This window comes from Cupressus sempervirens, chromosome 9 (assembly GCF_028749045.1).
Source record: "Cupressus sempervirens isolate cs-2001-9-10 chromosome 9, ASM2874904v1, whole genome shotgun sequence".
In the NCBI taxonomy this organism is placed as follows: domain Eukaryota; kingdom Viridiplantae; phylum Streptophyta; class Pinopsida; order Cupressales; family Cupressaceae; genus Cupressus; species Cupressus sempervirens.
In genome coordinates, this window is record NC_143126.1 from 257,900,681 (window position 1) to 258,189,038 (window position 288,358).

At 36.3% G+C, this 288,358-nt stretch overlaps 2 protein-coding genes across 2 annotated transcripts; one reads left to right on the top strand and one right to left on the bottom strand.

Moving 5' to 3' along the window:
* Positions 1 to 3,758: 3,758 nt before the first annotated feature.
* CYP71 (cyclophilin71) lies at positions 3,759 to 238,317 on the bottom strand. The gene is made up of 13 exons (XM_089799754.1): positions 238,014 to 238,317; positions 197,487 to 197,572; positions 163,758 to 163,846; positions 140,014 to 140,253; positions 139,737 to 139,858; positions 111,588 to 111,663; positions 92,504 to 92,611; positions 92,229 to 92,405; positions 62,822 to 63,039; positions 62,595 to 62,727; positions 46,234 to 46,457; positions 4,466 to 4,619; positions 3,759 to 4,324 (listed from the first exon to the last, which is right to left on the bottom strand). The coding sequence occupies exons 1-13, from the start codon at positions 238,127 to 238,129 to the stop codon at positions 4,241 to 4,243; spliced, it is 1,827 nt and encodes a 608-aa protein (XP_089655880.1). The 5' UTR covers positions 238,130 to 238,317; the 3' UTR covers positions 3,759 to 4,240.
* LOC149538426 (uncharacterized) lies at positions 155,351 to 157,237 on the top strand. Its single transcript, XM_089800200.1, has 2 exons — positions 155,351 to 156,911; positions 157,069 to 157,237. Exons 1-2 carry the CDS (start codon positions 155,692 to 155,694, stop codon positions 157,235 to 157,237), a joined length of 1,389 nt encoding a protein of 462 aa, XP_089656326.1. The 5' UTR covers positions 155,351 to 155,691.
* Positions 238,318 to 288,358: the final 50,041 nt, after the last annotated feature.

The window sequence follows — 288,358 nt, forward strand, 5'->3', positions numbered from 1 at the left end:
ATAATTAAGCTTGTAAAGGCCCACATTAGGGTTTGGTGTTGTACGAAGGATTTGAGACCCGAGACCTCAAAAATATTTTAGGTCTTCTAAAAGGGTACTCAAAATGGTAGTTTGTTCATGGGGTCTTTTGGCAAGTTTTTGATCTAAAGCCCTAAAATTCAAAACAAAGGGAGGCATAAAAGTTTAAATGGGGTAAACCAAGAGATTGCTAAGATTGCTCCCAAGGATTCTAAGAGGAAATTGGTCTCTTCACACTCCTACAAGATAACCTTGAAGACATTGGAGTTGTATGGCAAGTTTAGTATGCATGAACTTGCAAGCAAGAATGGATCTTCTTTTGAATTGATTGGGAACTCTAGGACTTGTTAAGTTGTTATTAATCTCACCTTACTCCTCTTGAAGTGGTTGTGTCGTAGGAGGATCTTGAGTATTCCTAAATTAAGGGAAGTGACCAAGGCAATAAAGAAGTAGACATAACCTAGAGTCTCCCTATCAATTCTTTATTTAATTAAGAGAATATTTTGTTTTGGCTTCTCAAAGCCCACTCAACCACTCTTCCTTCTATGCAAAAAAGGTTTCATACACATGCTAAAACATAATTTTGTTTCTATGAATATCATCAAGTGTTTGGGCATTCCACTAGTGAATACAATGCCTTATCTAACAAAATACAACTTTATGAATCAATTGTCATCAATCCATGATCTATTAGTACAACTTCTTATTTGTATGACAAGTGATATCAAGTCTCATCTCTATCCTTTCTTTTATACATACTTAACATACTTAACATTCTATAATAAGGCTCTTGCATTTCCCTGAATCCTATCTTATTTTCCTTTGTTGGGGCAATCTACTATCTTATGTGTGTTTGTGGGGGCCAATCCACTACATATTATATCTTCTTTAGTAGGTGTCAATCCACTATCTATTATTTGTCTTTGTGGGGGGTCAATCCACTATCTATTGCATGTATTTGAGGAGGACAATCTACCTATCTAAATATTTGGCCCTGTCATACAACTATCTAGCATTGCTACATGTGCTGGCAGTATCAAAACCTATTGCCTTATTGTATGCAAATTTAGAATAACACAATTTCCTATCTATATTGGCATAATTTTTGTAAAATGTCTTACAGTATGAATTTAAACATATGGATGACCCCTAGTGAGAAAATAAGTTGTTTGAGACATATAATGTCTCTTCAACATTGGTTGCTTCCCTCTCTTTTGGGCACCCTCCTCCAGGAAGCAATCAGTTCAAAGTTCTTCTCTCCTACTCAAAATTCCTCTGTGTTACTTTGTGTATCTTGGGGACAACTCATTATACCAAGACAACCTTTTACATCGAGGTCTCTCACTTTGTTGACTCAAATTTTTAAATTTGTTTATTGTGTATTATTTTTATTTGTTTTAACATTGTAGCTTAAAAATGTCATGTTCTAATGTTGCTATCTTTTGGGAGTTGTTTTCGATCTAATACATTTATTTTGTAGGTCTTCACCTTGAGGGCATGCTTTCCTAGTTCAATAAACTATTTGCCTCCTCTATAGTTTTGTGTTGGCATTATGATGTTATTTGTTTTCAATAGATTTCCTTATGCATACATATTCATTTTTTATTAATAAGCCTGCTAAAGTGGAGACAAAAAAATTTCATACCCCTCGACAATTTTACCTACACTTTTTTAACCACTATGGTATTCATTGCCCTAACATTTGAGTAGGTACATTTCAGCTCTTCCATCAACCTTTTCTCTCGTAGGATACTCAAAGGCATTTTCAACAACTATCTTCTAGCATCTCTTTTGCATTAACTATGTGTTACTTTTGTTACGTGCCATTTTCTAGCATGATTTCTCTGTAAACTAGCACACCACATAGAGGTTCAAAAGTTGTGCATGTGTATGCAACATCTTAATATTCAAATGTCAGTTTTGCCTATTTTGACACTTGTCACTTACTCTTGGTTTGTGGAAACAATTTGGAATCTTCTAGAATGGCTCATCAACCTCTTTTCCCCATCTATTCTCTCTTTTAAATTGAGTTTTTACGCTTAATCCAATCTCTTGGTTCTTGCACACAAAATCTCTAGCAATCTCTTGGTTTTCATAATTTTTTCTTGTGCTTGCTCTTGCTTGCGACAACAATCGATTGTTTGCGACAGCCGTCTTACAACTTTATCTATAGCCATCTTGGCTTTCTCAAGCCCATACCATCATACATGTTTCTCTTGTCTTTGAGAATCTTGGGGTTTATCACATCCCCTGCCTATTAGATCATTTTGTCTATTTGTTTTTTGATCTGTTTGTTTGTTGTAGAGGTAGAAATAAGAAAACAAGGACGGACTCGATTGAGGCAAGTTTCCAAACAACCCCAAACATTATCCCTCTTGTTTTTGTACAAGTTAATTGGAAACATTCAAATGCAAAAGAGTTTGTTTATGTTCTATTTATTTCATTTATCTCTCTTATTTAATACCTTTTATTATATTTGACTTTTGGGTTTTGTAGAGTATTGAGTAAACTCAAATTTTTGCCAAATCCTGAATATTTTTGTGTCGTAAGCCTTCCAATACTACAACTCTATAAATGCTCGTGCTTTGAGCTAGTGCCCTCAACTGAAACTCAAATTTGAACCTGAGAAGCCCCTGTTCTTTCTATTGTTATCAGAATATTATTTTCCTTTATCTATTATTAAATATCTCCCCTAATTTATTTAGTTGGAAGCACCCGAATGTGTGTTGGAAAACTGAATCTCAAAAGAAAATAGTTTCCTACCTTGAGGGTCAGATTTGCTCCACTACAGTTATTTAAATCAATTGATTAACTTGCCTACATATGCGGAACCTTGTTTGCAGCCATGACTTTTGTTTTGTCTCAGAAAACAGACACTTTATATTGAAAAAACAACTAATGTCTTCCCTCAGAAGACTTATTTGTGCTGATGGCTTCATGTAGCTGCTTCTGTCGTAATGGCAGCAATATCCCTATTGCTGTTGGTGTTGTTTTGTGACTCTTGACTGTTTTCCAGCTGCTATTTGTTCTTTTTTCCCCAAGAAAAAAGAGTATCACCTACATATAAAAATAATTTACCATTTTCTTCTGTGTGCTTGTCACGCCCATCAATCTATTTTAATGCGTCTTTAGAGGATTCTTATTACTATTTCCTTAACAGATATGTGAGATCCTTAGTCATCAAGTCTTTTTCAGCTCAGATAAATGCAACATGACTTTTTACAATTGCAGAATGTTCCAGTTTAATCTTTGAAACATTCACCTAAATTGAGATCCTTCTAGTTGATGCCTCCCCTTATAGTGATAAACTTGTTTAGGGAAACTCTCCCCATTTTTTCAATATTCTCTGGAAAGGCACAAACCACAAAATTGTAGTTTCAAGAGATTTCAACAAATCGAAATGCTCTAATTTGTTGGGCTTCCCTTTGCGATTCCTGCCAAGTTGCTTTTGTTTGTATCTTTCAAGAGCCAAAAAATATAAACAAAATGAAAGAGAGATTGGGGTGTGAAATTGATGATTGCTATATAAGGATTGAGGTTACAGCCTTGAGAAGTAACCTATGCATGCACACATATATATATAACTAATATGCCTACCTATTTATACCGATATACATATACATAATGCAGAGAGAGGTACACATTCCAAAATTAATATCATAAAAATTGAGGTTTCATGGAGTCCAGAAATCCCATATATTATAAGCAACTTATATTTGACAAAATGCTTATAGAGGCCATTTTAAAGAACTAATGTTTCAATAACATAGCTGTAATAAATTATAGATTCTGCATAAAAAATTATTTTTAACATGAATTCCCCAGCCATCTTTTAACTGGGCAAACCAATCGAGAGAAAAAGAGTTCTCATGTCTACGATGAAACTGAACATAGCTCACAACATGCTCAGAGACCATTCGAAGATAATGCATATCTAATGAAAAAATTCTGTGCAACATGAACATGATGGGAATCATGGAGCATAATATTAGCTTCTTATCAAAGCTCTCAAATCCAAAGTTTCTAATGCTTCGGGCCATGATAGAACATAAAATGAAAAATCAAAGGTGAATAAGGCCACAGTAATTTCTTTTGTAGTGCAGGAATCAACTAATTTGCTTCCCCAAACTACATCTTACTCTCATTAAGTACCCTCTTTCTCATCCAGAAAAATTAGATCAACTGTCAATTACATAAAACATGAGAATACGCACTGATCCCATTATGACTTTGGAACGGTTACATTCAAAATCTTTATATCTTGATATGGTTTGTCATTTCTGTCGGTCTTGACTTTCTCTATTGCCTGTAACAAGAACAAGATTACTCATAAAACAGGAGTCCTTTTATTAAAATAGCATGGTGCCATAAAAAATGCGCTTTCAAGTATTAGAATTCATCTGCATTTACAAGCCAAATAATATTTCTCAAATGAGCAAAGCCTCACCTGCACAACATCCATTCCTTTTACGACTCGTCCAAACACTGTATGCTTATTGTCTAGCCATGGAGTAGCAACAGTTGTGATGAAAAATTGAGAGCCATTTGTATTTGGACCAGCATTTGCCATTGACAAAGTAAAGGGTCGATCATGTCGTAGACTATAATGAGCAAAGAAACAAATTAGGAAGGTTTTTCATAATCGTCCACAACTTATTTAAAAAGTGCAGACAGCACCAAAAAGATTCTCAAGAAAGCCAATACTCTGAACAGATTGAAGCATAAAGAATTCTGACATTAAAACCAACTATAAGATGTTATCAGAGATAAGAAAAGAAATACTAAACTCATAATAGAAAATTTCTTCTTTTGATAAAAGGAGAATAAACAGATTTCATTTCCCCTAATGATTTATTTCTTAGCAACATAAAAAAAAGCTAATAAGAACACCATTTTGTACAGAAAAGTATCACTTTGTTAAAATATGATGGAAGTTTGCAGCCATGTTCAGCGATAACATTATTGCAGAGAGACTGACAATAACTAGGAAAGAATAAGATGAGGCTTTATAAGGATATTTGCATATATTGATCACGATATTGTTGAAATTTCAAGCACATACTGCACAAGACCCAAACACAGTAACATGGAAGCGATGAAAATACAATATATCTTCACTGATGAACATCATACAAATATTTCTTATTCCCCGGGGATGCGTCCCCCCCACCCCCCCAAAAGCCAGCGTTTCAGAGATGGGGATGTGCCCATCCTGGGGACTTCATTGGGGACTTGCATCCGTCCCCAATTTTTTATCACACAAAAAATTTTAAAAAAGACAAAAATGTCACTTTTGTCGTCCCCGTTTGCCGTCCCCCCCTGTCCCCAAAATTGGGAAAAAAAATTACCGTCCCGGAAACCCATCCCGCTGTCCCCTGCTGTCCCCGTCCCGGAAACTTGGGGGAACATAGAATACTTCTAAACAGAAATTGAAGCCATGATGCAGAGGTAAGATTCAAATCACTTAAAATAAGGCATATTTCACAACAATGAGCTCATACCCTTCTCACAACCCCAACACAAAAACTCATATTATAAAGTTCACTCTCAAGGCAGAGTCTCTGGCATTTCAAAACTTCAAATAAACATGGAATCATCACAGATGGGTTCCCAACAAACACTTCACCACCCTTCTACTTAAACTCCAAGTTACACTTCATTAATGTGTTAATGTTATTGTAGCTATGGTTGGATTCCTTCAGGCTGACATAGATAGCATAAAGGTTGTGATAATATAATTATTATATTATTGTGGGATAATATAATTATATTATTGATCATATTATAGTTGTATTATATTATTATGTGATGATATAATTATATTGTATAAGTATTATACTATATAATAATATAATAATTGGAGCCACTTCAAAGAGTGGCGTCCCTTGGTGAAGGAGCGCCGCAAAAGATATAAAGAAAAATAAATCATCCTCTCTTGAATTAATATACACACAATCTGCTATATCTGAGAAGCAGCAGTGCTCGGTGGAGACAATTGTGGATCGTCAATGATCAGGAGGGCAAATCAATGCCCGTGGTTAAACAAGCACAGAAGTCAACAAAATGACAATATGCTTCAATGTGCTACATATACTAATAAGGGTGTAATAATCTGACTCCGATAATGCAGCAATATGATTAAGTAAATTCAATATAAGGTGAAAGCTTGGACAGGAAAACAATTCTGAAAATTAATCACACTCCTCATCCACCAATGGGCGTTGCAATAACAATTACTCGGCAATGATCAAACACTCATACTCCGAGGTCTGAGAAATAGAAATGTTGTCAATGAAAACAAGTTACCGAATGAAATGACAATGAACCTGGTGTAGCCGTGATGAGTTGACTGTCAAGGCGTTTCCAGCTGGGCTCATTATTAGTGGCCAGGAACGCTACCAAACCCGACACCTATCTCCTGCCATCCACATGACTACTGTTGGATGTTACCGCGGGCTGGCTGAACTGGGTCTGCGACCTCCTTACTTCCCTATGGCCGTTGAAGAGTTCACACCCCAGATGGTTGCAGAAAGCTTGACCCACAGCTGTGACATTAAGGTACCTTCAATGCCTCCTGTCTGATGTAGAGGTGACTAACGCTCCACTCCTCTATTCTGCTCTCCCACGAGTAGCTGCTGCAGTACTATGTCTGCCCCTTTCCTGCTGATAGTGATCCGACTATCACTGTCTTCTCCTGTGTTCTACCCAGGTATTAATGTTTGTTACTGCTGCTGCTAAACCACCTCACACAACCATCAAATGCAGTGGATACTAAGTTATGTTTTTCATCAGCTAGTATAAAACGAGCTCCAGATACCTTCTCTGTTTTACCGATTTACTTCTGAAAGTTTTGTGGGACTGAATTGTGCATCACACTGTAAATTCCATACCTGATCCTAGGTGCAATCCTCCCAAGAGATACTGGGGCTACATCCAGTCTCCCAATTCTCCTTAAGGGGTTTCGTCCTTAAGAAAACCAGTTACATTTAAGCAACCTTCTGTATTTTGAACAATATCATATTTTTCATGATGTCAATCCCAAGGAAGCTCATTGCTTTTATAACCTCGATATGAGGGGAAGTACAAACAACTAAGCAATGTGGGATAAAAGCCATTTTTTGGCTTTTAGTAACTTAAGTTACTTTTGTTATAAAATGACTTTAAGTCATAAAGTAACTTCATAAATCCACTTTATAAAATAAAGTGACTTAACTATAGAAAAGCTTCTCCACTTAAATATTTCACCAATGAAACCAAATAAACTCTTGTGACTGGCTGGCATCCTCAAGATCAATGTCGTTAGCCCATCTGGATGGAAAGATGAACCAACAAGGCACCAGTAAGGCCTAGCACAGAGAAGGGGACATTACAAAGGGCTCAATGATTCACATGACTTAACTAGCTTTAGGAACACTTTAAAACAAATAAACATGACATGTTTAAGCCCTTCACAATCCTCAAAGTCACTAATCAACTGAACTACTACACCCTTCACACCAACAGTCCTAAATCCTAGTAGCCCTTACAAGTGATTGTCAATCGACTAGATTGTCGTCGGTGTTTCTGTAGCCGACGGAATGACTATTGTCGGTTGTTTTGTATTTTGTAGCCGACGGGTAAATAGTTTGTAGTGGACATAATGTTTGTGGCCGACGGACTCCTTCGGGAAGGTTCGGCGGATAGTATTTATCAGAGTAACGAGAATCGCGCTGAAATCGCGTGAATCGCCGATTCAACGATCAGATTCATGCACCTCGATTTTTTTGGAGTCGGAAATCGTGATCGGCGATTTCATCGGGTGAATCGCCTGAATCGCATGTATCGGCGATTCACTCAAAAAATCGCCTGAATCACCATTAGAAATCGCCAAAAATCGGCTGGCAACAGCATGCATGTTTAGTTGGAAATAATAAAAAAATCACTTATGTTTTTTGCTTTCTTTTTTACCTTTCCTCTTTGTTATAACCCTAAAGGGCCTTCTAATTGTTAAGCATGACTAGAAGAGAGGAGAAGAGAAAAGAAGAACCATAGGTTATAAAAAAAAAAAAAAAAAACGACGACAAATAAAAAATGTTTAGAATGCATAACGGATGATGCCCAAGGGAAGGGAAAGACATAATCAGGTAGTAAAATATCAGCGGTTCCCAGAAAGAGTGTGGGATCAGAAGAAAATCACAAAAACACTGTGTTCCATATAGTTTTGTGTTGGTTTCAGAGTGCAAATTTGGTTTTGGCGACGGGGGCGCTGCCCCTCGACCCCGCCCTATATCGCGACAGGGAGCAGCGCCCGGGGCGTTGCCCCCTAGACCCCCAGTCGCTGCGGTTATCAGTCGTGGGAAGTCTCACCAATTGATGAGACCTGAAGCTATTGCAGGCATGGAGTGTCTGTGGTGGAGAGAACAATAGAGCAAGCCTTTCGAGAGGGGTGATATGCTTTGAAGCACTTGGAGTAGGTGTTGGATGTGAAGCTGTCTTATAAAAACTCTTTACCCCATGTGGTAAACACAAACTTCCATGTTTATATATGTTAAGTTTCAACTTCTATTTGATGATGTTATAGTGTGTTTAAGTTATATTCAATAAAGGGTGCATGAAATAAGTCTTAAATTGTTAAAATCTCTACATTTAAAGGGTTTTTTCAAATTTGCCGATTCATCGCCGATTCACCGGCGATTCACCCCCGATTCACGATTCGATTCGGCCGTGCCGATTCCGATACGATTCTGAATCTCGTTACTTTGGTATTTATATCCCATCTGGGATCATTGTAAATCAACTTCTATTAAGCATAATGTATGTCTGACATATGTGAATATAATCCTACTATTCTGTTCCATTGTCTATATGCGTTGATTTCTTTACTAGTACGGTAAACATTTGGCGCCGTTGCCCGATGAACCTGGTACGCAGGCAGGTGGATGGAAATTAAATGCCGAATCTGTTGAATAAAAATAAGAACACGATGAAGGATAAAGATGAGATTCGCGCAGCTCAAGCTAATTTAATTCTGGCACAACAAGCAGAGCGCCGAAGGAGATTCCAGAAGATTGCCTACAGAAACCGAAGCGCGGAGGAATTGTTGGAGGAGACTCGACAGCGGGTGGAGTTGGTGGAAGAAGCACAGGAGGCATTCTTGAATTTATGTTTGCTGAGGGAAGAGAATTCAAACAGAAGAGCATCGACTCGCATGGCTTGGAGTGCCGAGGGAGCACAAGCGTAGAGTGACCTCTTCGTCCGGGATACACTTCCGCGGGAGACAACTTCAAAAGATCCTTCTTCTTCACCAAGGTTCGCAGCTGTTGAGACCTCCGGTGTGGGAGTTCAGATCTCTGGTGTGGGAGTTCAAACCACCGGTGTGGGAGTGCAGACCTCCGGTGTAGAAGTTCAGACCGCCAGTGTGGGAGTGTAGACCTTCGGTGTGGGAGTTCAAACCTCCAGTGTGGGAGTTCAGACCACCAGTGTGGGAGTGCAGACCGCTGGTGCGAGAGTGCAGACCGCCGGTGCGGGAGTGAACAGTGCCACTATTGTAGGAACAAACAACGCTCGCGCATAGAATCTAGGAGTGATGGCAGGACCCAAAGAGAAATTGCCGAAGTTCAATGGCGATGGTACGGCCGATCCCGTTCAACATTGCAAGACATGTGAAACAATCTGGAAGGCAAATGGGATAACTAATGAAGACGACTGGATGAGGCAATTTTTGGCCACCCTATGAGGTGTAGCAATTGATTGGTTCACTGATACAGATCCACAAAAGCTAAACAGTTGGGATAACATTAAAAAGGAGTTTCTGGAAGAATTTAAACTGTTGCGGGATGATAATGAAATTGTAGTAGAGATCTTCAATACTAAGCAGGGGAAGAACGAAACCGTCTGCGTTTATGCCAAGAAATTAAAAGATTTGATAAACAAAATTGAAAGTAAGCCGACAGACAGACTTCAGAAAAGATGGTTCGTGGAAGGCCTACGCTCGAAGTTGAGGAGGAAAATGAAAATTGTGCCACCATTGTCATACACGGAAGCTTATAACAGAGCATTGGACCTCGAAAGTGAGCAGAAAACAAAGAAGAAGAAGAACACTAGCTCATCTGATTCGGATGATGACAAGCCTACCGAAGGTGATAGCAGCGACGAGGAAGGCAACAGTAAGAAGGTTCGTGCCCTCTAGAAGGACATGATCCGCATGATGAAGGAGTTTAAAACATGCAAAAGGAGCCAAAAGGTAGTGAACTGTGGTGCACGAAGTGTAAGACCGACGGTCATATTAAAGGATCGTGTCCAAAGAACCAATTTTGTGACATTTGTTAGATCATCGGCCATTCGACAAAAGAGTGCCCCTTTAACATGAAGACAAGAGGATCTCCACAAGTGCTTCTTACACAAGAGGCTTCTCCGTCGGGCAATAGCGGAAATACGAATAGCGCAAGTGCCACATTCGGAGGGTACAGGAATAATAACAGAGGGCAAAATAACAACAATGCGAACAATAACAATAATAATGGGAGCCGAAGTCAAACCCAGTATGATGCAAACGAACGGCCGATTGTTCAATGCCGAGCATGTAATTTGTGGGGTCATTTTGCGCGGGATTGTACAGCACCAAACACACCAAAATTATTATGCAGATGGTGTGGACCTGGCGATTACGAAGATTCCAAGTGTCTAAAGTCTAGAGTAAACTTGATCACTGTCGGCACGGATGAAGAGGAGGTTCTGGAAATTACACAGAGGCAAGCAAAACTGCCAGCAGAAGAAAAAAGAAAATTGGGGGAAGCGCAGGTGGAAATTGGAAAGACATTGTCGGCAGGGACATCTCAGTTGAAGGACATCACCGGCACCTTGGCAAGGAATTTCATAGAACAAAACATTGTACAGCAAATCTTACAAACGGAGGTACCAGTCAAGATAAGTGACCTTCTCCTCACAATGCCCCAGTTACGGATGGCCATTTTGAATCATACACCATTTCCGAAAGCAACGGAGGACACAAGAAGGGACAGTAGTGCAACGGCGGCAATAGACCCAATGCTTTTGGCGCTCACAACGAGAAGGCATCCAGCGGTCGTCGAGATGGGGATTTTGGGAAATGTTTTGACAAACAATTGTCGACGGAGGGTCCGGCGTGAATGTCTTACCGGAGGATACCTAGAAGAAGTTGGGAAAGTCGATGTTGTGGCCACCTGCATTTCAGTTGCTCACAACAGACCAACATAGAATCAAACCGTTGGGAATCTTGAAAGCGCAACCAATAACTATTGGAACGCAACCATTTTTATTGGATTTCGTAGTCATTCCATTAAAAATAAAAGGATATGATGCTATTCTGGGATGGACTTGGTTGGTGCAAGCAAAAGCAAAACATAATTGGAAACGAAATACTCTATCAATGGAGCATGGAGGCAAAAGATTCACAATTGAACTGCACACACAAATGGTAGGTGAGGAGGCAGCATTGTCAAACTCAGAAGGTGAAGGCGACAATGACGACGAAAGAAATGACGATGAAAGAAAAAGGAGAATGGAACCAAACGACGGAGTATTGACACTAGAAGGAGGATCAAATGATGACGACCTAGACTCGATGAATGGCCTTTACCACTGGCAGATAGAAGACTACGAATTGTTTCCGAGTTGTAATATGCTAAGGGTCGACGAAGGTGAGAAAAAAGAGAAAAATGAGTGTCTGAAGAAATACAGTGCAACGGAAGAAGGAAAGGCGGTTACGCCTGAAGTTGAGGGGAAGAACATACAGTCCAAACCTAGAAAAAAGAAAGATCCCACCATTCGGTACACGGTGAACGGACCGCACAGGAAGAAAAGAAGGCATCACACCATAAAATTACTTGAAGGGTACCGACAGCAAGGAAATAATCTAGATGCGCCACGTCCGTAGGCACAGTGGACGACGGAGGTGACATAGAACAGATGAAGTCGTGGCATGACAAACCTCTTAGACTTAACAGGTTTCCGCTGGGGCAGTTGGTACTCGAGTACGACGAACAGAATGAAGTCAAACCGTAAAGATTTAAGGCCAGCTGGGTTGGACTATATCAGATCCAAGAGGTCGGCAATAATGGAGCGATCAAATTGTCAACCTCGCACGACGAAGAGATACCTCACGCAGTGAATGGATCCAAATTGAAAATATATGGTGCCAGGAAGACTCCGTTGCTGTCGCAGAAGGGCCAGCTAACTCCCTTGTCGTTGCAGAATGGCGACGGCCGGAGGCAAAATTGAGGTACCTTTGTATTTTTTATTTTATTTTATTTTATTTAAAAAAATTTAAAAAAAAAAAAAAAAAAACCGCAAGTTGAGTTGGCCGTGGGCACTTGTTCGCGGGTAACTCTCCGCGGGGAATTGCCTGCGGGCACATCTCCGCAGGAGATTGCCCCACGATCAACTCCCCGTGGCTCTGCCTTGCTCGCGGAAGCAACCCACAGGGTTGTTTTAAAAACCATCCATCGTCGCCGTTTCATCCGACGCCGAAGCTGCTCCTCCAAATTCGAATTTCATTCAGTGCTCACAGACCGTTCGGTGACCTAAGGTGTAGGTTCAGCAATCTACGATGAAGTAATGAGCACGAAGAAGGATCAACAGCAACAGGAGTCGACGAAGTTTTTTTTTACGGCATGGTGCTTTCAACGCATCGATTGGAGGTTGATTTGGCTCCACTGAAAGATTTGGCAAAGCCCTACAAACGAATGGAAACCTGACGGCATCTCAGTGCCATGGCAATGCTGGGTTCAGTCCAAACAAAACTCTTGGCTATGGTGTTCAAATCAAGGGTTCGCTCATAAAGTTCGCTATTTAATCACATGAACTGGTCATGGACGACTTCCGATGAAATGTCTTCCGGTGGTAGGCAGGACGACTTCCGACTATTACTCTGATGCTTCCTCTTATTATTCGGAGGGATTGAGAACAGCAGTCCAGCAAGCTTGAATTCGGAGACGGTGTTGCACATTCACGGCTTGCTCGTCAATCGTGGGTGGAGCCCATGAAATTTTGAAGGTTTACAACACGTAGAGGAGAAAGTTCGAAGGCAAAACTCATTTGCTTGATTATTGTTTCATTGCCGAAAGAATTGTTGAGCTTCTCATTGTCGGAGGAGTTGTTTCAGCGAAAGATTGTTGGAGTTTTGTTTCTCATTTGCGGAGTAGAGATTGTTGAGTCTGTGTAGAAGATGGGTGTGTGGGGTTTTCTAAAAAAATTTATAAAATTTATAAAAAAAAACGACAGATTCAAGTTGTTCGGAATGAGTAGCAAACAATGCCAAACGGAAGGGGAAGCGGCAGTGGTTACCAGAAAGAGTCTAGAATCGGTAGAAAATGGCAAAAACAGTGTGTTCTGTGCATTTTTGTGTGGGTTCCCAGGACCCCGCGGGGGCGTTGCCCCTTGGACCCCCAGTCGTTGCAGATATCAGTCGTGGGAGTTTGACGAGTTGATGAAGACCTGGAGCTGCTGCAGGCATAGAGTGTTGTGTACCAGAGGCACTTGGAGTAGGTGTTGGCTGTGAGGCTGTCTTGGTGGATGCGTAGAGAGCTTGGGAGGCGCTGATCGTCCAGCTGGAGGCAGTGCAGCGACACTTGGCTCGGGGTACCTAAGAGTTGGAAACAGAGAAAGTAGCGTGGGTGGCTATCAAGGTCAGCTTGAGAAGACAGTATTGTGTTAGCAGAGGCTACAAATGCAATGGGATGAAGCTGAAAGTGATGTGACAGGAGCAGATTTTTCTTGTTACAGTTAGTCCGTTAATGTATTTTGTTTGATAATTTGTCTCAGATATTTTGTTAGTCGTCAGGAGACGATTTTTCTTTTTGGAGGGGATGGTGTCAGCTGACTGGATTGTCGTTGGTGTTTTTGTAGCCGACGGAATGACTGTCATCGGTGTTTTGTATTTTGTAGCCGACGAGTAAATAGTTTGTAGCGGACATAATGTTTCTGGCCGACAGACTCCTTTGGGAAGGTTCGGCGGATAGTATTTATATCCTGTCTAGGATCATTGTAAAGCAACTTCTATTACTCATCTTATGAAGCATAATGTATCTCTGACATATGTGAATATAATTCTACTATTCTGTTCCATTGTCTATATGCATTGATTTCTTTACCAGTACGGTAAACAGTGATAACACTGGTTATTACTCCTAATGTAGATAAGATCTTTGGAGGGTAAGCAGACTTTTAGATACCCTTTGAGAATTACAAAACATATGTAAAATGATGACATAGTTGTTTTGGAACAAGTGATCCAAATTACGACTGTTACTGTACAACCTAGGCCTAACTAGGTCTCCTTTACATAGAAAGTCGTTGAATGTTTGCTCCCAAACTTCTATACTGCATTCCAGTGGTTAGAACATGTTATAAACAACATGAATTTGCAAGTTTAAGCATTTGAAATGAATGATCTTTTGTTACTCCAAAAAATTCTTATCACAGTTCAGTCTACTATGTTTAATTGGACAGTTTAGCTGCTTTGGGCATCATCTTATTGCTCACAAACAACATTCTCCAAGCCAAAATTTTAAAAATTTCATAGTCATTAACTAAGATCAAACTTTCAAACTACCAATTCGGAAGATTTTCAACAGTGAAAAGTTTCTAAATCACTAAATTCTTGTCCAAACCCTCACTGAAACAAGTTACAGACCCTATTAGTAGAAAAGTTTCAAAATGTCACATGTTTCTCCACCAAATCGATGGGACTGGATTCATTTGAAAGCTAACTCACAATGCTAGACATTCCAAAGCTTCTCAGAATGTTAGAACTCCATACATGGCTTTGCCAAACACTGTAACAGCAAGAAACAGTAATTTATGGGAACAGTTAATATTTTTATTGATTTCCTTTATGTACAATGCTTTTATCTGGCCACCCCCTTCATCTCAACCATCCAAGGCCTTATCAAGCCTTTTCCCTGTTAAATTGTTAATTATTAATTATACATACTCATATATATATATATTGTATGCTATATATTATATATAATATATATTTCTATATAATATAGATATGTTATAATTAATAATGTTTTAATTAATGATTAATTAATATATATAACCATAGAGACATGTCTCTTCACAAGACATGCCTCTTGAAGATATATTAATATATCTTGGAAATCTGCAATTGAAACACATAGAATTACGACAATGTTATTACATTTGCAGAGATCCTAAAACTAACATGGTATCAGAGCCTAACTGCAAATGTAAGAAATAAATAAAGAAAGAAAGAAAGAAGCAGAAGAAAAAAAAAATTATGACTATAGATTGGATAGTTGGAACTTGGCTGTGATCTTGACAAATGTGATTATTTAAATTTTATTGCTTAAGACCTTAGTGTAGTAACATGGGCTCTGTCTGCACATATTGGAAATTATGAAGCTGGTTTGAATCTTCACGCAAGAGGACTTACGTTCTGCAATGGATGGAGTCATGACCCGCAATGGAAAGAACCCAGGAATGCTAAGGCTTGCGCAGAGATTTGTATGTCACATCATAGATAAAGATTGGGCTTGTACAATGATCATAATAAATGTTGTCGAGAACACTCTCTCTAAGAGGATACAACATTCAATTGACTTCTAGTTCGTCATGCATATTACTTTAGAAGTTTTGTTTAGTTTTGAGGAGAATCATAAGATGGCAGCAAATACATTGACAATCAGGCTATTCAGAATGAGGAAGTGTACGAAGATTATAAAGTGGAGAAAATGGTTGCAATGCAATCTGCGATCCTCAAGGATCTTATAGACGCACACACACATTGAGACTCTAATTAGGTTTCCCATTCCTTATGATAACATCTAATCTTAAAAAATATTCTAGAGATGTTTTGACTACTATAAATTCTATTCTCATGCAAAATCCAACAATAATATATCAGATGATAATGTGAAGATAATGCTCCTGCTGTGGATAAAATTCAAGCGACCTTCTGTCACATTATTTTGGCTGCAAATTTTATGGATATCAAAGGTGTATTTGATTTATTTGACGCAACTACAATTTTTCTTAAAAACAAAAATGTGGAAGAAATGCGGTGGATATTTGAGATTGAGAATGATTTCAAAGAGGAGGAAAGATGATATTGACATCATGACATGTCTTCACAATTATGTCCGATGACTACTAATATTTGAAAATATGAATGATTGTTATAGAACATGCGTTGCCAATAAAGCTCAGTTTATGGGATCTTCTACCTGTATCAAACATACGATATTTAAATGTTGAACAATGCAAAAGTCCAGATCCATGAATATAACAATCACCAAATTTAATTGTTAATCCATGATTAATGATTATTGTGTCTGGAAAGTATCATGGACTCCATATTTGTAATTATGCAAATATCACAGACTTCGTAGGTTTGATGGAGTAGTGACTGAAATTAGCGATGTTGGGTATAGATGCCAAGGTTTTCCTCCAGCATCATTATAGATATGGTTTCACATAGAAATTGAAGATATTTAAAGACTTGGGATTTGATACAAGCATGCGTTTGACCTGGGAGATTGTTATTGGTCACTTCATAGAGATGGTGTGACAACAGAAGACCTATTTAACGCTGGAAAGAGGCATAGATGAAATATAACTTCTATTAGATGGTAGGCTATGGATGATGAGTTATCACTGTGGGCCATATAGTACACTCGTCTTATAAGAAGACCGAACTTTGCTCACTTAATATGAAATTGTGGGCTATGTGGTGAGATCTTCCATACAACTGTTATTGAATTATAAATATTAAAAAAAAAAATAGTGGCTTACAAGAGAACGTTGATTATAAAGTGAAGGCTTATTGACATCAAGCACTGACAAATTGAAGGTAGGTATTGAGGTATGCTTGTGCTAATATTCAGTCACATTATGGATATTATATTAATTGGAAATGTAAATGTTCATAAAGATAGAGATTAATGCTAAGGACATAATAAATTAATGTGATTACTTTCTATTTTGTAATGTTTATTTAAATATAGGAAAGTAGAAATATTAGCATACGTTATATATATCTAAGAGTTATATGATTGAAACACGTTAGAGGCTAATATTACCTTACATATGATATGAGGAAATCAGATATATATATATATATATATATATATATATATATCTGATTTCCTCATATCATATGTAAGGTAATATTAGCCTCTAAGGTTGAAGGTGTAAGGTAATATTTCCTCATATATGAGTATTATGAAGGTTGAATCTTTATGAAATATTTTCTCAAAATTATAGATTATTATTACAATTGAGGATTATAATGTGAATTATGATAGTAATGAGAAATATATTTTTGTTGTTAGTAACAAACATGAGTTAAACTACTAACATTCCTATTTGAATTATAAGTATTGTTATCTGCCTTGATTTTTTTTTTTTTTTCTGAGAATGTTATTGTAAAAAGAAAAAAAAGAAAAAAAAAAGACGGAGACTAAGATTTATAAGGGATTCTGACACATCCATTAGAGGGAGTAGATAGAGGATATGGTTTCGTCTAAAGTCAATGATACCGATCATATTGATTCAGAGGGAGTAAACCAATGTTGTGATGGAATCTTCAATGATCGATAAATTATAACAATGAAGAGGACTGTAATTCATGCAACTATGTGAATGGGTCTACCTCTTGTGTACATCATAAGAAAGTTGTGACTTTAATTAAACTACCTACGAGTCTCTCTTTGATAAACGAAGCTTGATGTATGAGTTGTAGGGTCATTCAAGTGGCAAAATCATACTCAATCAAGATATTGGCGCATTGTGGATGGGGTTGTGTTAGTTTCTACTATTAAGCTTAATGAATGTTTGGAGCTTCAATGGATGAAAAGAGCAAGTTGGAACTTAGAAAGAAGTCATGAAATTTGATGTGATGTAAAAGTGTTCAATGATATAAGAGTGGGAATTTTTACATTGTGGGGGAATAATAGGCAATGTTTCATTCCCACTTGAACCATCTTTAGAAAAAGAGATATTCCATGACCCTCATGAGCAGATAAGTACTTGTATCTTTTACATTTATCTATTCAATTATTTGAAATTCTATACATATTATAAGGGTTATTTGTTTTGACCTTTTCCTTTATGTTTGAGGATATTCTTACAGGAAAAGAAGGTTGGTAGTTTACATATGCTACCAAATATTGTGCAGACTAAATCTAATGATAGTAGTTCCAAAGACTCTGATGATTAAGATGGATAAAGTGAGGCTCTTGAAGAAAACATCTTTGATGATTGAGATTATGAGTATCCTGCTTTATTAAGAGGGAGTCTAACTATACATGTGTATGACTTCGTGATTTTGATGGGCCTACTTCTATGTACATCATGAGGAAGTATTGACTTATCACCTGAAGGTTGAAAAGATTAAGATATTCAAAGGAAGTTCAAAAGTTTTTTACAAGTAACAAAATGATTTTAATGGGCCTCACCTTGTGAACATGACAAGAAAATGAAAAGATCCTTAAATAACTTGCATGATCATACACTAAGTACCGAGTACGTAAAATTGTTCGATATATAAAGGTTGGAATTTCACATTGTGGGGGGTAAATTTAATAAACAATGTTCAAATTCCCACTTGAAACCATCTTTAGAGAGGAGATTTAATGATTTGACATTTATGGATTGTCATAGAAAGATAAGTAATTCTTACTCTTGAGTATTATAGTTATCTACTTACTATAGTCTCTCTCTTTCTCGATTATAAACTTATACATACTATAAGAGTTAAATTGCATTGATCCTTTTCCTTTATATCTACAGATGTTCTTGCAGAAAAGGAAAGTTGGTACATTTGCTACCAGGATTATTGTGTAGGCTCTAGAAGTGAACATCTTTATAATGAAGAGGAAATTTGACATTGCTTCAGATTAAGAGGAAGCAAATAAGAACATGATTTTGTCAAATTTTATTTAGAGGGAGTAGATCATATCACTTCAGAGGTAAACTTGACATGATTAATGATTATTGTTTCTTATGCACTTATTGACTAACATCATATGATTGATGATTATATGCATACAGTGATAAATCTACTCTTGTAGAAAATGCTCCATGACTTAATGTCATGTGACCTTGTGATACTGGTGCATCTATCACAAGGATGAGTTATATTAGTACAGATGAGCAAAGTGCTGAGCCTCTTGCAAAGTTGAAATTGTGTACTTCAGAGGTAAAATTAATATGACCTTGTTGTAAATGCATTTATTAAAACTATATATTCATGAATATAAAATTACTTTTTGCTTGCAAGCTTGTATTGTGAAAAGTGACGACTTTTTCTTATGAAAGGTGACGACCTTTCGTGTGTTCTGATCCTATTATAAAGTGACGACTTTAGTTTAATTGATCTATTTTCAAACAATGGTTGAATTTGGTGTTATCTTTCAGGCCAGATTTTGTCGGACACGTTGATAACCTTCATGGGTCTTTTGGGTGATAGCCGGACACCATGAAAACCCATTGTTGTGAAAGTTTGGGTTATCCTTGTTCTTCGGGCCAGATTTTGCCGGACACATTGATAACCTTCATAGGTCTTTTGGGCGATAGCCGGACACCATGAAAACCCATTGTTGTGAAAGTTTGGGTTATCCTTGTTCTTCGGGCCGGATTTTGCCACACACATTGATAACCTTCATGGATCTTTTGGGCGATAGCCAGACACCATGAAAATTCATTATGTTTTCTTTCTTTTTTCTCTCTCTTAGTTTAAAACATAATGATGATTACACCTTATTGTGTAAGTTAAACTTATTTCAATTTCCTTTTGCTTAAGAGGAAGTATTGAGGATTCTAGCCTCTTAGTGTATTGAAGTAAATTCCATATGTTAATTTTACATATGTGTGTTGATGAATTCATATTGATATTCCATTTTAGGGATATCATAGTGAGATGATATCTCCTTATACTCAAGAACATAGTATGTTATATATCAATCTTCCCAAATAAAGAGGGAGTGTTGAGATAGCTTTGATTGTATCTAAGTCATATCTATGGTAGAAAACAATTGATATACATATCATTGTTAGAATTAGATATTGTTGGCATGTTTGTTCTGACACATTTCGTGTAGCGATGTCTAATATAAAAGATCTCACCTATGATATAGACTTCTTGTTGAGATTTATATTATCAAAGGATAATGTATCTAGTGTGATATATATATTAAGGTCTTTAATATGACATTCTAAGATTATCGTGATAATGTATTCTATAACAATCCTCCTGAGCTAAGAGGGAGTGTTAAATTCTAGCTTCTGTCGGATTGAATTGGACTAGAGTTAATCCTTTTCTATGGTTATTGTTAATTATTAATTATACATACTCATATATATATATATATTTTTGTATAATATAGATATGTTATAATTAATAATGTTTTAATTAATGATTAATTAATATATATAACCATAGAAACATGTCTCTTCACAAGACATGCCTCTTGAAGATATATTAATATATCTTGGAAATCTGCAATTGAAACACATAGAATTACAACAATGTTATTACATTTGCAGAGATCCTAAAACTAACATTCCCTCCTACAACCATTACAACCAATTTTAAACTTCCATGACTATTAGGATCCCCCCTTTCTTACATATTTGCAATTTTTCATTGACAACTTTTTGGGTAATTTGAGCAACTTATTCAAATACTTACCCAATAGACCAAATAACATGACAAATGACCTTCTTAGGCCTTATTACACCAAATGCATGCTTACTCTCATACAAACATAAACTTAAGACTTATGACAACTATTGACAACTTGGTCACAAGCAAAGTTGCTTGACAACTTTGCAAAATATGACCTTATTGACTCCAATGACCCCAATTAAATCATGAATAGTCTATTAAGACCTTGTTACTATGTTGAAACACTAAAATGGAACCAAAGATCAAGAGTTGTCTCATGGAGGTATGAAGTTGGCATGATGCTCCCTCACCAAACTCCTAGCAAAAAGAAATTCAAAGCCTTCTTGGGTTGAGGGTAGTAACAAGTCTTAATCCTATGCATGCTCCTTCTTGATGCTCTCCAGGCACAATCTCTTGTCTTCTTTGAAACAACTCTAATTGACCTTCAATTTCACTTTTGGTTTTAACTTGTCAATGAAAACAAGCCTCCTACCTATCTTGTCATCTGGAATCTAATCCTTCATGCCTTGATGTATCCCAATCTCTTCCTCAGCACCTTGTCCTCCGTCCTTCATTTTGACTTTGGTTTGTTCTTTCTCAAACTTGCTATTACAACAAGGAAGTGATAGTTGTCTTCCATAGCCTTTTGCCTTTGCAATGCATTGATTTTGGTCTTTATGTCTTTTCTCAAATACTCTGCTCCAATCACCTCTATCTGACCAGGTCTACAAATCTCTGAAATGATAAGAGTATGACTGCCCCTCATCCTCTATTGAAATTAATGGGCCAAGTATTTTCCCAACCACAATATCATCATGCATCTTCAACACATCTTGAGTCTCTAGACTGAATTAATCCTTCCACTCTGCTGCCCTAGCATCCTCTGATTTAAAATGGTTGTAATGTCCACATCTTCTCTTTCATCTTCCTTTGTTTGTTCATTACCTTTTTCCATCAAAGATTGTAATGAGACCTGCTGACTCTCAAACAATCTATGCTGAAGAATTGATTTTCTTTTTTTTTCTTTTTTTGAGGTTTTGCAATTCTTCATACAACAATATAGCAGCAAAATAGAAGATACTGCAATAATAATTTTAACTCAAATATTTGAAAATAACATAGGGAATAAATAGCTGAAAATTTCAGATTTTAATATCAACTTAGATACTGAGTATTTTCACAAAATACCAACAACCCAGTTGATAAAATATCTGCTATCATCTAAAACAACAATCCCCAGATATATTAGAAGTTACAAACCATGAACTTACTGGTAAGACATGCCTTGAAAGTTGAAACCCTCTGAAATGAAGACTATCAGCAGCAAAAGACTTCTTCAACAAACAAATCCAGATGCAGATATGGAAAACACTGCTCCCGAAGTGCAGATAGAAAATAACGCCCAACAATAGATATTAATGGGTACTCAACCAACTCCAAATTAAACAACACGCAACTGCTTCTCAATAATAGTAATAACTATATGAGAAGACACCAAAATCAAGTAATCAAATTCAGTATACGTCATAACTGAATTTGTATAATCAATTCAGCTTCAAAGACCAATTCAATTGAGCAGCAGCAATTGATGAATAATCAGCCCTCAAGAATCTCTGAAAAAGCACAACTCCAAAACACTCGCTACAAAATATATCAAAAGCAATAGACAAGAATAATCAATTGCTTTACACCAGCAGCAATTGATGAATAATTAAGAAGGAATCAGCCCTCAAGAATCTCTGAAAAAGCACAACTCCAAAACACCCACTACAAAATATATCAAAAGCAATAGACAAGAATAATCAATTCTCATATTGGGTGCCATATTTATAATCTCCATTGTGCAACTTAGCTTCAATTACACACCTTTCAAATAAAAACTTTTTTTCTTTATACTTAGGCACATAATATAATTTATTAATTTCCTTTTTGGCTCCCAAAAACGACATTTTCAACCATATCATGAAATACTAACACACAAGGTCATTGTTTCTTGTGCCCAAGATTTAAAACTTTTCAACCCAATTCCAACGAGCTATGAAACTAAGGTGACCAACATACAATACCATAAAAATAGCAACCTCAACATATTTAGTTGAATACTAATTATAATTCACTTGTCTTGTAAAAATGACTGAAGAAACATCAGAATCAAAATCTAACAACACAGGAGTGATCCTGATGAAGAAAAATGATTTATGAACCTAACGGGGTGACTTACTAAAATAGAGGCTCCCTCCAAGATTCTTGGAGCTCAAACTAGAAGCCCAAAATAAAAATATGAGAACATCACTCAACTCCTCTAACTCAACTGAGCTCATCGGAACTAATTGCTAACTTACTATAAATAGTAAGTCCCTCAAAATGAAGCCAAAGCACACCATAGGCCATTGGAAAGCTTAATAACTTCACAATAGAGACCCTAAAATCCCACTATCAGCTCACGAGGATCGCAATGATGAATTGACCAAGCCAATTGCAGGAACTTGCTAAAAATGGGGACATTACAGTCCTCCCTCCCTAAGATTGCTTATCACCAAGCAACCCCAGAGCAAAAAATGTACACCACAGTCCACTCGGATCATAAGGGTGAAAGTGTCAATATCTCTGACGCACACAACTAGCTCTTGCAGCACCAACACCCAAACAACAAATATCAATGACAAAATCATTTGTAACTGATTGTAGGCGGCAACAACTTATTATGGGAACTCAACCCAACTAAAATACCAACTCCGTCAACGACTAAGTCCCCACCAAACTGACACTCACACCCAACTACACTATGGAAATGATAACAACCATAAGTACCTAAATCACTATCACCAACTCCCACCTCTGGTAAACTGTCCTCGGCGTGTTAATATTACAAGTGATCTAACTTGCAACTGTCAATCCCATTTGCAAGGGAAGGTACTAACCCATCTACATAATGGACAGTATGAAACTAGAGCCAACCCACACCGATGTGAAACCAAATCCCCTACCCATGGGACAAAAGAGAAGTGATGAGCACTCCTCATAGTGTAATGCCGATAAAAATTCCCAATCTCTGTCAAGGGCTGATTGTAATGTTCTGAACAGTTTCAGTAATGTTTCTGAAAGTTTTGGAGATGCTCCTGAAAGGTTTCTGCTCTACTACCACTATAATGTTCTATTCTAGAGTTTCCTTATGAAGTCTCGTACTATGCTCTAGGTAGTCTTGTAGTGTGCTTCAAGTAGTCTAGTTGCATGCTCCACGTAGTATCCCTCAGTGCTTTGGGTGGCTAGTGCTTCAGCTCAGTGCCCCAGGTTGGTGCTTCGGTCAGTGCTTCAGGTAGTTCCTCTGAGTGGCGATGCAAAATGAAGTGAGGCTGTATGACGAAGAGCAGGTAGTGAGAAGCCGTGCCGTGCAGGAACAAGTGACCGTACAGTGGTCTTCAGGTGACCATACGATAGTGGATTGAAGGGTCGTACGGTGACAAGGGAAGAGGTGGCAGTACGGTGGAGGTGAAGGGGCAATTATACGAGATGGAGATAATGAGGCCATACGGTGGGAAGGATAGTCGTACAGTATGGACAAACTAGAATACGAAAGGGAGGTACAGAAAGATGGTGGTGTGCTAAGGCCGTACGTCCATATGGTGATACAAAAGGAGGTTGTACGGTTAAGTAAAGGTAATTACGGCAAGGAGGAAAAACAAAGAAGTTCGGCAATGTCGTTCGCAATGCAAAATGCAATTAAACAAAAACACCTTGCAGGAAACCAAAGACCAGCTAGATACAAACTTGCACCAATTAATAATGATATTTCGCATATAGACTCAAAAATAGAGATTAGAACACACATAACCTTCAATTAGATTTGCCAAAAGAACTTCCATTGCATCAATGACTGGCTCAATAGGTGAAGTAGATAGAATAGGTGTGTTCTTGATCTTCCCATAAGATTTAGGGTGAATGTAGGCTCCATTATGTACAATATCAGAGACATCAACAAAATTGTTATACAATTTTACTTGATCAATAGTTAGCCTTGACTAGAATCTCTCTTGATTTTGTTACTCATTGAGACACCCAAACCAGAAAACTTCAATATCAAGGACATGCCTATAGGCATACCCCAACTTTAGATGATCCCTTACAAAATTCACTGGATCATATTGAGGCTAAGCACCTCATAGTCTATCAACTTGATCTTTCTTTCAAAACTTTTTACCAGGTTCCTAGCATTTGATTCGGAGGCACATGAATATGGGTCTACCATAGTAGGGAATGGAATCCCAAAAAATCTTCTTAACATTTGAACATAAGGTGTCCACCTCTAGAATTTGTCGACAGATCTCGACTAGAACTACCTTCTCCTCCAAATATCTAGGCAATCTCTTGGGAAATCCATCATAGGCTCTTATTCGCAAATAGGAGAAGCTAATAAACTGGATGAACGAGCATCCAAACCGGCTTATTGCCAAAATTGCCTTTGGTAAGAATCTCCTTTCGGGGCAACCTTTCAATTCCTGACACAACCTCATTACAAAGGCATCATTGATAGCTACATACTCCTCATAGCTCCTTTGTAGTTGTAGATGCAGATAGAACTCATAGATCTTGGTGTGCTCATCATGGTTTGGGATACTTGGGAGACTAGGCCACAAATGGTGTGTTTCCAAGGCATAAATCAAATAGGACATATAGAACTGCTTGAATTCTCTGGTGAAATTCAACCAGGAAGCGAGCTCATGACAGATGATTTGTGCCCAATTGATCTTCATATCTTTAGTACAGATTGCTTGTACTAAGAAGAAATGGTGCTAGATGAACTCCAAAATCTCCTCTTTTCCCTTCAGTTTGAGGAGTGTGAGGATATCCACAATCTCTCGCTTTAGATTGGTGCCAAACAAAGTTTTCAACATTTTGCTCTTCTTTGAGTGGGCAGTCTGGAACCAGGTCCTCTACATGTCCTCTCGTCTGAGGGTCTTTTTCTCATTAAACATGGACACGAAGGACCCAAAATCAAGGTCACAATACTACTCATGTGTAGGGATGCCAAATGCTGACTACATCAACTCCTTGTTAATTGAAAAGAGAATAGATTGATCTGGAAACGAAATCTGCATCGTTTCTGGATTGTATCTCTCTATGCGCTCCTTTACTAACTCAAGTGCATGAACTACCATTAGGAATTTGGTTGCCTCTACCAATCCACTCTCTTTGAGTTTTAGAGTGATTAGGTGAGAGGGTTGGGAATTTACCCTCCTATGTAGATCACCCAAGTCGTAGAACTTGAAGGATGTATATGTATAATATTTTAACTCACTTTCCAAGCCAATTAATCTATCGTAACCAGCAACTTTGATTGTCATTCGCTATGATTGTACAGGAACACAATTTTTGATAAATAGTCGTGATGTAGTGCAAGGTAGGAGAATCCCCAAATGAGATGTCCTAGCCCCCAACAAATAACCACACAACAAAAGAATAAATAATAACACAGATAATTAGATCCAAAATAATGCCGATTCTCATAATATAGTCATAAGATTTACATCCAACATGCCCGGCTGTAAGGCCTTTCGAGTTACGGCCAAATACTTAATACAATAGTAATTCTACAAGATCCCTCAAGATAAAAATAGGTCCGAGATATATTAAATCAATTGGAACCATAAATACAAATAATAACTTGGGCCCATATTAATTAATTAAAGTAACTAATTAAAGATCCTTTTATTAGATAATTTAAATTCTGGGACTAGTTAATTAATTAATTTAATTTAATTATTACATTCAAATTTGGGGACATGATACTGATATTGTATCAAACTAGGAATCAGGAGACAGATCCAATATCTAACTCCGAATTACTGGCTGGGTAGAATTCTAGGCAACCCACTCGGCAAACCCAACCTCAAAATCCCTATTAGGAAGCATTGTAACCAAGGTCTCTACAATCTTCCCCACCAAACATCATATAGCACAAGAGCCCCAAATGAGTGTACCCTCAAATACTCTGTATGAATCCTCACACACATCCAAACTCTCCAATAGATACTCCATGAAAGTCTCTATGTAGTAGACATTATATGTGGAAACATAACCTACTCTCTCGCGACCCACAATTGATCCCTCTGAAAACGTGACACTACCAACTGTCCAATGCTACTAGTTGTATGAGATGAAAAAATAAATTTGCTTCCAGTAGAAGAAAACAAATCACCATGATAACTCGTCTCCATTGATGTTCTCACCTCCTTTGTACCTACTGCACTTGTATCTTGGACAAATGTGTCTACCACATCATCACGTCCATCAACCCCAACCATGGAAGCAAACTCACCACCAACCACCGCAATATGTAGTTGAACTAGATCTAGGGCTGGTGCGGACCAAGCATGCTCCAACTCTACAATCACCTTATCCAACTATGACAATGACTCCTATAAATCCAACTAGGTAAACTATAGTAAGTCCACAGTCAGCTCAAGCTCACAAGTGAGCTCAATCACCTCCTCCTCTTTCCCTAACAATGCCTCATGACAGGTGCTACCCCACTCTAGAAGGTAATCCTTATCAACAACTAACTACAAAAATTATGCCTCAAGATCCTAGCAGCCTCTTGAAGCGCATGAACCTCTGCTAGGGAAAAACTACTATCACTATGCTCATTTGACATCGGAGCACCCCAACCATATGTAGTTAACATCTGACAAATTACAACATAATGCTCAAAAGATGTAGACATGTCACCATCACTCACCTTCAGTTGACTAGCCATATTATGCCTTTGTAACCCCTGCCTCCTATGCAAACTCTGTCTCCCTAACTGCGGTGATAGGAAACTGAATCAGAACTGCTCACCACAAGAACATTCACTGCATGTGCGCTGCTACCCTCACACACATTTTGTAACCGAGATACAACTACTCAGTACCTCAACTGACATCTCCTCTGAAGAAGCGACAACCCATAGAGTATCGCACTCCTCACATGACTACGTCCCCCTCAACAGAAAGTTCCTGTAAATCCTAATCCTGGGACTCATCCAAAACCCCGTTGGAGTCATCACCCAATATCTGGCAAGGGATATCATACTCTATGCGGCTCATAGCATCATCCAGAAAATCGTCAGAGGTGTTCATACTCTTTGTATCCACATCTCCTAGCAAATGCTCAATTGCCATTACCTAACTCTGCACACATGACTATCTGCCAAGTTGTGAATCAACAATACTGGAGCATAAACCAACATCTATTGACTTCGCTGTAACACCCAAATCAGTAATATCACAACTGGATGACTCCATATGTGCATCAGTCCCTCCGAAGGAAGATGTTGCCTCTTGCTTTGGAGCAACAATATGATAGCTAACATATAAATCTCCAATAACAATCCCCTCCTCGAGAGAAACTAAGCAATTAGTGGTAAAAACTACTTCAATAGCCCCTGCACTATCTGCACTCACAACTGTAGAATCCTAAACCTCTTGAAACTCAATGCTGCTATCCTCGGTGCTAAGCTAAATGCAGAAATCATGTATCTTGTTGCCCTATCTACCATCATCAAATCTGACACCCTCACCGCCAACCTCTTTTGATGTAGCTTAATTTTTTCCATACTCTCCCACAAAGCATTCATTTTCCTACAATCTTCCTCACTACTCCACCAGCTCCCAGAACTGCTAGTCATCCTAAGTCTGTCCATAACTGCAAAATGCTAGAGTGTTGGTCACTCCAAATACAACAACAGATCTGAAATAAAAATGAATTTCCTACCCCCACAGGATGGCAAGAAATCACTCTCATACCACTACAATGAGCCCTGTTGGCTCTCAAACAATCTGTATTGAAGAATTGATTTTTTGTTTTTGTTTTTAGAGGTTTTGCGATTTTTGATACAACAATATAGCAGCAAAATAGAAGATATTGCAATAATAATTTCAACTCAAATTTTTGGATATTACATAGAGAATACATAGCTGAAAATTCTAGATTTTAATATCAACTTAGATATTAAGTATTTTCTGAAAATACCAACAACCAGATTGATAAAATATCCCCTATTAGCTAAATCAACAATACCAAGAAAAATAGGAGTTACAATCCATGAACATACAGATAAGACATGCCTTGAAATCCTCTAAAATGAAGACTATCAGCAACATAAGAATTCTTCAACAAACAAATGCAACTACAAATATGGAAAATGTTGCTCCCAAAATGCAGACAGAAAATAATGCCGAACTGCAGATATAAATGGGTGCTCAACCAACACCAAATTAACAGACACACAACCGCTTCTTAGCAGCAGTAATAATAGTATGAAAGGATACCAAAATCAAGTAATCAAATTCAATATACCTCAGCACTGAATTTGTATAATCAATTCAACTTTAGACACCAATTCAATTGCTTTACAACAACAACAATTCATGAATCATTCAAGAAGAATCAACCCTCAAGAAACCACAACTCCAAAACCCTCACTATAAAATATATCAAAAGCAATAGACAAGAATGATCAATTCTCATAATGGGAGTCATATTTATAATCTCCACTATTCAACTTAGCTTCAATTACACACCTTTCACTTAAAAGCCTTTTTGCTTTATACTTAGGCACATAATACAATTTATTATTATTTTATTTGGCTCCCAAAAAAAACATTTTCAACCATATCATGAAATTCTAACACACGAGGTCATTGTTACTTGTGCCCAAGATTTAAAACTTTTCAACCCAATTCCAATGAGCTATGACACTAAGGTGACCAACATACAATACCAAAAAAAATAGCAGGGTCAACATATTTAGTTGAATAATAATAATAATTCACCTGTCTTGCAAAAATAACTGAAGAAGCATTAGAATCGAAATTTGACAACACAGGAGCAATCCTAATGAAAAAAAACGTTGAATGAACCTAACAAGGTGACTTACTAAAAATGGACGCTCCCTTCAAGATTCTTGGAGCCCAAACCAAAAGCTTGAAATAAAAAATGAGAGCATTACTCAACTCCTCTAACTCGATTAAGCTCAATAGAACCAACTGTTGACTTACCATAAATAGTAATTCTGTCAAAATGAAGCCAGAACACACCATAGGCCAGTCGAAAGCTTAACAAGGCCACAATAGAGACCCTCAAATCCCACTATCAACTCACGAGGGTTGCAATGATGGACTAACCAAGCCAACTGCAAGAACCTGCTAAAATTTGGTACATTACAAAGGTTCTTTTGTCTTCATATCTGGTTCTAATGCCTTCAGTTGTCTTCTTTTATTAAACAACTTTTGAATAGGTCATGCAACTGTCCTCTTAACTATCACATGCCAACTTTGTTAGTGCATCTCAATGCTTCCTTCAAATTCCTCCATATCCCTTCTCATTTGTTCCATAGCTTGCCTTATCTCTTGTATCTCTTTCTCAAACTCTATTCGCCTCATCTTTTCTTCTTTCCTCTTCCTCTTCCTCTCTTTTCTTCTCTTTTCCTTTTTCTTCTTCTTTGTTGAACCCTTACCCAACAAATACCTCTTCAACAAATCCATCTTCCTTTGAGCAAGCCCATTTGACCTTGCTTCCAGCCTTCCTTTGCCTCACCTAGGTCTCTTCTCTTCTCTACCTTATCTTTTAGCAGCCAACTTCTACTCTCAACCTGCACAAGACATACACTCAAACACCAAACTCTCTTAACCGGACCTTCTGAGCTTTAATATCGATTAATGCAAAGGTAGGGTTCACATCACTACAAACAAGGCATTTTCACAACAATGGGCTCATACCTTTCTCACAACCCCAACACAAGTACTCAAATTATAAAGTTCAATCTCAAAGGCGAACTCTTTAGCATTTCAAAACTTCAAATGAACATGGAATCATCATAGGTGGGTTCCCAATAAACACTTCACTACTCTTCTACGCAAACTCCAAGTTACACTTCATTTGACACTATGCTTCAATGGGCTACATATAACAGCAAGGACTCAATGATTCACAAGACTTGACCAGCTTTAGGAAGACTTTAACATAGGTAAACATGACATGTTTAAACCCTTCACAATCCTCAAGGACATTGATCAATCCACCTGCTTTTCCCTTCACACCAACAGTCCTAAAATCCTAGAAGCCCTTACTAGTGACAAAATTGAGCATAACTCCGAATGTAGATAAGATCATCACAAGATAAGCATACTTTTAGATACCCTTTTGAGAACTAAAAAACATATATAAAATGATGATACAGTAATTTTGGAAAAATCATTCAAATTAGGACTGTTATTGTACAGCCTAGGCTTAATTAGGTCTCCTTTACATAGCAGCTCATTGAATGTTCACTGCCAAACTTCTAAACTGCATTCCAGTAGTTAGAACATGTTATAATTTGTAAACAACATAAATTCACAAGTTTGAGCATTTGAAATGATCAATCTTTCCTCACTTCATAAAACCCTATCACAGTTCAGTCTACTATGTCAAATTACACCATTTAGTTGTTTAGGGCATCATCTTATTGCTCACAAACAACATTGTCCAAGTCAAAAACTTCAAAATCATTAACCAGACTTCTTAAAACTTCAAACTACCAATTTGGAAGCGTCTTCAACAGTGAAAAGTGTCTTAAACACTAAATTCTTGTCCAACCCCTCACTGAAACAGGTTGCAGACCTTGTTACTAGAAAAATTTCAAAATCTCACTTATTTCTCCACCACAATCGATGGGATATACATTCCAAAGCTTTATAGATTGTTAAATCTCCATAGATGGTTGTCCCAAACATTGTAACAGCGATGAAACCAAGAATCACGGCGATTCACACGATTCAGCGATTCGATTCAAGCCAAATGATTTTTTGTGAATTGGTGAATCAAATCAGCTTTAAAGGGTTTATGAAATAAGTTACTCACTAAATTTCAAGGGTTTTTTTAATTTGCCGATTCATGGCTGATTCTCGATTCAATTCGGCCTTGCCGATTCTGATCCGATTCCAATTCTTGTTACTTTGGATGAAACGGTAATTTCTGGGAATGGTTAAATTTTTTATTGATTCTCTTTATGTACAATGCCTTCAATCTAGCCACCTCCCTTCATCTCAACTATCCAAGGCCCTATCAAGCCTTTTCTCTCCTTCTACAACTGTTACAATGTTGTTTCCTGATTAAAGGAGGTTCAATGATAAACAATATAAAAAACATTATATTTATTGTTAAATTAATTATATGGAAGAATATAATTGATTTAGTAATATAAAATATTAAATGATAATAATTTTAATTTTAATATTATTACATAAAAATATTAAAATATAAAGATCAATAAATAATATAATATTTGAATAAAATATAATTATAATATAAACTACAATTTAAATAAACCAAATAATAATAAAAGAAAAGAATATCTAAAAGATCGAATAAAGTCCATCACATGACTTGACTTAGACCATAATTATAAAAGTCTTTAGATGGATGATTATAGAAATTGTTACCGTTGCCTTATCAGGAGCATTAACACTTCAACATCACTAGTAGAGCACAAAAGGACCAATGATGGAATACTAGAGGACCTAGCTATCATAGGTAAGAATCGCTAGGCCAAAGGATGAAGAATCATTACCCAAGGACATTACAAAGGTATTAGGAAACCGATGATTATTGGGTAAGATAAACAACGATGAATATTAACAACTCATATCATTTACAAGGGTGATGTTAATGAATGCAGCGAAAACTAAACTAATGTGGTAATGTTGTAATAGAAATGGCTGACTTTAGGCGCTAGATGATTTGTTTCCTTAATATAACAAACTTCCTCAAGGACATTGTCAAAATCCTTAATGAATATCGACTCTGCCAAAGTAGTTTGTGGTTTAAACTAAAACAACAATTCATGGGTAATGTCTACATGTTATATATGCAGACATAACTATTTATGCAGAAATCAAACATAAAGATTATTGAATAAATACGAGTCTTAAAAACAACAATTATTGACTCCCTAAGCCAACAATGAAAAAAGATATATTGGGTTATATCAAGTAGTGCGACTTAGAGATTTAGTGAAGGTTTGGTTTATGTGAAGAGTCAACTGTTTGAAGGGAGGAATCCCTTAAAAAAATCTGAAGATATAAACTGAATATGAAATATTGTGGGGAAGGAAAGCATGGCTTTTTTTTGGGTTTTTTGCTTTGGATCATATTCAGATTAAAATAACTCTTCTCCCCCACTGTTGTTTGTTACGCCATAACACTTTCCCTATGAACCAATGGTTCGATGATGACTGTAAGTCCCTTCCATTGCCACTTGTGCTCAACTTTTTTGACTCACTCCACTCACTTCATCAACACGCGTCACTTGTACTATCGTTTTCTTTGCTCCAAGAAACGGTCGTTAATTTCTTCTCTATATCAATTCCTATGTGCCACGCTTTCTCTCAACCCCAACCTCTTCTTGCACACTTTGTTCTCTCACTGCCCCCCCCCCCCCCCTCCCTCACCCTCCACCCTTGATCTTCGCTCCCTCACCACCCATACCTCCACTCTTTACAACATCCTTGGCCAACCTGCTCTCCACCACACCCTACCTCCCTGATGCCACCTTTTCACCCCTTCCAGCATTTGTGAGGCCATCAGATTCATGAGTTGTAGTAGGGCAGCGGATGAGGAGGGCCTTCAGGATGAGCTCCTTAAGCTTGACGTCTCTGTTTTGGTGTCCTTTCTCCCCACGCTCTTCAACAGAGCGCCCTGCGCTAGTTTTCTTGATTCTTGGTCGAGGAACATGATCTATCCAATTCACAAGATCGGGTTGGCTTTTGACCCTGGCAACTACTGGACTATCATGATAAGAGACACCATTGCCAAACTCTATGCCACGACACTAAACGCTATTCTCTCTAGACAGCTTGATAGAAGAGCTTGCAGAGCCAAAGGTTGAACTAGTTTTCGGGTTGATCAACAAACTATGGACCACATTTTGATGTTGTGGGCTATCATTGAGGACACTCGACAACACTCGATGATATTCTACTATCATTTCATAGACTTTCGTAAGGCTTTTGATACCGTTATGTAGGTTGCCTTCTTTCAGAGACATAGAGACAAGGATTTCCAAGATCCTATTGACAAGTATTATGAGATTGTATGAGAGCATGACAAACAAATTCAGGATTCCTGAGGGTTTCTCTATTCCTATACAAAGCATTATTGGGGTGAAACAGGGCTTCCTTCTTTCCCCCACCTTCGTCGGTATTTATATTGATGAACTTGAGGCCTTTCTCAGAGATTCTTCGCTCCTCAATGACGGTTGTTATTTACATCAGGTCCTGATTTCCATTCTCTTGTTTGCAAATGATGTGATCCATTTGGCCTCTCCTTCAAAGAGTCTTCAGAGGCTTCTTGATCGCTTGACTTCCTTTTGTGACCTTGGGCAGCTTACTATGAACCTAGGCAAGAATCAAGTAGTGGTCTTCAACTGTTTGAAGACCTCACATTTGCACTTTTACTTTCAGGGTCAGGAGATTACAATTACCTCTTCCTACGTGTACCTCGACGTCAAGTTCTTTGGAGCTCACTTCAGTTTGAGATCCACCACCAACCCAGAGTTAGCAAGGGGATGGGTTCCCTTGCTATGCTCGAGAGACAGTGCTTCAAGCATCACTTCTAGGACACTTCGTCCAAGTTGTCCCTTCTGGGCTCCTTGGTTAGACTGGCAATTCTTTATGGTTATGTAGTTTGGAGGCCTTCTCTTCTTGACTCGGATTGGGCCTTCATTGAGTGCATCCAGACTTTGTTGCTCTGGCACATTATCAAATGTCATCAATTCACTGCCAACAACATTATTCCGGCTGAGTTCGGAGCTCATCCCTTCAGGTTGGCCACCATTTTTTACCAGGCTTCGTTTTTTCACCATCTTCATGGCTTTGAGGATTCTAAGGGCGACTGACATAGATACTCTTGGCTTGTTGTTCCTCTATCATAGTTGCGGACTTTGATCTTGTGTCTAGAGCTTGTTACTGGTATGCACAGGCTACTTCTGTAATGGACACTCAGGAATGCCCAAAAGTTGAACCAAGGCTGAAATTATATTAATGCTACGAATGGTGCAATCAATTACAAAGAGATGTATTCCAAAGGCCAAACCCTACGGGAATGACGTCTAGAATGTTACAACAGAGAATGAACATCCCCTATTGCCAAAAAAGAGTGTGATTCACACATCCAAGCTCTTATCAAATGCCAGTTATAATCATTCGATGCTCAGCAATGAGACTTTCAGCCCTATTTATCCTTTTCTTCATCCTTCTGGAAGGAACTAAAACATTAATTAATTGCAAGAGCTAGAAGCTTCCTCCTTCCAATAATTAATGCACACCCTAGAAATTCCTCCCTAGCAATAATTAATTAAATCACGAGAGGCTTCCATCCTTCCAATAATTAATACAAACCCTAGAAGCTATTAATACAAAGTCACCTTTTAATTTTAATTGAATGACTTTAATTTTCTTATCCTCCACTTAGACTTTGGAGAACGTGAAGGCTAAAACATGGGATCATTACAAATCCACCCTCCTTGAAATTGCTTATCCTCAAGCAATTAAGTAACATAATGAACTCCAACCTCCACCTGGATCCCAATTGAAGTAATGTGTGATATCCATATGGACATTAAACCAACTGCAAATGAGCATCATTAAGACCAACCACATGTCCTGCAAGTTAGCTCCCAAAACTTGTGATGATGAAGTATAAGTCTGGATGTTACTAGAAGGCAACTATGTAGAAGATCTATGAAATCTCTTCTTCCCAACTACTGCAACACAAAACTGAATCTTTGTAGATGGTGAAAACAAAGCCCAACTCCACTCAGGAGAGTGATCAATATCAACCACAAACATCAAATTGTCATAAGACAATGTGGCATCCATGTTGAACATAGTACTATCATAGAAGTGAACATCAACACTTTGTTGATCGATAGTATAATATGACTGTCACTATATCACTCACCTCATTAGCAATAACAGGGGTACTATAATCAAAGCACACATCTACAACTGCATGCATACTACTAAACTCCTTGTTGGATGGTTCAATTGACACAGAAGTGGCTGCTGATATGACAGTATCCTCACATTCTCCTAATCCCATTATTGATGCATCGCCATCCTCTGACAAAGCTTCATATGTGGACTCTTGACTATCACCAACAGCATAGCCTGGTGGTGTCTCGATCCCATCTAAAGAATCAACTGCCTTCTGCTCTGGAGCAACATACAAATCGTCAATGTTGATGCCCATCTATCTAGCCATAAGTTGCAACATCATATCCATTCGCCTATTCTGCTCTTGTAGCATCCTATTCTGCTCCTGTTGCATATGTTGCCCCTTCTCCAATGTACCCAATAACTGTCTGAACATCACATCTTGATCTGGACTAATATAGATTTTTTCAAACACTTTTCCCTTTATCCGGCTATCTATATGATCTCCACAAGATGGCAGGACTTATAGCTCTGATACCATTGTAATGGACACTCAGGAATGCCCAAAAGCTGAACCAAGGCTGAAATTATATTAATGCTACGAATGGTGCAATCAATTACAAAGAGATGTATTCCAAAGGCCAAACCCTAAGGGAATGACGTCTAGAATGTTACAACAGAGAATGAACGTCCCCTATTGCCAAAAAAGAGTGTGATTCACACATCCAAGCTCTTATCAAATGCAAGTTATAATCATCCGATGCTCAGCAATGAGACTTTCAGCCCTATTTATCCTTTTCTTCATCCTTCTGGAAGGAACTAAAACATTAATTAATTGCAAGAGCTAGAAGCTTCCTCCTTCCAATAATTAATGCATACCCTAGAAATTCCTCCCTGGCAATAATTAATTAAATCACAAGAGGCTTCCATCCTTCCAATAATTAATACAAACCCTAGAAGCTATTAATACAAAGTCACCTTTTAATTTTAATTGAATGACTTTAATTTTCTTATCCTCCACTTAGACTTTGGAGAACGTGAAGGCTAAAACATGGGATCATTACAACTTCCTTACTGAGCTCGATCGGGATCAATATTGATTGCCTCCCTTCCTTCTAGTTCTCCCTTGATGCTCCCGCTCACCTCCTCCCTTCACAACAGGAGTTGAATGGACATGTCAGGCTTGACATTTACAGATAGTACATCACCATGACGTGGAGTAACAGGACTGTGGGGATACATCCGAAGATAGCCTTTTATGTTGAGCACTTCTTGGATATTCAGGACAATATTATTGTATGCCATAGCTACTTGTCTCGACGTTGGTGTCATGCCTTATGCATCTCTCTCGAGTCCTTCAGAGTTGGCTCCCACCGGCTTTAGTTCTAGAATGATCACCACATTCATAGAGAGGACTAAAAATGTCGTCTATGTACCCTAACCACAACTGAGACTAAGACCCATTTCATTTCCCATTGCCCTGCCTACTACAAGATCAAAGGGAGATTCTACGGCTTATTCAAAGAATATAGATCCCTCACAACTTTCTTCAACTGCACGGTTCAGAGGTGCCTGGCGCTTTATCTTTGAGAGTGTAATGTCCCCGTTTTTGGCCAGTCTATGCAATTGGTTGAGTTAGCTCATCATAGCGACCCTCGTGAGCTGACAAGGTGTTTTGGGGGTCTCAGTTGATTACTTACTATTTTTAGCAAGTCTATTATGGGCAGTTGCTATTTTTAGCAGCGCAATGGATAGCTTGGCAGTTGGTCGTCACCTGTGGTTCATCAGGTTAATGATTACATGAGCTCTTATTTATTTATTCATTGAGTTGCATTATTATAAATAATGACTTAAAGAGATATTTGTAAAAAGCAAGTTGGAAAGTTGTGTTGAGTTCTTTTGGGAAACTTCCATGTTTTCTGAAGTAGAATTTTATGTAAACTTTTGCAAATGAAAAGATTATAAATGAGAGCTCATTTCATTGGGAAATGCACACTTGATTATATATTTGAATTTGTGCCTTCGTGGCTTTTTCCTAGGTTTTGAACTATATGCCCTTGCTAATGTATAAGGGTTTGGAAAGTCTTTTTGCAATTTAGCTGCTGAGGTATAGCCAAGTTTTCCCTACTTCTCTACTGTTCATCACTGTATCTGAGAAGTGTTTTCATTCCACTGCTGAAGTATAGTGGATTTGATATTTTATTGGATTCTCCTATTGCATTCACTGTGGCTAAGGAGACGAACATTCTCAAGGAAGTTGACTGAATTTTTGTTACAGACTTGGCTATTGAATTAAGATCCGGTTGGGCATATATGGACTACCGTTTTTAATATTGGTGTTGCATGTGGGTTTAATATCAATCTGGATGCCATCTCTGCAAGTTGGCAGATTGCTGAAAATGAAATTGGATTGGGAAAGTATCTACAACAAACCTGGCACTTTGGATTTAACTTGCGATCTCCATTTAGGTTGGACGTTATTAATATTCTGCTTGCATCCTGTAGTAGGAGCGATACAAATTGTTACCAGACTGATGCGAAGGTGTCTTTGGCTTACGTTGAAGATGGGAATGGGGAGTGCTATGTTAAGAAGCCGCCTCTAGTATAGATTTTGGGTTCGCCTTTCAGCCAGCAACGCAAAGGATTATGTTATGGAAGAAATCAGGTTTCATTATTGAATAAATATTGGAATTTGGTTCATTTTAAATGTCTTTCCTTTCTCCTTTAAAATTATAAGCAATTCTGGAGTTCTATTGTTAGTATTTCCTTTGTACTCTTATATCTTTTGGAAATTATATAAAAACAAAGGAACTTAGAAACATTGTTAATTGGCACCAATAATTCTATCAGAGTATGCATAGAGTATCAACTTTAAAAATAAAACACACAAACGATATCAGTTTGCCAATTAGGAACCAGTCGGGGTTTTTACAGGGAGCCTATGCAGTTCCACAACCACACTCTACAACTCTTATTCCCCCAAGAGAGGCCTCAGTTCATCTCATCATCACTTTCTTCTCTCCCTCGTCTTCGGTGTGGGGGGTGAAGCGGTCATCTTGCACCTCCACTGCCAATCACTCTAGGTCTATGAGGCCTCACAACGGATTCACTTGTTAGCATCACCTCTCCAGCAACGCTTGGTGGCAACTTCGGGCCTTTTCCCTAGATCGTACCCTTCAATGCTACATTTCTCTTAGCCGAGGAAGGACCCCTAGTCTTTGTCTCATTGTTATCTCATTTGTTTCTTTTATTTCATGTTTGCTCTTTCCCAGACACCATTTGGTGTTCTTGTACCCTATTGTTTCTTTGTTTGTACGCTCTCTATCCCATAGACCCTTGGGTGGTTTTTGTTGAACATTAATGAATTTATCTTATCATTTGGTGGTCATTTGTGTACCCTAGTTGTGATTAAGACTGAGACCCATTTCCTTTTCCACAGCCCCACCTAATACGAGATTAGAGGGAGATTCTATTGCTTATTCAAAGAGTGCAAATCCCACACAACTTTCTTCAAGTACATGGATTAGAGGTGTTCAACACTTTATCTCTGGGAGTGCAATTCCGCAACCACACTCTACAACTCTTATTCCCCCATAGAGAGGCTCCGATTCAGCTCATCACCACTTTCTTCTCTCCTTCGTTTCTAACGCAAGGGGTGAAGTAGCCATCTTCCACTTCCACAGCCAGTCACTCTAGATCTAGGAGGCCTCGCAGCAGATTTACTCGTCAGTGTCACCCCTTGACCAGCTCTCAATGGCGGCTCGAGGCCCTTAATTGTTCTAGACTAGACCCTTCAGAGCTAGATTTCTTTCAGCTAAGGAAGGACTCCTAGTCTTTGCCTCGTTGTTGGCTCCTTTGTTTCTTTTGTTTCCTGTTAGCTCTTTCCCAGACACCGTTTGGTGTTCTTGTATCCTGTTGATTCTTTGTTTGTACGCTCTCAATCCCATAGTGCCTTGGGTGCTCTTTTGTTGGACATTAATAAATTTATCTTATCTCTTACATTCTCAAATCCGTACAAACTATAGATATACTAGAACATATGGTACTCATATTCAAATTAATACAATACATAGGGGCTCCCTATAATTCCAGATCAATACATATAGTTACCTTGTATCCAGTATTTGAAGTATTTTTTTTTCCATATAGTCAATACTGGTTGATTAAAAATAGCTTCTTATAAAGGCATTCACACTATCTTCAGCTTGGTCAGTCAAATTGAAATAAGAGATTAGTAATAGATTATTGTTGACAAATAAACCGCTGAAGACATGTCTTCAACGGTATCAAACTTTTATCTTAGTCAATTCTTCTATGGTCTAAATTCATCGAATTAGGGATGGTAATATCGCATACAATTATCATATTCAATACAAATATTTGTAACACAGGAAGGATTTCTGTGCAAGCAATTAATAGAGACAAGTGTCTTACAATTTGGATGATAGATTTAAGAAATAAGTCAAAATTTTAAGTGATCCACTAAGCAAGGACATTATGTACAACCAATTTTGAATTTCCATGACTACTGGGATTCTGCCCTTTTTACAATTTGGCAATAATGTAATGACAATTTTTAAACCTTTTTGGTAATTATAGACGCTTTGTTGCAGGTTTTTCTAGATTGGCTCATCCCATTACATCTCTTCAAAGGAAGGGAAATAAGTTCAAGTGGACAGAGAAGTGTGAAAGAGCCTTCCAAGAGCTCAAGAGAGCTCTCACTAGTGCACCAATACTTGCAGTGCCTGATCCATCAAGGGATTTTGCTGTGTGTACAGATGCTTCTTTGGAAGGCATAGGAGCAGTTCTTATGTAGGATGGTCGAGTTATTGCATACGAGTCTAGGAAGCTTAAGACTCACGAGCTGAATTATCCTACTCATGACCTAGAGCTTGCAGTAGTAGTTCATGCTTTAGTGAGATGGCGACATTTTCTCTTAGGTGACCATTTTGAGCTTCATTCAGATCATCATAGTTTGCAATACATCTTCTCACAACCAAACCTTAATGCTAGGCAGAGAAGATGGATGGAGTTCTTGTGTGAGTATGATTTTGATATTCATTACATCAAGGGCAAGGAGAATGTTGTTGCAGATGCTCTGAGTAGGAGACAACATATGATATCTTCCATGACTATTACCACAGATTTGAAAGCGCACATCTTACGACATTTGCCTGAGGATAAGTTATATGCAAATATTTGTCAGATTGCACATTCTCAAAGACCCCTAGTGGGAAAGTTTGCAGACTATTCTTTGGAGCCTAATGGGCTTTTATATCATAGAGGACACATTTATGTACCTTCTTCGGGTGACCTGCGAGAGTTCATCATTTTAGAGGCTCATCGAGCACCGTATGCAACACATCCTGGTATCAAGAAGTTACATTCAGACTTGAGACAGTTGTATTGTTGGCCAGGGATGAGGGTACAGATTGCCAATATTATTGCTAGATGTCTTGAATGTTAGAGAGTGAAGGCAGAGCACAACCATCTAGGGGGACTTTTGCAACCGCATGAGATACCTATGTGGAAGTGGGATGTGATATCTATGGACTTTATTGTTGGCCTTCCTATGTCTTCTCGTCGTCATGATGTTATCTTGGTGACAATTGATACATTAAGGTCACCCACTTCTCACCTGTTCGAACTACCTTTACAGCACCAACAGTAGCACGTGTGTTTTTACAAGATGTTGTCAGACTTCATGGAATCCCTCATAAGATCATTTCTGATCGAGACTCTCTATTCACATCTTCATTTTGGAGTGAGCTTCAAACGGCTTCGGGTACTAGTCTTAATTTCAGCACAGCATATCGCCCTCAAATTGATGGACAGACAGAAAGGGTTAATTAGGTATTAAAGGATATGTTGTGAATGTATGTGATGGACCATCAGGTCAAGTGGGAGGAGTACCTTCATCTTGTGGAGTTCGCTTATAATAATAGCCATCATACTTCTATAGGTATGCCTCCTTATCAGGCCTTATATGGTAGACCTTGCAAGACTCCATTGAGTTGGGATAGGATTGAGGATAGAGTATCCATTGGACCACAGTTAGTCAAAGACATGGAGCAGTAGGTTGATTTGGTTAGGCAACGTCTTAGGGAGGCTCAAGATAGACAGAAAAAGTATGTTGATGCTAAGAGGGTAGATAGAGAGTACATGGTTGGGGATAGATTTTTTTTGAGAGTGCGTCCACACAAGAGCCCGATCCATTTTGGAAAGGGTTCTAAGTTGGCACCTCGTTTTGTTGGACCGTTTGAGATACTGGAGAGGATAGGACCAGTTGCCTACCGTTTAGCTTTGCCACTTAGCCTGTCACGCATCCACAATGTGTTTCATATTTCAGTATTGAGGAAGTATATTTATGATGAGTCTCACATTATAGATTGGGGTGCTTTACAGGTGGAGTCGGATGAACACATAGCTCTGCAGCCCATTCGTATTTTGGGCCAACAAAACCTAACACTTTGAGGCAAGGAGTTGGACCAGGTTACAGTCCAGTGGGATTGTTATGATGAGGTCACGACTTTATGGGAGGACACAACACAGATGAGAGCTTAGTACCCATACCTCTTTGATGAACTCCAGGAGGAGGTTCATGCTTGGGGGGGAGGATATGAGGCCTCACCCTGGCCCATCATAGCATATCATAGCAATTTATTTGCATTTTAGATATTTTATATTTTGCATTGCAGATACTTTATATTTTGAGAGCTTGTTATATGTTGGACTATTTTGGATTGTTACTCGGACTATTCGATACTATGAGACACTTTATTTTATGGTAATCATTTATGATGTTAGCACTTATTTATGATGCTTGATGATTAGTTACATTCATGTACTTGGTTGGTTATTTTATTAATGAGTAGGAAATTATGTTTGAATATAAATGTTGGATTATATATATATGAAAATCATGCAATGTTGTAAAAGAGTCATCATTTTTAGTTCGATAATGGTAGTATTATATATGCACAATGGTTAGAAATGGAAAAATGTTATTCGATTGAGAAATGCCTTATGTTTTGATTCAACTATAAATATAGAATTAATTGATTTATATGTGCATATGTTTTATTTATCTTGGACTACTGATATGTGGTTTGAGTGTGCAGGAAATATTTATGGTAAAATGAAGAACCAAGACTATACCTTTGTATTAATTGAGATTGAAAAAGTTAGATCTAATGAAGAGATCTTAACCTCATTGTTAAGTATTTTACTTTGTGAACGTAATGTGAATGGATGCCTTAGACTAGATTCTTTTTTGTGAAAATTGATTTGCCACTCGTAATGTTAAATGTATATTTATAGTGTCACTTGACACTTGTGTTGTTATCTGTTTAAATGGCAAGTCAAATTGAGTCATTGGCAAAAGACACCCAACCTTATTCCTAACCAGTTAGAAATGTTTAAGTTTTCCACCCCTTGCATAAAATATCTTAAAAAGGTTTTGATTAAATTAAATTTTGGATTTCAGGTTTAGGGTGACTCTAGAGGGCTTTGTTTGAGTCTTAGAATGTTTTTTTAGTGAAATTAAGTTACCTACATGTTAGTACTATATGTTAGGGCTTTAGTTTTGGCTTTACTGGAGTTAAAATCTCTTTTCTAACACTTGTAAAATCTCATTTCTTAAGTATTGCGAAAATGGAAGAAGTCTTACCCAAAATTCCGACCTAATCTCCAGTGAGTTGAGAATTCCAACCAAATAGGGAAACTTAGGTGGAGATGAAGTTTTTGTTCTCTTTCATGCTGGAGAAAAATTAGGGATGTTCTTCTTTTAGAGGGAAATTGTAAAATAGAGTTGGCATTCACCCACTCTCTAGTTTTAGAGATTTTTCGATTTTGGAGATTTGAATAAGGAAGGATAGAGGGCTCTTCTCAAATCGGGTCATTTACCATAGCTTGGAGAAAGGTTGGAGCTTTTGCCATGTTTTGGAAATTATGTGTTGTATTATTTTTCTGAATATAAAATGTGTAAATTTTTCTACAGATGCATATGTGTGTTGTTCATTGTCCCTGTTGTATTGCTAGGTGTGGACAAATTTCTATTGCCTTATTTTTATTTGATTTTGAGAGTATGCTGTTATGCATGTGGATGGACATCACTCACCCTTGGGAGGGAAGAAGTGGCCTTCGGGTGAAGGGCTCCTATCCCCTGAGTGCAAAGTCTCTTCCATGGAAGGAAGAGGGATAAGCATGTAGTATGGGTTGCATGTGCCAGTACTTTGTTATGCACTTTGGGGGTGATAAGGGGAGAAAGTTTCTAAGAGTTGGTATTTATTTTGTATGCCTTGTGAAGGCAGATTTGGTTTTCTATATTTGACTTCTCCTCGGGGTTTTAGGCACACCTTCACCCATTCTATTGGTTCCTCTGGTAACCTACTATGTAAGCTCAAAAAGGGTGTTAAATGTTGTATCCTGTATTGTTGATTCATATGTGTATGCTTGATTGTTACACGGTTGGTCTTGGTTCTCCAAGCTCGGTGGGTGGTCTCTTAGAGACCTTGGCTAGGAGGTGAGCTCTCCATGGTTTATAGGGTTGTTTTGTACAGGTTTTCTGAATGGATATGTGTTGAAGAAAAGCTAGGAAGATTTTCACTTTCTATTGAAGATTTGACAATGATTTATTTATGCACATTTGTAACAGTTATGTTATGTAAAATATCCACTGTAGATCTTCATGTGATTTTTAAATTGATGTAAGGATCCAATTATAATTGTAATATTTGAAAGAAAATTTCAATACTGTGCATATATATTTTGTTTTAAATATTTTTTAAATTGTTTCCAAGATATAAAATTGAATGTTATTATTATTGTATGTGTGTGTGTGTATCTTGTTCAAGATAATTTGGGCATGACAGGCTCCCTATAGTTCCAGATCAATACATATAGTTACCTTGTATCCAGTATTTGAAGGTTTTTTTTTTTCTTTTCCATATAGTCAATACTGGTTGATTAAAAACAGCTTGTTATAAAGGAATTCACACTATCTTCAACTTGGTCAGTCAAATTGAAATAAGAGATTCGTAATAGATTATTGTTGACAAATAAAACGCTGTAGACATGTCTTCAATGGTATCAAACTTTTTTCTTAATCAATTCTTCTATGGTCTAAATTCATCGAATTAGGGATGGTAATATCGCATACAATTATCATATTCAATACAAATATTTGTAACACAGGAAGGATTTCTGTGCAAGCTATTAATAGAGAGAAGTGTCTTACAATTTGGATGATAGATTTAAGAAATAAGTCAAAATTTTAAGTGATCCACTAAGCAGGGACATTATGTACAACCAATTTTGAATTTCCATGACTGCTGGGATTCTGCCCTTTTTACAATTTGGTGATAATGCAATGACAATTTTAAAATCTTTTTGGTAATTTGAGCAGTTTATTCGAAAACTTACCTGATTGCCCAATAACATGACAAATGACCTTCTTAGGCCTTATTACATCAAATGAATACTCAGACTCATACAAATATAAACTCAGACACTTATGACAACTATTCGCAACTTGGTTGCAAGAAAAGTTGGACCTTTTCTTGCAACTTGACAACTTTTGCAAAATATGACCTTTCCGAGTCCAATGACCCCTATTACATCATGAATGGTTTGGTAAACCTTGTTACATGTTGAAAGACTAAAATGGAATTTAAAAACAAGAATTGCCTCATGGCAGCATGAAGTTGGCATGATGCTCCACCAAACCAGATCTGAGCTCTTTATTGTCAAAAGCAGTTGATCCTCCCCATTTGCCTCTTCAACTCTAAAACAATTGCCACAGAAGTTCCAATTTATGGGAAAAGAGTATTTTGGTATTTTAAAACTACTGACTGGAAATCACAGAAGTAGACAGGTTTGTATAATAAGCATGTGATAAAAATTTGCATATTTATAAAAGTGGGTCAACCTGAGAGAAATCCAGTTTCACTAATTAGATTCTAGATTTAGGATTGATTTATTAATTTGTACTCATGAACTAGATAGCTAAAATAGCAAGAACTCAGAAGCAGTAGCAAGTTGTTGCATTCACTATTAACCAAAAAGACTATTTTTATTGCTTTCCATGAAAAGATTTTGCCTAAATCAATTTTACTGTTTTACAGTATCGCCATAAATACTAGGTTGATAAAAGACATATTTGCAGTTCCAAAGAAAATAAGCATTCTAACTCTAACTTTGAAAGATACCAAAATCTTTACTGTAAAAGGTTCCATGCTTTTTCAATAAGAGAATGGACCTCATAGTTCAAAGTGCCATTTGTACTGAGGCTCAGATCTCTATGATGTCAGATAGAGAATGAATATTGCATGACCTAAAAATGCATGGCACAAAGGATGTGACACCAAGTTTTATGTAGTTCCTAAAATACAATGCTTCGATTGATACTCCAGATATAAGCAGGAACAGTAGGGTTTTCTGCTTTTCTTTGGGATATCCAGTATCCCTGTGTAATACTACATTATAGATTGGAATCAATAGACAAATTATCGTTGTAAAAATCAACAGTTTTCTTCAAAGGAAGATTCAATGATTTTAGAAAAGCCAAATTTAATGCAAGTATCCTTGAATAGAAAAGTGACAACATTATTACCTTTTGTGAAATTCATCCTCAAACTCACTTCCCCAGATGGACTGGCCACCTGTACCATCTCCAAGAGGATCACCTGTTTGGACCATAAAGCCTTTAATAACTCGGTGGAAAATCAGATTGTCATAATACCCATTTCTGCAATGTGTAGTGAAATTCTCAACCGTCTTAGGGCACTCTTCAGGATATAGTCTCAGATGTATATCTCCCAGTGTGGTATGCATTATCTATCAATATAATCAGAGGCATTAGATATTTTTCTCAACAAAAAAAATATCCATCAGCTATAAAATCTGCATAACAAACACAGTAATATAAAAGAAATTTTCCAGAATGGAAAGCTATACATGACACATGATAGCTTGTATACATAATTCAAATCTTTAATTATGTCCAAACTGAATCAAGTTTTGCCTCTACTACTTTCTAAATCCACCCTACATATTAGAGGCAGTGCACTGCAAAAAAAAAATGGAATTCTTGAAAATTTTAAGCACAAATCCAAAAAACATTAGTGTTTGATATACATGTCAGAATGAATAGCGTGATCAGATTTTTTTGGTTTCTTATATTAATATATTCAAAAGAAACCAGAATTAAAGGAGGTAATCTCATTACTTGAATCATATAGCCTTCAAAGCATCAAGAAAAATTCATTGACTAGAATGTGTTTCCGTTCTTGCAGTTCAAATTAGGAGTAGATGACTACATGTCCATGCTGATATTTTGCACTTTAAGAGAGTGTGATAGCTTAAGAAGCAGGGAATAAGCTGTCTCTCCTTGAATTTTTAAAGAGAAAGCTACAAAAATGCTTAAGACAATATTTAGAGAAAAATCGGTAGAAAATAAAAAATGCACAATGAGAAAATGAATTAGGCCATTCAGTTTATTGATCACCTAGTATATGACAAAGACCAATAAATTATTGCAAAGGCCTATGTTAGACAAGAAAAATTAAATCATATAAAAGAAACTCCATACAGGCTAAGATGGTGCCCAAAAAGACACGATGCAAACTTTGGCAAATAATAGCATGTTGTGGTCAGCACTCTTCAAGTGATATCACTTCATTAGGGATCTTTTCTCAGACAGCATCAAATTCCAGGAGGTTATCATTTAGCATAGGAGATCATTGAATACATATTTGTAAACAGAAAGTATTACTAGTTACATTTGACACTGAAAAGAATTTCGGTTACTATAATTGGTGTCTCATCACTCAGATATATCAAAAAGATGTAATTTGATCCTCGAATAAATGTGAACATGGGCTATTTTGGTATTACTGCAACACTCTTGGCTCTACTTGATAAATTGCCTAATGAGCTATTTCATTCAACTACAAATCTGAAACAAGGAGTTCAACTACAGGCTACAAGGCCACAAAATCAACTACTTGATTTTTAGAAAACTGCTCCAATTGAAGCCCAAAACATTTGGGAAGCCGGATTTGGATTTGAGCACGGGTGTGGGCAGGATCCCTACTGGGGACTGCGGGTCCACCCAGGTGGACACACAGTCCTTAACAGGGACCCTGCCTGGACCCACCATGGACCAGAGTGAACTCGGGTGGACCCACACGGACTAGTGGCCAGTGGGGCCAAAAAAGTGAAGTTAAAAACATAAAAATATCAATCTTTTAATGTTTTTTTGTTTGAAACCCTAAAAGAAGCCTAATAAGAAACTTTTCATTCATCTAATCTCTCATTTGCTTTCTCATTTTGCTCTCTCATTTTGGTGTGGCCATTTTGCAAGTTTGAAGAGAAGGTTGTATAGTTTGTTTGTGGAGTCTCAAATCCTTCCAATAAATGGTGTTGAGTGCTCCAGGTATGCATTTGATCCTTCCCTTTGCTTCTTTGTTAGTTTTATTATAGTTTTTTTAATTGTTCTAAAATTTTATCAAGTTTTTGTATAAGTTTTGATTTTTTATTTTCTGATTTTTTTTGTTATAGATTGCAAGAATGAGTAATGAGAGTTCAGTGGGTGGGAAGGGATCTCAAAGATTTAAAATTGATATAAGTTTTCCTTTGTGGAAGTATACAACAAGAATTTTACAATGTGTTGGAGGGGGAGGGTATATATGGAAATGCAATTTTTGCCAAAACCAATATAGAGGATCAAATTACTAAGCTAAAAATCATTTGATTGGCCCTACAGGGCAAGTGATCAGCATGTGTGAGGGCCCCCCAGATGGAGGTAGGAAGGGGTTGTTGGCTTCTCAAATAGCAGGCATGTTAAAAAAACAACAAGAGGCTGATAGGTTAGTGTCAAAGGGGAAGAAAGAAAGAACAAACCACAAACCACCAACACCACCCTCTCAAACAACCACTAGACAACATCCCTTCTTACCTACCCCTATTACAGATGAAGACGAAATAGAAACACCCCTGTCCTATAAGAGAGGCCCATTAGATGGGGCGTTTCAAAATAAATTGAGAGAAATTGCTCACATAAAGGTTGGGCATTGCCTCTTTATGAATGGTGTTCCACTCAATCTAGTGAGATCACCTTATTGGACAAAGATGGTGGAAGCAATAAATAAAGCACCTAGTGGTTACTGAGGACCTGGATATGAAAATTTGAGAACCACCATATTGCATAGGAAGAGAAAGAGTGTAGAATCCTTCCTCAAACCAATAAGAGATTCTTGGATGGTGAGTATTGTCACCAAACAGACGATGAGTATTGTCTCTGTTGGATCCAAACAGGGGTGAGTATTGTCTCGAATGGATGGAAAGATTGCAAAAACCGTCAATTAATTAATGTGATTGTTGTCTCCCCCAAGGGGGCAATAGTTTTGAGGGTGGTTGATTGTGACGGGTAGGTAAAGGATGCAGATTTTATTGCTCGTCTTCTCGTTGAATCCATAGAATATCTGGGAGTTGACAATGTTGTCCAAGTAATACTAGATAATGCTAAAGTTTGTAGGGTTGCAGGTGCTTTCATAGAAGCTTAATATGATCATATCTTTTGGACACCATGTAGCGTCCACTCCTTGGACTTGGTGATGAAGGAAATTGGCACCCAAATTGAATGGGTGAAAAAAGTGTATGAGGGTGAGGAGATCCAAATGTTTGTGACAAAACACCATATGTCTCAAGAAATTTTCAGAACTTTGTCTCGCTTGGAATTATTGAAGGTAAATTTTAAACTTTCTCCCACTTGGAATTATGGAATTAACTTTCTACATTAGTATTTGTAAAAACCCCAACTAGCTATATCCTTAACAATCATCAATTTTCCTTTCCTAATCAATAGTCTAACATTTCATCAAACATTTGGCAATCTTACCTATTATTGTTGCAAATTTGATAATCTGATTTGTGAAATTACACTAGAGAATGCAATTGGGCACTTACAATTTCAGATCAATTTAACTAAGAAGTTTGTATGAATGCCAACATTGATTCATAATTCTGACCTACAAACTATACAATTATATAATTATAAAAGACAAATGATTTTCTCTAGCTTTAATTCATTACCAACAATATTTCAAACAAATAGTAGCAACAATAATATTTAAAATGCCAAGAACTTGGAAATACAGATTGGCTTTGACTTTTAATTTGCAATCCAATGTGAATCTACAACAGCCACAATAATATATATCGCAGGCCATATAAATTGAACACAACTCTTCAAAATTGTAACACAACTCCTCAGAAATGTCACACAAACCCTCCTTAGGTGAACATGACCCTGCAATTGATAAACTGCTGCCCTATAGTGAAACGACAGCCCTGTAACATTCAGAATGAACTCCCAGCCAAGATGTAGAAGCATAAAATTAATAATTCAGCCTTCAATTTGCTCTCCAGAATCTAGTCTCCAGCACTTGTTCAATCAACTTCTCAATAATAGTAGAGAAGCAATCACAATTTGCTTTACCTCAGCAAAAAATTGCAAGATAAACTCAGAATCTAACCCTTATACTTCAGCAAGGGCACAAAACCACAAACTCAGAATTGTCACAAAGACAACAAGCAAAGAGATAAACAAATAATCAGATGCTTTCCTCATCAAATGTCCTCATATTTATAATCTCCAAATGGCACAGTTTCCCAAAAGAACTCCACTTAAAAAGCTTTCTCTACACAACATTAAAATATATTTAAAATTTAATTTATTAATTGCTTTTGGCTCCAAAAATGATCTTTTCCACCATAATTTAATATTTTGACATGCAAGGCCACTGTTTCTTGTTCCCACGATTTAAAAAATTTTGTCCCAGTTCCAATGAGCTATGATATTGAGGTGACTGAACAACAATACCAACAAAAATAGCAACCTCAGTGTATTTAAATGAATAATAATAGTAATTCACCCGGCTTGCGAAAATAACTGAAGAAGCATCAAAATCAAAATCTGACAACACCAAAGTGATCCTGATGATGAAAGATGATAAATGAACCTGACGAGGTGACTATAAATAGATGCTCCCTCCAAGATTCTTGGAGCTCAAACCAGAAGCCCAAAATAAAATCTGAGAGCATCACCCAACTCTTCTAACTCAACTGAGTTCATCGGAACCAAGAGATTGACTTACTATAAATAGTAAGTCCATCAAACAGAGCCAAAACACACTATAGCCTGGTGGAAAGCCTATAACCACACAACTGAGACCCTCAAATCCTACTATCAACTCATGAGGGTCACAATAGTGAACTGACTTGGCCAACTATAGGAACTTGCTAAAAATGGGGACATTACAGTATTTCATATAAATTATTTTTCTAGATCCCCTTTAGCCCTATAGGATGACAAGATCATGCTCCGATACAACTATAATGTCCCCACTATTAGGGTTAGTTCGAGATAAGTAATACCTACAAAATAATGGTTAGGATCACAACAATAACAAAACTAACTATATTATTCTACCCTCTAATTTAAACCCCAATCTTAAGGACGTCTCCAAATCGAGCTTCCTAGCTCATAGCTACCTCCTCATCTTCCTAGGAGTGCACCGTTTAAGATTCTTCTTAGACGAGCATGCTCTATCCAAGGCTAATCACATATGCATACATTGACAACATCATAATATTCTGGCACATTGGTAATCAGCCATGGTAGAAAATGGAGATCTTAATGTCTAACATGCTCCGTGCTTCGAGTCTCATTAATATCTATGGTGCTAACCCCATAGGTTAACAAAATATTATCCACAAGTATGATTCATAAATATAATTTAACAAATACAATCCATAAACATACATTTCTTACATTCTTCTTTTCTTGGTCCATGTGGCTCTATCCTTAATTGGCCCTTCAATGAATTATTCCTTCTAGAATTATCTCAACTCTATATTTACTTTCTAAAATTCTTCCTTTTCTGATTATAAGGAAACAACAATATATACTTTTTTGTTTCTTCTTTTCCAAGAGTCACAGCCTTCCATAATACAAATCCTTTGAAAAGTCACAACACTTCATAGTTATAATCCTTTCACAAAGTCACAACACTTCATAAATAAAATCCTTTGGAAAAGTCTCAATACTTCATAATCACAATATTTTTGAAGAGTCACAACTACTCATAATTATGACCCTTTCGAAGGTTTACATCCTTTCAATATCATTGATACCTTTTCAGAAAATCACTTCCTTTTTTTCTTCATATTACTTTCCTCTTCCATTTTTCCCTTTTGAACTCCTATCTTCTCCTCTTCTTTTTCTCCCTCTCTAAAATAAGCTCTCCTCCCTTTTATATCTTAATTTTAAAGAGTCATGTCTATTTGTTAAACATCTCTTGATTTTTCATTAGATTTAGTTAATTATTTAATATTATTATATGTTATATTATTTATTTACTTACTTATTTGTGTTTATTATTATTTATTATTAAATTCTATTTAGAAAGTTGACATATTTTCTACAATATTGTCTCTTCTATTTAATTTTATTTCTTTATTTACTTGTTGAAATTTTATTATCTTTTAATTATTTAAAATATCATAATAAATTTTAAATAATTATTATTTCCTAGTTTATATTTTAGTATTAATTTTAATATAACTTTATTATCATTATTTATTTAATAACATTGTATTATCTAATTATTATTAAAATTCTATCCTAAAATAGGGATGACAAGGAAACCTTCTACAAAAAGGTGGAAAAATTTGTTCTACATTGCTGGAACAAGATAACTACTCCTTTACACCTCCTAGTACGATGCACTTTCTCCTAGATATTATAGCGGTGAGATACTTCCTATTCCTGGTAGAGTGACACCATACAGAGATCTTAAGGTTGCTAGTGGGTATAGGGAAGCATTTAGAAGGCTCTTTCGTGATCCTGAAGTGGCATTGAATGTTAGAAGAGAGTTTGCAGACTTTGTCTCAGAAAATGACCAAAGTAGAATGGATGTCATTGGAAGGTGGTACTTATATGGGCAAGGTTACATGTACCTCCAACTTTTTGTAATTAAGATCCTGTCACAAGTATTTAAGTTTTTTCCTTTTTCTTTTTTTATGGCCACTTAGCTTGTAGAATTAGCACTCTCAAATTCTTATTGTATTATAATTTACAATTTCTATTATTTTAAAATTTTGTTGGTTGTCTCTCTAGGTTACGAGCTCTTCTGTTGCTGAGCAGAATTAAAGTACATAATCTTTTATCTACTCAGTGAAGCGCAACTGGTTGGGTTCCAAGAAAGTAGAGGACTTGGTGTTTATTCACAACAATTGGTGCCTTTTGTCACGCAAGGATCCAAAATATAAGAAGGGGCTAGAGAAGTTGTGGGATGTATTACCCAAGACTACTGACTTGGATATGACCAACCAGGATATAGCTAGAAGTGCCTTTCTAGATTTTGAGGAGGATGAGGAGGATGTAATAGTACCTGGGGCTAGTGGAACCGGTTTGGGATCCAATGATGAGGCTGTAGATATAGTTGAGGATGAAGCCTTTGATCCCTCATTCTCTGATGACACATTTGACCCTTGAAGGGCATTTGCATCTTTGATACTACGAGTCTATGATCATTGATAAACTATTAAACATTTTTCATTTGTCAATATGTTTCAAACTTTATTATTTGTCAATCTGATGAACTAGTCTATGTTTTTAAATTTCATTTTGCAATTTAGTAATCCAATGTACGATTTTCTTTACAATCATGAACATAGATTAATAAGCGAGTGTTTAATGTTTATCTTTGACATTTGGCATTGATCAATGATCAAGTAACATTGATATATTCATACTATGAAATGAGTTAGTAAGTTAGTTTTACAATTATACACGTTTTTTTTTTTTTGAATATATATACATACTCATGAACCCACCCACGAACTCAAATGTGAAAAAATAAATTGCCTGAACACACGAACTCAAACTCAAACCCGAATCCGTCCTCAAACCCAAATCAACAACTTAGCAAAGCATATCTGCAATTTTTTGATGACATTTTTGCACTGAAAACTATAATCATGGATGCAACATTTATTTTTGTCAAAATCAAGCATGTCATTTAATAAAATCTTTTTTGCTATTGCACGGCAAAAAATTTGGTTTTTTATCTAGTCTTTGTTGTCCTCAATTTTGGCATCACAAAATTAGGGCAACATTATGCAATTTTCTCACGGATTCGTAGGCGCAGACAGTTCATTATCCCTAAAATGTATTTTGTGTAGCTTTATCTATGCATTTTGTTGAAGGTTTCCATTGAGTTAAATCCTCAATTGTTTGCTAGTAAGATTTTTGCTTCTCTAGCTACAAATGCTTAGTTTTTGGTAAACTTCTGCATCTTTTCTTCATTTTTCTGTGTTGTAAATAGTTTTTAATCTTGTTTTTGCCTTAGGTTAATAGCCCTTGGAATTCTGCTCGTTTTGAACTAACTTTAGTCTAAATCGGAATTGACTAGCTTGAGTTATAAAGGAAAAGGTGAGGTTTTTCAGCACGACTGCATATATTTATTTAAAAACCTCATAAAAGTGGGTTTTTCATTAACAATTGCATGATATAAAGTTATATTTAAAATTTAAAGTGGATTTTAACATCCATTTTCAAGTTTCAACTCATTCTAAGTTGATTTGACCATAGTTTTTGATGTTTTATGAAAATTAGCCTATTTCAAGTCTATCTTTATGTTACTTTATTGAAAACTATAGTTAAATACCAAATCATGAGACAATTTAAATGCATTTAAGTGAGGTTTTAATTGTCCATTGCATATATCAACATGCAAATCGCTATATGAACTTCCAATAAAATATACGAACTAGCATCATAAACGTGGACTTTTTAAATGCAATAACACATTTCATGTGTATAATGGGTTTTTAATATGCTTTTGCATATTTAGATTTTATTAAATTGACTTAAGTGGAGATTTTGAATCAATTTAAACATGTTGCACATACAAGTTCATTTTTAATGTTTTAATGCATTTAAGTGGGGTTTTTCAAACCTACTACATATGCATTTTTTAAATTGTCACTTAACTGGACTTTTGAGATCAATTTACATGTTATTGTAACATGTAAATAAATTTTTTAAGTGAGTTTTCAATTAAGGAAACCAATAGTGGCATTTTTTGACCCTATTGCATATGTTTTTCGTAAGTAAAAACCCATTTCTATAAGCCAAAACTAGAAGTGGCGGATTTTTACCCCTTTACATGTGTCTCTAAAAGCCAAAAAAATGTGGTATATGCATGAGAAAACCTCATTTTCAAATTAAAGGTCAAGGGTGGATATTTAATATGCAATAACATGTGATTTTTAAAAATGTTTTTCACTTCTTAAAGTGTGTTTAAACAGGAGTAGCCAATTTAGACCCATTTGTGTATCATTTAAACATGCACATGGCTTCTAAAGACCTATTTTTATGACTTGTAGTGCTTTAAAACTCAAATTGGTGATTTTTCCAGCCATTGCATATGTTTTAAACATGTAAATGCAACCAAAAAGTATTGTTTTACTTCATAATACGAGGCTTTTCGATCAGACACCTCAAAGTGACAATTTTTAGCCCAAAATCACGTCTTTGGCTCTCAAAATTTCATTTTCTAGGGCATTTTTCATCAAAAACAGATTTTGCAGCCTTCAAATGCTCATATCTTAAGCATTACTTGGTTGTTTTTTATGATCTATAGGTCCTTTTTGCCTAAAATCACCCAAAGAACACACTAACTTACTCAAAAAGGGAGTTTGTTGAGTGTTTTCTCCATTTCTCAACCCATCTAAGGCATGTTTTTGCTAAAAAAATGCCCTAGTTTTGAGAAATTTGCAATTAAAACAGAAAAGTGTTTAGATCAAGGTAAATTTGAAAGCATTCCTATCCTTCCTAGCTTACATACAAGTCTTTTAAATTATTTGATATGCTTTGGACATCATTTTCCAAATTCTTTGATTATGGTTTTGATTTAGTCAAAGGTTATTGCATTTTTTGTGTATTTTATCTCTCTAACTATCTACACTTGTCCAAATTCGAAACTTGTTGAAAATCTCTCGGATTTGTTTTCAGATTTTTCAAAGATTTGAAAGAGACTTATTCTTTAGTTCTTGGTGAAGAGAGATAAGTTTTCCTTGTATTTTTCTTAAGGCAAGTTGCGTAGTTTTGTTATTGCTAAGTGTTGTTGCAAATCACTTTATTTCATTTTCAGATTTGCATGTATATATGTGTTGCTCTTTCTATTCTTCCGTCTACTTCTCTAAGTTACATATGCCAAGTTTCATTTCCCCTCCACGCGAATGCAAGTATAAATCCCACCATCATGCATTGCATGAATCTCCATATGGCTGCACTATGGTTGAAAATATTTCCCACATGCTTATCGGATAAAATATCATGAGTTGCATCTATTAAAGCATGCTATGTCTCTAATTTGCTACTCATTGTCCCTCATTCGCATAACTTAAAGTTTGTTGTCCGGACATGTAATGCACTCTGAATAAAACCTATTTTTGGTTTTTCTAGTCATTTTTTAGCCATTCTAACCTTAACCCATTTACTCATTTTCTGTCCACTATCATCTCATACACTTTTCATATTCATATCTTGCCCAAATCTGTGTTTTTACACCATCGAAGCTTGCTATGGACCACTCATATGATAATGTACTTACACTATGGAAATTTCATATAACAATTGCACAAGTACATCATTCTGCAATGTCAAAAGTGTTTGCACCAGCAAAAGGCAAAGATAAGCAAAAGATGAAGTAGCAATATGATGAATACCGCAACTCCATTCCACTATCTCAAGTAATGAGGTTCGAGTTACGAATATAGCACACATGAATATGGAAGATTTTCTCATGAAAATCAATGCTAAAGCCATTGAGAATATGACTTGGATCAAACAAAGTCATATTCATTTGCTATCTACCTTCACCTTGGCAGATCATAAACCGGAGTTCATCCTTGCATGCACCATACATTTCGATGCAACCTCCAGAACTATCAGGAAAAAGAGAGGCATGATCAATGAAGTTTTCAAAAGGCTATCATGCGAAGTTATCACTAAAAATAATGAGCTCATAAACGAAGAAGACATTCTAACAAGTTTCATGGAAGCAATTCACTTACAGCTTGAAGTAGTTGACTTCGATATCAGTGTGTTGAATACATCTGCAAGTTGGAAGTATTCATTGAATGATCTACAAACTAAGATAAAGGTTTGTAGCAAAGAAATATCAAAGGTAACAAGTACACTTTGAAAGGTCACAATGATCGCACAATACACTGATGAACCAGATGCCGCAGTTGTATGTGAGTCACTGCAAAATTTTGGAGAGCTAGTTGATACCATGTGAACACTTCAAATTTTTCATATGCTTTAAGTAGAATGGTAGTAGGAAGATTATATGTAAAGAGCACTTATATTGTAAGTACAGGATAACATGTACCTGTACAATCAGCTCATGTAGTCAAGTTTCAATCACATTAGGCGCACAAATTTGAATAAGTCAAATTAATTAGTTAGAAGTTTGTTGGAGAATAAATCAAGGTGGTAGAATGCAATATCCCTCAAATAAATACTTAAATAATAAGTATTTAAATTAGTTAGATAAATTATTAAAATATATATATATATATATATATATATATATAGGATGACTAATTGATGATTACATGATTACTAGTTTATATATGTATAGATTAAATAAACAATATTAAACTAGTATAAGTTAATAAGTATTAAAATAACAAGATAACTAGAAAAGTAATATTAACAAATATAACATTAGATTATTATAATAACATTCCTAAGAAAATTAATTAGAAAAACTAACAACTACAACAAATAAATCACATATACCACATAGGCATATAAATCAAAGGGCATGATCCTTCAAACTTGTATGAGCGGTATAATATGGCATAAAGGAAGGTACGATGAATAGAGAGGAATAAATAAATAACGCTAAGGGAGATAGCCATGTGGGAACGAAGAAAGAGCCAAAAAAAGATATAAGGAAATAAACAATAAAAAAAGTGCCCCAATTATTAGTCTGACCCATGTAATGCATAACACAAAGAAATACCATCAAAGGTGAAAAAAATAAAACTAAGAAATCACCTTGATTTGTAACCTTTTCTCCATGTGCATACCATGGGAGAGTAAAAATATAAGAAGTAAGAATGTTTAGCAAATATTGAAGTATTCACCCCTTCAAAGGATAAAAGCTAAGTTATATACCTTTATAATAAATATTTTAAGGGAAGAGTGCAACAATAAAGACAAAAACAATAAGCTAGATATGGAAGGTAGAAAATGGAATAAACCTTAAAGAGGAGCTTCTCCATTATAAAGGTAAGCAAGATTTATTTCCTCTATGGTTATATTGTAAAAAAGCATATTTACTTTATTTATAAGAGATTTTTTTTTTTTATGAAACTAATAATTAATGATTACTCATGTTTACTAATAAATTTTATAAAAAGTAAATTCATTATTTATAAATTTATATTGATGTATTATGGAGATATCTTTTAATGAGATCAACATAGTGCCTTATGGGAAGACATTGATCAAAATGCTAATAATGTCAGTATGAGAGATTGATAGTATTCATTTGACTAACACATCCATATGATTTCTATAATATTGGTATGTGAGATCTATGTAATCTCCATCTGACTAACATGCCTGAGATTTTCATCATCTCTATAATGTCGGTATGTGAGATTGTTATAATCTCCATCTAACTGACATGCCTGAGATTGATGTGCCAGAATATTCTGATGATGTCAACATATGCATATGTGATTGGCCTTGGATAGAGGATGTCCCGTCCAAGGAGAATTTTAGTGGTGCACTCCCGGGAAGACAGCGAGGTAGCTATGAGCTAGGAAGCCCAATCTGGAGACGTCCTTAAGATTGGGTTTAAATTAGAGGGTAGAATAATATATTTAGTTTTGTTATTGTTGTGATTCTAACAATTATTTTGCAAGAATTACTTGTCCCAAACTAACCCTAATAATGTGGACATTACATAGAATATTTCCTCTTCTCCCTCCACCGTTCTCTCTCCTATTTTCCTATATAAAGGAGAGATCTCATTGTAAATAATCATCATTTGGCAAGGCAAGAAAATTCTGCCAATTTGCATTGTGCAATCTAAGACTTTGTCCTTGGATGTAAATTAGATTACTTTCAATGAAAGAGGCAACTTGGATTCAAACTTTGTGTTGATTCAAGGTGTTATGTGATGACATTTTTTGGATATTGATTGTGAGTTTTGGATTTTCACTCAAGAGGGATTTGAATTTGATTGTGCAGACTTTGAGCTGCCTATTGCATTCAAAGCCGAACTTTTGAAGACTTTGTGTTGCAAGAGGAAAAATTGTAATAGATATTAGTGGCTGTAATCACTTAGAGTTGAAGACTTTGGGCTTCAATTGTAAGTGTTTTTATTAAATTTGAGAGTATCCAATAAGAGACTTTGTGTCTTGCTAGTTATTCTACTTGAATCCTCATTCGAGACAAGTGCAAGAGACATTGGGTTCTTTTTCTTGTTTCACAAAATATAAAGAAGTAAGCTGCTACCCTTAGTATTGTTCTTACGTCAATTCCAGGGTCACTGGTATTATCGTAGCAATAAGTCACTTTTTGTTGAGTTGCAAAGTTGTAGTTGCATGCAAATCATTCTTGAAAAAAGAGGAATCGATTAATAGAACCATTCTTTTTGTAATTTCAGTTAAGTTCTTAGTGAAGCGACCTACGGTAAGAAGGGAGCCTCCCTATTGCTGAGAGGAGAGAGAAATCTCATGAAATATTGCCGAAAGTTACAATTTTGTAAGTTGTGGTCAGCAATGTACAAAAAAATTAGCCAATAGTCTTCTATATTATACACATCCATTCAGACCAGCTATGCCATCAGTTTTCCTTACATCAATAACTAAAATCGGAAACAGCTAAGCATAACCTCTTCCAAATTAATACAATTAATGCAAGATAAATGATCAAACACACTTGAGCAATTCATTATAAAACCCTGCAATTGTATTTTCATTGATGACAATACAAGACCAATTGAGGAGATGACACTTTATATGCCATGATGTAATGAAAAATCAATCTTTTGATCATTTTGCCAAATTGTATTAATGGCCTGTATATTTTATTTGTGCTGACATGTCGATGATATTCATAAAATCTGTAATACTTACAGTGCATAGTATACACTCACTAGTTCACATATTTGTCTTCACACAACATAGCCATCAGATAATACCAAGTTGCATCATCCTACTTTCAGACTTTCTCTCAGTTATTAGGCTAGAGTTTTCTTCATTTCGCCTTTGGATAAAGGGTTGTCTAGATAAAAATGATCTTGTTCTTCTAGAGTTTTCCATCCTTGAAACATCTGTTTTAGACACAACATTGGCTCTCTCATTGAATGGATTTTTTGGCAAGAAAATGTGAAAGATGCATCATAATCTCACATATTCTTCACTTCATCCCAATTGCTCCTCAAAATCCTTGACTATATGACTTAACAATTTGTCTTCTATTTCTTGTTTCATAAAGTTGTCAAAAACCTAGTTTGAATTCAGTATGAACATTCATCACAATAACTGCGATGGCAATGGTTCAAAGATACTCTGTAATGATCAAATCATATAATTGATTACTCACAAGATTTCAACTAATTTGTCCAATGTTGCTTGATCAAAGAGGCACCGAATCCAAGTCACAGGATCAGTGACACCAAGACTGTTTTGTCTCTTAAGTAACTGAAACCAAGCTGTCTATTAGCAGGACTAAGAAAAACAGTACTCTGATTGACCCAGTTCTAGATATAATTGTCAAAGCAACCTATCTTTATTCTGCTTGTAGTTTCCCGCACTTGGGTCTAAAATTTTACCTTTTTAACACAGCATCTATGGGCTCCTCATTGGCACAGCACTATCACAATAAATTGATATAATCAAATCTAACCAGTAACATGACCAATGATAATATAAAATAAACATTCAATCCAGACAGAATTTACATTATGGAATATCGAGAAATGGAAACTGAAAATTTTTATTTTTATTATTCCGGGATGTGTATAACATTATTTACAGATTTGACAATTAAAACACTCATATATGAAGCCTACTAAAACAAAAGGAAATTTTGTCAATGGAAGATCTGGGATAGATGTTCCTTGTTTGAAAATAAGATTATGTTCTACCCATGAAAATTATTAATTTGTTGGGCATTTAGTGACTGGTTACCCAAATTTCAAAGATTTTTCCAATGAAAGACATGCTTAACACTTTTTTGCCTGCAAAGATAAAATGAAAATTCTATCCAAACTTAATTCGTAAAACAAACTCTAAAGCCAAATAAGTATATGACATCACATTAATTGGCTACAATGGAATCTGGAAGATGTCATTATAATAGATATCACATCTTGCTCTTCACCTGCTATGAATGCACCAAAGGAAAGATGATACATTATACCACATTTTTGGACTAAATGCCTTATCCATTTCTAACTATTTGGTGTTGTGTTTCCATCCAACCAGCTCACATGTGGGTTCACAGATTGGATACAATTACAAAATAAAATTCTTATCCACAAAATCAAGCATATGACTGGCTGAAATATTAACTACAATTGTCACAGAAAATGTCATAATATTTCTTATATCTTGCTCTTCTTCTATTAATGCACCCGAGGAAAGATGAAATATAAATGTCCCATCCTTTTATATGTGTTTCACACTTTCATGTCCTGTTTACATCCTACCATTTCATGTGGAATTATGGGTTGCTCAACCTACTCATGTAGCCAATCAGCTTTCCATGTAGACCACCCATTCATTCATTTACTAATTCCTGAAAACTCTTAAGTAGCTGTTTCGCCTTCCTACAGGATTGTAATAAGGCTCAAATTTTACCCAATCATGTTGCTTTCATGAACAATATCAAACATAAACTAGGCTATGGAGTGTTAATTTGATAAAAAAAAAATCTATTTGGAGTTGGTGCACTTCATCGTTTTGACAAATGTGCTATAAATCATAGTAGCAGTACTCATGATTCTCACCACTCATCCCTCCTCACCATTTTTATGGCCTAAAAGTTGCTGTTCACAAATAAGATTGCACAGTCCCCCTTGCTAATTTATTTCCAATTTGTCAAGAGTTTTTTACCACTTAAGATGCTGAAGATCACATATATCAATTACTCACCAACTTTATAGCAATTTTACCTAATATTATGCCACTTCTCAATGATGGCAGTCTTTTTTTTCTTTTGGATATTCCTAACCCTAACAATATCTTTTCTGTTTTTTTTTTTTTTTAATCTAATGCAAATCCCAATCTTTTCCTCAGTAATTGTCTTTTGATTTGTAAATTTATTCCCAAGAATGATATTTTCTTCTATGCTATAAACTCACTTGATCATAAATGAGTTGGAATGGATTTCCCCCACATTAAGTTAATCAATTAATGCTCACAAAAACGACAAATGATCACATAGAAGTCTGAACCCACAATTATGTGAACAAATATAATGAACTATTTCGGACATAGGTATATGCCAATATGTATACAAAAAGTTGGAAGCAACCAGACAAGTGAGTGAGGTATTATGTCCACACTTATTTTATCAACAAAAATTTCAAAGGGAAGCCTGCTCCCTCTGGAGGTTCTTATTCATTTCTAATGGTGAAGAACAATTTCCCACAAACTTCCCCTACTTAAGATAGTTATGTAACACATAGTGGAAATACCATTAATAGAGACAGAACACTGACACTAGTTTACTTCCATCATTAAGTGATGCAGTACAAAATACCATACCATCACAATTAAACTCACGTCCATATACTATTTTTACCTGTCCAAACAAATATATAGAGTACTAGAGAAGGAAAACTTTCAAGATCTTAACAGAAATTTTACCACATTGTCCGGTAGAGATGTTGTGACAGCCTTGCCAATATCCGACACAGCCATGAGTTCCTCTGGGGGTGGTTTTTCATTGAACACGTCCCTTCCTTTTGTAGGATCTTCAGGTTCCTCTGGCTCCCTTCGGCTGAGAAAAAAAAAGTGACTGCATATAAATGCTTATTTTTACCACCAGACCTTACGAATTTAATTTTTTAATCTTGTTAGGAACAAGTGCACACCTGAATAAATATATTCGATGTTTTTTGAATGCACAACACAAGATAGTGGGATCCACAAATGGTTCTCGATTCTCCATGACATTTACAGCAGCAGCCGGCATTCTTTTCACTCTTTTGCTGCCACTTCCACCTTGGTATAAGGCTATTCGCAAGAATCTCTCATTGTTTTCTACCTTACCTAGAATTCTTGCTACTTTATTTGTATGCAGATTTACAACCTGCAAAAGCCAGTAGTAATATAAGGGCAATAATTATTTTTAACATAATGGTAAAAAAATCATAACCATGCAATCGTAACATGTGAAAAAGCTTTTTAAGAATAAAGCTAGTGTTAGCAAATTATCAATAACCTTATGCGCACTTTTAAAAAATCAGAGACAATGTTGTTTATTAGCATTCTTTCGTTACTTGTTAATGGCTCCACCCCTCAACCCTATCAAAGGTGTTGTCCCAAAACCACTATAAGGGATGCTAACCCTCAATCTCACTAGGGTATTGCCCCCAAACCTGCCATGAACACATTTGATTTTGAAAGTGCTCTCCAAGTCCAACTTTGTGAGCTATGCTTGCAAGTTTTCCTACAAGTCTTTTTCTACAATATCAACTAGGTTGTAAGTACAAATATAGGAACAGGTACACAAGTGTGGCATTTTTTTCCTAGGTTATAGTGTGCATTATAAAAAATTTAGAAATTCAAAAAAAAATGGAAAATTTAATACTAAATACATTTGATAGTATGATATTGCATCATAGATCAAAAACAAATGCCAAAATGATAAACATAAAGATAAATACTAAATGCCAATTGATAGTTCAGAATTTCAATATTATGTCATATGCTATAATATACTAGATCCCTCTTGAAAGCTCCGGATCCTGATTCCAAAGCGATCCAAATCTGGATCCTCATGGCTATGGGCAGGATTGAGGAACGAAATCTGGATTCTTTGTGGATCCCTCACTATCAAATCCAAGGATACACAAGGATTCGCAGGAATCCAGACCTCTAGGCAAGAAAAAAAGGGCCCACTTTTAAAAATTAAAGTCAAACTCAACCCTAAAATTACCCATCTAAAGTTTAAACCCTAATTTGGCCAATAAAGGTTGTCTTAAGTCATTTGATGGTCATTCATTCATCTCTAAAGCATTTTTCATCGTTTTCGTTCTATTCTACAGTTGTAGCATTTTTCTTTGAAAGGGAACGCTTTGGAGGACTAAGAATCTTAGGAATCATTAGGGAAGGAAGATTTAGTGGCCAAAGGTAAGTGAATCTTCATTTTCTTCATGATTTTAATGAATTTTTCAAGATTTTTTTTAAATCAAGTTTTATTGAAGTTTTTTAATAAGTTTTAAATACTTTTTTTATATATTGTATATATATTAAGGGATTATTATGCCAAAAAAAAAAATCAATTATATTTTGTGCAATAATGTGTTATGTTTTTTTCCATCTAGGTTCATTATTCAAAGTTATTCAAAATGGTTGGAAGTGGAAGTGGAAGATCTAGTTCAGTTGATGAAGAAAACCCTTTCAAAATTGATGGAGGTTCGCTACTTTGGCGTTACACAACAATGATTAGGATAGTCCCTAATGGTGGGTCTTTTAGTTGGCAGTGTAACCATTTCAACGTAGAGTATTCCGGCTCATACTCTCAAGTAAAACCTTATTTCATTCCTAGCCCTAGAAAAAGAACGGAACCTTGTAAGGGGAAAAGTGGGAACAAGCTGCCAATTCATTTCAGAACAAGATGAAGCTAATAGGAGAACCAATAGAAGAAAGATAGTGATTGCTCCATTACATGCCCAAACAAATTTGAGGAGGCCTCCTAGTGGCTTGGTAAAATCTTCTAGCCCAGATCCTTGCTTACCAATGCCACCACCTTTTAAACTAGAAAATGTTCCATGCAAAAGAAGCCTATTGGATGTGGCATTCAAAAATGAAAAGATCATTGTGATGAAAGTATTGGTTGTTCCTTATATGCAAAAGGACTTCCATTAAAGCTTGTTAGATCACCTAATTGGCAGGATATGATGAGTAACATTTGCAAGAAACCTACTGATTATGTTTGTGTTGGGTATGAAACGGTGTGAACCACCTTATTGTCACAATCGAAAGTGATCAAGGATATATGTGTAGAAACAAGTGTGTTTCCATTTCTGATGGATAGAAAGATTGCAAGAATAGGCTTGTGGTCAATATTATAATAGTCTCACCTAAAGGGGAGATGTTCTTGAAGGTAGTGGATTGTGAGATGATGCAGATTTCATTGCCAATATCCTCATGGAATCAGTTGAGATGGTTGGGGCAGCAAAATTTGTCCAAGTCATAGTGGACAATGCTAAAAAAATGTAGGGCACTTGGGGCTGTAGTAGAGGTCACTCATAATCACATTTTGCAAACACCATGTACAATCCATTCACTCAATTTAGTCATGCAAAAGATTAACACTAAAATTGAATGGGTCAATAAAATTTACATGGAGGCTAAGGAGATACAAGTGTTTGTGACTAATCATAACACGACATGAACCACATTTTGGACCTCTCACAGATGTTGAGCCCTTTTAAAGGCTATGAATGATGACTTGGGAAGACATGCTAGCTCATGGAGGGTGAGACATGTATAATCATGTATCCTCATTAATGCAAGAGGTTACTAGGTTCCACCTGTAGCCATCACTTTGAGATCTATGACGCCACGCCCTGGCTAGCTCTATAGCATCTAGTCCAGTGTAATTGAGTAACACTTGACACATGATTTTTCCCTTTTGCATTGGTGTGGACTTTATAATGCATACTTGGATGTCATGTATTCTTCGTTCTTCAATGTGGTGAGAATTTTGTGCTTGGATACCATGCATTTTTGGTTCTTGGATGCTATGAGAACTTTGCGATTGGATGTCATGTATTGTTTATGCTCGAATGTGTGCTTATGTCTTCTCCCTACATGTCTTGCTTGCGTGGTAATTTGGGCCTTATGACTATCTCTTGGCATGGGAGAATGGAGTTTGGACTCAAAATTCAGAAGAGTTTTGAGAGTTCACTGTTATAACTTTTGCAAATTAACCCCTATAAGTGTTTTTTATGCCTAATTGCCCAATTGTTATTTTGAGTCATATGATGTATTTCAGGAGTTCTACACATTACATTCAACGTATACATGCATCTTAGGCCATTAGTTTTAACTTTTAAGTTTTGATTCATTTGGTGAGATGTTTTATGCATTTGAGAAATCTCAATTTTTGCTTTAGTGTCAAATAGTGTGCAGGGGGCTACTTTGCATTTGAATATATTGCAGCTGGTTAAGTTTCAGGACCTGCCATTTTGGGGATGTTTAGCATGCATATCAGAGAACCTATGTTTCAGATTTCAAGACATCTTGACATGGTTTGATAGGGTTTTGAGTTTCCCAAAGTTGGTTGTTAATTGTTTTCCTGATCTGCACTTTGTTCAAAAATCTGGGAAGCCCTGTTTGACTTTGAATAATTTTGACCTTGTTGACCCAGATGAGAAACTTCTTTCATTGCTGTATTGCAGAGGTCAAATACTTTCTATGTCCCAAGTTTGAGTTTATGACAAATCCGTTTGATCAGTTTTCAAACGAGATTCCAAATGCAATTTTCATTGCTTTAGCATTGATTAGATGTGCAGAACTGTCAAAGGCCTCGTTTGCCAGGTCCTAGCAACCAATCCATGATAGATAAGATAAAATGAATTGCACCCCTAAATTGTAATCGTAAAATACTCCAAGCATACCATTTTTCAAATCTTGATGAATCCCTTTGAGCACTTTTCTAAAGCAATACCATATGCAAAAATCATTGTTTTGCCAAGGTATCTAGTTCTGCAATTCCCAGTAGTCAACTTTGACAACTTGCCAAATGTGCCCAGATAATTGTCATGAACCCAAAATTTTCCCACACACTCTCCTTTTTAGAGTACACCCATGCCCCAAATTGTGAATTGCCAAGTGACTGTTTCACTATTTTCAAAGCCAAATCCAAATGCAATTATCTATTTTTGACATGTTCAGTGACAGGACAGTTGAAGTGTGTAACTTTGACAATTAAAATCTTTTAACTAGATGATTGTCAGGAGGCAAAATTTTATGGGCAAGATCTCTATGGACCAAACAATAGGTGTGTTGACGACAAGGTTAGATCAGCTAGTTTTGTCAGTTTTAAAAGCTGACTTTAGGGGCTACCAGCACAAAAGAAACACATTCCAAAAAGAGGTAAAAAGTGAGTCTTAATTGATCAACCAGTGATCCAATTTGCATCCGACCAATGCAAAGAGATTACTCAGAGCATTTCTTTGAGGTTCAGCTGAATGAAATAGAAGAAATTTCTTAGCCGGACCCACTTTAGGGTTCAGCTTGCTTCAGCTGAAACACCGTTTCTTTGCGGTATTGATTTTGATGACCCATGTCACTCTTATGTGATGATACTAGTTTGATCTTAAAGGGTAATTTGTGCAAAGTTGTATGAATGATACTCTAGGTGATTGAATTGTTATTTAAGATTATGTCAACTTCTTGGTGGAGATGCTCAAAGTCTTTTCTGGTCATTATGATGAGACATAATTGTGCAAGAGTGACAAAGATCATCCTGAGAAAAGAAGGGGTTTCTACCTTCTTGCCTCTTACTAAATGCAACTGGTAAACAGTGAAGGGTCTATATTTGGTACAAAATTATACTAAGACAAGGATGCTCCTTTTTTGATAATATGGGGCAGGTGTCCATTTAGAGCCTAGACTAACCAAACCAAATATATGGATGGCCTGATTCCAAACAAATTGTGCGCTGATGAAATAAGAGAACATAATGTTGTTTTCCAAGGGAAACTTTACAGTGATGATTTTTAATGAGACGAGTAGCATGTTTTTAATGTTTTGATAAATATTGGAAGATGATACATGACCTTGATGGGTCACATTTTCTGATCAGGAAGGCATCATTTTCACTCATGAATTTGTTATTTTTAGCAACAGAGGGCCCGATATGTTCATGGGAGCTACCTCATGACAATGGAGACAAGTTTGGAGGGGTGTTGATTTTAATTCGAAGACGCCATTTTGAATAAAGGAGGGATTTGAATTTTGAACACACTTGAAGTCCACTTCAGTGATGATCCTCCTTGTGAAACTGCCATCTAAAATTGTTCTCATAAGACAAGTTTAAAGTTCTTCATCGATGGGATGGAACCCACCACGAAACAGTTGTCCATCACCCTTATTGTGACTATAACCAAGTTGAGAACTTCCATTTCTTCCCAATCTGTGCACAAAAAACATAAGGAACAGATGAATTGTTTTAATTTTCATTCACTATATAGGCTAAAGAAGTTGTGCCAACATGTTGATGCCCATTTCATTCTTGCAAAATCCGATATGAGAATTGTGGGGAGATGTAGCTTTGACTTTTTTTATATGGATGTATAAAGAGGCGCAGATCAAAGATAAATATGGATGAATTCTATTACCAGAAGCTGTGAAATTCAATGGAAATATGAACTTTGAAGCCAGAATATGCCAAATTAACCATAATATCAAGTGAGTGAAATAAATTGGAAGGGGTTTTGTCTTTTGGTAACATCGTTTGGATTATTGAAGGATTGTGTTAGATAAATTGTGAGCGATGCTTCTGTATGAAATTTGTGTATATTCCGGAGGAAGTTTGATGTTTAGATTGGCCACATTCCAAAGTGTCTATGCAAGGCAAGTAGCTGGGCAGTGTTCAAAGGAGCTAGGGTGGCTACATTGAAGTGCCATCTTGAAGACAATGACATTTTCTAACCAAGTATCTCCAAGCAAGAAAAGTTGGAGGTCTTGCACTTTCCAAATCCACAGAGACCTGCTTCATTATGGCATCATTTTAAAACCAAGTCTTGGTATCATTGAGCAAGAGGCTCTGATTTTACTGAAGTTGGCGTTTTGGATTAAGTTGTCGTTTTGACATGCAAGAGGAATTGCTTAAACACATTATCCCATATGCATTGTGAGAAGTGTTTTCTAAATGTTTTTATGTGCCAATCCTCAACATGATAGATGTCTAAAAGCTTGTGCTTTGGGACTTAGTGGATGGCTTATGCGGTGGGCCCGAGGCTAGCTAGGTGCATTCAAAGGTAAATTTTGACTAGCTCAATTTAACGGTGGTGTTAATCGTGCAATGACATGTACCCGGCGAGCAAATCAGTCTCCCGCATGACACAATTTCCTAGGCATGAGAAGAAGCACAGTGCCAAGTGTCAACTAGTCACATTTTTGCAAGAACAAGTGTCAAGGCTCCAAAAATGCGATAGCGCAACTCATGGAAGAGAGTCCCGGAGGTGGTGACACGGAGCAAGTGGACAGGTGGCATCATTGGATGTTTTCGGGAGTCTACAAGAGTTTCATGAGTGGCATCAAGACCGAGGAGAAAGTGTTGTCAGCAATGTGACACATGACACAATGGCATATTTTCCTGAGAAGATTGTGTCAGGCTCCAAAAACACAATAGCACAACACATAGTGGAGCAAGCTCGGGTGGCTGAAGCTTGAGACGGTGATGACATGTCTAGGTGGACCAATTACAGGAACTGTTGTACAGTCCATGAGTTGAACAGTTGACTATTGTGGAGGCAAAAGAATACTATGGAAAATTTCAAATTTATTAATAAGGTTTTCCTCTCATAGATATATGTGGCTATGTAGAAAATGAATGGATTAGATAGTATTAAAGTAATTGGAATATGTGGAGGCATTTGGGCCCCACATCACACAGGGGAAATGATGTTGAAGGTTGAAAGGAATATCAAATTAATCCACATGAAGTTGAATGCCCATTTCAAAGAGGAGAAAGTATTTGAAAGAAGTATTAAAAGGGAAGAACATCAAGAAGGTGGGTCCCACACAAATAAAGAAAATAAAAGGAGGGATTTCATTGGTTGGATTTTTCAATCAATAGGAGGAAGCTGCACATTTTGTATGGACTGTTCTTTTAATTTTTCAGGCCTGTGCATTTTAATAGGAGATGTTCTAATATATAGTGCATACTAGATAATAAGGAAGAGATTTCTTTTAATGTAGGCCCAATGTTTTAAACCAAGGCGCACGTCAAATATACTAAGTGGATAAAATAATCAAAGGGGTTGTTCTTTTATTTGTGACTGGTTTTTACTACTGAGTTATTTGCAACAACAGAGAGGATTTTATCACAGAGGAGGCATTTTCATGGGTGTTTGATGTCACTTAAGAGGCAGTTTCAGGCAAAACTGTAGAGTGGCTTTTCTCCAAACTTGGTGGAGAATATGCCACCAATTTCATTGTACTATTGCAAACATTTGGAGGGCAGTTTGGCAAGGGTTTTAGCATCAGTTTTGGCTCTTCTTCTGCAGAGATTTTCTCATCATTTTCAGAGATATTTCCAGGAGTTCGTTGCAACAATGATGAGATTCGGATTTTCAGTTGGAGGAGGAGAGATGAGAGAAGCTTTGCGACAACACTAGATGGAAAATGAAGAGGACATTTGGCACCATGAGATCAGATCTGACCCTCGTCTTTCTATATACTCTCTTTTCTTCTTTTTCTGTAGAGTTGGTTCCAAGTGCTGGGGCAAGTTCCAGCTTGGTTTTCCACCATTCTTTCAGCATTTCTTGTGTATGAATAGCAGCTGTATATTTTCCTTGAGCATATAATGGAAATTTGTTGAATCTATGTTAGTTTCCTGAGTTTATTGATTCATTTTCTTGCATTGTATACTAGTGATAGCAAAGCAATTAATGGAAATAAAGTCTTTCGGATCTCTCCTATGTGTTTCTTGATTTTGTTTCAAGTGGATGAACCAAGGGTTTAGCTCACTTGTTGTCTTGTTGTGGGACATGCACATTCTTTTATGCTTGGATTCAATGAATAAATTAAATGCTTAATAGGAGTTGTAGACAAGTCAAGCTTGCATAAGAATTTGATAAGAAGGCTGACTCAAGATTGCTGATATGGAAATGTTTTGAACCATTGTTTCTTAGATTTAAGTTATTTGATGAAGTCCGATATGCTATGTGAAGGGTTTCATAACTTAATGGCCCAATGTGGATAAGGCACTAATCTTAGCTAGGAGCTTGCATTCTCTTGTTGCTTTATGATTTATCCATAGAAATCTTGTTGCAAACTTTATAATCAAATCATTTTTCACTTTCTGCTTTAGAGCCGAAAGAAAGTGCTTCACTTTGTTTGTAAATCATTGGGTTATGTAAGCAGCCATTGCATTCCTATTGTTTCAGCACAAGTATAAAAGATTCAAGATCATATTTGTTTGAGAATTCGAGAATATGTTCTAGCATTGGTAATATTGAATGAATCCAAGGTTTACCCACCTCGGTCTTGAAGAGCCTGAAGTGTAGGAGTGTTGCCTTGTTAGTTGGTCCAAGTTCTATTGAAGTGTGTCAATAATGGGAATTAGCTATCCTTAAGCATATTTTGTTTCAACTTCCTGGTAATTAAAATTATGTTGAATCAGGAGCCAGCAAGTGGAACATTTAATTCCACGTGGTTGGGTGGCATGTATACCATTGATGGGATCTAGAGGATTACGAACAAAGCTTTCTTAGTAGACTCTTCTCTCATGTATTTTCTTATTTATTTTTTTATTGATTTAATGAAATATAATGTTGATTACGACAAACATATGAGTCTCAAGTCTTAATCATAATAATGAACCATGTACCTCTTATAACAAGATGACTTGGAATTGTAATATAAAATGGATGGTTAGAAAATCAAAATCATGTTTACATGACTTGGCATTTGAGTCGAGCCTGATCATGTCACTAATATGCTTCCATACTTAATGATGTAAATATAAAGTGAACTAAACATATTTCAATTTGGGTATAAAATAAATGTAAGGACTTCTACTTTGGGCTTAAAATGAACTTATCTTTAGCAAGACTTAGATCCTATCCTTGAATCTCACAGGACATTTTAAATTCCCAAAATTTTCCTAAGCATTTCCTAACCTTATTTGGTCTTAGCCCTAAGAACTTCACTAACTGTGTGAAAGGGGTAAGATGGTCTTGTTAACGCATTTAAGTGTTCTAAGGTTGTCTAGCTTTGACATTCAAAATTTTGTCCTAATGGTTAAACCTCCTCTTGATGTGAGGAAAGTCTACTTGTCAAACCCCAATCCCCAAAGCGAGTCTTAAAGGCTTTTTCTGCATTGAGTTTATTAGGCCTCATGCATTGGGCTCTCACCTTATACACTTCGCAATAATTGTGAATGGACTAAGTTGAAACCCTACCACTCAATTCGCAATCAATCTTGTTTAGAATTCAAAGCTTCCAAGTTCATTAAGCTTTGAACTTTGTGCTTTTTATTTACCATTTACACCCTCTCCAAGTAACAGATGAGTTAGGAGCCCAATCTTCAAAACCCTAACCCAGTTCATTGGTCTTTGAACTTCAAGCTTTCTCTCTTCTAAGTTCTTTCATTTTGTGTAAGAGCTGAGGTGAAAGATTAAAACACCAAACATTAGAGATTGACAAGGTCATGTAGGGCTAAGACCTCCTAATTAGTCAACCTCTTGTGTAGGTTAGCCTTTGTATTAAGGATCATCTTTGGTCCCATTGAGTGGACTGGAGGTAATAGTGACCCTGTCCTACTTGTCACAAAAAATGATAGTGTCTTTGTCTATTGGACAATGTTGGCTACTGGGCAACCATCGTCCACGATTGTTTCTAAGTATGTAACAAGTAATTCAAAGTATGTTTTGGTATGGATTCGTGGTGGATGATTCCCTCATCCCATCACTCTATGGAGTCACAAGAGTATGGGATAATGGGTTTGTACCTGATGGTCTTTTAGGTGATGTTCCTTTTCTCTTGTAGGTTTGTCATGCTTGTTTTCTTCCGTGAGGGTTTAGTCTTCTCCTTTTGCCACTTTGTGTATGCAATGGTGAGGTTTTTTTATTGTCATTACCCATATATTGTAATGTTCTATACAACACTCAGTTACACATTGTAGTGCAAGTGCGACATGTATCTTTGGTCTCAATGTTGTTCAAAAAAAAATTTATTTTGTCTGGCTTAGCCTTGGTCCTACGGACAAGGCATTACAGATAGTGTGGTTCATAATATATAGATCATAGTTTGCATATTCAGGCTCAAATTGGACATACCAAAACAAATTAAAAAATAGTACTTGCCATAATAGGCATTTGAAGTCATATTTGGTCACACAAAGGAGAAAACACATAGGTGAATTGGACAAGATTTGCAAAATTGTAAGTGCAGAGGATAAAATGTGATCTAAAATGTGGTCCGATCTCAAGAGTCAATTAATAGGCATTTGAAGTCATATTTGGTCACACAAAGGAGAAAACACATAGGTGAATTGGACAAGATTTGCAAAATTGTAAGTGCAGAGGATAAAATGTGATCCAAAATTGAATTTGAGAAATGTCTTTCACAAAGGGAAAATACTTATCAATCAAAGGAAAATTTATTTAGAGTTTTACTACAATCGCAGACATGCAAGGCATTGAATGGCATGTCGCCGCCATGACAAATGAACAAGATATTTAATATAATAGAAACTTGTCTTATTAATCCAAGACTTCACAATTTTTTGAATCAATCTCAGGCAAAGAATAATGTAGACAAACCAGGAGGATGCACCAATCAGCTTTACTAATGATTCTCAGAGGAGAAGCAACTATTCTCATTAAACTAGAGACAGTGATTATGATTAAAATTAAATAGGGATTAATCTTCAATATGCAGAAGATCTAATGTGGGAATCAGTGCTATTGCACAACACTATAACATCCTTATATGTACTCACATTAGCATTTTGGCAGACCTGATTGTTAATGAAAAGTTAGTATTAATAAAGTGTGATTTCTTTAAGGAACATGAGTAAGATTAGTATGTGCTGGTTAGAGGGAAAAGAAGCTATGCTATCCCAAAAGGCATAATTAATCAAATAAGAAATTTTCATAATGAAACGTTGTTTGTTTCGATTGAAATCGCCTCTCTCCATTAAGGGGCATCAGGGATTATATATTTGGACTATAGTTTGTGAAGGGGGAAAGGAGACATGTAAAGTATTTTTGATGTACATTAATATATATTTAAATGTAAACAGCAAAGTAGATTTATATCGAAGGAGGACAACAGCATTGTAATACTCAGCAAACGAATAAGGATATCATATCAGAATACACATATATATTGATCTGCAGCCTGAAAACATGTCAATAGTATAATGTATATTGTAATGAATTGTATGTTGGTCATTAAACTGCATCTGCTATAGAATATTAGCTTACAGCTAATATACATGTAGGTTAATGTTTCCATGCCTTCGTATAATATGACACCTATGAAGCTTCTTTTAAAGATTTTCATCCATTGGGACATCTAATTTTGAAAGGGAGATATGGTATACAGGAAAGATGCAAGTAGCTAGGAAGCAACACAGGTAGAGACACCCCAAGTGGAGCTGGTGGGTGGATGAAGGTTGTCATTCTGTACTCATGGGCTAAGTGGAACAGTTCGAGGTGCCTTGTATGATCTGCCAATTGGTACTCCATAATGACAATGAGTTGGTTGGGTAGAACTTCAAAGGAATCCCATTTGCATATTTGAAATCCACTTGTACAATATCACCTTATCTGTGGTTTATTCTGTGATACTAACTTGGAAGCAGGACCTACATCAGGATACTTAAGTGACCATTCTCATACCCAAGCATCATCCAGACCCTAATTAGGGGAGATTGATTTAAGTCCCAATAGGGTACATTACACTAAACTAAATCTCAGTAAGTTTGTGGGTCAAACTCACCAAGTATTCATAAGGACTCACACAAGCTTAACACTTCAGACATGTGAAAACCTCTTTTCCAAAAGCTTGCAAGGTAGAACTACAAGCACTTGGCCAGATAAAGTTTCTACAAGCCTTTGCCAACTTGCCCAGTACTTAGCAAGCAGTTGAACTATGAATCATTTTCAGATTATAATCTCTAAGCCACCACCTACTAATTAAGAGCACAAACAAAGTGCCTGACTAACTAGGTTTGATAAACTCAGGGTTCAGGAATTTAACACATTACATATAAATTTCACCAAAGAAGATATGAAAAAAGGACTGAACAAAAAAAGAAGCATTATTCTAATTTATATCCAAAAATGGCCGACCTCTCAACCATCTCCAAACGTACTTACCAGAGATGGGGGTTGGAGACATCAGATAATAGTACAAGTACCAAAACAACTAATTTTCAAAAATAAAGACAAGGGAACTTGAAGATGCTGTTTTTAATACATTTTAATAATTTCCAAAAAATATCATGACAGACCTTTGAAAGAAGAATAGTAAATCAGTTACACAAGAACAACAAATAGTAAACGTGATTTCTCTTTACCTAAAAGTCCTGATGCAGACATGGATTCTCTAGGAGGTGTATTCAAAAGCGAAGGCTCTGTGGATGCTTGCAAGAACTGCATCCCAAGCACCTGGATACCCTATGGATGCATTGCTAGGATGTGCTTCTTGCAAGCATCCACAAGGCCTCCAAACACATCCAAATGCATCTCTCGATGAAAACATCAAGTTTGGCGTTAAAATGCGAAAAAATAATAACTTAAAGCACCTTTTTGCATGTGATTCATAAAAAAAATCATTTTTTTAACCTTCAACCCTAAAACAGCTCTAATAGAGGTCATTCATTGTTTTTTCACCTCAATTTGTTTGCAGCTAAGCTCTCTTCTCATTTGGTATCCATTTTGTCATTTTGAAGACAAGGTGATTATTTTCGAAGAGTATCATTTGTGGGGTGCCAAATAGCTTTGACAAAGGAAATCTACTCATTTAGGGTAAGCATTTGATCCTATTCTTGACACATTTAATGGTTTTTTTGAGATTTTGATGCATTTGTCAAGTTTAGCTATCTATTTTAATATTTTTGTATCTTTTCATGGCACTTGTATGCCTGATGTTCATGGTTTTTTTTCTAATTTAAATTTATTTAATTTCTTAAAATAGTAAGAAATTAGATTGTATTGTGCAAGAATGGCCACCGGTGGTAGTCAAAGTTCAGTGAGAATATGTAATAATCTATACCCAAATGGATGATTATGTTGCTGTGTGTTTTAATTAGGAGGAATTTTGTCAAATGGTTTTCCAACAAACTGTTATTGTCAGTACCACTGTAATACATGAAGTAAATGCTGCATATTCAACTAAAAGTGTAGAAATGCTGTTTACTCGCATTAGATACCAAAGATGCTCAAAATCTCGTCAAATCAGTTGGTTATACATCCGAATATATACTCCCATGAACTAGTTGCAGGCATTGCATTTTGACAAACAGTTGGCTGACATTCATTAACAGTGGACAGTTCCTTATCGAAATTTACAACAACATATAATACCCGTGATCACAAGCTAATACGGAATGCAAATGATTTATAACTATCACAATATATGATAATCCAACAACCCGACACTTGTTTCAGGACTTAGCCGGAATGCTCCTGCAAACTGCAATATGCATACTCCTTCCTTGTAAACTATTACTCCTGTCCCCACAAGCAAGGTGACGGTAGCTGGGTGTTTGAATGTTACGTGCAGGGTAATTACTATAAGTTACCAGCTTCTGCCTCTCCGTGCAAACAACCCGACCTGCCTGGGCGTGACTGGAAGGCTGCGGTGAGTTTGACCAAAGATGGTTGCTGTGTCTGAAAAGCCACACACCCTCTATACTGTTGGAATGTTGTGACACCACTACAAACCCAATGCCGTCTGTTCAAACCTGCAGACACTCCCTCCTAACAGCCCGCATATATTTCACATGAACCTCACTCCCTTATGCAAAACTGGATGCACGATCTTCTCCCTTCTCCTTGGTACTGAACGCTGCTAACTCTCCTTCTTGCACAGTGCAGATAAACATTCTGCATTCTCTGTTATAGGTAATGCCCATGCTGATGGTATACAGTCCTCATATCGCCATTATTGTATGCTAAGCAAACTGAAATACTTTCCTTGATACCCACTAGTGAAATCTGGATGACTTCACCTCTAAGCGAGACATTGGGGCTACGTCCAACCTCTATGCAAATCCCAAGGGGGTCACGTCCCTGAGAAATAACCAGTCACATTCAAGCAACCAAAAGCTTGTCAAATATCAAATTCATAAATTCTCATGTGTTGTTAATCCCAATGCAAACTCTCCTTTATAGCCTCGAAGTGTGGAAAAACACGAGGAACAAAGAATGTGGGACTAAACTACATTTTCGTCCTGTAGTCACTTAAAGTCATTTTATAAAATAAATAACTTTATAACATTAAAATGACTTAATTCCACTTGCTTTAATAAAGTTCTGGAATAAATTAAATTAAATTCCCGTTGTGACTGGTAGGCATCCTGTTAAAAATTGTTATTAATCTATCCAAATGTAGAGATAGATTAAATTGGCGCCCAAATTTCTAGTGTTGAGAAGGGGACATGACAGTCCTCCCTTCCCGGGATTGCTTGCCCTCAAGCAATCTCAATGCTGGATGCTGCAATATAGATTCACCTTCCCAAGTGGCATCTTCATAGGGTAAGTCTTTCCAACGGACTACATATTCCCTAACAGTTATGTTGCACAGCCTACTTTCTCGGGTTTCAATCACTTCCTCTTGCACCAAAATAAGCTTATCCATGTCATCAAGCAGAGGCAGACTCTCTAAAGGTACAATCTACTGACCTACAACCTTCTTGAGGCATGAGACATGAAAAACATTGTGAATTCGGTTGTCACCCGACAAATCCAACTCATAAGCGACTTCTCCTACCCTCCTGGTGATATAATAAGGTCCATAGAATCTGGGCTAAAGTTTCTTGGACCCAGTTTTCTTCAAGGAACTTTGTCTATATGGTTGGAGACAAGGAAAAAATCTATCACCCACCTCAAAACTCCGCTCAGCGCGATGCCGATCAGCGTGTAACTTCTGTTGATTCTATGTCTACTGAATATTATCCCTGAGAGCTCAGAGGATATCCTGCTAGTCCATTATCCAATCTTTGGCCAGGGGTGCCCGACTGTCCGGTAATGCCAGATCAATAAAACAAAGGACCTCATAACCATAAAGAGCACAAAAGGGAGTCATCCGAATGGACATATGGTAGGTGGTCTTGTAGCAATACTCTCCCAAATACAACCACTTAACCCATGCTCTCTGTTGTCCTACAATGTAGTTCCTCAAGTATCCTTCCACCCATTTATTCACTATTTCAATCTGGCCATCTGTCTGTGGGTGATAACTCGTGCTGGGAGTCAATTCTCTACCAGTTAATCTAAAAATCTCCTGCCAAAAAGTACTGAGAAACCTACTGTCTTTGTCACTCACAATAGTTTTGGGTAATCCATGGAGCCGGAAAACCTCTCTGAAAAATAATTCAGCTACCTGAGAAGCTAACCAGTCTGCGGCTATTGCAAAAAAATGCACGTACTTGGTCAATCTATCCACCATTGCAAAGATGCAGTCCTTGCCCTGGACCCTTGGCAACCCAATAATGAAATCCATGGAAATACTCTCCCACCTCTAGGCTGGAATAGGGAGAGGCTGAAGTAATCCTACTGGAAAATCCTATTCCGACTTGTTCTGCTGACAAGTCTGACACACTCTGACATGCTGTAATACATCATCCTCAAGCCCCTTCCACAAGAATCTCTCCCTAATTTGTCTATAGGTTTTGAACAACCCTGGGTGCCCTGTTGATGGTGCATCATGTATGGTTCGCATAATGTCCCCCTACAGTTTAGATTCAGGTACTAGGTAGATTTTGTTTTTGTAATAAATGACATCATTCATTACCTTGTACCGCTCATCCTGAAGTATACCATCCAAAATCTGACAAGCATGAGTATTTTTGGAATACTCCACTAATAACTGGGACCTCCAATCTGCTGAAATCTCTGAAATAGCATAACATGCTAGCACGGGGGGTCGTCAGGAAAGAGCATCAACAACTATATTATTTCTCCATTTGACATACTCAATGTCAAAATCGTAAGCCTGTATCTTACTGACCCATTTTTGTTGCCTTTCGTTCAACTCCTGCTCCAAGAAGTAATGCAAACTGTTATGATCCGTCTTAACTATAAATTTACTTCCCACCAAGTACTACCTAAATTTGGCCAAGGCGTGCATGATAGCTAGCATCTCCTTATCATAAGTCGAATATAACAACTCGTTGCCCCTAAGTTTCCTGCTCTTGAAAGAAATGGGATGACGGTCCTGCATCAATACTGCCCCTATCCCACTTCCCGAAGCATCACACTCTAAAACAAAGGGCCCAGAAAAATCAAGAAGTGATAGCACAGGACATGAGCTCATCACTTGTTTCAGCTTATCAAACGCTGCTTCAGCATCCTTTGTCCAAGTAAATGCCCCTTTCCATGTCAAATCGGTAAGGGGAGCTACTACCTGTGAAAAACCCTTGGCAAACCATCGATAATAGGAACAAAGACCAAGGAAACCCCGTAACTCCAATACATCCTTCGATGGTGGCCAATCCAGAATCGCTTGTATCTTCTCCTAATGCACCTTAACCCCCTCGGCATCAACCACATGCCCCAAATAGAGAATCTCTGTTAGCCCAAATTCGCATTTGGACTCTTTTGCAAATAAGGACTGCTCCTCCATGATATTAAGGACCTCATCCAAATGTTGCAAATGTTCTTCCCAAGTCCTATGGAAAATTAAAATATCAAAGAAAACCAGTACACTTTTCTTTAGATGTTTCTTGAATATATGGTTCATGCATGACTGGAAAGTGGCAGGTGCCTTAGTAAGCCCCAATGGCATCACCAAAAAATCATAGCGTCTGTAGTGGCATCTGAAAGTTGTCTTGTGCACGTCCTCCTCACGGACTCGAATCTGGTGGTATCCTAATTGAAGGTCTATCTTCGAGAAATAAACTGCCCTGTGAAGCTCATCCAATAACTCATCAACTCGGCGAATCGGATACCTATTCTTGATGGTCCTCTTGTTCAATGTGTCGTAGTCTATACACATCCGAAGGGTGCCGTCCTTCTTAACCAACACCACTGAAGAGGCAAAGGAACCAGAGTTGGGTCTAATATGTCCCATATCCAAAATCTGCTTTATCATCTTCTCTATTTCCTCCTTGTAATGCCTAGGGTGATGATAAGGGGTAGTAATAACGGGTTTGGCTCCCTCCTCAAGCTCAATAATATGCTCAAACCCTCTATTTGGTGGGATTCCAGGAGGTATATCCTCAAACACTCTCCTGTGCTTATCTATTACTGTTTGAATGTCCCAATGATATCGCTGCCTCGGATCCTGTGTCTCCTTTGAGGAGATGAAACACTGTGTAGCCCACTCTATATCATGTCTCAAAATGGCCTCCATCCTGTGAGCTGTAATCAATCTGGGTCCACTATCTGGTATGGCCCTGAGGACTACCAAACGATCACCTTGTAAGAACTCCAACTGCATAGTCTCATGATCAAAAGTGTACCTGCCGAGAGTCCTTAACCACTGTCTACCCAAAATGGCATCCAACCCATCCAAGTCAACAACGTAGAAATCAGTCTCCAAAAGATAATCATCAAACTGTATCTGAAGACCAGCTACCTTCCTTGTACACCCCAAAATCTCACCACCTGCTACCTTCACCTCAAACTCGGGAATGTCAACTATCGGTAAACCTCTCCTAGATACCATCTGTGTGCTGATGAAGTTATGTGAAGCTCCTGTATCCAAAAGGCATACGATGCCCCTTAACCACGCCCTTCACTTTGAAAGGATGACATGTCAGATCACTAGAAAGAGTGGCTATGACTAGAGGCTGTTCCGTAACGTTTTTCTTCTTCTTATCTTTTAAGGGTTGCTCTTCAACTTCTTCCTCCTCGTTGTCCTCAACCTCTTCACCTTCCTGCTACTCCCCTTCATCCTCAGAGAGAACCTCAACATAATGTATCTTGCCTTTCCCAAGGCATCTGTGATCTGGGGTCCACGGCTCCCTGTAGGTAAAGCACAATTTCTTCCTTTTGAGCTCATTCCTTGTTTTGAAATCCAAACTGGGAGGAGTGTTTTTCTGTTGGTTTATTGGTTTGATGTAGATCCCCTGTAAGGTTTCTTTGGAGGCTGTAATATCGATGAGGGTGAATCCAAATCATGAGCTATCTTGATTGTGTCATCTAGAGTGTTTGGTTTAAGAACCTTAACCAAACCCCTAAATCTATCCTGTAATCCCTCTATGAATAGCATCACTTTTCGCTGTTCTGTCATGTTTGGCACCATAATTGATATATGTTGAAATTCATCAATGTACTTAACTAATGATCCACTCTGACGTAACTAAGCCAAATCCCTGTAATATACTTCAACATCCTTCCTGTCAAAGCGGGTGATCCGCTTAGAGCTGAAAGTCTCGTATGAAGTTATAAGTCCATGATTTTGTGTGAGCAATCCATGATGCCACCAACCATATGCACCTCCCTCTAGGTGCATAGTCGCAAATTTAATAGCTTCCGCTTTAGCCATGGGCTTAAGTGTCAAATAAGTGTCCAACTTGTGTATCCAAGCTCTAGCGGAAGTCTGACCACTACCATCAAAGGTGGGGAGAGTAAGTTTTTTCATAACATGTTTTAAATCCCTATTAGGCACTCTTGGTCTCCGTTTTTGCTGCTGCATATCAGCCTCTCTTTTCTGATTTAAATATTGTACGAAGGTTAGATTTTGTTTGACTTGATCCGGAAACAAATCCTACTCATCAAATGTTGCCATAACATTATCTGGTAACAAATTTGGGGCTGCAGGTGGTACAACTTCCTCTTCTTCAGTATTAAAAACTAGCATCAGAGGTTTGTTCGTGTTATGTGCGGGAGCTCTAGCTGCTCAGGAAGACCCAGCTATACTTCCACCTCCACTATGATGACTAGGAGCCCTTCTTTGGACTTGAAGCAACTGCTGCATAGTACCTGCTAACTACTGAATAGTATTTGCAATGTTGTTTTGTCCATCTCTGATAGCCCGTAAAGTTTCCCATACTTCCCTATCCTATTCATCTCCATTATGTGTCATTTGAATATTGTTTTTTGGTTCAACCTGTCCCAAACATTCGACCTGTTGAGTAATATCAGCTTGTGCACCTGTTTCCAAAATTATTTCCTCATCAACCGAAAAACTATCTTCAATATCAATTTATACTAAGGAATCTGCTTGTTCCAGCTGTAGGTGACTGAATTTATGAAATCTTCTACTCATTTCTGGCTGTCATTTTAGGATGATAATGTTCTGCAAAGAATATTAATTATTTCCCACAAGATGGCAGGTCTTGTGGCTCTAATACCACTATAATAATCTATACCCAAATGGATGATTATGTTGTTGTGTGTTTTAATTAGGAGGAATTTTGTCAAATGGTTTTCTAGCAAACTATTATTGTCTCAGTACCACTGTAATACATGAAGTAAATGCTGCATATTCAACTAAAAGAGTAGAAATGCTGTTTACTCGCATTAGATACCAAAGATGCTCAAAATCTCAGCAAAACAGTTGGTTATACATCCGAACACATACTCCCATGAACTAGTTGCAGGCATTGCATTTTGACAAACAGTTGGCTAACATTCATTAACAATGGACAGTTCCTTATGTGAATTTACAACAACATATAATACCCCTGATCACAAGCTAATACAAAATGCAAATGATTTATAACTATCATAATGTATGATAATCCAACAACCCGACACTTGTTTCAAGACTTCCCCTGAATGCTCCTACAAACTCAATACGCATACTCCTTCCTTGTAAACTGTTACTCCTATCCCCGCAAGCAAGGTGATGGTAGCTAGGCGTTTGAATGTTACGTGCAGGGTAATTACTATGCGTTACAAGCTTTTGCCTCTCCGTGCAAACAACCCGACCTGCTTGGGCATGACTGGAAGGCTGCAGTGAGTTTGACCAAAGATGGTTGCCATGTCTGAAAAGCCACACACCCTCTATACTACTGGAATGTTGTGACGCCACTACAAACCCAATGCCGTCTGTTCAAACCTACAGACACTCCCTCCTAATAGCCCGCATATATTTCACGTGAACCTCACTCCCTTATGCAAAACTGGATGCACGATCTTCTCCCGTCTCCTTGGTACTAAACGCTGCTAACTCTCCTTGCACAATGCAGATAAGCATTCTACATTCTTTGTTATAAGTAATGCCATGTTGATGGTATACAATCCTCATATCGCCATTATTGTATGCTAAGCAAACTGAAATACTTTCCTTGATAACCACTAGTGAAATCTGGATGACTTCACCTCTAAGCGAGACATTGGGGCTACGTCGAACCTCTACGCGAATCCCAAGGGGGTCGCGTCCTTGAGAAATAACCAGTCACATTCAAGCAACCAGAAGTTTTTCGAATATCAAATTCATAAATTCTCATGTGTTGTTAATCCCAATGCAAACTCTCCTTTATAGCCTCGAAGTGTGGAAAAACACGAGGAACAAAGAATGTGGGACTAAACTCCATTTTCGTCCTGTAGTCACTTAAAGTCATTTTATAAAGTAAATAACTTTATAACATTAAAATGACTTAATTCCACTTGCTTTAATAAAGTTTGTGAATAAATTAAATTAAATTCCCATTGTAACTGGTAGGCATCTTGTTAAAAAAATTTATTAATCTATCTGGATGTAGAGATAGATTAAATTGGCGCCCAAATTTCTAGTGTTGAGAAGGGGACATGACAGAGGGCAAGGAGGATCATCTTTAGAAATCTACTGCATGTGAATATAGTAAACCATTCAATAGTTCATATTCTCAGGTCAAACTTCATTTTATAGGTCATTTTGGTAAAGGAATGGGAATGTAGAAAGGAAGCAAAGATGAGATGGGGATGTCTAATGCACACAGAGAAAGATTTATAAAAGAACAAGAAGAGGCCAATTAATTTGTTAGAAGATCAAAACAAACTTCTTATCAACCTCCATGAAGAATGAAAATAATGCAATTGCTCACTAAACCAGTAGTATCCTCCAAACATCCATTCTTGCAAGAACTTGTATTAGAAGTGGAAGAGGAAGAAGTAAAAATTACCTTGCCCACGAAAGACATCCATTGGACATGGCATCTAAAATGGAGGCAAGGGAGCTTGTTGATTAAGGCATTGCACATTGCCTCTATGCTAATAGTTTTCCTTTCAACATGGTGAGATCACCATTTAAGAAGGAGATGGTGGCAGCCATCAATAAATCACTAGCTGATTACACAAGTCCTGTGTATGAAAAGGTGTGCACCACCCTATTGCAAATAGAGAGGACTTTTATAGAAATATCACTTCAACCAATTAGAAATTCATGGACTATTGTTTCTAATGGATAGAAAGATACAAAAGAAAGGTCATTAGTTTAAGTTATTGCAGTATACCCCAAAGGGTCAATGTTTTTTACGGCAATCAATTGTGAAGGAGAAATCAAAGATGCACAATTCGTTTCCAGAACTCTCATTGAGGCCATAGAGATGGTGGATAGAGAGAATATGGTCCAAGTGATTAAAAACAATGCCAAAAATTGTAGGGATGCAGATGTTTTGCTTGAGTGTTGGTATTGTTGGTTCCCAAAACCACAGATTGGAATCCTACAAGTCTTGCCAACTCGATGCTGGGATATCCATCTTATAGCCAACTTAACGAGACTCATCGATGCGATCCAAATCCCCTACGCTTATGGCTTTGCTTTGCCAAGGTAGGTGCATCTTATCCTAGACAACAACTTAGATCCAAGATCTTTATAGCAGATTGGTTAAAATATGAATATAATGAAAACTTCTTAAATGGCAAGAATTATAAAAAACTTTTAAACTTGCAAATTATGAACCGAAAATAATGAATGAATATATTAAAAAAAATTAAATAAGTATAGATTAGTGCAACAAATGAATATATTAATTCTTCAAAGGAAACATATGAAACAATTGCTAGCATATGGATTATGAATCAAGAGTAATATAAAGACCACTACTTAATTAAATGGGCAAACAAAGTCAATATCATAAGTTGAAACATACAACTTTATAAAGTTCAATGTACTTAAACTATAAACAGATTAATAATCCAAACACAACGGACCAATTATAAGGACACAATTTCAAACTACTCTAGAATGCACTTTAACTCCTATGATATGGAGACAAACTAGATATAAATATGGAAACAATTAAATATTTCACAATATCTATGTTTATCAAGTTTAAAATGCAATAATGATCCAATTCACTTATCCAGATCTTAAAATGTATATAGAAATTAATATAAATATTTATAAATGACACAACTTAATAATAGTTTAACTTTGAAACATTTATGCAAATAAGTAAAATAAATACGCTTACTAGTTATGCTGGAATTAAAATTGCAATGAAGACACTCCTTACAGATGATCCATCCAATGCAATTAGATTCAAAATAGCATAGAAAAATCGCACTCCATGATCCAAATCCACGAGCTTTGTTGAAAAATACATTATGTTTCCAATGAAAGAATATAATATATCAAATGCTCATAGGATACGTAAAACCTTGTCTATGAATATGAAATTTTATGAAAATTGTGTGTACTTGTGTTTTACATCTTATATTTAAAAAGATGAAAAGGTGCTTAACAAAACAACACACCCCTTTAGAGCACCTAATCACAATTCACCGGTTTTGCAACGAATCTGATTATGTCGTCATGTATAACCACTTCCACTTTCTCATACTTCTAAAGCATGGCCATGCCTGGAGTCTGGTCAATGTTCAAAAAGTGCGATGAAAGTTCCAAAAATCCCATACAAATCCTCATTTTGTATGTGTTCTTGCAACAAATTCAAAAAGTCCAAGAAACATTAGCCGTTGATTATTAAATGAAACATTAATTGACAAGAGATAACAAGTGGTTTTTCCGTAGATTTCCAACACCCAAACACACGTTGCTTGGTTTTCTTGATAGCATCTACTTTTCACATGGGCACTATTTGAACTCCTTCATTAGATAAGATATTCTGCAAATATCCTTTTTGTTTGTATCTTTCATCTTAGACGTCTAACTGAGCATGCACCTTCACCGTTCATATCAATTAAACACACAGATATGTTCTCTTTTGATTATTGAGCATCTTTTCAACTTTCAATATAATTCTTTTTTTATGTATAGATTCTTCAGTCATCGCATTAATATTAATTTGATGTATTATTTCTGTCCAGGCTTGCGAATTTTGCAATTTTGGCTATGACATCCAAGAATTTGACTCCTTTGATTTTTAAAAACCTACATTATTCAAACTCTATCCAAAATATATTTATGTTGCCGCATGATGCAGGTTTCACATGTTATTTGATCAAAACAAGGCATGCTCAGGATCACAATGGTTGCATTAACAAGGACCTTTCTAATGTTTGGAGTCAATTTCCGTTTGAGGAGTGAAAATATCTTAGAACACAAGGTCATCGGGACATTGCTATTCATATATATAGTTTTGTTGCTCATGTATCTGTGCAGGCATATACCACATGCAAACAACCTACTATCTGATCAATCCTTTTTACTGTGCTTAACGCATTCCTCCAATACCTTAAAAACCATTGTGTTAAGAAAGTCCCTCATACCAATTTGAACTTATTACATCTTGAATGAACACTATTGTCAGGCATAGAATATCTCCACTTGGTAGAGCAAAACTTCATGATTAAACATGTTCATCATCCAATTCAATGGGCACTTCCTTCAAAGGCTCAAGACTTCTCAATTTTATATGTCACCTTTTGGAGGAGTCAAAGAAAGTTCAAAAACTTTCACCTATCTTTGCCAAGTATACTGAGTTGAATTTCTCCGTTAAACCTCACAAGGCCCTATGTCTGGAACTGCCGCGACATTTAGCAAGGTTGCATTGTGCTTCTACTTTCCATCTTTCTCAAATCTGGCACTAGTTTAGTTGATTCTTGTCACAATCATCAAGTGACAGTCAAAGTAGGAGGTTCCAATTCTATTCTTGGCAATGAAGTTGTTATCTCAACACTGGATATTGTGTGACAAGGGGGGGGATATATCCAGCCGGTAATGAAAATAGTATCATCAGTGCCAACAGAGTTTATCATAGCTTGTGATAATCCTGCCCTTGTTAATTCCTGTGATCCCAAATCTATCTCACATAGTCCATGCTCTTTATCTCCTATACAAACCATCTAAGACTAGTAGCTCTAAGTGTTCCTTTGAAGCATCAAGATTTGCAAATAAATGACATCAAGCTTTCCATATTCCTACGCCCTTCTTTAGACATCATAATCTACAAAACAAAAGGAGGGTCTTAGTGAGAGATAAAGTAAAATAGATGAAAAGATGATGAAATGGAGACCCAAATTTGCAAAAATTTGGGTTCCATCCGGTATGACTATATCTTTTGGACACCATGCACCATAAACTCCCTTAACATCGTCATGCAACAAATTGGCATTCAATTAGATTGGGTGAAACAAATATACCAAGAGGGGGATTAGATACAGATGTTTGTGACAAACCATCAAATATCACAATCAATATTTAGATTATTCTCCAAATTGCAGTTGAAAGTAAATTGTAATTATTAAATTTAATTAATTTTAATAAATTTTATGGCATGTTCTATTGTCAAATTGTATATAACATTGCTCAATATTTAGTTACATATTGTTATTAACATGCTTAAATTGTTGAGACATGATTTGCCTTTCATACTATTGTTATGAGACGACTTGTCAAGGTGCATGGGGCATTGAAATAGTTATTTCCAACCAATGGGGTGTATGGAAGGCTTCATATTTAGAGAGGGGCCAAAAGGTCAAGGCAGTGGTCTTGGATAACGGTGGACTCGTGTACAATTTGTATTGGATTTCGTTGAGCCTATCATGACTATGCTTTGCTTTGCTAATACTAATAAACCTTGTTTGGGGGTTGGCTATGATAGCATGGACACAATGGTAGAGAAGGTAAAACTTGCTATTAAAAAACATAAGAGTGACCCCCATAGAATGTGAAACCTTATGCAATAAGGTAGAAAGCATCATTCATCATCGTTTGGAAAAGACGACCAACCCATTGCACCTCCTTGCATATGCCCTATCTCTGAGGTACTATAGCGAGGAAATACTTGCTATGTCAGAAAAAGTAGCACCCTATGCAGATGAAGTTGTTGATGGGTGCTAGAAATCATTTCAAAGACTCTTTAAAGGTGATGAAATGCACAAAAAGTTAGGATAGAGTTTGGCTTATTTGCCTCAGAAGCAAAACTTGGTCCAATTGCAACAAAGGACCAAAACATGGGAGCTATCACATGGCGGTACCTCTATGGTCAACCATTTAAGCATCTATACCCTCCTGCAATCAAGGTCCTCTCACAAGTAAGTTTTTTATTTGCAAGTTCTTCTATTGCTAAACAAAATTGTAATACATACTCCTTTATCCACTCAATGAAGCATAACCAATTGAGCTCAATAAAAGCTCGGTTTACATTCATACCAACTTGCATCTTTTGTCACGTAACGAGGATAACTACAAGGAAGGGTCAGCCAAGCTTTGGAATGCAGCCCCTAAGTGTGTCAATTTCGATGCAACGGTTCAGGATCGTACTACAATCATAGATGATGATGACAACATCATGACACATGGTGCATCTAGAGCAAGTGGAACTACTTTGGGTTCAGATGATTTTGAACTTGCAGCAGTTGGAGATGATGAGGATTTTTATAAGAATCCTTATAATTCTGATTACTGAATCTTGAATCTTGATATATGAGCATTAAATCGAGAGCTAAATTATGATTTTGTAATTGTGATGAATTTCTGATTTGCATTGGAATTATGAATATAGACATATATGATATGGCTTATTAGTTATATAAATTTGAAGTTGTCGGTTTGGATTCTGGTACGGATGTGGGTTTGAGATTCAGATTCGTAATTCCAAAATTCATCCAAATATTTTTTGGGTTGGGTTTGGATTTGTTTTGGGCTCATCCATAACAAAACATATCTTTTTAAAATATATGTATATGTGTGTGTGTGTGTGTATATGCAACAAAAAATAAGTCCCTACACCATTCTGCTAATAGTAAAGCAACAGAGGAAAATACACCACCATATCTATGTTTCAATATAATAGGATATTAATTGCATCATTTAGCCATGCATACAACATCATACACTTCCTTGGTCACATGCATGGGACATATTTCCATATCAAGGAACAGTTTGAGAGTGTAAGGAATCATCAAAAGATAAGTGCAGTTATCTGAATTTTTTTTTATATTAGTTAGAGGATTTCTAACCAAGCTAGATCAAAAGTTGAGATCCAAATTTGAAGCCCTAGATTCAAATAATATATCATAGTTTTTTTAAAGAAATTCCTTTACAATCATCAATTTGGACTAACCAATTGTCAATTTGCATTTCTTCTAAAAGAAAGTTTTCATCGTCACTCACAAATGCATAAATGACATATAAACCAATTTTTTTGGCCTTTTCAGTGGTCACTTCAAGGGTTGGGAGGATCGAATAAACCAAATTAGGCAAAAATTTAAAAAAACTTAAAAAAGTAAAAAACAATTTGTTTTGAGACCAAATTCAGCTTGGATTCAGCTGCTGGGCAGCGAATTCTTCAAAATTTGCTCCAAATTCTGCCCAGATTCCTCTGTCAGAATTTGCAGTGAATCTGTGGCTCTCTACGAGACTTTGGGGAGAATTTGACAAGGACCAGACTTTGGACAGAACCGAACCAGACTTTGAGGGTTGCTGGAGAGAATCTGGTAACTTAGAATATTAGTGAACCATCAATTGGCATTTAATATTTATCTTGATCAATGAGATATATATATCTGTGTGTGTGTGTGTGTGTGTGTGTGTGTGTGTGTGTGTGTGTGTGTGAATCCAAACACATCCAACCCCCCTCCCACGCGCCTCCCCCCCCGCCCCCACCAACTAAAAAAATTGAGCATCTGACATTCTCGCACCCAAATCAGCAACTTAGCTTTAGACCATTACAATGTTATGTCCCTCTCCAATAGTCTCCACTATCAGTAGATCCAATCACTATTACTTTGCATAGATTTTTGTATCGTACTACTAAATTACGTTCATGATTCCAATGCAAAAGTGTGATCAGCTATTTTGACAGATATTGTGAAAGCAAAACATGTGGACGAACTAGCTACAAAATATTATAATGCCTGAAGCATGTGATACAGAAGTTCTGATATGCTATTTCTAAATATGCTATATGTAGATGATATTAACCATGTTTATTTGAATTGTTGTCAAAATGATGGGATACCTAGGTGGTGGATCAGATAAGTACCAACAACGAAAGTTTTAGCCTGATGTTTTTCAAATCAAGAATGACAATATAGGGATAATAACAAAATAAAAACAAAAAGTTTATGATTAACACAAGAAAAGAAAAGCTTCATAAAAAAATTATTCACAGAAAAATTAAAAGCAAGATCGTTGGCATAATGTACAAGATAATTCCTACAGTTGTTTTGGAATTAGCAAAAAGTACTACAGAAGACATCTAGATCAATCTAGATATAGAAAGCCATGCATACACTGCAGCACTAGTCATCAATCATGGAACCTAAGTCCCAAGCTATGCCGAATTTCATCTATGAAGTTTGAATTTCAGCAAATCTTTACCCTTTTCGGACTTCATCTGAATTTTATGCTAATTAATATAATATTCTTATTTATAATAGTATTATTTTATTGAAAAATAATGTTCAGTTATTTAATTAAATTATTTAGCAATGCCAAACTATTTTGACAATTTTGTGGATATAGTGCTTAAAATAAAAAATAAATAAATTTATATAACTTAAATTTAATGTCAATTCTTTCCGAATTTTTACCCTTGCCGAATTTTATATAAGTTAAATTTAATGTCAATTCTTTATAATCAACAAACTCAAATTTGAATTCGAACCTTGTAACTTAGCATGGAACTGTTGCTACAAAAACAAAATGAAAAATTTTAGAACACAAACAAAAAATTTATGAAGAAGCACAAGAAAAGAAAAGTTTGATAAAAGAATTATTCAAAGATAAACTAGAAGCAACATCATTGGCGTACTATCGGAGACTATTCCAACAGTAATCCTTGGAATCAGTGAAAAGTGCTAGAGAAAATGTCAAGATCAATCTAGGTATAGAAAGCCATGCGTACACTGCAAAGGAATAGGTCTCAATCATGAAACTGCTGATACAAACACATCATGACAAATTTGAGATCACAAAGGAGTTTTTAAGTGGATCTTTAAATAAGTGGTCAAGAAAGTTCAAGGCAGCCTCCATGGCAGGTGTAAATACTTCAAGAGTAGAAGTATTAGATTATAAACTGGAATATGGTAGATTGGGATGTCCTATCGTGGCTTATATTAAAAGATCATAAAAATCATGTCAAATATGGCATAAACAAAGCATACATCATAGCACCACCAAAGAGGCATGTCATAAAGCTTGCTAGCTTGATATTATTTCAAATCATGTGATTGATGACAATGAGAATTTAAAGAAATGGCTTTGATATGCTATGCTAGACAGTTATTATACATTTTCGGTTGCTTCAACAACAAACAGGCATTGCTTCAGTACTTTTTCCACTACTTCAACAACAGACACATATAGCAGCCTTCAATACTTCTTTCCTCTACCTAGATAAGTTGTGACATTTATTAGTGAAATAAGTGCAATTCCATTTTAGAAGAAATCATGGTCTATGGACTATGGACTAAAAAACAAATCTACCAAACCACAAAAACAACAAATTATTTTTAACATTTTCTTATGTCCTTGCCCAATCATTGTAGCCTTCCCCCATGGCTCATTTTATTTTTCAGATGCCTAATGTACATAGTATGCAATACCAGGAAAGTATAAAGCTATACTTACTAAAAATTTATGCCAAATGTAGTCTTTTTAGAAACAATGAAAATTATATAAATACAAACAGCAAGGTAGAAAGCTATTATGTGGAAATGCCAAACTAAAATTGTATCGAGGAAAAAAGCACAACTATTGAGCATATTTAACAAATTCAGATTCATCCAGATGTTCTGGAACATTCAATCTGTCCAATTTCAGTCCAGATTTTTTGGATCAGATACATATTTATCTATCTTTTGATATTATCGAAGCCTAAAACACTCTTAATCATTTATGCAAATCTTTATGTCAGTTTTCCAAACCTGGTAACTATGCTGTTGAATAACATTATCTCAGATTCAAGCTTCCTTATAATACTGCCTTGGCTCATTGTTCAAAAGTTCACAAATCTCATTTGAAAAAAAAATACAGCATACTGGAAAAAAAACAAAGAAGCAAAAGATAATCGCATTGCTTTACCTTTATACCTAAAAGGGTTGCATAGAGCAGAAAGTTGCAACTTTCATCAAAAACTGCATTTGGTTGTGGTACATTTTCTGTTTTCTCTATCTCCTTCTCTACAGCCATTCGTCGTCCAAAATCTATTGCATCCAAGCGATATAATGGTGCATCACTTCTTTGTAAATCTTGTGCAACCTAGAAAAAATGTAAAAGAACAGATTAAACCCCCTCCTCAGAAAAAGCGCACACCTCTCATGTTACATGATATCAAATGCTCACAATAAGGTTGATACCTCAAGGGACTCATCATATGTTCGTCGTAATTTTCCACTCAGAAACCAAAACACTCTCACCCTTCGATCAGGCGAGGTGGTTACAAATTGTTTGCCATCAGAACTAACCTTTATAAACAACAACAAAATAATTAGAAAATAACACCTCGCCATAATTCAGAAATTAATATAAGAAATGACCTTTCAAAATTGTGAGGAGACAGTTGCACAAAAGAAGCAAGATCGAAATGAAATATATACTTAATGGGACAGCATACCTTATTGATGACAGACAAGTTACAACAAACAAATACCAAAAATGGGAATAAAAGAAAACCGAGAAGTATTCATTGAAAAGCATTAAAGATATATTACAGTATGGATCTTTGGATCTCTGGGTGAGCATACATTGTATATTCTTAAAAACTTCCAACTAGTACAGGTTCAAGTCAGTGTAATGGTAGAACATATCCATAGACTACATGTGAATAAGACAAGACAATGAAAAAAAATTAATAAGCAATTCTATAACTCTTCATTTTGGTTCACCCCCTATCCATAACGTCAAGGCCACTCAACCACCTTTCCCAGTGAAAGAGAGGCAAGGAATAGCAACTTGATTTTAGGGATCAAAAGCTTGTAGTTATCATTGTGGAATAATGGTACAAACCAAGAGAAAATAGAACAATCTTTAGGTGCAGGGATGTAGATAGAATTAAAATCAATCTGGTAGTTCAATGTACTCCGATTTGTCAGTTGCTCAATGGTTATTTTCTAGTCAAACCCTGTACAGAGTATCGACTAATCCCAACCTTTCATATGATGGTTTCACAATTTTAAATATAATAAAATATTGAGTTTCGTGCTCAAAACCTGGCAAAAATGTACTGATTCCAAGCATATTAAGCACTCACTGAAATGTTATCTTATAAAGGTATATTCTGATCATCGTCAAGGTGAGACTGATGTACCTTTGTTATATACTATTATGCAAGAGTTGTTAGTTTGAATAGATAATAGCTACACAGATTTCCAATTGCATGCCATTTATTTTGATTATTCTAGCTTTTCTCTCTATACATTCCATCTTCAAATTCTCAACACAAATATCACAATTTCATGTATGATATATTAATTACCCCTAGATCACCATTTGCTTAACATCTTGGTTAGTTGTTAATTTCTTCAACACATCATTTCTAATTTCATAGCATACAAACAGCTCACAATTTGATCTCAGAAATTTGGGATGAAGGTAGAATTTGTGTTCCTTAAGCCTACGAAAAATTCAAACTTTGCTCAATAAAAGTAGATACCTTGTTAACTTTAGAGTAGACTTATTAATATTGCAACAAAAAGTAATAAAAGTAATGTATAGTTGATATTTGTAATGATGAATATTAGTGTTTTGAATTTAACAGAATTCAATCCTATCGTTTGAAATTAGAATCCTCTATGTTTGGGATTAGCTTCATTTTTGAGTAATAAATGAAGTTAATATTTGGTCAGTTTGAGCCTTTGAGCAATCCTAGCTATGAGATGTTAAGGATTTATAGTTTATGGTGTTGAAATTAAGCTACAGGCTACGTTTTTCTATTATTTGAATGTAATGAGTAGATCAAATCAATGCTATGGTATTGTGTGGTTGACAATGTCCAGGGATTTGAATGACTCTATTATGGTCATAACATTTGATGTTTGATATCAACACTCATGAATATATATCATGCTTTCAACATTACTATGATTTTGGGGTGAAATCATTAGTTTATATTGTCCATTAGCCTCTGGTCAAAGTTAAGACTCGCCATGTATGATTGTTTCATCCATGAGGTGAATGGGTATGTTTGTGTCATCTCTCATCATACCCCCTGTGAAGGAATGTACCAGATATCAGTGTTAATTGATCACAGCCTTACTGATTAAATCAAACTGCAGATTCTAGACAGCTAAGTGAAAGATGACAGTAATTTAATAGAATGATTCAATATTAATTTAAGGGAAATAATCATTCAAAATAAATAAAGAAAATATTAAAGATGACAATCTTCTAAAATAAAAGATAATTAAATTGTAATTAAGGGCCAAGAGATTTCACTCCTTCAAAAGGGCAAAATAATGAAAAAGCATGACTCCTCCCTCATATGAGAAGATATAAAAGGGACAAGGATACATTTTTAATGGGGATCCAAAAAGGATAAAGGAAATAAGTCTTTGTTCTATAATTAGAAAAAGGAGGAATGAGAAGTGCATCTCTGATTTAAGTACAAAGTGCAGATCTGATAGTGAAAGGATGTTTCAATTTCAACAGGTAGAAACACTAAAGTGCAGTGTGACACGGGTACTGGGGATGTTGAGACAGATTTCCGGGACGGGGTAAAACGGGCTTCATTTTTTTTTTTTTTTAGTAGTAGTACTATAACATACTATACATATAGTACTTGAAATGCTAGTTATAAAATGATGTATAACACTATAAGAACTAAAGATACCAAATATTTGAACATAACAAAGTTGCAACACACCCAGTATAGAATATAGTATACTTGACCATCAAACATTGAAGTTTTCATTTTGAACATTGAATATTGATTTACTAATTACTATTAAATATTCAAATTATTGGCAAATAGACGATTATGATTTATATTATATGAAAAATCTCATAAAGATGATTACAATGAGTAGCATGATATCAAAACAAGTACAAAAAACATGTCAAAATGTGGTGAACAGTAGTCTCTAATCATCTCCCAAGGAAAACTCCTTGTCACTAGAACTACTAGACTCCTCAAGGTTACGATCCGCCAAAGGAACACCAATCAGCCCTACATTTCTAGCTGCTGCTGCAGTCTTGTACAGACTTGGGACAGGGGGCGCACTAACATCCCTGGGACGGTTGAGGGACTGTTGGGCTTTTCCCCCATCTTCGTATATCTTTCCCATGTTCCTCCATAATGTGAATGGGTTTCCCCTTTTGGAAAATTAATGAATAGAGGCATCTTTTGTATAGAGTGCTTTGTTAATTAGTTTTATATTTAATTATATTATCTTAATAATATTATATTCAAATATCTGACATATTATTGTTTAATATATAATTACTATATATTGTTAATTATTATTATGTCACTATATTAATAATAGCATGTTATTAGGCAACAACCTACAACACAATAGTAAATTGTGAGCCTCTTATCTAGGAGGTCTTGCGTTTGAGTTTACCCGAACTTAACAAATAATAATTTATTTATTTCAACAAATAATAATAATTAATCTTGAGAACCAACCCATAGTCTAGTGGTGAATTGGGGTGACCTCCATATAAGAGACCTTAAGATCCACTCTCACCTACTCATATATGTGACCTGGGCCACTTTGCCTAAAAAAAAATAATAATTAATCTCGATAAGTAGGAGATAATTTCCACAAGTCAAATTATGATATTGCTCTCAAAATTTAACTATGTAGTTTTTTAGTCAAACTCATTGACCCATGTTTCATTAGTGATTCACACGAATCCATCTCTCATGAGAGTAAATCGAACCCTTAGCACTCATTGGATCAAGGTGATGCTCATAGAGGTGAAGCATTAGGACTTCTCGGGAGATCATCCATCCTAGTACTACTCCAACTTGAGGACGCTTAACTACAAAGTTTCCTCCATGGTTAAACCCACTCTGCTTGCAACCCCATTTGCAAAACATTCACCCAAGTGTTGTGCCTTATGAACCATTCATTAGAAAGTCCCTTAAGCTCATCAATTGATAAGTAGGAGATCTTTTCCACAAGTCAAATTATGATATTGCTATTAGGATTTAACTGTGTAGTTTTTGAGTCAAACTCAATGACCCATGTTTCATGAGTACTAATTCATACAAATCCATCTCTCATGAGAATAAATGGAACACTTAGCACTCATTGGATCTAGGTGATGCTCAAACCTCAATTATGAGTAGTGACTGTTATATCGATATCCAATATGATGATCCTGAAATGGTAATTTTAACTTGAGTTTAGAGCTGCAATACATTCATAAATATAAACTTATCAACATGAAAATATTTAAACATTTTATTCAATTTAAAAAGATAAACTTATCTTGGTTTGTTGTAGCACTTTATTCTCCTCTAATAGGCATTTCATTGCTCCTTGATGCAAAAGCCAGGAATGTCTTAATACTCACCAAGAATGTCTTCTACTAAGCATGATGATGTTGAGAATGCCCTTGGTGGCTGATATTCACTAAGAATGCCCTTTGTGGCCAAAATTCACTAAGAATGCTCTTTGTGGCCAACATTCAGTAAGAATGCCCTTTGTGGCCGACACTCACTAAGAATGTTCTCTGTGGCCGACACTCACTAAGAATGTTCTTTGTGGCTGATACTCACTATGAATGCCCTTTGCGGCCAAAATTCACTATGACTGCCCTTTGTGGCCGACATTCACTATGAATGCCCTTTATGGCCGACATTCACTAAGAATGCCCTCTACGGTCGACGTTCAACAAGAATTCCTTCTATGGTGTGAATGTGATCCAAGATAGCTACAAGATACTTAGGCAAGGAAGGGACATTTTAGTCAAGTTTGGGGAACTCCTCACTTCTTATCATTAGGAACTTAAGTTCCTTAACGTTGATCTCAATGCACAGAGCATGATTGAAGTTGACTTAGATGTTTTATGCGATTGTGCAATCATTTCTTAAATAAAATTGTACTACAATTATTTGCATCTAATGACCAACAGGGAACGAGTGTTGTAAGGTCTAGTGACTAAAGGTGATGCAATCGTCAAACAACTATGAGATTAAGGCCGTATGTCAATGAACATTTCCAATAGCTGACATCCAAAATCACTACTAAGAACGGGAAACTTGATGAGAAGGAAGGCTTTTTATTAGAGTTTGTGAAATTTATCCGTTTACAACTTGGGGCAGAAACTTTGATTTTAGCATAACTAATATCCTCACAAGCTACAAGACTTCACTCGGTAGTCTACAGAACAAGATGGCAGAGTGTAGCAGCGTTACTTTTGGATATGCAGATGTTCATTACACAACACACAAGAGAACCAAATGCAACAGTTCTACATAATCATTGCCAAAGTTCAGAGAATTTGTAGACACAATATGAAGATTCCTTCTAGGTGTCTAGGGCATTTATTTTTCATGGATTTTAAGAATAGATATGGTCTATGGGAGATTGCATGTAGAAGCAGAACACTTTGTAAATGATTACTTTTGGAAATGTGGATGTTCGTTGCACAACACACAGGAGAACCAGATGCAACAGTTCTACCAGAATCATCGCAAAAGTTCAGAGAATTTGTAGACACAATATGAAGATTCCTTCTAAGTGTCTAGGCGCTTATTTTTCATGCTTTTCAGGAATAGATATGGTTTATGGCAGATTGCATGTAGAAGCAAAACATTTTGTAAATAGAGGCAAACGTGTACCTCTATAAACGCTTCATGCAATCAAGTTGCAAGTGCATTAGGGTGTGGTTGAGGGTTTCCCCCTTTCACTCCACCTTTCTCTCTCTTCTTTTCCTATATAAAGGAGAGAATTCGTTGTAAATAATCATTTTTGTCTTGTACAAGGAGATTATGTTGAATTTACTTGTGACTAAAAAACTTGTGTTTCTTGATGCAAAATTTCTGAAATGAATTGAACAAGCAAGTGTTCCCAAACTTTGTGATGTGAAGCTTGAGATAAATTGGTGTATTCTTATGTTGAATTGATCGATCTATCTTTGATTCAATTTATAGTTTCTTTGTCTAAATCATTTGAGCATTCAATTTGGTTTCTTGATGACTTTGCGCTTCAAGAAAAGGGATTGTTATAGTTAGAAAGTGGTTGCAAATACTCAAAGTTAAGGTCTTTGAGCTTTAATTTTATTTATCTTATTTCAATTCAGGACAGTTAGCAAAAGGCTTTGCACTTTGCTACATATTCTAATTTTTCATCAAATCAGATTAATCGTGAGAGACTTTGGGCCCTTATTATTAATCTATCAAATATAATCATAATCATTCTCTTAGGAGTTATTCTTTAGTCAACCATTGAACTACCTATGTTACCATAGTAGTAGATGCCTTTTGTTAAGTTTCAAGTAGTTATTTTTCTGTACATCATTCCTGAAAAAAGACTAGTTGACTTAGAGAACCACCCATTTTACCAAATTCAATTAAGTCTCTATTTAAGCCACCTGTGGTAAGAAGGGAAACTCTCCTATTGCTGAGAGGACAGAATTATCTCATTATACCATTGCCTAAAGTCACAATTTTGTAAATTATAGTCTTTAGTGACTTACCAAAATTTTAGCCAACAATGTTGCCCCACTGGGATTTGTGGAAGAGTTTTAGCTCTTCCTCCTTGTTGGTCACAAACCTATGGACTCCTATTTTTCTTCCCATCTCACACTTCTCTCTTCTTCTCATTATAACTAAGTTACCAGATTCTCTCCAAGACCTAGGAATTCCTGGTTCAATTCTCTCAAAAGTCTGGTCCTCGTCAAATTCTGTCAAAAGTCTGCTGTAGAGACTGAATTTTACAAGGAATTCTTTGAGAGGAACCCTAGCAGAATTTAGATGACTTTTGGGCGACTTTGGTTTCCAGCATAGGAACCCGGACAGAATTTCAAAGACTTTTGAGAGGATTTGGTTGAAAAGCACCCTTTTGTTTACTTTTTCAAAAGGTATTTCTTACCAAATTAGACTCAAGCGCATGATTAGACTCAAATTACTAATCATATTTAATTCAAATTAAATGCTACTTGAGAAGAGGAATCAAGATGTATAAAAGTGACATGCATCTATTATGGAATGTATGAAATACACCATATATCATGCATATAGCCTAACATGTATAGAAAACTGCAGATTGAACAAAATCTAAAGAGATCTTTACTGTGGATAATTCTAGATCCAAAGCTGCTTTGTTTGAATCAGCCAGCATAAGAGTTAATCTGCGAAGCTTACAATATAGCAACAATCACAACCTTGGCCTTACATAGGCCTATAGCATTACTTTTCATGCTTCTACTTTGCAACAACAAAATGATGATGATTTGTTTCATGGTTTTTGAAGATATTTGATCAATGGTGGCTGATTATTAATGATTATGTTATTTTTTTTGATCTAAAACATTGATGTGGTGGTGCATTTTGCTATATTGCTTAACTATTAGCATAATAGTGTAGGAGCTTATTTGCTGCTGCATCTATGTACATATATATACATATATTTAAAAACATTTATTCTTGTATGGACGAACCCAAAACGAATACAAACCCAACCCAAAAAAAAATTGAACGAATTTTGAACCCGGATCAGTACCCAAATCCAAACTAGCAACTTAGCATAATAATGACAAGACACGTTTTAGAGCACCAAAGAAGACACAAGTCAAAAACCAAAAGATTAAAAAAATTAAGATTTATCTTTTAATTACCTAACTCAGCCTGATACATACGTTGTGACTCGCAACTTGGCAAGTTGCATGCTTAACTTGTGCAAGTCAGGTCATTCTAACTATGTATGTGAGTGTGTTGTTGTCATTGTTTCCTAACTGTTGAGACTTACTTGCCATATATTGCTTTGTCATTGCTCTATGTTTTTAATCACTATAAATATGGACAACTTTATCATATTTTGATTGCTATTTTCGTTGCTGCTTATGCCTTTATCTTTGTTTTCTGATTTTTGTTTATCTGTGTCGATCTTCTCTTAATCTCGATATGCATACTCCTATCCTCCTCTTCTATTTGTTTCTATTTCCTATCAAATGCCCAAGAGATGTATCTCAAAAAAGAGGGGTGACTTTACAGAAAGAGGTTGTTGGTTGGCCCCATTATAATTTATTTTACCTTTTTATATTAATTTCTCCAAAGAGCAATAAGATGAGTGGCTTGAAGTACATATGGTTGGCCCTCTATTAATTAAATATTATTATTTATTTTTTCCTTATGTATTTACCCCTAGTCGACTAGAACCATCTAGTCGCCTAGGGTTTATTATCAAAAGGCACAATTTTGTGAGTTGCTTTTGCAAGGACATGACATAGTTGGAAAACCAAAATTAAACTACAAGAGGGTTAAAAATTTAGAAAGCATTACAAAGCAAGAAAGGCCACACACCTAATAGAGAAAAGGGCATTACTTTGTTTTTGCAAGGACATGACATAATTGGAAAACCAAAATTAAACTACAAAAGAGTTAAAAATTTAGAAAGCAATACAAAGCAACCAGGGCCACACACCTAACAAAGAAAAGGACATTACAGCCCTATCAATTTCCACCAAGTGATCTAACAAATGGGAAATCTCTAGAGCTCAATGCCCCATATCCACTATATTCCAACCCTGCACATGATAAGAAGCCCATTTGGCCAACCAATTTGCAATTTCATTCCTCTCTTGAACTGTGACTAAAAGAAATGGTTTCCAAGGAGCAGCACAAGCAAAGAATTTGTCTAATCACCATAGCTAAATGCCATTAACATCATTTAGTTGTTGTTCGTTCAAAAAGTCACCGCCATCTTATAATCTAACACAAATAATCATCGTCCATCCAAGAGCACAACTATGCTCCATCACATACAAAATCAGAAGAGCCTTTATTAGTATTAAAACCTTTAAAAATTGAGAAAATGAACTAAATGCATCCAGAGCTATCACAACCAAGTCCACCAATACCAACATGACCAAGATTCTCTTGACATGAATCATTAGTGTTGATTTTGAAAACTCCCTCAAGAGGAAAGAACACCTCCCCAAAGAGAAAAATTAAACCAATTACAGATATCAACTATTACATCCCAATTTTTGCTAAATTTTTTAACTACTGCTATAGTTGTTTGTGCATTTCATGTAAAGTCAATTGACAGTTAAATTGGTTATGAATCATGTGAAAGAGTAAGATGGTTAACCGTTAGGATTTCATGTGAAGATGACATGTTAGTTATCAGTTAAGAATTAAGATATTGTTATATTTCTATTTCGAAATGTTGAGAAGTTGGTTATCCTTTCATAAAAAATGGAATGGTAGCTAGCCGATATGATTTATAATTAAAAGCTTGTTAAAATAACTTTGAATATTTTGAAGAATATGATATTACGACATTGATGAGGAATCCGAAGAGCAACAGAAAAGGAGCAAGCATCCAAGGGTGGGATCATGGAAGAAGACTTGAAGGATGAAATTAATCTAGAAGAGCATGGTGCCACTCTGGGAGCATGCATAAAAATGGTGGTAAAAACGGGTGACTTCTTTATTTCAGAAGGAAATGTGTATATAGATCTTTGGTTAAGAAGTGCACTGAAGAAGGGAAGGAAGCGCCATACCGACCCAAGCCAGATGCATTGTGTCAACTAATATCAAATCTAGTGGAAGCCCCGACACCGAATAGAGAAGTAGTATGGTAGTGGATGATAGCTATAATGGTGTGGATGCACACCTTTAGTGGACAAAATATGACTGTACCTTGGGATATGTTGTGGGATGTGTTGTGGGAATGAAAGCCATGAAATGCCTTCTTCAACTTGCATGTGTCAATATGCCTCTAAGGCCAAGGTTTGGTATAATAAAGAAAAAAGCATAAAGAGAGGACAAGGCGAAGAGAATGAGGACAACAACCAACTTCAAAAGAAGACAAGAGCTCAAATAAAAGAAGAGGAAAGAAGAAAGATAATAAAAATATAGAAAAAAATACTTCGAGAAATTTAAAGGAAAACACAACAAAGTAAGTAAAAAGAGGTGGACGACCGCAACGATAGAGATAAGGTATGTCATTTTTACAATTGAGCAAAATCAAAAGGATAAAAGTTAGAAAGGTTGGCATAAAAAGAAAGGGGGCTGGAAAAATAAAAAATAAAAAGTAATAAGTAAACGAGTAATGCTAGAAACATGAATCTATACTAGTAATTATATGTTATGATAAAACCCTAAACCAAAAGAGAATCAGTAAAAGATCACTCGTTTGAGTAAAAGGAATTTTATGCAAGGCGAAGAAGGTTGAAAGTACAGAGTTGGAAGGAAGTCGTACAGTGTACAAACAAGGAGTTGCAGTGTTCAACAAATTTGATCTATACAATTGGTAGTGATGAAGATGACAGTCGAATGAGTCGTACAAACAGTAAAGAGCACACACAATAAGGAAAGTGACATTCTTACAAGTTGTATAAGCAGCAGTTTGATTGTATACAATGGCAAGGGAGGTGGCACGTATACAAACCATACAGGCAATGGTGGAGCAAACAACACAAAGTCATACAAACATCAATCCTACATCATACCAAAGGAGTAGAGGAAGTGATAGTCGTACGGCCCACTTTACGAAGAGTTGTACGATTCATAAAGCCACCATTGGCATTAGGGAGGACAAGAAGAAAATATGTTGCACAGATCTAGAAAGGCATTCTGACCAATAAGGCAAGATGCTAAAGGGCTAATGCAAAAACCCTAAAAAAGGGTAGTTACGACATTAGCTATAAAGCTACAAACATAACTAAAAAAATGTTATAATCACAAATGGCATCACAGATGGGAACTTCAAGCAAGAAGGGAAAGGCATAGAAAGGTAAAGATGAGTAGATTAAAGTAGAGAATCTCATGTTCAAGAGTGTTATAGGAAACGAGTGTAGAGCCTAGTAGGAGAGCACTCAAGAAATTCACCCCTTGAAGGATTCGTTGAGAAAAGGTGAGGTAGATTAAATTGTTCTTATGCCCATCTTGATCCTTAGATATTTTGATCTGGTATTATGCACCATGGTTCATGGTTATGACAGAAGTACAGACAAGTCTACAATAAGATACTTTGACCAAACAATGATGGTGTCATACTCATCCAAGGAGTTTAACAAGGTATTTGGCATGCTTAACAAAGGACCTTCGACAACCAAACCATATTCCAAGATAGACTTAGAGGTCCAAAAGTTGTTGAAATGTATGTGTAGGCAAGACCTCACAAAGAAACAGTGAGACAGTTTATGGAATGGCAGTGCATACTATACTTGTTGAAAAGAAAGCTCACGAGAGGGAGCAAGGCATCTGATATCGCCATATGGGAGAGTTTACAATTAGGGACAATTATTGTCTATCCATATTAAGGATTTCCTACAGCTGAAGAACGAGACATTTTAGATGCCACACCATACAATTTCCCTATTCCTCGAGACACCACGCATGTAGGTAACACCAGAGCACTAGCATACTTTTGTTCCAACTAGTTAGGTGGAACCATATAAAATTACCATGAGTTACTGGCTTCATCTGGATACCTTCACATTACATAACTTTGAACAATTATCGAAGAGGGTTAAACAGGTGTCACCGCAAGCACCAAGGATGGAGAAGAAGACGATATGAATTTGGAGGAGGTGGAAACAGCAAAACAAACACTTTCCTCTTCCAAAGTGATAGTTTTGAGGACAAGAGGATCTGCATGATACCTTGTCGCCCTCGGGCCCACAAGACGGAGATGTAGAAGGCGTAAGGGGCAACACAAGGAAAGGAAGTACGAGAGACATTTGAGGATGTCAAGTTTGTATCTCTATAGGACAAACCCCTACAACGTAGTGCCAGATGAGTCATCCTCAAAGTACTATATGAGACCGTACATGAGAGTGCTACACAAGTGAAGGGGGTCATATGAAAGGAGTTGGTTGTACAGATGAAGTTCGCATGAAAGTATTAAAGATGGAAGCCCTATATACAGGAAGGCTAGATCGGGAAGAGATGGTAGTCCACGCAGGAGTGTTAGCCCATGAAGGGGAGATAGTCGTCCTCGGGCCCACAAAGGGGAGATCGCAGTCCAGGCTAACGAGGGGGCAATACAAAGAGATGATGCACAAAGGTAAGCAATACTGTCAAAGGCAGGGATGGATCTCAGGAAAATGCACCAAGAAGATCTTTAATGTGTTGTCTTGCATTTTGTCACCACAAAATGTTAGTAATAGCACGAAACTCTTTCAAGCTAGTTTTGCATTTCTCTAAAGCTTGAATTTGATATTCAATTGTTTAATGTTGATCAATTGATCCATTTCAATTCGTATATCAAATATTTTTACTAAAGGCCTTCATCAAGTCTTTTTCGTTTTGCTTTCTATCGAGCCTTTGCTTGATTTTTGAAGCCTTCATCCTCCGTTCTTTGTTTTTGAGTTTGCATTTGTTGGTTTTTAGTCCTTTGGTTTTGCTCATGTCATGCCTTTCGTTTTTCCCTTCGATTCGGTCTAACCTAGAGCTCAATCGAAGTTGTCAGTCAAGAGATATGCCTATTTTAGTGCTTCAAAAGTGAACTTTTTTGGTGCAACAACACGAATTAAAAATTTGATGTTATATTTTTAATTTGACTTTCACTTTTTGATAAATATAACTTAAATTCAGTTTTTGTTATGTTTTTAAGTTACTTTTACTTCAATTTTTTTTACTTAAAGTGACTATATTTTTTGTTATAATTTTAAGTTGAGTTACTTTTTAATTTTTCACTTAAAGTAAATATATAACTATATAGTTCCAGTTTAATTTTTTATTTTTAAATCAAATGCTTATTTAAATGTTACTTTTTAAATGATGTTTATATGTTATATTTTTTAATATGATATATAAATATTGGTTATGACCCATTTAGTAACATTTTTATAAATTTAAGTGAATTAAATGACTTTAAGTTATCAAAAGTGGACATTTTACATGTCATTGCATATAAAGTTCAACTTGGTGGACCTTTTTGATGTCATTACATCAAAAGGTTATCAAAAGTGGACCTTTTTTATGTCACTACATCAAAAGTTAAGTTTTTATGTCTTTGCATCTAAAATGTGAGATGTAACTTAAAATGTGCAATTGCATCTAAAGGTCCAATTTTGATTGCTTGCACATTTTAAAATATGCTATTGACCCAAAAAGGTCTTATTTTAACTAAAAGCATGTTTTAAAATGTGTATTGACCTCCAAAAAGTCCGATTTTGAAGAAATACATGTCTTTGCCCTCCAAGATCCCGATTTTGATCATAAATAGAGATTTACTTGATGGTTTTGCATGAGATTTTCTCCAATAGGGTCATTTTTTCTTAGCAATGGATTTTCCAACATCAAAAATGGATTCATCTTGCTAAAAGACATTTTCTAAGCTCTATCCAAGGGCACATTTTTGAAAAAAATTCAAAAAATATCATTTTTGGCTCAAGTTTTGGCCCAACAAGGAATCAATTTGGCTTTCAAGTGTTTTACATTACATTGTGACTCATGTTTTGGTGTTTAAAAGCCAAAACGTTTTTGTTTCATGCCTTTTATGAATCACTCTTTTGCTTAAAATGCCCGGAAATTTGGGGTTTTAATCCACTTATATGCGCTTTGAAGCCACTTTTTTGCATTTTGATCCATGTATATCCATTTGGGAAGGTCGTTTTTGCATTCACAAATCAAAAATGACTGAAAAAATGCATTTTTTGGTCACTTTTTTGGCTAAAACGGCCCAGATTTTTGCATTAAAAAGTCATGTTAACTCAAAAAATGGCATTTCAGCCCATACATTTGGATCAAGAGGGGTTGTTTTTGAGTTCTAATGCGTGCTCTTGTCTTTGGAGACCATGTTTTTGGCCTTCTCATGTCAAATTCAACCACTGAAAGTCCATTACATGCAAGTACGGAAAAAGTCAAAAAGTTGTATGCAAATCCGGATTTGAAGGAGAATTAGTCTTCAAGTCTATAAAACCTGATATTTTGGCTCTTTAAACTCCAAGCAAGTGGACATTTTCAAACTTGCTCATCAATTCATGCTTATCTTGCTATTTCCATGCACATTATTGCTTGATGATTGCCACTTGTTGAAATCAATGCCATGAAAAGTGCATTTTTCCTTTAATAATGATGAAAACTCTCATTTTCACACTTTTGAAATTTTCCCAATTTTCAAATTTGAATGTGTGTTGAAGTGCTTTGCATCTTGACATGTTTGAGTCTTTTGCCAAAGGCATGTGTTTGTTTTGTGTTTGTTTTGTGCTTGTTTTTGTGTTTTTCCTGTTTGCATTTCGGTTTTTCCTCCATTTTGGAAGAAATTGCAAGTTCTTTCCCAAGAACTTGTTGTTGCTTCACTTCATGCGAAAGAATCATCACGTTCCATTGCCATCCTCCATGTCACAACACTTCGCATCTCATCCGACAAATGCGATTACATGTTTTTCATCTCATTCATCATCCGCAAATGCATGTAATCCCATTTTTCGCTTTCATTTTCACTCATCTCACTTTTCACATCCACTTGCATGGCACGATTACACACAAAGCCTTACATGTAATTGCATCTCAAAGGTCCAATTTTGACTAAAAGTCACTTTTTGAAAAGTCAAAAAGATGTCATTTTCATCTTCCATGTACTTTGACTTCCCCTTTTCATCAAAGATGACTATAAAGCTCATTCTCCCTCTTAATTTTCCATTTCCATCTTTCCATATGCACTTACACCTCTATAATCAAATACATGTTATTCCACTTCCCCTGCCATTACGCATTTCATCTCATTTGTCATCTGTACTTGCATATAAGCTCATCCTCCATCCACATTCACATGTCATCTCACTTTTCATTTCTCATTACCTGTTGCATTTACATGTAATCCATTTTCCATGCAATGACATCTTGAAAGCCCAAGTCACCTTTGAAAATCAGCAATCTCCATTTGCATGCATTCCCATGTGCCAAGCACTTTACTTTTTAAAAAAAAGAGTTAAAAATGTTGATGGAAAGTTGTTCGGAATTTACATCTGGATAGCATTGAGAAGGTTTTCAAAGTGTCAGAGAATTCAAAATGTGTCAATCTACAAAGGAGAATTCACAACTTGAGTGAAAAAAGCTTGATCACATCCTATTTTCAAATAACAACCAACAATTCAGCAAAGAGGGTCAAGCTATCAAAAGACGCAACACCATGGTTATCAAGGTGAATGTAGCAGTACAATATACAAGAACTCCTAATCCTGTGATCATCTAGGATAGCATCGTCAAGTATAAGGCCTTTCCAGGACAACCCCTAGGATTGTTTTAATTCTCTTCTGTCTTTCTTCGCATTGCATAATAAAATGTAATTACATGTAATGCAAGTTGCATGTACATGAAAAGATGTCATGCGAGTTGCACGTGCAGTTACATGTAACACTATATTTTCTCTTTTAGTTAGACTAGGTCAAAGTTGGTTGAGTTGCTCCCACTTTTTCCACCACCCTTTTCTCAACTCTTGTGCCTATATAAAGGAGTGTCCCCTCATTGTAAAAATCATCTTTTGTTGCATGCAAGAAAGCTCTGCCAAATTTGTACAAGCATAACTTTGATTGTGTAGTACAAAGTTGGGAGAAAAGTGAATAAAAGAAGCAATTGGATTCGAAGCTTTGACTGGAAGCAATTGTGATAGAGCAAATTAGAAGCTTTGACTGTAATTTGTGCCTATTGTCTTGATTCATGTTATTATTGTGTATTAAATAAAAGAGCATAGTGATTTAATAAGCAATCAGAGCCGACACTTTGACTGGGAGCGGTTGTGGAAATATATAGCTAGAAGCTTTATCTGTAGCTTATACTTCCTTCTTAATTTGCAAAATAGTTAAGTTATTCTTACTTTTAGGAGTCTTTGTGCCTTAATTGTAAAGCTTTTTCATATAGAAGTATGACCGGACTTAGAGCCAAACCGCTACATGTTCAGCTAGCCTTTGAGTTAGTGAAGGTTTATCGGTATCACTATTCCCAGCTCTTGATAGAAGTGTAGTTAGAGATTCACCCTGCCCATTACTCGCTCCACGAGTAAGTGGATTCTTTCTTGAAAGATAAGAAGAAAGGATATTGGTAACACCTATTTTATAAAATCTCTCGACTTCTTTCTTACCTTGAGTTGATTCAAGGAACGGTGAGAAGGGGGAGCCTTCCCTTTAAGGTAGGAGAGACTCTGTCTCACACACTGTGGCTGGTCATCCTATTTTGTGACTAGATTTTTATCCAAAACTGTCGATTGCAAAATATCCACCCAACACAATGCTTCTAGATTGGGGTGCAAAGAGGGTCCAAAAGATAATGTTTACCCCATCTCACATGTCATCCATGGCACACTTGGTACCGCCACTGGAATTACCATAGACCAAATTGGTAAATCTCAAAATACACAAGGGAAGGGCCCATACTATTTGTATCCCCACTTTACAGGAAACTGAGAGAGCCAAACCCATTGCACTCGTAATCACTCCAACACCTCTAATTGGACTAGTTAATGTAGCCACCATAGTCACCAACAACAACGATGCCAACCCCTATGTTGACAAAAATTAATCAAGTGGGAGAAGATATGGATGCCAAGGTTGACAGCCTCATGGAAAAATTTCAAATGGAGGTACAGGATATACCAAATCCCTCACACATATTGATCATGGACACCAAGATATACCACATCACTCACACATGTTGATGAGGTACAAGATTACCACATCCCTCACACAGAGGGCACACAAGGATGATGAGTATTGTTGCCAGGATGGAGGAGACTATTAGTGTCACATTCTTACAATTGCAGCATGTTACATGGAGGACTTGCAAGGCATAGAAGGAGCGTACTCTTACTCTGGAGAGAGAGAAAGGAGGGGAGGAGCTTCCCTGTAGGCAAATGTGCAGGATCTAAAAAATGAGCTCCAACAAGAGAAGTTAATACAGGTGGGAAAAGAGCAGAAGTTGGCAACTGCCTAGAAGAATTTCATGATTGCCTTGAGATTGCTAAAGGTGGTACATGAGAAACAAGTAATTGCAGACAGAGACATGAGGATACTCTGTCAACAACTCCCACGTGGGACCACCTCTGCTACTCCAGGGACGTCCTCTCACCCATCCCAATAGACTTGCTGATGGTTTTACCATTTTGTTTTCTATTGTCTGGAAGATGACAAGTTTTGTGGGGGGCGATGATGTAGGCAATAACTATGCCATCAATAATACTTTTGTTAGTTAAGGGAAATGTAATAAAATATTTGTCTCGAAACAACGTCACTTGTCGACAGTTGGCAATCTTAACCAATTACCGAAGCACTATTTGTATGAAGGTAGGGACAATTAATGGGGTGGTTAATGTTGGAGATTATAATGCTATGAAAGATATATCTCTCTGTCATTTGCATTATGTGATTGAAGCTATTTCTGGTTATTCATGTTGTGGCATATATAATTTACATCTATGCTCTACTTTGAATGATTAATCCATTCAAGTTAGGCATCCAACACCACATTGAGAAATACTGCTAGGGTCTACTATCTCATGAGCAATTCAGTTGCAATGTTTAAGGGCACCAACCCTAAGGAGTCACCAACCCAATATTTTAAGAGAACCAACTCTTTCTGAACATAGCAAGCACTCATCCTTGAGGAACCAAACTTAAAAAGATTACAAATAAAACAATCTGCTACTGATTTCAAATCAGAAATATTACACTTTACAACAATAGCCATCTGTAAAATACTTGTAGAAACAGGGAACCTTCAGATATGTTCAGTATTACAGTTCTTAACATTTCAGATCTGCAAATAAACTCGTAGAGCCTGAACACTGTTAGCTGTCATAACATTGCAAATAAACTTCTACAAACTGAATATAGACAGCTGTTAGATTTTTTCTTTTCAAATATATATTAAATAGTCTTGCCCAAAATATCCAACACTGTATGATTTGTCTTCTTTCTGTTTGATACTCCAATATTTCTCAACAAATGATATATTACTGTTATATTGGTCCTCTTGCCAACACCACTTCCTTCACACATTATATTCACACAATCTCACCTTAACAATATGTATCATTGCTATTCCATTACTCAGCCTTTGCATTGTAAAATCCACTTACACCCACACCCTTCATCAAATTTTCACACTTCTTAAGTACTATCTCCTATCAGGTGAGCACTAAAGAAAAATAATTGTTTATAACTCTTTTAACAGTTATAACTAAAAAGAAACAACAAGACATTTATACTTCAAATCTCAACCTCCACAGAGAGAACATCATCTCTTCTAAATCACTGTTCATGTTACACAAACAAAAATGAAACTGAAAAAATATGATTTCAGATGACAGTTAGTGATACCATAAAAACAGAAAGACAAATAAATATCTCTGTATGATATATTATAGAAGATAACAGTGAACACCGAGGATATCATCTTCAAAATTTACAGAGAACTCCAAGCTGTCTTTGAAACCTGATAAATACCAATGTGTGCAGATATTTCAATGTTTGAAAAATCTGATACTAAGCAGATCAATCTGAAGGAGATCTTCAAAAAACCTATATTGACAATATCAGAGCCAAAAGACTTATACAATTGCAAAACTGAGAATCACAACATATACCAAGATCATTTTGAATAGAATTGAAGTGCTCCTTGAAAAATGAGACTGCAAGGAAACCCAATAAGAAGAATCCACGGGCATTAAACAATGTTCTACTTCAATATGATTTCAAAGTAATAGGAGTCCGATCGATCCTCTGAACTCGGGCATTATTCATTATTACATAGCTCTGCCATTTCATTTGCCCGCGTGTTATCTCCATGAAGAATAATCATAAAATGGTTTCCTGGCCATACATGAGCTGTGTCCAAACAAGACTCAACAAATATCTGTGTTTTCTCAAAAGATCCCAATAATCCTCCACTTTATTTTATCAATTGATATAATGCAAGTTTGATAGTCTTCTTCTGTTTGACCTCTGAGTCTGTTTGATTTGTGATATGACATTTTTGATACCTTCATATGTTGTTTTGACATCAATGACTAACCTGGTTGGCCAACAAGAACATCTCCTCCCCAAATGTAAAGTACTTTTTAAAATCTCTACAAAACGGTTTTACCCAGACCATTTACATAGAAGCAAGATAATCTTGAATGTAATGTATTTCAGATATTTGATTCTGTTCTAATTTCATTCTTTACAGGCATGGCTTATAGGACAAGGTTTTGAAGTCGTAAGATAAATGTATTAATATCATAACAAAAAGCCAGAAGTAAATAGAAGGTAATATTCAAACAAGAAATCTGAAAAAGCGTGATAGGAAGAATTAAGCACTGCCGACATTGAACAAACCTCCAGTGCAGATACAGCTGTCTTAGCTTTTGCCAAATCATAGAGGTTCGTATCTGTCTTGAACTTGAAATCAAGTCTGTTAAAAAACATTATGACAATAGGTGACAGTCAGCATATAATTACTTCACAATCTATGGGCTCTACAGGCATGTCAAGAAAAAGTTCATTAAAGTAAACCAATAACTTTTGACTGCTAAATAATTTACCATAAGCTATTAAAATTAGTTTTTGGCATATAACATCAGCTTGCTGAATTGATATAACACTATAAAATATTTTACATACATGTGATAAAGCCATCACCAGTTCTTAAAAACAAACTACAAGCAGACAGCTCCATAAGCTCCCAGGTACTACATGCTATTGATATCTTTACCATAAAAAAAGTTGAATTAGCAGTCAAAAGTAAATGCAATGAGGCACGGCAGGTACTAAAAGAGGAAAGGAAATAAACACCAAACTATTTTTGTGTGCATTACTACAAATGTTTTAGAAACAAACAGAATCTCTGTTCGAAGATACAGACCAGAATCCAACATAAGAAATGGCTGGAATGAAAAAATAAAAGAGAGCTTAAGTTGCTGATTCAGATTCAGGTTAAGATACAAGTACAGCGTTCTGGTATGCAGGTACAGCAAGAAAAATCTTCGGTGCAGTTTAAGGTTCATCGGTCAGTGTGTGTGTGTGTGTGTGCACGCGCGTGCATGTGCGTGTGCGTGTGCATGTTCAAACATCAAAGTTATTATATATAAAACAAAGAGTGATATTCATAAATCCATAATTTCCAAAGAAATTATAAATAAAATACCTCATATATCATATTTATAATTTTCAAAAAATGAGAAAAATCAAGTGTCAAACTGTAATTACACAATGAATGTACAAATTACAATTGACATTTAATATTCATATTTGCTTCATCAAAAAAATTCATACACAACTTGGGTACTTCATATTTTGCTTCTAAATATTTAAAGGCTTAACACAGCGATTCGCCACTGATGTTGAAGACTCTTCCTTTCTGAGTCCCAAGCTTTAGCTAGGATTTTTTCCTTTCGAAGTTGCAAAAAGGTTCCTCAAAAGGAAACCTCCATAGTTGTTGGCACCTCTATGAGAAGCGACTATTCCTGTCCCATGGAAATGATAGAGTTGCCCGTCCATGTAGTAGCCATGTCCTCCTCTGAATATCCACCCTGTTCTACTAGTCCCCAATCTGTGTGACAGTCAGTCTGCATAAAGGCGGCCAACGCCTCCGCTGCCGTGATGACAATTTCTAAATTCTAAGCCCTGGTGCACGATCTTCCTAGTAGAATGCTCCATGGCATGAAGCTCAATGAGGAACAGTTCAGCTTTAGCTGCAAAAGAGGCTGTGTCTGGTGGTTCCTCATGCTCGCTTTGTATCTCTACCGAATCCTCAAAACTATCTCTAAGGGTGAAGACACCATGCCTTCTTCCTCGAGCAACCTATCTGCCTCCTCCAGGACGGTATTTTCCTTCGCCACATCCGTACCAACCATGCTTCCCTGAGTGTGAATTTTCCCGATTTTCTCCTCTCCTACTGGTTGTACCACAAGAGCAATCAGATGGACTTTTCCTAGGCCAAGAGGTGTCTATAACCTTACTTTATGGGCACACTTTGTTTGGCACCTCAATCTATGACTTTAGTATGAGAGTGTTGTTTCGGAAAGATAAGTGGCGCCACCTTTGGAACTGATATTCTGGAAGCCCCCCATGTCGAAATTTGTTGTCTGCCACCTGTTCCTTCCTTGATTCCTGCTTGATTTGGATTGGAATTATCTGTTGCCTCAATTCTATCTGAATCACTAGGCAGGTTTTGGTAAAGCTCAAGAGGTTCTGATACTCTTGTTGGAAGTGGCCCCTCTGTAGGTGGTAAAAACGTAACTGCAAGTGGAGTCCCCTGGAGATGACTCAAGCAAATCTCTACCTCCTGTGAGTCGGAGGAGGATGAAACCATATCGCTGCCTTTTTCTTCTAAGCTTTCGTCATCTTCTTCCTCTTCTGCTTCTTTGATCACTACTGTTTGTTTCGGTTTCTTTTTCTTGGGTCCACCTCCATTGTGAGATTTTACATCCATGGTATCCAAATGGAACCAAAATGTCATAGCCGGTTTGTAAGGTTCTACTCTACTAGCCGGTACCAATGTCCCCCAGTGCTCACTGCTCACCTGAGTGCGTACTGCTTCTAAGAACAAGGCCACCGTATGATGAGGCATGTAAAAGGCTTTGTGTTTCAACTCCATAAATTCTCGAAGTCTATCAGAAAGAATTTTCTTCAGACCCCTACTATTCTTCAAGATTCCTTCCCATTCCAAACTTGTAAGATTATTCTAGCACATTAATTTCAACCATTTCTTCTTATCTTCTACTGTCATAGAAGGCTTTTTCCACTTCTTGCCCTCTGTTGGGAATTCTAAAAACCCTACTTATTTCTTCTACTGAATAAGAAACTGTCACCTGTTGCTGAAAATGTTGTACTACCGATTTATGACCTGTTGTTTATATTAATACTGTTTTATAGTAAAATATTGCAGCCGCTCCCGTAATCAGCAAGGAAACCAGCTTACTAGTGATTAAACATATTAAATTTTTTTACTGCCCTCAAAATATGCAGAGATCACCATTAACATTACTCTTTGTTTTCCAAAGAATTGATCTATGTTTTGGTGTACATTTTTGTGTGACCAAAGGAAAAATAAGATGACCATGGAAGATCCACAGCTTTTGAAGGCATTGGATAGAATATAAAGAAAACATAGAAAGTCAAGTTTTAAAAATGGGGATTTTAATAAAAATTGATCACAAAATCTATGAAAGAAGTGGGAACCAGATTAGACCGATCAGTTTAGTTTCCTTTTTAAATATTTTTAGAGTTCTCCTTTCTTTATTTCATTTTCTGTAACAGTGCTTCTAGAGACAGTCAAGCATGCCCTGAGATCAGCTACAATCCAGCCCTACCATCCCAGATAGGGTACATTGAGCAACAAAGCTTAACCCTAGACACCTCATCACAGCTAATGATCTCAGTCCCACTCCCACTCCCCCTCTCTCCCATTCAGCATGGTGACACGAATAATTTTAAAAGGGCCCAATAACATAGGAATAAAGGAAAAGAAAGATGAACATATTGCTGATAATGTACAAATATTCACTCTAATTATAAGCATGAGATTTTCATCGTGGTGAGGAGATGACTTGTAGCTAGCTGGCAGAACCAATACTATTCTTACTCATTCATTTACTATATGTTAGGGAAACAAAGAAGTGCTATACTAATTTTTCATGCAAATAAATGTAGATTGTGTTGGTTATCAAAATCGATGGTTAGAAACCTACGAGCCTTGCCTGCTCGATGTTGGGTATCTAACTGATTTTGGCCAACGTGATAGGATTGAATCCTCTGCGCTTTAGGTTCCGCTGGACCAAGGCCTGTTTACCCAAATCCCAAAACTCGGATGCAAAATGTATTATAGCGGATTGCAAAACAAATTCCTTCAACTAGCAAACGTTAAGGAAAACTTCTAGATATAACTTCAAACATGGATTGTTTATTAGGATTGCATTATGCTTAAAAAAAAATGTTAAAATGATTGCTTAATAAAGGAGTTTTAAAGAAAGAAGACGAAAAATTGCCAACATGTGATCTTATAACCAGTGTCTAATTCCAATTGGGTGATAGAGTCAAATATATATATATTTTTACATACCACTTTATAACATTGATAATGTAATCTTTGCTCAAAAATTTACTAATTATGACGCCACAAGTTATTATATTTTAACGTTTTCAGAATTGTCTATTATGCTTTAACCATTAATGGACACAAAAGATACAAATAACAGGAAATGCTTATTCCTATGCTATTTGTATTTGTCAAATCCGAAAACAATTAACAACTTAGTGTTCTTATCAAATTAGAAAATTATAAACAAAGAAATGATCAACATTACAAAGGACGAACTATATGTATTCCAACTCTAAAACAATTGAAATCCTTACTATTTTTATTTGATAGATAAATTATACTGAAGACCCTCAGCTTCCCGGAGCTCTATTCAGCACAATAAGGTCCACCAAATGTCTGCATCAGTGCTCAAAAGATTACAATCTCTATGCTTGGTTCAGAAATCCAACTTCTCCTTTAAAATAAAATGAATTTCAAACATGTATGCACAATGACGACAGAACTCTATATACTTTTTTCTTTAAGGAAATAAATCTTCTATCTCTCGTCCCTTTCCTGTGCTTTACATCACATATTTATAAAAGATGAATAGGCACTTATAAAGAGTCACCTCCCTTCATATTATCTAATCGGGCTATAACTAAACAGTTTATGAAATTAACATATGCCCGTAACATATTATCGCCAATATTCATAAAAACTCCAACCGCTGATTAAAATTTATCGAACGCTTGTTTGCTATCACAGACATGCGATGGAACTGAAAGACATTATTACATAAATAATCTTTAGTACTGGATTTTCTTTCGGGTGTGATTTATGTTTTCAGGTTCATAGCAAATCCACGCAGGCGTTTCAAGCAATTTCTCCAGTCATCCTGCTCTATTCGGAATTCTTCTCTAGTGCTTAGAAAAAACTCCAATCGCTTCTTCCATGGTTTGACATTAAGCAAGACATCTTCAAATCCTGTGGATCCTAACCGCAGCATCTTCTACATGTAAGTTCATCAGGCTCTGTACTTGCGAGGGCTCCTCCCTCCAACGTGTAATTCCGGACCATTGCTTTTGTCGAGTCTTCCTCACAGACTGTCTATGTGATGGAATCCCGTCCATTCTAATAAACATCCAGCGTTTGCTTGAAACCTTCCTCCATCTCACGTCTGTGCTCAGAACCTGCAACAAAACATATATACATTACAAAAAATATATATATATTTTACAAAGATTTGTAAATGCTGCTATTCGTGGATGAGAGGTAATTTCTGACAGCTGCTGGAGATAACATAATTATTCCCTGTCATTATCCTTCATTCAGCTCCATACTCGAGGGTCTCCATTTAAATCAGCTTCAAATATATCAGCATCTTGAATATACTCATAATAGGGAACTGTACAGGCATTCGGAGGGCATGTATCACTGCTCATAGAGTTTCCTCCAATATCTTCAGCTTTGCTCCAAGTACCACAGAATCTAGCTATTAAAGTATCTGGGCTGCTAACAGGGTTAACCCACAACCACAGGGTGATAATTGGACTTGCTATAATTGTAGAAGCATTCATATGCAAGAACCCATCAGCACTCATACTGTTATAGTAGAGAACTCCTCTCCAGTTTGAGTTATATTGATCACCATGCTTCCAGCTATTTAGCTTGCCGAAAGGGTCTCCAAAACTCTCTCTAATTTTCTCAAGGGCTTAAACTTTTAGGTGCTCGATATGAGAAACAGTAGGCATCATCTCTGTCATTTTTAGGTACATCTTAAACCTAGTGCAAGTCTGCTCATACCAGGTAACTGATACCAACTACCAGCAGTTGAAAAATTTACCTTCACAACCAAATCTTAAAGATATACACTGGAATATAAATCTGGCATCTGTTCAAAATTTAATAACCTTTAACTAGAATAAATTGTCTGTTTCGTGTTAAAAGTATTTTAGACAGTAAATATTTGCTCACACATACACCACTCCTGCATATATTCCAAATGTCTTCAATATATACACTTGATGTTTCAAAGGATGTGGTATAACAATACTCATCTGCTTCAAATTGCATATTTGCTAGTTGCCTGTGATGTGAGACCATACTTTGCTGATGTTTGAAACCTCTATGATTAATACATATGATCCAAGTATTCTGAAAACAAGCTCTTGTGTATTTCCTCCGTGATAAAACACTGATGTAGTTGTATAGTCTTAAAGGAAATGTACATATGAACCGACTTTCTTTTCCACATTAAAAGAAATGAGTAAGATCTGGAAATTCTGTCTTTTCCATAGTGCTGAGAACTAAAATTTTGTAAAAATTTGGGATCCATCAGATTGTAAGGATTGAATAGTATCCTAATGCTTTAAAGGAGATGTGAAATGAACCCAAAAATAGATTTTTAGAAATCAAGTGACCCATCAACTACAATGGATATTCCATGCAATAGTCGTCAACAAATGCTATTCAAAGTAAATCAAAAGCTATGATACTTGATCAAAACTTAGAATTTTATCTTTGGGCAGAAGCCTCATGTATTGTTGTTTGTATTCAAAACAAAAGTCCTCACTCCCACCTTAGAGATAAAACTCCTGAAGAAGTCTTTTCTAAGGTTAAACCAAATATAAGTCATCTTAGGATATTTGGGTGCCCTATATACATACATATCTCTCTACTTGTTATATATCTCGCATCAAGTGAAAGGCATTGTACACAAACATTTTATGATCAATAAAAGTGATATTTTTTATTGTGTGGTCAGATTTTACCCTTCAATTTGGAAGGGTTTTCCTAGGGTAATTTTGTGTGTCTCTTGTATCTATTTTGGTATTCTTAAATGTTGTTTATCATTTATTTCATAGCATTTATCTAGCATGGTAGTAGAGTCAAGTTAGATAATACCAAATAAGGGATTCCTTTTTGTTTTGAAATTCCAATGGCTGCAAGTTGAATTAAATGTCTACGAAAAAGATAAGTCAGCATGTGTCAAATTCTCATTCTCAGATTATATATGTTTATGGTAAAGACTCTACTATTATATTCACCTATAATTTCTACAAAATGTCATGATTCATTCTATCTAGTATCCACGCTTAGTTAGATATGAACAATATTTGTGGTAAACTATAATTTGATATATCACATTCGTGTAACTGTAGGTGGTATTCATTAAAGGTGATGAAACATTTCATCTCAATCTAATGGCTCATTATCAGTTATGGATGCCAATTCATGTACCACGGTGATTATGGATGTGTCATGGTGATTACGGGTTGGTTCATGTTACATCAATCTCCAAAAACAGTTCTCTTCACCGTCGATCTCCACATGGAATTTGTAGCGTCAATCATCGCCATACAATAATGGTTATCTAATAAGAGTCATTTTGGGTGCATCTTGGGTCGTGTATTGCTCGATGTTTCTTAGCATGTTTGTCTTGACAAAGATGTAGCCCCAGTCGGAGACAAATTCTATCAATGTTATGACGATAAGCTTAAACGAACTCGAGAGAAGGAATAGTAACACAAGATGGTCATTTTGAAGCCTGAGAAAGCAAGTTGTTACCATGGAACTTGGACGCCCATCGTAGTACATAATAAATTAATGTTGTATTAAGCTTAAATTAAGCTTTATGGAGCAAGTAGTTAGGAAGCACGAGGGTGTGTCCGTTAGTTTTCCTAACCAACCAACCATTATATAAAAACTTGAAATTATGAATGTACTCATATTTTTGGTAATCAATAAAAGAAATAACATTTCCTCACTATTTGGTATTCTAGTACGACTAATTAATGTTCTGTTAGTATTATTGAATCTATGTTGTATTATTCTGTGTATCTTGTGTGAATAACCATTCTACATTTTGGTGTTGTTGCCGCGCAACGAACCTAGGTCACCCGCATGACGGGCGGGAATACTCCACCAAGTGTACGGATTCATCCAGGTGTACGAACAATTTCAGCCATGATTAGGGGTTGGTTCATACACACCAAAAGAGAAGAGAAAATATCAAGTAGCCATGAGAGAGCCTTGTTCAATCCCTTTTCATCAAGTTAGGATGACACTGTAATGTTCCCTTTTTGGGACATTAAAAATATTGAGGTATTATTTCATATAATGTTAGGATTGACTTTGAGACGTAGACTAAAATTATTTAAAGGTCAATTAATGTTATAAAGAGGGCAAAAGGTCAAGGAGGAATAAGACAAAATGCCAGAGGGAAGTTGAAGAGTCTCAAGGGAATAGAACAAAAGCCAAAAGGGAGTCGAAGAGTCTTAGTTTGTGTATTAAAAGGGAAAGAGGCTCATTCCAGGACATGCTTGATTTATGATTCAGTTCAGTTTTCTCTCTTGTGAGAGTTTTCAGAAAGCTTCAGCTTTCTGCTAGTTTGAGGACGTAGCCCCTCGTGCTAGCAGACAGTGGACACAAACCCATTATCCTAGGAGACATCAATTTAGGTGTTTCATTTGCACTTACAAGTTCTTATTCTAGTATTACAATATGACTGTTAATCTATCTTTAAGATTGGGATTTTGTACTGGTTTTCAATGGTGCTCGCAACACATCTGCATATGTATAATTCTGAATATAGTACGAAGGGAAAAACGAGTAAATATCCGATTAGGATATTTCAGTGGTATCAGAGCTGGTCTTCCTGAAAGCTTGTGAAATTATAACAGAGCCATGTATGTTGTCATCCTGAAGGGTTAGATTTGCAAAACAGATTTTCAGTAGAGGTAGATTTTCAAAAAGGCTTATCAAAGAAAATTTTGTGTTGCATGGAGGCTCTTAAACAATTACAAAATCTTACTAAGTTGAAGTATTAATATATTCCTTGTTTGAGATTTTACGTGACTCTCTAAACATTAAGGGCCTTGAGTCTATGGGAAGCTTAGTTGGAGTTTGGACGACAAGGAGAGAGACCAATCACCCCACAGCAGAAGAGAAGTCACGTACATGGTAGTAACTGAATGACACCTAGGTTTCTTCCATGATGAATTCCACACATGATTATCTCATTCAGAAATAGCAGGTCAGAGTTGATAACAGGTATAATGCATAGAGGTTAGAGGGTCTATAAAGACGTTGAATACCCCTAGCATTAATATGGAAGCAACAATATCGGCGACACTAGACTCAGTTATGAGGAGATCAAACCGTCTTTACTTTCTTTGGCTAGCACGAGATTAATGATGATAGTTGGATGTTGACTCAGATCTCCTCCACAGTGAACATTGCACTTAAGTATCCTCACTCTAGTAGTAACAACAAGGGACAATATTTTGGTGATAGTTAAGGCATGTAATATCCTAACAGTGGGTCACGGCATAGCTATATGAGCATATTCTATTCAAACTGACGGCCACATATATTTGGAAAAACATCGTGTCAGGAAAAGCACGGGTCAAGGCATTCACGCCCAGGCAAGTTTCACCAGTCTGTGCTGACAGAGGAGTGTCTGGCATTGACAGCTTCTGAAGGAGGTTTGGAGGAGCGTGTTGTAGTCGGAGACCAGTAAGGAGCCAGAGACTATACCTGTTGTTGAATACAAGAGACATTGTAATATTTTGTTGAATTCGCACAGGAAGTTGGAGCAACAAAAGAGACTTTTCCACTTTATTAAAGACAATGCCTAGCCGATAGGCTTGAAACTGTCATACAGAAGATGGAGTATTATTTAAAAATAAATTGAGTAGTGATATATCTCCGAGTACTCGGTAATGAGCAGACACTATAACGTGAACACATTAACACGTTTCAGGGGAACAGAGTTGGAGACATACATTGGAACTTTCAAGCCCACACGCATGTAAACAATGATGTCGAGAACAAATATCGTCTAAGTAGTTGAAATTAGTTACAAGGAATATTTGGAGAATTAAGAAGAGTCTTTGAAGTAGAAGACAATTGTTGTATGCAGGGATGAGTCATGTTTGATGGAGTGCCATTACAGGATCTATTCCCTCATATATTATCAATACAAGAGGAAAGTTGGACACATTACTGCTCTGTTGTCATTACCTATTAACACGTTAAATACTAACTTTGGAGTTGCGGAAAAGATTCTTTGCGAAAACTAATTTCGAACCCACCTGTCACGAAGCGTTACTTTACCGGGAATTAGAAAATACGTGGTCATTGATTTAAGATACATCAAGGTTCTAGCAGAGATTCGATCCGAATAAGATAGAAGGTGGAAGTGGTTGGTGTGTACATTTGAGGTTGGCCCAATTCCGGACATTATGATATTCACAATACAAATTACTAGCTCTCGGGGAGACTCGGCTTTAGAAGACTTTATGAAAGATCATAACTTCCCCGTGAATTCAGAGCTAAAAATATTCAGGCAAAGTTTGAAAGGTGTAGATTCCCTTGGAAGAAATTCTCTTATCATTAATAAAATTATGCGACAGATCATTACGTAATTGAAGAAAATTCATGACACAGGTATTGTAGATCATGATATCAAACCTGCCTACTTAATGGTGAAAAAGAAAGGGAAAGTGAAGCTGATAGATTTTAGGCTGCATGATCAATTGAATGTTGGAGGCATACGTTTTGTATTTACAATGACATTTTATATCACAATTGATTCTTAACTTGATGATATTCCTGCTGTGACTGAAATACAAGTGAAGACTATCTCGTCATGATTATGCATGTCTGAATGAAGTATTAGTTGGGTGACTGTTGTACTGCAGGAGAACACCAAATCTGGATCATTTACAGGATCAAGTTACAGCTTTCTTAATTGCTGAGGATTGGGTGCTTGAGGGAAAAACCCAGGTTCGCAGATAATGTTAATTCACCTTTGAATTCATTTAAGTTCTGAGTAAATGACTAAGCTGGACACATTTAGCGTTCAGATGTTACTACTCTACTGCATCATTACCACTGTTCTCTCATCCTAAATCAGACATACAAGACAATTTATTACAGTAAGGCAATTGTTTGTAGAAGCTCCCATGAGTTGAATCTGCTTTGGTTTGGGACTCAACAATCAATCCAATGTGTGGAAGACTCAAAACACATCAGAATAGGGGTGGACATTTTAAGAAATAGTAGTTGTTTGAGTTGCAGCTGAATTTCGCAAACATTTTTAGGCAGCTACCCAAGTTTACCAGGGACAAGAATCAAAACCTTGAAGAAAGGCTCTACAATATAAGAAGAAAACTTGCATGTTTGCCTCAATCAAAACAAGGGTTACTTCGCAAGTTGGAAGCAATAGAGAATTATTTATCCACAATGGAACAACTAGATTCAAAGAATAATCATGTGAACATCCTACTTGCTGTGATTCCTTTGGCTAATCCAGCATTGTTGAGACATCTTGACAGGGAAGTAAGACTCGTAGTTGCGCAATGTATTGTTCAGGTTATGAGGATAACTGCACCCTATGATGCATATAGCAGTGAAGTGATTAAAGAGGTAATCCAGTTGATTGTAGAAAGCTTTCAAATTTGTGCAACATCCATAATCCATCCTTTGGTAAGGCAGTCGGTATTTTAGAAATAGTAGAAAACTTCGTACTTGTGTAATTATGTTGGATCTTAGGTGTGAGGACTTGATTCATGATATGTTCCATCAATTCATGATTGCTAGTAAAGGGGACTTCAAGAGAGATGTTTTATCCTTTATGTAGTCCATTTTGTCCTTGATAATTGAAGAGAGTAATGATGATTCACATAATTTCCTTTCTACTATATTGGCTGAACTGAAACAAACACATGTCACTTCTTGTGATGCTTACAGGTTGGTTGGCAGCATCATCAAACAATGTGAACAGAAATTGAAATCATTCTTACCAAGGGACAAGATTGTAGAAGAAAGGGAAGAAAATTTGTTTCAGCCTACAATGGGGGAAGAAAAGAAAGACAAAACTAAGTCATGTGAGCAGCTTAACGGGGATGAAGCTGAGGGTATTGTGCAGGACCACAAGGCTGAAAAAGATATTAGTATAGATATTTTAAATTAATCTATCTAAAGAAATGCCGATAGATATTCACTACAAAAGGATTAAAATTTACTTTACTACACCCAAAACTATTTATATTTCTTTTATCTTCATTAGCTGGGAATTCAAATGAGTCTCTATGAATTATGACATCACGTTTGTTGGTTGATGACTATAAGATTGATGAATCATCTTTTGGATCAACTAAATGAGTAGCTACACCTGAGGATGATTCTTCTTATGATGATAATACCTGCAACCAACATAATTCTGATTGGTTCGAACATAGTAACTCACTTTTTGAGAGGGATGCTACTTGGATACTTGAGAATCCCTTATTTGAGTTTGAGAAGAGAATAGCTTTTGATGTTGATCAACAATCACTGATTGATACGGATTGCAACCAGGTGGTGATTGATTCATCACATTTGACAGAGGGACATGATGTTGATTTGGCTAACATGACCAAGAAGCATTTAAGGAGAGACGACGGTGCTGATGGGAATTCATTGATTGACTCCTCTGATCATTTATTTAGTGCCTACAGTTACTCTACTATCACAAATGTCGAGCATAATGTGGGTACTTGGTTTGTTACACTTCCTTTCATAAAGGAGGAAGCCATTTTCCAGCTCGCTTCTTTAATACAGTTATAGATTCAACATACCTGTTAACAAGCAGTGTTGTCGCAGTTTGATCTTTTGGACATTCTACTTTTTTTCGTATGGAACGATAGGATATTTCTGACAGTTTGGGAGGTGGACATTTTTTTTGTTTGTGGGACCCCAAGGGATCAGCAACATTGTCAGTATTGTTTCAAGGAGTTGGTTGGCATGATGTTGAGACCACATCTCTATTTGTCCCTAGCAGTGTTTGTGATCTCAGTTGGAGTGAAGTTCTCAGTGGGATTAAACATTTTCTCACTTATGTTAGCAACACATGGCCGGTTGAGATGATAGCTTATGCGCATATAGTAATGCAGGATCTTGGTATTAGCCCATTGATACATTTCTACTTCATCACAGCAGCTAGTCAGGACAACAAGGTTTGGGATCCAGGTGTTGATAGCATATATCTATGGCTTATTGAGGATTTGGTTACAACTCTACTCAGCTTGAGATTGGATGCAGTGATGATGAGAGTTGTATAGTTTATAGGCGCAGCATTTTTTTTTATAAAGTTATATGGGATCCAAGGATCCAGTCAACGGAGGGATTTGATGCAGGAGCATCCAGAGGTATAAGGGCAATCCTGTGTCACCCAAAAAAATATACTTAGACTTAGTTTCTGTTTCATGTGTTTTCGTTTTTGGATACCCATTTGGGTCAAATAAAGGTTCCAACTCTCACAATTCCACTATCAGTGTTCGTGTAAATCCCGAAAAAATAGGAGTATGTAATTGAGCCATCATTTTGGTGAACTAGTAGGTGTGAATTGGCTAGATGAATGTAATTGTAATTTAGAGCATTCCAGAAAAAGAATCAGGTCAAAAGGCCCCACGGTTTGAAAGTTATTGCAGTTTTTCGAGTTTTGGAGACCTCCTAAGAATGCTTCAAAGTCAAGTTAGGGGCATTAAATGACCTCGAAAAGGGCCGAAAAATGGGGGACGAGCAAAGCTGGTCCATAGGGCTATAGAGCGCTTCGAAAGCTTTCCGGAAATGTAAACGGTTCGTCAATCGGAGCTACGGTTCAAAAGTTATGCCTCCTGAAAGTTTGGTGACCGTTTCTGGATTCTTCTAGATTTGCGCCAACTTCTAAAGCAACTTCTGGAACCTTCTATTTGGTCGGTGGATGCCTACTAGCACCTTCTAGAATGTATTCCTAGTCCTTAACCCTCCGGGATCTATTTAAGGAGATTTCTGGCATTGTAAAAGGCAGTTCGGAGTGGAGTTTGAGAGGAGGTACTGAAAGGAGAAATTATCTCCACATTTATGCTATTGTAAGCCCTTAGGGCATGTTTTGAAGTTTATTTTCTCTGTACTGAATGTACTAGCTTATTTTTCAGTTAATACAATTTCCCTTTTTCTGTTGTGTCCATTCTGTTCTTGGGTTGTGTCCCCATCAAGTGGTATAAGAGCTGGTTTTCCTAAGTGTGTAGACAGAGCGACGACTGTGAGGCAGTTTGCACTAGGACTGTGTGGTTGTGGGTTTGAGTTAAGAAGATGCCTCCACGAAAAGAGCGTGGCGGAAGGGCCAGAGCTATTAATCCTAAGGAGGTTAGAGCCCTCCAAAGGCAGGTACAAGCATTGCAGAAGGAGCTCCGTAGAGGAGCAACTGTGGCCGCAGGTGATGAAAGTGAAGATAACAACGAAGAAGATGAAATTGGACCAGAAGGGGAATTTGACGGGGAAGTTCTGAATCATGCAGAGGAAAGGCTTTTTAGGGCCATTACTAAGTTTGGGAAAAGACCCACAATTGAAGTGGGTGTATTTTCAGGAAATCTGAAACCAGATGAGTTGATCGATTGGATCAATGAACTGGAAGGATACTTTGAGTATGAGGATATCAGGGACCCAGATAGGGTTAAGTTTGCACAGGCCAAACTGAAAGGCCATGCCAAAATCTGGTGGCAAGAGGTTCAATTGGAAAGAAACAGAAGAGGAAAGGAGAAGATAACAAGATGGGATCACATGGTGGACAAATTGAAGAAGCAGTTCATTCCTGAGGACTACGAGCTTGATTTGTTTAAGAAGATACATGGGTTAAAGCAAGCAGGAAGATCAATCCAAGAATATACAAAGGAATTTTATCGACTCTTGATTAGAGCGGGGCATGCAAAAGAAAATAAGGAGAAGGTTGCTCGTTATATCAGTGGGTTGCGACCTAGCATCCAAGAGGAATTAAGTCTGGTAAGAATGACCAGCATTGAAGAGGCATACCAGTTTGCCCTACGAGTTGAAGAGAAGCTGAATAAAAGGTTTGAAGGAAGACAAAGAGGGCGTGATCAAGGAGGAAGGGGAAGCGGTAGATCATCTGGAGGCCGCAATGAAACCCAAAAGAAAAATGAAGATGTGGGTACTAGCAGGAACCAGAGGAATGAGGGTTTCAACCGCTCCCATGATCAAGACTTTGGAAATCAGAGAGGAAGAGGTAGAGGACGTGGACAAGGAAGAGGAGGCTTCCGTGGTACCTGTTTCCATTGCAATGAAGAAGGTCATCGTGCCTTTGAATGCCCTAAACGACAAGGAAGGACAGATAGGAGAGCTGAGGGCCAAGCTAGGGCTGCTCATGTGGATGAAAATGCACAATCATCACATTCAGAGGATGCAAAAAGAGGAGAGACCTTGGTAAATGAAAGAGTCCTACTAAGTGGTGAGATTGAACCAGGACAACGAAGGAGTTTGTTCCGTACCAGATGCAAGTGTGAGGATAAATGTTGTGACGTGATCATTGATGGTGGTAGCACTGATAACTTGGTATCAGAAGAGATGGTCTCTAAGTTGAAGCTCAAGAGGGAGAAACATCCCCAACCCTATCAGATTGCTTGGGTAAGGTCCTAGTAAGTGAACAATGTTTAGTGAAATTCAAAATTGGGAGTTACCATGATGAAGTTCTCTGTGATGTTATTTCGATGGATGTTTGCCATCTATTGTTGGGTAGACCATGGCAGTTTGATAGACATGCAGTACATGATGGACATGCAAACACATACTCTCTGACAAAGGATGGAGTTCGCCACAAATTGAAGCCCATGAAAAAAGAAGGTGAAAAGGTATGTAGCAGTGCTAGGATTTGTCTTGTTGATGAAAGGAAGTTTTAGATGGCATGAAACATCGGCATATGTGTTATGCTTTGATTCCTAGGAAAGATAAAGAAGGTAGTAATGAAATACCACTTGAAGTTTCAGATTTACTAGGGGAGTTTGGAGATATTATCTCTGATAATGTTCCAGATGGATTGCCACCAGTAAGGCAAATCAGTCATCAGATAGATCTGATTCCAGGAGCTAGTTTGCCTAACAAGGCTGCTCACAGGATGACTCCTACTGAAACAGAGGAGCTAAATAGACAGGTTCAGGAGCTGTTGAGGAAGGGCTTGATTCGAGAGAGCCTGAGTCCATGTGCAGTACCTGCAGTACTCGCACCAAAGAAGGATGGAGAGTGGAGGATGTGTACAGATTCTCAAGCTATAAATAGGATAACCATCAAGTACTGGTTTCCTTTGCCAAGGATGGATGATCTTATGGACTGCTTGAGTGGAGCTCAGTACTTCACAAAGATAGATCTCAAGAGTGGCTATCATCAGATACGGATTCAAGAAGGAGATGAGTGGAAAACAGCCTTCAAGACCAAGGAGGGTCTTTATGAGTGGTTAGTCATGCCCTTTGGATTGACGAACGCCCCGAGCACCTTCATGCGGCTCATGAATGAGGTACTTAGGAAGTTCTTGGGAAAATTTGTTATTGTCTATTTGGATGATATTTTAATTTTCAGCAAGACTTTGGAAGAACATTTACTGCATATTTGTCGTGTCCTTGAAAGGCTAAGGGAAGAGAAACTGTTAATTAATCTGAAGAAGTGTATCTTTGCAAAAAGGGAGTTAGTCTATTTGGGGTTTGTTATATCACCTGAAGGTCTCAAAATGGATCCAGAGAAGGTAAAAGCCATCTTGGAATGGCCTACTCCAAGGTCTACTACTGAGGTAAGATCATTTCATGGTCTGGTTAGTTTTTACAAGAAGTTTATTAAGAATTTCAGTGTCATATGTGCACCCCTAACTGATACAATAAGAGGGGATAGGAAAGAGTTCAAATGGACTGCAGCAGCTGCGAGAAGTTTTGAATTGCTAAAGAAGAAGGTAACAGAACAGCCTGTGTTGGCACTTCCAAATTTTAGAAAGGTTTTCGAAGTGGATTGTGATGCCAGTGGCAGCACTATTGGGGTTGTATTAAGCCAAGAAGGTAAGCCTATTGCATATTTTAGTGAAAAATTGAATGATGCAAAGAAGAAGTATTCTGTTTATGATCAAGAGTTCTATGCAATAGTTCAGGCCTTAAAAAAATGGAGCATTATTTATTGCCAAAAGAATTTGTTTTGTATACTGATCATCAGGCATTACAGTACCTAAATAGCCAAGGTAAATTGAATCAGAGGCATATGAAGTGGGTAGAATTCTTGCAGAGTTATACATTTGTGTTGAAGCATAGAAGTGGAAAATCTAACAGGGTTGCAGATGCACTAAGTAGGAGACAATTGCTGCTTACAGTAATGAAGGTTGAAGTAGTTGGGTTTGATGAACTCAAGAATTTGTACCTCGAGGATCCTGATTTTGCTGAAGCATGGAAAGCTTGTAAAGAACCTGTTGCTATAGATAGAACCAAGTGGTTAGACTATTTGATTCAGGATGGCATGTTGTTCAAGGGTAGTCAATTGTGCATTCGAAGGAGTTCCATGAGGGAAAATCTGATTAAGGAGAAACACAGTGGAGGGATGGCAGGACATTTTGGTCGAGATAAGACCATTGCCATTCTTAGAGAGCATTATTTTTGGCCTCAAATTTCACAGGATGTGAAGAAGTTTGTACAAAGTTGCCAGGTTTGTCAAGTTGCCAAAGGGTTTAGTCACAATACTGGCCTATATCAGCCATTGCCTGTTCCATCAAGGCCATGGGAGGACATAAGTATGGATTTTGTTCTTGGATTGCCAAGGACACAATGGGGTAATGACTCAGTATTCGTGGTGGTTGATAGGTTCTCCAAAATGGCACATTTCATTCCATGCCACAAAACTCATGATGCTGTCCATATTGCAGACTTGTTTTTCAAAGAGGTGGTAAGACTACATGGACTTCCAAGGAGTATAGTTTCTGACAGAGATACTAAATTTGTGGGGTATTTCTGGAGGACATTGTGGAAAAATTTGAGAACAGACTTGAAATTCAGTTCCACGCATCACCCACAAACTGATGGCCAAACAGAAGTGGTAAATAGAAGTCTGGGCAATTTGTTGAGATGTTTAGTTGGGGATAAGCCCAAGGGATGGGATTTGATTCTACCACAAGCAGAGTTTTCTTACAATAACTCTATAAATAGGAGTACTGGAAAATCACCATTCCAAATTGTATATGGGAATAGCCCAAAGACTGCACCAGAATTGAGGAAGATAGAACAAGGGGAGAGGACAAGTGCTGAAGCTAAGGAATTTGTTGAACATATCAAGCATCTACATGAGGAGGTTCAAGCACACATTACCAAGATAATCAAGAGTATAAAGTTAGGGCTGATCAAAGGAGAAGACATAAGGAATTCCAAGTAGAGGATCTAGTCATGGTGCACTTACAAAAAGAAAGATTTCCAGCCGGTACTTACAACAAGTTGAAAATGAAGAAATTTGGCCCTTGCAAAGTTTTGAAGAAACATGACTCAGGAAATGCATATGAGGTGGAGTTGCCAGATGGTATTCACATTTCTCCCATTTTCAACATTGCAGATTTAACAGAGTATCATGATGATGGTGCAGATGAGGAGCTGGTGTTAGAGCCATGTCCAATTCCTGCTTCTAAGAAGGAGGAGATAGAAGACATTCTAGATCATCGTGTGGGTAGGAGTACCAGAAACAGGCAATATGAAGAGTATTTGGTCAAATGGAAAGGATGACCGATCGAGGACTCAACTTGGATTTCAGCAGCTGAGGTTTCCCACTTGGGATTTCCTCTACCATTCATAAAGTGACAGGGTCACTTTTCAATCTACCCTAGGTGTCTAATGCAGGAGCATCCAGAGGTATAAGGGCAACCCTATGTCACCCAAAAAAATATACTGACTTAGTTTCTGTTTCATGTGTTTCCATTTCTGGATACCCATTTGGGTCAAATAAAGGTTCCAACTCTCACAATTCCACTATTAGTGTTCGTGTAAATCCCAAAAAAATAGGAGTATGTAATTGAGCCATCATTTTGGTGAACTAGGAGGTGTAAATTGGCTAGATGAATGTAATTGTAATTTAGAGCATTCCAGAAAAAGAATCAGGTCAAAAGGCCCCACGGTTTGAAAGTATTTGCAGTTTTTCGAGTTTTGGAGACCTCCTAAGAATGCTTCAAAGTCAGGTTAGGGGCATTAAATGACCTCGAAAAGGGCCGAAAAATGGGGGACGAGCAAAGCTGGTCCATAGGGCTATAGAGCGCTTCGAGAGCTTTCTGAAAATGTAAACAGTTCGTCAATCGGAGCTACGGTTCAAAAGTTATGCCTCCCGGAAGTTCGGTGACCGTTTCTGGATTCTTCTAGATTTGCGCCGACTTCTAACGCAGCTTCTGGAACCTTCTATTTGGTCGGTGGATGCCTACTAGCACCTTCTAGAATGTATTCCTAGTCCTTAACCCTCCGGGGTCTATTTAAGGAGATTTCTGGCATTGTAAAAGGCAGTTCAAAGTGGAGTTTGAGAGAAGGTACTGAAAGGAGAAATTATCTCTATATTTATGCTATTGTAAGCCCTTAGGGCATGTTTTGAAGTTTATTTTCTCTGTACTGAATGTACTAGCTTATTTTTCAGTTAATACAATTTCCTTTTTTCTGTTGTGTCCATTCTGTTCTTGGGTTGTGTCCCCATCAGGATTGCAAAGGGCTCTTTGCCTTGCAGTATGGCCGGAATTGTTTTCAATTGGACTACAGGGTTACCTACAGACTCGAATGGGATTCTAGTATTTATTGCTTAAGGACAAGCAATTTTAAGGAGGGGAGATTTGTAATGTCCCCTTTTTGGGACATTAGAAATATTAAGGTATTATTTCATATAATGTTAGGATTGACTATGAGACGTAGACTCAAATTATTGAAAGGTCAATTTAATGTTATAAAGAGGGCAAAAGGTCAAGGAGGAATCAAATGAAATGCTAGAGGGAAGTTGAAGAGTCAAGGGAATAGGACGAAATTCGAAAGGGAGTCGAAGCGTCTTAGTTTGTGTATTAAAAAGGGAAAGAGGCTCATCCTAGGACATGCTTGATTTATGATTCAGTTCAATTTTCTCTCTTGTGAGAGTTTTCAGAAAGCTTCAGCTTTCAACTAGTTTGAGGACAGAGCCCCTCGTGCTGGCAGACAGTGGACACAAACCCATTGTCCTAGAAGACATTAGTTCAAGTGCTTCATTCGCACTTATAGGTTCTTATTCTAGTATTCCAATCTGACTGTTAATCTGTATTTAAGATTGGGATTTTGTACTGGTTTTCAATGGTGCTCGCAACACATCTGCATGTGTTTAGTTCTGAATATAGTACAAAGGAGATAACGAGTAAATATCCAGTTAGGGATATTTCAGACACTCCAACTGCCACCGGCATTATTTTCTTGCTCACGAGCCAAGCAACATCGTTGTTGAGGATGGAGCTAACCTTGACTCACGAGTCGCATTTGGTGATCGCTATGGTGATACAAGAGTGGGACAACAAAGTTTATCACCGATTGGCGTGCGAGAGATGTTACTTATTCACTCGTCGAATTGGATTGAAGACTTGGGGCAACATGGGATAGTTTGCACAATTCACTATCTATAGAAGAGTACTCATAAACTGGAAACTGGTGCAAGAGCACCCATAATGAATGATGAATCACCAAGGTCCTAAGAACACCTAGATTAGGTTAGATCAATCAAATAGGCATCTAGACCAAATTGTAAGACCTAGTTCCAAGATTGGTAATGTTATAAGCCCTTATTCAAACATGGTCAAACATGGTCAAAGGGCCTAGAATCTTAGGATTTTGATATATTTCTTGTTTTAACATGTTTAGGACCTATTTGGGTCTTTTGGACTAAGTTTTATTAGTTCTAGTTGTTAGTTTTTCATAGAGGATCTGCTGCAAATGTATTAGCACTGTCATTTTTCTTGGTATGTGTTTTCCACTTTGCAACAATCTCTTATTTATATTGATAATAAATCAAGAGGGGACATGTCTATTCATTAAAATGGTAACAACATAATTATATATATTATATATCATAATATAATTTATTATTTAATTAAATTACACACATAAATATAAATTAACATTCCCTCTTAGCTAGGGAGGATAAACACAAGACATATATTAAGAATATCTTTGATTAGAAGATATCCAACATTTAGATATCACATTTGATATCACAAGTATTGGCCTCCCAGAATATCAATGATATTCACCAAGTGCTCAAAAGGTTTTGCTATCACATCTGATATCAAGAGTATTGGCCTCCTAGAATATCGACATCCGATATTCACCAATTACTCAAAATAAGGTTTGATATCACATATGATATCACGAGTATTAGCCACCCAGAATATCAATGATATTCACCAAATACTCAGAGTAATGGTCTCCCAAGATGTTGAGATGCAAGACATTCACCATTTACTCAATCTATTAGATCTCATAATAAAAGTTATTGTAAGACCATCACCGTACAATGACTTCTCCAAATACAAGTGATAATCATTTGGACGTCATCACTTCCTCATGATGTACACAAGGGTAGGCCCATTAAAATCACAGTCATGAGACATATTCATGAATCATTGTCCTCTGGAGAATCCACCACAACATGATTGATTGATCACTGGAGAATCCACCACAACATGATTTACTCCCTCTTAATCAATGTGATCAAGATTAAAGAAGGTTGATTGAATCATCTATCTATTCCCTGTCTTTCAAGGTTGCCTCTAATGAAATGTCAGGGTCTCTCTAAATCTCAATCTCCCTCTTTTTTCTGCAAGAACATTCTCAAAGGAAAAAAATCAAGGCACATAACTATTATAGGAATATTTTAAAAAAAGAATGTTAACATCAATTAGCATCAATGATTGTAACATAATATTTTCAATAATGGATGCAAGATAACAAAATACTTAAACATTTACCTTTTATACTCACATAATAAGTCTCATAAACATTATATCAAATTATTCAATATCATTCTGAATTAAAATATCATCATTTCCTTACACTATCAAGTATCTACCATAATATATTAATAATGCAAGGAATTAAGAAAAATATTTCATAAGAATATTAAAAGAAACATAATTAATAGACATCCATACTTACCTAATGGATTCGGGCACCTAATGTTAATAACAAATCCCCCTTGTGTTGCGGACTTACTCAATAATTTTGCATAAATGAGTGGAATTAATTGAATGGGGTCGCCATACCCATCTCGTGGTCAGGAAACACTATGCGGTTTATTGTGTTTTCACTCCAATTTATACTTGTATCCTTGTAGCATCCACGCCACCCTTGATGGTGATAGGAGTAAGTACGATGGATTTGCATAATTCTTGCATTAACATGGTAGTAGGATGATGATCTCTCTCAAATCCAAACTCAGAAACAATTTGAACACATTGTTGTATGCCGTGGAAGGGTTATTTGCTTGCATCCATTAAGCCAGTTCCTTCCCTCACATATTCTCTGCACACACGTCTCTATGGATCGATGAAGGCTAAGCATTTCTCCTTTCAATCTGTTCTTAGTCTTTGCATTGAGCACTCAGTGAATAGTCTATTCTTTTCTTGGGTCTAAGAGGGATGACCCTGCCAATAGTAGCGACATGCTTGGGCGATGAGATCTGTTCCTTCCATGTCGATGAACACTTTCCTATCACCAATACATGCTTCATTGTTTCCAAAGGCAAAAGACTTTCCTCAAGAGGCTCAAATGTATTTTATGGGAGTAGAGCGGATTTTTGTGTTTTGATTAAGATACATAATCCTTATTTTAATCACATCTACGATTGTCACTTTCTTAGTTATTGCATTCATCATTGCCTTCAACACGATTGTAGATAAATCTATGTCGTAGATGTCACTGTTGGGTTTCCACTCTATTAATTTGACTCAATTGTATTGAGTTTGCAATTATGCAGTTTAAAGAACATCAAATTAGACCAACTTGGCTCGATGAGTGTACTCTCGAAGACGCAGTGGATGTTGTTGCACTAGAGCTCATTAAGGACCAAAGTAACGAGAATCGGAATCGTATCGGAATCGGCACGGCCGAATCGAATCGTGAATCGGGGGTGAATCACCGGTGAATCGGCGATGAATCGGCAAATTTGAAAAAACCCTTTAAATGTAGAGATTTTAACAATTTAAGCCTTATTTCATGCACCCTTTATTGAATATAACTTAAACACACTATAACATCATCAAATAGAAGTTGAAACTTAACATATATAAACATGGAAGTTTGTGTTTACCACATGGGGTAAAGAGTTTTTATAAGATAGCTTCACATCCAACACCTACTCCAAGTGCTTCAAAGCATATCACCCCTCTCGAAAGGCTTGCTCTATTGTTCTCTCCACCACAGACACTCCATGCTTGCAACAGCTTCAGGTCTCATCAACTGGTGAGACTTCCCACGACTGATAACCGTAGCGACTGGGGGTCTAGGGGGCAACGCCCCCAGCGGGGTCGAGGGGCAGTGCAGGGTCCTGGGGCAGCACCCCGGGCGCGCTCCCTGTCGCGATACAGGGCGGGGTCGAGGGCAGCGCCCCCGTCGCCAAAACCAAATTTGCACTCTGAAACCCACACAAAACTATATGGAACATAGTGTTTTTGTGATTTTCTTCTGATCCCACACTCTTTCCGGGAACCGCTGATGTTTTACTACCTGATTATGTCTTTCCCTTCCCTTGGGCATCATCCGTTATGCATTCTAAACATTTTTTATTTGTTGTCGTTTTTTTTTTTTTTTTTTTATAACCTATGGTTCTTTTCTCTTCTCTCTTCTAGTCATGCTTAACAATTAGAAGGCCCTTTAGGGTTATAACAAAGAGGAAAGGTAAAAAAGAAAGCAAAAAACATAAGTGATTTTTTTATTATTTCCAACTAAACATGCATGCTGTTGCCAGCCGATTTTTGGCGATTTCTAATGGCGATTCAGGCGATTTTTTGAGTGAATCGCCGATACATGCGATTCAGGCGATTCACCTGATGAAATCGCCGATCACGATTTCCGACTCCAAAAAAATCGGGGTGCATGAATCTGATCGCTGAATCGGCGATTCACGCGATTTTAGCACGATTCTCGTTACTCTGTTAAGGACATAGATCCAAGCCTCTTGCGTGCTCAGAGAGAAACCCATGTGATATAGATCAACTTCCTTCACAGCTTTGTACAATCCATATTTCATTATCATTTCAAGTGCCCTTTGTGCATGAATCCAAACGCATCGAATGGGATGATTGACTTTGCATCCAATTGAATCTTTGAAACTCTTGTTTCTCTTGCACAAAGAAGTGCTAACCCTGATCATCATTGCTGATTATTAATTTATTAAGTTATAATTTTTTCGAATGTGGTCCACTGCCATCAATGGCTTTGAAAGTATGTAATATTTGCTATTGTTGATTATTATTCTCTTATGTTTGCAGTTAGCCTCTGATACCAAGTTATTTTTTCATAGAGGATCTGTTGCAAATGTATTATCATTGCCATTTTTCTTGGTATGCGTTTTCCACTTTGCAACAATTTCTTATTTATATTGATAATAAATCAAGAGGGGGCATGTCCCTTCATGGGACATGTCTATTCATTAAAATGGTAACAACATTATTATATATATAATATATCATAATATAATTTATTATTTAATTAAATTACACACATAAATATATATATATATGTGTGTGTGTGTGTGTGTGTGTGTGTGTGTGTGTAACTTCAGTTTTAGTCTCAAAGTTTATCCAACTGAAGCTACCAAATATTAACACTAGTTGCAAGTTTGCAAAAATTGCTAAAAGTTGTCAAGCAACTTAAGCAACTTTTTGGAAAATAATGCAAAACTTACCCAAAGGCCATAACAAGTTTGAAATGTTGTTCTGACTGTTGGAAGGCCTATAATAAGCCCTTTCAGGCAGGTGATAGGCAGATATAATGTACTTTCAACTTTCAAATCAATAAAAATACCCTGTTTTTACTGCAATCAGCCTGTTGTCTTGCGTTCTACAGATTCATCTGGTGTTCAAACTTACATTTTTGGATAGGTGGATGAAGTAGCTTTCCAATGCATCTGGTTTGAAGCCTCCATCTATCTCCTAACTCAAGTTATTGTCATTTTTGCACAAGTAGGTCCGGATTTCTTGCTAACATACGGTTTTGAAGGATTTTCAAGCATAGAGAAGGATTTCACCATGGAAATCTAATGGCCATTGGTGAAATTCTAGCATTTTCAATGTACTATAAGATGCAAGTCATTTTAGGAATGTACTTACAGGGACCCATTAGAAATTTGATGCCCTAGGCATGCAAGATCCATGTGCATGCTAGGAAAAGGATGCAACATCTCCCACAACTTCAACCAGACTTGGCATCAAGGCTTGAAATCAAGTTTGCAACTTGTCTAGGGTTTCCCTCACATGTTCCCATCATTGATTTGCAAGATGGAATCCTAGAACATGTACTTCCTTTGTAAATGGAGGCCTAATTGCCCTAATTGCCCAAGTGAGAAAGTGAATAAAAGCCCATTTATTTGTGTCATCAAACCTCGGTGCCTTAGTATGTTTTGTAAGTCCCAAAAGGATATCCCACAATACTTTGTTCCCTGGGTTGTGTGGATATATTTCTTTCTAAGTTTGATTTTCATCAAAAAGGGCTTCTAGCCTTTTGAGTGATTTAACAAAGCAACCATATGCCAGAAGTTGCATAGTTGGTTTTTAATTATTGGATCATTCCATTTTTTACCTAAATAGACTATTTCCATGAGTATGGGTCTCCCCTGGTCATTTCATGAAGTTTAGGGTTGTTTTACCAATTTGTGTCAATTTGTGCATTGTGGCCAACTTGTGATAAGTTGTCTTGTTCATAGGGGTCCCTAGTGATTAGGGTTGTCCTTGTTTGGATGCAAGGTTCTGATAACCTAATAACATCCTTGAAGCACTTGTGATTGGTGCTTGCACATTTTGATCATCTTACCAAGATATATTTGGTTGAAGGACTTCAATGAAGAGGGTTTTGGGACCAGTTGATCATCCATTGATCAGTCCCACTAGGCTCCATTGCATCAGAAACACAAACAAGACCTTCAAGTCTCTATGGAAAAACTGGTGATAACACCCATTCTAATGTCGCCCAACAAGGATTGGAACATCATCATGCTCTAGCTAGAAGATGATGGTTGGTATTGGTGAGTTTGTTGCTTTATCATAATTGTTGTCTCATTCTTTCATTTTATTTTTTTTTCTGGCTCAGCCTATGGCTGATATTGCCTCTGTTTAGATCACCATGCTTGCGCAAGGCAACTCAACAAAATTCTAATTATAAGATTTCTAATGAAGCTCATAAGAGTTCAAGGGAATCGAACAACTCAAAAGTTTTGGATTTAAAAAGATGTATGTCGCACCAGTTCAAAAGTGCAATAGGCCATTACATGGGCAGAGAATTATTTTCTGAGACAAAAAATTTAGATATATGGGAGAGTTTACTTTAGGGTGTGCAATTTATATTCTTTTATATCGGGTCTGAATTTCAGCATATTTTTTATTAAAAGAGGAGTATCTATCTTTTAAGGAGTATCGTTCTTCAAACAAAAAGTTGTATTAGTTTTCTTATTTATGCTCTGACCTATTTTTATGCAAGAGTTTGTGGTTGCTAACCAAGTTATCCCAGATGGCTTCATAAAGCTTAGAGATTTGATTGATATGGTTACATTTTCTATTGCAAGCTCTATGATATAAGTTATCATTATGTGTCTGCTGAGATTAGAAGATAACAACTCTCTTTTGAATATTGATATTGAATTCTTATCACATGACTAGGAATAAGTGTATGTATTAACGTTGATTTCTATTGTAATTAATATTTGACTACTATCTCTCTTGGTTGCAGCTTGCAACAAGAAGCAATGAAAGGAGAGATCACAGACATAAAGATGTTACCTTGAAGATAAGGATTACATATTGAGAGGGAGATATTGAAAGGGAGATGTTGAGTTTCAGAGGGACATTTTTTAACTTCAGAGGAAGGTTTCATTTGCTTTCTTCTTATGGTGATCAAAGTTATTTATGATAAGAGGGAGTCTTTATATACATATTGCTAATATTTTAGTATTATAAAGACTCTTGTAGGAAAAGAGTTCCAAATGTGACTTTCCTTGTTGATTATGTCTTCTTATTCATGTGAAATTATTGAAGTTATAAGGTTAACCTAATAACTCTTTCACTTCTGAGAGATTCATAGTGAACATCATGTAGAGAGAATCTGTGATATAATGCTGGTTGTAAACTTTACCATCTTGTCATGTTGAGAGATTGCATGACAACATCACGTTGAGAGTCTGTGATGAAAGCTAGTTATGATCCTTACAGAGTTGTCATGTTGAAAGATTCCATGACAACATCATGTTGAGAGAGTTTGTGATGAAAGTTAGTTATGATCCTTGCAGGCTTGTCATGATGATAGATTCCATGACAACATCACATTGAGAGAGTGCATAATGAATATTGGTTATGATCCTTGCAGACTTGCCATGTTGAGATATTCCATAACCTCACATTGAAATAGTTTGTGATGAAATTTGATTGTGATTCTTGCAGGTTTTTCATGTTGAGTGATTCCACGAATTATAATTTATGAGAATCTATGTGATTAGAATTTATCATTGACATTTTGGTTGCAGCCTATGTGATTGTTTAGCTAAAGATCTCTCTCTCGCTAAGAGGGAGTGTTGGAGATTGTAGCTGCAATAGAGATCTTTATCTCTAGAAATATGGGCATTATTATAGTTATGGTCACCTTCAGCTAAAGAGGACGTTTATGATAATAATTGTAATATTAAATATAAAGACATGTCATACGACATGTGTTGAGGCATGGAAATACAAAGAGTTGTGTATTGGAAAAATGAAGAGTGGTGTTTTGGGACATAAAACTGATATTTTTGGTTGTGTAGTTGGGGTTTCCCCTTATTTTGGAAGGGTTTTCCCAGGGCTATTTTGTGTGTCTCTTGTATCTAGTTTGGTATTCCTTATTTATACAACAAAATTAAGGTCTTAGTTGGGAACACTACAATATGTGGCAGTTGGTCAAATCCTTCAAAAGAAACATAGTACGCTTTTTTGGACACCTTGTGCAGCACGTCCTTAACCTTCTTTTGAAGGACAAATGAAAACTAGATTGGGTGAGACCAGTTGTAGAGGATACAAGGAAGATCAGAAAATACATCCACAATCAACCTTATTCTCTGCTTGAAGACAAAACAAACCCAGAGGAGGGAGTTGGTACGAGTAAATGTCACATGGTTCACAACAGCTTTCTTAACACTACAAGGCATTCTTAGTTTTTTGATGGCTTTAGAGAAAAATTTTGTATTATTACAACCAGTCAAACTGTAGTTTACAACCATACAAGACAGATGTTTAACGTATTCTTAAGGTTGGCAATATTGGATTCTTATTTTAATGAAAATATGTCCACGAATCAATATATTCAATACAATCACCAATAATTATATAAGCAATCCACTAAATGCATCAAATAAACGTTTAGCCCCATTTACACAATATATCATACCAAAAATCAGTGAAATGGAAAGCATACCCTTTATTTGGAAACTTTAGTGTTTCAGGAGACCAGTACTCAATAAGTCCTTTACTGTCTGCAGATATCACCATGTCAAATGCATGGTTGTACTTCATAACTTTTACTGGTCCACTATGGATCTACAAGAGAAACATATGCTTAACAAAATGTATAAACCAAAAAATCATGGATGAACGACACCTTAGTTTTACAAATAGTTGCAATTCAGGACCCAAATAAAAGCACAAAGACCAATCCAAGTAATTTTTTTACTTAGAATGTTAAACTGAGAAACCTTATTTGAAATGATAGGTTCAATGCTACCAGCCCGTGCATCATATATCTGAACATCAGGTGAGTTTCTGTCAGTGATTGCAAGTTTTGCTTTAGCATCTCCTTGCTTGAAAACCCACTCAACAGTACCAGGAACAAATGGTAAACTGATCATGACCATCATATCATAGTTGACCACATCATAAATCTTTACAGAATAATCATCGGAAATTGTACAGCAGAGTAAGCCATCTGCACTAACCTGCATAAAGAAATTATGTTCTCGTTGACAGTTGCTTAAGCTTGTATAAAGTCTACAACATATGGCATTTACTAAACCAAAACAATATTTTTGGGTCAACGTTGCCTCAGAAAGTATGACATTATATTTTCACAAAAGTTAAAGGGACTTTTTACAAAATCAAATGTCAAAATATCTCATACACAAAATAAAAGATGTGGCCAAAGAAATTCGTACACTCTTGCAATTGTAGGAAACTTTTCCTATCGTATCACATTTCAAGCTTAATTTTGTCATTTCCTCAATTACGAGTCATTTTCAAGCTTCATCATGGTTGTCCATGTTGCTTTTGTTCTCTCATCTATACTGATACAGTGCCACTGAAAAGAGCTTTCAAAGGGACTCACCAGTTCGAAGAGCAGATTTCAGTCAGTGAAGAAGCAATGGAAAATAAATCACTGATGCATGAATATATATTCTCCTATTGAGTAGAGAATGTCAATGAGATGTTCAAGTAAAAATTTCAAGCCAGTTAACTGAAGTATGTCAGAATGAAGATGATCAAAAGAAAAGTCAGGATTTTGCAAGTCCATGCATTGGCATGTATGCCATGCACCATTGTTCACAATGAAGAATTTCCAGTCAGCATGTATGGGCAAATGATGTTTAAGGTAAAAATAAGCTTAGTGTAAGTTATAGATGCATTATGTACATGCACACAGCACAGAGCGGGAATATAATGCGCATGCCACAGAAACAATAAACAGATTTTCCAAGAAAGGAAAATTACAAGCCTACACTGGAGCTTATGCCATTGGAAGCGAAGTTTCAGAACCAATATTCTAGGTCTTCACAAGGGAGTGCACATTAATGAAGAGTGACATATTTTTGCTTAACAACAGTGCCACTATACACGAAGGCAATACAGAGGAACATTGTATTCATTGCGTATGTATTTTTCTAAAAGCTTGAAACTACACCATTGACAGGCATGCTCCTCTATAGAGATAATTATTTTGAGTTTTGACAGTGTGATTGCTGATATAGACAAGTACATGCTCATAGGAGGAGTGGTACATTTTTATCTATGATCAAGCATACATTATCTAAGGGAAACACAGATTTCGATCTACGAATGTGGATGATGAAGATAGCTTCATCTTGTCATTAAAATCTTTCAAAGGAGGACTGTGTTTGAAGTTGGCAGTGAATTTCAGCTCGAAGGTTTCATCATGACAAGATCAGCAACCTTATCAATTTCAGAAAACTAACTTTGACTTATTCAAACTGCAAATCCTAATGTATTTGACCTGCAATTTGATTACATGTCATACCTTTGAAGGTGAATAGGTCACCTGCAACTACAAATTGTTTTTCAGTTGCATGTAATTGTCAAAAAGAAATTACAAAATACACGATGAAAAAAAACAAACTAAGTACTTGACAAGACATGACTCCTATTCATAGTTACTGGACTTGGACTCGCCTCTGACATCGGAAAGTCAAAATCTGACTCGGACTCGAACTCGGCGACTGGACTCGGCCAGGACTTGGCAAGGACTTAGAAATTTGAAAAACCCATCAAATTCAAATTTTTTTAGGATTTAACATTTTTTCATGCATCATTTAGTCAATTAACATCAAATACACAATAATTGAGATAAATAGAAGCTACTTAACACTCATACACAATTTTGCATAGATCACATAAGTATAACAGTGAATTTCTGAAGGAAAAATACTGAATAACATAATATAAAGTTGAAGATTTAATATTTAAGATTCAATCCTTAATAAATTTGTGACATACCACAATATCATTTTCAAAATTAATATAGACTGAAAAAAACACCTTCCAGAAATCTCTATCTTTTTAAATTTTAAAAAAATATATTTTAAAAAAAAATTTAAGAGAGTCCTAGGCTCGAGACTCGGCAAAGTCCTTGGACTCAACGAGTCCACATGGACTCTACCAGGACTCGGCTCCTATTACATCAACCTCTATTAGAAAAGGTCATCGTATCACTAGATTGGCAAGTGCTAGAAATCTCCAAATCTGTACATGGGTGGGAACATCTATAGAAAATAACAATTTGACCCCTATATTTGAAGGCATCAGCAAGCCACTCATTTTCATTTTAACCCATGATTGGAAAAAAATTCACAATACCCCTTATTGGTCTCCTATTACTAGCTTGGAATCAGTCTTGAAAGCATTCTATGCTCTCAATCATTTAACACTTATTCACCTCCCTATAGGCTTTGTAATGATGTTAACCCTTGCGCCAAGCTTCAACCTTCAAATGTACTCACAAAATGGGCCCCATGAAGAATTGTGGGGTTTTTAATTGGCACTGCAAGAAAATTAATGCTATGCCCTTGGTCTCAAAAATGGGAAGTTTATTGCGCAAAGGCACACACACACGTCTTACTTTCACTCGTAATCAAGGTTTTGAAATCTGATTACAAGGGCATTTGAGAAGATCGTTTGTTTACATTCAGGATTTGAAAACCCAACTGCAAAAAGGACAAGTCTTCATTTTTGGTTGAGAAAAACTTAATCTTTTCGTAGCAAAATGGACTTGCGATCGAGGTTTTGAAATTTGGTTGCAAGTGAGGAAAAACATACATTTTGAAGCTCTTGTTTTGGGAAAAATGTGCATCTTTCTTTGTGGTAAGAACTTGTATTGTTATGAGAACTATACATTCAATCTTTCAAAATCAAAATCCTATACAAATCTGAAAAAAGTAACTAAAATCTCAGAGACGAACAAGAAGACAAAAACAAAACTAAAACAAGACACATATATACAAACTCTCAAGCGTTTGGAATGAAGACGAAGAACTTTATGAAACAATCCATGGAAATGAAATGCAAATACAAAAGAAAAATGGCTTACCTTCTTTGAACCACCAAAAATGTAGAGAAAAAACATAAGTAGGTCTTGCTGGCAATTAAGAAAAATGCCTATGGATCTTGAAGACAAACACCAAACGCAACTCTTATAGACATTTCTGAAACGATCTACAATCTTGAAAATGGATCTTAACAATTGGCAGCAATGCTCTATTTGTAGGAAAGATTCAAGCTTGTTTTTATCTTGCCAAAGACCGATTCAACTCTTCCATTGGGTGTTTCGTGTGTGCATTTACAAGTGCAAATGTATTTTGGTCCGAAAATGGCAACCTCCTAGACAAAACTGGGCTTTGTATTTGAAGATGCAAGCATAAAATGATTTAGATTGTTTTTTACATACTTGACGTAAGACTTTGCATCAAGGATTACCAGTAAAAATGCTTACAAAAGTGCCCTAACTACTAGCATTAGGCATTAAATTTGGCATTGCAAGAGAAAATGATGGTTGGTCAATCAAAACAACAACTAAGGGGAACAAATTGTGTTTTATAGTCAACATTGTAAGACTTTTGTGTTTTAAGCAATGAAAGTAACACTTACATTTGGGCTTTAAAAGCCCAACTCCAAGTCCAAACTCATTGTGTTTAGAACTTCTATCTTAGTAAAACTGGTGAAAGGAGGACGATGTTGGGGTTTATATATCAAGTTGTAAGTGTTATGTGCCTTTGAAACCAAAAACAATGACATAAGGAGGCAATTGCATTTAATGAATGCAATTGCATGTTTTTATTAAAACAAACATAACACTCGTAGTCAGGCTTTAGAAGCTCCACTCCAAGTGATAAGTTTAGAAAAACAAACCTTTTCTCCAAAGTTGGGTTTCACCTCCCACATTACAAGCAATAAATTCTTTAAAATGGTAAGGAAAATATGTAATCGGGCTTTAAAAGCCGGACTCCATACATAAGCACCTTTGTGAAGACATTATTTTATTTAAAACCCTAACATCGAGATTTTACAATACCATGACAAGTACTTCAAAAAAATTCAGTGATGGAAACTTGTAATAGGGCTTTAAAATCCAATTGCAAGTTGTAGTTAAAACTTAAACTTTCATCCTCATATGCTTTTAAAAGCTTCATTGGGTTTTTAAACCTTAACAAGAAGCATTTTAAGAACAAAAACAAATGACATTCCAATCATGGTGTGCATGTTGGACTTTTGCTCACAACTTGCAAGGCAAAGACAACATTTTTACTTGCAATAGAGTTTTAGGACCCCAATTGTAAGTAATTTCATTCCTCAATTTTTTTTTAGAGAAAGCGTGTATTTAAACCTAAAATGTTTCAAAAACTAGAATTTGAAAGGCAAAAGACCTAAGACAAAGAAAAAACCAATCAATTTGAACTAGAAAAAACAATTAAAAACTTAAGATTTGCAAAAGTCAAGCACTTGCAATCAAGAAAATCAAACCCGACATTGCAAGTGATGGAACCTTAATTTTTTGCAAAAATTAAGCCCCATTTATAATGAAGGAAATGAAAAATCCCAATCAAACCTTAACACAGTGACAACATCACACAGGATTATGAAGTTGCTTTAAAAAAACCTGTTGGAAACCAGAATGTACGCATTTCATGTTTGGAGGAAGATTTGAGGAATTCTAAGGGCCAGTTAGAAGAGTTCACAGTTGCATGTGGAAATCATGACATCTTATTGGCGAGCTTTTTGCAAAATCTTAATATTTCTAAATGTAGAATTGAGGCATTTGAAAAACGATGAAAATGACAAAGGAGCCACTGAAGACAGTAATGGTCTATCTGCAGATTATTATACAACTTAATCAAACATATATTTGACTACACCCATTGAATGGAGAGATAGACGGATGGTGTTATCAGTTGTCTTACTATCTGTGATGATGTTGAGGAAAGAGTTTGAATAGATGCGATACTCTCTAAAAGTCTAGTTTAATTCCATACTGATATAGGCAAATGGTGAGAGATCATTCATACAAATTTTCTCTATACAATAGTTCCCGAACGTCAATGCCATCAGTTGGCCACGAGCAGGAATAATACAAAATTTACGTGGCTCTTAGAAAACAATCAAATGGGGCAACTAGAAGAATAGATGAATTTATTTCTTGAGGTCGATGCAGAAGAACTGTAGCAGCGACATCCCCAAATATTCGCAGACCAAAACGGCAAGAAGGAAACGTTGAACACTTCCTGACATCTCATTCACGCGGGAATAGAAAAAATCACTACTGAGTTATGATTGCGTAGGGATTCATCTGCGGCAATAACAATGAAATAAGGCCCCCGTGTTATTCAAAAGACAAAAGGAAATTAGAAGTCATCGGGAGTTTAGTTTAATGCTAAGAATCGAAACCTTTTAAATTTAAAGATTACAAATATTATTAATTTATTTTTATGGTTCGGTTAACAATGTTGAGGAAAAGTATTTGTTAACGGCGACACAATTAGACAAGCGCAATACAAAGGAGGACGGTTGGTCAGTTTAGAAATATATGATTAATGTCAATTATATGTGAAGAGGCGTGACTTGAATATTTAAAGTCACTTATTTTTGCATTTTCGAATATAAATATAGGAGAAATGTAAAACAAGAGGGAAGATTCAATAGATCTGAACATTCATATTGAGAAAAAGCATTTTATATTTTTATTGTACGGAGGGATAAGGGCTATATTATGATTTTGTAATAAAAATGCCATTATTTTATTTACAATAAAATAAAATGTCTTTTGTTTACCTTTAATGGCATGGAGATATAAACTGCAGGCGAATCGTCCTTCATAATTATATTTTAAAATTCTGTATATGATTTTGTTATCAAATAAGTGGACATGGTCAATTAGCATTTTAAATTTGATCATCGCAGGTGTTGTGAAATATTTAATTGTTTCTACAGCTGTGTCCAGTTTGTCTCGGTGGAGTTAAAGTTCAATATGGACTAATTTAAAATTGCATCATAATTGGTCTGTCACATCTAGATTATCAAAACTGTTGGTAGTACAAATGCATTAAACATTATGAAGTTGCATGTAAAAATTCTCTGAAGTTGACTCTATCGCCCGGATGAGCAAAGGCACTGGTCTTTTTATTGAAGTCAGAAAATCTATATATTCCTCCTACAAGCATCAAATTAATTATTATTCAATTGTTCAAAACATTTAACCATTATTCAACATTTCAGTTTCATTTTGATCGAGTTCAAGGACCTTGCCAGCCGAGGAACTCACAAAGTTTAAATTCGCTATAGAAAACCCTTGAATTGAGTAGTCAGTGTTCAAGGTGAAGGTTTACCCGCTTGGGTGTAGCGGAGCCTGAAGTGCAGGGGAATCAAGAAGTATTCCCGTTCGTTGGCCAGAACTGACTGAGAAGTCCTATCGGAGAAGTGGCAGGCTCTTGGATTTCCAATCTGCAGTTTTGGGAACCAACAGCAAGAAAGACTTAAAAAAATTCAACAAAAATCTTGAAAAACATCTATATGATGAGAAACTAAGGCTGAATCAAGGTATGATCGATTGCCTTTAAGAAATGCCTTCTAAATGCCTAGCTTAGAGAAATAAACTATGAATTTATCAAAAAATTCAAAGTTTTGCCTAAATTTTGCAAATACAAAATTACAAACAACAATATGAATCAAATCTTTAGCTTTCTTTGAACACAACCGAGTAAGCCACTCTAATTGGATAAAGGAGTATGTATTCCAATTCCGTTCAACAAAGGAAGAACTTGCAACCTAGATAGAAAAAAACAAACAAAAAATTTTTAAATGCAAAGTAAATTAAAGAATGTTAAGCATAGATGGAATAATCACAGAATAATCGTCGAGGTATTTTTAGCTCGGCAAGTTTTCCCCAAAAAATTAGCAATATCCTAGTGCTGAGATTTTATCAAATGCTCGACGAGTTTTCCCCAAAAATTCTCCAATTCAGAGAAAATGGGCTTTAAATGCCAATATATGTTTTCTTTAATCAATTTGCATTAGCAGCGTTGTGGAATTGGAGTAGAGAAGGAAAAAGGCTTCCAATACCCTTGCTAGCTGATTGCAAGCTGTTTTAGGTGGATTTAAGGCGAATTTCAACCAGTTTTGCAAGAAAAATCTCATTCCAAGGTAAGTTTGTTGAGATTGTTTTGATTGTTTTAAAAAATATTCTATTCGTTTTTTTGCATGTAAATGAATTTAAATTCATTCCTAAATAGTTAGAAATGATTTTGAATCATTTGTACACAATTCAACAATATTTTTGACATTTTTTATTGAATCTAGCAAGTGGCGCTTATTTGAGTCCACCCAGACAAAGAAGAGAAACAAATTAACTCAAAAAAGCCTTGATGACCTTGTTGATGTGCAATATAATCTTAAGTTGCACATAAAAAAGGCACGAGATGCAGTACCTAGTCCACTTGATTTGGACGATATCAATCCTTATTCTAACCGGACGATACAGGAGCAGGATCCATTTTTTTCAAAGGATAACATCGCTGATTTGGAGGGGCAGGCCATGGAGGAGGATGGGAGAGGATTGAATTTCACATTGAATGACATTGAGGAGGACAATGAGGAGTCAATACAAGTGTCAAAGGCAGAAGGAGATACATCCATGATGGAGAGTGAGTCAGCAAGGATACCAAGAGAGGAGGCACAATCATGCCCAGTGCAGGGTTGCTCTTCTAGGACTAGATTCTCTCCCTTTTATGCTAGTATAGTTAGGAAGAGGAAAATGTGATTGTAATGATGTATATAGTTCTACTTTGATAGAAACTATTTACTATTTTACTTTCCGCCATTAGCATTCCGCATGAGAATATGATTTTGCACCCAATTTGGATTTATATATATATATATAAACTCTACTTGTTTCTTTTGAGTTCTCATTAATTAACTCATTGGATACATCTTCTCATTGAATTTTGCAAAAAAAAAAATTTCAATTAAGTTTAAGCTATTTTTTAGGTTCCCAATTTTTCCCCCAACTTTTTTTAAAACCTAGCCCAATTTTCCCGAAGTATTTTTTTTGGCGGGATTTGGTGCGTTTTAATCAAGTGGGAATATTCCATCTATGTTAAGTACTAAATTGTAAAATACAAGTGGCGAAAAGAACAAAAAAAACTTACTTGTCAAAGGATCTTGATTGCAAGAGCTTAAAGATACACAAAACTGTGAGCATGGACGTACAACCATGTGACAGCATCCATGTCCCATTGGTCATTAATAGTTGTTGGAGTATGACCTCTTCCTAATTGCAAACATCTAGAATTCTATCCTAACTTCTTTCTCGAATTCTTCATCTTGGAAGAGTCTAATAAATGCCCACTTGTACTGATTTGTAACTTTTGCATCTCTATATGGTGCCAATATCACTGACATAGAAAGTACTTTCTTGCTATAGTACCTCAAAGATAGGGTGTATGGAAGGAGGTGCAATGGTGTGGTCATCTTTTCCCGACAATGATGAGTGATTGATTCCACCTTTTGCCAAAAAGTTTCACATTCTATGGCGTCATTCCATGTTTTTGTATTGTCAGCTTTACTCTCTCTACAATTGTGTCCATGCCATAATAGACATCCCCCAAACAAGATGCATATGTATCAGCAAATCGGAGCATAGGCATGAGAGGCTTAGTGGGTTTCAATACATATTCCATGTGAGCCCATAAATTTTCATCTAAGACCAATGAATGGACCTATTGAGCCCTCTAAATTCAAAGCCTCACATACACTCCATTGGTTGCAAATAACCATTTGGCCCAATGCCTCTCGCACCTTCAAAACTTGTCTCATAACAATTGCATGAGATGCAAATCAGGTCTCAACAACCTAGGATTGTATTAATAGTAAGATAATAACAATATGTACGTAACATACTTTTAAAAAAATAATAAGTAAAGTTACAAACAAATTGACATTGCCCATGACATAAATAAAAATTAATTAATTAATTAAATTTACCTTCAACAACTCCAATCTCGAGAGAGATCTAAATATTGCTTGTGACGTTTTGTGATTCATCACAAATATTTGGATCTCCTCACCCTCTTCACATAATTGTTTCACCTATTTGAGTGCCAATTTGTTTTATCACCAAGTTGAAGGAGTGTACAATGCATGGTCTACAAAAAATGTACTCACACCTTGCCTCAACCAAAGCACTTGCATCCCTACAATTTATTATATTGTCCGTAATTACCTGGACAACATCCTCATTACTCATAATCTCCATAGACTCAATGAGGATTCTGGAAATGAACTTTGCATCTTTCACTTCCACTTCACAATCGGGTACCCTCAAAAACATTGTCCCTTTAGAGGACACTACAATAACATTTATCAATGGACCAGTTTTGATACCTTCCATCCATTGGAAACAATAGAAACACCTGATTCAATCTAATAATCTTTTATTGGTTGAAGGGAGGTCTCTATAGCATTCCTCTCTTTTTACAATAAGGTGTTACACACCATTTCATACCCAAGAATGGTGAAACCGGGAGGCAGACTATTGATTGGTGACACTATTTCCTACCAATATGGTCATCTCACCAAGTTGAAAGGAAGACCACTGACATAGAGGCACCATGCAATATTTTGTTCAGCAATATCTCCTACCTCCATTTTAAATGCCTTGTCCAATAGACCTTGTTTGAGGGTAGTAATTTGTACTTCATTTTCATCTTCTGTAATGCTCCCCATCTTTTAGACCCTCAATGGAGTTCTTAGTTTTTCATTCTTCGAAGGCTAAGGGAAGAAATAAGGATAAATTAATTAAATTAAAGTCAATAAATAAATAAATCTAAACGTGAATTTATATTTAATTAATTTAAGTTTCTAGAAGTACAACTAATTATTGTATTGGATAGTGGGAAGCTTCTAGAGAGTGCATTTTGTAGAAGCACAACTAATAATTGGATTGGAAATGGGGGAGCTTCTAGAGAGTGCAATTAAATAATATTTTATTTCCTTCTAGAAGGGTGAAGGAAAAGAATAAATAGAGACAAGAGCTTCATTGTTAGGCATCCGATTATTGTCATTTGCATTTGATTAAAACTTGGGAGAAAAAAATTATGGGTTTCTAATTTCAGTTAGTCATTGGAGAGCATCAATTCTTCAATGTTGCAACCATTTGAGGTGGTGAAATATCCACTGAATTTGGCATTCAGGAGAGCTTCATTCTGGAGTTCTATTTGTGCTTAAATTGGAGAAAACATTTATTGTTGGCTGCTACAATGTCATGAACAATGATGTGAACAGTATCGTGAATAGTACCTGCGCTACAGTACTTGGCTTAATTATGATTGCAATTTCATCTCCATCATTGGGCAATTTGTATATCAGGCTCTACAATCAATTTGCATCATTTAAATTGGTCATTTTGCATTGTAAAGGTGGCTATCATAAGTAGCTATAGATGCACATTTTATATCAGATTTATAATGTCATTTCTACTCAGTTTTTTTGGGTTGCAAAGCCAAGAGCCTTGGAATATTATGTTAAGCAGAATTAGAAAATATCTCACTAAAGGAGTGATAAGTTGCAGGTCTATATATTTGATGTAATGTGCATATTTATATCTTCCATGATTGACATAATAGTATGCATGCCGAGCGTTTGACATAATACCAATTGGCTGTAAGTGCATATTTTTCATTTAGAATTCAACTATATGCATTTGAAAAGCCAAAAGAGAATTGCATATGTATTTAATTCTTTTCTTAGATATAGTAGTAATCAATTATAGGCTTGTAGATTCCCTTTGATATCATTTCAAGCAAGCATAACCAGTCTGAAACTCAGAAACAGCAAGCATAGAGATCGTATTGGAAGTGTTTGACAATATTCCTTGAGCTATAAATCAAGTTGAGGTCTGAATTGACAAGGGATATTACAGTGGTATCAAAGCTTACTTGCAAAGTGTTTGATGAAATGTCAAACAACTGAATTAGTGAAGAATTTGATGTTTGACAATTATAATCAGTTGGGGTTATTACATCTTCCAATATAGGCAAGAAGGGATCTCTGGAAGCAACTACCAGATTAGTGGGTATGTAATATACACCCACATATATGGATATTTTGCTAAGTCAGTTTTTTTTTCATTTTTGCTTGTCATTTATTGCAAATCTCTTTCTTTTTGCTTTTTAAATGTAATGATTTTCTTTGCTAGAGGAAAAATTAACCAAAGCTGAGAAAATCTAATAAATTTCATTTATATCGAACAAATACATATCTCTACCACTGTCTTTATGAACCAAATGCTACTACAGGTTGTTGCTGATCATTTATGACTGAGGTGGCACTATCCTAGGCTGGTATGGCCAGATCACAACCAATTTCCTCCTAGTCAGTTGCTCACAAACCTCAGCAGACTAGAAAACTGTCAAATGCTACCCCAAATCACTCAGGAATCTGATCTGATCTGCAAACCCCCTCCTTAGACATCCAAGCTGGAAGTTAATGAGAAATGTTTAGAGGCTGTACGTCTAGCTAAGATGTCTGTAATACTTACCACTATCTGTCTAAAGGACCTAAAACCTAATATCCAGCTTCAGATCTGATTATGTTGGCGTTTTGGGTAGCACAACTGGCTACTAAAAGGCAGAAAATTGATCCTCACAGCCTCCCAAATGGATCTATGAACTACTAATGTAATTTTTGCCCAATATGAATCTTATCCAATAATTATCTCCTCTAATTCAAACTGTAAGTGCAATCTACCTATAGAATTACCTTTGGGTGGTCTCTCACACTGGTAGGCATTCAAACTCTGAGAGATTTCATTCTCTGAAGCCTGGATCTTTTGAGAATCTCTTCTTAGAGCTCTCACACATTTTCACCAATTTAAAATTCACAAATCTGCATAAGAAAAATGGCTCCCTCCATTTCTTTCTAATTTTGTAAACCTCCACTAGCCCATTCAAACCAATTAGGGTTTTGCCCCTATTTTATTTTATTAACTTTCCTAAGCTTTATCTTAAATAATTCCCACCTAGGAATTCGATCCACACAAGGGATCATTACCATTATAATTATAATATGACCCCATTTTAAGTTACAACTTACCTTATTGCAAATGGAGTTGTGTCATGACCCCTTTATTATAACTCATTGAATATTATAAGGTAATTATAATAGTCACATTTTATTTTTATTTGTTTAACTCAAGAGATAATTTAGTTATTTCCCAATTTATTCGTTGCTCACTCATCTGGTCTCCAATCTAAATTCTATCTATTGGTACCCATCCTCTGATGTTGTCTAACCATTCCAGGCTAACTAACAGTCCCCTCTTAAAAACTTAGGAACTCTCCTAAAAAAAAGGAACCACATCAAAAGTCTCCAGGCTGATCCCAATGGTCTCTTGATGCACCCTAGCCAACTCCCAATCCATCCCTAAATGATAGGGATTCCTAAAGTATAGGAAACTGTCCCAAATTGGCTCACAAAGGCCCTCAGTGACTCCATAAGCCCCTGTAAAGGTCCCCAATGCAATTTGTTTGTCTATGGGAGACTGATAATAGGCCAAACTGCTAGAAATATTGGCACTAAAGCACATAATTGGGGACATTACAAGCTAAATTCATTGTTTTTCTTTCTTTTTGGCTCCGCCAATAAAAGCCGTTTATTTCGCTCTTTTACAAAACCTATTATTTGTACGGGAGATAACTCCTCCTCTGGACCTTTACACATGCCCATCCCTTAACTAGAAGGGCAGATAAAGTGAAGATTCACTCAAGAATATGACCTATGGTTTACTAAATTACAGTAATTACATCTTCAATATATCCCTACCTCTTGCAACTTGTGATAACCTTATGGTATGTCTCCATAAAAGAGATCTGATATGATTTATTGTCTCTTTCCCAACCCACAAAACTTTGACTACCAACCGTTCTTGCAATCTGACATCTTGCTATTATAAAAAAAATTACAGAAATTAGAAAAAAAAACTAAGAAATACAAGCATACAAGTACAAAATAAAGATACAAAGACAGTATAATTTATAACAAAGTGCTAAACTTGTTTCTTTATTCTTTAAAAATTTGTAAAAAACTTCTTGAAAATTTTCATTACAAACATGAAAACATTCGTCAAAATCTTATAAGAACCATTGGAAGATTCAATAATATGGTCAAATGCTTACTTTAGGCTTTAAGATCTATGTTTGCAAGCTATTTGGCACCCCACAAATAACCTTTTTTGAAAATAATCACTTGCCCTTTGAAATGCCAAATTGGAGACTAAATAAGAATACAGCAAAATAGCAAATAAATAATATGCTTTTATTATGAATGGCCTCATAAAGGGCTTTTTTAGTGTTTTGTGAGAAAAAAAAATGTAGAAAGAACATTTTAAAATGTATTTATCTTAAGTAAAAAAGTGACTCAATGACTAGATTCACCCAGATGTTGTCCAACTATGCTTGATGCACATCTAGATATATCCACAAAGAAAATGGACACATCCCCTTCCACATTCAGGCCCAAACACATCCGCACCAAGATGCAAGGTAAGGGGATACATATCTAGTAAGACAAGGTTTTTTTCTAGAGAACATGGTTTTCTCGATCATTATAAATGGGAGAATGCCCCTACATGAGTATCTCACAAAAATCAAGAACATATGTAATCAGTTAGAGGCAACTGGCAAGACTTTGGAGGAAGAAGACATGGTAGTAATCAATTTTAAAAGCCTCTACACATTGGCATGCATATCATTCAGTGACTGATTTCTTTTCGCCTAAGAATGACTCCTAGTCTCTCTTAGCGTTCTCTCTCTCTCTCTTTATTTGTTGTTGTTGCTTTGGTTTTAGTCATTTATTTTCGAACACCTTTGTGTGTTCCTGTTGGTGTTTGCCTCACTATTGTAATCTTTCAGTCCCATAGACCTATTTTGGTCTTTTGTTGGACATTAATATCATTATCTTATCTTATCTTATCTTATATACCCAACATTATCTCAACTAATGTTGACTTGAAGTTTTTAGATCTTTGGACCAAACTTCAATAGTAGGATTGATGGAAACACCAATTCAATAGCAATGCTAGTTTTTCCTCCACATAATGGGCCTTCACACCAAACTAACTTGCTCAAGACAAAGGGACGGTTAGATTTCCAAAGGCCCACGCAAATCCCAACCAAAGTAACGAGAATCGGAATCGGCACGACCGAATTGAATTATGAATCGAGGGTGAATCGCCAGTGAATCGGCAAATTTGAAAAAACCCTTTAAATGTAGAGATTTTAACAATTTAAGACTTATTTCATGCACCCTTTATTGAATATAACTTAAACACACTATAACATCATCAAATAGAAGTTAAAAGTTAACATACATAAACATGGAAGTTTGTGTTTACGACATGGGGTAAAGAGTTTTTATAAAACAGCTGCCTTAGTTATTATAAGATAGCTTCACATCCAACACCTACTCCAAGTGCTTCAAAGTGTATCACCCCTCTGGAAAGGCTTGCTATGTTGTTCTCTCCACCACAGACACTCCATGCCTGCAGCAGCTTCAGGTCTCATCAACTGGTTAGACTTCCCACGACTGATAACTGTAGCGATTGGGGGTCTAGGGGGCAACGCCCCCAGCGGAGTCGAGGGGCAGCGCCCCCGCCGCCAAGACCAAATTAGCACTCTGAAACCCACACAAAACTACATGGAACACAATATTTTTGTGATTTTTTTTTGATCCCACACTCTTTCTGGGAACTGCTGATGTTTTACTACCTGATTATGTCTTTCCCTTTCCTTGGGCATCGTCCATTATGCATTCTAAACATTTTTTATTTGTCGTCTTTTTGTTTTTTTTTTTTTTTTAAAACCTATGGTTCTTTTCTCTTCTTCTCTCTCACTTTTCCTCTCTTCTACTCACGCTTAACAATTGGAAAGCCCTTTAGGGTTATAACAAAGAGGAAAGGTAAAAAAGAAAGCAAAAAAAAAAGTGATTTTTTTATTATTTCCAACCTATGTTCCCCGGGGACGCGTACCTAACCTAAAACCCCCCGTTTTGGGGACGGGGGGACGAGTTATGGGACGTCCCCCAGCCGTCCCCAAATTCTCTTTTTTTGCAGGGTACGTCCCCGAAATTGGGGACGTGGGTGGGACAAAAGGGGGATGGCCAGCCGTCCCCGGTACGAAAAGGGGACGTCTAATCGTCCCCCGACCGTACCGGGTACAGCCGGTCGTCCCCTTTTTTTGCAAGCTCAAAACATTTTTAAAAAAACATTTGTTGTGTCTTTTTTGGTCGGCTAGTGGGCCCCACTCCTCCAAAAACCCTAAAATGTATATAACTCAACACATTTAAATTGTTTTAACCATTCTTTGGTTTTCATTTTATGTTGCAGCCGGCTGAAGTTTTCATTTTGCAAGTAGAGGAGGTAATAATTTTGCTTCCAAGAGCTTGACCAAAGGTTTGATCTTCTATTTTGTCCACCAAGTAAGTATAAAACTCTGTGCTTTCATCTGTCATTTTTTTAATAAATTTGTAGCTTGCAAAGTCTGATTTTTTTTTATTTTTTTCATTGTTTCAGCTCATATATCTATTCAATTGCATATTTAAACACAATGAGCAGCAGTGGGAGTACAAGTAGTAGTAGTGAAGAAGAAAATGTAGAGGTTGATGTTGTTAGTAGTGACACTAGGCAAAAACCCAACCCTAAAGCTGATTTGTTTAAATGCCCTTCCGACATTATGAAGAATTTTGCAAAGGGTCCTTTCAATAGGAAAAAACCTCTTCTCCAATATGTCACACCTAGGCCAAAAGATAAAAAGAATTCGGGAGGGACTAGGGTGTGGGATTGTCATGTTTGTCTTGATGATTTTAGGGGCAGCTATACAACAGTGAAGTCACATTTTTTAGGTGTTACATGCCAAGGAGTCAAAGCTTGTCCTAACCTAACCGATGAACAAAAATTAGAATGTCAAAGATTGCACTTAGAGGCTGAAATGGAGGGGCAAAATTTGACAGTGACATCACCATCCATTCCCTCACAATCATCTAGGCATATTTCATCCGCCATTGGTACTAGTGGCAGCCCTAGTGGGTCTAGAGGGAAGAGAAAGATAAGTAGTAGTGAGAAGGGCTCGGTGGAAAGTATGTTTAATGCACAGGCAAAAGAAAAGTGTGAGGCATCCATTGGTAGATTCTTTGTTGCTAATGGTATCCCATATAATGCAGCCCGTTCCACTTATTATAAACAAATGGTGAAAGATATTATGAGCATGAATTCCTCATTTGTGCCCCCCGGTGAGCATAAGCTACAAACCACTATCCTAGATGAAGAGTACTCAAAGGTTGCTTTATTATTTGAGGATATGAGACACACTTGGGTTAGGACAGGCTGCTCTATTGTGATGGATAGGTGGACCAATGTTAGACATCGGCCACTCATCAATATCATTGTCACATCCCCTGCTGGCTCTTATTTTTTGAGAGCCATAGATTGCTCAGGAAAGAAGAAGGATGCAGATTTTCAGTTCACCATTTTGCGAGATGCCATAGAGGAGATTGGGCCCTCTAATGTTGTACAGGTTATCACAGATTCTGCACCTGTGTGCAAATCAGCAGGTTTGATGATAGAGGGTGCTTATAGGCACATATTTTGGACCCCTTGTTGTGGTCATTCCTTGAACAATGCATTGAAGGACATAGGGAAGATTGAATGGGTGAAGCAAGCGGTGCTAGAAACTAGAGAAGTGCAAATGTTTATTTGCAACCACCACACTTCACTTGCTCTATTCAGGTCCTTCTCTAAGAAGGAGTTCCTCAAACCAGCCGAGACAAGGTATGTCAATTATAATTATAGTTTACTTTTAGTTTGTTTTAACTTTAAGTTATTTAAAAAAATTATTTATAAGTTTACTTACATGTGATAGTTTTTGTTTTAAATTTTAATCATTAATGTTTAAATTTAAATTTTTAATTTTTAATTGTTGCTATAGGTATTGCACATATTTCATCTTGATGGAGAGGATGATTGAGGTGTATGAGGCCCTTCAATTGATGGTGGTGAATCCAGAGTGGGGACGATGGTCTCATTCTAAGTCCACTGAAGGAAAAGCGGTGAGGCAAAGGATCCTTGATGAGAGTTGGTGGTCTACAATGAAGTAAGTTGTTGGTTTTTAAATTTACTATTAGTCTTTTGCTTGCTGATTTTCCTATTAATAATCTTAAAATTCTTAAAATTCTAATTCTAATTTTTTCTTTTGTTGGCATTTTGATCTTGCAAATACATTTGCTCTGTCATAGCACCCATTGTTGATGCCATTAGATATGTTGATACTGATGCTCCTAGTTTAGGAGAGATCTATGAGACTATTGATAGCATGTTGAGTAAGATGAAAAGAATTGTTGCGGCAAAGGATCCTACATTGGGCTTTTATGAGGAGCATATTAAGCCTATTGTGACGCGGAGGTGGAATATAATGAATACCCCGCTTCATATGGCAGCATTTGCTCTAAATCCCGAATGGTATGCACAGTTGGGTGGAAGGGGCCTCCCATGTGATGATCCTGAGGTTTTGGATGGCTTCACAAAAGCAATTGATAAGATGTATTCAGCTCAAGATGCCTCTACTCTTCGTGCACAGTTCCTTGACTTCACCAACTTTCGTGGCCCAAACTTGGGTAAGCCACAAGCAAGGTTGGATAGAGTTGTTTTGGCACAGAGGGATCCTATTGGATGGTGGACTTGGCATGGGAGAGATACACCTGAGCTAAAGATACTTGCCGGTCACCTCCTTTCATAGGTTGCTAGTTCTTCAGCTACAGAGAGGAACTGGTCCACATATTCTTTTATCCACTCTATCAAGAGGAATAGACTTACCTCTAAAAGAGCGGAGAAGCTAGTGACAGTGCATCATGCTCTTCGACTTGCCGATCGCCAGACTCCAGAGTATAGGCAGACACCAGCTTTGCGATGGGATGTTGAGCCTGAGGATGTGGCCCAGATAGATGAGGATGACATAGCACCAGGACTAGTTGGGGTTCCATTAGATTAGACTATGCTTCCTGTGGAGGATGACAGTGAGGAGGATTCTGATTTTGATGCCATGGATTAGTAGAGGCAGAATAGGAGCAACAGTCTGCTTCATTTTCTATGTTTTGCTTTTTATGTTGAACATGAACATGATTATGATACATTGATTATATGATACTTATTACTTTATGGCAGCCTATAGCTTTGGGCATATTTTGATTTTGATTTTGAGATTTATGATTTATCATGCTTATCATTATGAGTCTTATGGTATTGACAATGGTTAATAACTTAATGTTCATTGTTCATTGTTCTCTGATATTGTATTGATATGCATTTTGAGAATTGGATACTAAAATACTAAATAGTAAAATACTAAAATCGGATATTATTTCATAGATGGCATTCAAATGTTGTATGTTATGGTTCTATAATGTTTAAATGACATGCTTTGTGCTTAGTTTCATATGAATGACATGTATATTTACAAATTTCAATGTATATACTATATTTTAAAATTTTCCTATATATATAGCCGTCCCCGTCCCCCCCGTCCCCAAAATCGCCAAAAAAATTTGCCGTCCTTGAAACCCATCCCGCCGTCCCCTGCCGTCCCCGTACCGGAAACTTGGGGGAACATAGTTTCCAACTAAACATGCTTTCTGCCGCCAGCCGATTCACACCGATTCACGTGGCCGATTTTTTGGCGATTTTTGGAGTGAATCGCCGATACTGGCGATTTAGGCGATTCAACCGATGAAATCGCCGATCACGATTTTCGACACCAAAAAAATCGAGGTGCATGAATCTGATCGCTGAATCGGCGATTCACGCGATTTCAACACGATTCTCGGAACTATGATCCCAACACAGCTCTGAGATGAACATACAATGCAATTATTGTGATAAGTATGGTCACATGAAGAAAGATTGTAGGCACCATTTTGCTTCTAAATAGAAGAAGCATGGAGGGTCTCAACAAAAGGCCAATGCAACAAAGCACACTAAGGAAACTGAGCAGAAGTGTGCTTTCTATGTCATTATGGCCAAGCGCTCATCAAATCCTCTACTTCGTACATTGACTCGGGTGCTTCTTGACACTTTACTCATCGTCGAGATTGGTTTACTAATTACAAACCATTCACTAATTTAATTATTTTTGGAGGAAAAGAATATGTTGTTGTCAAAAATGACAACGTGCAGATTCAATCTGGAGGGAGAAATTTAATTTTCCTCAATGCCTACTGCATTCCAAGAATGGAATTCAACCTCCTCTTTCTCAATCAGATTATGAGATACTCTCCTTGATTGGATGTGGTTTTCAATCCACACAAATGCAGTATTGTTGATCGGAAGTCTCATACTACAATTGGAATGGGTATTGAGGATCATGTTCTTTATTGACTTATTGACACTGGTAATCCTCACAAGCATACCATGGAAGCCAAAAGCTCTTCCATAAGCAATCATTGGCATTAGCGATATGGGCATCTGAACATACACTATCTCAAGTGGTTCAAAAGGATCTAGTTGTTGGCTTACATGAGACTCATCCCCAAAAACATGGAGTGTGCAAAGCTTGTCAAGTTGGAAAAAGCATCCAACTCCATTTCCAAATGCCAATTCTTGGCAAGCTTCCACAGTATTACAATCCGTTCATGTTGATGTATGTGGACCAACGAACACTCCTTCAATTATTGGGACTGCGTATAATTTGTTATTTGTTGATGATTTTAGTTGTAAAATGTGGGCATGTTTCCTTAAAACAAAAATCAGAGCTGTTTACTATACTTCGAAAAAATTAAGAAAATAGTAGAAAAAGAATCAGGTCAACAAATAATAACTCGTAGGACAAACAATGGGGGGAGTACTATTCTTTTGATTTCTCCAACTTTATTACTCATCACAATGTCAAGCATCGCCTTACTACACCTTACACGCTCAAAGAAATAGAGTGGTTAAGCGGAGAAAACCGCACAACCACTGGGATGGCTTGGTCTATGTTGCAACATAGAAATGTTCCAAAGAAGATTTCGGCAAAAGCAATCTACATTGATGTTTGTCTTCTAAACATGTCTCCTATATAGATTGTTAATAAGAAGCCTCTTGAAGAAGTCTAATTAGGAAGGAAGCCTAAAATAACTTAATTACAATGTTTTTGCTCGTTCACTTGTGTTTGAATTCCAAACGCCAAGCGCACCAAACTAGACTCCAAGAGATGAGATTTTATGTTCACAAGACATAGCAAAACCACAAAGCATATCGACCAACTGATTTGGACACTAGTCATCTCATTGTAACTTAAAACATTGTCTTTGATGAAGAACAAGGGTCTTCTACCTCTCCTCTCATGTTTTGAGTCCTAAGACTTCACCTTTGCAAGCTACAGGTTTAAGCGTTAGTCTTCCATCAAGTCTACCTGATTGGATGGATTTCGATGACTATAACTCTGAAATTTTGGAGTCTCCCACACATGTTATTATACCACCCAACTTTCCACAAGAACCTATTGATCTATCCTGATAAAACTATTTCGACCTTGTTTCAACCATTCCAAGACCAATTGTTCTCCCTAAATGGTATCTTGGTCCTTTTACTTTCTACCCAAAATGGTGGGCCAAGACCATAGGTGATCTTCATGATGATGAATTTATTGAGGGTACATCATCTTGAAACAAGGTCAAACGAGAGATTAAAATAAACTTTTCTCTTATGGCCCACAATGTTATGAGCCTAAATCCTCTTTAGAGGATAAAGGTATGCCTTAGTGAAAACAAGTTACGAAAACAAAACACTATAGTCTTCTGAAGTACCACACTTGGGTCCTATTTGATCTTTCATCTGGGAAGAAGCCCATTGGCTGCAAATTGATGTATCAAGTTAAGTACAAAGTTGATGAGACTCTTGTTTAATACAAGGCTCGACTAGTTGCTAGAGGGATCTCACAAAAAGGAGGCATTGATTATGAAGAGAATTTTTCTAACACAGCCAAAATGAGCACCATTTGGCTTGTCGTCGCCATTTAAGCCCGATTTGAATGAAAAATCCATTAATTGGACATCAAGAGTACAATCCTCAATGGTGACTCGCAAGAAAGTCTATATGATGCAACCTCTCAGTTTCAAGAATGCTAGTACAGAACACTAACCATCCAAACTAGTAAAAGCACTTTATGGCTTAAAACGGGCTCCTCGAGCTTGGTACTTAAAGATTGATAAGTCCCCTACACCAATGCTTTCAAAGGAGTCCTTCTAACTCCAATCTATATGGCAAAACTATTGTTGGTGACATACTTCTACTTGTCATCTATGTTTATGACCTGATTATTATTAGTAATTCAGCACTTTTGATTAAGCAGATCAAATCGATTTTGTCCCAATCTTTTGACATGATAGATTTGTGACTTTTGCATTACTGTTTAGGTGTTGAGTCTTGGCAAAGAAATGATAGTATTTTTATTTTTCAGTCTAAGTATGCCAAGAGTCTGATAAGATTTTGGATGCAAGAATGCAAAGTTGCATCCACGTCTATGGAGAAAGAGCAAAAATTTTCAGCTAAATCCGATTCATCTCTTGTGGATGAATTCATGTTTAGGAAACTAGTGGGCAGTCTCATCTATCTCACTGCCACTAGACTTGACCTTAGTTTTGTCATGAGTTACATCTCTCACTTCATGGCAACTACTAGAGCTAAACACTGGGTTGCAACAAAGCATGTGCTGCGATATTTCAAAAGCACTTTTGATTTTGGGATTCTTTATGGCAGAAGTAATAATCCTAGACTTATTGGTTTCACAAAATTCGATTGGGCAGCATTTGTTAATGACAGAAAGTCTGCATCTAGGTATGTATTTAGTCTGAGCAAAGGTGTAGTCACATGGACTAGCAAGAAACAATAGGCGACACCTCTTTCCTCGACTGAAGCTGAATATCTAGGAACTATTAAAGCAACTTGTCAGGCAGTTTGGCTTCTAATATGCACTTGCCTCAAGCAGGTCCTTCACTTTTCTCTTGTCCAACCAAGTGGTGCTCAAACTAACCAAAAATCTCATCTTCCATGAATGAGTCAAGCATGTTGAGCTAATCTATCATTATATCCACAAGCTTGTAGAAGACAAATCAGAACAGTTGCAGTATGTTCCAACAGAGAATCAGACTGCAAACATTCTCCCCAAGTCTTTGGGTCTAGACAAGTTTGTAAAGTTTAGGGAGCAACTTGTTGTAGTTGACAGATTGGCCATTAAGGGAGGGTCTCAGAATAATATCTACATATTTATTTAATTAATAGCCAATAATGTAATATTAAGTCTAGTTATATAGTTTCTAAATTAGCCTTCATCTATCACTTGTTTCTTTACGAAACATTGTCAGTGTAACTGTCTTTATATGTACATTTCATTCTTCAAATTAAATTGAGCAGTTACCATTGTGCAATGGAGGAAAAATGATAGCATGGATATGAGATGTACTGTTGGCGGCAAAGACACAAAGAACAAATGGTAAAAATGTGGTTCTACATTTAAGAATTGTTCTTTCAATCATTTGCACCACATAAAAGGATTTATTGCTGCTCAATATATGCTTCCTAAACTAGGTAGGAAGAGGAACCCAATTTTGATAGAGAAATTTTTGTTGAGCTTGTAACCACATCATCTGTTAGTATAAGATTTGGCTATGGGATAGCCAGACAAGATCTAGAGGCCTGATCGAAAGCACAATGACAATAGTGAATCACTACGACAAGAATGAATTGTATTTTCATCAAGAATGCAACTGAATAGAATTTGATTGAATAAGTTGAAGTAATATTACAAAGGAGACCACTTGGCTAAACAGGCTAAGGTGATATAGGAAGGTACAAGATTATGACAAGTGTCTTAATCTCACAACATAATACATAAAGTGATGACTTATTGCTCACACGAGATGAAAATTTGAAAGTGTCACGTGTTCACTAAAGATGGATAGCCCTCCAAGGTGGAGAGGTTATTGTGCAATACATCCCCTAAAGGTGAATCACCCTGCAAAGGTTGAAAGGTGAAAAAGTGATATATCCCCCAAAGGCCTGCTTAAGGTGGAAAAGTCATAACACAACTGAAAGTGGGAATGTTCCTATGTGGTCCCTAAGTAAACTTAAGTAATGTGTGTTTAGAGCCTAGAAGAAATAACATCCTAGCTACAACACAAACACACCAACATTTAGTGCTGGAAATTAGTCCTCTTCACTGAATGCAATATGTTATAATGGAAGGTTGCAACCTCCTCACAAGGAGTTTTTCTAGCCTCATATTTTTAAGAGACACCCACAAAAGTGATTGCTGCAAATGAAGAAAGGATCCCTGTGGAAGCATCTTTGCAGCTGGTGATTCAGTTCTCATCTTGAATTGTGACAATAAAGTGCTTTACCTATGGGATTCTCCAAATTATATCATTTTGAATTGATTTGATGCTTATGTCACTTTATTCCTGAGGCATTTTTAGATGGTGAAGTTTAAACAACCATAATCCATTCATTAAGTAAACAAAACTAAATAACAATAAAGATGACATGTGCATCTATAGTTTCAAAACTCACAATCCTATAATGTTAAAGATGACATGCAATAGCTACTGCAGTAATTATAACAGATTTTAGATGTTAACCAAAACTTACAGCTAAGCCTTCAATAGGACCAAGATGAGATCGAAAATGCTTCACAAATTCTATGCCTGATGGCTTCTTTTTCCAAAATTTTAGATGACCTGCAATAGAGAAAGAATAACATTTTTACTTTCTAAACACACAACTAAGAGATGCATGAATCAACCTTTCTTATTGAGACAAGACACTGTGAAACGATCTGAGAAATTTAATAACATTACCATCAACTGAAAAACGAAAGCGTTTGTCTAAATTGCAGTACCTCAAACAGAATAAATTTTAATTTTTAAACATTAATGTAAGAATGTATATAACTGTGTAATGATCCCTTTTTGAAGTAGAATTTAATAACAACATAGAATATGAAAATAAATAAATAAATAGAAAAATAATAATATAATTTAATATAATATAATTACAAGTTAATTTAGATAATGAAATGTCAACAGATACATAATGAAGAGTTGTGACTCCCTCAACATAAGATATAAAAGGGAGGAGTATTCAAATAAAAGGGGATTTCAATGAAGAAAGAAAGAGGAGAGCATAACTATTGAAGAAGAATTAATGGAAAAATAAAGGAATGTGAAGATAATAAGTGACTCTTTCAAATGCCAGCATTAATAAAGTGATGTAACTCTTTCAAAGGGTTGTAATTATAAAGTGTTATGACTTTTTGAAAGGGTTGTGATTAAGATAGGTTTTGACTCTTCCAAAGAGGGACAATTATGACAGATTGTGAACATTGCCAAGGGGCAAGACATGATGAAGAGGCGTAACTCTCACCCACATTAGAATATATAAATGGGAAAAGATTCCATTTGAGAAGGACATCCAAGGGAGATCAATATTGGGGAATAATATATTATACTCAAAGACGGGAATGAGAAGTGGTCACTCAATCCTTATGAAAGGTGTATTAAGTTTGTAGTTGCAATCAAATTGATTTGATCATGAGATACATTATTGATGGTAAATCATCATTAGATAAATATTCTTATATATATATATATATATATGGTTATTTATATATCATAATATATATTATACATACGGTTATTTATATTAATATATTAACTAATGATGATTAACTATAGAGACATGTATCTTCATGAGACATGTCTCCTCCTCTCATATTTATGAGTCTTCAAATCTGCATTTGGAAGACATCAATTCGATGGCAATGTTATTACATTTACAGAAGCGATCCCAGTTACTCAACATGGTATCAAAGCCAGGCTGCAGATTTAGAGAAGTTGAGATATCTGTTCTACAGAAATTGATCTCAAAAGGTTTCCCAAATGAGAATGAGTTAACGTGGAACAAAGCCAATCAGAAATTTCTCCTAATTGCTACTGATAGTCAGCAAAAGAGTGTTGATGCCCTCTCGATGTTCTAACAACATGCTATAATCTGATGATATAATCTGTTGTTGAAGATCAATATTGAATCAAACAATTTTTATGTAGCAAACTATTGATATATGTTACTATCTTAACTGTGGAAGAGTTCTTCATTACCATGCAACTACTTTAGAAGACAAGACAGTGTGGTTGACTACCCAAATTACATCAGCATCTGAATGAGGATGAAAATAAATGATGACGACAGCGGATTCATAATTCACAGTGATTTAACTAAGATAATGGTAACTAACTTAAACTGTATAATGGTGACTTATTTTAATCAGAGTGACAACATTCAGGAGTTTGAATAATGAAGGATTGGCAGAAACAAATGATTATCAATGTAAAATACAGCGAAGTCCAGATGTAATCCAGCATTTGTGAAACTTAACGGTGACCTGACTATCACAGTCATCAACAATAAGTGGAAATACAGTGATTGTGATGAAAGTCAAATAAGAAGATTAGATGGGACATCAGTAGACCATGTGGATGTAAGAAATAACACAGTAAAGGAAGTCCACATAGACGTAAGGAAGAAAAGTGACCTCCCAATAACATGAAGGATGAAATGATACCAAGTCTCCAAACAAACCCACTTTCGAACATAGTATTTTGTTATGTCACGTAGGCAAGGGGGCCTACCACCCAAAATCCACATAACCCTAAAACAAAATTGGGAAAGGATGAATCCATACGTCCTACGAAATAATGTTTGGAGGATATATATTATCACATAACCTTTATCAACCACTTGATATGAATCCCACCAAGGGGTGATCAATTTATTCACATCTGGCCTGTACGAATTCAAGGGGCCACCTACATATCATAAGGTGGGAGTAATAGGAACTTCCCTCAAACTTGGAACAGGAGGCCATTAGTACCCCGATGTCATCGCATGTGTTTAGATAGTAGAATGGAGTATCTTGGAATACAAATTTATTGAGACATTTGATAGCTCAAGTTACATGATAAGATAACCCAATAAGAGTAAAAGGCATCGGTTAGATTCCACCCCTCAAAGATGGCATGTCAGCAATTATGTTTGTTGATAGATTTGTAAATAGTGATGAAGATACAAAAAAATCCTGATGTGCATGTTGGCCAATAACAATACCTTGCAGATTCAATTATTTTAAGTGCCAAGATATATCAAAGGTCTATATTAGCATTTCAAGTACTAAGAAATATTAAAGGACTATTGGGTTTCAAGCACTCGTCCCAGTAAGGATACTATCATGTCAGATGCAGCCACATGTAACCTTTATCATGCTACACATTGGATCCTTGGTTACTCGTTCATACTGAATGGGCATTTTCAAGGTAAATCAATGATAGATCCGTGGATGTTTTTGTGCATGAAATATGATTCTTGTACTAACAATTAGGAGGAATCGTATAATATCTCGTAATATGATTGTATCCGGAAGTAAAGGCAGACAAACTCCTTTGTCATCAGGACTTCCCAACAGTGTTCTTGAAGGATCATAACAGTACAAGCGTAGTGAATCTCTTGAGCATAATATTGAGTACTGAAAATTGTATGAATTGATATGATTCTATACTGAAAGTAAGTTCTCTGACAACTACCTACTTTGCAATAGTCCTACACTCAAAGAGGAGAATATTAGGAGGTTTGGCTAGGAATGATCGTGCATTCTCTATAGAATATTAATGGTTGCTGTCAAACTTAGATATGCACGGATTCAGGACTGTGACTGTAGGATAATATCACATTGCAATTCACGGTCCCACATGAGTGTCTTTCTACAGTTTATCAGATGAAGGTAACATTAATCAGAGGATTAAGGGAAGAATGTTATCACAGAACATTAAAATTTACATTAGAGACGCACAGGATATTAGAGACATGTTTGGAATAAGCAACCATTCATCTGCAATGAAACACCATCATTAACCATCAAGCATTCAAACTTATTGCAGAATGGTGATCCTTCAGTGCTAGTTATCAGATGTCTTACACAGACAACATATCCTTACATTCGCAGTCTCCCTATTTTCACTCATGCAAGTACCAATGCTTCACCTTTGCCTAACAGAGAACTCTATTGGGGTCTCAGATTCAATACACCCTTAACAAATGACAGTGTCTTCTTCAGGAAGCTCATGTATCTTAGACTACCTCGACAATCTACTTCACTGTTGTTCCTCCCGACACTCCCAATATCTAATCCAAACACAGCTTTCAAACATAGCTTATAGAATAGTGCATGTTTGTGCATCGGCTTCTCCTCCTTAATTCTTATGAATCAACCTGTGAAGGATATCTGTAAGTTTGTTGTGAACGGATCAGTATCCAGTCCACATTCACGGAAGATATTCGCCTTTCCAGAGACAGTAACAATAAATTGCAAACATTATGAACGATTGAAAGGGGCTATATGTACAAATGCTATGCCTACATAAGATATCTTACAACTAATATTCAACATCTATGGAAATCATCATGTATATAGAAATGGCACCTCAAATCGATAGGAGGGTCTCTTATAAGAATACTTAGGGACACATCAGTAAACTTTGAAATCAATGGACATAACTCAGATTAGATGAGATAGAAGATCACATCAAATGGAGTGGGTAGATCATTGGTACTCCAAGAAAACTATCGTGACCTTATTAAGAACAGATAAGGAACTAACAGGAGCTAACTAGAATATACACCTACCATAATAGAATATTGTGAAAATTGCTTGGGAACTTTATGTGTCTGTTACAGGAGTTAATGCTCTGAAATGCAATCTGATTCAGAGTCAGTATTAGTGGATCCTAATCTCAAACATCAACTACATATGAAGAATTAATTTAGAGATGATTTAATTGTGCTTCATAAAAATAACTAAGACATTTGTCATACTTGAATATGATGCAAAATTGTTCGACAATATAAGATTGGGAACTTCACATTGTGGGGGGCAATATAAACCAATGTCCCATTCCCATTGTTTGACAAATGATTATATGGAGGCATTTTCTAACTTGATGGATATGGACCTTCATTAAAGCAACTTGTATCAAGGATGCACAAATAAGTATTCATTAGCTTTGAGTATTACATTTATCTACTTACTATATTCTCTCTTAATTTTATTCGTACTATAACAGTTATTTGCCTTGATCTTTTCCTTTATGTGTAGGGATGATCTTGCAAGAAAAGAAGGTTGGTACTTTACACATGCTACCAAATATTGTGAAGACTCAATCTTATGGTAGTAACTTGAAAGAATTTATGATCTAGAACTTATTAGTCATCTGATGATATGGCTAGTTAAAGTGAGGCTCAAGAAACGAATATCTTTGATGATTGAGATTATGAGTATCCTTTCATATCAAGAGGGAGTTCAATTCTTCATCAAAGACAACCTTATACAAGGAGCTTAGAAGATTGATACTCAGACGAAGTCTAACATTCATGTGTATGAATACATGATTGTGAAGGGCCTACTCATGTGTACATCACGAAGAAGTAATAACTTGTCAACTGAAGGTTGAAAGATTAATATCAGATTCCGAGGAAGTCCAACAGGCATCTTTGGGTGAAGAGAGTCTCAAAGGGAGTAACTAAAGGACCTGACTTCCCAAGATCATTGTTCAAAGGGAGAATTTTTGAGGTACAATCCTTTGTGAATGATATCTTCTCTATGAGGGAGAAGTTCTAGGTGAAATTCATTGTAATGTATTCTTCTTTGTGAGAAAGAATTGAGGTGAAAGCCCTTGTACCACCCTCTAACTTGGTTCAAGGTGGTTACTATTTGGCATATGATATGTAATGAAAGGTGACGATCTTTCATTGACATATATAAACAGAATGTAACCATTGTAAGGTGACAACCTTATAAATGGTAGACATGTTATCATGACAGACTTCATTAAGTTGTTGTCCCAGAGTACCAGAAGTCATGATAACGAACGTATCATGATCAAACTTCATTAAGTTGTTGTCCCGGAGTGCGGAGATCATGATAGAGACCATGACATTGTGATTTCTTGTTATCTGATAGACTATATTAAATTTGTTGTCCCGGAGTGTCGGAAATCAAATAACTCATATCCTTCTAGGATATAACATATTCTTTTGGTAGGCATCAAGGAATTGATGCTAGTGCACATACCAAAAGAATATACGTATGATGAATATCATATGATTAATATTTCTTGTTGAATCATACTTCGGATTATATTGAAACATGACATCTAAGTTAATGGATGAGACATGTCTCCTCTCATATTTATGAGTATTCAAATCTGCATTTGGAAGACATCAATTCAATGACAATTTTATTACATTTGCAGAAGTGATCCCAGTTACACAACAAGGTGGCGACCCTTCCACCAATAAAGTGGGATTCATTCCAAGCATTGAAGGGGTTCCAAGCATTGAAGGGGTTAATCAGTACTAAATCAGCAATTGGTACTCATTAAAGGGCAGATCAGAGAATAAGGCATGAGAAAATCATCCAATAATTATGACATTCAGCAGTCTCTTGTATCAGCAAACATAATCATCAGGAAATATCTAAATAAAGAATGCACAAAAGGAATAAATTTGATTCATCTGTGAAACTAGGAGACATGTCTCCACTCCTCCAAGGCGCATCCCAAAGATGAAGACACATCTCCGAGATTTTTCATGTGTCCGGAAACTTCAAAAATGGGCAGAGATTTCATCTCAAAATCTCCCGCTGTACCCTAGTCCTTAACATCATTAAAAAGATAAAAGATTAACATCATTTTCGTTTTGGATTTGCTGCTTGAAGCCCAGACATTGCGGCTCAAAGCCCAGGTGACATCATTCAAAGCCCAAGTTGACTGAATCACATGCATGATTACTGCAACCAAGGTTGGGGATTGAAAGTTGTTTTAAATTTATTTCCCTGCAGTCATGGGATCCGATAAAATCTATTGTTTGTTCAAATAAAATTTATAAAATTTTATGTGATGGTTGTTGTGTTTGTGCTTTATCGATTTTATCATATGATCAAGGTTTGTTTTTAATTTTTTCCCCCAGCTTCGCATGTTTGTTTGGGGTTTTGATCACCACCACATTTTGCAGACATGCCTACCAGCGCAGCTACACTGGCAAAAATGAACGCAAAATGTGGAAGCATTCCTACTGCCATGTGAATGCTTCCACATTTTGCATACATTTGTGGAAGCATTCACATGGCAGTGAATCCAGAAAATGAATGAACCTTCTATTAAAAATTTTAATTAAAATTTATTATTTTCACTTTGCTATTGCGCTAATAGACTCGTAGGTAGAACCAATTAGTAGACATGTAAGTTTTTAAATTTTTATTCAACAAATTGAAATTCAATTTAATATTTTTATGCAAACTAAAATTGCAAGTGCTGAATTGAACTGATATTTAGTATTGTTATGTGGAATGCAAGATGGAGGGAGAACAAATTTAAGTAGACTTGCTAATATTTTTTATTTGAATGTCAGGTGGGCCAAGATACTCATTGTGGAAGTATTGTGATCATGCCTAGGGCTAAAGATGCAGGTAGATCAAAAACAATCAAATGTAAACTTTCTCCAAAAGGAATGGCAAGGTACTTCCACGAGGGTGAGGGCTCATTTCCTTCACATACCTGGAAAATGTGTTGACCCTTGTGAAAACAAGGTAGGATGTCTTCATGCCATGAGGGGTCAAGAAAGGGCTGAAGTGAAAGTATACAATGTTAGTTCCTCTCATGCTTCAATGGCAGGGTAAACTAAATGCACCTTCTAATAGAGGTGTAGCAACACAACTTTCTCGGAAGTGACCACATATTGGCAACTCAAACCCCATTGAAATACTTTTAATATGCAAGGTCAAAAAGTAGTCAATGCAGACTTTTATGCAAAGCGAATACCATTTAATGTTGCTCATTCACCTTTATTTGGATATATGGTCCAAGCTATCATAATGGACAAGCAGAGTATCAGCCACCTGAGCTTGAGAAGTTCTGCACTACTCGAACTGGCTAAGAAAAATTTCAATTAGAGCAAGAAATAGCACCATTGAAAAGATTCTGGGCTACAGAGGTTGCAGTATGGTGATGGATGGGTCGAGAGATAGTTTGTCCCCTACACAATGTCATAGTAACTTGTAGCAAAGAGACTTATTTTCTAGAGGCAATTGACTGTTCAGGTCAAGAAAAGAAAGCTGATTTTCTTCATGACCAGCTATGTGACAGCATTGAGGAGGTGGGAGCATTTTCTGTGGTGCAAAAGAAATTAGACGCTACCCCTATTTGTAAAGAAGCTGGTTTAATGGTGCAAAAACTATATAAGGATATTTTTTGGACACCGTGTTGTGTCCATTTACTAAAAAATTAACCAAAAGATATTGGCAAATTCCAATGGATTTCAGATCTCATAGAAAAGGGCAGAAAAATACAGTCTTATCTAAAACCATCACCACACACAAGAAATTTATTGAAAATTTGTCGAAGGCTGTCTATACACATTTGCATCTTATTTTATTCTTCTTGACCACCTTTGTGAATTCAAAGGAGCTTTGTATTGCATCAGAGTTGGTGATGCATGGGCAGCTTGGAGAAAATCTACATCAGATATTGCGGTTGAGGTAAGAAGTTTAATTCTTGATGCTCGTTTTTGGATTGATGTTAGATTTGTTGTGGAGCTTACTAGGCCCATATGTGAGATGATCAAATTTGCAGACTCGGACAGGACATGTTTGGGGGAGATTTATGAGGAAATAGACTCCATATTTGATGCTAGAGATCCTTCTTTATATCTTTTGATAGAAGAAAAGCTACATGGAAGATAGAATACATTGAATAGACCCCTTCATCATGTTGCATACACCTTGAATCTTGAAGAGCATAATACAAAGAGACCTCCACGTGAGGATAGAGGTAATGAATGGATCTTAGGCTGCAGTAAAAAGGATTTATGGTCGCGGTCAGGAGGCTTCAGTTATGAGGAGTCAATGGAATATGTTTTTTGGCTTGGTGATTTTGGTTCAGTGGAAACTTTATATGATATCCAAGCAAATAAAGACCCTATAGAATGGTGGTGGAACTATGTAGGTGAAACTCTTGAGTTGCAATCATTCACAATAAGATTGCTCTCACAAGTAGCTAGCTCTTCAGCTTGTGAGAGGAAATGGAGTACTTATGGTTTTATTCATTCATTAATGAGAAACCAATGTGTCAAAGAAAGCAAAAAACCTAGAGTACATTCATAGCTCACTTCATCTTCTCTCTTGTGTTGATTGTATATATGGCATTGGTTCTTCGGCAAAATGAGATCAAATTGCATTTGATGGAGTGGCTGCAACCATTGTGGATGAGGCAGTTGAACCAGATGGCATTAATAAATTACCCCCAATTCTACTACCATTTGAAGAACCTGAGTTTGAGAGTGTGTTAATAGATATTTACCAACAGTAGAATAAAATATTGAGATATGGCGGTAATCCATGGGGCCTTATGTTTGAATCATTCCTCAATTGTGTTGGCTAAAACTCCATCAAATATTGTAGTCTCGTGATGCTGCCTCTTTGAAAAGATGCAACAGAAATGAAATCAAATTAGAGGGAAAGGGTTCGAAGGATCCAAATCTACTCCTAGAGGAAATGATATCAATGGATAGTGCTCCAATGGAAAAACTCCCAATAACCAAGCTTTGTTTTGCAGAGATCAACTACAACTCTGCAAGATCTAATGTAATCTTCTAGGGGTTATGCAAAAAAAATTCATATCACAATGAATGCCATCATAATGAACAACACACATTTAATGATAGAAATTAAGAGTCCATAAAAATGGGGGTCCAGGCTAACTTTACATGTCAGCTTGCAATCAGCAACCTACAAAAAGTATGAGCCATTCAAATTCATCAAACACCATTTCATTTTATACTAAAATGAAAGCACTTTTTCTAGCAATTGAGAAATTAGAAAGACACAATGATATGAGGTGAAACAAACATCAATTATAATGTCCCCTTTTCTAGCACATTCATTCATGATGTGTCGGTAGCCCTATCCCATGGGATAACCTGGACTCTACAGCATCGGAGTGAGATTTGGTCTAGGCAATTCCATCTTCAGGCCAATCAAAGTTGATTCAAAATGGTGTTCGGATACTTACTATTTATTAGTAAGTCAGTCAGGTTCAATATTTGTGGCATTTTAGTATTGGACTTAGAGTGTCTCGATGAGACCTTTCCAACAATCTATCACACATGGTTTTCCAAGTCTGACTGGTTATGTATTTTAATGCCTAAAGATTAAATGGTTTATTAATAAAGTGACTATTAAATTAAAGAATATAATAACATGTCACTTTATTATTAAAAGGCCATTTTATTTTCTTTAGTGGGAATTGATATTTTAAAAGAGAAAATAAAGAGACAGAATAAAGAATATAGAGACAGGCGGAAGGGAAAACAAAGAGCCACAAGGTTGTCCTTAAAAAGAACATTGAGAGACTCAATTTGATCATGTTTGGCTTATGATTTGATTCCTATTCTCTTGGAGAATTCGGAAGTTCAGCAGGTTTCAGCCATGTCTCTGATTATCCAATCTTGCTATAAGTTTTGTAACTATGATTGAATCTTTATTATTTCTAACTGAAGATTTAATTTCAGTATCATTGTCTGAAAACCATATTTTTGTCAGGTATTTTATATTTTCCTCTCCATTGTGTTGCATGAGTTTGAAACATTTGCATGCAAATTAACTGTTGATTTTTTTGGGGAAAATTTGGGTATAATATCCTATAGGGATATTACACCAATCCACATATCTTCAATGAAAACTGATTTTATTTCCCCAAGCCTTACAACAATACCATCCCCTTCTACTCTACTTCTACTCTAAGGAGTAAGAGCTAACTATCAACCAATCTATCTAGGAATCAATCTAATCTAATCTGATGAACTACAAATGACAAGGCAAGGCCTTTGTATAGAATTTAAAAATACAATGTGTGACCCTGAATAAAACAGAATGAAGGGCCTTGATTTTGCCACCTTTGTTAAGTTTAAGAGGATCACTGCAATGTAATGGCACTGCCTAAATTTTGGTATGTGTTTTCCAAAGGCAGCTCTCTCTCATACTTATATTAAGGATAAGTCATGAAGAGACATGTCCCTTCAAGAGACATGTCTATTTGTTAATTTGACAATTGCTATAATAATGAATTATAGTCATCTACATACATACATACATACATACATACATACATATATATATATATATAGTGCTCTCATAACCTATATCTCACATATATTATATCTCATAATTAAATATATTGTATGGTGTATCCGATTGAAGCTACTAAACGTCAACACTCCCTCTTAGCTAGTGCAATGTCCCCTTTTTGATAGGCACCAGCTACTTATTTTAGCCTTTATTTTCCCCGGAGGCTAAAAAAGAAGAAATAAGGGGGAAAAGATATATTAAATTAATTACTTATAAGGTTACTAAACAATGAAATATTAAAAAGTAACTTTATATTTAATTGATTTAATATTAAAGTGACTAACATAATAAAATATCAAAAAGTCACTTAAAAGAATAAAGTGTTGGATTCCTCTAGAAGCTTCTTGGAGTTTCTTGTGAAATCTTTATAAGGAGCCTTTGGGGGGCATTTTACACATCTTGAGTTGCATATTCATCTATTGTGCTGAGAGCCTTAGTGCTTGCATACTTGCCTGTGGGTTTGAAGACTCTAAGGTGCCAATTTCGGTTGTGAGATATCAACCCTAGTTGGGAGTGGAGGAATTGGTATTCAGCCAATTCATTTGTGATTAATTGGGAGATAATATTCAGTGATTTTTGTTCAGCCTGTGCATCTAATTTTTTACATCAATTGGCAAGGAGAAAGGTTTCAATTTTCGCAGCAGATCCAAAAAAGCAAAGCGAAAAAGCAGAGCCAAAAAAGCAGTCTGAAAAAGCAGATCCAAAAAAGTAGTCCGAAAAAGCAAAGCAAAAAAGCAGTCCAAAAAAGAAAAGCGAAAAAGAAGAGCCGAAAAAGCAGTCTGAAAAAGCATATCCGAAAAAGCAGTCCGAAAAAGCAAATCGGAAAAAAAGCAAAGCCAAAAAGCATGTCATCTCAGCTACTTATTCCAGGTTCTTTTGGTATTTACATTTGGCAATTGTAGATGGATACATTTGACAAGTAATATATGTCTTTTTGTTACCAAAGTATTCAGTCATTGTGAACATTGAAGTATTGAAGGGAAATCAACTTAATTCAACTATTCAGTTTGTACGCCAAATGTTTGTAAAAACGTCTCATTGCATAGTCATAGGATGCATACCAAGTGTTTGTGAAAATACCTCTTGGTTGTAGGTGTGCATTTTACATCAGAATTTCATGTACTTGCATTTGGAAAATAATAAAAAGAAGTTGCATATCACTTTGATTTCCAATTAGTTATTTTGCAATCATTTGTATTCATCAATATCATTGGCATTCAAAAATCATAGCAAAACAACAAACATCAGCAAACTGAGGCTGCAATGGAAGTGTTTGACAAAATTCCTAAGGCAGAAAAACAGGGATAAAACTTCAAAAATTGTCAAGACACTTTACAGTGGTATCAGAGCTAAAGTTCCTGCCATCCTGTACGGGTTATGAGTGAAGAGTTTCCAAATGTTCCATTCATAAATCCGTTGGATAAATTCTATAACAGGGCAAGAAAGGGCTTAAGTCCTTTAGAACTCATGGAAGAAAGCAGTGCCCAACAAATGCTTAATGCTCTTGCAAGAGGGCAACAGGAGTTGGGAGATGAAATGGCAAGAGGAAGAGAAGAACTGTCACTTATCCTTGGACAGCTGGTAGATAACAGAAACAATGGAAATGATAGGAACTATAACAGGACTAATGGGCAGAATGGACACAATGGGGGTCAAGAAAACAATGACACAGCTCAAAGCAGTGCTAGAACAGCAAGTAGAGCTACTCTTAGGCCTCTTACGCCTACATTTTTTAGAGAACAGGGTGCTGCAAATCACGACCAACAAGTAAGAGAAGAGGGATGTGGTGATTATTTGAGGGAGTACAACTCTCTAGGTGATGATTTCAAGGCTGCCATGTCACTAGTAGACTTTTGTGGTCTTAAATTGAGAAATAGACCAAGAAACAATCAACGGGGAGTGCAAAATCACGACTTGCAGTGTAAGGTGGAAAAACTAACCTTACCATCATTTGATGGAAGTAACAAAGGTACAGCTAGAGCTTGGGTTCAGAAGCCCGACACATATTTGCAGCTCAATCCTATGATGGAAACAAAGGCTATCCAGTACGCCACACTCCATTTGGAAGGTGAAGCACATGAATAGTGGTACCGTGGACTTGTCACCTTAGGGCATGCCAACATTACTTCATATTTGGAATTCACCCAGAAGCTCATTGACAGGTTTGATCGTAAGGATCCTGAACTCCACTTTAGGGAGTTAGCACAACTCAGGCAGACTAATTCAGTGGATGCTTACATCACAGAGTTCCAATGGTTGGCAGTTATGGTGACAGATATTTTAGAACAGCGGTTGGTTATGCTCTTCATTGAGGGATTGACAGAGCCTCTTCGTGGTTGGGTTAAGGCCTTCAAACCAAATTCTCTCTGGGATGCTATCATGAAGACTAGAGACATGGAATATTCTACATCTAGCATTAGGGCTCCTAGCAAGCCTTTCACATCCCATAAGGATAAGGGGAAGAAGCCATTCCAGAAAAAAAGTAATAAGGAGAACTTTGATGAAGCTTATAGACAGGACCGTTGGCTTAAGGGGATTTGCTATCATTGCAAGGAGAAATGGTCTAGTGGATACCGTTGCCTAGGGAAAGGCAAGGCTCACTTAATTGAGGTGATATCAGATGATGAGAGTAGTTCTGAGGAAGAGGAACATCAAAGGGAAGACAATAACAGTTCAGATGAGGAAAATATGATGAGATCATTGCTTCTATCTTCAGTGCTCCTAAGTTCAACTCTTTCAAAGTTCGTGGGGTCCTACAAGGTCATCAGATAGCAGTATTGATTGACAGTGGAGCTACTCATAACTTCATTGATGCATCATTGGTGAACAAGCGACAAATTCTTCTAGAGGATTTTGAGGGATTCAGTGTGATGGTGGCTGATGGGCGTAAGATAGCTTGTACTCAGTGGATTCCACAGTTGTCTATTATGATGGGCAACCACACAGTTACAAATGATTTCTATGTAGTTGACTTGGGTTATATCCATGCCATACTTGGGGTCCAATGGTTCCAGTCATTAGGGAAGTACTGACAGAACTTCCAAACCATGGAAGTCAAGTTCAAAGATGTTGATGGGCGTAGAGTGGTGCTTAGAGGTATGGCATCTAAAGCACCTAAGATTGTTTCAGCTAGACGTATGGAGAGTATTTTCAGGCATGATGACATAGTTTGGGCAGCAAAGTGTGTGATCACTCCTAAGGAATCTACAGATTCAGGACAGCCAATCCACATTGACATCAAGGAGCTATTGGGCAAACATGACAAGGTTTTTGGTGAGATACCCCCAAGGAGGCCACCGGACAGAGGCTTCGAGCATACTATTGAGTTGGAAGAAGGGGCCAAGCCAGTGATTACCACCCCTTATCGCCATCCTAAGAAATTTAAGGATGAGATCGAGAAAGCAATCAAGGAATTGCTTGATATGGGACGCATTCGTCCTAGCTCCAGCCCTTTCGCTTCTTCAATGGTCCTAGTGAAGAAGAAAGATGGGACCATGAGAATGTGCATAGATTACCGAGCCCTCAATAAGAAAACAATCAAGAACAAGTACTCGATACCCAGGATTGATGAGTTATTGGATGAGTTACATGAGGCAGTATATTTTTCAAAGATTGATCTTCGATCGGGTTACCATCAGAATAGAGTGAGGGAACAAGATGTGCACAAGACTGCTTTCCGATGCCACTATGGGCACTATGAGTTCTTGGTGATGCCATTTAGATTAACTAATGCACCTGCCACATTCCAGTCTTGTATGAATCATATCTTCAACAAACAATTGCATAAGTTCCTCTTGGTATTCTTTGATGATTTGCTCATATACAATAAAACTTGGGAAGAACACTTGCAGCAGCTTGATGAGATCCTTACCATCATGGAGGAGCAGTCCTTGTACGCTAAAGCTTTGAAATGTGAGTTCGGCCTTAGAGAGATTCTTTATTTGGGACACGTGATCAATGCAGAGGGTGTCCAAGTGCACCAAGAGAAAATAGAGGCTATTCTAGATTGGCCCACACCACAATCACTTACAGAGCTACGGGGCTTCTTCGGACTGTGCAGTTAGTACAGGTGTTTTGTTAAGGGGTTCTCACAGTTGGGGACACCTTTGACAGATTTGACCAAGAAGGGTGCATTTTGTTGGACAACAGAGGCACAGGGAGCTTTTGATAAGCTCAAGGAGGTGATGAGCAGTTGTCCAGTGTTGGCACTTCCTGATTTCACGCTGCCTTTCATTCTAGAGTGTGACGCTTCAAGGGAAGGTATTCGTGCAGCATTGGTATAGAATCGACACCCTATCGCCTTTGAGAGTTGTAAGTTGAGGGGAGTTGAGAGACTATACTCCATCTATGATAAGGAGATGCTCGCCATTATGCATGCCTTGGTGAAGTTCAGACAGTATCTAGTTGGGGGAAAATTTGTGGTGAGGACAGATCATAACAGTCTCAAATACTTCTTAGAGCAAAAGGACTTGAACAAGAGACAGCATAAGTGGGTTAGCAGGATACAGGCATATGATTTCGACATAGAGTATGTTAAGGGGAAGAAGAACATTGTTGCAGATGCCCTCTCCAAGAGGCCTTCAGCTTGCTCACTCTCTGAGATTTCAGCAGATTGAAAATCCATCTTACTGGTGGAGTACTCCAAGAATACATTTGCTTGTGAGTTGATGGATGGATTGATTCGAGATGACAGGTACAGGATAGTTGATGATGTGATTTACTACAAGGATAGGATCTACCTAGTACCAAAATCAAAATTGAAGGAGAAAATACTACAATCTTGTCATGATACACCCCTAGCAGGCCATCAGGGCTACTTCAAAACTTATAGACAGATTAGAGAGGTTTTCATGGAAAGGTCTCAAGGATGATGTGTTAAAGCATGTGAAGGAGTGCGTGACTTGCCAGCAGAATAAGTCTGAGCATACACATCCAGCTAGATTACTTTAGCCTTTGCCCATTCCTGAGCGGAAGTGGGAGAGCATTTCGATGGACTTCATCACAAGCCTACCCAAGGTATAGGGGAGAGACAGCATCTTTGTTGTGGTAGACTGGCTCACAAAATACGCACATTTCTTTGCTATTCCGACAGAGTACAAGGCTTCACAGGTGGCTGAGCTATTTTTCAAGGAGATCTTTAGATTGCATGGGCTACCTAAGAACATAGTCAGCAACAGGGATAGCAAGTTTATGAGTGCTTTTTGGCAGGACCTGTTTAGACTGACAGGTACTGAGTTGACACCCAGTACCAGTTATCACCCTCAAACTGATGGGCAAACAGAAATTGTTAATAAGTGGGTTGAGAGGTACTTGCGTAATTATGTGGCAGGACAACAGTAGGCTTGGATCAAGTGGTTGCATTTAGGAGAGTATTGTTACAATACCACACACCATATGTCCATTGGAATGAGTCCTTTCAGAGCCTTTTACGGGTATGATGCACCTTCATTCGTGGAGATGGCTTTTGGTGAGAGTAGGGCACCTAAAGCAAAAGATTGGATTCAGGAAAGCCAAGATATATTGAAGGCACTCAAGGATAATCTGGTAATGGCACAAAATCAGCAAAAGACTTATGCAGATAAACACAGGGTTGAGCACAGCTTTGAGATTGGTGATATGGTATATCTACGATTGCAGCCCTATAGACAATCCTCTCTTAAAAAGAGTGGAGCAAAGAAACTAAGACCAAGGTTCTACGGTCCATACAGGGTTACCAGGAGGATTGGGGAGGTAACATATGAGTTAGAGCTGCCTACGAGCAAAAAGATTCATAATGTATTTCATGTTTCATGCCTCAAGAAGGCATTAGGTCAGCAGGTTATCTCTTCCACCGCTTGATGAGGAGGGACATTTGGTCTTGGTGCCTAAAGAGATCATTGATGTCAGAGAGAGGAAATTGCGGAACAGAGTGATTAAGGAGTACTTGGTGAGATGGAAGGAGCTGCCTGCAGAGGATGCCACATGGGAGAATGAGCAGACTTTACAACACCAGAGTTTGCAATTGCTTCAGGACAAGCAATTTCAAAAAGGGAGGACTGTAACGTCCCCTTTTTGACAGGCACCAGCTACTTATTTTAGCCTTTATTTTCCCCAGAGGCTAAAAAGGAAGAAATAAGGGGGAAAAGATATATTAAATTAATTACTTATAAGGTTACTAAACAATGAAATATTAAAAAGTAACTTTATATTTAATTGATTTAATATTAAAGTGACTAACATAATAAAATATCAAAAAGTCACTTAAAAGAATAAAGTGTTGGATTCCTCTAGAAGCTTCTTGGAGTTGCTTGTGAAATCTTTATAAGGAGCCTTTGGGGGGTCATTTTACACATCTTGAGTTGCATATTCATCTATTGTGCTGAGAGCCTTAGTGCTTGCATACTTGCCTGAGGGTTTGAAGACTCTAAGGTGCCAATTTCGGTTGTGAGATATCAACCCTAGTTGGGAGTGGAGGAATTGGTATTCAACCAATTCATTTTTGATTAATTGGGAGATAATATTCAGTGATTTTTGTTCAACCCGTGCATCTAATTTTTGACATCAATTGGCAAGGAGATAGGTTTTAGTTTTCGCGGCAGATCCGAAAAAGCAAAGCGAAAAAGCAGAGCCGAAAAAGCAGTCCGAAAAAGCAGATCCGAAAAAGCAGTCCGAAAAAGCAATCCGAAAAAGCAAATCCGAAAAAAAAAAGAGCTAAAAAGCATGTCATCTCAGCTACTTATTCCAGTTTCTTTTGGTATTTACATTTGGCAATTGTAGATGGATACATTTGACAAGTAATATATGTTTTTTTGTTACCAAAGTATTCAGTCATTGTGAACATTGAAGTATTGAAGAGAAATCAACTTAATTCAGTTGTTCAGTTTGTATACCAAATGTTTGTAAAAACGTCTCATTGCATAGTCATAGGATGCATACCAAGTGTTTGTGAAAATAACTCTTGGCTGTAGGTGTGCATTTTACATCAGAATTTCATGTACTTGCATTTGGAAAATAATAAAAAGAAGTTGCATATCACTTTGATTTCCAATTAGTTATTTTGCAATCATATGTATTCATCAATATCATTGGCATTCAAAAATCATAGCAAAACAACAAACATCAACAAACTGAGGCTGCAAGGGAAGTGTTCAACAAAATTCCTAAGGCAGAAAAACAGGGATAAAACTTCAAAAATTGTCAAGGCACTTTACAGCTAGGGAGGATATGTAAAAACCCTGCTTGGTTATAGCTTCAAATTACATCAACTTTCTTCACTATTTAATAGTTTGACAATTTGTTAAACACTTGCCTATCATGTGTTGAAACTTTCTCATGTTATAAAATATAAATTTGCTGGTCTCAATTAGTAAACTGTTCATGTATTTTCAGATAACCATCATTTACATTCCAATTCCTTACACAAATTAAATCATCTAGCTAAGTTATGATAGTGCTAAAACAACAATTCCAATTTCTCTTACCATTCACAAAATCTATCAACTAGTCATTTTAAATTAATTTATTTCCATGTACACTCCACTCTGTTTGTATAATCCAGTAAGAGAATCGTTGACAATACCAACTTGCAAATCTTTCAATTGCAGATCTTAGTGAAACACACCTCCAAAAACCCATACACGGGCCCTATTTTATAAATCGAAGGCCCACAAATCTGGTCGCAGCCACTAATGGACAGATTGCAGGCTATTAAAGTCTCATCGCAGCTCTCTTTTGGTGATCGTTGGGCCAGTAAAATGCTTCTCTCAGCTTCTATGATGGCATACGATGCCCCCCAAATGCTGCCCCTATATTGCAGTCACTGAAACGCTGCTAATGTTGAAAATGGCAAACAAGAACACTGCAGATCACACCCCCAGATTGAAACGCAGGTTTGCAATGGATCACTAATTCCTCTTAAAATATCACTTGTTATCAGCAAAAAACTCTCCTTAGACACTGGAAAACAGTAGGACATAAGCAAAATGCTATATAACAGCAGCAAATTGCAAGCCAACCTTAACCAATTCTCAAATCTGAATCTACAATACTTCAACTGGAGATCCAATAGAACAACTCAGAATTCAGACCCTTATACTTCAATAAGGGCACAGATAATCAAAACTCAGCAAAGCCACAAAGGCAACAAAAGCAAATAAATATTCAAGAGTGTATTTTCCAATGAAATGAGCTTGTATTTATAACTTTCAGATTCCCTTTGGTTGCCAAAATGCAACTTCACTCAAGAAGCTTCACCACACAACATTAATTAGAAGCTTCCACTAGATTCTCTCACTTGACTTGGCTTAACTAATTAGTAAATGGCACTTTCCAATAATAACTCAACTCTCAACTTAAGTGAAATTATAAAATTAAATTATAACTTTATAATAAGCCATTTAATAATTATTAATAATTTGGCCACTAAAAATATAATAACTCCGAAAATACTCATCATTTAAATATGTCGTTTGAAATAGGAGTCATACCTATTATTTCTCCATGTGACCAAATGCACTTTCCAAAAATAGAAAGGGTCCATCTCAATCAACACCAACTTACCACAAATAGTAAGTACACAAAACTAAGCCCAAACAAAGTACAATCTAAGCCAAATAAAGACTACCCTGTAGGTTAAGATAAGACCCTCCCGAGCCAAGCCACTGCCACAGAAGACCTCTATCCACAATGATTAGCCTACGAAGATCACAATTATAGACTAATCCCTGAAACTCTGATGTCGACAAAATTGGGGACATTACAGGATAAACACAAGATATATAATAAATATTACAACATTGGTAATATTTGGAAATCACATTAAGAAAATCTTTGATCAGAAGACTTCCATATATAATATCATATGGGTATTGGCCTATTGGAATATCAACACATGATATTCACCAACTACTCTTTTGATATCATATTAGGTAACATGAGTTGGCCTATCAGAACATCAATCAAATGATATTCACCAAGTACTCTGAGTAATGGCCTATTAGAATATCAACTAAATGATATTCACCAAGTACTCAATGTGGTAATGGCCTATCAAAATATCAAGGCAAGATATTCACCAAATACCTGTCATATATCTATACAAACTTATAGACAGTCAATTTAATGACATCTAACACTTAGTTGTTGATTTACAAGATAAAGCCTTCCATGATCAGTTTCAACATTTACTCAAAATGTATATCATGATATAAGTTATTGTAAGGTCGTCACCTTCCAATAACTTCTACAAGTACAAGTGATAATCATTTGAAAGTCGTCACTTCCTCATGATGTATACACAAGAGGGTTCCCATACGCATGAAGTCACTACAGATATTGTCATGTGGTGTTGTCATGACATCCATCATGAGTCATATCAGAGAATAAGGTTTTCACCTCAAACTTATCTCTCATAGAAAAGAATGTATTATGAGGAATTTCACTTAGAATTTCTTCTTCACAGAGAAACACTAACCTTTTCCCTCCTTGTTAAGGTTATTTCCAATAAAGTGTCAAAACTCCCTCTAAATTTGAAACATATCCTCTATCCACTCCCTCTCTTTGTCCAAAATTGCCTCTAATGAATTGTTATGCTCCTTGATTCAACAAGTATCCATCTATTTAGGAATGTTATGATTTAGACATCCTTGGTTCACATGGAACTTCAACCCATAAATCATAGTCCCTTTAACTATGATAATTTTATGATTAATAGAGAAACCATCTCAGCAATGTCTACTCCTTTTGAACCAATATAACCAAGATTCTTAGAAGCAACCGAGACATGTCATCTATCTACTCCCTCTCTAACGGATGTGCCAAACTCCCTTTTGTCATTGAAAGGTACTCATATTTGGTGGCATGCCTAATGTGTCTTCTTTTCCTGCAAGAACATCCTCGGAGACAATGAAAGAGATCAAGGTAAAGAACTCTTATAGCACAAATACAAATACAATTTAGATAGAAAATACAAGAAGAAAATAAATGTCATACTCAAAGATAATAAATACTCATCTGCATATCTTTGATACAAGTTTTTTTAATGAAGGTCCATATCCATCGAATTAGAAAATGTTTTCTTTGATTGTTTGAGAGACATCTCCTCTTTTGAATCATCTCCTCACTAAGGATGGTTCAAATTGGAACTCTAACAATGTCTCTTTTCTTACATTACCTCTCTAAAGATGGTTCAAGTGGGAATAAAATATTTGTTATTATTCTCCACCAGCAATGTAAAATTCCCACTCTTATATTGTTGATTTTTATTTTTATTTTTATTTTATCATATGAAATATAAGACCTTAGTCTATTTGCACTATGGGAGTTCTAATTGACAATCACATCACTTTAATGATCAATCATTTCCATCAGCGATTCATGAGTGGTTGAACCACATTTTTCACATCTTGCTAGGAGTAGTACTTTTCTCTCAAGGTATTCCACATCTGTAGACATCCATGAGCAACAATTATCATCACAATCTTTTACAAAAGTTTCCATACTCTACATTCACTTGTTCTATATCTTCTCTTCCTTTATTTGATTAGCCTCATGAATGGGCATGATAAAAAATTGTCTATTTTTCTTCCATGGAAAAATAGTGATATTGATTTAATACTACCCATTCAAGAGGAATAATCCATAGGTGCCGAGTCTCAGTTTGCATCGATGAAAATGGGCCACACTTGATATACTTTTCAATAAATTTGTTTTTCCCAATTTTGTCTCATGCTACACATATATGTTCTCGCACACCCTGTCCATCATCAAGGTCACATATCCAATTCACTAAATGTTGTCGTCAACTTCCATTTTGTTGAGTCTTCTTCTCACTGGAATGGTTGTTGTATTCAGTCTGCATAATTTGTAATCTCTTTTCTCCCATCTGAATGAGATAAATTTCTTCTTTAATCTATTCTATTTGCTGAATAGGATATTGAGATGAATGTATCCAATGCCCCTGCATGATTGATTTCCTCCTTCCAATCTTCTTCCAACACTCGAATACTTGAGCAGTAACATTTGGCTCTGACATTCAATTGTGCTGAGAATTGGTCTTGATATCTCCTGTCAATCTTCCAATAGCATTCGTTGATCATTGTGTATGTCTCCCATTGTTTGAAGTATACAACTCGTGTCTCCCAAATGGTTCTATTCACTGGAATTCATGTCTAGTCATCTCTTATTTTATACAGTATACTTAAATGAATTTGTAGGGACCATAAAATTTGTAGTTCCATCATCATAGCCACCAATGGTATTGAGGCAACCAGGTCCAGTGAATGTAGACAAAAAATATTGCAGATAACTAGAAAATGTATGAGTCAAAGCGCACATTCATATGATCCTCTATTTCACCATGTTGTAAAGGCTTATACATGCAAATCCCATATCTCGAGTATTCACACCTCCTAAGAAGGCACACAGCCACACAATACAGAAATCTCATGGAAGAAATTATCAAGGATACCATCTTACAGTACTCATTAGTGACAACTATGTCAAACATTTTACACTGTACTTGCGCTGCTATTTTCTCCTTCTATATCTATGGCTATAGAAAGGAAGTTTAGCCTATAACAATTTTATTTTTATTTTTAAAATACACCATAAGAAATCTAAATAAGGAGAATAGTATGAAGGGACAACACAATATAGCTCATCTATGTAATTTTAAATGTAGGTCTCATATCCTTTAGAATTTGTCCGTGCAATATAATCTTTATCTTCTGAATGAGATCACAATGTCCCAGACTAGTTGTACCCAAAATCTTCCAAAATTCAGACTCAGATTCAGGCTGGAAAATAATGAAGATAGATCGCTTCCTTGGAAGTGACACATTACATATATTGATTTCTTATACAATCAAGTCTGTCCCCTTTCATAAAATTCACATAGCTGTAAAGTCAGTGCTAACACTGATTTCCCTATCTCTTTAGCTCCTTGCGTTAAGATGAAATCTCTGCTCTACATTATTGTCGTAAATGACGTGAAATCACGTTACGCTCACCATTATTCATATTTCCTTTGTGGGTGAATAACATTATTACATCAACCCTAGGTTGATTTCTTTCAATATGAATTATTGTTAATGATAAATATATATCATTACATGTATTGAACTCCCATAAAATCAGACTCTACTTTTAATTACCGCTATTTCCTTGTTTCCAATTGATGATGTCTCTGCAAACATTGGGAAACTAAAGCGTTGGGAAACTACTTGCCTGCAATTTTGACTGTAAAATATCACTATTGCTCAGCATCTTTGTTGATGAGTATTACAGTTTAATTTCAACTCATTTCGTGTCAATTATCTTTTCTTTTGGGCATGCCTGCATAAAATCTTTCCATTATTTTGAGATTTAATGACCACCATCTGACTACGACGAGATAATTGTAACACATTACTGAATTTAAGAAGGTCTCTTTGTTCAGTTCAACTTTACATCTAAAGGGTCCCTATAAGACCAAACTGCTCTGATACCATGTTAAGCTTAAGATGATCACTGCAATGTAATGGCAGTGCCTAAATTTTGGTATGTGTTTTCCAAAGGCAGCTCTCTCTCATACTTATATTAAGAATAAGTCATGAAGAGACATGTCCCTTCAAGGGACATGTCTATTTGTTAATTTGAAAAATAATATAATAATGAATATATATATATAGAGAGAGAGAGAGATATAATTCTCTCATAACTTATATCTGACATATATTATATCTTATAATTAAATATATTGTATGGTTTATCAGATTGAAGCTACTAAACATCAACAACCTCAACCCCAATTAGGGTGAGAGCAAAAGGGGAATTGTGTCATAAATGAGCAGGTCCACATGAACCAATTAGAAGAAAGGTGTCCACTTAGTGGAAGAGTGGTCAAAGATGTGTCCACCAAACATTAAATGTTGGCCATCATAGAGAATCGAGACATGTCAATTTCGGAAGGTTGTTGAGAGTCATTCTTGTTATCCATTTTGCAATTGTTGTAGTCTTTCATAATTGAATTGAATCTCAAAAACTTGAATGTTTTCCTTGAACACCTAGAATGGGAATCCTTCTTCCTTGTTATTTCTTGACTAGAATTATAGGATTTCCACAGGAACTTCAAGATGTTACATTATTCCTCCTACATTGCTCTCGAACTTTGATCTTGTAGGTCTTGAACCTTGAATGCCTTGAACAAGATTGCTTGAATCTTAGAAGTATTCAACATTGGAAATAAAATGACTAGAATGTGCTCCTTGAACTTATAGAACTAGATTTCTCATGTTGTCCTTATACATTTTATTGACTTAATTTCTTCATCTCAGTTCTTTCTTGCACTAATTTCTTTCATCCTCTAACTTGAAAACATGTCATATTTCATCAAAATTCTTCTTGGGAACTTTGATTTTATTTCTCTACTAACTTTTGTTTTGTGGGCGCATTTGAGATTTATAGATGGTATTTCCATAACTAGCCAAATTTCATCCATTCATTGCAATTTCTTCACTAAGTGTATATGAGCTAGGTAGGCAAAATTTCCCAACATTTGGCCATTTTCAATTTTCCAACACTTCACCATATCTTCAACTTTTATTGTTCTCTTTATATTGATTCAGGGGGAGTATACCATGTCGAGATGGTTTCTCTAGTGATCAAGTACACTTCCATTTTAGCGGTCGGGGGACTATGATTCATAGGATAGAGTCCCATGTACATAGGTCGGAAGGCCTTTTTATGATGACACCAAGATCGTGATATTCATAGATGGATAATGCTGGAATAACCGTTGTCGTTGCACCAAAAGCTCGAGTTGTCAATGAACATCACAACAACCAATGACAATGATCCACAGGAGGCAGTTATACACATGTCACAAATCCATCAGTTTATGTTGAACAGTACCTTCACATAGAGGCAACAGAGGCACCAACCTCCCAACAATCCTCCCCCTCAGCATGACCTGAGGGGTTTGAGCACTCTAATACCACTTCTTGGAATCACCACTAGTGCTACACCAAAAGCTCGAATTGTAAATGAACGTCGCAACAACCAAAGACAAGGATCCACAACAAACATTTAAGCACATGTCACAAATCCATCGATCTATGTTGAACGGTACCTTCACCTAGAGTGGACGGAGGCACTAACCTCCCAACAGATACATGGTGAGCTTTGGATTCACAAGAGTGATGCAGTCCCCAACCTTGTATTGCATGATAAGTGAATGCATGTGGAGATCAAGTATAGCTATATTAGAGATATAGTGCAAAGGAATGCAATTAAGTTCAGTTACATTAGCACTAATGATTAGATGGTTGATATTCTCACCAAGCCCTTGTTAATGCATTCTTCTTTGTGAGGGAGAAGTTTGAGGTGCAAGCCTTTGTTAATGCATTCTTCTCTATGTGAGTAGCCATGGTGGTTCCACCCTCTAGGAGTAGCCATGGTGGTTCCACACTTTGGGAGTAGCCATGGTGGATGTCATGTCAGAGAATCCATGACTTTGCACTTGTGTTCATTCACCCTCTGGACGTAGCCAAGGTGAACGTCATGATGAGATGATGATATCACGTTAGGTGATTACATGATGAGCACTTGTGTTTATTTGCATTACCATTCATGCGAGTCGCCATAATGAACCCACCCTCTAGGAATAGCCATGGTGGATATCATGACATAACTCAGATGGCATTTAAGAACCTTGTCCAGTTCTAACGCTAAAGCTCAATTTTTCCCTTTTGACATTTCGTCAAATAGTTGGCATGCAATGTTTAAGTTATGTTTTATTAACGTAAATATGTTTTTTTGTTTGTATTTGAATGATTTTGCAATTATTTAACATATAACGATGCAAAAAATGATTAGATAACAATGCCAACTTACATAGGAAAACCTTATTCATTAATTTCCAATGAAAGCTTTTACAATGGCAATGACATCCATTTAGAATTTATTAGAAAAAACAAAATGCAATGAACCATTTTGCAATTATTTAACATATAACTATGCAGAAAATGATTAGATAACAATTCCAACTTGCATAGGAAAACCTTATTTGTTAATTTCCAATGAAAACTTTTACAATGGCAATGACATCCATTTAGAATTTATTAGAAAAAACAAAATGCAATGAAACTGCAGCTGATCGCTGATCATCACTGAATAATCACAGCCAGCTAAGAGTGATTGTTATTTGACGCCGAGACTTGGAAATGTTGTGATTGGGCACAATAATGGCTTTGGAATGAGCCACCTTTCAAGCACTATTCACTAGTATAGTTTCAACCAATTCAAAGAGCAAAATAGCTGAAGAAATGCCCCAATTTCTTTAGCCCTTCCTTCTGCAAAACCCTTCTCACAAATTAATCACAATTTCACAACTATCAAATGCACAATGGATGATTTGGTTCTTTGCATTTAAATGCATTTATAAATTTCAAGGCAAATCGGTTGGAAGCTTCAATTTCACTCTCCACATAACTTATATTGTGACCTAGCTTTTAACTGTTAACATCATATTTGTTTTTGTTGCCATTCAAATTATAATATTTAATTAAAATTCCTCCGTGCTTAGGCGCCAAAGACATTTTATAATAAAACATTTAATGCACTAGATGTAGCTTTATTATAAACTTCAGTATATTAATCAAGTATAACTTAACTAATAATTAATAATCAATAAATAGCTCATCAAATCCTCCACTCGATCAACTGAAAATCCTGATACTATCCAAGTCTGGCGCATAATTGCCCTGCCAGAATAGCAACATGGCATGACTGACTTACTATAAATAGAAAGTCTCTGAGCAAAAGCTCTAACAATGTCACCACAACTCTGCACTACTAGCAAACTATCTAGGTGCTCTACTAAAGATGGCAACTTTGACTTACCCAAAATAGGAACTTACTATAAATAGTAAGTGTGACAATCTGAACATCCTTGGCCTCTGGAGTGGGAATTAACCTCCAACTCTGCCAACTGGACCCTTTGAACAACTCCAATAGCCTATGAGGGTTAGTAAATAGGCGTAATCCTTTGAAAGTTGACACTCATGAAAAGGGGGATATTACATATCAAGAAGGATTCCTCCCTAATTATGGCGGAGTTAATATTATTATAGCTTTGGTCAGATTCCTTCAGGCAGACATAGATAACATAAAGGTTGTGATAATATAATTATATTGATAATATAATTATATTGATAATATACTTATTAAAAGTATTATTATTGATTATATAAATTGTTGTGATAACATAATTTATATGAGCCAATTTATTAATTGGACCATTAATTAATATAAGTATCCGTTAATGGGGCCAACTTGTAAGAGTGGTGAACTTTGGTGAAAGGGGCACTACCAATCAGTATAAAGAAAAAAAAATATGCCTCTTATCATCCAATATAAATACAGCCTACAGCAGATCAAATAATGGATCTGAAGAGAAGTGCTCGCAAGAAATGATAACAGTTTATCATCTATGGCTGGAAGGGCAAGACATTGTCATTATTAAATGGGCAGCTAAATGCCAAAAGGACAAACAAAAAAGAAAGCAAAAAAGAAGCAATGATTTGACAAATGTAAAGAAGTAAACATTCAAGAAAGTATTAGAAATGAAAACAAGGAGTTCATTATTTGAGGCCACGTTTCAGTCTACAATGAGAGAGTTTGGAAGAAACCTAGATGGGACTTTATTATTAGAGGCCACATTTTGGCTTATCATAAGGAATTCTACGGCTCCAAATGTAAATATAGGCTCCTTCAATAATGAATACCTATAGATATCTCCTTTCCTGGGATAAAAAGAAAGCCCATGAAACAAACTCACTCTTAAGACTCTTATAAAGAAAACCCTATGAGCACACAAAGTCCAGTAATAGGAACATGCCATGAGAAAATGTAAAAACTTTAAACATGGATAAGCTTCAAATGAACTCATATGATCTTCTTAACTTAGCAACATGACATCTAGTTCCTCTTGAACTCTTCAAAACACAAAACTTCATGCCTCTAAATCTTTACAAGGTGTCATTAACCTCCTTCAACATGGATGCAACTCTTCAATGTTAATGTTTTGAACCAAAATAGAATAAATGCAATAATCAAAAAAAATTTAAAACACGAGTATACAATAACACTAGAGATTACCTGGGAAAACCCTCCTACTCAAGGGAAAAGCCCAGCCACAACCAAAATATATTCTTCATTGAATAATCATAAATATTGAATACAAAGCTCACTAGCTTTGACTGGAGGATGAAATATGCAATGTCCCCTTCTTCTAAGTAACTCCAAGATGACGGGATTAGTCCATTACTGCAACCCTCATGGGCTAGTCATTTGCATACAACGCATATTGGTTCACTATTACCTATTATTTTGGGACATCTCCAGGGTGGAAAGAAAATATTGGCCATGTCCAAGTATATTAGCACTTTGTTTGAAGTGTTAGAAAGTGAAGTCCACCAAGATAACTAAGAGGGAGAGGTGAATCAGTTATGCAATTCAAACAACTCTCAATATCTTTATTTATTTTGAAACATGTAAACAATAGATGCAACAACCATAGAAAGATAACCATGCACAATAACACCAGATTTGTTACCTAGGGAAACCCTTGATCAGAGGGAAAACCCCGGTGGGCTTGGTGGGGATGGTGCCCACAAAATGATGTATAAATATGAAAGTTCATTGTTAGAGGATAGACCCTGTTAGGAGTCAATGAAATACAATCAATAGATATAAGTCCCTCTTAGGAGACTTTGAATCCCTGTTAGGAGATTCCAACCCTCTTAGGAGTTGTGCCAACCCTGTTAGGAGTTGAAAGGAAGACCACTGAACCCATTGTCCAAATAGCCTTCGTACTATTCCTTCTGAATAATACATTGTAGAACAACAATTGTCCAACCAGCAACATCTCTTGCCAAATACAATTTCCTTTCCGCTCATAGTGCCTCAACTGCACCAAAATCTGCTCTGATCCAAAAGATCTTCGCATTCAAGCTCCCATAACCAATAGTGATCTCAAAATAACACTCTACCACAAGGAAATAATCTTTCCTTTACACCAAGTCCTAAAACAATTTATTGAGTCGGCCTTGAGGCTTTCCCAATTTACACATATAATATAGAACCATCTTAAGATATTATTACAATACATGTTACATTACAATTTTACATTTTAACCAAGATTACACACAACTATCGGCTCAGAGTCTTCATAACTTTTCATTTGATGATCTCCAAATTATGCCTATCCAAACCAAAGCATCTCTAACATGTCTTCAACATCTATCTCAGCTCGCTCAACCAAATTCCATCTCTGTTAGGAGATAAAATTCAAACAACAGTACCCTCTTTCTAGAAACACTGTCTGGAAGCTACCTTCACTAAAATCCTTATAACTCTATCTAGTCTTCATATTTCCATATGCGCTCCTAACTGTAGCATCCAAACATACTGTAGAACATAATCCCAAGTCCGCATAAGCTGATCTTCAATCCTCAAAACACGTGAAGCCAATCTCTCTCTGCTATTCTACCAGTCTTCACTGAATAACCAGTATGTTGACATCAATGACAAACTGTCATGAATGCAACACATAAGCTTTGAATCATGTCTCCAATAATGCTAATATACTCCCTCATAGGAATACCATCAGCATTCATGCTAACATGAAGCATTTTGAAAGACTTACTATTTATAGTAAGTCAATTACCTTGGCAATGCAAAATGTCATCACTTGCAATTTCCTACTATCTTTGTTTGGAGTGATACTTAGGACTTACTATTTATAGTAAGTCAATGAGGAGGGTTACTAATTTTAGCAAGGGATCTAATGACCAATCGTAACCCCATTTGCAGTAGTAGTCTATGATTTGACTTAGGAATTATTAAAAAGGGGGTATAATTAATGATATTAAATAAATTATCATAAAGTATTTTTATTAAGTCACTTTAATGATCTTTTAAAAGGACAATGGGGCCATGATGCATCCATTAGTTCCTCAAGTGACTTAATTTTATTTTAAATGGTGCCTAAGTCAAAACTATTAAAAACACAAACAGAAGTTATATAAGTTATAAAACTTTAAATGAAACATGAAGCCTTCGAAGTGAAAAGTGTAAACATGAAGCCAATATCCAGTTGGTGTGAAGGAGATACCGTTTGAATTGAAATATTATAAAAGCAAGGTCATGGAGATGGATATTCATTCTATACATTTTAATATCTTGATGAATTTGAGGTTTGAGGATTTGAGTTGAAGAAATTGTAAATTTCTCAGTTTCCTATGCACTTTGAGTGGAAAGTCCTCGCCAATGAATTGTGTCATTTGCTGCTGTTGCTTAGTACTGGATTTGATGAGTCGATCCATATTGCAAGAACTGTGAACGCTGGTGTTAGGGTCTGAGATTGGGTTTATCTTCTGTAGGATCAATTGTATTAGCTAAAAGTCATTTATGTACTGATAAGTGTCAAGTGAAGGGATGGCTACCAATTCTGATAATTCTGAGGCAAATTGGTGTTCAGTGTTGGCACCCATATTGCATATAGTCAAGGGAAGAAGGGGCTTTGATTAAACATTGAGGAGCAGTGTTAAGTATCACAGGGCTGCGATCAGTAATGTATTGACAATGTCTGGTCATAACAAAGCTGTGCCCACATTCCCGGGCTGGCATTTTTCTGTAGAGACCAATTTATGATCACTTCCCTTCATCACTGGAATCCAACGTTGCACATTTTCATCATCAAGTTCTTGCATTTTGAGTTTCAGAGATATGCGTTCTATATAGTTGCCATCATTGACTATGTTCTATAATAAAATATAGAAGATACAATAAATTTAATAATGTCCTACAAGAGACCAACAAGGGCCCAAGGGACTGAGAGCTTACAAACAAGGAAAACAACCCACAGCAGGAACACCAAACAGTGCCCACGAAAGAACAAAGGAACAAAGAAAGCAAAGGAAGACACAAAGGAAAGGACTAGGGGTCCTTCCTTGGCTGGAAGAAATCCAACACCAAAGTTTAAGGACCAGGGTGACCAAGGGTCTCAAGGCATCTCTGAAAAGAGAATTTGCAATTTCAATTTCCATGCATTGTTATTTATTTGACATTCTGGAAAAGGAAAAAGAAAACTTATTGATATATTTGAAAAAATACAAAAAAAATCATAAACCTCCAAAAACACAAATAAATCTTTCGTCGGCATAGTTTGAGTAAGAGCCAGCAGGGCTCTTTACAAGTTCTAGTCTCAGATTGTTAACAATCACACATTGAAATGGCTTATTACAATCTCTGATACAAAACTCAGCAATTTATAAATATGATGATAACAAAGAAATAATCCCAACAGAGATGCACTACAGAATGATATGAATACAATCACATTTTCAGCCTTTGAATAACACTGACTTCTGAATATCATTCCATTTGAATCACAGAAGATAAAACACTAATCACACAATGATAACACTCCGAATATTATACAGCTGAATAATGCTATATATCTATCTAAGACCTAGATATGCCAATCAAAAAGAACCTGTTTCTCTTCCGCAAGGCACATAGCGTGAAGTCTTCCCTAAACATGAGAGGTCTCAAGGCTGCAGTACCAGGAGACAGCAGGTTTCCAATCATAACTGATACCAATGAATGCAGGAACCACCAGCACACAGATGTATACACGCCAGACATACTTACGAGCCACCTCATAATGCTATAAGCCATTATACACGCAGTGACATCATAATAGCCTTGCTTCTGGGGCCAAGGTAGCTCCCCACAAATCTGCTGTTTTGGGGTGGGTTGAGGATCCTCATAGATGGTTAAGTGAAATGGGGTGGAGGTGGAATGGACCTAAGGCTATTATCAGATATCTGGGTATCCCGTTTACCTTGGAGCCTTCCTTTCCTGATATGTGGGACTGGTTTTTTAGTAAAATGAACAGCAAGCATATTAGGTGGCAAACGCAGTCCCTTTCTTTGGTTGGGAGAGTGCAGGTTGTGCAGAAAGTCCTATCTTCTCATCATTTGTATCTTGCTTCTACATGGTTGTTTGCTAAGTATCAGTTTAAGTTACTTGAGAAAATTCTTCGTGATTTCTTGTGGTCAAATGGGATGGGCTCAAGGAAGAGGAATTGTGTTAAATGGGAATGGTGCTGCCTTACCAAACACCTTGGAGGGCTTGGTTTAAAAGATATTAGAGCCCAGGGGATTGCTCTGGCTGCTAAATGGATTTACAAAGCTTTGTTGGGAAATAAGCCCTGGAAAATTTTGATGAGAAACAACATTGAACAATCGGTGATTAGGAAAAGTAAGCAGTGGGGCAAAATTCCGTTATTGGATATCATCTTGGGGGATTTTAAGACGAAGATCTTTGGCTCGAAGGTGTTTAGCTCTCTTGGTCTGCTTGGACTCAGGTGCGGGAGCTCATCTCCTGTAGGAATGTTGCAGGGAGACCTCCTAGATATGTGGTTATTGACAGGTCTATTTGGTGGGGGTTGTACTTGAATAATAAACCTCATGCACTTACTCAATGTTGTTCTGCTAAGAAGTGGAATGAGAAAGGCATATCATTGATTGGTGATCTTTTGGTTAATATGAAGCTTGGGCCATGGGATGAGATCTCCAAGAAATTTGAGATCCCTAGAACACAAAAGAAGACATATACTCTGCTCACTAAAGTGATTGGCAAGGAAAGGATGGGTATTATGATGAACAGTGAAACATTTCTAAAAAATGCAAAATGGATTCTTCCACTAAACAGATATATGCTATGCTTAAGACTGATAACTCTGTGCTACTGCGGGTTGCTACTTGTTGGGGGTTTGAATGTCCATTCTCTAACTGGCAATTCTTTTTGAGTATTTTTGGAAAGGACCATGTGAGCCTAAAGTTATTCATTTTAGATGGCTGTTGCTGTTAAAAAAACTTGCTATTGGGCCTGTGCTGTCTGCCATTAATGTTAATCCAGTCATTTGTAGTCTCTGTAATAAACCTGAAAGCTTTGAGCATGTTTTTTTTTTTAATGTTTGTATACCAAGAAGATTTGGTCTATTTTCTTTGGCCTTCCTATTGTTTGGAATTGTGATGTTGGTTTTTCTTGGTGTGAAATCCTTGCTGGGTATGTTAAGTCTTTTGATCCTTTTGTTAACAAGTTTTGGTATGCTCTAACTGGTGAAGTGCTATGGATTCTTTGGAAAGACAGGAACAAGGAGATTTTTCAAAACATCAGAAGATGCCCTACTGAGTTTAATCTTAAACTCGCCCATTTTTACATAATGTCACAGGTTTCATTGTGCTTGGAGATTCCAAGATCCAGATTTATGAAGTTGATGCATGATGGTGTAATCCAAGTATTCCAAGATGAAGTCAAAGCCACACAGTACATAAAGAAATTTCAAAGCCTCCTCACTAAGGAAGAGGTAGAAGAATTGAGCAATCTTTTGAATAAGTGTCATTTGGATGATTCCTAGATTCAAAATGTTCAATGCAGCTATCAGTCTACTGGATGGGAGCTGAACTCAAGGGTGGGTGCAGACATGAATCAGGGGGATTTATCATAATAGGAGAAGCATAAAGTGTAAACTGTTTTTTTTTTGGGTTGGTTCTTAGTTTTTGAGGTTGTAGCTGATATGTTTTAAAGGGCAAATTATGTAAAAAATTTAGTCGGTTCTTCCCTCGATTCTGTTTTGTGAGGGTTAGTGCGGTATTTATATGTTGAACTCTATGTTGTTTAAACTCTTTTAGTGCAAAAAAATAAAATTTCATAGGACTTCACAAAGTCCACTAATTTCACATCATTATCAAAACAATCACAACAGTGTATGACAGCACATCTTAAGAATGCTAACATGAGCAGGCACATCTTAAGAATGCTAACATGAGCATGGAATTCCATGAATATTCAATCAAGTTAAACAGCTCCATTCATAAGAAACTGGCAGCAATCCACATTTGAAAATTTACTGTTTAAAAAAGGTAAACTGAAAACAAGAATTTCAGTCCAGTACATAAGAAAGACATTTTAAGACAAATTGTTATGCACTTTGTCTACCAAACATCACAAGAGCATGAACCATTGTAAAAAATCAGTAATTGTTGTTAAATAATACATACCATCGCAGCTGCCTGTCATAAAGAAATCTGCATTTGAGACTGCAACATGAGTGACCACGTCACGATGCATGTAGCTTTTCTCGTACCTGTCATCATACACAATAATGGCACTTTGAATCTAAACCAATGAATAACCCAAAATTTTGAAAAACTAGTAGAACATAATTTTATCTACTTGCCATTATTAATGTGTTAATCATTAGACTGCAGACATAAGGAAATGGCATAAATTTTCCCCTATCACATATGAGCCCTTTGCAACATTGCAGGCTTATTCTCACAAATATGGAATGAAAAAATTCAAAGCACAATAAAAAGGGAAAAATACATTAACATCCACTAATGCCAAAAAATAAGTCGAAGCAGCTTAAAAATACACTTATTTGTCAGAGCGGTACTGAGGTAAAAAGACCCTTGTTCATAACAGTACCTAAACATTAGGCCTTAAAGAAATGTAAATATAACGAGAAATGCTTTATTTGTTTTTTTTGTGTTGTCAAAATTTAATTAGATATAGCCTTTTCTTTTCTTTATTTGTGTGCAACTTACTTTGTAAGTGATCAGTTAGAACAAAAAGTGCAAAGACGCCCCTAGAAGCACACCCAAGCCACTTAACATCAAGTTTTAACATCAAAAAAGGCATTAAAGGCCTTTTGCATGTGCCTTATTGTTGATTTTTGGTAGCTTCAGTTGGATAAACTGAGACTAAAGTGCAGAAATATATATATATATATATATATATATATATGTGTGTGTGTGTGTATGTGTGTGTGTGAGATATTATATGATTAAATAATCATTTGTTATTATATTAATTAGATAATAATGGATAGACATGTCTCTCCATGACTCTTCCTTAATATAAATAAGAATGAAATCGCTGCCATTGGAAAATATATACCAAAATGCAATGCAATTACATATGCAGCGATCCTCCAAAAATAACACCTATGACTCAAATGTCAAAAAACATGTTCAAAAGATTCAAAAAGTTGCTAATAGTGCCTGTGGTCACACCTAGAGGATTGGATGATAAAAATCAAGGGTTGAAACATGAAAAGTGTTTTATGATAAAGTGCAGTCTTGAGGCGTAGAGAGTCTCAAAGTGAAAACATGTAAAACAAATCTTCACAAAAGTCTAAAAGCAAGCCCTAAGAAGGATAAAACACTTAAAAACAAGACGAGTTTCTGAAGGAGCTTGATTTTAAATGGAGAAACCCAGGTTTCACCTTTAAAACATAAACAAACACAATTGAAGCAACTTTCCCAACATCTTGTTGATCATTACCAGCAGATCCTTCCAGTTTCATTGCAACTTTGGGGGTCTGGAACTTGTTCTCATTCTTCCAAGCATAACATTTCTTGCACTCTTCACTCGAGGTATTTCAAAATTATCATGCAATGGTTGCGCACCAAGGATAGACTTTCAGGGGTTATTGGTGACCAGGCATAGAGTTTCAAAACAACAAGGTTTCAATGCTTACAGAGAGCAAAGGATGAAAGTGTTTTAAATTAAGTCACCATGATTATTTGGTGAGTTGTCAGTTTCAAGTTTCTTAAGAGGATATACAATACCCAAAATATGGAGATTGTATCAGAAACACAAAGATAAACTAAACAACACCAAACTTGCTATTTTTGGCTAAGGCTAATTTTGGGAGACATCTATTTCAAGATAGTTTTCTAAAATATCTATTTAAGGGTGCTCTATTTTAAAAAATGCAGTATATTTAAGGCTTGCTTGCATGCCAAAGAACTATTGATTGCAATGAAAATTTATTAGAATATTATAACATTTTTTTAAGGGTCATCTTAGTTAGTCTTTAGTTTATTGAGAAGTTTCTATTTTCGTCTTTAGTTCATGATTATTTCTTTTAGAAACATCGTCTTTGTAAATCTATATAAGGAGTTTTCATCTTCTTTGTTTAATACAACTACAACAACATCGATTTACCATAACAAGGTATCCAAGCGGGTCAATGGGATTTCATTAAATTTGGCAAGTTTTCTTAAGAAAAAATTTAGCCTCTGATCTGGAATTTTTGCTAGAAATTTGTTTTTCAATTTTTTTAAATGAAAATTGCTAAAGGTATTTTATAAAAAAATTGATTTGTCTTTGAAGATTTTTGCTGAAAATCGCAAGCTTAGTCAAGGGTTTTGATTGCATGATTTCTTAGTTTGGGCAAAATTCTTTGATTTTTGAAGATTGCATGTTCTTGCATGTTACTCGCAAGTGCATTTGGTTACTTGCATGTACTTGCATGTGTTGTTTTACCATTTGAAGTCTCGTGTTTTGCCTGTAAATGTTGATTAGATTCATAGTAGTCCAGAGTATAGATATATTTTTTATTTTACTATCTCTGGAATTAAATCCCTTACTGACTTATGGTACTTTGCAGGTTACAATGAGAATAATGATGCAATGATATTTCGCAAATGTGAATATTTCTGATTTGGTAATACTTCAATTATTTCAGAATATGGATCATAAATTTCTAAATACTAGAGAGAGAGATTGAATACCGACTTGCACTTGTGAATTTTGGTACTTGTCATATTTCAATCTGCTTGGAGGTACATATATTATTTTGATGAGACGTCAAATGTCTCTCCATAGACAGAGGCATGTCTCTCCACCGACATGCACCGCTTCATTATCGGTGGCTTAAGCAAACTGATTACTTCACACATGAATAGTATTTACACTGTTTCAATAAGCAAATTAACATTATTTCTCATCCGATGGTTATTGGTATTTATAACAAGCTTTATAAATTGAAAGCTGATATATGATAATGCAGATCGATACTCATAAATAACAGGGATAATGCAGAGCGATAATTTCAGATTATACTTGGAACAATCGAGCAATGATAATTAGATTATCATAAATGATAATTTGTTTTACAAAATGGTCAATATAATGATTTCTGGTTAAGTATTTATTGTGTGTGTGTGTGTGTGTACTCAATGTGTGTGTGTGTCTACACACACACACACACACACACACATATATATGTGCGTAAAATCATAGATCATTCTATTGATAATTATCATTCATGTTTATATAACCAAAGCTATCATTTCAACACTCCCTCTTACCTAGGGCAGAAAAAAGTCTATCCAAGTATCTAAATAGATTTATTTATTGTGAGAAAGAGATATCACCTTACTCATGATATCAGGAGATATGGTATACACAAGAATATCAAATCATGTGACATTCTTCATAACTCAAATATCCATATTATTGTATGTGCACTGACATCAAGTTTCATGACGTCTACCATATGGATGATTAATGATGGTACATCCATGGATACATTATCCACATGATTATCTCTAAAGGATCATTATGATCTATCAAATAATATCAAGTCTTGTGATATTTATTTAAATGTCTAAGATATATTAATTATCATGACATGTCCACAGATATCAAGTCACGTGATATCCATCATGATTGTGAAATAGATCATTGTAAAGTTGTCACCTTACAATGTCAAATACAACTTTTCATTATTTGAAAATTCGTCACCTTTCAATATTGTCCAGAGGAGCCCATAAGGTCATATGGAGTCACACAAATGACAACAAAAAGTTTACACATTAAACATCTTTATATATAAGTACAAACAAAAAATAATTGAGACTAAATCTGAAATTTGACTTACATTTTCAACTATACCAAGTTTATTCCAAAAGTGTTCATCTTTTATCCTCAAGAGAGGTTTCATGAGAATGTCGGTTGTCTGATCGCTTGTACTAATATACTCCAACTAAATCACATTCCTTTCTACCATGTCTCTAACATTCTAATAAGGAATCTCGATGTGTTTTGATCTACCATGGAACAATGGATTCACTGAAAGCTTGATGCAACTTTGATTATCACAATGAGTAATAGTAGGATTCAAGGGCTCACCAAATAGTCCTACAATCAATTACCTAAGCCACATTATGTCTCTTGCTCCCATAGAGGCTACAATATACTCAACTTCCGTAGAGCTTTGTGCAACTAAGGACTGTTTCCTACTAATCTATGAAATCATTGTTGATCCTAAACTGAAGCAACTCCTGATTTGCTCTTTCAATCAATCACATGTCCAGCGCAATCTAAGTCAATGTATCCATGTAAGCCTACATGGTTGTATCTAAGACCATATCCAATTGTACCTCAAAGATATCTCAGAATGTGTTTTGCAGCAACAAGATGCATCTCCTTTGGTTCACACATAAACTGGCTCAGTACATTCACTGCATAACTTATATCCGGTCTTGAGTTCAGCAAATGCATCACGGATCCAATTATTTGTCTGTAGAGAGTAGGATCTGCAAATTCTGAATTTATTGTTGCTTCCTTTAATTTGTGCAAATTAACTTCCATGGGTATAGACATGGATCTACACTCCAACACTCCAAACCTCTTGAGAATGTCAATAGTATACTTCCTTTGATTAAGAGTGATACCATCTAACTGATGCCAAACTTTTAATCCAAGGAAGTAATGTAAAATCCCCAAGTCTTTCATGTCAAATTTTAAAGCGACATCCCTTTTACATTGGGAGATTAGATGATCCTCTCCTATGCTTAACACGTCATCAACATATATAATAAGAATTAACATATCACCATTAATTACCTTAAAATAGAGGTTCGGATCTCCATCATTCTTGGAAAACTCTAATCCCACAAGGTACTGATTAATCCTTTCGTACCAAGCTCTAGGGGTTTGTTGAAGTCCATACAAAGCCTTCTTTAATCTGCAAACATGTGATTCAGCATTATGTATGACAAAACCTTCAGGTTGCTCTAAATAGACTTCCTCTTCAATCGTGTCATTGAGGAATACAGTCTTCACATCCATTTGATGGATCTTCCATCCTTTTGATGTTGCAAAAGCAATTACGGCTTTGACTAATGTGTATCAAGCAACAGAGGCAAAAGTCTCTTCATAATTAATACCCTCCTTTTGAGAGAAACCTCTTTTAACAAATCGGCTCTTGTGTTTCTCAATGCTACCATCTGCAACATGTTTGATCTTGAAGAACCATTTTGATGATACAACAAATTTTCATTTAGGTCTTGGAACTATGTCCCATACATCATTTTTTACAATGGACTGATACTCTTCTGACATGGCATCTTTCCATATTTGATGTTTGATGTCAGCCGACTGGATTGACGTTGGTGTTTTTGTAGCCGACGGGGTGATTTTCGTCGGTGTTTCTGTAGCCGACGGGGTGATTGTCGTTGGTGTTTCTGTATTCTGCAGCCAACGGGTAAATAGTTTGTAGCGGACATAATGTTTGTGGCCGATGGACTCCTTCGGGAAGGTTCGGCGGATAGTATTTATATCCCATCTAGGATCATTGTAAAGAATCTTCTATCATTGAATCTCATCTTATGAAGCATAATGTAATGTTCTGGCATATGCGAATAATTTAAAGAGTTATGCTGTTCGTGTTCATTATCCGTGTGCATTTCTTAATTAACCTATGCAGTAAACATTTGGTGTTGTTGCCTTATGAACCTGGAAGGGGGGAGGAATGAAGATTAATGCCAAATCAGCTTAACAAGGATAGAAATAAGGCCAAGGGAAAAGATGGAATCCGTACTACACAAGAACATTTAATTCTGGCACAGCAGGCAGACCGCCGAAGGAGATTCCAGAAGATTGCCAATGGAAACAGGAGTGCGGGGGCATTGTTGGAGGAGACTTGACAACGGGTGGAATTGGTGGAAGAAGCACGGGAGGAGTTTTTGAATTTGTGTTCGCCGAGGGAAGAGAATCCAGACGGAAGAGCATTGACTCGCACGGCTCGGAGTGCCGACGGAGCAAGAGCATGGAGTGAACTTTTCGTTCGGGATACACTTCCGCGGGAGACAACTTCAGAATATCCTTTTTCTTCACCAAGGTTCGCAGTTGTTGAGACCGCTGGTGTTGCAGTACAAACCGCCGGTGTGAAAGAGCAGATTGTCGGTGTTGAAGTACAGATCACCAGTGCGGGAGTGCAGACCACCGGTGTGGGAGACCAGTCCACTGGTGTGGGAGTACAGACCACCGATGTGGGAGTGAACAGCGCCAGTGTTGCAGGACCGAGCAATGTCTGTTTACAGAAACCAATCATGATGGCAGGACCAAAAGAGAAACTATCGAAGTTCGATGGCGATGGTACGACCGATCCCATTTGACATTGCAAAACATGTGAAACAATCTAGAGGGCAAATGGGATAACTGATGAAGACGACTGGATGAGGCAATTTCCGGCAATCCTACGGGGTGTGGCAATTGACTAGTTTACTAGTACAGATCCGCAGAAGCTGGACAGTTGGAATAACATTAAAAAAGAGTTTATGGCCGAATTTCAACTGTTGCGTGACGATAATGAAATTGTAGCAGAGATCTTCAATACCAAGCAAGGAAAGAACGAAACTGTCTGCATTTACGCCAGGAAATTAAAAGATTTGATAAACAAAATGGAGAATAAGCCGGCAAATGGACTTCAGAAAAGGTGGTTCATGGAAGGTCTACGCCCTAACCTATGGAAGAAAATGAAAATTGTGTCGCTGTCGTCATACACGGTAGCCTATAACAAAGCATTGAATCTCAAAAGTGAGCACAAGACAAAGAAGAAAAAGAAGACTAGATCCTCTGATTCTGATGACGACGAGCCTTCCGACGAAGATAGCAGCAACAATGAAGGCAGTAGCAAGAAGGTCCGCGCCCTATAGAAGGACATGATTTGTATGATGGAGTTTAAAAACATGCACAAGGAGCCAAAAAGCAGTGAGGTGTGGTGCACGGAGTGCAAGACCAACGGTCATACTAAAAGATCCTGTCCAAAGAATCAATTCTGCGACATCTGTCAAATCATGGGCCATTCGACAAAGGAGTGCCCCTTTAACATGAAGACAAGAGGATCTCCGCAGGTGCTTCTTACGCAGGAGGCTTCCCCGTCGAGCAGTAACGGGAACAAAAATAGTGCAGGTGCCACATCCGGCGGATACAGGAATAATAGACGTGGACAGAACAACAATAATAATGCCAACAATAACAATAACAATACGAGCAGAAGCCGAATCCAGTATGATGCAAATGGACGGCCGATTGTTCAGTGCCACGCATGTAACTTGTGGGGGCATTTTGCGCAGGAGTGTCCAACGGCGAATACACCTCAACTATTGTGTCGATGGTGCGGACCCGGCGATCACAAGGACTCCAAGTGTCCAAAATCAGGAGTGAACTTGATCACTGTCGAGACAGATGAGGAAGAAGTTCTGGCAATTACGCAAAAGCAAGCAAAAGAATATCCGGACCCCGCTGAAGAAAAGAGAAAATTTGCAGAAGCACGGGCAGAGGCAGAAAAAGTATCCCAAGCGGCAACACCTCAAGTCACCACCGGCACTTCAGCGAGGAATTTCGCCGAACAAAACATAGTACAGAAAATTTTGCAGACGGAGGTACCAGTAAAGATAAATGACTTGCTTCTCACCATGCCTCAACTCCGATCTGCTCTATCAAATATTATGCTAGTTCCCAAGTCACCGAAAGAACCAGGTCGAGGGAAGGAAAAGTCACCGGGAGAACCAAGTCGAGGGAAGGCAAAAGAGATTGTTGTAGGCGAAGAAGATCAAATGTTGCTGGCGCTGACATCCGGACGACACCCCGCAGTCATCCAGATGGGGATCCTCGGACATGTTCTCACGGACACAATAGTTGACGGAGGGTCCGGCGTAAATGTATTGCCGGAAGAAACTTGGAGGAAGCTTGGACAGCCGACATTGTGGCCTCCGAGATTTCAGTTGCTGACAGCCGATCAACATGGCATTAAACCACTGGGTATTCTCATGGCACAGCCGGTAACAATTGGCACTCAGGCGTTCCTAATGGATTTCGTGGTGATTCCATTGAAGAGAAAAGGATACGACGCCATCCTGGGCCGCGAGTGGCTTATCGAAGCAAGAGCCTGACACGACTGGAAGAACACTTTATCACTGGAAAGTCAAGGCCGCCGATTTGTCATTGATCTACATACCCAAATGGTAGGGGAAGAGGCCCTATCATCAAATTCTGAGGAAGAGGAGGATGAAGGCAGACAATGAATGGAACGTGATCAGGAGGGAGTCTTGCGATTGGATGGGGTATCAACGGATGACGACTTGGATTCGGTCAATGGTCTCTACCATTGGCAAATGGAGGACTACGAATTATTTCACAACTGCAATGTTCTGTCAATTGAGGAAGGCCCGAGAGCGAACAAATATCCGAAGGAGTTTACTGAAGTAAAGGAGGGGGAGGCACCATTGGATGTTACACCCGCTCATGCATTCAGTGAAGGGGAGACAATCAAGTATAATGAAGCTACGCTGCAAACAATGAATTTGGGGGACGAAGCAAAGCCAAAGCACATACTAGTCGGAGATAACTGGGATCCAATACTCAAAGCCGCGGCATTCAAGATATTTTTGGAATACAAGGATGTGTTTGCATGGACATACAAAGACCTCAAGGGAGTACCCCCGAAATTATGTGTGCACCACATCCTGTTGATGGAAGGAGCCATACTTGTACGGAAGCGACCCTACAGGATGAACAAGAACTATACGGCACGGGTTACGGAGGAAATCAACCGGATGCTGGAAGTTGGCATTATCTTCAAGGTGCAAACCAGCGAATGGGTGTCACCGATAGTCATCTCACTAAAGAAGGATACAGATCCAGATATGCGTCGATTTCAGATGCCTGAATGCAGTCACGATCAAGGATCCCTTCCCGATTCCATTCACAGACAGCATTTTGGAGGTCGTCGGACATGAAATTTACTCTTTTATGGACGGGTTTTCTGGATACAACCAAATCTCTATAGCGGAGGAGGACAAATTGAAGACAACCTTTGTCGTCGAAGATGGAGTTTATGCGTACAACCGGATGCCATTCGTGTTATGTAACACGCCAGCCACCTTCCAGCGGATTATATTGCATATCTTCAACAAGATGTCCGTGGGAAACTTCAAAGCATTCCTCGACGATTGGTCAATATTTAGCACAGAGGACGGACACCTGGCAACACTTGGTGAATGCATGGAGAGATGTCACAAAGCACAACTAGCATTGAATCCCAAGAAGTGCAAATTCATGTTTCCGCAGGGAAGACTGCTCGGACACATTGTCTATAAGGAAGGGTTAAAGACGGACCCCGACAAGGTGAGAGTCATTCTTGAAATGCAGCCATCCACTAATGTAATGGAGGTAAAGTCTTTTCTCGGGCATATAGGTTATTACAAGAGATTTATTAAAAATTTTGCCAAGGTGTCATACCCACTAGATAGGTTAACCTGCAAGGAAGGATCATTTAGATGGGACAAAGACAAGGACGAGGCATTTGAAGGGCTGAAGGTACGACTGGCTACGGGACCCATCTTGGCGTATCCGGATTGGAATAAAGAGTTTCATGTTCATGTGGATGCCTCCAACTATGCAATCAGCGCGACCCTAGCACAGACAGATATACTTGGCCAGCCAGTTGTTATCAAAGGCCGAGCAGAACTACAGCACAACTGAAAGAGAAGCGTTAGGAATGATCTATGTTGTGCAAAAATTCCGTCATTATTTGCTCACTACGCTGTTTGTGTTCTATGTTGATCACCAAGCCCTGTTGTACATGATTAATAAACCTGTCATCCAAGGGAGGATCAGCAGATGGCTACTCCTGTTGCAAGAATTTACTTTCAAGATTATTGTCCGGTCGAGAAAGAAACATGTCAGTGCCGACCACCTGTCACAGATCAAAACAGGGGAACCAGCAAAGGATGTGAATGACAACTTTCCTGACGCGCAGCTGTTTTAGATTGGGGTACTACCGGCATGGTACAGGATGTCGGCAAGTACCTGTCAGCAGGACAGTTTCCCACTGGGATGCCATCAAGTGAAAGGCACAAGTTGATAATCAGGAGCCGCACCTTTCAATTGATCAACGGATTGCTCTACAAAATGGGGCCGGATCATATTCTTCGGCGGTGTGTGTTGGAAGAGGAGATACCGCAGGTATTAAAAGAAGCGCATGAGGGTCCCACGGGCGGACACATGGGACCCGACACCACTGCACAAAAGAGATTGCTCGTAAGTCTCTTGAGGCCGACGGTGTACAACAACGCGCAGGAATGGGTAGTCGAATGTGACACTTGCCAACGGGCCAGGAAGCCGCTGAAGAGAGATTTCATGCCACTTAACCCCTCTCATGCACAGGAACTTTTTGAGCGATGGGGATTAGATTTTATTGGACCCCTGAGGGTGAGCAAGACTCGACGATGCCAGTACATCATCGTCGCAACAGAGTACCTGACCAAGTGGGCGAAGGCACGTGCGTTACCAGATAACTTGGCCATCAACACCGCGAAGTTAATTTATGAACAAATCATTACCAGGTATGGAATTCCGTTGCAATTAACAAGTGATAGGGGAGGACATTTTGTTAATCATGTCATTCGTCTGCTCACCACCCAGTTCAAGATTTATCATTCACTGTCGAGTCCGTACTATCCAAGAGCAAACGGATAGGCCGAGGCTACCAATAAAACCCTGGTATCCATCATCTACAAATCCTACGCGGTTGAAGGTGTCGACTGGGAGGAAAACTTACCCACCGCCCTTTGGGCTTACCGCATGGCGTACAAGGTGACGACAGGGCGCACACCATTCTAGTTAATGTTCGGACAAGAAGCGGTAGTACTAGCAGAATTCATGATTCCGAGCCTACGCATAGCACTGGAAAACAAGCTGGATGATGTCGAAAGCTTACAGGAGCGGCTAAAAAATTTGAACAAGTTGGAAGAGAAGCGATTGCTGGCACAGTGGGCGACAGAAGTCACGCAGAACCGACGCAAGGTCTGGCATGATAAGCATCTAAATGTAGCAGATTCCAACCAGGACAGTTAGTATTGAAATACGACAGTCGCAATGAAATAAAACCAAGGAAGTTCAAGGTGCAATGGGTCGAACCATACCAGATCCGAGAAGTTGGCGACAATGGAGGAATCAAACTATCGACCTTGGACGGACAGAAGGTACCTCAAGCGGTCAATGGATCCAAATTGAAAATATACCGAGCTAGAAAGGTGTCATTGTCGCTGTCGCCCTCACCCTATGCTCACATGAGTCCCCCGTCATCATCGTTTTCAAACGACTGTGATGCGTCGACGCCAAATTGAAAAAAAAAAATTGAAAAAAAAATTGAAAAAAAAAAGAAAAAAATTTGAAAAAAAAAAAAGAAAGAAAGCAGGAAAGTTCTGTGGGCAGACTGTCCGCGAGCAGCCTATCCACGGGGATTTCTGGACCGCGGAATTATACCTTGCCGCGAAGTGTAAAAAATAAAAAAAACTTGTTTTTCCGCCCTGAGCCTACGCATTGATCGGCGGATATAACCCATCATCGATCGCGGCCAGAAGGGCATCTTCAACAATCTGTCGAGTGTCGGCACGAGCAATTGCAATTGATACGAGACTTTTTACTTGAGCTTCCTCCTCAGATCGAAACCTGCTAGTATTTTTTCTTTCCGTCCAAACCCTTGACGAAGATCTGATGCATGACTGTAGCAGCCACAATAACACCTCTGCCTGTGTCGAATTTTGATAGGGTTTGTAAGAGTAGCCGTCCAGAATCTTGAACCGAGTAGGGGCTTGTGGGAGGACCCTTGTCGAGTTGTATATGTCTGTAACAAGACTTCCACCTCAAAGACTTGCGACAATAAAGAAAGTGAAGATCGAGAATTGATTATAACAGTCCCATTTTGGAATGATACAGTGTTGAGCGTCCACATTAAAGCGACAACCAAGGTTTCATTATACCATGCTCGAGTTGGAACCCAACCCACGGTCGCAATAAATGAAGTTGAGTGCAAATGTCATGTTCACTGACAGGGATGATCCATGAGAGACCAGAAGGAAGTAAAGTTGCAGTCATTTGTATTAGAACCAGAATGTGGAGGACCCGAATGAACATGTAATTACCCTTGAATTTATAATATTTGATTCAGTGAAATAATGGAATCCATGTCTACTGCACTGATTGGAATCCGACTGTGACATTCGGGTTGTTCATGCCGAGGAAGCGTTCCTTTGATTTCGAGGGCGCTATTTGACTAGCAGGAGTTGTTAAGAGTTTCGAGAAGCACACTAATTTCGTCAAGGAGGAGAAATTTCAAAGAAAAAGCTCTAATTGTTTCAATTCGGTTTGATATTTCTGGCGAGGAAAGGCTTGTTGGTACAGGTATCGTCCTGATTGCCGGTGGAGAAGTTTCAGTGAAAGATTGGTTGGGTTTTGTTTTTCATTGGGAAGGAGGGATTGAGATTTATCCGGAAGTTACTGGCTGCCTTATAGGAGTGTTGGTGTCATCTAATTGGCTACGACACGTTCTTTTACCTCTTCCGTGGGGTGAGATTTTTTTGTAACGGACGGAGGAAACTTATATAAAGAAAGAACACGCCATATTTTGCATGGAATCGGCAGGCAAACGGAAGCCATGGAAGAGTCAGCTGGCGGCGAATATGGAAAAAACTTCAAGGGTTTTGGAATCGGGGATTCGAGTTGCAGGTCCCTCAAGTTCCAGTACCAAGAAGCAGAAGGTCAAGGAGGAACTCACTTATCTCACCGTCCAGTTCAAGGGTCTTAATGGCAGCGAATGCCGAAGATGGTGGCAACAGACCCCGGAGGCAAACCAGATTAAGCAAATTTTGATCCGGGCGTAGGTACATTGGGCCATCCAGCTTCCCATCTGCTTCGTCTAATTGTTCAAATCAGTATTGCGCACCATGATAAAGACATATAGCCTGCGGAGCAGAACAAGTACATTCATGTACAAAAAGCATCAAATGACGGTGTCTTTTAAACCTAGGGATTTCACTAGGGTTTTCGATATCCCTAGTCCCGATGGTAAGAAAGTGGAAATCAAGAACCACAAACTCTCACGGGAACGGAAGGAGCATTGGATAGATCTAGTATGTCGAGATCTTACACCCATGGAAAGGGATGCAGCAATTCAGGGGTCAAAATGCAGAGGGCTTCGCAGGGACTTTATTCGCGAGGGTCACTGGCGGTGCATCATGGACGTCATAAAGAGCAGGTTGATAGGTGCCACTCGAGCTTCAGAGATAGTGTCGCCGCAGGTGGTATTCATGAATGGCATCATGCAGGGTATGGTATATGATTGCGCCTCAATCCTTGCCGACGGGATGGAGGAATTCATGACGCTTCAACACCGAACATTTTTTATGCCGCACCATGCCATTGGGCTATTCCTGGAGGCTGCAACTAGCCAGATACCACTGGATGATTTTGAAGCTCCTCCGAGAGGCAAGTTGGCAGACGGGGAGCCTCCCATATTCTATTGGCACCATTTGGATACAGGTGGAACAGCAGCGGGCCAGAAGAGAGTACTCCAAGGACTAGACACTTCCGGAGATACAGACAGCGGACGGGAGGACACTTCGGAGAATGACGGGGTTGAGTCCGTGGAAGAAGAGGAGAGCACCTTGGCGGAAGTTGGCGGTGAGGCAGCAGGTAGTGGGTCCACATTCTTTACCCCTCCTCAATTGTCAACTTCGGCACACTTGACTAACTGCATGGCAAGTTTTTCCCCCGTTTGGCCAGTGCCATACCCCGGTCGTGATGACTCCTCCGACGGTGACGGAGATGGTCCCACGGACAGCGACAGAAGTTCTCCCGCAGACGGTGACAAATGTTGTCGCACAGACAGTCACCAATATATTGCCGACAAATGTAGCGGAGGTGATTCCAGTTGTACCAGCGGAGCAAGTTTCACAAGCAGATGTCGTTACAATCGCAGTCTCATAGAGAGCACAGTTGCAAGTACAGGGGCCTGACCCTCAGGTTCGCTTGGATGTGATTGATTGCGATGAAATTGTCACTGTTTCGTCATCCTTATTAGTAGAGACCGAGCCAGCCGTGTCATCCCAGCCAGTACAGCAGGAGGAGAGCATGAAGTCCACACAGTCAAAGCAACCGGAGGTGATGGGTAGAGCTAGTGTGTTTTTTAGGCAACAGTTCCGACTCACTCCTGCCAAGCGAGGTCCGTCCATTCAGTCTCCTAAGTGGTCAGGAGCATCACCGACAATACCAGAGCCTCAGCCTCAGGAGGAGGGAATGCCACAGGTCGTGGTTGCGCCAAGAGTAGAGGAGGTGGCACCGGATGTGGGCATGACTCCGCTGATGAGGAGGAGAATAGTGATGCGGAATGGTCATTGGAGGGCTTCGCCACGGAGGATTATAGGTCGGACGAGGATAGGTGCAGGGACTACCTCAGGACTATGAAGTCTGCGTTGAGAAAGGGACACGATGTGGCAATTCAAGCTATGACTCAACGGAGGGAGTGGCATTTGATCCAAGGGTATATTCATGGGGTTTGTCCTCAACAATTTCAAACTTGTTTTGTCGATAGAGGTTGGCCAGTGGTTGAAACACCAGAGATGTTGGCAGATTGGGCCACTGAGCCGAAGTTGGGACCGAGTGACACTCCGATGATGAGGCTAGCACATGAGATTGTGGGATTGTACAAGGAGGTTTATTATGCTCGGTAACGCACGGAGGTGGACATTGTTGCAGCTCAAAGATCTCTGGCGATTGAGAGGGAGGCAAGAGAAAAGTTAGCCGCCGATTTGGCCGACCAACAGGCAGCTTGGGCAGCGGAGCGGGCAGCACTAGTGAGGGATATGGCAGCAGTGGTGCAAGGTAAGGACGCGGCTATCCAAGATGCCGAAGCAGCTGTACGGGATAAAGATGTCGCTGAGCACGAGTTGCAATTAGCCAGGAGACTGGCTATGGATGCCGCCCTTCTACTGAAGGAGGTCGTGGAGGTGAACTCTCAGATTCAGACAAATCTATGCATTAGGACAGAGCAGGTGTATGAGTTGTGTCGCTAGCAGCACTCTTCTGGGACGTCTCCTCCTTCCCTCTAGCATTTCTTTTGTTGTCTGTAAGTTGTCTCCTAATTTTGTTAGTCGTTAGGAGACGACTTTTCTTTTTGGGGGGGATAATGTCAGCCGACTGGATTGTCGTCGGTGTTTTTGTAGCCGACGGGGTGATTGTTGTCGGTGTTTCTGTATTCTGCAGCGGACGGGTAAATAGTTTGTAGCGGACATAATGTTTGTGGCCGACGAACTCCTTCTGGAAGGTTCGGCGGATAGTATTTATATCCCGTCTAGGATCATTGTAAAGCATCTTCTATCATTGAATCTCATCTTATGAAGCATAATGTAATGTTCTAGCATATGCGAATAATTTAAAGAGTTCTACTGTTCGTGTTCATTATCCGTGTGCATTTCTTAATTAACCTATGCGGTAAACATTTGAGAGCTTCTTTGGTACAGTTTGATTCTAATTCCATGATCTCAGTCATCAAGGCAACATAATTAGAGAATCTGTGAGATCTCTTGCTCTCCCTAAAAGTTCCCTTTGCTATTGCGGACTTTTTTGCTTCTTGTATTATCTTCCTAGCCCAAAGTGGTTTCTTTTTATTATTGTTGGGTTCATCCAATGGAGCAGTTTGGTTTTCATTTTCAATCTCTTTAGGAGACTCCCTCTGAGCATTAGGAATATGATCCTCTTCCATATCTTTAGGAGGATTTTGATCCTCTTATCTCAAAAAAGTTCTTGGATCTCCTAAAAGCAATGTCTTCCACCAAAATGACATCTCTGTTGAGTTCAATTAATTTTTCTCGAGGTATGTATATTTTGTAGGCTATAGATGTTTCACTGTAACCCACAAATACTCCTTTCTTGCCTAAGGGTTCTAACTTATACCTCTTTTCTTTAGGCAGATGTATGTAGACAAGACACCCAAAGATTCTTAGATGACTAATATCAAGCTTAATGCTGGTGAATACTTCTTCAGCACTTTTATCATCTAGGAGTGAATGAGGACATCTATTTTGGTTGTAGACAACTATCCTAGAAGCTTCAGCCCAAAATGAAGTTTCTATGTTCTGATCATACAACATAGCACTAGCAACTTCGACAATGGTCCTATTCTTTCTTTCAGCTACTCCATTTTTTGGCAATTATAAGGTACACTAAACTCACTCTTAATCATGACATTTACAAGAACCCTTTAAAGATGTCTAAAGTGTACTCCATCCAATTATTCGTTCTTAATGCTTTGATTTTCTTCCCTAACATATTTTCTACAAGAGATTTGAATTCCTTAAACCTCATAAGGATTTCGTTAGACTCTTTACATTTATACATGTATATCTAGGTTTTCCTAGAGAAATTGTCTACAAAAAGTATATTGTATAAGAATCCTCCAATGGAGGTTTCAGACATTGGTCCAAGTAGATCAAGATGAACTATGTTCTAGTACATTTTTAGATTTGCTAACACTATGTTGAAAAGTCCCCTTTGTATTCTTTCCTAGGGCACAACCTTTGCATGCTCTTTCATGAGTTGCTTTAGTTTGAGCAACCTAGTCACCATTTTCTCTATTGAGGAAAGGTTGCAAAAATGAAGATGCTCTAATCTTTTGTACAAAATCTCGTTTGAGTTAGAAGTCTCATGAATTAGGGCTTGATTCGGATTAGTGCATAGTTTGTAAAGACATCCATGTCTTATTCCTATACTATGTGCTTAGTGGAGTTCTTTGGCCATGCCAAAGCTTTCCCTCCCATAAAGGTTATTCTATACCTTTTGTTTTCAAGTGCAGAAATAGAGACTAGATTTCTTTTATTCCTAGCACAAATACTACTCTTGTGAGTTGAAGAGATATGCATGATTTCAAATTTATGGTGCAAGTTCCAATCCCTTTGACTAGGTAGTTAGAATCACCCTGAATCATTACTTCCTCGTCAGAAGTTTCTACTAGTGTGTCCAAGCATTCTCTGAATACTGTAATATGGCTGAATAGAAGACAAGTTTCTCTAAATCATTTTTCTAGGCTAGCTGGTCCAACTTCAGCAAAGGAGGCTTGTTGTTTTGTCCTATTACCACACTTTATGGCATAATGTCCATACTTATCACATCTGAAACATTGTATTCCAGATGTCCTTCCTCTTCTTGGAAGAGCCTTTTCCATAGGTGTTTTTCTTTCTTTTGAGATTCTTCTTCTTTCCTTTCTTATGAGTGTTAGTGTTCAATACATGAATATCTGCATTGATAGTATTTTGGTTGATCCCTTTGGTGATCAATCTAGATTCTGCTTGTAAGCAATTTGTTTCTAACCAATCAAACTTAGAGAGTTTTGAACCTGCACTTATTCCCTAAATGAATGATTCCCATGATGAGGGGACAACGCCGAGGGCCATCAATGTTAACTCCTTATAGCAATCTGATGACCAATTCTAGAAAGTTGATCTCTCAATTCAGTGATCCTCATAAAATATGCTGTGACAGTTTCTCCCTTATTCAACTTTACACGATGGAGCTGTCTCTTTAATGTGAGAGCTCTACTAGTATTATTTAATTCATATGTATCTTCAAGTGATTTGAACATGTGGTATGCACTATCACATTTGATATAATTGGAACTATATGGTTCCTAACTGCATCCACAATCATTTTCATAGCCTTTTCATTGTTCTTGATCCATTGAGTTTTCTCAAGATCATTCTCTAGTTCAGATATGTTTGCTTTCACAAATGAATCTAGTTCATTTGTAATCAATATTAGTATAACCCTGAACTTCCAATATACAAAGTTAGATGCTCCTTCTAGACAATCTTCGACTCTGATTCTACTTATCATTATGAAGAATGGAATGTGATTTCCCTTTTAAAAGCAAATTTATATTATAGGTAATCTGCTATCTCAAATCTAATGGGATCTTCCTTAGCAAGGCTCTGATACCATGTTAATGTTGATTAGATTTATAATAAATCAGAATATAGATATCCTTTTAATTTTACTGTCTCTTGAACAATGCCCTTACTGACTTATGGTTCTTTGCAGGTTACGATCAAAATAATGATGCAATGATATTTCACAAATGAGAATATTTCTGATTTTATATTACTTCAATTATTTCAAAATATGGATCACAAATTTCTGAATATAAGAGAGATAGATAATATACCAGTTGACTTAGACTTGTAAACTTCTATACTAGTCATATTTTGATCTACTTTGAGGTATATATATTATTTTAGTGAAACATGTCGATGGATAGACATGTGCCTCCATCTGGATAGGCATGTCCCTCCATCAACATGCACAACTTCATTATCAGTCACTTAAGCAAACTAATTGCTTCACATGAATAGTAAATGCAATTTTCTCATTATTGATACTCATATAACAGGGATAATGCAGATTGGTGATTTCAGATTATACTTGGAACAATTTAGTTATGATAATTATTATTCATATTTATCTAACCGAAGGCTATCATTTCAACATTGTCACATGAAGATTTTTCTGATGGGTTTTCATAATTGTTTCCCTAAAAAAATTATTTGATGGGTTTTCATAATTTTTTCCCTTAGAAAATTTTGAATTCTGTAATTCATAAAGTTGTGTGGGATTCCTTTGTGGATTTATATTTTTTCCTCAAAAATTATCTTGTGGATTTATTATTTTTCCTAAAAAAATGATATGTTTGGTTTTACTATTTTTCCTAAAAAACAAAGCTTTGTATTCTCTAATATGTGTAGAGAATTCTGTGTTTAGTTTTGAATGGTTTTTCACCTCAAAAATTGTGTCAATTTTTCTAATTCTCTCCTAAAAAAACATGTAAAGTTTGGAGGGTTTGCCAATTTTCCTCAAAATCGTACTAATTGTTCTCAATGTTTGTCTCTGACTCCAAGGAGAGCAGCTTCATTATCCAACATCAAGTTGGATATTTTTTTGTGGTAATTTCTCGTCAAATGTTTTGCTGATTCTAGAAGGGTTAGTGGCAGACTCATCTCAGTGGCAAAGTCAATGGCATGCTCTTCTCTTTTTGCAAACCTTTCTGAAAAAAGGGGAAACATCTTTATTCTATTATGGACGGATTTTGGCTTCCTAGTCATTAACATTTTGCAAATCCACGGAGTGTCTTAGTAACAACAAAATATTTTGACGAATTTGTCACCGAATGATAGCAATTAGACAATGACCATTAAGGGAGGGTATTAGAATATTAAAATGTTTCTAATGGTCATCTTAGTTAGTCTTTAGTTTATTAAGTAGTTTCTATTTTCATCTTTAGTTCATAGCTCCAATTACTCCTCCTCTTGATGTTGGCACATCTACCCTCCAGCCTAAATGGCGAGCTAAGACAATCAATGATCTTCGTCCTAATGAGCTCGTTGAGAGTAGATCTTCTAGAAATAAGGGCAAGAAGCCAAATATAGTTAACTTTTCTCTCATGGCCAACCTTCATACTTCATAGTATTTATGAGCCTCAAACATTTAAAAAGGCAAAAGGGATTCCAAAGTGGGGAACAATCTATGGATGTGGAATACCAAAGTCTTATGAAGAATCACACCTAGCTTCTCTTTGATTTTCCTGTAGGGAAGAAACATTTTAACTACAAATGGGTATATAAGGTCAAGTATCATTTCGATGGTACCTTAGATAAATACAAGGGCAGATTAGTTTCTCAAGGATTCACGCAGCGGGAGGGCATTGATTTTGAGGAGAGTTTTGCTCCTACTGCCAAGATGAGTACAATTCATCTTTTGCTCACCACTGCAGCTCAAGTTGAATGAAAAGTCTATCAAATGGATGTTAAGAGTGTCTTCCTCAATAGTGAGTTGCAGGAAAAAGCCTACATGACACAGCCTCCTGGTTTCAAGATTGTCGGCAAAGACCACCAAGTTTGTAGACTCAAGAAAGCACTCTATGGACTCAAACAGGCCTCTCGAGCATGGTACATTGAAATTGATCAGTACAGCTCATGATTTTCAATTTTGTGATCAATTATGTATTGTATTTAATTACTTGTAGATAATTTTCAACTTTGTGATCAATTATGTATTGTATTTAATTATTTACGATCTTCTTAACTTTCTTATTAGAAACTTTCTATCTTGTATTTGTAAACTCTTTATAATGGTCTCTTCGATCATTTGTTAATGAAATTTACTATGCTCCCTTTTTCCATTGATCTTCAATAAGTGCATGCAAAATATTATAAATAACTGTTCAGCACATAGATTTTCTAGTGGTAATTTTATGCATATTTTCTGCTGAGATTAGTGTTCAATTTTTGTGTGATCTTGCATGTGTTGTTTAAGAAAATCAATTTTCTTTTATTGGAAATTTCAAGCTTTGTATTGCGAATTTTGTCAAAGCGCTGATTGCATCATTTTATGCGATTCCTTCCATTCAATTTGCTTAATCTGTTGTGAGTAATCCAGGTCTATGTTTTATATTTGTTAATGAAATCTACTATGCTCCTTTTTTCCTTTGATCTTGAATAAGTGCATGCAAAAAATTATAAATAACTGTTCAGCACATAGATTTTCTACTGGTAATTTTATGCATATTTTCTGCTGAGATTAGTGTTCAATTTTTGTGTGATCTTGCATGTGTTGTTTAAGAAAATCAATTTTCTTTTATTGGAAATTTCAAGCTTTGTATCGCGAATTTCATCAAAGCAGTGATTGCATCATTCTATGCGATTCCTTCCATTCAATTTACTTAATCTGTTGTGAATAATCCAGGTCTACGTTTTATATTGTACTAGTGTTTTCTAGTCTCCTCTTTTAGCTGTACAATGCAAGTGTTTGTTAGCTGCTATGTACAGTTTCAAGAAACGACATATATCTCATCGTCTCTATCTGCTAACAAACCTTGTGCCCTTGCCTGTGAACTAAAAAGATTAGCCATTTTTTTAGTTTGTTTGCAATGCGTGCTCAAAATCTATAAAAACTAGAGGTTGTTTCCTTAGGTTCTAGGGTTTAGCTTCTTTTTTTGTTACAAGGGAGCTTCCCTTTATAATTTGAAGATGTCATAATGACATGATATCATGCTCTGGGTTGTCCTAAAAGGGGCAAATTAAATCCCTAACATGAAGTATATACCATTTTTTAGATTTTAGGCTAACCACATATTCTGAATTCCAGATTTCAGTTCAGATATAATGCTCAAATATAAAGTTCAAAAGTAATTTCAGAATTTGGTTATTTAAAGTAAAAAAACTCTGCTCTGCTATTTTCGCATGGACCAAAAAGTATTTGAAGATGTCATCCGCACTGTCAAAACCAATAATCGCAAGCAAATTAAGCCCCTAGGGCACGGCAAGAAGATCGAGTCTGCACTCATAACAGGAAAATTGCAAGAATGCAGAACCCAAAGAATTTCAATGCTCTAACCCCTACAACAATCAACTCATAGTCAAATATCTGCACTGCAAAGACACTCTTGACGATAAAATCAGGGGGTTCTCATTTTGTTTGAATTTTCTAATTTCTGCTATTAATTTATTTTCATTTGAATCAATGTTCTTTATATCTCCTTTCAGCTAGGGTACATTATTAATTTATTAAGTCCAATTAGGGTTTCCTGGTGATTTATGATTGTCAAAAAAAATTAATAAATTTACCAATTAGATTCATACCTGAGTATGTATTTTATTCCTGTGTTTCTCTGCAGTATTTATTTGCTGTTTCTTTTAGTATTTCCTGTAATTTAATTGATTGATATCGTTGTACATTCTATTGCAAATTTTCTGTGGAATATCACTGATTATTTCATTAAAAACCCTAGAATAGTAGCATTGTGTTTACAATATTTTGCAGATAAAAGGAAACACTGCGCAAAAAAATCATAAACATGGAATCAAAAAAACTTGAAGATAGTAAAAGAACTGATAACAGAACGGGGGGGTATTAAGAACAAAGAAGGGGAAGTAGAACGAGAAGGAAAATGATATGGAACATAATACTCTAATGATAGATATTACTGAGAGGTAGAAACGGATATTGCCCTAATGGAAGATCTGGCAATTATTTGCAGGTTCATTGGCATTCATCCAACAGACGTACAATCAAAAAATGGATTAAGGATTGCCAAAAAAGTTGACAACAGAAACCATAATAAAATTAACGCCTACAGGATTCTTTGTGGTTATATAAAGGCATTCATCCAACAGATATACCATCAAAAAACGGATTAAGGATTGCTGGAAAACAGACATCGTTATTAAATTCATCCTTAAAGAGTTCTTTACAGTTACCTGCTACGGTTGAAAAAATAAGAAAAAATCACACAGGCAGGATTATGGTTAATGAGTAAAAATCCACTATACATGCAACATTGGAGCCCTAATTTTGATCCAACAAACTTATCACCGTATTAAAGAACAGTGAGGTTTTGATCGTATAATCTGCAAAAGGAGTATTGGGCAGGAGAATGACTTGAAAAAATTGGAAGAACTCTTGGCACCTAAATGGACATAGAAACATCAATCGAGAATCCTGCTTATTTGCTAGAATTCAAATTGCAGCAGTAAACTGCACACTAGACAAAATAGCTTTGAAGGTCAATGGGACCCTTCGGCTCCAATAAATTGAAATTGAAGAAGAGATTTTTTTCTCTTTGAGATGCAGAAGTAGGAATCACAAAGAAGCAGATTGTAAAAAGGAAAACAACAAAGGCACAAAGATGGTCTAGAAAAAGAAGAAGAGTTTCCTAAAATCAAATACTGAGGGAACAGAAAAGGCTTCAAAAAGGTTAATAAAACATTACAAGATCAATATTTACACCAGAAATGCCTAGAGGTTACTATTCAGGATAACTATTAACAAGATAATGAACAAAGGATTGCCCTAGCAAGTGTCTAGGCTTCGGTCTCTCCCAGAAGCATAGCAACAATTTGGCTGGCATAGCTCCATCTATTACCAATGAAGATAGAGTTGAGTTAATGAAATGGAGGAAATAAAGAATTTGCTCATATAGATATAGAATGTGAGGATTTGAATATTACAGACCAGAGATGTCAGTCAGCTGCAGAATTATTGGGAATATCACAAATCAAATAAAAGTAGATAAGTAAAATCAAATACACAAAAGAGGGAAGAGAAAGTAATTGAAAGGGATGTGCCAATATTAAAAACTTTATAACAAGTACCATGGGAGCGGAAGCCTCTCTTGGGAGCCAATGAAGATTACAACATGGAATGTCTATTACGATAATAGAAAAGCTTCTATTATTAGTTAATGGTTATCTATTTATAACATATTGTAATTATTAGAATGTTTCTAATATTTAATTAGTTGTAGATAATTGTTAGTTTTCTTTTGGCTAGAATAGGAAGTTTCTATTATTTACGATCATTTCCTAAGGAAACATCGTTCCATTCTTTTGTATATATAGACCTCTTGGTCTTTGTTAATAACAAGCAAGTATTTTACCAATTACATCGTAATATGGTATCAGAGCATGGTTGAATTTTTTTCGAAAATAATAAATTTCTTAATTGAAATTTTTGGATCATTATTTTCCAAATCATTCCTCACATACCTACTTCAAAAAAACCTAATTTTTGGCTAAGGTTTTTTAACTCTAGCGTCTGAAAAATCACATTTGTTTTTTAGCTCGGAACTGGTAAATTTCTTCTGCAACTCATTTTTCATTGGAAAATCGAGTCTTTTGGTTTGCAAATCGCCAACTTCAAAATCGTCCTTAGACATTGTGGGTTTCCAGAGCTCTATTAGCAAATTCGTGTCTACAGTTGATGAGGCTCGTTTTTCTAACAAATCACGGCATCCGTTGACGTTTTTTTCCAGAGGTCGCATGTTTACTAAAATCACGATTTTACGATGAAGAATCTGGTTTTTTTTGTCAACTCTTCATTGTCTGTGCTGTCTCAGCAAGAACACCTTTGTTCATAAAAAAATTGGTCGTTCTCTGTCTGCAAACTCCATTTTTTTTGCGACTTGTTCCTTCAATGGCTATTGACTAGGGTTTTCTTTGAAACCCTAATTTTTGGGCTCGAAAAATTTTTATGATTTCAGATTCTTGGTGGGTTTTTCGAGAGCTCGATTGGGTTGTCATCAAATTTTTCTAGGTGCCTCAATTTTCATGCCTCGATTTTCAAGCCAGCGAATCCAAAAACCGACATGTTCTTTCTGATTTTTTGAACTCTCTTCTAGGTCACTCTTTAAATTTTATGGGTCTTCCATGTTTTTGCCTCGAGTGTCTTCACAAATTTTTGTGTCTTTTTCATTGAAAAACATGCTATGGCATCTTTGACTAATATTCTACTCAAGAGCAATTCAAAATTCAATGGTCGGAATTATGGCACTTGCAAGCAACGGATAATAGCCATTTTTTTATATTGGAATACTGATCAAATTGTTCTAGGTATTACATAGCATCCCACTACCCTTGGTGCTAATCAGGATACATGGGATTTGAAAATCAGGAGGCGGTAATGCTTCTCAAATTGTTCGTAGCTGATGATCAGCTCTCTCAAATTCCATCCAGCAAGACAGCTCCCAAGATATGGGCACATCTCAAAAATCTTCATGAGACTTCTAACAAAAGCAGAGCTTTCTTCTTGAAGAACACTCTGTTTTCTATTATCATGGATGAGCAAACATCGCTCCAGGCTCACTTGAATAGGATTCAAGAAATCTATGATCAGTTACTTGCCATTGGTCGCAAGATGGATAAAGAGGTCATTGAGGTCATCACTCTCTGGAGTTACCCAAGTACTACGAGCATTTTATTGAGACTCTCAACATCACATCTTCTAGTGTTGATCTGAAGTTCACCAATCTTTGCACACTTCTACTTCAGCAAGATCGGTGGAAACAATAGTTTGGTAGCAGTTCCAACTCCACCTCCACAGAGCAAGCCTTTGTTGCTAAATCCTTCTAGAAGGATAAAGGCAAGTCTCAACAGTCTTCTTAGCAGAAGTCCTCTGCTCCAACCTTAGAAGGCTCCCGAAAGAAGAACATTCAATGCAACTATTGCCACAAGTTTGTTCACACGAAGGCTGAATGTCGGAAACGCTTAGTTGCCCAATCTAAGCAATCAAGTTCGCAGCCCAAAGCAAATAGTGTAGAGCACACTAAGTAGACGGAATCTACCTTTACACCTTCATGGCTATAAGACATGCAAATCATGTGAAGTCGTCTGCCTAGCACATTGATTCAGGTGCCTCTTGTCATTTCACCCATCACAGAGACTAATTCACTGACTACCAGCCTTATTCAGATTATGTTATTTTTGGTGGCGGAGAAGGGTACACCGTTGTCAAAAAAGGCAACATTCAATTTCAATGTGCTAGGAGATATCTGATTTTTCTCGATGTGTACTACTTTCCAAGGATGGAACTAAATCTACTCTCAGTCAGTCAGTTGCTACAACATTCTCCACAGTTGGATGTCACCTTCAATTCACATCAATGTACCATCACTAATAGGGTGACTCAGTCTATTGTTGCATGGGTCTTGAGGATCATGGTCTTTTCCAACTTACTAATTCTGGTGATTCTCGAGACTTAGCTATGGCTGCTCGGCGGTCTTCTGTTAGCACACTTTGGCATCGGCAGTATGGGCACTTAAATGCGCATTATCTCTCTCAACTTGCTCGGGAAGAGCTTGTCCTCAGTTTGCCAGAGATTCAGACTCAGCAGATTGGAGTTTGTGATGCATGTGAGGCTGGGAAGCAACATTGCACACCTTTCACCAATGGCGATTCATGGCAAGCTTCTCAAGGTCTTCAGCTTGTTCATGCCAATATCTACAGCCCTATGGCCACTCCTTTTGTTCTTGGGTCCAAGTATTTTTTGTTGTTTGTTGATGATTTCAGTAGAAAAATGTGGGTATATTTTCTTAAAAAGAAATCAAATGCATTTCCTGTCTTTCAAAAGTTTAAACCTTTAGTTGAAAAAGAGATTGGAAAATCTATTATTACGCTTAACTCAGAGAATGGAGAGGAATTTTATTCTAATGAATTCTCTAGCTTCTTGGATACTCATGGCATCAAATGCCAATTAACCACACCCCACGCACCACAACAAAATAGTGTAGTTGAACGTCGGAACAAAACAATCACCAAGATAGCTCAATCCATGCTCGAACACAGACATGTTTCGAAGCAATTCTAGGCAGTAGTTAACAGTACAATTTATCTTTTGAACCAATCACCCACAGTAGCGGTCAAAGATAAGACTCTGGAAGAGGCCTGGTCAAGTCAAAGCCTAAAATCAACCACCTGAAGGTTTTTGGCTCCCTTGCTTTTGTTTGGATCCCCGATGCGTTACGCACCAAGTTGGGTGCCACGAGTCAAAAACTCAGGCTTGTTGGATACAGTAGTCTTTACAAAGCCTACCACTTGATCGACATTGAGACATCTCGTCTCCTATACAGTCATGATGTAGTCTTTGATGAGCAACAAGGACCCTTAATGTATGTTTCTCCTGATTCTCGATCCAGCAAACTAGCCTATGAAGGCTCATGATTTGGGAATTAGGCTTCCATTAGGTCCACTTGATGGGAGGGCTCCAATATCTCCAACAGCTCCATTTATACAAGTGATCCCTGTAAAGACACCTCTAGCTTCTCCTATAGGATCACCCCGATTTGTAGATGCTTCACCTGAGTTTGATCTGGATTCTTTTGATGACAAACCTAATCATCAAGCAACTCCTGATACTAATGTTGGTCGTTCTTCTCTCCGACCTAAGTGGTGAGCTAAGACACTTGTTGATCTTTGTGATGATGAGCTCAATTATGGGAGAACTAATCGAAAAAAAGAGCAAGCCTACAAAGTTTGTTAACTTTGCTCTCATGGCCAACATTCGTAGTGTGTTTGAACCTCAAACATATTTCGAGGCTAAAGGAATTCCAAAGTGGGAACAAGCCATGACATCTGAACATCAAAGTCTACTGAAGAATAACACCTAGGTCCTTTATGATCTTCCACCAGGGAAGAAACCCATTGGCGACAAATGAGTTTACAAAATCAAATACAAATCTGATGTTACTTTGGATAAGTGCAAAGCTCGTTTAGTTGCAAAGGGCTTTTCTCAACGTCAGGGCATTGATTATGAGGAGACCTTTGCTCCTACTACAGAGATGAGCACCATCAAATTAGTCCTAGCTATGGTAGCACAGTTTGGCTGGAAGGTCCATCAGATGGACGTTAAGAGTGCTTTTCTAAATGGTGATCTCCACAAAGAGGTCTACATGACGCAGCCTCCTAGTTTCAAGGTTGCCAATAAAGACCATCAAGTTCTCAAATTGGTGAAAGCTCTCTATGGCTTGAAGCAGGCCCCAAGGGCATGGTATATAAAAATTGATAAGAACCTCAGTAATCAAGGCTTCTAGAAGAGTTCTTCAGACTCAAATTTGTACATCAAGACTACTAACAGTGACATTATCCTTCTGTTTATTTATGTGGATGATTTAATCATCACTTGCATTTCGGCATCTTTGATTCAAAGAATCAAGAAGAATTTATGCCAGTCTTTTGATATGACTGACCTTGGGCTCATGCATTATTGCCTAGGTGTTGAGGTTTGGCAATAGTCTTCTGGTATATTCATCTCTCAATCCAAATATGCTAGGGCTCTGTTAGACAAATTCCGTATGCAGGACTGCAAACTTGCATCAACACCCATGGAGAAAGGTCTCAAGTTATCAGCCAAGTTTGATTTTTCTCCCGTTGATGATACTACATACAAGCAACCAGTACGTAGCCTCATCTACCTCTCTACTACTAGGCCTGATATCAGCTTCGCAATTAATTATATCTCATGCTTTATGACAGCTCCCAAGGCTGATCATTAGATGGCAGCAAAGTATGTGCTTTGTTATGTGAAGGGCACTTTAGATTATGGACTTCTTTACTCTCAAAGCTTTAATCCTAGACTCAGTGGGTTCACAAATTCAAATTGGGCAGGCTTTGTTGACAATAAAAAGTCAACTTCTAGATATGTGTTCAATTTGGGATCAAGTGTCATCACATGGACCAGTAAGAAGCAGTAGGCAGTTTCTCTCTCCTTTACAGAGGCTGAATACAGAGGGACCGTTAAGGCAAATTGTGAAGATGTTTGGCTTTGTCAGATGCTTGGGGATGTGCAAATGTCATCAATAGGACCGACCACTTTGTTTGTTGATAACGAAGGCATTATCAAGTTAGCACGAAATCCAATCTTCCATGAACAAACCAAGTATGTGGATATTCACTGTCACTACATACAACAACTATTTGAAGACAGGACAATAGACTTGCAGTATGTTCCTACCACGGATCAAACAGCAAACATTCTCACCAAGCCTCTTGGTCCTGATAAGTTTGTCATATTCAAAGGACAACTTCGTGTTGTAGATAGATTAACCATTAAGGGAGGGTGTTAGGATAATAGAAAAGCTTCTATTATTAGTTAATGGTTGTCTGTTTGTAATCTATTGTAAATATTAGAATGTTCCAATGTTTAGTTAGTTGTAGATAACTGTTAGTTTTCTTTTAGCTAGAATAGAAAGTTTCTATTCTTTACGATAGTTTCCTAAGGAAACATCGTTCCATTCTTTTGTATTTATAGACCTCTCGATATCTGTTAATAACAAGCAAGTATTTTACCAATTACATCGTAATAATGTCAAGACTCTCAATGCCCCTAACAAAAGACACTTAATGAAGCCTCATAGCCTTAGGTCATCATCAGAAATTATTTTAATACAAGAAACCAAAATCAGAGAAGAAGCTTCAAAAAATTGAACTATTACAAAGCATGGTTAGTGATTTTTCAACATGTTGATGGAACCGCATAAGGTTTGGGTATTGTTGTGAGGTTTCACACTATCACCCCATAGCAAATGGGGAACCCCTCTTTTTGCGTTGACAATAGAGTAGTGGTCCTAAGTGATCTTGGTAGCAATTTTCAAGAGTCTAAGTCTAAAGGATCAGTTTGAGCAACTTTGGCTTATTGGGTTGTCAAGTTGGTCAAGGGTGTGAACGAGAGATGGGCCAAGCTAGTCAAGAATATTGTCACATCACTTTTCCTAGGTCAGTGAATTTCACTGTGCCATTAGCCCATTTTGCCTTGGTTTTGTGGATTACCCAAGTATTCTCTTGAATCAGTTCAGTATTTGGCCTAGGTAGTTTTAGCTATTGGCCTACCAAGTTTGTTTTAGTGGGGTTTCCAACACTTACTATTTCTAGTAAGCAAGCTCAATATTGATAAGTAGGAGATAGCAATATTGATAAAAACTACTTTTAACTATTTTTAGTAAGTCAACAGGCTTAGTTGTTGGCCAATTGAGGTTGTTTCAGTTGGGTTTCCTAACACTTACTATTTTTTAATAAGTCAGCGGGTTTAGTATTGATAAAAACTACACAACTGAAGTCACAGGCTCAGTATTCTTGGCATTTTAGTGTTGGACTAGGAGCGTCTCGTGGAGATCTTTCCAGCAAGCTATTACACATGCTCGTTCAAGCCCATCTGATTAGTGATTTTAATGTCTAAAGATTTTATTTATTTGTTAATAAAGTGACTTTATAAAATAAGTTCATATTATTAAATGTCACTTGATTATTATAGGCACTTAATTTCCTTAGTGGAGAAAAGTATTATTTTAAAAAGGAAATTAAGAGACAGAAGAGAGAATGTGTATTACAATAATAGAGAAGTTGTCTATTATTAGTTAATGGTTATCTATTGTAAATATTTAATTAGCTTTTGGTTGCTTTCGTTTTTTGCTTTCTCCAGAATAGAATGTTTCTATTCTTTACGATCGTTTCCTAAGGAAACATAGTCTCATTCTTTTGTATAAATTGACCGTCTGGTCTTTGTTAATAATATGCAAGTATATACCAATTACTTCCGTAATATGGTATCTGACTGATACTTAAATTTTTTCGAAAAGAATTATAATTTCTTCTTGAAATTATTTGTTTAAATTTTTTCCAAATTTTTTCTGTCAATTTCTCTAAAACCCGCCTAGGGTTTTCTGCATGGAGAAATTTGAATCAGCCTAAAAACTCGAGTAGGGTTTTACAAATTGCAAATGTGTCTATGCAAATCACATACTCATGACTGGTATCTACAAATCGCATATGTGCAAATCGCATTTTTCCTCCCGATCACGCAACTGATAACTGTTGGTGGAAAAAAGTCGTTTTTCATGGCTCTAGTCTTTGTTTCAACTTGCGACTAGAACAAAAATCGTGGCTCCAACCTGCACCTACGCATTTTTTTTCCAACTCACAGCTCTACGTTTTACAAAAAATGCCTGCTCCTGCCAAATACGCCATTTTTTTAAGGTCAAACACAATTGTTCTTGTTTGACGTTTTCAGACAGCTCAGTGTTTTTAAAATAAATAAAAAACCACCTGCCACTGCCAAATCGACCATTTTTTCCAAAAATCACCATTCTTTTTGCAAATTCGACCTTCCAAGCAACCGGCTAGGGTTTTGCTCGAAACCCTAAATTTTGAGCTTGGAAAAAAAAAATTATTGCAAATTCTTGATGGGTTTTTCGAGAACTCAACTGGGTTGTCGTCCATTTTTCTGGGTGCCTTGATTTTCGAGCCAACGGATCTAGAAAACGACAGCATATTCCTTCTGGGTTTTTCAAGCTCTCTTTTGGGTCACTCTGATTTTTATGGATCTTCCGTCTTTTTGCCTTGAAGAACATGTCTTCACAGATTTTCACAGTTTTTCATTCGAAAACATGCCATGGCATCTCTGGCAAATATTCTGCTCAAGGATAACTCCAAATTCAATGGTTGAAATTATGGCACCTGGAAGTAGCGGATCATCGCAATTTTTGAATATCGAAACACCGATCAACTTGTTTTGGGTGTTACGAAGCATCTAACTTCTCCGAGTCCTAATCAAGATACATGGGATCTAAATAATCGAGAGGCAGTGATGCTTCTCAAATTATCCGTGGTTGATGATCAGCTTTCTCAAATTCCATCCGACAAGACAACTGCCAAAATCTAGACAAATCTCAAATGTCTTCATGAGACTTCTGACAAAAGAAGAGCCTTCTTTCTGAAAAAACTTTGTTTTCTATTGTCATGGATGAGCGCACCTCGCTCCAAGCACACCTGAATCGAATTCAGGAAATCCGTGATCAGTTACTTGCCATTGGTTACAAGATGGAGGAAGAGGATATCGTGGTTATCACTCTTCAAAGTTTACCAAAATCCTATGAGCATTTTATCGAGACTCTCAACATCACATCTTCTGGTGTTGATTTGAAGCTCACTGATCTTCGCACACTGCTGCTTCAGCAAGATTGGTGGAAACAACTGTTCGGTAGCAGCTCCAATTCCACCTCCACAGAGCAAGCCTTTGCTGGGAAATCCTTTCAGAAGGATAAAGGCAAGTTTCACAGCCATCTCAGCAAAAGTCTTCTGCTCCAGCATCAGATGGTTCTTGAAAGAAGAAATTTCAATGCAACTACTAACACAAGTATGGACACATGAAGGTCGAATGTCAAAAATGCTTAGCTGCACAGCCTAAGCAATCATGTTCGCAACCCAAAGCGCATAGTGCAGAGCACACTAAGCAGGCAAAATCTGCCTTTTACGCCTTCATGGCTAAAAGACCTGTAGATCGTGTGAAGTCGTCTGCCCTGTACATTGATCCAAGTGCTTCTCGACATTTCACTCACCGCAGAGACCAGTATACTAACTACCAACCTTATTCAGACTCTGTTATTTTTGGTGGCGGAGAAGAGTACACGATTGTCAGTAAAGGCAACATTCAAATTCAGTCTATTGGGAGGAATCTCGTATTCCTTGATGTGTACTACATTCCAGTGATGGAACTAAATCTACTCTCAGTCAGTCAATTGTTGTGTCATTCTCCACACTTGGCAGTCACCTTCAGTTCACGTCAGTGCACCATCACTAATCGGGCAACTAAGTCTATTGTTGCAGTGGGTTTTGAGGATCATGGTCTTTTCAGACTTACTGATTTTGGTGATTCTCAGGACTTAGCTATGGCTGCTCGATGATCTTCTGTCAGCACACTTTGGCATCAACAGTATGGGCACTTAAATGTACATTATCTCTCACAGCTTGCTCGGGATGAGCTTGTTCTTGGATTGCCAGAGATTCAGATTCAACAACTTGGAGTTTGTGACGCATGCCAGGCTGGGAAGCAACATCACACACCTTTCACCGGTGGCGATCCATGGCAAGCTTCTTAGGTACTTCAACTTTTTCATGCCGATATCTGCGGCCCTATGGCCACTCCTTTTGTTCTTGGGTCCAGGTATTTTTTGTTGTTTGTTGATGATTTCAGTAGAAAAATGTGGGTGTGTTTCCTTAAAAAGAAATCAGATGCATTTCTTGTATTTCAGAATTTTAAACCTTTAGTTGAAAAAGAGTCTGGAAAATCTATTATTACTCTTAGATCAGACAATGGGGGGGAATTTTGTTCTAATGCTTTCTCTAGCTTCTTAGATACACATGGCATCAAACACCAGTTAACCACACCCCACACGCCACAACAGAACAGTGTAGTTGAACGTCGGAATAGGACAATCACTGAGATGGCTTGATCTATGCTTGAACACAAACATGTTCCGAAGCAGTTTTGGGCAAAAGCAGTTAACACTGCAGTTTATTTGTTGAACCAGTTACCCACAGTGGCAGTCAAAGGTAAAACTCCGGAAGAGACCTAGTCAAGTCGCAATCCCAGAATAAGTCACCTGAAGGTTTTTGGCTCCCTTGCTTTTGTTTGGATCCCTGATGCATCATGCACCAAGCTAGATGCCACGAGTCAAAAACTCATGCTTACTGGATATAGCAGTCTTCACAAAGCCTACCGCCTGATCGATGTTGAGACATCTCGTCTCATCTACAGTCGAAGTGTAGTCTTTGATGAGTGGCGAAGACCATTCATGCCTGTTTCTCCTGTTCTTGATCCAGCAGACCAGCCTATGATGGCTCATGATTTGGAAGTTCGGCTTCCATTAGGTCCACCTAATGGGAGGGCTCCAATAGCTCCTGCAACAAGTTATTCTAGTGATACCTGTACAGACAACTCCAACTTCTCCTCCAGGATCACCTTGATTTATAGATGCTTCACCTAAGTTTGATCCCAATTCTTCTGATGAGGAACCTAATCACCAAGCATCTCCTGATACTAATGTTTGTCGTTCTCCTCTCTGGCCTAAGTGATGAGCTAAGACACTTGTTGATCTTCGTGATGATGAGCTCACTAATGGAAGAACTGCTCGAAAAAAGAGCAAACCTACAGAGTCTATTAACTTTGCTCTCATGGCCAACATTCATAGTGTGTTTGAACCTCAAACATATTCCGAGGCTAAAGGCATTCCAGAGTGGGAATAGGCCATGACATCTGAACACCAGAGCCTACTAAAGAACAACACCTAGCTCCTTTCTGAACATCCACCAGGGAAGAAACCCATTGGCTACAAATGGGTCTATAAAATCAAATACAAATCGGATGGTACTTTGGATAAGTACAAAGTTCGTTTAGTGGCGAATGGTTTTTCTCAGCGTCAGGGCATTGATTATGAGGAGACCTTTGCTCCTACTGCAAAGATGAGCACCATCAGATTAGTCCTAGCCATGGCAGTATAGTTTAGCTGGAAGGTCCATCAGATGGACGTCAAGAGTGCTTTCCTGAATGGTGATCTCCATGAAGAGGTCTACATGACGCAGCCTCCTAGTTTCAAGGTTGTCGGTAAAGACCATCAAGTTCTCAAATTGGTAAAAGCTCTCTATGGCTTGAAGCAGGCCCCTCAGGCATGGTACATAAAAATTGATAAGTACCTCAGTGATCAAGGCTTCGAGAGGAGTTCTTCAGACTCAAATTTGTACATCAAGACTACTGACAGTGACATCATCCTTCTGGTTATTTATGTGGATGATCTGATCATCACTAGCAGTTCGGCATCTTTGATTCAGGGAATCAAACAGAATTTATGCCAATCTTTTGATATGACTGACCTTGGGCTCATGCATTATTGCCTAGGTGTTGAAGTTTGGCAACAATCTTCTGGTATATTCATCTCTCAATCCAAATATGCCAAGGCCCTGTTAGACAAATTCCATATGCAGGATTGCAAACCTGCATCTACACCGATGGAGAAAGGTCTCAAGTTATCAGCGAAGTTTGACTCTCCTTCCGTTGATGATACTACATACAAGCAACTAGTAGGCAGCCCCATCTACCTCTCTGCTACTAGACCTGATATCAGCTTCCCAGTCAGCCATATTTCATGCTTTATGACAGCTCCTAAGGCTGAACATTGGATGACAGCAAAGCATGTTCTTCGTTATGTGAAGGGCACTTCAAATTATGGACTTCTGTACTCTCGAAGTTCTAATCCTAAACTAAGTGGGTTCACAGATTCAGATTGGGCAGGCTTTGTTGATGATAAAAAGTCAACATCTGGATATGTGTTCAGTTTGGGATCCGATGCAATCACATGGACCAATAAGAAGCAGCAAGCAGTTTCTCTCTCTTCTACCGAGCCCGAATACAAAGGGACTGTTAAGGCAGGATGTGAAGTTGTTTGGCTTCGTCGAATGTTGGGGATATGCAGATGTCACCAGCAGGACCGACTACTCTGTTTGTTGATAACAAAGGCGTTATCAAGTTAGCATGAAATCCAGTCTTCCATGAACGAACCAAGCATGTGGATGTTCACTGTCATTACATACGACAACTGGTTGAAGACGGGACTATAGATTTGCAGTATGTTCCTACCACAAATCAGACTGCAGACATTCTCACCAAGCGTCTTGAACCTAATAAGTTTGTCAAATCAAAGGACAGCTTGGTGTTCTAGATAGATTAACTATTAAAGGAGGGTATTACAATAATAGATAAGTCGTCTATTATTAGTTAATGGTTATCTATTGTAAATATCTAATTAACTTTAGTTTGCTTTCGTGTTTTGCTTTCTCTAGAATAGAATGTTTCTATTCTTTACGATCATTTCTTAAGGAAACATCGTCTCATTCTTTTGTATAAATTGACCGTCTGGTCTCTGTTAATAATATGCAAGTATTTACCAATTACTTCCATAATAATGCGGAGGGACACCAATTTGTGTTTAAAAGAAGAGGGAGCTCATTTCAGCATTCTAGTTTTATGAATTTGGATTTCACTCTCTCTTGGGGAGTTTTCAAAAGCTTCAACTTTTAGCGGGTGAGAGGACAGAAACCCTCGATTTTGGACAGTAGATGGAAACCCATTGTGAGTAGGAGACATGGTGCAAGTGTTTCACATTGTGCTTCAGGTTCATATTTTTTGTATCCAATCCTGCTGTATTTTTTGTAACTAAGATTGGATTCCTTAGTCGTCTTACTAAAGAGCTTCAATGAAATGTTATTGCTGAAAATGTATTTCGGCTGGAGAAATATTGTAATAATAATTTGAGACTTCTTTTTATCTGGCTATTTAATGTGATGGTGCTGGTGAAATCCAAAATGCTTTGCATAAAATTATTTGTTTTAAAAGTTCAAAGATCTTTTGTATGAGATTTGGGCAAATTTCCGGTTACGGATATTACATTGATATCAGAGCATCAAACCTTCCATCTTGTTAGGTATAGTCAGAGGTTTCATCAGTGACATATTTACAAAAAAGTTTGAATCAAAGCTTGTGTAATCAGTCTGGGAGGTTTTTATGATTAACATAAGTGCAGTTTGATTATTTTTGGCATTCCATTTGACCTGAGTTTGTTTGGCAACTTATATTTTATTCTATTCTGATTTGGGTGACTTTATATAATCAACACTGGCATTAAAATATTGCAGCAATATTCTGAAGCTCAAAAACACACAAAAACAAATTGCACATTTATTTATCCTGGGAAAACCCTCCACTTGAGGATGAAAACCCAAAAATCGATCCTTTATTGAACGCACAAAATCTGACTACAATGTTCTCAAGCTTAATGAGAAGATAACCTAATCGGACAATCAAGAGTATGACTTTAATAGTTCAAACAACACCTGTTTAGCATTTACAACACATACTAAACATTATATATCTCACAAATACTAAAGACAAAGAAATGATATACAAACTAAAATGATCATGCATAGATCATGCACAGATCATTCACAAAATAATCTGTATCAAACACAGTGCTCATTATTGTAGATATGATAATGACTCATAGTCGCCGAATTCACTGTCTTTCACATACATACACTTAAATCTCACTCTTAGGCTAGAATAATCATGACACACTGAATAATCAACAGATGCTAGATGCCGCACCAATTGTCTATGTCAAAAGTAACTCAAAAGGCAACACCTATTGCATAAAGAAGCTGACAACAGTTACACATAAGGAACTGCATATATCAACAGCCACACAAACTTTATTGAAATTGAGCTTTTGAATTTCCGGAACAATTAAACAATAAATTCCATCGAGCGTTTTCAGTAAAACACAAGAGACCAAGGTGATCATATTCCCAACCGATGCTAACATTCCAAGCTTTAATATAATCAATGGTGACAATTACCAAAGAGAGACGGTACGTCTTCAACAAAGTCAATGCAACATGCATAGTGACCTCCACAAAGAAAGGAAGAACACGAAGGCATAAGAGTTGGCAACAATACTACAGCCGTTGTTGAGCCATAAACACAAGGCAAAAACCCACTGCAGTATCAATGAAGGAAGCTGAGAGAGATTGAATGTCCAGCAACATCAGCAAACAAAACAAGGAAAGATAACACAGTTCAGCTCAGCATATGTGAACTGAGCAAGCTTGAGAGCTATAGAATCATCAATAAAGGAGATAACATGCCCATCACAAGTACACATGATGCCTCCTGCTACCAAAACATTAACAAAAAGAATGGGCAAGAGAGACAGAAAGCAAGCTGGTGATTGAACACAAGTGACCCAATGTATCTACTGCTTTACATGAGATATAGATTGGAGAAGTTACCGGTTAGATTGGAGAAGTTACCGGTTTTCTAGGAATAGTATTTGATCTAAACAGGAAAGGAAAGAAAGGGAAGATGAAGAATGCTTGGTCCTTCAAGCATTGTAAGAAGTATGACAATTTTACCCCTCTCAATGTGTTCTAGATATCTAACACTGATGTACTGCCTGATGAAGAGATGTCATGCATCTAGGGCTTTGGTGCATGAATATGATATTTCCTGCACAATTACAAATGACGTAATATTTTTACCGTTTAATGAAAGGGAGCTACCGCCATACTGGTATCCATTTAACTATTGGAAAACAAATCTTGGAATTTTTAGATCTGTTTGAGCATCCAAATTTTCTGTCTCTATTTCTACAATTGGAGTTAAAAATTTTGATTTTACTCTTTCAGGCTTTACATTTGTACCATATAGTTGACAAACTTATTGTAGCAGAGCTACAATTTTCAGATTTTACATCAGAGTTTTACCAGCCAAAATACAGCTTACTGTTAGGGATTCGAACTGATTAGGAATTCCAATGTCTAGCTCAAATTTACAAATTTCAGATTTTAGATGCAAGTTTTGTTTAGGTTACAAAAGAAGTTTGCATTGAAAAAACAAGCTTAAGATAAATTAACTGCTGGACATGCTTGTTCTAAAAAGTTCTGGTTATGAAGACATACACAAAGAAGAATCCAACAATGTTGTCCCTATAGTTAACACATAGTCAAAAAGATCATTCTGTCCCTCAGTTGTCAAATAGTGATGAGTTAAGCCTACCAAATGACAACTGTAAAACCCTATGGTTTGAGAAACTAAAAGACAGCACAGAGAAATTGCAGAGATTGTTCAATGTTCTGTATAAGATTGAATGTTAAAAAGGATTGTCAAGAATAACATGAGAAGTCAAACAAGAACATGTATCAACTGGTTCTACTAGAGAGAAATCTAATGCTCCAAAACAGACAAATAAGACGGCAAGTCAAACCATAGTTCCACAGAGTTTCCTGAAGGGAGGATGGAAGAACATGGACGGGTTTAGAAGACTGAGGGACCAAAAGCCTAAATTTGGGGACGGTGAGGGGACGGTGGTAGAGCAGAAGTGGGGGCTGATATAACATAATGTGAGTGCCCATAAAAGGCAAACTAGTTTTCAAGAAGTTAGAGATGGCAGTCAACGTGTGCCATATGACAAGCGACCAGGCAGTGTCTCCTTAAGAGGTGGTGGAGGTGGCAGAAGTGGTGATGCAGTGGGGGGATGTTCCCCCAGGACCCCAAGTCTTGAAATCCCCCTACACGGGACACAAGTTTGTTTTTTCCCTGGGGACGCATCCTTGTGGAACACTGGGCCAAACTAAACAAACATGAGAATAAATTATGGTGAAAGGAATATAGTTCCCTGATGTGGTGACTATCAAGATAGAAAACACAAGCCCACCAACCATGGAAACTGAGAGACACTACTCAAGTATTGTTGACAGGTCTGGTAATGTTCCAAATACCCACAAACTTTGCACTCCCTGTCCCGTGCAGTATTCTGAATTACACATAAGTCTCACTCTCCAATTGAAAAACAAAAATAGAATTGATTGAAAAACTCAAAGCTAGGCCAAGGTGGCCCCTTCTACTTAACTCTAGCCAACAGACTCCCCTCCTCCAACCCCCAGATCTAATTTCTGTACTCTAAAATCTTTATTTTATGCATCCTATGCATTGTTTGAGTTATTTATATATTACTAAAAGAAAGAATATCAGCATTTACAATTTTTAAAAAGAAAGCCAAATTTATGTGCAATGTAACCTCTGTTCTTACTCAAAATAAATCTACAATTAATAATTTTATCACCTGTCACATGTGAAACTCATACATTTTCCCTAGCTAGGCAGAGTTTAGAATTTGGCTTTGTTGCATCGAAATCAATTGAATTATTTGTCCACTAATATGATATGATAGATTTTAATGACGTCCACGAGGCTAAAGTAGCCTATGGGACCCACACGATCACCCCCCCAAAGGCAGTAGCGGAACTAATCTAGCTGCAAAGTTTTGGTTAATTTGTCTCTCCTTCTCTGAAGTTTGATAATCAGAGCTGTTGTTCTCTTCACTTGATCTTCCTCGAATAAGTAGTTGAAGTCCTTGTTCTGCAATATCTCTATATAACTAGATCTGATGTCACTATATGCCATGCAATCCTTGACAAAGTGTTGCTCTGTCTCTATTGCTCTCATATTACAGAATAAACACGTTATGTCTACCTACTCTTCCTTTGAAACTTGCCATCTACCAATTTCACATCGCAGCTGGTGTGAACTAGTTCTGAGTTGTGCCATCAGCATTTTTGTTTTCCGTTTAATAGGTGCTCTTATATAGGCCTTTTCATCATGACCAGAAGTGGAGTTAAATTCTTTAATGTAATAAGATTTTTTCCACCCTATGTGCCTTGTCCATAAAATATTGTAAAATTTTTCCATGACAAACTTCTTTATTATGTTTATGTTATCCGAGCAAGAATGGATGTTGATATCCCATTTTCACATCCATTTGTCATTTTGCTTCATCCATGTGCTTTTCCGTCTGACAAGTTTTTCCTCTATGACTAGCTTGGGCCAGCGATATGTTTCTAGATCTTGGGTTTTCTTTAAATAGCTTAGCATCCGAACCAATGTGATGGCTTCTAACAGAAAGGAACTCACCTCCGCTAATAAGATCTCATACAGCACCGTGGTCTTGACTTTAAGATTGCATGTGATGAAGTGTTTTTGAATTCTTTCTACCTGTCGCCATTTCTGTTCAGACATAGAATAACCGGAGTGACCAGCAAATCAAAAAGAGTTTTCATGGTCATCCAATCCCATAATTTTGTGTTCCTGCACCTGTTTTGTAAAGAATATAATGCCTTCCAACTCTCTTGAATCCTTTTTTATCTGCATGTATCCCAATTGAGTTTGTTATGAAAATCTATGCCCAAATATTTGTACTCCTCCACAATCTCAAGAGGGTTACCCACTAACACCTAACGTGAGGTCGTGCTACGAACTCTATATGCTACAATGCAAGGTTTATGCTAGTGGCCGATATAATAGACTATATCGCCATAAGCTGTGCAGCCAAAAGCTCAGTCGATTTCCAACACAGGTCAAGTCAACGGAACCATTTACACATGGCATCCCCAAAGTAAAGATTGTGCATAGTTTTTTAATAACTGCTTATCTCCAGACATAAACACATACATCAAATTCCTTTCACTCTAGCCACAAGAAACTCAAATATATCGATATCGCATGACAGCCAAGGATGAACCGCACGCTAGAGATGCCCCTTGGTCATGGAATCAAACACCGCGCACTGGGAATTCGTCAATCAAAAAAGCATCAAGACTGTGACCTAAGTTTAAAAGCTTAAGAATGTAGTTCAGAAAGACAAACAGAAAGTTCGAAAATCGAGAGACCTGTGACTAAAGCTGAGGATTTTCGGAATTGAGTTCGGTCAAATTTACCGCCAAATCGAACTTAGGACAATAGTTTTTATTTAACAGGTTTCGTCCGAGCTAAAAAGGCAAAGAGAAATGAAAGTTTTTTGTATAAAAATATTCAGAAATCAAAAGGCGCCATTTTAACAGACCCGAAAAAGCGGGTTTAATTATATCAAAGCCAATTCAAAATGTAAAAACAGGGCAAAACTAACTGACATCTGTGCAGAGGGAAGAGAATCAAGATAAGCCTGCTCGAACTGGAGAGGGCGCTTGGTCTTCGCAGGAGGAGGAAGGGGAGGCCCCGGTCCTATCATTCCTTCTTCTTCTTCCATTTGTGCTCTGATTCAAATGTGGAAGCAAACACTAAGTAGACTGCGATGCCTCTCTTGCTCGGGGAAAATCTTTGAGGCTTTCCACTGTCAATGTTTCTTTCACAGTAGTGGCAGTTGAATCGGAGAATCAACTTAGCGTTCGAGTGCAACCTTCTTTTGATATGTAATGCATTGGAAAACTTAAAAAAGAGACGAATGAATGAATAAAAGATTTTTAATGACATCTACGAGGCCATAAGTCTATGGGACCCAAATAAAACACCTAGTTGGTCTGATGAGATTTCTCCAGCCTGTCTCTTTTGTTGTGAATCTGCATAAGTAAGATAAATAGATAGATAAAAATTTATCATCCATGAAGCTAAAAATACCCTATGGAACAACAAGACAACTTAAGCAGACTTGAGTAGTTATGTTCGTTTCTTGTGTAGGATGATGATGAGCCCACCCAATTGCTCAATGTACTCTTCGTTGAATAGGTTATGCCAAGAACTGTTACATATAGTATCTTCAAATTTATCTATGATGTCCTTGTAGGCCTCACATTCTAAAATAGAGTGTTGTTCAATTTCCACTTTCCTACAATTGCAGAATCTGCAAATTCTCTCTTCTCAAGCCTCCTTTGGCCTCTTCCAACGCTCGGTCTCAGAACGAAGTTGGTGAGAGTTGGTTCTCAACTAAGCAATAAGAATTTTAGCCCTCCAAGAAATGTTGGCTTCTATGTACGCTTTTTGGAGTTGATCACAAGTGGGGTTGAACTCATTTATATAATATATTTTCTTCCTCCCAATCTCACTTCCCTAATTTCTCTTGTAGAATTTCTTCATAACAAAAACCTTTATTTTTTTATTGTTTGTGGGGCACATATTGAATTAAATATTCTATTTACTCATCCATTTGATGTTTTGTTGCATCCATGTCCTTTTTTGCTTACATAGTGTATCACTAAAGACAACTTTAAGCCATCTATCCTCTTCCATTTTTTCAATTCTTTTTAGATAGTTTAAAAGGCAAACCATAGCAAGTGCTTCGATAGGAGTAGGCCCCATTTCACTTAGCATGATATCATATGGAACAGTGTTTTTTATTTTAAAGATGGAAGAGGCTAACTTCGGGGACCTGGAATTTCTAATTCCTTCATCCAAATTTGTGGATTTTGTTAGTGAAAATGAAAATGAAATGAGTTTTACTAATGTTCGCGAGACCAAAGGTCTATGGGACCAAAAAAAAAAGGAGGGTCCACTAAATATTCTGGTGAGTAAGCTTAAAGTTGATCTTTCAATTTTCCAACACATACCGAGCTCTTTGATTTTAAAAGTTCAATCACTTTTTATGAGCTAGGTCATTGGAATATGGAGGGTTACTAGATCTCTTCCCTACTTTATGTTTTCATCGGTATAATTTTTTGTGTAGTTGATAAATACTTTATGCTTTTTTTTTATCATCATTTTGTTCTTAGTTGTATTTTATGCATATGAATTATAAGCTAAAGGTTTGTTTGGCTCCAGAATAAGAATAGAGGAATAGGGATTTGTTATACTAAGTTTGTTATTCTAGAATAGAAAATAGGACTGTATTCCTATTCTATGTTTGGTTTTACAAAGTTAAAATTGGAACTACAGTTGAAATTTAAATTTATTTATTTTAAGAAAAACATTAATTGATTGTTCTTAAATTGATTTGGTAATTACTAATGAGTCTCTGTCCACAGGCTTCTTAGTCATAAGACACCTACAATTTTTGCCCAATCTGAGCTTTTTGCTAGCAACTATTGATCTATTGTCTTTTTCAAGCATTTCTAGAGGAAAGCTTCTAATGGCAATATTTTGAATGTTTGCTCAGTATTCAATAGTGTTTGACACGATTCAAGACTTGACTACAGAAACAATGTATGTCGCTCTTTCCAAAAGGACTTTGCATTCATTTTGATTATTGTCTATTCAGTGATTTTCATGGTGGTTTTTTGAAGAAATCAATGTGTACGATGGAAAATGTTGCATCATGTGGGGAAATAAGACACACAAATGTATCTTATGTATCATCTCTCATTTTTATTGTGAATCCATTGGATTCCTTCTCATTCAAGTCTGAATTATCTAAATCACATTGTTGATCCAATGAACAACATCAATATGTTCTTCAGCACTATGGGGCTTCCTTTGACTTTGCATTTATTTTGATTATTGTCTATTCGGTGATTTTCGTGGTGGTTTTTTGAAGAAATCAATGTGTACGATGAAAAATGTTGCATCATGTGGGGAAATACGACATGCTGAAGTGTCTTATGTATCCTCTCTCATTTTTATTGTGAATCCATTGGATTCCTTCTCATTCAAGTCTGAATCATCTAAATCACATGTGTTGATCCAATGAATAACATCAATATGTTCTTCACCACTGTGGGGCTTCCTTTTATCTAAGCTTGGTGCAAAAGGTTGCAATTGATGAAGTTCATCCAAAACTTGGTATACAAATACAATAAATGAAAAAAGATCAACACAGTGTTGTGTTAATGAACCCTCCATTATTGTCTTTTGACTATAACTACATATGGTGGTTCGGTAACAAAGATTTGTCATTAGTTGGATGTGAAGTGCATCAAGAAATGACTCCAAATTTGATTTCATCGACTGAATGGACTTCAAATTTTCATCAAATATGAAATAGTAAAATTGGAATAGGAATATGTATTCCAATTCCACAACGGAATTGCAAATGGTCATTTTTGAGCCAAAATTGGAATACATATTCCTCTTCTCAATTCTGATTTGGTGTACCCAAACAAAGAATTCAAAGTTTTAGGAATTTGCATATGTCTATTCCAGTCTAATTCCCATTGTCAAATGGGCCATAACATTTCTTTTATTTCAAAGTTGAAACAAATTGTGAGAATTTAAATTCAAACAATTGATATGAAGATTATTTGAAAAAAAGTGGAAAAAAATAGATGAAAGTCTCTAGTGTAATATTGTAATATTTTTACCATTAATATTTCTAATGGATAAATGCCATGATACAAATATGTATGAATGTGAAGTCAAATGTCCCCTAACTACTTAATGTTTAGCCCGTAGTCTTCATTCATTTTTGTTCATAAAAAAGATATGGTTTGCCAAAAACAAATCTATCTTATATTTTTTTCTAGATTTTTTTATATATATTAAAGATTGTTTACAAACCTTATGTTCAACCATCAATAACATGAGACTATTACAATCTTATTTTATTTGCAGTAGCAATCACTTGTATCAAGTCATTAATATTTTCCATTTCAACCAATCAAATACAAGTATTTTTATTTTTATTTTTTACTTTTAAATTTTTCTAATACTCATATGTTAAATTTATAAATTTGAAAATCATTTAAATTATTTCTAGAGAATGGATTTTTAGGAAGCAATATTCAAGGTCCATATTTTAGGCACACATATATCAAAATATGAAACATATTAAACAAGAGACGCATTGCATCAAAGTTCCTGTCAATAGTTAGGAAAGAAGGAAATTAGAGAGTAATATATACGAAGAGAGAGTTAAAAGAGATATATTCGTCGTAATAGTTGGAAAAGAAGGAAAATAGAGATTTGTATATATGAAGACAGATTGAAAAGAAAGATAATGATAATAGACATTTATAGATAGAAATAAAGGATACGAAGGATGTGAAGAGATTTAAAAGAGAGAGAATGACATGTTATTACAGGGATACTAAAAAGAGATAGTTGGAAGAGAATTTAAAATATAAAAAAATGGATTATGTTATTTTAATAAATATTTAAATAACAATTATAAAATTGAGTTAAATCAATGAAGTATTTGTTTCTACCTTTTCCAATATAAATTCAAATACTAAATTTTAAAAAATAAATTGTTGACTACTTCATCCAAACTAACAAAAGAGTTAGTAAGTTTGAAGAACAATATTAGTTTTACAAATTTTTAAATGCAAAAATGAATTAAAACAAGATTGGAAAAAATAGCTAGTTAAACATCATATGAAAAAAGTTAGCATTTTACAATTGACAAAAGTAAGGGACAATGTAAAACTAATAAATATATTTAAAATAGAAAATATAAAACATTAAAAACTAAATTTATTTATTTTTTTTGTAACAAAATTTATAAATATTTTTAGTAAAAATTTATCAAATAATTATATTCTTAAAAATATATTTTTGTTATTTATCAATTTAATTATAATTTAGAATAAAAAATTAATTTTAAAATTCGAATAAAATAATTTTAAATTAGTATGAAGAAAAAATTAAATAAATGTATTCTAAAATGATATGATAATTAGTTTTTAAGTAAGATTTTAAATAAACTTAAACTCACAAGATGTTACAAAATAATAGAGTGATATATTTACAATCTTTTGTAAAATTTAGTTATTATTGTTGATTAGAGATGCATTTATGTCTTAGGTAGTGAGGTGGAAGATAAAATAATTACTTTTTGGGAACTCTAATCAATTTGTCACAATTGTGAAAAAGATAAAGCTATCATTAATGCATGACATCACTGTTGTTGGAAAAAATATGTGAGTTTTTGTTAAGGAAATTTGATTTTTCTCCCTACCAAAAATAGTATGGACCAATAGAATGAGCACAAAATGTCATTTATAAAATAAGGAAAAATGAAAAATAGATACACATTGTAAATTCCATATAAACTTTTAAATTCTTTGATTTGATTGGTCAAGTTAATGTCATATTAGCACTAATATGAATGCATAAGTATTGCCCATGGAGGAATTAACATATTAAATAACTTCTAATAATTAATACACTAAAAAAACACTAAGTTTTAAGTTATAATAGTAACTTCATAAATTAGAAATTAAGTTACAAATTATTTTAAATTACAAGTATTTTTATATTAAAATTTGTTATTTTTTAAATATTTAAATATATGTATTTTTAAGAGTAACTTCATAAATTAGAAATTAAGTTACAAATTATTTTAAATTATAAGTATTTATATATTAAAAATTGTTATTTTTTAAATATTTAAATATATGTATTTTCAAAAATGGTAATTTTTTTAAAAAAAATTTAATAAATTTATTAAAAGTTTCATGAAACAATATTAATAAAATATTAAAGTATGAATGAAATATAAAGATAATATTAAATTTTATCATTATAATTAACTCATTTTTTTATAACTATTATATTTTTTTATCTATAAATATTTAATTTTTATTTTAACTTCTACAACGTTGCTTGAACTAAATTTTGTTATATTTTGATTAAAAAATCTACAAGTGGTTGTATTCATATTTTTTCTCATTCAATCATTTTTTAAAGTTAAAAGATTAATTATTAGAAAGTGTAATTGAATTATGTATTTTTAAAAGTTAAAAGATTAATGTTAGAAAGTGTAATTGAATTATGTATTTGTATAAGTTGTATGATTAATTTAGTTCTAAACAAATTCTTATAGTGCAAAGTACTTGCTTAATTATAATACTAAATATAATTTTAATAGATTTATAATAACAAAAGAATTTAAAATATATATATGTATGTATGTATGTATAAGGTATAGTATTTTTAGCATTAAATTTGACATGTATATATAAAGTATTTTAATATAAATATTATGATTGACATAGTTTTTAAAAATTAATTTTTTTTTTTTTTTTCAAAAGGTGGCATAGCCAATTTATATATTATATTTATAATTTTTTTTACAATTTCTACCAGGGTTCTAAGATAAGGAGCTCCGAGAGAAAAGAATCAGGAAAAAAACTTCATTCATGACCCCATCAATAGAAAAAAGTTAGAAGTGAAGGATCGCTGTAATTAGGAAAAATTAAGAGTCCCCAAAATCAGTGCCTCCAAACATCAGATAGTAAAGATTTGGTAAGAGAACCTAAAAACTACATCACTATTTGATAATTACATATATCCCAAAAGCATTTAGAAGATGTAGAGAAATATATCATCCCCCTGACTAGGAAGTAATTTACATAGTACACAAAAATAAGTACAAAGGAAAGAAGTTGATGTATCAATTTTCCTTCACTTGAAGCATTGTGGCTACTTTAGGCATAAAGAAGAAGGCGCCTTCAATCATATATGATACAATTTTAAATTTTGAATAAGTGAGATTATTGTTTGTGTATTATTTTAGGATTTAAATTTTATGTCTTTATTTTAAGAGGTTCAATCTATAGATTATGGTCATAGATATATGTCATGGAAGTGTTATTATCCTACAAAAATGATTTACAATAGTATTAAATCATTATTCTTTTGTGTTTGGCATGTTTCCAAAATCTATGTGTTTGCAAAATATTGTGTATTCATGGAAATGAATTGGAGTTTATTTGATTGGCATTTAGATTTCTACTATTTGAGATGAGATAATTAAAAGTATATTTGGAGGTTTGTCAATGTGTTGTAGGACATGTTCTCCTAGTTCAAGCCTAAAAAAAACTCATTTGAATGATTAAAGATAGCATATCTCAATTACGCAATATCATAGAATGAATAAGAAGATCTAGATCCATTTTGGTGCAGCAATTTGAAGTGTTTTTTTATTAAGGAACAAGCATATTTTGAAGGGACTCGAAACCTTTTTTACAAACTATTGCTTACAAAGATGGTCACATTAAAGCTAGCAACTAAAAGTCAACAAAAAAACCACTAATAAAACAAGAGAGAAAAGGAAACCTAGTTCAAATTCTTGAGTGTCTTTGATGCCTCTACTTCCAACTAAGTCATATTGAGAGCTATATTTTTCAGATATTGAATGTCTTGGTTTGTGGCTTTCTTCTTCAAGTTGACTCTACTCCTTTCAGAGATAACAATATTATCTTCATGCACCTTCTAAATGGAATCTACATCAACCACCACTCCCCTGTGCTAGGGACCTTCAAGTTTCCCAACCGATGTATTGATACTTTTAGCAATGTCTTAACCACTTTGTGGTTGTAGGTAATAAGGTATATGAGATTTTTCGTTTATTTTCTTCAAAACTTATTTTCTAGATGTTTAAGTCTTCCATCATAATCCTTCTTGAATTTCTTTACCAAATTTATAATCCTATTGTTAAAATCATTCTTGAAGTCATTAACTTTTTTTTTTTGCATAGAATCAACAATAGATTTTCTTTCTTCTACACTCCACTCTTCAACATTGTAGCTATCTTGTTTTGTGTTAACAACATAGATATTTATATTGATCTCCTAATTTCATTAAAAATAAATTTCTACACTCTAAAATAGCCAACCACTAACTCATGAGTTATGGCAAGAACATCACCCAAACTTTTTCTATCCAAATTGGGATGAGGGGATTCCACATTGAGATTCCTAATAAAAGGGGTTCTCTTAATCTTATTGATGATAGGTATAGATTTATCAAGCATAGTAGAGTGGGATGACCCTGAGCCAAAATTAGTCATAGAAATGGGGAATTTTCCAACCTTTTTGAAATAATGGGCTTTCTTTTTTTCTTTCTTCAGCTCAAAGTTTGACCTATACAATTTAGTACCACAATCCTCCTCATCAAAGAAAAGACTCCTAAACTCTTCCTCAATGTCCATCTCATTGGAACCTTCAAGGGCCACAGAGAAAGGAGAGGGTTGTAGCTTTATATATCCAAAGATAAATTATATAAAACCCTCATGAACGATCAAGCTTTTCTTATTTTCATATGCTCCTCAATGTTGCCATTAATGGAATTTTGCAAATGAAAAGGAAATGGGAAATTTGCACTTTATGCCTAAAATGGTTCAAAAAAATAAAAGGATGCTCAAAAGCCTTAGTATATCGATCATCTAGGGTAATGTATTTCATATTAATAGTTAGTATAAAGCACACAAAAAATTTAATCTTACCCATTCCATAGCTACTCTAGGTGGTTTTCATTAGTTTCTTCTTCCCTTGTCACCTTTAGGGAACATCTTGAACATCATAGGTGAAAGTTTTGAATGCCCCTATAAATTTTACACTTTCCATGGACAAATAGGTAACCTTCACCACAAGTTTTTCATCTATTTCAAAGTCCTCACCAAATAAGGAAATATATACTTCCTTCAAGCCCTTGGCGACTTTCATGGCTACATTGTGATCAAACCCACATAGTTTTTAAATAAAAGTGATAAGGCTACCTTACTTCATAATTTTCCATATTATGGCATAATTTTTTAGTTTCCCCATAGATGAAAGGTTCAATCATTCACCTATCTTTTTCCATAGTTATATAAATGATGTAGAGACTGGTGTAAAAAATGGAGACATGCCAAAATATTTTGCAAAGCACTCTAAAATCATGTAGGACACTATAGCAAATAAACATTAATGATATCTAAAAGTTAATAACTCTCCTCATAATGATGGAAAGAAATGTCAACTCAAGAAATGTCATCATTGTTCAATAGATGGAAAGGTTTTCCTTTCTTGAGATAAATCATATATTAGATCTGTTCATTAACCATATTAACATTAATGAGTTTAGCCAATCTCAATCCATGGGAGGAAGTAGTTGATTTAGATAGGTGGTTAGTATAAAATCCCAAGGGGAGTGTAACACTAAAATAAACCTTCAATTATCATATGTGAGCACTCTCCCACACCTAGTCATATAGGGAATTTTGTTAGCCACATCAAAGTTAACTTTCACTCATCCAAGAGGAGGAATTCCAATGAACATTATCCCTAGGTGTCTTGATTGGTATAAAGGAAATAAACATACCCACATAATTTTTTGAGTGGATGCAACCCAAAAATCATACTTGAGAAGACATTTGATTTGTTTTACTTGTGTATTTATCTATGGAAGATTGAAATTTTCCCATAATATCTCTATTGATCTTACTAGAGAAAACATCTAGAGGTAGAGAAACATCTCAATAAACTTTTTTATTTCATTCTTTCCATATTCCTTGTTCGGATGTCTACTATCACTATCTAACTTCTCTCAACACAATTCTATCTCTGTTAGGAGATACAATCTGATTACCAGAAACCACTTCTCAAGTACTCTGTGTGCATGCTATCTTTTGTAAATCATGAATAACTTCCACATGTCTTTGACTTACTTCACGCACACTTGTCCACAGCATCAAGACATATTGTAGAACATATCCTCAACTATTATTGACCTCATCATTGATACATAGTCTGTATGACCTTATTCTTTGTATATTACTCTATCAGTCTTTATAGAAATAATACTATGTTGACATCAATGACAAACATAGTCATGAATGTAACATGTCAAACTCCCTGAATATTCTATCAATACTTAGGATACTCCCCCAAGGAATATCATCAACATTCATGCTAACAATCTCCCCCTTTGGCATTGATGACAACATAAATGAAAAACATCTAAGTTTGAAGAATACCAAATCCAAATCTTATGTTTCTCTCATCTTTTCAAATCCTCTTCATCAATCAAAGTTGAAGCTCACAAGAACAACTCTTCCTATGTGCTTCCTCGTGCTTATATGGATGACATCAGTTGTTCACACTTCTCCCCCCATTGATATACTCAATGTGCTTTATCTTTCTTTAGTACAACTCTCCCCCATCACAAACTCTCCCTCATTCATAGCAGATGTTTTTCATGCAATCTCTCCCCCATTGACATCAATGAAAAAGGAATCATTATGTCAATCTACTGGTCAAATTCTTTAACTAGCTTAAGTTTCCAAAGACATTGTTTCATACCAGCTACCAATAGTCCTTAGTAACTCTACTCAACCATAGATACACCCCCATATAGGAAGCATCAATATTTAGTCTAGATAAACAATAGTGTTATGTACCACAAGACTGATGCAATCTTTGCATCATCTACTTGGAAGTAGGTAGGGGCACAACCCCAAGCATACCTGACAAATCCTCAAATGTATCCTTAGGCAAAGGATTTGTAAAAATAATTGCAATCTACTCCTTTGCATTAACATAATTTAATCTGATTTCTTTCTCAGCAACTTTCTCTCTCATAACATGATACTTAATAGATATGCTTGGTCTTAGAATGTAACACATGATTCTTAGACATACTCATTGTACTTGTGTCATTATAATGCATGATAACAAGTTCTAAAAACTCTATCCCAATATTCTTTAGCATCTGTTTCATCCACGTGATTCAATTACAATTATTTGTTGTTGATACATACTCTTCTTTTGTTGTACTTTGTGAAATACAATATTGTTTCTTGCTTAACTAAGAAACCAATCTTCCTCCAAGAAAAAATGATCCACTGCTTGTACTCTTTTTATCATCCATATTGCCTACCCAATCCGCATCAGTATATGCACGTAGAGTAAAGTCATTTGATCTGTCATACAATAAGCCAAAATTAGGTGTACCCTTCAAATATCTGAATATTATTTTTACTCTTGCATTGTATAGTTCCTTAGGGTCTAATTGAAATATTTCTACTATACCAATTGCATTTTCTATATGTAGTTTTGTGTGAGTTGGATATTGAAAACCTCAATCATGGATCTTTACTTTTTCTACTTAACTGTAGGTGTCTCATCTTTTCTAGATAACTTGTGATCAATTGTCATGGGTGTATCAACAAGATCACAACTTTCCAAGCCAATATTTTCAACAAGTCTTTCAAATGCTTAGTTTGTAATAGGAAAATATCATCATTGTTCGACACAATATGTAAACCTAACAAATATTTCATCTCACCAATTATACTCATCTCAAATTCATTCTTCGTTTTATTAGAAAATTTGTCACTTGCTTCATCAGTACGTCCAAATAGTATGTCATCCACAAATATCACAATAATAAACAAGTCATCTTTAATTTCTTTCAAATACAAGTTACTATCTACAATACCTTTAGCAAATCCCAATTTTTCCAAATACCTTTCCAACCTTGTGTACCAAGTTCTAGGTGCTTGTGTAATTCCATACAACACTTCTTCAACTTTCATACCATGTCTCCTTCTATCAAAGGAAACCCTTCAAGCTTCTCAATGTAGACTTCTTCTTCAAGTTCTCCATTCAGAAATGTTGACTTCACATCCATCTAATACACTTTGAATTTCTTACTTGCTACATAAGCCAAGAACATTCTCATTACTTCAACTCTTGCAACATGTGCAAATATCTCTTCATAGTCTATACCTTCTTGCAATGAATATCCTTTACATACCAACCTTTCTTTATTTCTCACAACCTCACCTTTTTCATTCATCTTGTTTTTGAAAACCCACTTAGTTCCTATAACATTCTTGTTTTTAGGTCTAGGAACTAATTCCCATGTCTCATTCTTCACAATTTGATCTAGTTATTCCTTCATTGCTTTAATCCAATGATCATTCTTGCATGCTTCATCTTCACTCTTTGGTTCAACTTGAGATATCAAACATAATTCTTCATGAACTCTATTTCTTTTCATAATTCCTTTTTCTCTACTTCTAATAATCTGATTAGGAGGGTGATTCTTTCTCAAATTCCCATTTGGTAAGTGTCACTAACTCAATTCTTACTTCTTCTCTAGGTTTAGATCTTGGTTCTTCTCTTTGTTCCACAATTTGAATGTCATTCTACAAATCATTGTTAGTCTCAAAGAAATTTTCAACATTTTCTTGAATAGGCTTAAGATTAACTTTTTTGTCATTATAATTACAATCAAGCATTCTCTCTTTAACTTCAAACTTCTAATCCACTTTCACATTTTCATTTTCAATAATAGTCTTAGTCCTTTGATTAAAACATATATAAGATTTGTTTTTCAATGAATAACCAAGGAGCATACCTTCATCACTTTTTGCATCAAATTTACAAATGTCACCGTCTCTCTTAATATTGCATTTATTTCCAAAAATTCTGAAATATTTCACTGATGGTGCATGTCCAAACCATAGTTCATAAGGTGTCTTGTTCGTACATTTTTTTATCTGCACTTTATTCATTTTATACACTACTGTATTGTCTGCTTCTCTTGAAAATGTCTTTGATACATCATTTTCAAACACTATAGCTCTAGCTAGTTCTATTATAGACCTATTTCTTCTCTCATCAATTCCATTCTACCCATGAGTCTTTGGAGTTGAAAGTTGCCTCTTAATTCCATTCACTTCATAGAAAGTGTTAAACTCATTCAAGGTAAATTATCCACCTCTATAAGATCTTAAACATTTAATCTTCAATCCAGACTTATTCTCAACTCTATTCTTAAATAACTTAAACTTCTTAAATGCTTCAAACTTTTCTTTAAGGAACGCTACGCACATCATCCTAGTAAAGTCATCAACAATAATCATGAAGTACCTTTCACCATATAATCCTCTTATCTTAGTGGGACCATTAAGATTTGTATGAACAATCTCCAATTTAGATGTTGTACTAAACTTCTTGCTAGGAAAGGAGCTTTTCTTTTGTTTAGCCATAACACATCCCTTGTACACAACATTAGTAGGCTTAATAATTTTTTAAAATATCTCTAATAGAAAATGTACTACTTGCCTTCACAATATTATTAAAATTTATATGAAAAAACCTTCTATGCCACAACCAATTGCTATTAACTTTTTCAACCAAACATGTCATCTATGTAGGGTTTAGCTAACAAACATTACCTCTTGATCTTGTTCCAGTGTCAATCAACTTACTATCTTTGTCCTTAATGATGCATGTCTTTTCTATAAATTGTAACTAATATCCCTTATCAACCAAAATTTCAACACTCAATAGGTTGTGCTTTAATCCATCAACAAATTAAACATCATCTGTGTTAGTTTTTCCATCAAGTGTAATAGATCATATTCCCTTGATATGGCGAGCCACATTGTTACCAACTCTAAAAATTCCTCCATTGTGACTATTAAACTTAAATAATTTATTCATGTCACCAGTCATATGATGTGAACAACCACTATCTATGATCCAATCAACTTTCTTCTCAACCTGAGAAACTAGAGCTTTCTCTTGTGTGACTTTTATAGCTAAAAATCCTAACTCATCATAACTTTCACTCTGAACTCTCTCATAAAATTCATCATCTTAATTTGCATACAAACAATCTCTAGGCCTTCTAGACTTGAAATTCTTCTTATATATCTTTACTCTCTTAGGAAACTTAGAAGCATAATGAATAAATTCATTAGAAGTCCAACATTTAAAGATTTTCTTACCATCTGGTTCTCTCCTTACAAGCAAGGCAATTCCTTCTTCAATATTTCTATCTTTCTCAAATATGGATCTGCTGCTACTTGCATAATCTCCACTAGTGCTTGCACTTCTTGACAAGGAAGGGCAAACACTTAATGAACTAAATGCAGTTTCCACTCTAGGAAAATCTCTAGCCTATTTCAAGCATATTTCTACTACTTCCAATCTGCCAAGAAGAGTCTCTTTGGTAAATTTCTCAGTACAAGATATCACTTGTTCAATCATCTGTGTTGTCGACTTGAATGGTGGTGTCAAATTTTTCAAATTCTTCCATATAGTCCCATCTTCATTTTTAGATCCATTACAAAGCTTGATAGGTGGGTACAAAGAAAAGTGGGCCCTACTATTCTAAGGGACTCCCAACCAACAACTCATATATCTACAAGTTTCCTACAACAATTTATGATATTCTACCAATATAACTTCTTCCAGATTCATCTTCCACCATTTTAGCTTCTTGAAACAAACATATCCAATTTTGTAATTTGATTCTCTTAGCATTATTATCACCCTTGAAAGTAGATTCCAGAGCTTTCCAAATTTCATGAGATGAATCTAAGGATTTTACTCGACTATATTCAATTTCAAGAAGAGCTAAACAAAGTGCTTCTTTCGCAAGCATGTTACACATAAGATCTCTTTCAGTTTCACTACATTCTTCAAGTTTTCTATCTTTCACAATCTTCTTTACATTCTTTGTCATTAGCTAATATCCTGGACCCATGCATAACAGATGTTTCTTCATCTTCTCTTTCCAGCTATCATACTTAACTCCATCAAACTTAGAGACTTTCTTTTCTAAAATGACCCACCATTAATCTCCTTAAATTGTTAAGCTTTTCCTTCAAGGACCTGATGCTTTGATAACAATTGTTAGAAAGTAAATTCCACCAAGATAACTAAGAGGGGTTGGTGGGGGGAGTGAATAAGTTATCAGATCAATATAATATTTATCAATCTTATTAAACCTTAAACATGTGAACAATATAATCAGCAACCATAAGAAGATACACATACATAATAACACCATATATGTTAACTCGGGAAACCCTTGATTAGAGGGAAAACCCTGGTGGGGACGCTACCCACAAAATGATGGACTAATATGGAAGTTCCTTGTAAAAGGATGGACTCTGTTAAGAGCCAATGAAATATATTTAGTACATATAAGTCTTATTAGGAGACTTTGAATCATTGTTAGGAGATTCTAACCTTTTTAGGAGTTCTGCCAACCCTGTTAGGAGTTCTAGAAGACAGATGGACCCATTGTCCAAACAACTTCAGAGGAAAGACCACCAAACTCATTGTCCAAATGGCCTATGTATTATTCCTTTCAAAATAATAGAAATGAAACTAAACTCCACAACTAAAACTCTTTCTTTGTCCTCTTATCGTGCCAATATTGCACCAAATACTTCTTAGATCTCAAAACCAGATCTTCAAATTTGCATCACACTAATCCCTTTGATTACTTACTCACATTTACAAACTTCACATATCACTTGTTCAATTCACACTTACACACATTACATGTAACGCCTCACCAAGGGATCCAAAATAATTAACGTAAAGTTTTTACTAAGTATGCCAATTTTTATTTATTTTTGAACAAGAAAGAATATCATACACATCAAACATAAAGTAGTAAAAGCAATAACATACAATCATCTATAAGCATACATAACAGGTTGCATTCCTTAAGGATCCCAAGATGTTGAATCACATTTAAATATAATTAATACTAAGTCTAATAAATACCACATCCATATGAAACAATAATTAAAAGTCCAATGTCTATTTAAATAATATACATTTGTTTCGAATGCCACTTGGCAATAAATTTTGGAATGCTCAATCATCCATTGTACATGTCACAGGGTATGAAAGGCTAAAAGAATATATATTTATACAAATAGAATTACATCATCATCCTCGGATCCATGGTATAAAGTACAATACAATAAATGAAACCATCCATCATAAAAGATATAAACATCTATTATAAGATATAGCCATCCATCATAATATATAACATCCATCATAATGATACAAGGATAGTATGAAAGGAAATGCAAACAAGGAAACTCCAACCACAGTATCTACGGACGAATCTCAATGGTAAGAGTAAAAAGCACTACCACCCGACTGTGTGGAACCTAAATGGTCCACTCCCATGGTGTTGAGGAGATAGTCTCAAGTCCCAAATAGGATATCAATCCAAATATCAAAAGCACTCTCTAAGTTCATGAAATCCTAAAAGTAATCTAACTCAAAGGTCCCAAGATAAATCGACATCTAAACCTAGAGGCACACAGAGACACATAGGAAACCTACTATGTAAGTGGGCAAGTGTCATCGCATGAATCATGCTAGAGTTACCCTGGCAGTCTCTTAGGACCCCAACCCCCTAGTGATCCCTATGTGGCACTAGTATCCTCTCATATTGACAAGGCATACTAATGATGCAAGGTCACAACCAAGCATTCTCTCTACTCCCATCCTGGTTTGTACTAGCACTCGAGGTGGACGAGAACATACAAAGACTCTTGTTAGGTTCATTTTATTCCCATTTAGTGTAGTGTTTTCACTTATTAAACAACTTACAATGGGTTACCCTGGTAGCCACTTAGGGCACTGGCTTCCATTGCAAGCCACTTCTTGACATTACATATAAATAAGCTACCCTAGGCTCATAAAAGTATAAATCAAAGAATCATATAAAATCACCTCAGTCCCATACATGTGATTGGAAAGCATCAAATGATAATTCACAATAACACATCAATTCTCTACAAGCAACTGGAAAGCATCCAAAAAATATCGATCGAAGACTCAAAATGGTTAAATCAAATATGTCATAGTACGACATCACCAAAAAAAATCATACAAATGCCCCAGTCCTATAAAAGTGACTGGAAAGCAATCCAAATACAATTGATTGAAGACTCCAAAATGATTAAGTCAAATATGTCATAACATTCACCTCAGCTTCTCACAAGAACACTAGAGAGCAATAACGAACAATAAATACAACTCATCATAGAGCATACCAACACATTACCATGGTTGAGTTAAAAAGATCAAAATCAAGTCGGCATACTACCACAATCACAGAACTCCCAAGCCTCTAGTAGACATCCTAGAACTAGTCAACACTCTAGTCAACCCAAACCCAAAACATAGACAACATACAGATAAACAAAGTGTAGGTTTTGTAGTTTGGTTTGATTTTGAAAACCTAATGACGAGTTAAGTGTAAGGTTTTCAATTTTCATTCAATGTATGTTTCAAGTAAAGAGATTCTCAGTTTACCCTACAAGTTAACCCATTCATTTATTTGAATAAATTATTGAATTACCCCATATATTCAAAGTCAATTTCCTAGAAATAATAAAAAGGGTAATTATTTATTTATTTAAATTTATTAAGATAATACTCATTGATTTTAAATAAAATAATTTACAATTTTATTAAAATCAGGGTTAATTAATAAAAGTAAATAAATTTTAAAACTTCAATGTTTGTCTTCTTCATTACTAAATATTAATAATTAATAATGTTATTTAAAAAATTTATTAAATAATTAAATTAATAATTAAAATTTATTAATAAACATTATTAAATAATAATACATTTATTATTAAAACACTTAATAATAAATATTATTAAATATTAATGAAAATAATATTAAAACTTATTAATAAATAAAAAATATAATAAAATTTGTAATTTTAAAAATATAATAATAAAAAAATTACCTGTGTTTTTTGAAAAGCCCGTCAGCTTTAATACAGAGTCGTGCGGCTTCCCTGCTATCGTAGGGCCTGTGACAGCACTGTTGTCGCAATACCTATGGCAGTAGTGTTAGTGCCGCCAGTCATGGGGTGATGGGAGGTTGGGGGTGTGGTGGCCCCACCTCCCCCCAATAAATAATTTTTTTAAATTTAAATTTATTTAAATTTTATAAAATTAACCCCAATAATTTTTTTAATTTAAATTTTATAAAATAACCCCAATAAATTATATTTTTAAAAAATTTAAATTTATTTAAATTTTATAAAGTAGTTTCAAACAATACGATTTTTAAATATATATATATTTTTATGAACATTTGCAATCTTAGTCTAATAGTAAAGATATAATTAACCATTCAAATTTCTAATATAAAATTTTCTTTTATTTCAAAACCCCTCCCAAATTTAATTTCCAAATTTTAATTCTACAGAAGGAGGATTGCTCTGATGTTTTAATCTTCTCATATATAGATGAAAACAACATGCATATCAAAAATTCCAGATTACAAGATTGAAAGATTTGTCGCAGTAAAACACAGACAATCAATCCACAGTCATGAAGAAGATAGGAAAGGAAAGAAAAGCGTAATAAATTGTGTGAATAATCACAAGCAAGTACTTGGACTGTGATGTTAATCACTACACCCAAGAAGATTGTGAGAGAAATTTCTCCTTTCAAAACCTTCTCTCTTCCGAAATCCTTTGCTCTTCTAAAATTTGCGGTCCCTCAAAAATGAATCCTCAATTGGTGACAAGTAGTTCTCTCCTAAAATCAGGGCACCAATTGTGCATTCACGCAAGAGGACTCCTTGCTCACTAGACTTTAACTCTTATTATCTTTTCTTTATCTTTTCCATGCATGTTTATTGAATTATAAAATAACTTTATTTAATTTTCACTTGACTTCTCTTTTCAATTAATTTATTAAATATTAATCTCATGCACACATTATGCAAACTTAAAACTTTTAATAAATTAATATCTTTTCCACTTCTTAATTTATTTTTGAACGTTAAATGATAAAATATTTATTAACTTAAATAATAATAGTATTTAGCATTTATTTAAAAATGAACTCCAAATATAATATTATTAAATTAAATAAATATTATTACGTTCTAAAATTATTCTTATAACTTTTATCTTCAAATTTAGTTCTTTTTATTTAATTAATCTCTCAATTAATTAAATATAATTAAATATTAAAAATACCATAATAATTTTTCATTAAATTAAATCATTAATTTAATCATTTAATTTGACTTAATTAATAGAAAAATCACCGAGGACTCATAAAACAATATACGAAAACTCATGATAGAAAAACACATACAAGATCAAACTAAAGGGTTATAATTATGAATCAGCGTCATTCGACACATTCAGAAGGTAAACAACTCAGATACTTGTCCTAATTTTCTAGGACAAATGGCTTAAAGGTTTATGATTTGGACTTAAGAATTTATCTCCCCACTCTTACCATTGAGATAATGCGATAGGGTACACTCATCCTAGCAATTCAGGGAAGTCAATACCCGGGACCTAGAATTTGCATAAAATCCATGCATGTACAAACACATATATACTAAGCTAAATAAGCAATGGCAGAAAGCAGTGCATCACATAGATTCCGACTAGCAGGTGACTACGACTCCCTTCCTTAACTACATAAAAAATGCCATACATAAAGAAAACATACATGCACACCATAAGCATGCAGTATGGGGTAATTATCCATAAGAAGACATAATAGTCCATCTAATTAATCATCATCAATTACTAAAATCACTAAATAATTATCATGCATACATGAAGTATAGAGTACCAAGTGATCTCATCATATAATCAACTGAATGTAAAACAATATCTGATAATCTCAAAACAATACTACTAATAATCAAGCATAAAACCAGCCTAAAAGAGTTCAACGATAATAGCAAAAATGTAAACTAAGGGTAGGCACTACATTACACATATTCACACACTTCATCACAATGAAAAATAACCTTGCTTTATACTATATCCTCAAAATAATTCTTTGAGTGAGCCTTGAAGCTTTCCCAATTAATTATAATAGGAACTTATTAAGATATTACAATTCATTATATCTTTTCGCAATTAAAAATACTGTCAGCTCATAGTAATTATAAATTTTCACACATGATCTTGGACCTCGTGCACTTGTTGACATCATCATCAGGCTACCAATCTAACTTTTCTCAACACAATTCTATCCCTATTAGGAGATACAATTCGATCACCTGAAACCACTTCTCAAGTACTATGTCTACACATTATCTTTTGTAAATCATGAATAACTTCCACATGTCTTCAACTTACTGCATGTGCAATTGTCCATGTCATCAGGACATATTGCAAAATATATCCTCAACTACGCTTGATCTCATCATCAATGCATAGTATGTACGTCCTTGTTCTATGTCTATTACTCTACCAATCTTTATAGAAATAATACTATGTTGAAATCAATGACAAACACATTTATCAATGTAACATGTCAAACTCCCCAACTATTCTATAAATTCTTAGGACACTCCCTCAAAGGAATACCATCAACATTCATGCTAACACAAAGATGGTCTAGGACATTTTAAGCACCCAATATTCACCATCTTGAGCATGTACCCCTGAAAAGTTTCAACCAACAAAGTAAACATAATATGAAACAAGGAATACCTTGTCTAAGTCCCATAAAAACCTCAAAGAAATGGGGTGGAGATCCATTAATAAGCATTGTAGATCTCAAAGAGGAAAATAGTTTCCACACCAAATCAATAATTTTTTGGTGAAATTGAAAGCCTCCAAAATATTAATGAGAGAGTGCAAATCCACTTGGTCATATTCTTTGGATAAACTTAGTTTAAGAAAAAAGCCTTGACAATTAGAAGTATCTAGAGAGTTAATATTTTCATGTATAGTAGCAATGGAATCTAAAGCTATCCTACATAGGATGAAACCATTTTGTCAGGAAGCAATGAAGTAATCTATACATAAGAACATAGACAAAATTTTGTAGATGGAGTTTCATAAGATGATGGGATAAAAGGCATCAAATTTATCAACAATAGGGAGCTTACGAATAAGTACAATAAAATTTGAACTAGACTCTATAATAATTATTTTATATCCAAAGTATTATTTAATTGTGTTCCTAACATCTTCCACCATAATATACCAAAAGATCTAGAAGAAGAACATCAAGATACTGTTAAGTCTCAGGGATTTATTATCCTCAAAAGAAAAAATAACCTCATTAATTTTATCTACAGTAAGGACAACTTAAAAAAAACTTATTACATTCTTCACTAGCTAAAATGGGGATGTCCTTAATAAGTTCCTTTTGTCAATTTCAATCCACGATATCCTCAACAAATAAAATATTGGAGAATAAGTGAATCGCCACCTCTAAGATATCATTTTCATTCTATATTCTTGTTACAATCCTTTGAATATGAGATAAATGACTTGTTTCCCTATGTTTTAGACTAGACATGAAAAATTGGGTATTCATGTCTCTAGAGGCTAACCAAATTTACCATCTTTATTTTTAAAAATCCTCATCCTTGGAATGATATCATGGTATTGAATAATAAGCTCTTTTTCTTCTAACAAATAATTAGCAACATATGCCTCCCTTTGAATTTTATTTTGGATTTCCTTTAACTCCAAATTGATATTTGTCCAAGACAAGAAATATTTCTTGAAGTTTATCTATTCTACTTATAAGTTGGCTTTAACCATTCCTATTTCTTTTAGCTTATAAAAAAATGCAGTACCATCCACCATAATAATCCACTATGAGTTATTGCTTGAGAAGGCTAATTTCAAGCCAAAAGACTTTCCACATGCCTCACTAGGCTAGATTGTACTTGCCTTAGGGAGGATAATCTATGGCAATAATTTCACCCTTTTATATGTTTTATGGGTGATTATTTTGACATTAATATTATCAATGATTTTGAGCTTCTATGGTTTTACAAGAGCGCTATTGTGGGTGTTACTAGTATTTCAAAATTGGAGGAGATAAAAATAGTTTGGGATAGGGTCCATGTTGAACAAGACGAGATAGAAGTAAAAAACATCAATGACCCAAAATTGTGGATTGTTTTAGATGAGGGGGGTCTTGTTTCGCTCATGGAAACCATGAATGACTTTGTCAAATATTGATCCCTTTAATTTTTAAATATTTGGACTGAGAGGAGGTCATAATAGGTGGTATTACCTTCGAAGTAAATGAGGAGATAATTTCCCAAGCTACTTGGCTTTCAATAGAAGGCCAAAAAATTGAAGAAAGTTAGTCATGTAGTAGATGAAAAAGCCCGTGGCTATACAGCCACGAAAATGCACTTCCTTTACATTGCTTTTTCTAACTTTTTAAAAAATTGACTAAGTCCTCTCCTTCGTATGAAAGTGCATTTTCGTGGCTGTATAGACGTTGCCGATGAAAAAAGCCTCAACAAATCTTTCTGCAAAGGAGAAAAATTTGTTAAGATCTGTGGTGGATTTGATAGAGAAGATCTCCTAGGACCATGGGATAAGTTATTTATGGTTTTTATGAAATAAATTACCTTGGAAGGGTGTTTTGGTGTCTATTATTACTACCATTTTCGTCTTCTTAATCCCTTTAGATACCATGATTTGGTTTTCTTTCCTTTTTACTTTCCTCATTCCCTCAAGTCTACATAAAGGAAGTTAGGGAATATAGGGAACGAGGTAAAAGAATTGTATCTTTCATCAAGGTCCTATGCTCAGGCTTTATAATTCCATCTTTCCTTGTATCCCCCTAGAAATATCCTAGTCCAAAGTGCTCCTTCTTCCCTGACCCCCTCCACTATATTTTTTTTGCCTAATATGGTAAAAAGAAGGGTCTAAAGAGGCCTAAGTCCCCACCACCCACACCACAAGATTCCCTTGTCTCTAGGTCTAACCTACAAATTGACAAAAAGGCCAAAAAAAGAATCTTCTAAAAAGACTAAGGCCAAAATGGGTAAAACACCTAAAATTATGCCCAAAATTCACCTGTTGGAATTAGATTTGGAAGTCATGGAAACCTTTTGTAGATCCATGAGGATTGCTTCTAAACCAAGGATGAAGGAGAAGACTACTAGGGTAAAACGTATTGTTGAGAAGGACATAAGTAACTTGGATAATAGCGAGAAGAATGAATTTGATAAGTCCAGATTTGACAAAGCTACCTACAAGAACAATCTTGGTTCCACCCATGTCTCCAACAACATTAAAGTTGAGATCTTGTACCTCATAAAATTTAAGCAGGAGGATAAAAGCAAGAATGATTCTCCTATGACTGCTACTTCCCCCCCTCATACCTCTACAAACAAAGGAAAATAGGTTGAAACATGCAACCACTCAATTGATGGAGAGGCTTGTAGATTATGTGCAACAAATGGGATTGAAATAAAAAAACTCTAAAAAGATATAGAAATGTTAGATGAGAGTTTCTCATGGGTTGCTCACTTTGCATTGAAGGTAATTCATTCTTCCACAACTACTCTATGCATGATTTAGCAATATTTGCAAAATAAAAAGGATGTGAGAGGTAGTGAACATAAGGAGTTGTTCCAATTCCTCATAGATGATTGGATGAAGCTTCTTCAATCTAAACTAGGTGGGAATGGGAAGGATAAAGATGTTTAATGTTCTTGGGCTATTTGGATATCCATTAGATTTGATTGAAATGTGGTTATGTTCTAGTTTTTATTTCTGGATGATTCATGAGGATCCTTTTGGTTTTGATCTACTTGGCTTATAATTTAGTTTTATTTTGTGTTTTATTCAATAGTTGGTCTTCCTATACTTTTATAAGCATTGGTTCTATGCAATAATTGTGTGGTTCATTTTGAAAACTTATATCATAAGAATTATATTATATATATTTGGTTGAAGATGAGGATAATTTTTAATTTGATGGTTGTCTTGTTCTACCACTTGAGTACTATGTTTTTTTATATTAATTTGGGTGGTTTACTACCTACTACAAATGTGTTGTGAATGGGTAGATTTTCCTTTATTCTTCTATTGCTATTACTTTCTCATTGTTATGTTGTTTTAGCTTGATTTTTTATAATAGTTTAATCCATGGTTGCTTTTGGTTGTACAAAGGGTCAACCCCCTTATTTTTGGTGCTTTAATATTAAAAACTTATAATTACACTTATTGTAATAAACATATTATAAAATAGGCAAGAGCCTATAACACACTTGTAAATATGTGAGCCTCTTATTTGGGAGGTCTTTGGTTCAAATCTACTTCAGCTTAATACAAAATAATAATTATTCTCAACACATAATAATAAATAAGTAATTAGTAATCTAGGCTTCAATCCATTACCTATCAATCAATAAATAAACATATAATAAAATAATATTCAACCAACAATTTAAATAAACTTACTTGTATAAATAAAAGGACTAATATTAAAACTCACTTATAAGAAAAATAAGTGATATTTATTTATTTAATTTATTTATGAAAAAACAAACAATCGTTATGGTTTTAATTTTTTTAATTTCTAAAATTACTAATCGAATATTTTTTAATTTTAAAAATTAAATTATATAATCTTTTTCAAGAAAGAAGAAGTGTACATATATTATTTTCACATACCTATGTACTTCTAAAATATGTAAGAACAATATACTTCTTTTTATCGATAAAAGGCTGAAGCCCTATGAATTATATATATTTATAAAATTAAGTTGCAAGATTTTTGTTCAAATGGGCACTACTAAGAAAGAACAAAGAAGGAAACCTCTAGTCTTCCCAAGAACCAAAGTCCTATATTATTACATAAATTAAAATGGGCATACCCCATCTTATAGAGATTAATGAGGGGCATACCCTCTTAGAATAATCCAGATCATCGAATTATAAAACCACTTTTTTTCTTAAGGAAGGTCTTATCTTTAGAATAATTTATAATGCCTTAGTCCGTTGGAGTTATTCAAACTTTATGTCATGACTATAGCCTGATCTCTAGCAGAGAGACATCGTTTGATCCTTAGTAGATATATGTAGCTTTAAGACAAATTCCATCTCATATGAGAGTTAGTACAGAAATAATTATACATAATCTCCTTTCTTAATCTTTCATTTCATATTATGCCATTACAAATTGGATCATAGATGTCATATTATTAATCCGTGTTTCAGGTATTCATAATACTCTTTTAAGTATTTATTAGAAAAATGGAGTCTAAAGTTAGAAATTAGATTGATTCAGAACTAGCTTCAACTTTGTAAGAACAATATACTTATTTTCTTAATATGAATGTATTTTTTTTCACTATAAAACTATTTTTTTTCTCAATACTACATTCATTATATATTTCAATTTATTTATTAAATATATGGATATAGTTAGAGATATAATTTTCACTATAATATTTTTTCTCCTAGATATTGAATTCAAATTCCAATTTGAATAAAAATATCCAATTGGTCTATGATTTTCAATTTGGATTAAGTTATTTTTAAAAGAATTTAATCAAACCCCAAATTTTATGTATATTCATATTTTCTAATTATTTTGCCTGTAATTTTTCTCAAGAAGAACCTAGGATTTTGATAGGTTTAATGTAACATAGTTACCTTAGCTATGAATACAAGGGTTTCTAGATCTAGGTTTTCACCAGAATTTCCTACACATGAACATAACAAATTTCATCCTCACAATTTTTCAAAACAATAAAACCTCAGAACCAATTTCTATTTTTAATTTAACAATCAAAACTATTCATAAATTTTAACAATCGTTTCATGCACAACTTGACAGACATGAAGAAGACAATCTTTTCAGAAGGAAATATTTGAAAGGTTTTCTAAACCCTACCTTAAGCTGACTAGATGAAATCTGAGACAACACAAGCTAAAACACCTAAGTCAAATTACTCCTAAGCTTTAAAATAACTCTTTAAATTCAATGTGAAACCACACACATAGAAAACCTATAAATTTTGAGTCTTTAGAAATAATTTTAAAAACTAGTGTAAACCCAACAATTCAAATTTTCCAAGATGACTCTCAAAAATTTCCAACCTCCAAAAAGACCAAAATAACTAGTGTACATGCATGCTAAGTTAATCTTATTATTAATTTATTTTAAAACCTAAAAAGGGCAACTTAACTTAAACTTATATAATAATTATTTTAGTTTATTGATTCTCTCCTCATGCATACTAAGTTAATCTTATTAATTTATTTTTAAAAGTATTCTTTTAGTTGAATCAATTAACTCCACCATTTAGATTTGGAACTCTTAAATCAAGTCTCTTAACTAGTGTGCATCATTTACATGATTTAATAAAATTATTTATAATTAATATCTTTAGCACCATATTTTATGGAACTTTTATTATTAATATCAATCGATTCCATTTGCATGTTTAACTTAGTTTTTAATTTAATATTTAATTAAGTAATTTATTCTATGATTAAACTATTAATAAATTATCATTAGTTAAATATCCACATAATAAATATTCCAATAAATCACAAGATATAATTATTTAAACCACATAATAAATCTAATTTAGTTTCTTTAATTATTTTAATGCTACATTTAGAATAAATCACATGACATACCAAAAGCATGAAAACTGACTAAATCCAAAAATGTAAAACCATGCTCAATGGAAAGGGTTCATGAATTCACGTCACCTTGATGAATTCAGATGTCTATTCAATCATATACATGAGCTCCGTTGTAGGACAAATAATGCTTAGGTTGAAATTTGGACCTGCACATTATCTCCCCTCTCTTACCATTGAGATATTGCAATAGGGTATGCCCATCTTGGAAATTCAAGGAAATTGATGATCGGTACCTACTAACCTACATAAAATATGAGCATGGACATATGCATACATATAAAAAATAATGGCAAGGAGTAGTACATCATGCAGATCTTGCATGTATGTAACTACACCTCCCTCTCTGAACCACATTAGGTATTTCAACCAAAAATGTAAAACATACAAGCTAACCATACACATGCAAGTATGGTGTAAGTAGCACAAATAAAACCATAAATATAAATAATATTTTATCACATAGATCATCATAAAGATGATAACCATAATCATCAACTAAAATTACATAATATATCATCATCACAAGTAATTATCACTATCCACTAACATGATAAAATAAAATACTCTATATATCAAGTATGACATCATCAAATATAATTGAAGAACTAACATGCTCACAGAATGAGTCTAGTAGAATTTAAAAAACATAATCGATATTGATATAAAAGGGTAGGATATTACAATATGTGTATGTATGTAGGTAGGTAGGTATGCATGTATATATGGAGGTATGCACTTTTATTGCATTCCATCCTTTTTACCCCTTCCAAAATTATTTGATTATCATTAAATACTTGAATAGCTTGAAGGGCCATATTGCTTGAGTACCCAAGAGAAGGGTTTTATAAGAAGATTGCATCTCCTATTTTAGATAACAATACTATGCTTCTCCCAACTAATAATTATCATGGTTTGTACTTATCAATCTATACATGCTAATCATGTATAAACTTACTTCTTTACTCTGGTCAATTACCACTATGAGTCTTTGCAATAACATTAGAAAACTATCTTAGTCTAATTATATTGTTATATAATTATAATTTGTGTGCTATAATTTATGATTAGTATTTTACCAATTAGTGTCATTTATCAACTCACTAACACATATTTTAATTAGTTGGTATGATTACACAACAATTATTATCTTTATTAGCATGCCTCTTCATAGATAGGTTAACATCATTACTAAGTTTGTTTTAGTTTTGGTGTTGATAGATGAAGAGAAAATGTATTTATTCTCCCACAATAATTCTCATTTAAGATGTACTATTATTTATTTTCTAATATCTCTATTATAGGAATTCTTGACTCAAATGGTTCCATGATTGTTCATATCTATCATTCTTATATCGAAGATATTCTCACAAAATCATTTCTCCAATCACATCAGACGCAGTGATGAATATTGAATGTGAATATGGATAATTGTTATAGCAAAAATTATGCACAATTATATGTGGTCTCATGTACACTAAATGTTCCTTATGGTGCAAGACCTTAGATATGTCAAGTGAAAAATAAGGGATATTTGTGAAACCTAGTGTGTGTTGTTTTGGTTTAGTGAGTCAAGTTTGTCAATGTGCCAAGTTCGGCAAAAAGTTTTTCATTTTGGGAAAAAGTTGCAACTTGAGCCAATTTGGGCTAAGAGTGAAAAAACATGATGTAATAGTTAAGAGGGTATACTAGGAGCTAGATAGGTAAGAAATACCTTAAAATACGTTTCTACACCTTTTTAATTATGTTGTGGCCTCACAATGCACGCCCCATTTTGAGTCACAAAATGGGAACCTCCTAGTTTTAAAATTCCCTATGAGGCATCTAGTTCGAAGCCTCGATCATTTTGGACCCTCCTCGAGGTCTAGATCAAACCCCAATCTTAGATTGGGAAGGATTGGGAAGTCAAAGAGAAGCAAAAATTAAGGAATAGCCTTCATAGTGCATGAAGTGCACATATGCACACATGTGCATGTGCGCTACGCACAAGTGCACTTCACCCCAGTTTGGGGATGTGCACATGCATATGTGCACAACCTCATAGGTATGCACTTGCGGAGGTGTGTACAAGGATTCCCCCCCCCCCAATAGCCTATAAAGGCCCCTTCTCTTTGCACAAACATGTTGTGCACATACACACCATGTACACCTATTCAAGGTGTGCATGTGCGCTAGTGCACAACTATGCACTTAGCCACTTAAGAGGCAAACAAGGTGCACACTAGCACACCCTATGCACCTTCATAGGTGTGCTAATGCACAAAACTAGCTATGGGGGGGAATTTCACTTTTTTGTGGAGTCTGACTAGATTTGACACAATTTTTCATTAGTTTGAGTCTTGCAGAGTCCTCTTTTGGGTATTTCAACATAAGATGACTAATGTTTGCTTCTTTGTACAAATAAAATGGCATGCTCATCATCCAAAACACAAAAAATATCCATAGTATTGCATGTGTAATTTCAAAACACATGCCTTGGAATTTCAGATAAAAGAAGTAGGCATTCAAGTGTATGACAATGTTGGGCTATAAAGAAGGCATAAATCATCAAAAATATCAAGAATAAGTACATTAGAGTGCTCTCAGATCCTGTCTAAGAAAAACCTAGAAACCATTTTCAAAACTAGGAACTTTGATTTTTGGGTGAATTGAGCACCTTGTGCACTTTCCTGAAGGTGCAAAAGTGCGCTTTCCACAAGGTGTACTTTTTGAAGGTGCATAAAGTGTGCATTGAAATTTTTACTATGCATAAGTTGGAGGACTCCAGAAGGTGCAGATGTGCAAAGGTGCATAAGTGCACAATTTGATGATTAGGTAAAGGATTTGTCTTCAGCATGTGCACATTTTGAAGATTTGATGAGGGAATTGTCTCTAGAAGGTATGTAGATGTGCATGTGTGAATGTGTGGAGGTGCACCAATCTAAAAGTCTTGAAGATGCCCAAAGTCCCAAAGATGCTAAGGTGTGCAAGTACGTAGTTTTATAAAGTTTTGAAGAGAAAAGTGCATAGGTATGCAAATGAGCCTAAATCATCAAAAAGATCAAAATAAGTACACAAGAGTGATCTAAGACCCCATTTGAGAAAAACCTAGAAACCATTTTCAAAACTAAGAACTTTAATTTTTTGGTGAATTGAGCACCTTATGCACTTCCTTGAAGGTGCGCAGGTGCAAAATTTGAAGATTTGGTGAATGAATTATATCTAAATGTGTGCAAATGCACTTAGCAAAAAAATCTAGAGACCCCTCAAGGTCCTGAACATTACCATGGCTTCCTTGTCTTCTATAGCAGCTAAGATCACACTCAAACCCATGACTTTCAAGTTCCAAGCAATGCCGAAGATGTAGTGCCTCTCCCATTTGACTTTTGTAAGTCGTCCTGATGGATGCAACCTTGCTGATCTTTTTTTGTGATGGATCATGATTGTGACCCTGAGTGGTCTACACCGTCGAGGTGTTTGGATTTATATTTTTGTATTAGTTGCTTTATTTATGCTTTTGACTGATCTATGAGATTATGATGTGATTTTTGGTTCACTGAGGTTTGTGCCAGTGGTTACCAGGATCGATGTGGTATCATGAGGTTGTTCTATGATTACCCTGAGATGTGTGCAGAGATTGCACTGTGTACTTTTACCATGCTACACTGGACTAGGTTCCTGTAGCAGTGGTTAGTCATGTTTATGACTGTGGTTGCTTATGTGTTTTAAATGCCCTTTTAATGCAAAGTAATTAATCATTATTAAATGCTTCAGTAATTAAATGGATTGTTCATGTGGGATTATTTTGGTTATGTGCTGCGGACATTTACCTTGTTATATTTCTGATTAGAGAGATATTTGTTACTCATGTTATGTTTACATTTGAGAGGACCCGAGGGTCAGATGTTACACTTTGATTCCAGTATCATAGATATTAGACTACTATGCTGTTCAGTTAATCATATTGCATGATGATGCCATTTTGAGATGACAGTGTGTTTTATGATGATATCTGGTTATCTGGTATTTGGACATACCTCTGATTATGTTATGTGATGGATTTAATGCTATGGTTATTTACTTCATTCCTACGTTGTTATGCTTTATGCGAACGTGAGTGATGTAAATAGATTATTTTAATATAATTAATTAAATGGTTAAATTAGGTGATATAATACATTTATTGCTTCGGCTATGTTATTATATGCAATTGCACTTGATCGTGTTGTTTAGTGTGCAGGGTTTATATCCTTGGCAGTGGCACATGGAGTTAGTGATTCAGCCATTCATATTTTACCAATGTCGTCCTTGTATGGTTGACGTATCCTTAATTAAATGTTTAATTTAAACCTTTCGATGATTATTAAATCCGAACTCATTTGCATTATGTGATTAGACCAGTAAGCGTGTCTGTGCATTTAGAGGTTCGCATTGTCGCGAAATTTGTTTAAGGTGATTTCTGTGTTTTTGGGTTTTCGGGGTTTTTAAATTTGATTTATTTTAATTTTTGGCAGCTTTGCCATAGATGAATTCCTATTTATAGGAATAGCCTGTTTTCATTTGGGTCGATTCGAGGTTTAACTAGATTGGCTGGTTAAATGCCCTAATCGATTATTCACCCAAAAAGTGAATAAGTATCCAAAAAGGAATTTAATTCCTCACTTCTCACTTTCAAATTGGAAAGTTGGAGAGTAAAACCCAAAAATCCTCTTCATGAGGATTTACTGTTTTGTTCGTTATAGGAGCTATGGGCATGGGATCGTCGCGAGGTCGGGCTCGTTGGATCCAGCTCGGGGAAACCTTGGATTGCCGCGATTTTCAGCTACTTCTGCGAGATATTTATTTTATGGTTCAGATTTTCGTTTTGCCTTTTTGGTTGTGAGGTAGGGCTTTCCCGTTTTATTGTTTCTGCTCCGTTTCAGCTTCTGTTTTTGGTAGCCGTTTGTTTGGAGGCTGAGAACTAGTGTTCCCCTCCGTTTCTATATGTTAGTTCTACCCGGTTGGGCGGGTATGAACATTTCCCTGTTTTTGGGATGAGGGTTTGGGATTTTACGTCATTATGCTGGCCGTTTTTGCATATGGTGTCCGATTCCATTTATTTTTGGATTTTTGGGGTTTTTGAACCCAAAGGCCAAATGGGTTTTAATTTTGAAGTTTTCCAAATTTTTAGAGTTTTTACCTCGTTTTGCGTGTCGCCGTGTTTTCTCAAGTTTTCTTGGCACATTGTGGTTCGTGGACTTGGATGATCCGTTTGGATATCAGTCAGACCACTATTGCACTTTTATGTTGCATTGGGATGCGTGTTGCATCCGTACTCCCGACGTTGTGTTCGGTTGAGTGATTTTACACCTGTTATGGTTTCGTTTAGACCTTTGCTTTTGTTTCGTGAACGCTAGGATTCGTGTAGAATCCATACTCTTGGATTGAGGCCGGTTGAGTGAGTTCACGATGTTTGGTCTTGTTGCATCATTGGGATTCGTGTAGAATCCATACTCTCGGATTGAGGCCGATTGAGTGATTTAATGATGTATGGTTTTATTGGCTTTGGGATTCGTGTAGAATCTGTCCTTCCCGTGTTGCTTTCAGTTGGGTGTTTTCCTTGCATTGTGTTCTCATTCCTGTCCTTGTGTTATGATCTTCGTGATGGTGGTGCGCCACACATGAGTACGTGTGCGTACATTTGTTGGATGACTTGCGAGGCCCGATCTTCCATGGATTTGCCGGAAGTTATGATCATTGGGTTTGGGATGGGAGTATGCATGCCCACGGGCACTTGTCATAGGATGAGCATGGGTAGGGTAGGGTAGCATATGGAGGGGGCTTCTATCTCGCAGCCTGGTGACCTTAGTCCCATAGGGTTGGCAGAGGAAGTTTTAAATAAGTGATAATTAAAGAAAATGTGTGACTAATAATAAAACTTAAGATAATAAAATGTGTGTGCGGGGCCCTCCGTTGAGGAGTTGAAACGCACGATCCGAGCTTGGGCTTGTCGATGCCAAGCGACTCTCCATGATGTCAGCCTCTACTTAGTAGCCTTTTGAGTGTCTGACCATGACCTTTACTCCTTGCATTGTCTTAGGTTCTTGGTTCAGCCATCATACTGTCTAGCGTGAGTGTTAGCCTTGGTTGTTGTTTTGTGTGTTTGTGGTTGGTTCATTATCTCCATCAGCACGGCGGGTGTGGACCTACGGGTGCCACATGGTTGGGAGGCGTAGCTACCTTCACCACTGCTAGGGATTGGTGTACAGAGACGATCTTTTGTCCTAGTGCGACCGTTGTTGGATGTCTTCACTTGGTACTTCGGGTTCCAGAGTATGCTTTCTTGTGATTTATGCTTTCATTGGGATGCTTGCATATCATGTTTAGATGATGTTATTTTATTTGGCGCATTCCCTTATTATGATGTTTAGCATATGATTAGATGTTGTGAATTATTGTATTAGCATATCTGTTGCTTATTGTTGTTTAGCATGTGATAGGTGATGTTATCTACTGTAGGATTATCTTATGCTTTACTACTAGCATGTTAGATTTCCTTATGCTTATATTGTTGCATGTTTTAGTAGTGATATCCCTATTACGACAGTACCGACGATTTGGTCGGTGGCTTGGGATGTTACACGCGGGGGATGGCTAGGATCCACGATGGTCTTATGATGCTATTGACGGTTGGGAGGAACCACACACTTATTTGGTTGTTTAGTTTTGAAATGTTGCTTTTGATCTCGGCGATGTTTCTATTCAGCATGTTATTTGCTGCTGTAGTTTAGATGGTTTGATGTTCTTCATTCTGTGTTGTTCTTGCACTCAAGTGTTCATTCCTCGAGCCTTTTTGAATTCTATCGATTTCTCTTGAAATCGAGTTTTTGTGTTTCCGTTTTTGTCTCTTGGGGTTTAAAATATATCGTTTAAGTATAAATTTCTTATACTTAAGATACATTTTAATATATGCGACAAATCGTTTGAGATAGGTTTCAGACCTCTCGGAGATAAGTTATGGATTCTAGGAAATTTCAGGGCTTCAGAAATCCAGACTTAGCCAATTTTCAGGGCTTCAGGATTTCAGGCTTAGCCAAAATTTGGGATTCTGCACTTTACCCCAGCTTGGTGTTTTGTTGATGAGTGGTCATTTCTTGTGCCCTCATCTTGTTGTGGTGGTTGTTGGCTTTTGTTTGGGTGTGTCAGTTGGGTAGTGGCGTTCGGAGATTCGTTGGTTGCCGGAATTGTGTTGAAGTCGTCCGTTGCGATCGTTGTGATCCTTGTATGATGTTGTCATGTGCATTCATACTTGTAAAAAAAAAAATTCTTGGCTTGATTTGAATCCTTGTTTCCAAGGATCTCTGGGCGGGGCATTACAGAAGAAGTCACATTTCATGATTTTCGCAAGGAAGTGAGGGTAAAATATGAAACTTTAGACTTATTAGCTCCCAAAGAAATCACCTCTACCATCCGAAAGTTCAAAGTGAAACATGGACACATCATTTAGGTATTAAGGGAAGGAAAACCCAAATGTTGGAAATCAAGTTTTGACACTTCAAAGATTTTTTGGATTTTTTGGTCTTGACACCAATGTACACAGGTGCACAGGTGCGCTGATAGTTTTGAAGAAGAAGCAATGTGCCAACAATAAACTACCACTTTCTATTTTAGAGCATTCCATGCATTGAAAACACATTTTGATGGTAGTTCAACTGCCAAATACCCCTCAAGAAGATTGAGCTTCCATTTTTAGAATTCTTAGAGACTCCCAAATCATCTCATGGCTTCTATCTTCTTATCTTCTCGTTCTTTTATTGTTTTAAGTCATGTAGAGGCCCATGCACCCATTAATTGATATAAACTAGGGTGGAGACCTACTTAATACCATTTAAAGAGTCAGTTTGTATGTAATTAGCTTTATTTTATTAGCTTTTTAGCACGAGTTTGCATTAGAAGAGTTCTCACTCCTAACACAAAGGGAGGATATGATTTCTTATAAATACATGGATGTAATATGTACTCTGGTCTGTTGTTTTGATGCAATAATATATGTTATTGGTGCTCTCATTCTGTATGTCGTGATTCTTGCTGGAGTGTGTTATTTTTGTGAATGCATGTTCATGAATAATAATGGAGCCAATGGTATTATTGTGTTGTTATTGTTACCAAAATTTTACACATGTTGAAAATTTTAACATTACAGAAGGAAAACATTTATTTTCTATTCATTTACATTCCATCATTTTGCAATCATACAAAAAATCATGAGTAAAAGAAGATAGAATGTTCATTGTATAAATCATAACTGATATGTACAATTTTCATATTTACAAAGTATGAATAGAAAGGTACTGAAATGACGTATCTCACACAAATCGTGAGTACTACTGTCTTTCATATGTATTAAAACAAGGAAAAATAAAACATATGAGAGAAAGACAAAGATAACTAGTCTTTGCCTTTCAGACTTTGATTGGTTAAGTGTTCTCTATTGTCGCCTTGTCGCCTTGGTCCAACTCTTGATCTAGTAAGCTCTTGCTTCTTCATTTCCCTGCAAGAGGAAGAGGTGGGGTTAGATCGTTACAATCTAAGCAATGATTGGTTATCTATAGTTCAATACTTGCACATGTCATATTCTTCTTATTTTGAATACATACAAAAATAAGCATAAGTTCTTTAGTGCAGAAGCGAAAAATATAATGTTAAAGAGACATATTAATTCTAGTACGAAACCTTTCATTATAGTGTCAAAATTAATGTAGATCACAGAAAGAGTAGTTTTATGAGTGTCACAAGCCCATGCTAGAACCTTATGAAATGATTATTATCACTGTTGTAATTCACAATGTATTCCAAAGGAAATAAGAAGAGAACTTGATTTGATATTGGTGCTATATCAATGAAATAACCAAAGAGACCATGAAATACTAGCAGGAAATGACCATGAAGAACATTTAGTATCTTGTAGGAAATAATTTTTAGTATGATTATTCCAAATGAAGCTCAAGCTCAAACTTAGAACATGAAAATGTAAAGTAAAGTAGATGCGAGAGGCCATGAAGAAATTTTGCTTCATAGCCCTTGATGCAGCAAGGAGGATTCTTAGTCATGAAATTTCCTAGCATATCAATGTTTAAAATGTCATTTGATGCACTAATGGAAAATTTGGACAAGCATTCACGAGATGAGAAAGATATCCCATCTGTTATGTATTGCATTGGCAAAATAGGAACTTCAAGTAAAAGAATTTTATGGCAATAAATTTGTTCAGAAGTTAACTTCTTATTCAAATGGAGAATCAGGTTTAGATCATCCTTACATCCCAACATTGTTGATCTTAATATTGGCAACAAAATCTTTTAGCATGCAATAGTAACAATGAAAATCAAACAAATCTAAGCGTCAAATTTACATATGAAAAAGGAGCGATGTCCAAATCAGTAGGCATAGAACAGTCACAAGTGAATCTTCTGTTGTTGTTCCTATGTTTTCTAGATGAGCAGGGATGTAAACATATAATTTTTATGGAAAGACTTGAGTCTCAATTGATTAGCTTATATGAAGAATACTAAAATGAATGCCCAGTTATGGGTTATGATTCAATGCCCTCTAATGCTAAAGCTTTATAATCTGAAAATTTTCCATTTTAAATGCAAGAAAGCCACTATTGCAGCAAGATCCATGAAATATATATTGTTTTATTTTTTAAGAGTAACTATAACAACAGTAGCATTGAATCCAAATCACACAGCTTATACTAGAAGAGACAGAAATTCAAGATTTCCAAGATTTAAAGTTCCACCTCTAATCAGGGTGGATTTTAACATAAAACATAACAATAAAGATGTTAAACATTTTAAACATAAGCACTAGAGGTTCTTTCTCCATATATAAAGTGGCTGAGCGAGAATCGACAAGGAAGCCCCAGGTAATGCACATCTCATATCTTAGATAATGTGTGGAAGACATTGATAATTAGTTGCACATTGAGTGGACAACAACTAGTTAAAGATGCCATGACAGATTCAACAATTCATAAACAACAAAAGAGAATACTGTAATGACAAATGAAATGCATTTATTACTAGCAATGGAGATCCAATTTAAAATTTATATGGCTCTATGTCTTCCCAAGAGAATGGCAAATATTTTAAACAACAAGTCGTAAGTTATGCTATTGGAAAAGCCATTAAAGCTGAAAACCCAAAAAAGAAAAGAAAAACAATGACATAAGCTTTACATTCTACAACATATGTTTCAAAGTAGTATATGGAAAAAATTCGAATAGCATAAAAGTTCCAGCAAAGTAAAGTTTCAAATTCGTTCCACCAAGGCTTCAAATTCATTCCAGTAGCAAGCATCATTTATGGTGACATTTTAAAATCCCAAACAGCAAACAAAGTTTCCTCATGGCGGCGGCTATTTTGAAAACCAATAAAATATCCAGCAAGTAGCTTGCAAAGTGGCAAGTGTTTTCCAAACATACCTTCAAGCAATGATGGTGGCTACCAAATAACCAGATAAATCTTCGAATGGGAGCTCTTCCAATGGCAACACACACAAACCAGAAAAACCCTCATTTTCATTCACACTAGTTTATCAAATGCAAAATTATAAAATGAGCAAGGTTTAGGGTTATGAAAGGCTATAATATGCCTTTGTTTCTTTTAATTTTCCTTTGGAATCTGTGGCCTTTACATGGTTTTTATTGTTTTTGTTTTAAAAGCTTGGTCTTTTTTGTAAAGGGGGGAAAATTGTTTTAAGTTGGGTGTTTGGTTTTATTTTCTTTTTGCATAGATTTACTATTGTAAAGGAAAATATTTAAATGATATATTTATAAATCATTTAAAGTTTTTCCTACTTTTAAATGTAAAAAAGGAAAATGAGTCATTGTATGCTCATGTCATGGTCTTAAAGAGGAAAGATATTTTGGAAACATCTAGAAGGATTATAGGTCTGGGTCGAATTTAATTTTGTTAAGGTAGTTGAAGGGTCTTTATTGATTGTTGAAGACTTTTGGGGTGGTTTTATGTGAGTCATAGGGTTCTTAATGACTTTGTGGAGTTTTTTCAAAGGGAGGTCATTAATTTAGAAATTTCCAAGCCCTCTTTTCTAGGCTTTTATTTATGCATTTGACCCAAGAGTTGTTGGGGGTACTTACTGAGTTTTGCAACTCATTTTTAGAGAGTTCTAATTTTATAATAGAGTTTTTTGAGATCTCTTTCTGAGTCCTAAGCTTTGTTATAGAGTCTGTAATTCATCTTTTGGAGACATAATACAAATGACAACAGTGATATGATGCTTTTTTGTGTTCAGTGTTAAGGCCTTCTTTCTTTCTGCAAGTTCTGTGTGTGTTTTATGAGTGATTTGAGAGGATAACTTGAGAATTTTCCTTATTCCTTGTCTTTCTGTCTCATTCCAGCACCTGTTTGTAGGAAAGTAAGTTTATTTTTAGGTTATGATATATGTTTAAAGGGTGAAATCAATTAAAGTGAGGTGTTAATTTTTCCTCCTTTTATTGTTTTAGTATTGAAATCTTATTATAAATCATTTGTGCAAATCTTTACAGGAAGATGTGCTTTGTTGCATTTCACATAGCTGCATAGTCCACTTTGTCAAGTTTCTTCGAGTTTTCCATATCATTTTGGTGTATCACCTCCTTTTCCTAGTTTAAACTTTAGGTTTTAGGTTTACTTCCAGCAATTTCACACCAATAAAGGGTTACCTAGGCTCCACCCTCTCACATTGAAAATTCTATCATCATCATCCACTCTACATTCTACTTCACCTTTTCCCATCATTATCCACTATGGCTTTCTTCAATGGCCAAAGTTCACCTTTGAACCTAACTGGTCTACTACACGACTTGCCCAAAAATCTTGAAAATTTGTCCATGCTTTATCTATGGAGAATCACAAACAACATATGATCATATTAAAATTTACAAGGAAATCTATAATCAAAACCATATTCAACATATGGACGTGGTCTATTACCTTTTCCCTTACACTTTAGGGGAAATGAAATTCAATTGGTACCTCAATCTGCCACCAACATTAATAAGGGACTAGAACTCTTTTGATAACAAGTTTCTCACATAATTCAAGGTCTATATTGATCTAGCTATCCTATATCATCAGTTCATCTCAATTAAGAGGGATCTCCACGAGACTATTTCAAAGTTTAATCATCACTTCTATAGGATGTATCAAAGAATGGAGTTTCCTTACACTGTACCACAAGAGGCTACCATCCAGATATATTTGGGAACAATGGATTTATTAACTTCTATTTTTCTAAGAAGGCTCCCACCTAGAAACATTGATACCATTGAAAAAGTCTTCAAAGAGGTTGTTACATTCACAAAGCAGGTATATACCCATTTTGGAGGGAACTTTGTGTCTTCATTCAGTTTGAATAATAAATTATGTATACCATCATTTTTAGTAGGATCATCTACTATGCCCAATCAAATACCCCTGTTGAATCCAATACTTTTACTACAACAAGTTATTGTTTCTCCAATGCCAACAATTACATATTCAAGGTATAAGCCCCAAAAGATTGTATTCTTGGAGGAAAAGACTTCTCCACCTGCTAAACATGAGAATGATATGGCTAGTGAGGTTAAGGCCATGAAGAAGATGATATATCTTTTATCCAATTAACTTATCAAAATAAAGTTGAATTCCTTAAGAAACCAAGGTAATTATCCAAGACAACTTGTGCCCAAAACAATATTCCCAAAATCAGAGTAGAAATTATGGCCCTAATGATAACATCAACAATGGGAATAATGGTATTATAAGTATGAGTCCAAGTGAAAATGGATATGGGTATAATGATGTATTGGATTAGCCTCCCTAAATCGTGGAGGAAACACCTTTGAAGTTTAGTGCAATGGTGTTTGAATCATATGATAAATCTACAGAAGAACAAAATGATGAAGACGATCAAGAGAAGTTTATGTTCCCATTTAATGGAGAGAAAGAACATGGACACTCTAGGATATAAGTTTATTGCAGAAATAATATGAACACACAAAGTTTGAAAAGTGGAGAAGAGTCTCCAATGGATGATTTCTCTTTATGGTTACATCCCACTCCTCTAGACATGTAGGTCTGTATCACTCCAATGACCAACATTATCCCAACAATTTAGAAGGATTTACCTGCAAAGGATGAGGTTTTGAAAGGTTTTATGGATAACATAAAAATAAATTTGAAGTATATTTGAGAAGGTCAGAATCCAAACATCCTTTTTCTTCCTAAGTATTGTTGCCTCCATCAAAGGATTCATTCAGAGTTAGAATGTGCTTGCTGCTAAGATGTATATCTAATGTGTTAGTGAAAATAGATTGGCCTACTTAAATTATTGGAAACCTTGAAATTTTTTCAAGTCTTGATGTTGCAATAAGTGTGGATATACCAAAAAAATTAGAGGACACAAAAAATTTGAAGTTCCAAAACTCGATGAAGTTGCAAAAGTTCTCAAAGTTACAAAAAATGATGGAAATGCAGAAGATCTCGAGGTTGGTGAGATTTTTGAGTCAGGAAGTCATCAAGAAGAAGATACTAATGCTTCCTATTGTGATATTGATCCTCCATTGGATAATGATAAGATACCTCCTTCAGAACAAGATATTGCATTAGAAGAGATGGATGGAGTGCTTAGTTTGGTCTCAAGCTTGATTGAGGAAATGTCTATTTGTGGGTATTCTACACATATATTAGACCATGTAATAATCAAGTCATGTAGAATCCATCTATTTTGGTTCCATTAATAAGTAAGTTGTCCGAATTTCTTGTTAGCTTGGGATATCACAATGGAAGGTAAGTATGACTTTGAACATGCTTCTTTGGGATATGAGGGAGACAACACCTTGATTAATGATATTAATGAATCCTATAATTTGAAAGAAAGGTGTATGATTGATTTTGCTAGTCCCAAGGATCCTAAAGGTGACAATTCATGGTTTAAGGCTAATGGTGGTGATAATAAGGACAATGAACACAATGTTCTTTTTTTGGGGTTTTGTTTTGATAGCTATATTACACTGCCAACGCTATTATTTCCATGTGCACATGGAGTTGTGTACCATGAGATAAGACCACCAAATGAAAAAATTAAAATGTGTTAATGTACTCCTATGGTGGGAGACTCACTAGATTGGGTGATAGCTTTCCATTATCCCTCTCAGTTTGATTATTTTCAATTTAAAATATGATGCTAAAGGTAAGAGAACTTTTTTGTGGATTAATCATGGCCATGGAGAGCTACCACAACTTCTCATTTTGTGTGATTTGTACCCCGAATTTGAACCAAGATTGGCCAAATTTTACTCTTCGGAGTACAAAGACAAGTCAACATTTTTTAGAACTATATGGGGTGGTTCTTTACTATTGCACATAATAAGAAATCTTCTAACAACTATTATAATTCTTTTAGAATAACTAAGGGGGGGGGGGTGTGAATCAGTTATTCAAGGTCCAATAATGTCCAATACAAATTTTTCTTTCTAGCCTTTTTACTTTCTTATCAAATCCTTAATGGCATTTAATTGAAATGATCATGCATGCAATTTAAAAATTAAACAATCATGAAAAGTAAACATGCATCACCACATAACACTTGATATTTGGTGACCCAAAAACCCTCCAAGAATAAGAAGGTAAAATTGGGGTGGGGGTGATACCCACAAAATTATTGCGCAATAGATTTAAACCACTTCTGATGGTTTGCCCTATTAAAGACCTACCCTATTAAAGGCTTTACACACTATCAGATGTGATCTTGTTAAAGGATTTCTACACCCTATTAGGAGTGTGCCCTATTAGAGGACTTAAGAACATTCATCTTAGAATGCCACCCTATCAAGGGATTTACATAAAGCTGTTAGGCCCACCCAAGTCCATGGGATTTACAGTCACCTTCCCAAAAGAATCTTTTATCCCTCTCTAAGGATCTCTTATCCTTCTCTTGAGGATCTCTTATCCTTCTCGTGGGGATCTTCTATCCTTTTCCTGAGGCTTATCCACCTAGTTGTTAAGCTAACCTAGCAATGTAGGATTTCAATGTCTAATAAAATGGTAAGAAAGTATTAGAAAGGTTTTAACCTGATAAAGATAGCAACTCTAACCTTGCAAATTTTAGATCACTCTTCAGTTCTTTTCTTTGCTTGGCTTTTCTTCCTTGTAGTGCTGACAGCTTGTTCACCCTTCAAGATCTATCTCCTTGAGTTCTTCCACTCATTATGCCAATGCACTCTATGGTCACTTGATCATCTCAGAGTCTTAATCCTCTGTACTTACTCTTCAATGTGTCCTCCTTTTGACACTTCACACTAGCCTTCTCTTGGCTTCTTTGCACGACCACACTTGTGACCAACTCACTCTCTCACTCTTCTGATCTCTGACCTGTAACTCCTTATAAAGAAGTTTTGTTCTTCATTTTCCACTCAAATCTTCCTGCTCATCAATTTGATTTGATCTAAGAGAACGATTTTGTTTTCCCTCCAAATTGTTTCTTCCAGAAACTTCATTATAAGTCCATCAGTATTCGCTCAAAACTGGTTTGCATGGTTTACATGAAATTTTGTGACATCTACTCATCATCCTTATCATCCAACTAATTCACAAAATTCAATGTAACAAACTTATCGTTACTAATCTGGCGAATCTTTTTGTCTTATCAATAATGCAGCAACTTGGCATCATTGGTTTACTGATGCTCGACATTAACTGGGTCTAGATTGCTCGGCATCCTCTATAGTTTCTACTTTACTCGACACTTGAAGCTTTAATGTATTGCTCAGCTTCTACTATTTTCTTGAATCACTCGACTTCTATTTACTCCGTAGTGCTCAGCTCCTGTTGGATCCTGAGTTACTCGGCTTCTACTAGATTTACTAATGCTCGACATCTTCTGTGTTACTCAGAACCTGAAGGATTGCTCGACACCTTCTGTGTTACTCAGCACTTGAAGGATTGCTCGGCACACACTGAAGTTGAACTTGCTCAGCTTTAACTAGCTTGCTCAGCACTTACAAATGAACTTAGGCAGGTTCTACAAATGACTTAGTTAAACCTTACATCTTTGATGTGTCTTAGTGTGTCCATTCCATGTGTCTTAGAGTATGTCATCAATACACTATTTCATCAATGGCTTAGCTGATCCTTATACTTCATTACAATATCATAACTTCAACCTTTCTCTAGGTGCTCTAGTTACATCTTATTGATTGCCTCCTCCTTGTCAATCAACCAATTGATACTGTTTGAATCACTTAAGCAATTATCATTCCTGTAAGTAGCAAGTTTGGCATCAATGACAAAACAATGATTGAAAGCATTCATTACCAGTTCCATCATTCTTCATTCATGATCTTTTCAATCATTTCCAACAACAACTACCCCACATTCTTATTATTCAGGGTTTTTTGTATATATGTTTTTTTTCTTTTTCTTTTTCTTATCTTTTTAGTTAAGTGTTAGTTTTCTTTGTGTTGAGTCTTTTTTGTTTGGATTTTGCATCTTTTTTTTCATTTTCTTTTTTAGTCTTTGAGCTAGGGAGTCATTGTGTTTTGTCAGGGCTATTCCCAACATGTGGTCCATCCCAACTAGTCTCAACTTTAGGGAAGATTTATTTCTTTTTCAAAACATTCAAATGATTTTGTTTCTTGTTGCAACTAAAAAAAGTGTCTCTTGTAGTTGTAGAGGACTTCCAGTCTTAAAATTAGAATCGTCAGATTGATATCTCTCAACACTTTACAAATTAAATTTTTGATTATCTAGGTGTTTTTCCAATCTAGGTTGATAGAAGTAAGGGATAATTCAAAACTTACTAGTTTAGACAAATGGTCTCTTCAAAGGACTGCTAAGATCACTATTTGGAATGAGAGTTTCCTAAAAGTTCATCAAAAGATGAACAAAAGAGTTATCAATTGAAGTACAAATGTAGGAAACAACATCAATGCCATGGCCACATAGTCTAAGCATGGTTAGGGTAGAAAAGAAAAGAAAAAAGAATCACAAAGGTGTTATATCTAAAGATTCTAGACCATTGTAAAAGGTAATCAAATATATATGGATATGCACTCCAAAATGGCTATCCTATTCTATGAAAATGCTCCAAGGAAGAATCAAGTGGAAACAAGAGGGTTCTGCAAAGCAAGTTAAAGAAGTTTACTAAAGACTCAAAAGGAAAGAATTGATATCTCACTAAGAGCCCTTAGAATATATTTTCTCATCTAGTTAGATAATGATGCATAAATAGGTTTATGAGGATTCTTGATGAATGGACCAGTTGAGCTAAATATTTTCTTCGATTTGCTAGATACTCATGATAGACTACACCTCAAGAAATCAAAGGAAATTGATACACTAAAACACATTGAGCCAGAAAACTCAAGATTCTAAAGTTTTGACTTCCAAAGGACTTGAAAATTACTTGAAATAATTTGAATCTAGTTGGAACTTGACAAATGTTAGAAGAATGCTTGTTGATGAAGACCTTCCTTTGCCATTTATTCCCTTTTTGTTGGGGCTATTTGTTGTGCCTTATAATGCACGCTCCATTTTGAGTCACAAAATGAGGACCCCCTAGTTTCAAAATTCCCTATGAGGCATCTTTTCTGAAGCCTCGATCATTTTGGACCTTCCCTAGGGTCTAGGTCAAACCCTAGTCTCAGACTAGGAAGGATCAAGTAGTTAGAGAGAAGTAAAAATATAGGAATATACTTCATAGTGCATTTAAGTGCGTATTTGCACACATGCATATGTTCACCAAGTGCACACAAGCACACTTCACCCACTCCAAGGATGCACACATGCGCATGTGCACACCCTTAGAGGTGTGCACAAGGCTCCCCCCAATAGCCTATAAAGCCTCACACTCTTTGTACAAATGCATTGATGTGCATGTGTGCAGTTGCACACATGCACACCATGCATACCTTTACAAGGTGCACATGTGTGCTAGTGCACAAATGCAGACTTAGCCACTTAAGATTCAAACAAGGTGCGCACTAGCGCACCCTGCGTAGGTGTGCTAATGTGCAAAATTGGTTGTGGGGGGAATTTCACTTTTTTTGGGGAGTCTCACTAGTTTTGACACAGTTTTTTGTCATTTTGAGTCTTGTGGAGTCTTCTCTTCGGTATTTTAACATAATATGACTAATGTTTTCTTTTTTGTGCAAATAAAATGACATCTTCATCCATAGCACAAAAAAATCTATAGTATTGCTTGTGCATTTTTTAAAAACCTTGGAATTTTAGATAGAAGAAGAAAGAGTTCAAGTATATGACAATGTTGGGATATAAAGAGGGCATAAATCATCAAAAATATCAAGAATAAGTACACTAGAGGGCTCCCAAACCCCATCTGAGAAAAACTCAAAAATTGTTTTCAAAACTAGGAACTTTTATTTTTGGGTGAATTGAGCATCTTGCACAGTTCCCTGAAGGTGCAAAAAGTATGCATTGCAATTTTGAATATGCATAATTTGGAGGACTCTAGAAGGTGTGCATGTGCAAAGGTGTGTAGGTGCATAATTTGATGATTAGGTGAAGGATTTGTTTCCAACATGAGCACAATTTGAAGATTGGTGAAGGAATTGTCTCTAGAAGGTGCACATGTGAAAATGTGTGGAGGTGCGCAGTTCTAAAAGTCTTGAAGATGTCCAAAGTCCCCCAAAGTCCAAAAGATGTTAGGTGCATAAGTGTGCAATTTTATGAAGTTTTGAAGAGCAAAGTGCATAGGTGCATAAGGTGCAAAAATGAGCCCAAGTCATCAAAAAGATCAAAATAAGTACAAAAGAGGGATCTAAAATCCCATTTGAAAAAAACCCAGAAACCATTTTCAAAACTGAGAACTTTGATTTTTTGGTGAATTGAGCACCTTGCACACTTCCCTGAAGGTGCGCAGGTGCGCAATTTAAAGATTTGGTGAATGAATTGTCTCTAAAGGTGTGTAGGTGCACATATCTAAAACATCTAGAGACCCCTCGATGTCCTAAAAATTACCATAGCTTCCTTATCTTCTGAAGCAGCTAAGATCACACTTAAACCCATGACTTTCAAGTTCTAGGCAATGCCTAAGAAGTCACTCTTCTTGATTTCCATAGGGAAGTGAGGGTAAAGTATGAAACTTTAGACTTATTAGCTCCTCAATAAATCACCTCTATTATCCAAAAGTTTAAAGTGAAACATGCACACATCATTTTGGTATAAAGGGAAAGAAAAACTAGACGTTGGAGATCAATTTTTGACACTTGTAAGATTTTTTGGATTTTTTGGTCCTATCAACAAGGTACGCAGATGTGTAAGTGCACTTTTCTCAGAGGTGCGCTGATAGTTTTGAAGAAGAAATAGTATGCCGATAGTTAACTACCAATTGATATTTTAGAGCATTCCATGCATCAAAAATGTATTTTGACGATAGTTCAACTCCCAAATACACCTAAAGAAGGTCAAACTTCCATTTTTAGAGCTCCCAAAGACTCCCAGATAATCTCATGCCTTCTATCTTCTTATCTTCTCATTCTTTTATTGTTTAAAGTCATGTAAAGGCTCATGCACCCATTAATTGATATAAACAAGGGTGAAGACCTACTTAGCACCATTTAGAGAGTCAATTTGTATGTAATTAACTTTATTTTATTAGTTTTTTAGCATGAGTTTGTTTTAGAAGAGGTCTCACTCCTAAGAAAAAGGGAGGAGACAATTTTTTATAAATACATGAATGTAATATGTACTCCCAGCCATTATTTTGATGCAATAATATATGTTGTTGGTGCTATCATTATGAGTGTAGTTATTCTTGTTGGAGTGTGTTGTTTTTGTGAATGCATGTTCATGAATAATAGTGGAGCCAATGGTTTTATTGTGTTGTTATGATTGTGTGATCTTTTAGTTTTGGTGTTTGCCTTGTGTTAACAAATTCCACCGACGTAACAACTTGGAGAATGGATCATCTATTGTTCTTACATAGAGTCATGTCTCATTTCAGTACACTTTTTGTGGCCTTGCAATTTGATGAGGCATGAATCATTTTTTGGTTTATTTTGAGTTCCCATTGATGATTGCATCAATGGAGTTAAGGAAGTGATGCTCCTAATTTCATTGGTTTCCTACCCGATCATTTTGATAATTTAATTTGCAGACATGTTGTTACCTTGGTTTATGTCCATTAGGAGTTTCCCATTTAAGTTATTTACTTTAATCTCTCATTACCTTATCTTTGTTATTTTCTTTTCTAACACTTGGTTAAGATAGGAATTCATCTAGTTTCATTGGTAACTGCATTCATCATAAAACATAAAATACAAAAATATATCTCTTTTATGGTTACACTTTTCAAACAACAATAGATTTATCAAAAATTGGTTTGAACCAACAAAAGCCTCCTCGTGAACATACACATTTATCTTCAGTTGAGCAAATTCCAATAGGTTGTAAGATTGTTTCAAATCTTGGAGTTGCTCCTTGATTAGTTTTTCAAGAGAGGGATTCAAAAGGATCCCTGTCATTCAACATCGTGCAAAATGATAGCTCAACAGGTTGGAAGGAAGCATGCAATGTACATTAAGTTGCAATTAAGTGCCATTTAATTATGGGAATTGGGGAATCAGTTGGAAGAGTTAACACAAACTTATTTAAACCCACCTTAGTCATTATAGAAGGTTGGATTCCCTCATGTGCAAATTTGAATAACAAAGATCAATTTTGTGCACAATTACATTGCAACTCTAGCATACAATATTATACAGATTGAACTTGGTTATTTTTCCTTGCAGATAGTTAGTTTATCTTGTGTTATTTCATTATGTGTTTTGGTGTGCATTGGTGTTCATTTTTTTGTCTGTAAGAAAAATAAAGTTGAACTGGACAATTCTCTGCATTGATTCATGGATTTAAACTAAAAATGTTGCATTCTTACAACTCCAACATTGTTCCATAATGGCCATTGGAAGTTTTTAAGAATATAAAATGTACAATAATTTTGTTTTGGTTTGGGCCCAAAAATGTCAAGCATTGAATTTTAAGGTCTTTCCTTAGGTAAGTTTATCAGTAACCCAACTAGGTGCAAGCTCAGAACAATTAATTGATTCTTACAAGAGGTGATTGAATGAATCAATCCAATGAGTAAAGGATGTTTATTGGAGTCTAGATAAGGTGTGGAAAAGGTTTGAATATTAGTTAAATTCATTTCAATAGGATTTGAAGTCTTGAACTAATGAAGGTTGAGAAAGCCTTATAAAAAGCCTAGAAACCCTCAAGTTGGAGTTAGGGCATGCACAAACTACATGGATGAATGAAATAAGAAAAATCTTGTAGAGTTCCAAAATGGATATCTAGAATGGGATTTTTTTAGTAAGTCCTTTGGGTCTTTTTTGAATAGGTCCCAAAAAAGAGATTCTAATACCTTATTGAGGCCTTAAAAAACTACAAGGCCTAATTGAAGAAACTAGGGTATTGGTAAGAAAAAAAGGCCAAGCGTGAACTTTTGGAACCTTTTCCAAGGAACTAAGTTACATTTCATGACCTCTACACTCCTACAAGACACTCTTTAAGGTATGGAGGTTTTATTATAAGAATGACACTAATAAGAATAATCATGGAAGTGAATGCATTTTGAACTTGGTAGAACATCCTAGTAGAGTAGTTTGCAAAGTTAAGTTTTGCTAGCATTAGAAAAGTGATTATTATGAAGTCAAGAATACATCAAGACCTAATTTAGAAGCTAATACCATCTATGTAAGTTGGTTATCTTGGGGTGATTGTATCAAATTTCTATGCTTTGGGTTGGTGATTTGATTATATGTCAACAATTGAATTAGTGGGAGAATCCAACATGGTGATGAATCCAAAGTTAGCTAAAAAGGTAGAGGATCAAGAAGAGGAGAATAACAAGTTGAAGGAAAAATTTGTTGAGTTAGAAGCTAAGTTGGGTGAAGTGGTTGATAAAAAAGAGAAATTTCCAAGTAAGGTCATAGCAAAGCATGAACAATATAGACAAAAAGAAATCTTAGTGGAAGATGAGGTTCTTGTGTTGGTCCAATCATATGATAGTATACTGGGGGGGGGGGGGGGGGGGGGGCGGGTTGGTGGGGTGGGGGGGGGTTAGAGGGGGTGAATCAGTATACTATACTAGTTTCAACTTTTCTACTTTTATATCAGTTCACATTAGTCTACAGGTTTGTGTTGACTACAACTTAACTAGTCAGGATTAAGTAAAAACAAAGAACATGAACATAAAAACACATAAATCAATATTTATCTTGTAGAAACCTGACTAGGGGAAAAACTATGGTGTGTTAGTTGATCCTCACAAAGCTTGCACTCTCCTGAAGTGCACCTAGTGAAGAGCTTATCTATGTTAAAAGATTACAGCAATATTGTTAGGTGCTACCTAGTTAAGTGATTTTGATTAGACCTATTAAAGTATTTTCCTATTAGGAGTTTCCTAGTTATAGGACTTCAGAATACAAGTCAATTTATCACCTGATTAGGGTATATGATAGAAAAATTCTATTAGGGTCCACCCTTGATGGGATTTACAATTGTAAAGGTTAATAAACACTAGGGAATGATCTAATAAAATAATTACTACATTTATCTTGGATATAGACCCGTTTATTTTTCTTATAACTTGTCTATAACTAAGATCTACCTTCTCTTGGCTCGACAACTTTAGACATAATCACTTGTACACTTGACACAACTTGCTCTTGCACATGATCACACTTTTGTTGTTCTTGCTCTTTGGCTTCTCCTCAACACATATGCTAACTCCTTAGCTATGAATTTTATCTATCACTCTCTTCATACTTTGAGATTTCACTTAGCTCAACTCTCTTGGCTAATTAGATAATCAATCAATAGTCTAACCTTTTCACTTTCAACTCCGTTTCCTTTTATATTCTCTTCTTGCTTGGCTTGGAAACCCTAGTCCATGAATTCAACATTTGAATTCTCAAGCCTAATTCTAGCTCAACTTCTTATTGTTTTAGTGTTATGATCTTGTCACATGTGGTGTGTTCATACAAGAGTCATGAGTGTCTTGTGTCCTTGATTACTTGATATGCTAGGAAGTATTCAAATTTGAATTCTTTCTAAGTGTTCCTTGATATGACAATCCCATCACCATTAAGTGTAATTGTACCATCTTAAAAGGGATGTAATTTTCTTTTAAAACCTTTTAGCACCCTTTCCATAATCCCTTGTTTAGACCATGGATGTACATGTTCTCAACACTCTTTTCTCCTTTTTTCTTCCACTTTCTATCCCATCTCTTCTATTATCTACCTCTTCTATCTATGGCACTTTGAATCTGACCTCTTGGACTAGGTTGACTTAGGTCAACTATTTTGGACTAGGTCAACCTCAAGTAAACTGAGTCTAGGACTAGGTTGACCTATTCTACCTAGTGCCTAGGGATTTTAGGGATCAAGGCCTAAAAGGCCTCGAGGATTTAATTAGTTTTATTATACTCTCCAATCATCTTGTATTATTTTTTTGATCAAAAAATCATATATAAGGAGACTTGGAGGTTTCATTTTTAGGACATAAGATCATGTTCTCAAACTCTTACTCTCAATTCAATATTTATCACTTTTGCATTCAAGGAGTTCAAGCATTTGAAGACATTCTAAAATTTCCAAGCATTATAGCAAGGATATTTCTATCTAGCATTGAAGGATCCTTTGCGAGCATTTTCTCTTCAAGAATTAGCTTATTGTTGGCCATCAAGGGAGGAGATCTACATTAAAGAATTCATTATATTATTTATTTGTGCATACTTACATCCATGACACCATGATGGGATTATGGAAGATTGGTTGCAAAGTGTAGAGATACCCTACATTCCTAATTCAAGATCTACAATACATTTTCATACAAAATCCTTATTGACAAGGGTTTTATGATAGGTGAATCCTAACATTTATCTTGGTTTTTAGTCATTTACATTTACATTCTCATTTATGGTTAATTCCTTAACCTAGGGCTTGACCAAGGCAAGCCCTCATTGAACCCAACCACAAAAACCCTTCTTTTCTATGTGTAGAAACCAAGATATTAGTGTAGAAGTTGAGAAAACCAACTTCACAGATCCTCAAGAACACTTGCATGCAAATATCCTGCAATGAAGAGAAACTAGAAAATAGAAAAAAAGTAGAGCATAGAAGTTCTCAAGAATGTGAGAGTGAAAATGTATTCTAAGTTATGAAAACAAAATACAAAAGTTCAACCTTTTAAGGTGAACAAAACCCTAAAGGAAAGAAAACTAGGTTTGCGCATTATAATTAATATAAAATATTAACTATATGCACCTAAGAGAGCTAAAGCACCTAGAGTAATAAATAACTTACTCTAACACCCCCCCTTAAGCAAAGCTTAGGAGGAAGCTAACTTAGCAAAGCTATGAAAGCAGGAAAATGGGTCCTGACAACAAGGCCTGATCAGGTACCCAATATAAGGAAATCTCTGTAAATTGGAGACAAAGGAGAAAACCTAGTGGGAAAGATCCCTCTCCAAAAAGGGATAGAACAAAAATCTTGAAGAAAACATTAAGGAAGGAAGGCCTCAACAAGACCCCCCAAGGAAAACTTTTGTAATCCCAAGCATAGACCATAGCTAAAGATAGTGAGGCGATACAAATGACTTGGTGAAGATGTCAGAAACCTGTCCA

What these genes read in the sequence shown, in the direction of transcription:
- LOC149538426 (XM_089800200.1), top strand. Translation starts at nt 155,692, where the DNA reads ATGAGCAGCAGTGGGAGTACAAGTAGTAGTAGTGAAGAAGAAAATGTA. An exon ending in CTCAAACCAGCCGAGACAAG is followed by an intron (nt 156,912 to 157,068) that starts GTATGTCAATTA and finishes TTGTTGCTATAG; the next exon opens with GTATTGCACATATTTCATCT.
- CYP71 (XM_089799754.1), bottom strand. Translation starts at nt 238,129, where the DNA reads ATGGAAGAAGAAGAAGGAATGATAGGACCGGGGCCTCCCCTTCCTCCT. An exon ending in TCTCTTCCCTCTGCACAGAT is followed by an intron (nt 197,573 to 238,013) that starts GTCAGTTAGTTT and finishes GTATGATGACAG; the next exon opens with GTACGAGAAAAGCTACATGC. An exon ending in CAGCTGTATCTGCACTGGAG is followed by an intron (nt 92,612 to 111,587) that starts GTTTGTTCAATG and finishes TTGTTTATAAAG; the next exon opens with GTTAGTTCTGATGGCAAACA.